This window comes from Ictalurus furcatus, chromosome 27, assembly GCF_023375685.1.
Source record: "Ictalurus furcatus strain D&B chromosome 27, Billie_1.0, whole genome shotgun sequence".
In the NCBI taxonomy this organism is placed as follows: domain Eukaryota; kingdom Metazoa; phylum Chordata; class Actinopteri; order Siluriformes; family Ictaluridae; genus Ictalurus; species Ictalurus furcatus.
Window position 1 is genome coordinate 13,676,385 of NC_071281.1, and position 288,358 is coordinate 13,964,742.

The 288,358-nt window shown below is 39.3% G+C and overlaps 7 protein-coding genes and 2 non-coding genes across 18 annotated transcripts in view; 6 read left to right on the forward strand and 3 right to left on the reverse strand.

Annotated features, from left to right (window-relative positions):
* The first annotated feature begins 33,003 nt into the window (after window positions 1-33,003).
* Window positions 33,004-41,198, forward strand: bdnf (brain-derived neurotrophic factor). Of its 2 annotated transcripts, none has more exons than XM_053617333.1 (2): window positions 33,004-33,486; window positions 40,192-41,198. In XM_053617333.1, the coding sequence occupies exon 2, from the start codon at window positions 40,213-40,215 to the stop codon at window positions 40,972-40,974; it is 762 nt and encodes a 253-aa protein (XP_053473308.1). In that variant the 5' UTR covers window positions 33,004-33,486; window positions 40,192-40,212; the 3' UTR covers window positions 40,975-41,198. The 2 variants fall into 2 exon arrangements, with proteins under 2 accessions (XP_053473308.1, XP_053473309.1); XM_053617334.1 differs by having other exon boundaries at window positions 33,448-33,486; window positions 40,201-41,198.
* A 2,457-nt stretch (window positions 41,199-43,655) lies between these two features.
* lin7c (lin-7 homolog C (C. elegans)) lies at window positions 43,656-54,808 on the forward strand. The gene is made up of 5 exons (XM_053616682.1): window positions 43,656-43,941; window positions 46,735-46,853; window positions 50,027-50,098; window positions 51,057-51,266; window positions 52,522-54,808. The coding sequence occupies exons 1-5, from the start codon at window positions 43,905-43,907 to the stop codon at window positions 52,687-52,689; spliced, it is 606 nt and encodes a 201-aa protein (XP_053472657.1). The 5' UTR covers window positions 43,656-43,904; the 3' UTR covers window positions 52,690-54,808.
* Window positions 54,809-58,759: 3,951 nt separating this feature from the next.
* On the reverse strand, window positions 58,760-99,276 carry mybpc3 (myosin binding protein C3). The gene is made up of 32 exons (XM_053616683.1): window positions 99,185-99,276; window positions 92,010-92,279; window positions 91,061-91,231; window positions 90,863-90,940; window positions 90,062-90,210; window positions 89,495-89,612; window positions 88,945-88,993; window positions 88,750-88,794; window positions 87,507-87,563; window positions 84,931-85,094; window positions 81,808-81,940; window positions 81,572-81,574; window positions 81,140-81,264; window positions 80,949-81,054; window positions 79,728-79,894; window positions 77,906-78,071; window positions 77,562-77,668; window positions 77,433-77,462; window positions 76,486-76,625; window positions 75,502-75,573; window positions 74,544-74,703; window positions 73,412-73,516; window positions 73,115-73,303; window positions 68,649-68,783; window positions 67,706-67,873; window positions 65,360-65,448; window positions 64,479-64,674; window positions 64,170-64,309; window positions 62,819-62,978; window positions 61,333-61,469; window positions 60,980-61,166; window positions 58,760-59,157 (listed from the first exon to the last, which is right to left on the reverse strand). Exons 1-32 carry the CDS (start codon window positions 99,207-99,209, stop codon window positions 59,126-59,128), a joined length of 3,873 nt encoding a protein of 1,290 aa, XP_053472658.1. The 5' UTR covers window positions 99,210-99,276; the 3' UTR covers window positions 58,760-59,125.
* LOC128603174 (U5 spliceosomal RNA) lies at window positions 93,293-93,407 on the reverse strand. Its single transcript, XR_008384992.1, has one exon. It is a non-coding gene; the product is annotated as a U5 spliceosomal RNA (small nuclear RNA).
* On the reverse strand, window positions 94,518-94,632 carry LOC128603173 (U5 spliceosomal RNA). Its single transcript, XR_008384991.1, has one exon. It is a non-coding gene; the product is annotated as a U5 spliceosomal RNA (small nuclear RNA).
* Window positions 99,277-104,469: 5,193 nt separating the features above from the next.
* Window positions 104,470-124,296, forward strand: cars1 (cysteinyl-tRNA synthetase 1). 2 transcript variants are annotated; one of them, XM_053617157.1, is made up of 23 exons: window positions 104,470-104,652; window positions 106,957-107,193; window positions 107,641-107,732; window positions 109,170-109,258; window positions 110,265-110,361; window positions 110,874-110,972; window positions 114,136-114,285; window positions 114,473-114,613; window positions 114,760-114,848; window positions 114,993-115,114; window positions 115,231-115,343; window positions 116,335-116,463; window positions 116,588-116,717; window positions 116,886-116,989; window positions 118,097-118,194; window positions 118,308-118,497; window positions 119,235-119,303; window positions 119,469-119,550; window positions 119,648-119,728; window positions 121,179-121,246; window positions 121,662-121,721; window positions 122,380-122,463; window positions 122,557-124,296. In XM_053617157.1, the coding sequence occupies exons 1-23, from the start codon at window positions 104,637-104,639 to the stop codon at window positions 122,683-122,685; spliced, it is 2,469 nt and encodes an 822-aa protein (XP_053473132.1). In that variant the 5' UTR covers window positions 104,470-104,636; the 3' UTR covers window positions 122,686-124,296. The 2 variants fall into 2 exon arrangements, with proteins under 2 accessions (XP_053473132.1, XP_053473133.1); XM_053617158.1 differs by lacking the exon at window positions 106,957-107,193.
* A 1,647-nt stretch (window positions 124,297-125,943) lies between these two features.
* On the forward strand, window positions 125,944-180,311 carry fhod1 (formin homology 2 domain containing 1). 7 transcript variants are annotated; one of them, XM_053616684.1, is made up of 29 exons: window positions 125,944-126,323; window positions 128,261-128,367; window positions 131,621-131,685; window positions 152,079-152,146; window positions 152,776-152,881; window positions 153,635-153,729; window positions 155,120-155,231; window positions 155,344-155,438; window positions 156,161-156,304; window positions 156,421-156,610; window positions 157,775-157,949; window positions 159,535-159,642; window positions 162,549-162,638; window positions 163,296-163,319; window positions 165,301-165,348; window positions 166,185-166,324; window positions 168,378-168,500; window positions 170,408-171,300; window positions 171,545-171,700; window positions 171,870-172,052; window positions 172,403-172,522; window positions 173,455-173,616; window positions 173,856-174,046; window positions 174,296-174,488; window positions 175,105-175,270; window positions 175,476-175,538; window positions 175,781-175,825; window positions 176,081-176,257; window positions 179,039-180,311. In XM_053616684.1, exons 1-29 carry the CDS (start codon window positions 126,159-126,161, stop codon window positions 179,098-179,100), a joined length of 4,266 nt encoding a protein of 1,421 aa, XP_053472659.1. In that variant the 5' UTR covers window positions 125,944-126,158; the 3' UTR covers window positions 179,101-180,311. The 7 variants fall into 7 exon arrangements, with proteins under 7 accessions (XP_053472659.1, XP_053472660.1, XP_053472661.1 ...); XM_053616685.1 differs by having other exon boundaries at window positions 170,411-171,300; XM_053616686.1 differs by having other exon boundaries at window positions 159,538-159,642.
* A 1,610-nt stretch (window positions 180,312-181,921) lies between these two features.
* slc9a5 (solute carrier family 9 member A5) lies at window positions 181,922-220,132 on the forward strand. Its single transcript, XM_053617148.1, has 16 exons — window positions 181,922-182,270; window positions 195,096-195,398; window positions 195,528-195,691; window positions 201,916-201,994; window positions 202,776-202,953; window positions 205,127-205,347; window positions 206,921-207,123; window positions 208,752-208,841; window positions 209,770-209,840; window positions 211,267-211,393; window positions 214,092-214,183; window positions 214,327-214,453; window positions 215,663-215,812; window positions 217,710-217,782; window positions 218,354-218,485; window positions 218,815-220,132. The coding sequence occupies exons 1-16, from the start codon at window positions 181,946-181,948 to the stop codon at window positions 219,324-219,326; spliced, it is 2,847 nt and encodes a 948-aa protein (XP_053473123.1). The 5' UTR covers window positions 181,922-181,945; the 3' UTR covers window positions 219,327-220,132.
* Window positions 220,133-255,378: 35,246 nt separating this feature from the next.
* Window positions 255,379-288,358, forward strand: part of plekhg4 (pleckstrin homology domain containing, family G (with RhoGef domain) member 4) — a 70,878-nt gene continuing 37,898 nt past the window's right edge. The window contains exons 1-6 of one of the 2 annotated variants that reach the window (XM_053617348.1): window positions 255,379-255,847; window positions 275,215-275,412; window positions 278,799-281,034; window positions 284,737-284,940; window positions 286,255-286,378; window positions 287,257-287,350. In XM_053617348.1, the coding sequence (XP_053473323.1) occupies window positions 255,845-255,847; window positions 275,215-275,412; window positions 278,799-281,034; window positions 284,737-284,940; window positions 286,255-286,378; window positions 287,257-287,350 (2,859 nt within the window). In that variant the 5' untranslated portion in view covers window positions 255,379-255,844. The remainder of the gene's footprint in view (window positions 255,848-275,214; window positions 275,413-278,798; window positions 281,035-284,736; window positions 284,941-286,254; window positions 286,379-287,256; window positions 287,351-288,358) is intronic. The other variant, XM_053617347.1, reaches the window with a different exon arrangement.

Here is a 288,358-nt window from a genome sequence, read left to right on the forward strand (position 1 = left end):
ATAAGAAAACAATGAAGCAAAATAAACAAAAACAGATTCAATACATTTAAATATCTTTTAATGGCACATGCTACTTGGCTACAGCCACTGAATAATACGTTTATCTTTACTGAAAAGGGGAAACACTGAAAATAGCAAGGAACTATATGCTCAAATATGATCAATTAACTTTTTTAAACATTATAATCATACTGATATGGGCGTGTTTGGTATGTTTGTTTGATAAGTTATTGTTTTTTTCCTTTCTCTCTTTCTTTCTTTTTGTAGAATTAAAAAAAATCTAATTCTGTAAGGCATTAGCATAACCCTATGTTAAGAGTTGAGGTTATGAATGGATCTGCGGCTCATTATGTATTCAAGTAGTATTTATATATACAGTCAGGTCTATAAATATTTGGACAGCATCCATCCATCCATTTTCTATACCTCTTATCCTACAGGGTCGCGGGGAACCTTGTAAAAATGAGTTTGGATGATTTGAATGGTTCAATACCTGTTTTCTTAGGTTCTTTGAAAAAAAAAAAGACATTTAGGAGATGTTTGGAGAGGAATCGGGTTGTGCTTTTATTTTCCCTCTGGGACATCCTGCAAGAAGTCCTGTGCGGCATCTCTGAACAATTCTTGATTGTTTGTATGAGCAAAGTGTACACAGCAGTTAGAAGTGTTATTAAGTGATTTCACAAAGAAAACGGATCATATAATGGAGCGAGGATAAAACAAAAAGAAAAACACAACAGAAAACTGAGATGAAGAGAATGTGACTGATATTAATGAATTAGTTGAGAGGTTGAAGACAATGTACAAAGTGTGATTTGATTTGTATTACCATGTGAAACTAAACCAGAAATAGATGTTGACTCATATCTGCCCTTAGTGACTCTTGCATAAAACATCCTGATGAGCTGCAAATCCTTTGAAGATCAGTGGGAGTGGTTTCTTTAAGTCAAACTAAGGATGAAAGCCTTGAGGATAAAAAAGCTTTAATAAAACAGTATTAAAACAGGGTGTAAAAGGCATCACATCCATCCACTTTTTATATTTTGAAGCGTGCATTTTGAAACGTACATTGTATCATTATTTACCAAATTTAGAGGATAACACTACAGTATAAAGGGTCACATATTAGACATTAATTATTAGCTAATAAGTGTGCATATCTCTAAATACGACATTATTTTAACAACTGTATTTAATGTTCTCGTTTTCTTAACATCTCCTCCTTAATAATTTCTCATTTCTGGAAATATGAAGGCTAATTAACGATTAGCAAAGTAACTGAAACTCTAATTGTTCGTTCCACACACGTTTCAACAAGATGCATAAAGAGATAAAACGTCTTATTAAAAACGACTGCTCTGTTTTGCATGTGTTCAGTACTGAGCTCTATTTTACAGTGCAAACTCCAAAATACTGGCAGTACTTGGCAATAGTTACTGTATATAAGGTAAAACAACAATGAATGCAAAGACAGTAGAATTAAAAATGACAGGTTTGGGGGTGTTTGGTGAATATGACCAGAATATGAAGCTAAAGGTTTGTAAACTGGACATTCAGAAGGGTTCCAATTTCACATGAGTATATTTTATCTGGTGCACGGTGGCTTAGTGGTTAGCACGTTCGTCTCACACCTCCAGGGTCGGGGATTCGACTCCCAGCGTGGTGCTGTTTGTGCGGAGTTTGCATGTTCTCCCCGTGCTGTGGGGGTTTCCTCCCCCAGTCCAAAAACATGCATGGTAGGCTGATTGGCATGTCCAAATTGTCCGTAGTGTATGAATGGGTGTGTGAATGTGTATGTGATTGTGCCCTGCGATGGATTGGCACCCTGTCCAGGGTGTACCCCGCCTTGTTCCCGATGCTTCCTGGGATAGGCTCCAGGTTCCTGTGACCCTGAAGAAAAGGATAAGCGGTATAGAAGGTGGATGGATGGATATTTTATCTGAGCAGAATTTTAAAAATACTGGCAAAATTTGACATTAAGGGTCATATACTGCACAAAACGGTATCACCTACAATACAAAGCAGAAATATGAGAACATACAGTATAATAAAGCACAAATAAGCTGTTTCCAAATAGCTTTTTTTCCACTATCTTTATGCAAACTTATTAGCTGTGAATTAAAATGTATTTTACCAGAGATCTGTTCAATTGGTCTTGCCTCCGTTTGCTGAGAATAAAATACAACACTCCGTTCAATGAAGGTAAAAAAACAATACTGCCGTCTTCTTTTTCTGATGTACACTTATGTAGTAACAAGTCAATGATTTATCAGGAAACATTTCATTGTGGCACAGCAAAATTTGACTGGGGCTTGTGCTCCAGTAAAAAGGGTCTAGCGATGCCCCTGATCAAACCCTGATCGAGCCATTGTTGATTGTTTTCGTGTAACAGCATGCCCCCAAAATGTTTTATTCCATACATACTGTATGCGATCCTCTGTATTGAAATGTTACCATTTAGAAGCAGATATCGTGTTGTAAACATTAAAACTATGGATCATGTCATTGGAAATTTGAATGAAATCAGATATTCTCATAAGTATGCAATTAGAAAGAACCACAGAACCGTTTCTGTGATTGTTTCCTTAATAAAGAGAATATTCTAATATTAATATTATTAATGTTAATATTCTATAAATGCCACATCCATTCTATAGGTCTTAGTGTTACCTGATTTAATTATTTCTCATCCTTTTTTGTGTAACAACGTTCCACTTCTTACACTGCACCTTTCAGAATCTACTGACCAAACTAAACGACTAGGAGAACCATCACTAGGCTCCTACCACAATCAACTATGCTGATTCAATTCAGCTCCAGTGAATACCACTGATGATGTAAGCGAGCCGACGACGCCTCGGAGTCGAACACAGAGGTGAGAAATGGTTTGCCTTTTACGAGAACACGGAAGGTCAGAAAAAGTCACAGGAGGTCAGCACCTGAGTGGAACCGCTGCAGGAAAAACAGCAATTATGACATATCAGAATCAAAATCTGAATCTGTGATGCAGATACCAGTGTTTGTTTATCAGGCATGCATGTTTTCTGCTGGTTTGCGAAAAAACACTGTAAATCTTTATTTCTTGTTCTAATTTTTGTCAATAACTGCAGCCTTTTTTAAAAAAAAAAAGCTTTACAGTCTTATATGTATCTGTACTGCATTTTCATTGATGTAACACTATGGATGTTGGATATTGGATATGGATATTGAGAGTAAACTCTATGAGCAATTCTCTGAGCGTCTGTGACTGCCCTATGCTGTGTTTATTGCCATCCTCTCTGAGTGGAAAATATTCAAATAGATGGTATGGAAATCTCTGGATGAGCGCCGATTTGAAATGTAAAGCAGGGTCTCCAGGAGATGAGCTGGCGCCCTGCTGCACCCTCTCCATAACTCAGCCAGATATCCGAAATTCCGTGTGCAGGGAGAAATCCGCGGACCTGGAGCAGGTGTGGAAATCGTACCCGATCAAATGGGACCTCTGGTCCGGCGCCCAACTCTTCGCAACGTGAAGGTAAGTCAAAAATGGACACACCCTGTTGCTGTGTGTGTTCGATTCTTTTGATTTTTTTTTTGTTTGTTTTTTTGCTGTACAAATACAAGAAGCAAAGTGGGAAGTTTAGCCCCTGATCTGCTCCTCAAAATGTAACACCTCTCTAGATGTGTAAACTGGCTGTGGATTTATTTCTGATTCTTATGAGTAGAACATGTTTTTTTACGACTGTACGTTTACGTGAGTTTTTGCGAAGAGAAAGCTCTCGAGAGCTGGTTTCTGAGAGAAAACAATACAGCTGCCATTCAAATATATTCAAACCAGCCTGATGAAGTGCCACAGCAACCTCATTGAGGAGGTGAATGACAACAGGCAATGGCCCTTAGCATGGAACTTTTGAACGACGGAAATAATGTGTCGCAATTAGGTTACATGCCGAATGAGTCCTCTGGGAGATTTGCCACAGAATGAATGTCGCAGTCAAAGTCACAGGAGCTTGACCATGACCTCTGCAACACGGTAGGAAGGAATTTGGGAAATGATCCTCCTTCCTTTGAATCTAGAAGTCAAAATCTAAGGTTGTAGTTAGGGGTGCTACATATACAGTAGAGATAGTGGTTGTATTTTTTTTATTTAACATATATGATTTAATTTGAATTAAAGTACTAACTACTACTAGCCTCAGCTGGAACTAGGACAAACCATAACCTTTTTCAAGCATACCCCGATTTCTCTCAATTTAATCGGTTTCACTACCCACACACTAACGAGTTCTCCCCATTACATCACAGCTAACAGCATGAAGCTTGAATGCTAACACATGCTTTCTCCTAGATATGCGAAGTTAGCTAGGTGGCTACTCTCGCTCTGATTGACCAAGCAGAAAGGATTGCCTTTTATGGAAAACTAAAGACACTCTATTTGCATGTTCCAAAGCCTTGGTGTCACACTAAGTCCTGAAATCTCTCTTAACACAACGTAGTATAGTGGTCAAAATATTCCTATATTTCAAATCTTTCATTTCAAACAATCAAGTTTCATCACTAAAGCTGCCAAAGCAACGACCAGCTGCAAAAAATGATAAAGATTCGAGCAAAGGACAATGGTTTTTGTTGTTTTTTGTTTTGTTTTGTTTTGTTTTGTTTTGTTTTTTAATTAATTAAGTTATTAAAAAAAAAAAAAAAAAAAAAAGGTACAGCCAATAGCCCAACCCTAACCCTAACTTTTCATATCAATTGAGTTGTGCAAATGTTTACAAATTTGCCAGCGGGCAACCATGTTGGCCACAAAAGAAGACATCTCAAAAGCTAGCTTTTAGAGTTTTGCCCATGTGAATGCATCATTTACTAGAATGTACTTAGCAGGTGTTTTACTTCTAACTTCTAATACTTCTACTGTGTGGGTTCTTTGTGGAAACTGAATGTTTTTAGCATCTGAATGGTGCTTATTTTTTGGTATTACATTAACAAATGTGTACATTAGCTGTTTTTTTGGTTAAATTTCCATTTGTATGTGCAATTTAAGAAGTCAGAAGAGTAAATTAGCCATAGTAAAGTTTCTTATTATCAACCTAGTCATATGAACAATCGACACTGAGATTGTAATTGGTATAAAGGCCATTTCATTGGTTTTACTTCAATGAAGTTAGATTACGCTTCTGACAAGTAGCTAATCCTAGCTGTACAGTTAAAGTCAAATACAATTTCATACAAGTTTCACACTGTTCAGATTCCTCTGACTTTGCTCTTGCGAGATCCTACTGAGCAGTTGCCATTGAACAGTGATATTAGATTCCTCACTTAACATATTGAACAGAGACAGCTCTAAACGAAGGTTCCACAAGATTTAATCGGATAGTTCTCAGTTCTCTCAGTTCTAGCTTTCTAAAGAGGTTCTGCTTGGAACCTTTTCTGAAAAAGAAACCATTTCAGGCTGTGTTTTTGGTTTCCATCAAAAACATCATTGATTTGAATAAGAACGATGTGTATATGGACAACACCCATCATGCAGATGCATAAATAGTGTCCTGTCATGTGTAAAACAGTTCATCACAGAACTTTTTGGTGAAACGTACTGTGATGTAGTCATGTGTAATCCAATTGTAGATGATTGGGGGAGGGTCTTCAGTCATTTACATCAATGTTGGACTGGACAGATGAGAAACCAATAGTAGCTGTGAGCTCACATTACACATTACACTCAGTCTACCAGGATACAACACAAGAACGGTATATTTCAGCTAAAATGAATGACAAATCAGCACCACATATCACAGCGATGCCTGACAGATATCAAAAAATGTCTTTATATTAATCATTAAATTAACCTGACACATTATTTTAAATACATGGTTTAAACGATGAGTTATGAAACAGTAGGATCTTGCAACAGCCATGTACGAGCCATTTGAAATATAGAAATAATCCAGTTAGAAGCAGCAGAAAAGAATGCTAAAAAAAATCTTTCTGGCATTTTAAAAGAGCGTTTATTGTGGTACAGTGTTGCAGCACAGCTACTATTGCGAGGAGAAAAGTGATGGTGTGACAAAAGTGTTTCATCATGATGTTCATCTTTATAGCTATATTCTCTTTCTTTCTCTTTATACCCAACTATACCTTTCCCTCCGACATGTCACCATTGTGGCCCTGGGAATTATTTTTCAAGAGGCATATGGTTTGAAACGCACGGGTCTTGATGCGTATGAGTCAGGCAGATTCATTTCTGCTACGTTTCATCGTCATGGCATCCAGACAGAACCATGGCTTCAGTTTTATCCTAACACGGAGGATGTTCTGAAGTTCTGAAATAAGGAACGGCTGCTTGTGGCATACAGTGTCGCTTTTCATTTGGCCTAGGCGTACTTATCATGTGTTGTTCACCTTCCCCCTTTTTTCACGAGCCTCTCGACACTCACCATGAGTGAGTCACAAAGAAGTGACCTCGATTAGGTAACTCCTGGAGTCAGGAATCAAAGATACAAGTCCGTCAGCATAGACTGACATTTGTGGAGGGGATGACGTTGAACAGCATCTGCAAGGTCTCAATAAGCATGAGGAGAGAGAGAGAGAGAGAGAGAGAGAGAGAGAGAAGCATAAAAGGAGTGACAGAGAGATGTAACTGCACTCTTTTTCTTTCGATAATTAATTAATTTTTCTTTTTTTCCTTTTCTCACACTCCTCTCCCATTTAATTCTCGCAATTAAATAATAAAAACAATATCTGTCCATATCTGCAAGTTAGTCAGACTCCTACTTTAATTTGCAGCGAGAGGCAAATGAACCTGGTGATGAGTCATAGCGTTACTTTAAGAATAGATTTTTTTATTTTATTTTTTAAATACAAAGACACTGAAATCATGCACCGCTTCTAAACCCAGGTCACAGAGTCCAGAGTAAATACTTTCTGATCTTAAACTCATCCATCTGATTAGTAACAGTGTTTTTTTTGTATTTATTAGTATTAAAATGCTTGTTAAATTGAAATATTTAATATATATGCTACGATTATGCTGTTTATTTCTTACATGGTATTTGAGTTCAATTTGTAGTTAAAGGAGCTTAATGTAAACTGCAAAAAAAAAAAAAAAAAAAAAGTTTCTCAAATTTCTCCACATTTTCTAATTGAATGTACATATTAATTAATATTAATTAATACATATTAATAAATGTTTATATGAATTCAAATCAAGAGCTACTTTCTGACTTTAGAAAAATGGTAGAGCCATCAATTTGTGTAGATCATTCGAATATAAATTATATTTTATTTATAATTATTTATCATTTATAATAGTTAGACTAATTCTAAAGATGTTTAGCCTGGATTATCAAATTAGGTTTATATTCCCGAAATCATAGTAAAATTAAGATCTTAACTAGGAGAGAGAGAGAGAGAGAGAGAGAGAGAGAGAGAGATGGTTCAGTCATGTTTCTTTTACCATTTAATGATGCTTTTTTTAAAAAATTCACTAGTATCTCATGAAAAACCGGTAATATGAGAACATTGTTTCATTTGTAAAACTGAAGAGAGAACTGAACACACAAACCGGTAACAAGGACAATGTTCAAATGTACTCCTAAACCTAAACATAAAACTAACTTCTTTTTATTAATTTATTAATTGTTACAGTTTGCAAGTGATAGACCATGTTTGCACTAGTACAATGGCATATATAGAAATTTTCACCCTGATCTTTTGTAAAAATGTGAAGAATTTGAACAAATGAGAGCCATTGTCATGTCACGCCAAGAGAGCCACTCCATTTCCCAGAATGCACCGCAAACTACAAACATGGCTGACGACTACAGCTCCCAAAGCTACACACAGACAGGTTACCTTCTCCTGAGGACTAATCAGACACACCTGTTCCCAATTACACTCTCAATCCCACCACAGAGACTTCTCATTCTCCAATTCTTCATGAAGTATTACGCTCAGTTGTCATTTGTTTCTGGTGTTTATCAAGCCTTGATTTATTTGTATGTTGTTCTGGTTTTCACCTTGTTTACTCTGTTGATCTTGCTTTGCTTCTCTGCCTTGCCTGTTTTGTACTGTTTGCCTGATCGTGTGACCCTTGCCTGTTTTGTGTCTCGATTTCTATATCAATACTTTTGGATTTGATTGCTGACTAAACTGCCATACCTGCTATTGCTTCCGTTTCATCCTCCATTACATGATAGCCATCTTGTATTCAAACAAAAACAGAAGTGCCAAGGATAACCCCTCCCCCTCAAAAAAATTACCTTTTCATCTAAGTTAAATTTTGTGAATTGTTATGAATTTGTAACTGAGACCATGTTGAGCAAAATCCAAAGAAACCTTCAGCAATCCTTCTTTTAAGAGAACATTTGATTGAATTTCAATTTACGTTTTAAAAAAAAAACATTCTATTGCTTTTATTCTTTACAGTTAAGTATTGGATGAAACATTGATGAGGTTGATGTATCTCATTTTATTGTTGGCATTATAGATGAAGATCCAATCTACAGTCTACACTCTTCGAGACCCTATTGAGAGTGTCTCTGTTTAATCAGATTGCATCAACTTCACTTTGTTTAAATGAAGAATAAAAGAAATGCAGTGTGTGTGAGAGAGAGAGAGAGAGATAGAGAGAGAGAGAGAGACAGGACTGAAACTGGACCCTATAGCCGTAAGCCTGAGAGTTGCTGAAAGGATTTTGATGCAGTAATATTATCTGTCTGTCCCAGCTCAGGCCACACAAAGGTGCGCAGCCAAGCGCCAGAGCAAGGCATGTCATCTAAATGGCGAAGCCTTCTTTTGCAGTGTATTACATCCAGCTGCTTTGTGCCGCTTGAATTTGGCTGGGAGACAGGACAAAGGAGGCAGTTTGTTCGCCCCCGACAAGCTTGCTTTTATTTGCGTCGGCGCTTTGATGTATAGAGTAGAGAAGCATTTAGGTCCAGGATATCCCTCGCCGAGCGCCAGGGAAGAAATCCCACTCCTGGAGTATGATCCTTAACAATCCCCAGCCTTTCAGCACTCAAAGCTTTTATTCACTTTAAGAACCTCACTTTCCACCATTGTGTCTACTATCTGTTATTTGAAGATAAAGAAGAATGCTAGGTGTGCTCTCCTTTGTGATTGAGTACAAATGTACAGACAGCTAAGTTCCATGCTGAAAATTCCCGATTTCGGTTCGTTGACGGTTAAACGGCCATGCGTATCTTGTAGAAAGTCAATACATTTTCAAAAAGCTTCACATTACAAAATGACAACCAGTCCTCCTAGTTGTTCATATTTTCCCAAAGTGATAAAGTCTGTTCACTCCCAAAAATCACCTTTTTCACTGGCAGTATCGCTTTCGTTCATTTGCTTGTTTTTTGTTCACCTTTCTCGGATTTATTGCGCAGTAGTCAAAGCTGTAATGGTTGTGTGGACTGCTGAAGATTAGGTGTACAAAAAGATGCAAATGAACTGGTCCTCACTGCTGTAGGTTTGCAGTGTCCGAAGCTTGACCAAAGAAAAGTATGCAAATGGGGCTAGTAAAATATACACACACAAACACACACTCGCTGCCCGCATCTTGCAGGCAATGATTGTGATGACTATGAAATGTCAATTAAATTAAGACAGAAGAACAGTTAGTTGGGCATTTTATGGGGCATTTCATGGGGCATTTCAGGTTCCACACCAGGAACCTGTTCAGGAACCCAGGAACTTTAGTAGCGTTTTTACTGAAGGAAAATATCTGATTGTTTTGAGTTTCTGCTCCAGATTTTAGGCACTTTTCTGCTGACCCAGAACTGTTGGAGTCAGTAACGTAAGCATCACTGAATTAATATCCATCTTACCTGCCATTTTAAAAGTCCGTGTTTACCTAAGTAATTCCTGAAGGTTGCTGTTTATTAGAGGGGGTGTGGCATGATGTTTATGTAATAATAGGTTCGATTTATAGAGCACCCAAGGGGACTTTACAATTCAAAATGGAAAAAAGTCAAATAGAATGTGTAGGAGAGACCAACAAAAAGCCTTATGGCACCAAAAAGACCAGATCAGATCAGAACAAAACACTCTGTGACTGGTGAGAGCAGTGAGTACACTGAACTAAACTATCAGAAGCTGCACTACTTCCAACAAACCTGACAAAATATTAGTTTGACTATGACTATGGTACTTGCTCCCCTAGTTACATGACCTCAGTATTAAACTTATTCAAGTTTGCCGTGTTACAATTCGCCACACATGCATCGCTCACAGAAGACCAAGACCAGGAAATTCTGTCACATCTTCAACCAGAAACCAGGAAAAACAGAAACAATCCAGAAAACACACGCATAAGTTAGTTTTTTTCACATAAACAATACCACGGCATGTATAGCTTTGCTATTTTCATGCACCAAAAACAGACTTGAAGTCTGAAATTCACTTTGTTTGCAAGTAGCTGATTCTAAAAGCTACTTTAACTAACTTAAGTTTAACATCATGTTCGTGCAATACAGGGTCCAAGCACTATAGCGTTCAATCTTTCCAGATGTAGCCAATGGCTATTATTCATTGAACTACTACTCATTCCTGGACTATGATTCAAAATGTCTGATTAAACTAAATAATTGATTTATTTTTTTAAAGCATATTATCTTTATAAGTTGTCAAGCCCTCATACACTTACGGAAGTGAACACTACACTTATGTCATTTCTATTGAAGTGGGAATCAAACCCATCATTTTGGGATTGGGATCAACTTTTTGCTCAACAGGTTGGTGCTGTGACGCTGTAGTTTTTGCACGTGTCGAAATGAATGTAGTCGTCGCACATCTTTCATCACTTCTGTAAGTTTACATAAAGGTCACGGTCAGTGCAGGGCAGTGGAAATGCAAAACAGTGACTTTTTTATGGAACTGTGTGGCTCTTGTTTGAGAGCAATAGTTCCTGAAGCCCTTAGTTCCTCAGAACACTAATAGAAGTTTCTAGAAATGGTTTTACCAAGAAGAATTATTTGCTACTTTTAAATATCAGTGCAATTGCACAATACTGAAAATATGCTAAATGTCCTATTAAGTATTAAGCTGATGGTCAAACCTACAACATGAGCAGTCACCAGTACCCCCCCTCCAAACTCTTCCCTACTTAGGGCCAATTTAAAATCATGATTTCTGGCTCGACGCTTGCCACTGTTGCTGAAGCGTTTCACTCACATTGCCAAGCGTCACAGCAGTCAGTTAGCAGCCAGCTCATTCACGTTGATAAGGAAAACATATTGTGTAGTTGTGCTGCTAGCCAGAAGATGTTGCTCATTGGTACAGGAGTGATTATGCTGCTTTAACACCTACCTGCTATAGAATTACACTCTTGCCCAAGGACACTTCAGTATGTGGAGTCATGTAGGCCAGGAATTGAACCGCCAACCCTACGATTAGTGGACAACCCGCTCTACCACCTGAGCCACAGCCGCCCCTATGACATCAATGAAGCACTAGCCATAACAAAGGATTCCGTCTTGGCTTGAATTATTTTTTCTCCATGTTACAGTATGATGGATGTGAGGAAAACATATTCTGTGTTGGTCTTTTAAGTTAAATTTCCAGTCATTTCCACAAACATTGGCCTCATCGGTAATGCAATTTTTGTGTGACTCATGACAATATATAGATCTACTGCTTATTTTGCTCGATATTTGATTTGATTTGAAATAGTCTACACTGAGCTACAAAGGAGCTATCAATTGTCATTACATACTAAAAATGTCATGATCGATGTCCCAGGCATTATGGTACTTTGTATCAAAACTGACAAAAGCAGTCTTTATGTCATCTGTTCAAATAAATGTTTATGCAGATTTCTGTCAGTTGTCACTAAGGGCTTATGTAGGATTCACTAAACCCTATGAACCTTCCCTTAGGTATACATCAATGTTTTCTACAACTATTTATACCACACATCTGTGAAACTCTCAAACCTGAAGGTGTGGATTAATTTGACAGCATTTCCGTCTTAACATAAATGACAGGTTCATATTAATGCACTCGTTCTAATATGTTATCGTTTCTATAGTAACGGCTCATTCACAGAGACTTGTATGGCAGACGCCGCACATAATCTAAGCCTACTAATAAATGGAATAAGAAAATGTGTTGCTATTTACCTAACAACAGCATATAATCATTGATATGGTGACATTTTCTACTACACTCTATAAAATGCTGGGTTATTTTTTTTCTACCCAAACGCTGGGTTGAGCAACTGGGTTATTTTCTCAGTCTTGGGTAGTATTTGGGTAGTATTTGGGTAGTTACTGTATGTGTAACCCAACTGCTGGGTTAGTGAGTGTCTGGGTCATTTTCACTGACAGTTGAATCAATGCACCCCTCCCCCACCCCGACACTTCAGCCCAGCTCCTCGGGTCAAATCAACCCAGAACGGACTGTTTGAATTCGCCTCAGGTGCAGGTAACGGTTTTCACACGGACAGACTGTTCGATTTATTTGGAGAAACAAGGTTCATATCAATATATTTATCCATAAAACTATAACTGTACACTATTAAAAACAAAAATGTGCGCTAACAGTCCAGTTTACACGACACTAAATGCACCGCTATCTTTGTTCGCCCAATGCCCAGTGGGTTGTAAGTTGTTACTCAGTTTTTTTTTTGAAAAAACAGTTTTGTTTTCGTCTTAAATATATGACTTATTTGAGTCATTTATTTCAAAGTCTACATAGGAACACCAGCTCTAGCAATACATTTCTGAACACCTTCTCGTGTATAAATAAAGGAGATACCATGGTGATATATTTGTTTATAATGTGGTACATTTGACAATTTCAAAGGGTAAAAATAACCCTGATAATATTAACCCATTTATCAAATAAAATTAATCCAGCATTTTTGTAAAAATTAAACCATCCTTTTGGGTTGAAAAACAACCCATTTGCTGGGTTAAAATTAACAACCCTTTATGGGTTACTTTAGCCCAAAACAACTTGATGGGTTAGTTTAGCCCAAAATGTGTTCTGTACTATATTTACTCAGCCATTGGGATAAAAATAACCCAATTTGGGTTGTTTTCATCCCAGTATTTTTAGAGTGTAGAAGACATTTATTTATTAACATTCATGGAAGGAGTCTTGGGTATCAGCTCTTAGTAACAGTCAGCAAGTTTTCCAGCACAGGAAAGTCTACAGGTCAGAGGGACTTTGTGCTTTCTGGTTTCTTAGCAACATAACAAGCAGTGGGTTTTTTGTTTTGTTTTGGGGTTTTTTTTGTCTTGATAATTTCAATAGAGAGGAAAAAGGAAGCTGGTGAGAGAATGACTGTTTATAGCTACTATAATGTAAGTGATAACACTAACTTGCTTCATGGAGGTTCAGTAATTTTAAATGTAACCATATATGGTATACTTACATTTTGTTTTATTCCAAATGTAAATGATTTTTCTTAACCTCTTCTAGTTCCAGGTTATTATACAGTTATTAATGTTAAAGCATATTATTCAGGAACTACCGTGAATTATTCGGCAATGCCACTGAAACTAATAGAAATATGTATTTGGTTCAGTCCATTAGTATATAATCAGTGATCAAATTCTTTTCACAATCCATTTCCTCAACTGTCATGTGCCAATGGATTCTGACCTCCAAAAGACAAAAAAGATATATTAAAATGTGCCCAATATACAGGTAAGTTACAGGGACATCAAATTGTTTCTGAAGACTAAGGTCATTGAAAAGGCGTCTAGGTTTGCTCACAACACTACCTTATGTGAATCTTATGATATGTCATAACATTGAATATCTCTATCTTGCATAGCACTAAATATATGTATCTGTCATTTTATGGGAATATAAAGTGAGCACTAAACATACATATTTCTTAATATTAACAGTCCATCGATAACAGTTTACACTGTTGATAGATTGATCATGCATGATGCTCAAGTTCCAAAAATGCACTTTTGATAGGGTGAAAGAGAATGAGTAAGAGATAAAAAGATGAATGGAGGAGCAAGTGATGCTCATTCAGCTGTACAGTCTGTCCCTGAATCTCTCCCTCCCACCCCCATTACTGCCAGAGGTTATTTTTACTGCCAGGTACAAGTAAGTCATGATGCACAAGCCTCATTAATGATATTTATGGAACACAAATTGAAATGGAAAAATGATACAGCGTCCCCCCGAGGACCCATCCGCTCTTAATAGTTGTCGGTAAAGGCAGTGAAAGGAGGGGGTTCAAAACTGCTGACGGGCAGAATTCTTTCAGCCGCCGTGCACTTCACATCTCGTAATGATTCTGGAGACCAGAGGAAGCCCAGATGTAATTAACTGCCACAAACAAGCACGCTCAGGTGACCTGTGTAACAACAACAACAAAACAAAACTGTGTCTACAGATGAAATTTAGGAATAAATATCTATAATCCATGGGAAAAAGACTGCAGGCACACACCATAGCAGTGTATACTGTAGGGACATTCTGTAGTATACTTAGAGAGCTAAAAAAAATAAATAAATAAAAAATAATAAGAAGAAAAGAAAATCATTTTTTAGAAAAAAAACAACTTTTATTTCTTTTGCATGCTGGTGTTTTAATTTTAAAATCTGAATAAGTTTTTTTTTGTTTTAGAATAAATGAATTCATTGAATGTTTTGGTTTTGTTTCATCTCTGTTCTAAACTTTATTAATGCTGTGAGTATTATAGTAGTCATTTTATACATCGGAGTGATAGGAAAATGCAAAGGTTCTAGTCACAACGTTTTGAAAAATCTTTTTGACCTTTGAGCTGAAGTTTTTTTTTTTTTTACATTCCTAAATTTATGCAGCAATGCAATGGTTTTTTCCCTCTTCTTCTTCTTCTCTCTGAAAATATTTCAAAATCTTCATTATTCATGCGAGACTTGTCCTTGATCTCCAGGCCATTTTTCTTTTCCAGTAGTCATGTTTAATTGATGTGTGTGGCAGATAAAAGACAAATCAGTTTGTGTGTAATAAGCTCTCAAGATATTTCTGGGTAATGTTTTCAGAAATACTGCTTTCTAACATTAAGAACATTGTTATATAGTTGTAACTTACGCTGGGGACGCTGTGGAGGCTTGGGACATCCACCCCTTTTTGAAAGTGTAGTCTATTAAAAATGCTTATATAACATGTAGGTTACTTGCGCCATATTTGCAGTGATATTTTTTTTTCAGGGCAGTCTCTTTAATAAAATATCCAGAAGAGCATAAATGAACAGAGTACAAGTTTCTGCCAGGTGTCTTTTCTTGTATATGGATCGTATATGGATTCTTTGTTTAGGCTATAGACAACTGCGATCTTTATATTGTGATATATGGTGTTAGCCGTCATTACATGAGTCAGTCTTTTATTCAGCCTGCAAGTTCATGCTTTTTGGTTTATTAACTTTTTCCCATATAATGGGCTCTCGGTGAAAAACAGGGAAAAAAATTTTCAATGGTAAAGTGGAAGTATATTTTGATATGTATGAGTACAATGCTTCAAAAAGGGTTTCGGTATGATTTTTGTTTGTGTTTTGTTCCATCTTCATTCATATTCCAAGTACTGTTCAAAACAAAGTTACGCCCGTGCTGTAACCAGTCAGCATCACAGTGCATTTTATTTAGAGCTTTTCTTCAAATACAGCACCAAGATTAAGAGTCACCTGAAAGCTTTGCTGCCCAAACCAGGCTTATGACTCACAGGGGCAGAGACGAGGACAGACACAGAGAGACAGGGACACAGGCAGAGAGGAAAAAAGGTGTCTCAAAGACCAGACATTTCTGTGACTTTATTTAGTGCTTGGTAGTAAAATAAATAAATAAATAAATAAATAAATTCACTTAAGAGATCAATTGAACACAGTGTTTATTAAAAATTAAAATGATTTCTTGTTCACCTTGTGCACAATGTTCTTGTGCACCAGAACAACCAACCTGAGCTCATGAGAAATTCACATGAATTTGAACAGGGTGTTTGGTTGGATTTATTATTATTATTATTATTATTATTATTATTATTATTATTATTTATTACAGATCCAGTTCGTACATTAATAAAGTATCAATCATTCCTACTTTCCTTTAAGTTTACCTCTTTCCACAACTCTTAAATCAGAAGATGGTCAGAAGATGATTAATTTTCTATAACAGCAGCTCTGACAGTAGTGCTGGCTGTAATTCAAATCCTAGGTATATTATATTAATGCACTCATTCTAATACTTATTATTGCTATAGTAACGGCTTCACCGGAACTTGTAGGCACTCTATATAATCTAAGGCTAATAATAAACAGTTAAGAAATGTGTTGCTATTAAGAAGAGAAAAATATATTGTATATCAATATAACATTATAATATTAACATTTATGAAAGGAGTCTCCAGTGTCAGCACTTTGAAGCAGTTTCCCAGCCACAGGAAAGTTCTTCAGGACAGAGGACTATGTGCTTTCCGGTTTCACTATAACATGGCAAACAGTCTTACTAACTTCAAGAAAGCGAGAAAAGAGAGTTTGGTGAGAGGACTACTGTTTATACCTGCTATAACACAAGTAATAACAGGAACTAACTTGTTTTGTGACTGCTCCACAACTTTAAATGTAACTGTAAATGGTTAAAAAAAAAAAAAAAAAAAAAAGGACAACGTCTTAAATTAAAATAGTAATTATTGGCAAATTGCTGTGGTATATGAGGAATGAACTATGTCAGGATGTGCTGTTATTAGAAAAAAAAAATCAACTTCCTATAACAGCATGTCCTGTTGTGTTTTATTCCTTATTTATTACATACTTATTATCAAGCATGTATTACCTTATTACCTTTATTTTAAAGCTAACAGGTTTATTCCCATACAGACTAAATAAATGTGAGAGTGCAGAAAGAGTGAGAAAATGTTTCTCATGACAGTTATATCTAGGACACCAGTGTACCCTACTAAGTAGCTTTTACAAACGTTGCAGACAAACACATGATTGTAAAATTGTAAAGAATTTGTATCAGCCAACATGTACAGTGCTGTGAAAAAGTATTTCTTCTGATTTCCTGATTTCTTCTGTTTTTGTTCATCTCATGCTAAATAGGTTTATATCTTCAAACGAAATACAACATAAAACAAAGGAAACCTGAGTAAACACAGTACAGTTTTTATTATTTATTTTTACTGAAGCAAAAAAAAAGTTGTCCAATACCTATCACCAATGTGAAAAACTAATTGCCCTCTTAAACTTAAATCTGGTTGTGCCACCTTTAGCAGCAATAACTGCAACCAAACTCTTCTTCTTCTACTTCTAGGACTAGGTCTTACTCATGTGCTTTGGATCATTGTCTTGCTGCATAATCCAGTTGAGCTTGAGTTTCAATTTAGGGACTGAAGACCGGACATTCTCCTTTAGGACTTTCTAGTAGAGAAAAGTTACAAGTTACAAGTTACAAGTTACAAGCTGCCCAGGCCCACTGTCACTTGACATATGATGTTCTTTTTGTGAAATTTAGTGTTTGGTTTAAGCCAGGTGTAACGGGACCCCTGTCTTCCAAACAGTTCCACTTTCGACTCATCAGTCCACAGAACATTCTCCCAAAAGTTTTGAGGATCATCAAGGTGTGTTTTGGCAAAATTCAGACGAGCCTTAATGTTCTTCTGGGTTAGCAGTGGTTTTCACCTCGCCACTCTTCCACGGATGCCATTTTTGTCCAGTGTCTTTCTGATAGTGAAGTCATGAACAGTGACCTTTATTGAGGCAAGAGAGGCCTGTAGGTCCTTTGATGTTGTGCTGTGCTCTTGGAGGAATTTTAGAAGGTCAGCCACTTCTGGAAAGGTTCAATACTGTGTAGAGTTTTTCCATTTGGAGATAATGGCTATCACTGTTGTTCTTTGGAGTCCCAGAGCCTTTGAAATAGCTTTGTAACCCTTCCCAGACTGATGTATTTCAATCATCGTCTTCCTCATCATTTCTGGAATTTCTTTCAACCTTGGCATAGTGTGTTACTGAGTAAGATCTTTTAACTCCATGCTGTTGAAAAGTTCTATTTAAGTGCTGATTTGATGGAACAGGGTTTGCAGTAGTCAGGCCTGGTTGTGTCTAGTTCAGCTGAACCCCATTATGAATGCAGTTTCATAGATTTGGGGAATTAGTAACTACAGGAGCAAATACATTTTCCCACAGGCCCCGTTGCTATTGGATAACTTTTTTGCTTCAATAAATAACATTATCATTTTCTGTGTTTATTCAGGTTGCCTTTGTTTTATCTTAGATTTTGTTTTCATTTCTGAAACAATTTAGTATGAGATATACACAAAAACAGAAGAAATCAGAAAGCAAATACTTTTTCACAGCATTGTATGAAACATTACAAATGGTTAAGGTTGGAGTGAAAGATGGAGTCCACGGCCATGGCTTTACTTCATCACTTCATTAAAATTCGTGTGCTGTTCTCTGAGCTCAGGTTGTTTACAAGCACTTCAAAAAGTAATATATTGTACCATATTTCAGGCTAAAGCACTATCATCTTCATTATTGCTCTAAAGTGAACGCTCATTTCTTCACGTTTGTGCGCTCTTGCAAAATTTAAAGCATGAGCAGCGTTCAGTTTGTACAACAGCTTTAACAGTAATGTTTAATTAGTGGAATCTTAACTCTCAGTTCAATTTTTATTTGTATAGCACTTTTACCAACAGACATTTTCACAAAACAGCTTCGGATCCCTAATGAGGAAGCCAGAAGTTACAGTGGTGAGGAAAACTCCCTGAGATGACATAAGGAAGAAATCTTTAGAGGAACTATACTCAAAGGAAACCCATACTCTTCTGGGTGACACCAGATAGTGAGATTAATAATCATTACAGTGTACAGGTGTAGAAAAGTAAATACAAGCAGTACTGAGTGTGCTATAAGGATGTTGAGTATGAGCAGAAGAGTCCTGGGATGAGCACAGGGCAGTCGTTATGATCACAGCAGCAGTTCTAGGTGCAAATCTACAGTATTCAAGTGAGATTATTCATTGTTTTTTGCACATCTTTAGGGTATCCATGTGGGATTAGAGCAGCAAAAACTCACACAGAATCGATTGATGTTTCAAACCATTCATATAAGAGCTATAAATGCTTGAAAACAGCATTAAATTTCTTAGAGTGTTTGCAAAACCCAAGTGCTGGCCTTGAGTTATTTGGTTTATTTATTTATTTCATTTTGTCGTGATGTCTTGTGGATCTGGAGCACTCGGACTGGGGGAAATATAAAAACGAGGTGTTTCATTAACTCTTTGCGCTTGTGGTTAACTGGTCTACATTAAAGAAGCCAATAAAATTCTAAGCATCAACCATGGCTGAAAATATAGGTACAATATCCATAGAAGCAGTTTAAAGGAATTGTTTGGCAAAAAAATGTTTGATTTATATTCATTTCCTTCTTGTTGTGTAGTCATTTAGCCAAGACATGCTAGGCTTATCCTTCCAATAGAACGGCTCTGACTGTGTTATAATGAACCGATTACTTTACCAGTATTTGTCCCAGAAAGATGGAAGTGCTGTTCTTTTTAAATCAAGTAGCTTGTAGTAAGCTAGAACATTTTATTTTATGGATTTATTAGGAAATCCAACATTAATTGCATCACTTCGCTGCATCATGGTCACATGACCACTTGCACCTGAATCACATTCATGTTAATGAGCACTTATGTGTATATTAGCCACAGTTTGCACTGCACTCCTTGTCTTGTGTTTGTCTTTCTTTACCGTTGTCTCTGTTGCTGTGTTTATGGTTTTTGTTTTATGTAAGCATAAGCCGTAGTGTTTTTTGCCATTAGTTCTAAGTTCCTGTTGTATGTTTGGTTGTGTTTATATTAAATGTTTCACTTATATTCTGCACTTGCATCCACCTCAATGTCAATAACGTGACAGAACGCAAGACCTACAAAATGGATGCAGCAGAATTGTTCAGGATCCAAGAGAACGTTTATGAAAGGGAAAAACTGAGGTGGGAGAAGGAAGGGAGATTCTCCCTAAATAAAGCCAATCGGGAATGGCTCGATGCAATGTATGCCATCCAGGGGTATATCAGGAAGGAGCCTTCCAACCAGGCTGAAACCATCTCGCACCCTCCGTCCCCCACTGTGGATCTCATTCAGCTTGGCGGGTCAATGGAAAACGTCGCTCAGCCTCTCTGTTCAGCTGAGGACGCCGCTCAGCATCCCTGTTGACCTGAGGATGCTGCTCAGCCTCCCTGTTTAGCTGAGGACGCCGCTCGGCCTCCCTGTTGACCTGAGGATGCTGCTCAGCCTCTCTGTTTAGCTGAGGACGCCGGTCAGCCTCCCTGTTCACCTGAGGATACTGCTCAGCCTCCCTGTTCACCTGAGGATGCTGCTCAGCCTCCCTGTTCACCTGAGGACGCCACTCAGCCTCGCTGTTTAGCTGAGGACGCCGCTCAGCCTCCCTGTTCACCTGAGGACGCCGCTCAGCCTCCCTGTTTAGCTGAGGACGCCGCTCAACATTCCTGCTTGACTGAGGACTCCACTTATCTTCTCTGTTCAGCTGAGGCTGTTGCTCTGCCTCCTAGTGTGGCCATATATGTGGAATAGAATGTGGAAATGTGTGCTTTTATATATCACACCTTGCTGTTTACTATCCACCCCATTGTTAGCTGATGGGACAGATACGTTCCTCCTATTTATCTGAAAGACTATAAATGCTAAGATCTTTCCAAAGTTCTTTCCAGATGCTGCTCAGAAGCAGTTCTGAAGAAGCATAAACCAGATTTTAGCATCTGACATTTGCTTCGATTGGAGCTATATGAGGCTGGCTTAGTTAACTAATGGAAATCTGTATCCTCCAAAATCTTCTCAGTAGATAACTGCTTCAAACAGTATCCTGCTCTAAGGTAACTCAGACTTGTTGATGGGTTTTAGGACAGAGTGTGACTTCCTGTAATCTTCAAAGGGGTACCATTGGTATTGATTTGGCATCATTCACCACAGGACAAGTGGCTGTGTTTACACTAGTAAATGTTTACAAGATGCCCCTACACCTCACTTTCTATAGTTTAAACGTGGAATTGTACTGGAAACTGGAAGTAATGCAGATGATAAAATAGTTCCACTTCCTACATAAAAAAAATGAGATTATATAGCTTAATGATGTTGGTGAGTTAGTCTCCACTTTGCTGTTATAATAACCTCCACTCTTCTGGATTTTCCTCTAGATTTTGGAGCGTGGCTTTGGGGATTTGTCCATTCAGACACGAGAGCATTAGTGAGGTCAGGCACTGATGTTGGGTGAGGAGGCCTAGAGTTCCAGTCCAGTTGAGGTCAGGATTTCTGTGCAGACCACTCAAGTTCTTCCACTCCAACCTTGGCAGACGGTGTCTTCTTGGAGCTTGCTTTGTGCACAGGGACACCGTCATGCTTAGTTCCAGTGAAGGGAAATTGTAATGCTACAGCATACAATCTATACAATTGTGTGCGTCCATCTTTGTAACAACAGTTTGGGGAAGAACCATGTATGGATGTGATGGTCAGGTGTCCACATACTTTTGGCCATATTGTGTATATACTGTATATGGAAAGAATGGTGCAACAGGTAGTGTTGCCACTTCGGAGCCTTAGGGTCCAGGGTTTGATCCCAAGCTCAAGTTATTGTCTACCCAAGTACTCTAGTTTCAAAAACATTTGTATGTTCTATGCAGTGCCGTGTGATGGACTGGCATCCTGTCCAAGCTGTATTCCTGCCAAGTCCCAGTATATGCTCCAGATCCACGTCAATCCTGACTAGGATAACAGAAGATGAATGAATGACTGATTGAATGCATTTTTAAGTTTCATATTTAATGCTATGAAAAACTGAAATGAAATGAGGCACAATGAAATGAAACCACAGCAGTAAACAAACTCTGAATCATGTAAGACTGTTACTATGGAGCTTTGGCCAGAGTGCTGTGTTGCATTAATGGAGTATAGGTAGTTTTCTCTACAGCACTGTACATAGCAATACGATTTTGTTAAAACTGTCCAGTGGCTATGATGTCTTCAAAAGTCTCCGCTCTTTGTGTGCTTGCATGCAGCATGCGTGAATGATCAAAAATAAAATCATGCGCTAATGATCTACTTCAGATCATTAGCATTCTGGCAGGCAGAATAAGTGTAGGTCAGGGGCAGGACTGGGTAGGAGAGGACAGAAGCGGGTAGTATCCCAGCTGAATGGCATTCAGAAGGCACTATCTGTACACGAGAGGTGTGGGGGAGGGCAGGGGTGGCATGCAGAGCCACGAGTGAGTCAGCCACGGAGCCTGTGAAAACTGTGGGAGAGAAGGCAGAACGGAGTGCAAGAGAAGACCAGAGTGATGCCACTATGGAAAAAAAAAAACAGAGGAAAAAGAGTACGACTTAGTGTGAAGGAGGTTTTCGACTTCGCATTATATGAGTCTACTGACCAACCACGGCCGCCTACGTTTTAAGAGATATGATTAATATTGTCGTAGCATGATATGATATTTAGCTGTGTTCATCAGCTCAGCCCACTGAACTTGACCAACGTGCCCCCCCAACATCCCCCCCCCCACCTCCATCTGTATCATCTTAAAAAACAGACCTTGCATGTCGTCTCTCCAATACACCCACCACCGCATATGATCACTGATCAAAGTTGATCTGGAGCACTGCTTTGCCACTGATCCCATGCTGGGTTCCTAAGTGTCTCAGGTTACGATACAAAATAGTGTTTGTGTAGCGTGAGTAGAAGAGCAATGGACCGATAAAGTGGTGTCCTGTCTTATAAGCAAATAGTAAGTGACATGGCTTTGTTGGGGTTCAAGTTGTCTGAAGTTGACATAACCTGCATGTTCCCTCCTGACAGCCAAGTACTAATATGGCTGAGAGGCAACATGCATATAAAAGCTCTTTTTACTTTGAACATTCTTGATATTTTATATAAATAAGCAACAACGTGCATAATATAGTATGTATAAGTAAATCTCTTTAAATAAGGTTTTTATGTATTATGTATCCGACTATAGGAATCTAGCATCAGATATTTGATGTAAGTGAGGTTTTGGGTGGTTCTTATTGTAAGTGCGTGCGCACGCGTGTGTGTGTCTGTATGTGTGTGTGTGTGTGTGTGCGTGTGTGTGTGTAGGTGTGTGGTGTGTTACCTGAAGTTCACACACTCCTTGCTGTGACTGTGTGAGATTTCTGACATACTGTTTCAAATCTTTTCCAACTTCTGCTGGAGTTCATCCTCGGGTAAATACCAGCTATTACTCATGATACTTCCCAACACATTTGTAGGACACATGCAAGCATATCGCTTCGTCACTGCATAACAATTAGCTGTGTGAACGCACACCGTGCGACTGATGGAATTTTCCTGATAACACACAACGTGTGCGCTCGGACTTCGCGGCTGCAAAATGAACCGTTACTCCTGTTGACGAGACATAAAAAAAAGGGCGCGGGGGAAAAAGAGACACCGTTCTGCACAAGTTACGACCATACTTGACTATCGACGCAGACTTCACCTCCGTTCTCACACTAGTAGGCTACTTAAACAAGGAGGCGTACAGACAGTGGTGCACAGATGTAAGTATGGCACTTAAAACCCGTTTTCCTCTGCTCGGATTTCAAGCAGCTTCAAGCTTTAAGCAGCAACAAGTCGCTGTAAACTTTAGTCTGACTTGATGCAAGATAATATATTGGATATCTGCTCATAGATATATTATTATTATTATTATTATTATTATTATTATTATTATTATTATTATTATTATTTTGCTCTTACTTGACTCAGGTCCATTTCATCCAGAGCGCGTCGTGAAGTGCGCGCGTGAAGTTGACACATTATGACGTGCGATATATAGCGCGTGCATTGAGGCGGCGGGTCACATCAAACGGAGCACTTTTGCGCGCGGGAACTTAACTTTTCGGTCAGCGTTTTAATTGCTCTATCAAGTACAGAGAGAGAGAGAGAGAGAGAGAGAGAGAGAGAGAGAGAGAGATTTACCGGTCAGTCTCGCTCGTGCGCGCCAAAACTTCAACGTCTGTGCTTGATTTCAATCACGTTAAGGCGTTCGTCTGAGCGCGTTCACCGCGTAAACCTCGCCTATATCTAGCCTATATATCAGCTGTTTTTGGGAAGTTATTCAATCGCGTCTTTCTCTTTTATTTATTTATTTTTATTTATTTATTTATTTTTAGAATTTTTTTTTGACTTGTTTGTCCAGTCGACAGAAAGCCGATGAGGTGTCAGGGAGTTTAAAGCACGCGGATATTGCAAAAGGGGGTTATTAGATTCATAAGTCACCCAAGTGGTGGGCGATTTACTGAGCACGGCAGAAGTTCTCGTATGATGACTTCAAACAAGACACATTACCTACCAGCATCTGTTGGAGCGTGTGGATATTAAAACACTGCTATCTCCAGCACGGCATTGGGGAGGAAAATGGTAAGTAGACAGGAATCATCTACGCTTGCGGGATGAAATGTACCCAGAAATAATTTACATTGCTTGTGGAATTGGGCTCGTAGGAAAATAGAGCATTAGTTGGATGGGTGGTCTCATGGTTATGGACGCCTTAATGGCAGGGTATACTGTTGCCAACAGTGTAACTTTGCTCTCGTGTTTACCAAAAAAAAAAAGAAAAGAAAGAAAGAATCGGAGCGTGCAAGATGCTGAGAGACACAGAGACTGGGAAAATAAACACTTTAATGGGTAATTGTTTCCTCTTTTGCGCGCGGTGTGCCAGACTCTGCTTTGTTTACTGTCGGTGTTTTGGGTTTATGTCTTTAAATTTTTGTACTAAATGTGCTCTTTTTTTTCTCTCTTTTCGATGTCAGTGTAAAAGCAACATGTGTAGACATGTCGATGTGCCCTGCAGGACATGAGCGGTGCTGCGCATCAAAGCGCGTTACAGAACGGGACCTGTTACGGTGGGATTTGGGGACTCCTGTTAGTGGAAAGACGAGCGGCCTTTATGAAATAAGTGCTTCTTTTTGTATAAGAAAACATCCGGCCAGCATGTGATCAAATATTTACAGGACGGGCTTGGCAAGGATATATATTCACGTGACGAGGCGTGGGGAAGCAATAGAGTAACGCAATATCAAGTGACACTTAACGAAAGTGTAGATTTTTTTTTTTTTTTGGCCTCCCAGTAACCTTATAGCTTTGCTATGATTTCAGCACTTTGGACAGAGGCAGCGGAGTCGCTAAACGGACTTTAACACAGGACTGGACGTCGCCTGTTGTGCTTTGCAGATCCTTTTTGCCTAAAGCTAGGGAGCTGTTTTACTTTGGTCCTTTTTATTTATTTTTTTTAAAGCTCTTTCCGAGGAAGCCCCTGTGAACGAGGAAAAAAAAACGAAGCGAGAGAAAGAGAGAGAGGGAGAGAGAGGGAGAGAGAGAGGCAGTCAGTAGAGAGCTGCTTGCTTTGCTTGGCTTTGCTTTGCTTGGCTTTGCTTGGAGTTTGGTGGACGCTTTTCCCGCGGTGTTAAAGTTGAAGTCTTTGCGCTGCTGCTTCTTCCTCCAGCTCCACTTGGTGCGCAGCGTTAACTTTGGGAGATGCGAGTGTTGCTCGTGGAGATCTAACCACTGATAGTGGTTGTCGGCTCTTAAACAGGTAAGAAGCGTTTCCGTTTCGATCCACTGTCGCTACCAGCATGTTTGCGGGGGCTTAGTCTTTACTTCAGCACGGAAATATGATATGGTTTTTTCTCTTATTTGAAGTTTGATTTGTGGTTATGAAAGGTGCCGTCACGCTGTTGGGAATAAGCTTAGGGCAGAGATGATGATGGATGTGGGGGAGTCTGTACATGTACAGAGAGGACAGCGACTTGGGAAGCAAATGGTATAATCATTTGAAATCTTAAGATATCTTTATATACCTGACTTGTTTGGCTTTACGAATAGACTAACCTAGATGTTGTTTTTCTTTCTAACGTGCAGAAGCTGTAGCATGTAGATTGTGGTGATTAAAAAGTTGCTCCAGTTTACAAGGAGGTTCTTATGAGTCATTCATGAAGATGTGATGCTGGCGTTTGTTTATATCATGCTCTTTAAGTAATGCAATAATTCATGCATTTGCCGGCAAATTTGTGCATTGTTTGCTTTGTGCAAGAAATAGTGTGAGGTTATTATTATTATTTTTTTTCTTTCCTTTTTCTGTTTTTGCTGGCTTGGCTCTGTGATTATCGACCAGTCTAAATATGGTTTCATTAGCGTAGGTAGATCATTAACCCTTTGCATCATTCCTAAGTGCTAGTGCAGTCATGGATATCTGTGTAATCTGTGTCGGTAACTGTGTCCTCGCGCTCCGTCCTCTCGGTTATGTCTCTACAGTGAGTGGTTCTTTTTTCTTTTCTTTTTCTTTTTTTTTCTTTCTTTTTTTTTTTTTTACTACAGGCGAGCTCCTTCGTTTCATTCATGCCGGGATTTCCAGCCCTCATTCCAGCATCACCTGCTCCGTCCTGGCTTCTGCGCACATCCGCACAATCACAGGGGGGGGGAAAAAAACAAAACAAAAAAAACAAACATAAAAAATAAAAAACACATAACTTCCGTTAAAACTGTTGAGGTCCGACAAATCCATAATATCCCGTCGTAAGGGATTTTAAAAAGAAAGTCGCTTATTTATTTCCATAATATAAACGGAATAGGAATCGGGATAGGCGTGGTCAGACATTGCCGTTTGTCACGGCTCGGTAGATGGAGGCGCCGATAAGATTTGCCCGATAAGGGGAAATGGCTGAGACATGGGCTTCACGCGAGCGGCGGAAAGGAAACGGAAGACAGAGAGAGAGAGAAATGGGGAATGAGAGAGAGAGAGAAAGCGAATGATCAGCGTTTTGAAAAGGAAAACCTCGTTCCCGGTTTGGTGACTTTTGATGTCGAATAAGTTTAAAGAATTTGTCTCGGTTACAGAGAGAGAGAGGGGGAGAGAGAGAAAGAGAGAAAGAAAGAGAGAGTGAGAGAGGCGATGGATACGAGCGGCGCTCCTTATCCTTTTCTTTCTTCTTTGTATCCGCTTCTGCTTCCATGCAAGACTCATGGCTTCATCCAAAAACCTACCTGCAATCTTCCTAACTAGCATGTCAGAACAGTAGGTACCTATTATTTTGACATGTTATTCAGGACGGTAGTGGGCGGTTATGGATGCAACTTGTGCTTTAAGGGCATAGCGGATGAATGGCAGACATTCAGGCAGAAAAGATATATCCGAGATATCTCCAGCTTCTCCAGCTTTAATCAAGAGGCCATCAAGCGGAAAATGTCTTATTTGATCTATTTCATCTGCCTTTTAGCTCTTAATGATCGTTTCCCCCATCCACCTTTTGTCCGGGGCTTACGAGCCTCTTTCGCTTTTCATCTCGGGTAAATTCGGGTAATTTTCTCCATTAAAATATTTGTGTGCTTCCTCGTGTGTTTGTATAATTACAAGGCACTATAGGATGGCGTTTGAATGCAGCCATTTAAGATGTGCACTCATGGACAATTAGGCAGTGTTTTGTGAACAGGTCGGACCACTGTACAGAATTTCTAACAGTATGAATTAATCATGTTTAATGATTTAATGTTTCATGTTTATTCTATTGTCAGTCGCAGCGTTACTATTGTGCATTGCATTATTACTCCATAAAATGAAAAGAAATGTGATATCGTTGCAAATATGTTGATGGATTGTTTGCTCCGTGCATGCTGTAACGAAACGATGTTGAGTTTGCGGATAACATGTTTATTTTGGGTTTGAGGAAGAAAAAAAACTGCACTTACAACACGGGTTTGATTTGAATTGGCTTTTGTGAGTGTGTGTGTGTGTGTGTGTGTGTGCGTGCGTGTGTGGACGTGTGCGTGTGTGCGTGCGTGCGTGTGTGTGTGTGTGTGTGTGGTTTGTGTTCTTAAAATATATCACATTTCTGTTTGGAGTCGTGTGTTTTCTCCTCCTTTTTGGGGGGATTTATTTGTTACTTTTTGCTTTTTATGAGAGAGAAAGATAGAGCTGTGGGTTTATGGTGTGGGTATGGGTGTGGGCTGAGGGAAGGGAGGGAGGGATGGGGGGAGGCACGACACACTTTGTATGTACGAAAGGTTTTTTGTTTTTTTTTTAATAGAACTTTCTGCAATGTACGTCATCGGACCAGTCCATAAATGGGGTTGTGTCATCTGCACGAGAATCTCCCTCTCTCTCTCTCTCTCTCTCTCTCTCTGTCTCTCTCTCTCTCTCTCTCTCTTTCCGCACTCTGAGCTGCAGAGTTAGGGCGGGCGCGCGACCATAACAAATCTAAACAATGGTAGGTTTCATTCCACAAAAGACAAGTTTAAATATACTCATATATATATGTATAATTATATATATATATATATATATATATATATATATATATATATATATATATATATATATATGTGTGTGTGTGTGTGTGTGTGTATATATATATATATATATATATATATATATATATATATATATATATATATATATTCGATTTTTAAGGGGGGAATGTAGCGTACATCCGGTAATTAGTCTATTTTTAATTACATTTTAAATAGATGTGTGGATATGGGTAAGCGCAGAATAATTTGCTCATGATAAATATGTTGAATTCCTCAGGGAAATAAAGGCTCAGCAATAAAAACAAAGAGATGTTGCAAATAAAAATGCGTTAAATAATAATAATAATAATAATAATAATAATAATAATAATAATAATTTTTTTAAATAAAAGCTATATCTTTTTGTATTTATTTTTTTACCGACACAAAATAACACAATCAATTATTCAGCCAGCACCTTGAAGGGCGGAAGAAATGTATTTTAGGATTTGACGCAGCACAGCTGACAACTTAATATAGCAGAGTGATTTAGACATGTCTACAGCTAAATGTGTTAGGAAAAGGTGAAAGCTGCTCCGATGACGAATACCCCCCCCCCACCCCCACCCCCCCTCATCTGTCACAGAGCTGTGCAGCTCAGCTCTGATAGATGGCAATAGAGATGGAGATTGTCTGGGTGAATCTGATTGGTGCAGCTTATTGTTTCATCCGGACCTCTTATTATATCATTATTTAACTGGACTATTTGAGCTATATGTTTCATTTGGTGCAGTTGTACATTGAGAAGTTTTAGGTAAATGTGTATTGGGGGTTGTTATTGTAATTGTGTGTGTGTGTGTGAGAGAGAGAGCGAGAGAGAGAGAGAGATTCTACCTTTGACCTCCACTAAACATTCATATTGGAGATGGGCCTATTCTCTGCATGTTTGGCTTGTTCTAGTTGTTTCCCACCCACCTGTGTGTTCTAATCGATGGTATAAAATGGAGTGATTCTCTCTCTGCAATGTTGGAGAGCTGGAGAGCAGCACTAGTGCCGGTGCCTGGCAACTGGGGCTGCACCACGGAATCCTCTAACTAACTATTCGCCAACGTCACCGCTCGGGTATGTACGCGAGATGCCTCTCGCATGCTTGCCTGTGTTGTACCTTTGTGTTGCTGGCACCCGAACTTTGTGTGTGTGTCTATGTGTGAGAGTGAGATAGTAGGTGGGATGGTGGGATGTTTGTGCATTTGAGTTGGCATGGGTCTAGCGGAATTGTTGCAAAGGCGGCTCGCTTGGCTGTTTTTCAGTGTATTTTTAGTGCACTTAATACGACTCGTTTAGATAGCCCTTGTCTGACTGAAATAGAAGGATTTCATGTTTTCTGGTTGGAGATTTGGCTATAGGATTTCCTGATGGAAGCCTCACCAATGATTTAAAACGAAGAATGGCGGACACATTCCACTTAATTATGTAAATATAGCCTAGGTACATTCCACAGGTGCAGGAGAGTATGGGGGCCATGCATGGAGTGGCTAAATTACCAGTGGGTACAGAAGGATAGGATGGTGCAGAAGGCTCACAGACTTGTGGATTCATTACCAGGAGAGGCAACGTATGCCATAAGGGATTGATTACAAGCAAGTAGCAAGTGGATTTTACAGCTTAAAGAAGCTTCAGGATGTGTTTGAGTTAATGCTCAGCTTTTTATCAGTTGACATTGGTTATGGCATGGCCCATCGGTCCTGCTTTAGTGTTGTTGCTGATAGAGACCCTGCAATCCTTCAGTACAGAGAGAGATGAGAGATGGTGGAAGGTGGGGTTGACTAAATCACGCCCCTCTCATCCCCCAACCCACCAGCACCACCACAACCACCCACCCACACACCATTCTCTCCCTCAGCTTGGCTAGCAAAGTGAAGTCAGGCACCCAGGATCAGGCAAACCATAGCATAGGGAGAGAGCTTCACCGGCTGACTCATTGATTTCAGCGTGGTGACACAATAAAAATGCAAAATATATGCTAGAATAAGCGTATATATATATATATATTACAAGAAGTAAGAGAGAATATTGGGTCATGGATGTGTTGGATGACGTTCCTGTTCAGCTATTTCTGTTTTTATTCCTGTTCTATAATGAGAGAGTCTTCAATGCATTTTTGTTTACGCCAGTAAGTCCATGTTTAGTCCATGCTTAAAGGATCATTTATCTCTATTGGGAATTGTAACATTATAATGTGATTGTATTAAACTGAGCCAGAATAAATATTTTTAAAATGTAATCGCACAAACTCTCTGAAAACCTTGCATTTGTATAATCTTTCCCAGCATCTGATAAAGACAACAATCCATCCACGTATTTGCTGCAGATTTTTTGTCACTGCTCACGTTTCCGTTACCTTCTCCTTGAACCATAAAATACACATTCCAACCATCATTTTATGTTAGAAAGTTGATTCATAGGTTGTTGCACATGACCTTTAGAGCACCAAAGGTATTTGGACAAGGAAGTGCCTCACCTCTCTGGAGGATCGTGCTGGGAATGTCTGGATTCCTGAGGAAGTCCTGCAGAGAAACGACAGTGAAAAAGAGATTTTGAGAAAGCTGAGGTGACGTCATTAGCGACCCGACCTATTGGATAGAGACACGGCCATCGCTTCTGACGCCGCTCCGACTCTCTCAACATTCAACGTGGTCCTCGTCTCACTCTCCTGCCAAACACGTCTCTTCAGAAGACATCGCCGGCACAGAAGACATCATGATGACGGAGAATCCCACTGATATGTGTTTATGCCTGAAAACAGGATTAAAATGTGTACATAACCATTGTTAGATAAACTTTAGTTTGCTATCTTAGACTATATTGTTACATGAAACAATCAATTTATGGATACTAAACACTAAGCTAACGTATGTGTTCTGATAATCACTTCTCTTTAGCATCATAAGAAACTTTGTATTTCTGTGAGTCATGCTTCTGTGCAGCTGGCATTGTGCTGTATTTGCAGTTTTGAATGAGACCTATGGTTTTTGTGCACCTAATGAGAAGCAGAGTGATTTATTTATGAATTACCTGGCTGGAGCAGCCTTGGCATGCTGTGTCTGTATCAGATGGGAGGTGTGTGTGTGTGTGTGTGTGTGTGTGTTGTATATGTGAAGTTTGAGGTTAAGTTTTTTCTCCTCTCTTGGAGTCACATCGCTCAGCAATTGCTGATGCAACTCTTTGTCACCCAGAGTTTACCGTCTCCTCCTGTGATCCTATGGTTAGTAGCTATATTCATCTTGGCTTATGCCTACAGAGATTTGAAGGAGGATGTACGCATGAGTGTGTGCAACTGGGAGAAGGTGATAGTATACAGTAGTAGGGTTTGTGTGAGTGCATTTGAGCATATTTGCATATTTGCTGTGTGATTGTGCATGGGAGATGAGTGTGTGTGTGTGTGTGTGTGTGTGTGTGTGTCAGAGCAGGTGTTAGCATCCTCTCCCATGCTGGGACCAGCTACATCTGAACCCCTCAACTTCATTACTTCAGACAGAGAATAATCACAACCACCATACAACGATGTCATCGATATAAATCTCACACTAGTGGTCCAATAGCTTCAACAAAATAATGACAAGTAAATCGAAAAAAAAATCTAATTAAACGTAACGTTATTAAATAAACACTCGATGTCTTGAAAAGAACATGATAAGAATTTTACAATGATGAAAATACCAAAAAGTCATTTTAACCCCTTCAGGTTTTATTGATGGAAGTCTGGGCATGTTAATGGGTCTTGGGAGGTTACAGGGTTCAATTCTGACCAATCCCTGAGTGTTTTGACATATTTGACAGTTTGATATTAATCCTTCTAGTCCATTTCCACTGATTTAAGGTGGCTGACTGAAAAATATGTTTTGTTTTGTTTTTAAACCGTCTGGCCAGCATCTGGCACACAAGCTCTCCTTGCAGGTTACAAAGGTGCTCAATAGACAACTGACAATAGTTTAAGATATCACACACAGGAGATCTCTAGACAAGAATAGGACCTTGATGTGGTGGAAAGCAGGAGGAACCGCTTCACTTTGAAGCTTTTTTTTTTTTTTTTTTTTTTTTTTTTTTTAGAATCACAAAAGCAACTATCCATTTTCACAGGACAATCTATGGTCCTTTCACATGAAGGTGTTTCATTTGAGCCCATCCTGGGTCCACTAGAAAACAATGGCACCCTGACTGGGTGTAAAGCAGTGAATGAATCCCCTTGAGCTTTTCAACAACATCTACAGACATTACAAAGTCGGGGCGGGGGGGGGGGGGGGAAACTCAGCGGGGAATTTGTATTTGATTTACATGATACAATTCTTAAAACGCATTTAAAAAAATAAAATAAAAAAACAATGGGGTGCGTGCGCGACACAGTAATAACGCATAACGCACATACATCCACAGGAAAACGTGTAAAATATGACTATGATTGATATCTAGATCACTGACATTATCATTTAGGCTAGATAAGACAGAATAAGTCAGATAGGTATTGTCGAGCAATTAGAATAGAATAGGTATAGAAGTAATCTCTGATTAAAGCTTCTCCAAAGACAAATAATGGCGCACACTACCCTGCTAGAAAAAAAAGTACGCCTTAAGACTGTAGCATAGCTCCCGCACAATCTCCAGTAGTCTGCGGTTTCGGATGTAGGACCACGCCACTTTCGGTTTATTAAGCTTGACTCACTCGAGTCACGTGCCTCGACGTCAACGTAGCAGAGGTGACGTCGAGGCACCAGAATCGTACCAGAATCGCGCGGAATGAAGTTGTCATTTCAAGCTCGGGAGCTCTCGCGGTGCGCATTAATCCAGACCCGTGTGGTGTGTGTGTGTGTGTGTGTGAGTGCGTGCGTGTGTGCGTGTGTGTGCGCGCGCGCGCGCGCGTGCGTGTATGTGTATATGTGTGTACGGAGCATGCCGTCCAGAGCGCTTGAACCGACCTGCGAAGGATCCGCTCAGTCATGGGAGTGCATTACCTCGCCCGTGCGATTTCCGCCATCAATAATTTAATCTATTTGCTCCAAAGCTGAAGAGACTGACGACAACTCGGCGCTGCTGCTTGGCAGAAAAAAAAGAGAAAAAAAAAACCAGCGCGAGGAATTAAAGCTTGGGGGGGAAACGCGTGAGGGGTTTGCGCGCGCTGGGGGACTTTTTTTGATCCAAAAAAACATCCCAGATGACACTGTCCCGCTGAATGGTCTCCCTTTAGAACTGGACAGTAAAATAAAGGTAGGTTTTGTTTTCATACCGAATGCTTTGGTTAGACTTTGTGAAAAGTATTCAAGCAACATATTTGAGCACGCGATCGCGTGCTTGTGCAATTATAACCTAGGCTGTTTTGGTCATGCATTAATTAGGCTAATAAGAAAATAGCTCCATCTCTGTGAAATGTATTCGGAATGCATAAAAAAAAAAAAAGTTTAAATATTTCCACTAGTCTCACCTGAAACATCATTTCAGTTAAAGCGATCAGTCAACACACTCATTAGACAGCCCCCTGTTTCCCTTAACGTCTCTATTATTAAACTGAATACTTTGCGTGTTCTGTTATGGTCCTTCCACTGCTAAAGAGGACAGAGAAATGTACTTGTGCATTTGAAATGTAGTAGACTAAATGTATAAGTGGAGTTTGGTGCACTCGATAAGACTTTCATAGGAAACTTGAGCTCTGGGGTTAGGCTTACAGTGCAGTCTAGCTTTTCCCTACAGCCTCATCAACTCTCCCAAGGTTTCACATCTAACTTTGTGTGTGTGTGTGTGTGTGTGTGTGTGTGTGTGTGTGTGTGTGCATTACAGAACATCACTGTAATTGCAACGAGCTCTGAATTTCGCGTTTAATAATAAATGCAAAGCAAAATAAGCCCAGCTGAGTGGTCACGGATTCCTGGAAATTGCAACGATTCATATTCTTGGGAATTTTGATCGTTACTATTTAACGACCTGTCAATATTTCTCATTAGCTTGGACTTGATGGTGAATTGTTACATTGCTGAGTAGCTGTTTTATCATTGGTTGGTTGACTAGAAGAGAAAACCATTAGTGTGCTGATGTATTTGAGAGTATTTTTGTGCTTGAAGAACTTTAATTTGTCTGCTTTCATCTGAGTGTACAGTCCAGACCTTTCACTTCATGTATTGAAGTTGAACTTTTTATTGAATTGTTTTTGTTTTTGTTTTGTTTTGCTTGTGCTTGTGTTGATATGTAGAATAAAGTGCCTGTGTGCGTTACACTATGTCCCTTCGTATGCTGAGAATAAAAGCGTAACATGCAATTCATGTAGACAAAAGCGCCATCTAGCGTATAAACTGAGTAAATTCCTGAGCTGCACTTAACTCTTGGATTGTGTTGCTAATTGTATTTGGCCAAAGCTGAAGTGAAAATGTAGTTTTACTAATTGTGTTGGATCAAAAGTTTGCACACTTCTAGTCAGGCTTGGATGTGGTAATGTTTCTAGCCCAGAGTTGAACATGTTCTCAGTAGCTAAGCCAGAAAGTCACCTAGCCTACATGAAAACAACACCTACCAGCATCACAGTTGGCCAATCTTGGATGATATTTCCGAGGCGGATCCTGCCAATGCTCGTCCTTTCTCCTGTTACGTGAAGAGCCGAAACTTATACATTAATCATTACCGCACTAAAGTTTAATTTGGTTTGGTTCCCCGCTTTCCGCGAGGCAGCAGGACTCCAACTAAGAAGCCTAAGCACTTCAGAAGGAAGCAATTAGTCTACCAAATAAAGTCAGACTAAACTAAAATTCAGAGGGTTCTGTGACATTTATGCTAAAGAATGTAAATGACACAACTATACACCCTAAAATTCCCTAAGCGCCTTCATTCGGCTATCAAATGTGGCTTTCTCTGCAAGTAGAGAGATCAAGAATTTGTTTATATGCACTACAACTGTTGCAAACTCTATGAAACAGGATGTTTTACTTTTGTTCTTCAACCGTTTCGGGATAAAAGCCAGTCGACTGAAATGAACAAGCAGCGTAACAGCCATAGAAGAAGCTGGAGATCACGAACTTAAAATATCTTCTGTCTTGTTCTGCGCTTGTCTACAACACAGCTGTGTTACATTGTAGAAGAAACCGCAATTACCTGAGGATGTACTTCAAAGGATCCTGCCTTATCCTCACAGTCGCGAACATGGAGCGAGAATGAAGCAAAGTTTTTACAAGCATGCTGCCATTTGCTGCTGTTTGATCCCTCCCAAAGATTAATCATTAGCCTGGCATGTAGCCATTAGCAACAGTCAAAGCAAAGCAGCCATCTCAGTGTTTTTGAGCGCGAAATCGGTGTGAGGTTGGTAGGTATTGGTGACATAAAATTTCATGTAAATGAAATATCTTAGTTAGGTACTGTTAGAAGGTTTCAACACTGGCATAATTTCGTTTATAATGTATTTATTGAAGCACACAATAATTGTTGAAGCACATAATAAATACAACCTATAGCAAAAACTTTAAACCAAACAGGACCTTATGTATCGGAACAGGAATATTTGGTTTACTTTTATCCAACAGCTTAAAGATTAAATATGCAGAATGTTTGTTAGAACGTGGATCTAAGCAGTCACTAGTTTGGTTATTAGCTGACACTGAAGATTGTAAAACACTGAATAATTTTAGAATACTTTATTAAGTTATTTATTTATTTATTTTGTCTGGTGGGGTTTTTTTTCCTCCATAAAACGTTGCATTCTATCACATAAAGCCAAACAAGAGGTGTAAGGTCATTTGAACTTTTCAAACAATAATGCCCCCTGGTGGAACTCCCTTAGAGTTTCCACCTAATTTGAACACTAGTCTGCCAATTTTACAGGCTTTTTTTTATTTATTCATCTAGAAAGCTCTTGCTTTTATTAAGAGAGAAAATGTAGAACTAAGACCTAATCTTCCTGATTCACAATACCTTCTAAGATCCTTTCTTGTGGTTTGTTTTAAAGTTTGTTATAGCCTTGGTGACCTTTTGAAATAGTCTATGGCACATGAAGAAAATGGAAACCTTTTATTTATTTATTTTTTATTTCTACCAGAAAAGCTGTTATTCCCGATACACTTTCATGTTAACCAAGCTTCATCTGCCTGTCATGAGGGGATTTCTTAAATAATCCATGCATGGCAGGGAGACTTAAGCAAATAGAGCTGCGAGGAACCGGGAGCGTGCAAAGCAAACCACCCTGTCCTACCAGCTTCTGTCGAAACAATTGAGCAGGTGCACGTTACTCTTTACCACCTCCCGCCAGCCACAACCCCCCAACCCCACCCCATCCCACCCCACCCAACAGCAGTAGTGCTGCCACTCATGTGCGCACAGAGATAAATCATATTTAGCAATGAAAAGTGTCTGAAAGTGCTCCTGCTAAGCCCTCCGGTGTGTGTGTGTGTGTGTGTGAGAGAGGACACATTATCAAATACAGCTGTGTAGATATCATGTCATCACTATACATTCATCCTTCTTTTGTAGACAGAGGGATCCAAAGGTCACCTGAGGCTTGAGGGATACTTCTATAGAGGGAGCCCTGGCTGTTTGGAATGCTATGTGTGGCATATTCAAAAGAATATAATGCACCTGGCTTCCATGGTGACAGAATAGTGTTCACAAAAAGGTACATAAATAAACTTCGAAAGTCCCACCTCTGTTTGCGCCACAGCTCGTTCTACAGATTGTACCCCCTCCTCCTGTACATGCGCACATCATGAAACACCATGTTTGCGTTATATTGACCGGATATTGATATTGTGACTGCGCGACGCAGCTCAGAGGGAAAGACACACACATCAGACATATTAAAGTGGAACAATGTGTCCATGGCGGTAATTTGGTTTCCACCCCCCTTCTGGTTTGAACAAGGTCTCGCTTATTGCCAGCTCGGTCCCCGAGCAATAAACTGATTCACCGCCTAGATTGCGTTTTAACAGGAAGGTGATTGAGAGCATAATCCATATTGATTCGCCGGATGGAAACAGGAAATAGCAGGGTTAGAAATAAAATTTGTTTGTTGTTCCTGGTGAGAGGGGACCCCAGAGGAATGGCAAGCAATTGCAAGCTGATGAGTGGCACCCCCCCCTTAGCCATTCCCCCCACTCCACAACACTCCTTTCCATCCTCCACCTCCCTGCCCAGTCCGCCTTGGAGACCTGGAAGAGACGTCATCAGGGTTGTTATGCTGAGAAATGACGCTCGAGATCATACCCCCACCCCACCCTTTCGCTGCCTAAGAGTTGTGGATTATAAGATGCAGTGTTGTCCACATTCAGAGCGTTCAATCTCCAGTTACTTTCGTTCCAAGCTACACACTCCACGTGCATGTGGCTTGTACGACAGAGCCAAAAGATCGCGCTGATACAGCTGTCCATCATCGGTTTGTACGGTGAGTTATCAGGACCATATGCGCTTTTTTAAGCAGGTCCAAACAGGTGAGATAGTGCTGTGCCAGGTTTATCAAGTTTTACTATCACCCCCCCCAGTGATGGTGTTATATTATCTATCATTCGATAGCACTCGCAATTTATATAATACCTCCCTCATCAGAGGGACAACAGATGTTTGGTAATTGAGATCAACCTGAAACTGGGGCAGATGCTGGGCTGTGGCCGAGTGTGTACATAAAACCCACATTAGTGCCATTCAGAGGGGGGGGGGGGGGAGAGAGAGGATGCTGCCAGAAATATATCTGTCCCTGAAGGTGCAACACATTTGGAAGTATTTCAAAGAAGTGAGCAAGTATGACATAAGACGCAATCAAGTCCTAATCCTCGACGGCACTTTAAAATCCTCTCTGAAGTTTCTGCGGAGGTAATTGCTGACAATGTAAGAATTTTTTTTTTCCATGACTGGAAAAGCTGATGGGCTGAAGTATCTTTTCATGCCTGCAGAAGCAGCGCATGCACACATTTTACTCTGTGCTTCATTCGATTAGGATTGATCCATCCTCCAAAGCTGTAATCCCAGCCTGTTTTTAATTTATTTATATTTTTTTCAGTGCTTGTTTTTGACTATGTGGGAGAAAAAATTAACGGAGCTCCTATCTCTTTCTCTCCTACCAGACACACAAACACAAGCATACACGCACACACACACACACCCACACACACATCTGCAAATGCATGTGCCCACAGTCTTTCTCTTACACACACACACGTACACACACCCATGCGCACACCTCGCCAGGTGAAACGTCACAGCGCAAGGGGACTCAGCGCTCATTAAGGGGAAGGCTGCAATATTCTGAATCGAGACCATGGGACTCCCAGCTCGCCTATTTATAGCTGCCGTGTCTCCATGGCAGTCACCGCTGCGCTGGCAAATCGCAGCCGTGGCCCCAGACGCCAATTAAGAATGAAACAAATGCCTTTTAGAGAGGGGCGTGCCGCCATGTCTCTCCCACCCTTCTTCAGTCTCTTTCCGCTGCATGAGTGCATCCTCTCCATGCCTCTTCCGGAGGATGCTCGGGGTAGAGGGAGGACGCCACGCAGAGAGCTGGCCGAGCTGTGCTGCGACGTTGGCTATTTTTAAAACGCCCCCCCCTCACACACACACACTCGCATTCTCTCCCCCAGCCCCTCCACCTCCTCCTCCTCAAGAAGGAGAGCAGATGAGGGATGTCTTCTTTTTGTGCTGGTGTTTTGGATGCTCCCCGTGCTATTGTTTGTGAATGTTGCGGCGAGTTTTGAGATGTCGACGGACGTGATGAATTGCTGTGACTCATAGGGGCATCAGAGAGGTAAGAGAGTGAGGGATAGGCATAGAGAGATGAAAGTGAGAGAAAGGATGAGCGGCGCGCTGTAGGGACAGTCCTGGCTTTCTCTGCGTCTTTCTGTTGGTGGTGTCGGTGGCCGTCTTGACCCGGATGTGTGAAATGCACCCGTTGGGCATAGAGTAGTTTTTATGAATGAATGAATCAGTGCATGGGTGAATGAATGGCATCCTGTTTTTTTTTTCCCTCTTGTAGTCAATTTCCTCTCTCCCTCACTCTCTGTCTCTTCATTTACCTGGTGACCTCTACATAGAACATGCTCTTTAGTGATGACTCAAGATTCTTAATTAAAACAAGCTAGAAGTAGAGCATTTACAGACTGTTTGAATCAGTAGTGGTGAATGTAAGCGTTACAGTGGAGGATTTTTCCGCTGTTGCTTTAGCTTTAAGGCTTAAATATTAGGCCATTTTTGCTCTTCAGATATAAGTAGTAAACTATCGGTATACTTTGAACCCTATCTTACTCTCATCAATATTACAAAATTGACTTTAGTCTTTTTTTGTTGTTGTTGTTATAACTACTACACACTGGTCACCAGCACTTAACATCAGTCAGGATTGCGTTAGTCTGATGGGATGCTAGAGCAGGAGAGGAGGGCGAGGAGGGAGGCAGGAGGGAAGTGCGGGAAAGAGGGAGTGGGTGAGAGCCTCTCATGTCCTCCTAATGATACTCCTGAGTCTCTGTATGTGTCTTCATGTGTGTACGTGTGTGTATGTGTGTGTGTGGACAGATTCGGTGTGATGCGTCAGTAGTGCCAACGTTCCCCTGGGCCTCAACTGCCAGGAACTAAAAATGCAACAAAGAAATAACAAGTTGGCATGTTGTGGGTCGGTTGCTATGAAATGTGAATGTTTTAGGTCTGCAACTCTGATCACAGTTTACATGAGAGCATCGGCTGCCAGGGGGACTGGCTGCAAACGAGACAACAGGCACTTTGGGGAAACAGATCTAATTGACAAAGATAACAGAAAAATAATGCAGCACGACTAATGATTAGGCATCAGTGCAAAGTGAACATGACTGTCTTGTACTTGTTCTTTTAGACGTATCGCTTTTAAAATTGAAATCTCTGTTTCTCTCCATCCCTCCCCTTTTTTCTTATTCTCCTTTATGTCCCTCCCTGAACCACCCCACCCCACCTTACACACACCTTTCCCTCTGTCACTATCTCCAGTTCCAACAGGTCAGAAGAGTGATGACCATCCTGTTCCTTACTATGGTTATTTCATACTTCAGTTGCATGAGAGCTGCGCCCATGAGAGAGGTGCCGGGCGTTGTGGGGGGCCACCGAGCCGAGGGCTACCTGGGGGCCGCCCGGGGCCATGGGACTCCACCGAGCGGGGGAGCTCTGCCCTCGCTCACGGACACGTTCGAGCAGGTGATCGAGGAGCTACTGGAAGTGGAGGGGGAGGCAGCGCAGGGCCAGGGAGGGGGGGGCCCCGGCAACGCAGCAACGGCCGAGTCAAAGGACGTCGACACGTATGCATCGCGTGTGATGATCAGCAACCAAGTGCCTTTGGAGCCGCCGCTGCTCTTTCTCTTGGAGGAATACAAAAACTACCTGGATGCCGCCAACATGTCGATGCGGGTGCGGCGCCACTCGGACCCGGCGCGGCGTGGCGAGCTCAGCGTGTGCGACAGTATTAGCCAGTGGGTGACGGCCGTGGACAAAAAGACGGCTATCGACATGTCCGGCCAGACCGTCACCGTGCTGGAGAAGGTCCCGGTGGCCAATGGGCAGCTGAAGCAATACTTTTACGAGACCAAATGCAACCCGCTGGGTTACACGAAGGAGGGCTGCCGAGGAATAGACAAGCGGCACTATAACTCGCAATGCCGGACAACCCAATCGTACGTGCGAGCCCTCACCATGGATAGCAAACGGAAGATCGGCTGGAGGTTTATACGGATAGACACTTCGTGTGTATGCACATTGACCATTAAGAGGGGGAGATAGTGTACACAATGTATAGATTTTATTGAGAGTTCTAACAAGAGAGAAAGAAAAAGAGTAAATATCTATTTGTATATATACATAACAGGGTAAATTATTCCGTCAGATGAAAATTTTATGGACTGCATGTAAAAAAGATGAAGTTTATACAGTAAAGTGATACTACAGTCTATTTATTGAACATATTCATGACCTTGTAAACAATTAAAAAAAGATCTGATCAGTCATTTGCTCCCAGTTCAAATTACTATATCACATTCCGCAAGACGTTGTGGTTTTCTTTACGTTGCCAAGAACTCAACAGATGAGAGGAGAGATTATTTAAGAGGAAAAAGAAAAAAAAAAAAACTTGCATGCTGCTTCAATTGTGAATTGAACAAAAAACTGTCCACTTTCAGAAAACAAGACCACTATTCCAACCAAAAGATTCTGTTTACATTCTCAGCAGTGACAGGACATCCTCCTCTAAGTACTTTAACTGTTTCCTATTCTAAACTTCTCAAGGTTATGTTGGAATTACATACTATGTCAAGGTGCTGTTGTCAAAGCTTTGCTGTTTATTTTTTTATCCCCACGAAATGAAAGATGAAAGAAAAAAAACACTATAAAAATTATATATATATATATATATATATATATATATATATATATATATATATATATATATATATATATATATTTCATTCACATATGTTCTGAATTAATATAATTCATTTTGTATGTTGTGAAGTTGTTTGCAATATTAAATTGAAATATTTGAAGAAATAAAAATGACTATAGGCAAGTGAAAAACAAACCCAATGTCAATAAAGTTTGAGCTCTCCCTTTACAGGTATAAATTCAGCACAAACCTCGGAGAAGAGACGATTATCTTCCTCCTAGAAATTGAACTCACAGCTGGAATCTAGTTTTGGGCAAAATTACCCAGTGCATTAAAAAAAAGAGCTTGAGTTCTGAAAAAGAGACCATGTAGTAATGACAAGATCATCCATACATATATGATAATCAAATGTAAAATGTTTTATAACAAAAACCAATACACACAAGCCAGAGTAAATATGCAAAACAGCACCTGCTCTCCAAGCCTCTTGCATACATCCCACGCAATCTCTCACGTCCTGCCCAAGCAGAGGAGCGACACTGTTCAGGTAAGGTCCACTCTGAGTGTGGAACATAAATCCAGCTAAGATGGTGGCGGTAGGTGGTGTTTCTCCTTCAATCACTGGTCATGGGCTATCATTTCTATCACAAGTACATTATCTTTGTCCTAGAAAAAAAGAGATCAGTGAGTTCAACACTCTAATACACTCCACTTGATATCTGATCCATCTTTGTGCACAGACGGACCTGTTTCAGCTCATAGATTGTTATCAGACCCATGTGTCTGAAGTGTTGACACAGTGTTGAAAACAAGGTACAGCGTGAGAGTAGATACTCTGGGTTGGACATCATGTGCAGTCAGAACTCTAGAATATTCTACATCCATATCTTATAAAGAAAAAAACAACTCAGATCCACAGATAACAAATGTCTATAACCCCAAGCAGATGAACTTGTTTGACAAGAACTTACACACATATTTGTGCACCTCAAGTTTATATCCTTTTACTATATTTCATATTACTCTTGATACAATGGTGTCACTTTGATATTAGTTCTCTATCCTTATGCATACCTGTCTGAATAACGAAGGGCATCATTCACACAAGGACCATCTAAAAAATCTAAAGACTCAAAGATTCTACTAATTATTATTTGTCAGATTTGTTACCATTATAACGTGATTAAAAAGAATGTATTTAAAAGAATGTAATTAAATGTAGACAGGCCAATTAGCATTGCAGTAAACAGTGTTTCCCAGTCTTGATCTTGGAGAACCACAACCATGTATATTTTGATGTTTTCCCTTCTCAAGTCATCAGCTAATTAACAAGCATGAACCAGACTGAACCGGGTGACACAGAGGAGAGAAAATACCAACATGTGCAAGACGGTGGTACTCCAAGACCTGGATCGAGAGGCACTGCAATAGATAAGTTGTCCTGGCTGAGAAACCAGCTATATGTCTGAGTTATTTTGGTGAGTTTCAAATTGTCCCAAGTTCAAAGCAGTGCCTGGTGAGAGACCCAGCAGAGCCCTGACCCATTTGCCATGGAAGTAGGCCACTCCATGCATATCCCTATCCCTTTCTGATTTATAGTTATATAATTATTTTGTGAGTGTAGCATAATATTGGACTTTAAGTCCTTCCTAGTTGAAGAGTACAGCTCCTGTATTATATACAGTACAGGGAAAGGACTGATTTCTGAGAGACATTGTGTCAGTTGTCGATCTTTGGTACAGCAACTTCAAGTGCATTTGAAATATTCTGAATGTGCCAAAAAATAAAGGTCATTCCTATCATTACTGGAAGTCGGAATAAACAAAAATTAAGATAAGATTAAGATTATTACTATTAGTAACAGTCGAAGTAAAACTGGTAGTATTCATATATAGTCGCCTAATATTTTTTTATTATAGACAGACTGCGTAAATTAGCTGCAGTTTAGTAATTATGCCTTTTGGCCAGTAGATGGAAATGCTAACTAGAAGAAAGCCAGCAGTGCCTGGTTTAGATGAATATCAACAAATCACTCATGTATGTCGCCCTGTAGAGCTGTGTTATGTGTGAAATTGTGTTATTCAAAATCCCATTACACAAATAATACGAAACGTGTGTTACAAAATGGGTTTTGGCGCCACTGTGTCTCTGATAAGGATGGGACCGTATTTTATGCGCATTTCCTGCGCAGAAAGGATGCTCTTCGACTCCCCCCGTTAATCTCTTTGCATTGGTGCTTAGCCACTTGCTACAAAAATAGCAGGGAAGACACAGCGCCTAGCTACCCACTGAGCTTTTCCCAACCAGAAGTGGAGTATCCACGGCTGAAAAAATGGCCTCGCTGGGGGAGCCGGTGCGATTAGAAAGAGGTAAACAGCACAATTGTAATAAATTATTGACGGTTTGGGCGTCAGCGATGTGAACCGTACAGACTGGTAACGATGCTAAGCTAAACACAGCTAGCTAGCGCTTCTACCACTGTTCATTTTTTAAGGATAATAGCGTATAATTAAGTACGTTTTTACAAAGGAATAAAAGACCATTAGAGTTTCTCTACAATATATGTAAAGAAAAAATAAAAATAAAACAAAATTACCCATTATTAAGTTTCTCTATATAATTTAAAGTGTTAGCAAGCCAGACAGTAGCTATTTATTGTGCGCAAAGCTACTTATCAGAAATGCACAGATGTAGTCAGGCGATACAGACCCACTCCTAAATATCTCACGATTTTTCAATTAGGGCACTATGTAGGGTGTAGATGCCATTGTTACATACCCTAAGAAGTGCACGTAGGCACATCGGAAGTGATGGGTTTGGGTTTTACAACTTGATCCATGGAGCTCTGCTGAAGAAATTACTAGAAATGTCACAGCATAATAAGGAACGGCGTAATGGCTGCCATTAAACATTTCCCTATTTGGATCTATTCGTTAAAATGGTTTTAATTAAAAATAAATAAATAAATAAATAAATAAATATTTAAGCGTCCACTTGATTGGTGTTCCAGATCCAGTTTATATTCAGGGTAAAGTGGTATATTATTTACTTTGGTATAGGTCAGTAGTTCTCAAAGTAGGGTCCATTAGGCATCATAATAATAATAATAATAATAATAATAATAATAAAAGGCTAATTTAAACTGTATGTATAGGAAATAAGCCTTATTTATAGACATTGTATGTACAAGTGGTAAAATGGCAAGTAATATAATGAAATGCACATACATTATATATACATGTGGTGTGTGTGTGTATAAATAAAAGCATGGTCTGGGTGTTTGTTTTAAGCGTGGGTTACACATTTTTTGTTTATTATAGAGTTCTTACGGTGCTTATTTGAACCTTAATAACTCATGAACAAGAAGCCTGTAAATAATACGGACCTAATGTGTTCTGCCACAATAAAATGCTCTATGACTCCAATAGATCAGCTAAATATTATTGTACACCCTTTAATAGTGAGCCTAATATTTCTATAGTTTGATTATGTTCCTAAAATAGGCCAAATCTGTACTGAGGAGGTCTGTGAAGTTTATTTTACAGTTAAAGTGGTCTCTGGCCGCAAAACGTTTGCGAATCCCTGCTGCATATAACCTGTGACTGCTGTATATCAGTATATATCAGACAGACTGGATTTCAGGATCACTGCAGATGTGCATACAGTAAAACCCCCATGTCCGCTGTTTCAGTTACCACTGTTTAACTGAACCCGCAATTGACCATGGCCCGAAAAAATAAAATAGAAAATTCCAGAAGTACAGTAAACATGCGTCATTTAAATTGGGTGCCGTTCTGAGTAACGTGATCATTTCTGCTCGGGACGTTAATCATCGCTTTGTCCAGTGTAGTAGAAGTACGAAAAAGAAGGTGGGTGAGTACAGCATAGTAAATATTTTAGAGAGAGAGAGAGAGAGACCACATTCACTTATCTTTTTATTATTATTTGTTTTATTAGTTGTTATTGTTAGTCATTTTGTGCCTAACTTGTAAATTAAACTTTATCATAGGTACAGGACAGATATAGGTATGTACAGTATAGTGTTCGCTACTGTCCACGGTTTCAGGTGTCCGCTGGGGGGGGCTTGGAACCAATCCCCCACAGACACAGGAATCTTACGTTATTGCGTATGTCTATTAGGTCTGCCAAATCAGCATTAAATGTGGATTAGGTAAGAATATTTTTTTTTATTTTCCCAAGATTAGGTCTCTAAACTTTAGGTGGATTCGACATTAGAATTTTATTAGTGTTTTTTTTTTTTTCTTCCGTCTTTGTACTATCGCCACCCATTCCCACCCATGTTCATGAAGCTCCACCCGAGGGTCTTAAGTGACCCGTATAGTGTCTATAACATCCAAACACAAACAGCGTTCCGGGCTGGAAGTCAGGTTTTCTCAGGAACTTGATATTTTTGCTAAGGCCATGGCTTAATGAATTTGTTTACAAAAATATATATATTCTACACATCTTCCAGGTTATTTGTACTCTACAGGCCACTTTTACATCCAGCCAGAAACTCGGGAGCATCTAGAAACAGGCATGTTGTCTGTTTAAAGCAGTAAGACTATTTATGTTGTGGCATCAAACGTTTTCATTGTACATGTAATTATTTACTGGGAGACAATCTTATCCTGACCGACCTACAGTCATGCACTTCGAAGGTTAAAAACTATGAATTAATACTTAAGTTTAAAGTAGAGTCTCTTTAAGGTACATTACTGAGGACTCAAAATAATCTATACTCAAAAAGACCACCAAGATAAATTTGAAGAGTAGTTACTTGCATCAGACATGTACCACTGTATTAGGCCTGATGCCTTGATGAGTCATAGTATTAATGTTAAACTGATGGATTTGTAAAAATCCAAAGCATTGGAGCAAATTTAATTAAATTTAATGCAGGGCTGCTTGATGGATGCCAGAGAAAATGTCTAAATGCCAGGCAAAAAATTTTTGGCAGTGTGACCATTAATGTTTGCTGAATACTCTCAAAGGATTAATATAATTGCTCAGAAGCAGCCAATGACGATATCTATCACAGCATTGCACCAGGACCCGAGTCCAGCTTTTCATGCCAAAAATCACAACTCTAGATGGTATAGGTCTAATGGTAGGCTTAACTGGTAGTCTTGTCTTGCCTCACAGAAATCTTCTCTTCCCAGACATTTCTCGTGCCATAGAGCTGCTGGACAAACTCCAGAGAACAGGAGAAGTTCCGCCTCAGAAGCTGCAGGCCCTACAGAGGGTTTTGCAAAGCGAGTTCTGCAACGCTGTACGAGAGGTAAGCATAGTGTTGTTCATTAAACAATTTTGGCTGCTTGCCAATTCCCACTCTCTAGCTAGCTCTCCTCTATAGTTCTGTGGAAAATTTTTTCCTCATATTATGTTTATGGTTGTGATGCAGTTTGTTAAAAAAGAAAAATCAAATCACCTGAGATTGAGATTTTCCAAGATGACTGTCATGTAAGCAATTAGGGCCAGGCAATTTTGTAGGGATAATCCACAGCTAGGTGTGCATCGCACGATTTTAATGCAGAACCACCTGACACGAAGTGCATGATTAAAATCATGTCACGCACACCTAGTCATGGATTATCCCGCTTATACCATGGTCACTTGCCAGCACTGACAAGTTAAAGCTGTCATTGATGTTTGCACTGCTAAAATTTGACTGAACGCTTAACTTACGTTAGTTATTTTATACACGGGTCGTTAGATCTAGAATTCTGCCCGCTCTAAATCATACACAGAGATAAAGTAGTGTGATAAGATTACATGTATTTGAACGAATTATAATAAATAGTTATGAGAGAGATTGTGTGTGTGTGAGTTACCTGCGTCTGTGCCGCATCTCTACTAATAACGAAACTGTGAGTTTAACTACTCTATACAGCTGTAATTGTATGTTATTATGGTTACAGGTGTTTATAAGCAGCGCGTTAATTTAAAACGTTGATCAAACTGACTGGAACTACCTATGCATTATACGGTTTGAACGCACACCTTCCAGCCAATCAGAAACGAGTATTCAGATATTATATTGATATTGTTGTAAATTATATCATGGTGCATTTTCTTCAGATATTGTGGGTATTGTGATTATCTTTTTTTTTTTTTTTTTTTTTTTACTTTTTATTTTAAAAAGAACATTTGGAAACTGATTGGAAGCAGCTTTGTAATAGTTTAAATCTTTAATATTTTTATTTACATTTATTTATTTAGCAGACGCTTTTATCCAAAGCAACTTACAAATGATTTATCTAATTCCTTTTCCTTTTTTTAAAAAAAAAAATGCTACACTATGGTGTTGCTGGCAGTTTCTTAGCGAGATACAAAAAGTATCTTGAGATCTTTTTTTTTTTTTTTTTTTTTTGACCATATCGCTTTTAGGGTTTAAAAGGAATACTTTAACCACTGACGAGAATTCTGAAGCGTATCCCTGTTTACTTGAATGCCACATATTATATTAGTCAAAGCACAGTTATGAGGCAGGCAGTAAATGTAGAAACGTTTTAGCAAATTAAGGTCTAAATCGATTTCATTCATCCATTCAGAGATGCGGCTAATTCTTCAGAGGGGAGAATTACGCATTCCCAAAAGTTAGAAGTGACTTGGCGTCTAGAAACGTCTTTTCTTGTTTTTCCTTGCAACTCGCATACCCGTTGTGCTAAAAGGACTACAGGGTTCAATCCATTTCAGTTTAAGACTATGCTCTTGGGCTTATTATTACAAACAGTATGCACAGTTCACTAGGTCATGTTATATTGAGCATCATTTTCATTAATTAGCTGTAAGCCAAGCGATTCAATACATGCTGCCAAGTTTGTTTTAGGAAAATGAACGAGCATTTGAAATCCACATAGTTGCTCCCATCGTTTTTTCTCAAAAATGAGGGTCTCAGATGGCAAGTGCCATTACTCGTGTAGTTAGCTCAAGATTGTGCTGGCAGTTGAGTCAGATCTATCCTGCTGCTTTGTCATCTGTCGTTTTTGTACCATCAACCTCTAGAGGCCAGAAACGCAGTGTGGTGCAGTCCACAATCCATTACCTCATAAGCATGCGACCTAATTCAAGAAGCTAAAAATGTCAAAGTGTATACAGAAACTAAAAAATGAGTGGAAATCTTTAGTTCTTTAACATAAGCCTATGCTTCTGGCTGTAATAATGTTTGGTGCAGCTCCGGGACATCTGACACTAGAACTAAGGTGAAACATCCTAAAACACTTATACCATTTTTGTGTTATCCTGCACCATATGACCCTGGATTATACAATTTTACCACATGCTAGAGTCCATGGAGTCGAACATAAGGAGCAGATGTGCTGAGGAGGTCACACTTGTAATTTACTAAAAGGAAAATTTGGATAGTATGTCTTTAACTGTAAACATCTGTTACAAGTTCTAGTGATCAGTCTAGAGCTTTGTAAAGTGCTCAGCTAAAGGAGATAAGGGCAGCAGAGTGTTGCTGCCGTATAGCTCTAGGGTCCTCGCTTCGATCCTAAGCTCGGGTTACTGTTTGTGTGGAGTTTCTGTGCATGTGGGTTCCCCGCTTTCCTCCCCCCTCGCAGAAACATGCCAGTGGGTGGATCGGCTACACTATATTGCCCCTAGGTGTGAATGAGAGCAGGCATGGTACCCTGGGATGGACTGATGTTCTGGGGTACTACTGCCTCGCAATAGGCATTCCCCAGATTAACCATCACCCAGACCAGGATAAAGCAGCTGCTTAAGATGAATGTATGAAGGACGTAATTTAACCTTGACGCTTTGCTTGATGTTTACCAAGTTCTATCGGTTGCAGTGGCCCATTCAGACCTTGTTCTTGACCCATTTCTCAAGTCAGTGCCTACGCATGCTTAGCTCATTCACGCCTAAGGAAAGTTCACCTCTTGGCTGATCTCTCAGCCTACACATGTTTGTTAAATGAGCTCCCCTGCAGTGTAGTGTCTGGGTTTGTTTTTAAACTCCTGCATAAGGTACATGATTATGGTTTTCAGAGTAATGACCTTGTGTGAGCTATTCTACCACCACCGAAGATGATGATGATGATAGAGTTCTACCTGAGTAGTTGATGAGCGTCTTGGCTGCTGAATGACTCAACAGTGCTATCCACTTAAAGCTGTTTATTCACTCCTTGCTCCACACCTCCAGGGACTTGTACTCATGGAACATCTTAAAATAGAAGTGCAAATCTATGATCGGGTTCCGCCTGCATTTTGAGTTATCTCTGGAATTAACTGATCCTAGAATAGCATTGCTGCTCAAAGATGCTTTGTAAATACTGACCTAGATCTTTCATTTATGTAGTGCTGTTATTTAAAACAGTGTCTGTTATTGTGTCGCAGTGCCTTAGATCAGATGTTTAAGGTGTGGCTTGATCGACACATGATTGTAGAATGTTAAGTTGTTTGTTATAGGATATTCATTGTGGCTTTTTGTGTGTGTGTGCCACAGGTTTATGAACATGTGTATGAGACAGTGGACATTAACAGCAGTCCAGAGGTCAGAGCCAATGCCACAGCAAAGGTAAATTCAATAGTAACTATGATCTGTAAGACTAATGGTGGTTGTCTTAATTTCATTTTGAAATGAAGGGTCAAATCCCTGCAGCATGTGTCATGTTGTGAGGAAATAATTGCTGTAATAATGTTCTTTTCACTAAAGTAGGCAAACTTGGTAACACAGTACAGCATACCATACCATAGCACGGCATACCAAGTCTCATTGATCTTAAAGCAAATTTAAATTAAAGTGTTTTATGATCATTTTTATCATCAATAATCATTAAGAAATCATTTGTGCTATATGCTTAAATATATAAAAAGCTATGGGATATCTATAAGTTAGACGGAATTGTAATTTTAAATGTGGGGGCCATTTTGACTTGTTACTGTTTAGAAAACTAGATATTTATAGTTAATCTGATTCCTCAGTAGTGAAATGTTTCAAATAAAAATTTACCGTAAATTTCATGGATTTTATAAATAGGGGTTTATAAAGCCTGAAACCGATGTAGAAATGTAAAGCTCGTTCACCCTTTCAGTCGCAAGTGAGTGAGTGACTGATTAAATAAATAATTCAATAATAGTTTGTCATCAGCCTGCTCCACCTTTCAGATGGTTTATTTCACAATAAAGCAAGGTTAATGATTAACTAATATATGCAATATTTGTTGCCAAGTGTGCATCTAAAAAAATTTGAATATTGTGGAAAGGTTAATTTTTTTTCTGTAATTTAATTCAAAAAGTGGAACTTTCATATATTCTAGCTTCATAACACATAAAGTGAAATATTTCAAGCCTTTTTTGTTTTATATCTTGATTGCAGCTTACAGCTCATGGAAATCCAGTATCTCAAAATATTAGAATAAAGAATTAAATTATGGAGAGAAAAAAAAGAATTTTTTGACGATATTAAAATTTTTAAAAATGCGCCTCGATGTATTAAGTTGTGCTTTAGCATACGCACTCTGCATGTTCCCCAGGCCACAGTGGCAGCATTTGCTGCAAGCGAAGGACACTCCCACCCTCGCGTGGTGGAGCTGCCAAAAACCGAGGAAGGCCTCGGTTTCAACATCATGGGAGGAAAAGAGCAGAACTCGCCCATCTACATCTCCCGCATCATCCCCGGAGGCATTGCCGACCGTCATGGTGGCCTCAAGAGAGGAGACCAGCTGCTCTCGGTCAACGGAGTGGTATGTAGGCGGCTTTGATGAGAGTTAATATCCGAGTGAAACTGGAAGTATACCAATTCCTTTTTGGATACAGAAATAGTTTTAAAGCTGTTAATATTGGAGGAAATTCAAATATGTGCCTGCTCTGTAAGCTTCTGTTTCTAAGTTATGTGTGTATGACTGCAGGCTTTAAGACAGTTTGGACCTTATGTTCACCTACATTTTAATCAACGTCACAGAATAAAATACATCAGTGGATAATGTCAAATCCAATCTGAAAGCAATGCAGCATTTCATTTGCGTTTTTGTGCCTGGTTTGAAAGGGGCAGTCTATAGACATTAGTCTGCTGCCTTCTTTTTCCAACTCGAACATGTAACATGACAGATGTGGTACACCAGGGCTTTTTAATTATTAAAAACTACAGCTGTATTTTGCCAACTTATCGGTGTGAACGGATATTAAAATAACTCCAGAGGTGCCGGTAATTTACAGTTTAGCCGTAGAATTTGCAATTTTCAATCTCTTTCTAAATTGATACCGGAGACACCTGAAAAGCAGAACTCAGACCAAGCAGAAATTACTTTCACTCGGTGGGAAAGTCAATTCTCTGAAGGGGAAACATGTGGAACGTGAAATACGTATGTCCTTCTAGGAAAATTTTGAAAAAGAGGAATATAACATATACGTTACAGCGAAATTCTTTTTTTATATATGCCAGATTGTTAGGAAGGGGTCAGAGCGCAGTGTCAGCCATGATATTACGTCCCTAGAGCACACAGGGTCAAGGGCCCAACAGTGGCTTAAACCCCTGACCTTTTGATCAGTAACCACCAGAGCCTTAACCGTTGAGCTGCCCCGCCTGTGAAGCCACAAGCCTCATCAGCTAATAGAATGGTTTCATTGGACGGTAAAAAATTAATAGAGCTGCTGCTTTAAAAAGTAAATAAATAAATAAATAATTTATTAAGTAATGATCACGCTGGATTTTTTTTTGGGGGGGGGGGGGGGGTCTCATCCCCCAACATGCACAAAAGTATTTGTGATTATTTTTTTTCTCCCTCTGCCTGCTAGGATTTTCTTGTCAGCAATGTTTGCATTTCTGTCACTATAATACTAACAGTTTGTTCATTAAAATTAGTGACGCGTAAGAATAATTTTGTTTGTCGTATTTAGGGATTTATAGGCATGTAAGTGCAAAGAAGTTATATCTCTAAACATTTTCTCAGTGTTTGCAAAATTGTTATACCACATGTTTTTTTTTTTTTCCTTTCGTAGAGTGTGGAAGGGGAGCACCATGAGAAGGCGGTGGAGCTCTTAAAGGCAGCTCAGGGCACCGTCAAGCTTGTAGTGCGCTACACCCCTAAAGTGCTGGAGGAGATGGAGTCTCGGTTTGAGAAGATGCGATCTGCCAAACGCCGCCAACAGAACAGCTACCCGCAGTAGGGTAACCTGCCTGTGGCCCACATGTCCTCTCTCTATCTCTCTCTCTCTCGTTCTTTCTATCTATCTTTCTCACATTCTTTCTGCCCAGGGATTGGACACACATACGGCACTTCTTTTTTCTGCTTTTCCAGACTTTTCTAAAACTTCGTTATACTTCAAGTTTGAGCACACTCTTTTTCACGGTTTTGTGGAAATAAACACTACTACACCCCCGACCCCTCCCCCCTCTGTGGTTACACTCAAACACAACGACACGCAATGTACATCACTCTGTGTCAGGTGAAGGTCGAAGGGTCAGGATTGCAAGGGGACCATCACTGATTCGCTTCTGAGGTCATTTTAAATGAAAGGATAAAAGTTTAAAAAGTGCCTCAAGAGCTTAAAGAAAAATGCAATAGCTCTCTAGAACCATTTGGGTTCTACTATATTGAATGTTACATCTACTGACACATGAGCAAAATGAATGGACATGCATCTAAGCACTTGAACACTTGTAACATTGAGATGGGTGTAAGCAGGGAGTTGGGAGTGGGAACAAGATGTGTCATATATCACTTACAAGGTTCGTGGCAAGATCCGCTGGAAAGTTAGGTCACACTGCTCAACAAGTAAGAACACGATAATGACTTATGTTGCATTCTTTGTGTTATCTTAGTTTTGCTCTATTAATAAAAATATATATATATTTCATGGGGTCCATGGAGGGTGAAATTTTTTTTTTTTTTTTTTTTTTTTTAAATCACATGATGATGCTTTTAGTTAATTAGGTTAGGGATTGAATAGAAGATCCTGGGTTTTTCTTTTTTACTATTTTTTTTTTTTTTTGTTCTAGTTACTAGCTTTTCCTGCATTTCCAGTTTCTACTCACAATCATACAGCAACATGAAGCAACAAGGTAATCTAAAATGTAGAAGGATTGGTGAAGTAAATGTTAAGCACTGACTCCCTTCACACTGAAGACTTGGGTGAAAATATTTAATTACACACTGAGATATTTATTTCTTTTTAATGTATCCTAGACATATTTTGTAGCATAAAATTTTTATGTATATGCAGTAGTTATAGGATTTATTTGCTATTCCTATTGCCAGGTTTTTTTTTAGTTTTTTTTTTTAGTAGATTTGATTTGTAGTTGCTTAGTCTGTTTACTGTCTTTAAATTCCTGATTATTTTTCATTTACTTCACTGAGTGAGATTCATTATTCAGTAAACACAGTCATGAATGTTCTCTAAATCCTGCTTATTCATCTCATGGCAATATTTGTACCGATTCAGAAATCATTCCACAGATGCTTCAGACTTTCACACTTGTGCTCACGATAAAAAAGGCAATGTTTTTAAATGTGTTTTTAACCTTAAACGCACTTATTTACACTGTCACGATTGAAAGAAAACGTCTCTTCTTCTCCATCACGTAAACTATTTAGCATGTTTCTAATTGTAGACGTTCATTAATCCTGGAGAGATGTGAAGGGAGGTGGTCTGATCTCTTGCGTAAAAAAAAAAAAAAATGAAGCCTTCTGGTAATTACAATGGTTCAGTCTTCCTTAAAAACCATTCTGGAAAGTGAAAGAGTCGGATGCTTTGTGTGAAGTTTTGAGAGCTCAGGTTGCATTTCTCCATCTCTGACTTTCCCTGACATTTCACGACCTGAAGTTACACTAAGCAATAAAGCTTGCTCTTCTTTCTCCAGCCCCTTACTACTAAATCTGCGTCACTGTTCACTTTTGGAAGGCTTACTTGCTATTTTTGTAAACGGCATTTTCTTATGATGTTTTGCTTGCCTTTTTTGATAAATTTTATTCACGGGATTTTGTTTCCAAGGAATTATTTGTATTATTTTACTGAGGACATTGTCCCATCGTTTTTTCGAGTACAAAGACCAAACGTGCAATTTTTCTGACCGCAATTTGATATCATGTTGAATGTCCAATATGCTAGTTTGGGAATGTTGCTTTAATGAGCCTAAATATTGTTGTATCATTTGACATTGCTTTTCTTTCCTGGTGAATTGTCTTACTTGTACTGTAGATGCATAGACTTAAATATTACTTCTTAGGTTCACTACTTCAGAGTAATGATTTCAAGCTGCACAAAATAAATTACACAGAAATACTGGCTTCTTGTTTTTTATTTATTTATTGGTTTAGCTGTGCTTTTGGTTCAAGTCTCATTTTCCAAATTTTGTTTTTAAATCTTGTTATGGTGCATTTTCAAGATTCATAATTTCATTTTTCGTTTTAACATTCTTCTCCTTGCTATTTCCTGTAATTATTAATCTCAACAGCAGGGGGCAGTGTGAGCTAGTGCACGTTTGCAATGGACGTTTATAGGGATCCAGAATTATGATCAAGAAACCATAGGACAATTATTTATGTAATTATATACTTGTATATAATTTAAAAATTCAATGAGTAAGATCATTGTCTCAGTGAAGTTAATTGATATATTAGGAAGCAAATTTGCTAATTTTCAATATTCTCCATTAAAATATTCAAAAGTATTTCAGAACTAACACCTTCAGCTGCTTGGGCTGTGTCGTTTATGGCTTGTCGTTATGTATATTCCTCATGTGTAATCTCAGTCTCGGGCTACAATTTCAAGATCATGCCTCTTCAGAGGCCTATTAATAACCTTCAGGTGTGAAGATTTAAAAGTGTGTTAATGATGAAAAATAAGCCTGTTGACAGTGAGACAGATGGAGCTGAGCAGAATGCTCAGCTCCACCCCCTGCACCTTCTTCCAAGGTGCACTACTGTCTATGTCTGACTGGAGTTATTCTCATTGTGGACGATGTACACAACACTCTTCTCGTGATACACTGGTTCCTCAGCTTGGAGGAGAAAATCAAGCATATGAAATAAAAGCATTCATGTACTTTGTGTACTGCAATAGAAATGCGAGGGCGTAAATAAGCTGTTGCAACAAACAAGGTTCCTAGACAGGTCTGAAAAGCCTGCATAGTTTAATTCATCAAGTTAATATAGATTCAAGGTGCTGAGGTGGTAAATATTTTTATTTATTTTTTTAAAGCTTGCAACTCTCATGTTTACCAGACTGAAGTTTCACAAGAGGGTACTATAGGCTGCTGCTGTGCTAGTGGGGGCACCAATACTACTGAGATAAAAAGCAAACGAGAATGCTAACACCATATCGAAAATTGTTGTGAAATGAACATCTTTCTGCCAAGTCAGTAAGGCCCATGTTACACTGCAGTGGCGCCACCCGTAGTATGCTTCAGTGATTATGAATGTGTCCTTTTACAGCAAGCACATAGCTGGCACGCACACAAAACGCTAATGTCTATTGGCGCGTGGATGGAGGGAGTCATGAAAAACTAGCACTTATTTCCGTGGGAAAGACAGCATATAGTCAGAGTGCATATTTGTAGTGCGCACATTACAGTGATGCTTGCACAATAGTGAGATATGTAACGAAAAGCAGAAGAGCAGTTGTTCTTCAGGTGATTGAGAATGTCAGTGCATGACATGATCAGACGTTCAGCACATAGAGAAGGATGTTATAGTAGGGCTGCAGTGCATGGACCCTCTCATTACGAAGTTGAAAGCACATTTGAGAGTTCAGTGGTGCACTGGTCTACAGAGATGTGAAAAAAATAATACAGTCAGATGAGTCATCCTTTAATATATTCTTGACAAGTGGGCGAATGCACGTGTGGCACACACTGAGAGAACAGTACAAGCCTGAATGCTTGACCCCTTTACTGAGGTGACTCTCTTATACTGTGGAGGCATTTTACTGGCACGGTTTGATTCCGTGTGTCCCCTTAGAGAGGAAGGTCAGTGGAAATCAGTACAAAGTTATTCTGATTGCTTGGCTTTATCCCATGATGAAACATTTCTATCCTAATGTACGTGGTCTCTTCCAGGATGACCATACCCCCAACCACAGGGCATGAGAGTTCACTGAATCCTTTCATGAGTATAAAAATGTAAGTATGTTATGGCCTTCACAGTCACCAGATCTCAAATAAATTAGGAGTGAAGTGTTCAAGGGCGCTCTGTATCATCATCATCCAAACACCAACTGAGGGAATAACATTAGGAACAATGGTTGCAATTCCTCCAGGACAGTTCTGGAGACTTGTAAAATCTGTGCCGAGGTGAATTAGAGCTATTCTCGTGCAGTGTACTTCAGTAGTAATTGTAGTAGACGTTTCAAGAGAAACCGGACGGTTGAGAAAAAGTGCTTCTGAGGCTGAAACCTGTTGATATCTAAAATGGTTGATGTAATAGATGATGCTTAAACATGGCATTCATTCCCTGGGATTCAAAAGTTCTCCAAGTTCCTTTAGATTTGTCATGTGCATTTCTGTTGAAGTGTCTCACAACTGAAAAGGAGAAATCCTTCATTCTGCTGATAGGAAGGTGCTCGGCAAAATGATCCCCCGATCTCCTCTTTGTTTTTCTGATGTACAGCTGATTGTATGTCTTAAAGGACATGTAATAAATAACTCCTGTGGTGATGAAGAACGATAGGTGACTAAAACTGATCCTTTGCCCGGCCTATGATTTTAGTGACTGTTATTTATTAATAACACCGAGAATAACAGTTTGATAATACATTACCACAGCATCTAAATTCACCGGGTTTCACATCTCTAACCTACACTGCCACCAAAAATCACTCAACATCCATGTTTTTGAGTCTTTCATAATGTCTCTTACAGCCCAACATATAAACATGGGGTAACGTATCTTTCAGCACATAAACCGAGAACAACAAATGTACGATTTTTGGATTCTGTTGTCTTCCAAGCTTGCATTTACAGTGTGTCAATTTGAGGTTATGTCGCTTGGCATGTACTGACCTTAGCAATCATGATAGGGCGAAATGTCACAATAGGTCATTATTCATCAGCGCTCTTTAAATATGGAACAATTCATTCACTGCATGTCTCTAATTCTGACATGTACTTTAATGTCGTGCATGCCTGGCCCGTGTTTCAGACACCTGATTCTCCCCAGCCCTGCACCAGTGCACTCATGGTGGAATTCCAGACACGTCCTGTCATGCTGTTCATGCTTGTCTATAAACTGTGTCCATGGACACATCCTCTTCGGCTTTCCACAGGCTTTAAGTTAATAGTCAGAGCAGGTTGGAGTAATGCTGTTTGCATAAAAAGAGGGTGTGTGGTATGGGAAAAAAGTCTATAATGCTATATCTGTCATCTTTGACATCTGATTTATTTCATTTAGAAGGGTTTATGTTCATGTTAATTGTCAACATGTAAAGATTACTGAGGATAATTCCTGATTGCAGTGGCGGCTGGTATTAACAGACTATCAGGGCTAAACCCCTGTCTTTCAAAGATAAAAAGACATATAAGGTTTTATTTTTGGTGAACACATTGGATTATTTCCTGGTAACAAATGTTTTAAGGTTGATTACGTAGCGTTTTTGTGGAACCGTGCACAACAGCATAATCATTGGTCATGAGAAAAATGCACAGACCATTATGAAGAATTGAGGCTGACTGGGGCTGATTTCGTTCTAGCCCAGACTGTATATTCATACATTCATACATCGGTGATTAGACCAATTGAAACCCTGCTTAGATTTGATCACCATTTGGGCTGATATTTTCCGTTCGCTTTGCTGATACGTCCATAACACATCAACAACTGTGGATGTGAAAAACAGTCATGGGTGTAAAGAGCATGAACAAGGTGAATTATTTACCTGATCATCCATTTTCCACAAAATGCCTTTGGATGAGAAACTAAAGTAGACAGACTAAACACATATTGTCCAAAACACAAATTACATAAAAGGACAGACGACAGAACCTTAACTTTTCTGTTTACAGCGTTTGGTATTTGAAGGAAATACAGCATGAAGCCAGAGCAGTACAGACTTTATACACTTAAAAAAAAAAATAGAATTCACAAATACAGCTGTGTATCTGTCTTTAAATGTATATGTAATAATTTGCCTAGCTATTGATGGATATTATATTTCAGCCTCACAGCCAACTTTAAACTAGAAGCACATCAAGATGGGTGCATCAGTCACTTCAATCACATCAGTCAATCAAATTTACTGTGCATCAATCAAAATATGTATTTTCCATTAAATTACATTACAACACATTTCAAGATGCAAGTGAGAAAACACCACATAAACTAAAAGAGTGATTATGATGAGAACCATTCATGTCTATACTTCAAACAAATGAAATGAAATGAAATGAAACGAACACAAACAACACACACACACCAATGAGTGAAAGTGTGAAAGAATGCATTTCCGGCATATTGCATAGAAACGCTGGGTATGTGCGTAATGTTGAGAGAACACGCAAACACAATGAACTCTTTCTGCTCGGTACTGCAACCTCTGACATGTCATCAGGAAGCCTGGAGGGTCAACTGAGTCCCCACCGTGTCCACACTCAGACATAAATCTGAGTGTCTCACTTCTTCGTCTCCTCTTTGGAAATTTGAGCTGCAAAGCATAGGCAGAAACACGAGACAATGATGTTTATTCCAATAAAAAAGCTGTCTATTCAGTGTTTATGATGTATTCAGTCAAATTAATCATTGCTTATGTTTAAAAAATGGAAACAAGCATTTAGTCCGAGTAATCCGTTATACATAAAGTGTGGCATTTCATAAATAAAATATTTCTAATCGAATATAAACTTGTCTGTGTTGGCAACAAATATTAATATAGATATAGAATTATATAAAAGTAAGGGCTAAAAAACAGTTACAAGTGACCTATCATGCTTAAAAGGATGTAATTACAAAGACTTTTTAGCAGAACCAAAAGCTGTTTAATGGTAGTGATCTTACCTTCAAAACAATTCAGACTGAGCAAACCTGAGTTTATTCACGTTCTGCGGGAGTCAGTAGCAAAGGGTGAAGAGAAACAGGAAACAGCAAGGAGGAAGGATTAAAGTGAGTCACACATTTGGACTTATGGATCTCTTTGGAAAAGGATCCATTCTGGACCTTTGGAATCTATAACCGAGTCGGAGTTTCTCAACTCTCAGGACACACCGCTTTGCAAAGATTTTCCCTACATCTAACCAAAGTCCTTATAGTAAAGCCTCTCCACTCAGTGGCCATCTTAGCAACACCGACCCACACGGTTATTTCAAGTCATACACAACCAGGATCTTATGTACATGAATAAGGAAAGACCAAAAACGGATTAAAAAGATGACAGTTTAAACACACATTTGAAGAATCCTAGGGTCTTGAAGAATGCCTGTAGGCTTCAGGCTGCTCTGGCCGCTTCCCTTGTGTGTTTAAAGGCAGCTCACAATGTGGGTGGCATTATAAACACTTTTGATGGAAAAATGAGTAAATAACAATAATGCCATTTATATTTAAAACATGACTGGCAGCTGACATTTAAATAGAAATTTGTTGTTTACTGTTTTATAAAAAGACGTGAATGGAATACTCAAGGGTAAGGAACATTGTGCACTTATATGTTACAGTATTATGTTATAGAACTCAAGTAGGTGCCTTGTTTTTACGGATACTTCCATATAGCTAACACAAAGTGTCTATTATGAAAACTTTTCAACACACTGTGTATGTCACTGTAAGAATTTGGGGCCTTTTTCCCCCCTGCCTTTACCACCCAGCCACCATGTTGAGCATTACACACTGCCCCATTCATATTTTCAGCAGTGACCTGAAAATCTGCAAGACAGTGCATCCCTGAAACACGAGTTGAGAAACACAGCACTCAGATACACTCTCAGGTTCAGGTTTTAAAAGTTAATCATCCACAATAAAACAAGGACATTTGATATATGCCAGAATACGCCATGTTCCTTTGATATCTATTGATACAAATACTAATGCAAGCTGTTCAGACCCAGTGTACGCCTATTCCTGGACTCTATGAATATCAGGAAAAAACAAACGTGACTTTGCATGAAGTCATAGAATTCCTTTCTACTTAAAAATTCAGAGTAGCATACAATATATCTTGTATTAGGTATTTGTGTAAGAATGAAACCATGGATTCTGCTTTTATGTCAGCATATATCTACACATACAATGCACATTTACATGAGTCAATATAGAAAGGTATCATATATTATTCATATATGATAACAGTGTCACATAACTGAATGCTATGTAGTATAATAAAACAGGAAGCAGACAGAAATGTTATGTAATTATTCAAATAATTATTTTGGATTTATCAAAATAGCAAGACAGTCACTTTGCTTGTGTCAGTGTGCATGTGTTATTTACTTTGGAATGTGAATGAAGAAGTCAAAGGTGCTGTGTGAGATACTTACGGCGAACCTCCAGCTTGCACTCCACGGTGTCCTCTCCACTGGCGTTAACAGCTTTACACGTGTACACGCCTCCATCGAATGGACATGGCTTTCTGATCTCTAGAGTCAGAACGCCCTGCTTGCTGAGCATGCGGTATTTGGCTTCGTTTGTGATGTCCATCTTATTCTTGTACCATGTTATTTTGGGCTGAGTATTAAAATGGACAGTAAGATTCAAGGACATTGTAAACAATTCTGGAATGATCAGGACATTTACTGTAGCAACATGCAGAACATTGCTTCTACTTACAATGTTAGAGGCGAAACCATGATGTGATGAGCCGGAATAATGCTTTCTGATCTTATTTTCTTACCTTAGGGATGCCTCTTACAGCACAGCTGAGAGTGGCATTGTAGCCTGCGATGACTGAGCGGTTCACCAGTGGGCGTGTGAACTTGGGTGCCTCTGAGAAGTCATGATCTTTGTAGGTGGGTGGCCTGTACTCCATGCCTTCGGTTAGAACAAAATGTCAGAGTAATATCAAGATATCTCTGATGATGCAGTACAAAACTAACATTGATTTAATGTGAATAAATATTTGCAGTCTACAGGTGCATCTCAAAAAATTTGAATATTGTGGAAAAGTTCATTTTATTTCTGTCATTTAGTTCAAAAAGTGGAACTTTCATATATTCTAGATTCATCACACATTAAGTGAAATATTTCAAGTGTTTTTTTAATTTAAATCTTGATGATTACGGCTTACAGCTCATGGAAATCAAAAATTCAGTATCTCAAAATATTAGAATAAAGAATTTATAATACAGAAATGTCGAGCTTCTGAAAAGTATGTTCATTTATGCACTCAATACTTGGTAAAGGCTCCTTTTACACAAATTACTGCAGGAATGTGGTGTGGCATGGAGGCGATCAGCCTGTGGCACTGCTGAGGTGTTCTGGAAGCCCAGGTTGCTTTTTGATAGGGGCCTTCAGGTCGTCTGTATTGTTGGGTCTGGTGTCTCTCATAGATTCTCTATGGGGTTCAGGTCAGGCGAGTTGGATGGCCAATCAAGCACAGTAATACCATGCTCAGCAAACCAGTTACTGGTAGTTTTGGCACTGTGGCCAGGTGCCGAGTCCTGCTGGAAAAGGAAATCAGCATCTCCATAAAGCTTGTCAGCAGATGGAAGTATGAAGTGCTCTAAAATCTCCTGGTAGACGCTGCATCGACTCTCGACTTGAGAAAACACAGTGGACCAAAAACAGCACATGACATGACACCTCAAATCATCACTGACTGTGGAAACTTCACACTGGACTTCAAGCAACTTGGACTCTGTTCCTCTCCACTCTTCCTCCAGACTCTGGGACCTTGATTTCCAAATGAAATGCAACATTTACTTTCACCTGAAAAGAGGACTTTGGACCACTAAGCAAGAGTCCAGTTCATTTTCTCCTTATCCCAGGTAAGAGGTTTCTGACGTTGTCTCTGGTTCAGGAGTGGCTTGACACTAGGAATGCGAAATTTCTGTATTATAAATTCTTATTCTAATATTTTGAGATACTGGATTTTTGATTTCCATGAGCTGTAAGTCATAATCATCAAGATTAAAACAAAAAAAAAGCTTGAAATATTTCACTTCCTGTGTAATGAATCTAGAATATATGAAAGTTCCACTTTTTGAGTTAAATTACAGAAAAAAATGTGAATATCTTTTCCATGATATTCTAATTTTTTGAGATGCACCTGTACGTATTTATGAAATCTTCAAGCTATCTTCAATCTTCTTTTAATTAAAAGGAGTAAAGCATCTTAATAGTAGGATAAATGTTGTATGAGTACATACAGCTCCTCTCACCTGTTTTCTGGATGTATGCGCTGTCCTTAGAGTCGCATGGCTCCGGACTCAGGCCCACCATGTTCATAGCAAACACTCGGAATACGTACTCGTTCCCCATGATCAGGTCAGACACCACACAGTTAGTGCGCCGGTACTGCTCATAAACCGTGTACCATTCCTGTCAAACAAATACACATACACACAAATGGTTTTCTGGGTGATAAAATGACATCGATTTTACAGACTACAGACTAAACTACAAAAGATCATTTAATTTAATGGTGCACTACAAAAAATGACATATTAACAAGTGAAACTATCTTGAGTACAGTCAAATGTATCTAATATTACCTTTTATATTTCATTTACAGCCGGCACTACTGTCAGAGCTGCTGTCATAGAAAATTACCCAACACCTTCTGACCTTCTGAGTTGGGAATTTAGCAGTGCTGTGGTATAAAGACTGATACCACTAACAAATTTGCTTGGCTGTGCCATGTAACATAACCTGGCTGTAAAGATGTTCTAGCTGCTTCTACTACTTATTTTCATAAGGGATTTAATTTTTATAAGTTGTCATATCATCGTGCAACATATTTGAATCCTTATCATGCACTCAATATTATATATCACCTTTTATAAATATGTAACCATGCAGCGTCAACCTTTAATGTTGCTGTGTCACATTACGCATGTATTAAGTCTAATGCTATTACCATGACAGTGTGGGATGAATGAGTAGATGGGAATAAAATAGCAGTCTATGTGCATGTTCCAAGACCAGGGACCTAAAGTGCTTTTATATTTAGCAGCAGGACGTCTCTGGTTTCTGACTTAGATATTGTCGTGTGAAATGTGATGATCCCAAGCCTCCCAGCTCATTGTTCTGGATGCACTAAGAGTAAATTGGGCCTAATACAGATGAGTGGTGTAACTCATATTCAGCCACTAACCTTGTAGAGAACAATGAGAGGAAGAGCGTGGCGTACTGGCAGTGCTTAAATTAGGCTATTGGAGGGATGGGGGGGCGTGGAACATACAATTGCAATCAAAATATTCAACCCTCATTGCAAATCAGGTTTATTGTCAAAATTTACAATTTTGACTTTCAGCTGTTTGCAATAAACAAATCAAACAAAAGCAATTGATATAGTTCAACACAATGAATGCTTCAAGTGGTTTCCACAAATTCAACTGAAAATGCAACTTATAATGATTTCTCCAGTTTCAACTTTCAGCCTTAAAATCCCCCTTAGAATGACAGTTGCTTCCAATATTCAGTATTCGCAGGCATGGCCATGTCATATTTGTATTTGGCTACATATAGCAGTGCTAAGTAAATCAAATACCTGGACAGATTCGTACATACCATGGTCTTCTTGTCAGCTTTCTGGATTGTGTAACCAGTGATGTCGCAGTTGCCATTGTCTTTGGGTGGTTTCCATTCCAGCGCCACATTGAAACCCCATATATCCACCACCTTCAAGGTCTGAGGAGAACCAGGAAGGTCTGGCAGAGAAAAGCGATCACAGCATGGTCATTAAAACCCCACAATCTCGAATAACAAATGCTAGTTTTACAGCAATGTATGAGAGTCTTAACATAATGAATACAAAAGCTAATGGGACATGAGAAACCTACAGTGTTTTGAGATGATGAAATGTACATGAAAACGTACCCACAATCTGAATGGTCACACTGGCCTTGTCTTCCACGTTCTCAATCTGTACCTGGAGTTCATATGTCCCAGAGTCTTTGCGCTCTGTCCTCCTGATGAAAAGGATGCTGTCGGTCTCACTGTTTCTCACGCTCACCTGCTTTGGGTCAAGAGGCTCACCGTTTTTCGTCCAGGTCACTTTTGGTCTTGGTTTTCCCTGAAGAAAGATGCCATTTTTATCACATTTGTTTGTTACAATATGTTGAAAAAACAACAACTAAAAAAAACTATTTTGTTCAAGGTTATGCGCATATATATATATATATATATATATATATATATATATATATATATTGAGGACTGTAAAATGCGAGTGTAAAATCCATGTTACATTCATATGATACAATATAAATAGATATGTAGATATATTTGATAAATATATTTGATTGGAAACAGTTTTGCTATGTTAAATGCCTAGTGCTAGTGCAGGAGATTTAAACAGATGTGTGTGTGTGTGTGTGTGTGTGTGTGTGTGTGTATGCATGCTGTTTTTAAGTAACACATTTCCCTAGACAGCTTTTACAGCTGCTGTTCAGATTTGTGTCATTAACACGTAAGCTTCAGCCGCACAGCTCTGTGTATTTATAGTGTTTCAACAAGAAGCAAAAAGAACAGGCCCTTCCTGTCCTAATTAACACTTGTTAACACAGTAGTTAATATTTCAGTCTGGCCAACACACTCCAGTTGGAGGCCAAAGGATCAGCAAAGAGCTATCCAATATAGTACAAGGCTTATTCAATTGTACAGTACCTGGCATAAGTATTCACCCTCACTGACCTTTTCCACATTCACAACCTGGAAAAATGGATTTTGATGAGTCAGCCAGGACAGTTTATTCTTACCTGGAATGGGATCACCAGGTTAACAGTATCCCCTACTCTCTTGACGAGGGTCTGGCGAAGACTGCGAGGGATCCAAATTTTTGGACGCTCTGTTAGAAGGTATAAAGAAAAATCAGAGAATTGGGAAGTGACCCTGGAGATAATAGTGCTGAACATTTTGGCAAAACAACTCATTTTTAAACATCACGGTCGCAAGGTGGTGCAGCAGGTAGTATTGCCACCTCACAACTCCAAGGTCCCTGGTTTGATTCTGGACTGGTGTTACTGTCTGTGCAGAGTTTCACAAGTTCTCCCTGTGTCTCTGTGGGTTTCCTCTGGGTCCTCTGGTTTCCTCCCACCTCTCAAAAATATGCTAGTAGGTGGATTGGATCTGAGTCTCGACACATGACATGTTGAAAGAAGACACTGAGAATATTTTTCAAAACTAGACAAGAGTATGTGTCATCACCTGAATAATTCTCCTGTAGCTCACAGTGGTTATACTATAAAGGCTTAATAGATAAACCTATGCAATAGCTGTTCACAAAATGCTGCATTTCTTTATCACTTAGGTGGCATAACAGACTTCCCAGCTGGTCTTTTACCAGATTTACACTTCACATGTCATTGTTTTATCAGCAAGTGGAATGTCCAAGGGGCTCCTGGACCCAAAAATAAACCTCACGTCATACCTCCATAACAGTATTTGCTGTAAACGGCTGACAGACATGAACACGAGAATGAATGTGTGCGAACAAGATCTATGGTCTTATACTATATGACACATGAGCAGCAGAGGAGTGCTCAGGATTCCCCTGCATCCGGGAAATGTATAGAGTAGTTTCCCTGACATGGAAAGTAAATGAGAAAATGGATACACTGCCCTGGAAATATTAGTGAGGTTCTCTAAAGTTAGAACATTAAGTAACTGAGATCTAAATGATCAGCTGGCATCATACACTAAAAAGTCTTGACTCCTACACTCTTAAAGGTCTGCCGGGAGATTTCTTTTGGTTTGTCTTTCTGGGGGAACCTAAATATTTTCCCCTTCCTTGAGGATTTCAAGTAGAATTAACAACACAGCCCTTGAAGATTGTAGGTTTGTGATTTTTTTTTTTAAATGAATTTAAGGTTCTCAGCTTCTTTTGCTACAGTTCATGAAATCTGACCTGGTTATATTTAGTTGGTTCTGTATTCTTTAACAGGTGATTTAGATTCATTTAACCTGACACAGGTAACACTTCATAGTGTTCATCAACTAAGTACTTAAGGAATGTTTTGTTTGTTTGTGCATCTGTGTTTCAGTCAGTCAGTGAGGCGTTCTTAGGGTTTGTATTGTTAAGTTTAACATTATAGATGTTAGCAGACGTGAATCATGATAGGATTCTGAGAAATAGCTGTCGTGTATATAAGCTATAGGAAATTTCCTGAACAGATTGGCAACATCAAATAACAAACTGTGATTGAACAACTTTTCTCCAATGATGCCAGGATAGGCTTCTACTTCATGTCAAAAGGACTGTCCCAACTGATACAAACTAAGGGGTAAAAAAAAAAAAAAAAAAAAACCCAACATACATCACATGAAGGAAATGAGAAGGAATGGGAAATTGTATCACAAATGTGCCCTATAAAACCTAATAATGAAGTTTATGAGAATGGTTTATGGGAAAAAAAATGGCCATGACTCAAGCAGGCTATTTTAACTCATAACTGCAAGCTATGTTGTTTAGGGCAATAATAAGGAAGTCATCAAGCAAAAGGCAAGGGATCCATAATATATTTGTGTAAATGTGTCTATTCGAACAATTTGAGCCTTTTATTGAATTTATTCTACTTCCAGGCCTGAAGGAGTTAGGTCAAGGACTATATCCGGCCCCTGGGCTTTCTGTTGTACAGACATGCTTTAATGTAATTGTGTATATCTCTTACTCATGAAAGCTAGTGAATGCTAGTGGCTGAAAGCTGATCGGGAACAAGTTGGGGATTGCCTCAGTGAACTAGATTTATTAAGTTAAAACAATAAAAGCTTTTGTAAAGCACTCTATCTAATGTATTGCTGCAATTGATGCAACTAAATGCAGCTGAAATTGAAGTAAAGGCAGCTGAGAAATGCAAATTTAGTTTTACAATTCCCTGTGCTGTTTGAAGAAAACTCTAGTTCTGCATTTAGTACCATGGGTTGTTTATTTTTTTCCTTTTGTGTAGAGCTTGACTGCTATTTAGTATATTCTCTCTGGTAATACTTGCCATAAATAGGCACTGCATTCTGTAATGCCTACATTTTTCCAATGGATAAAATGACTTACAGTACAATTCTCCTTATATAAAATGTTAATTTGTTAGTTCGGTGTGTATTGAACTCACGCATGATCTCGCGGATGGTGACAGGCTGGGACAGAGTGGCAGGAAGGCTGGGGCCAGCCATATTATATGCGCGTACACGGAACTGCATCTTCTCTCCTGTAGGCAGGTCACGGATGATCACAGAGTTCCTCTCTGTAAGGCCCTCAAATGCTGGAATCCACTCATCAGCTAGATGAAATGTAAGACAAAGCAAATGTCACAAGTCTGCATAAAAATGCCAGTAGTCCACACAGAAGCAACGCTCCAGGTTTTTATACTAATAAAACAGTTACACTCGAGCCATTGTTCTGTTCATAGAATACCTCTCTCATGGCTTATTGCTTTAATCCTGAACCAATCAGAAGATGTTCTTTGTAGATCAATGCTTCACAATTTACTATTGCTTTATGGAGATCATATGTTAAGTGCATTTTATCTGGACACACTGGGTTCAGGAAGGATACCCGATAAACAGTCATCTTTCATACTATGACTACAGAGGTGAAAGTCTACAGAAAATTATACTTGAGTATGGTTAATATGTAAAAATTAATTAATTAATTAGTAGTAGTAGCTGGTCAAAGTGATACTTGACTGAAAGTTAGAGTGTCTGTACTTAAATCTGCTTACAAAATTCCAATTAAAAAGTAACTGAAATGAAAAATTAACTATAATTAGACAACTGAGCAGTCCATGTGCAAAGATTATTGTTTATGATCTAGATAAAATTGACATAGATTTGACTGTATAGAAATAAATTAAGATTAAAAGCACAATAAAATGACGATCTTTGAGATTTGTAACGATTATATAAAAGGTCTAAGTGAAAATGTAAGGAGTAAAAGGTGTAGTGGTTTTTGTGCAGTGGAGTTGAGGTATTCATTTTCAGTGACACGCAATAACACTTCATTCTGCAATAACACTTACTCAGATACACATAAAGCCTTCATAGTCATGCACTTACTGCCTTCCTTGCAGTATTCAACCCCATAGCCGTCTATAGGAGCAGAGCCTATTCTCTCTGGAGTCCTCCATTTCAGAGAAATTGTGGTGTCACTGATGTCATCCACACACAGACCGATGGGCTCACTGGAGGGGGCTGAGGGAAAACACACGAATTGAACTAAATTTAATAAACAGCAGATGTTGAGAATTGGTACTTGGGAATTTGATTAAGTTATTGTAAGTTTGCAGTATTCTAACCCGTGTTTAAATTAGTACCAGTTCATTTGAGTCCAGCGGGACTATAATCTTAGACCTCACCCTAAAAATCTACTCTACTCTATAAAGCTCACAGTGTAGTTATATAGTTACAGACTATGGTTCAGGGTGTCTAACAGATGGTCCGCAGGCCACGACAAGCCCGATAAAGGTTCTAATTCAGCCCATCAAATTAAAATAAATTTAGAATCCATATATCCAGTATGAAAGCAGGTGTAATAAACTAAAGCTCTGTTATACCTAAAGCTTATTGTAAAATTAAAAAAATTAAATTTCCAGTAATATTTGGTTGTTGGATTTGCCTATTGGCAGTAATGTAAATACAAAACAGCTTGATGTATATTTTTAGAGTGGAAATTTGCTCAGCACTGTACATTTACTAAAGCATATCAGAGAAATAAAGCACTAGGTTGCTTAGTAACTAAGCTACCAAAGCCTGAATAGGGAATCAAAAGTCTTTGCTATATGGATTTACTAGGACTTGTCACCAGGATTTTTTTTCAACCCCGTGCTCTTCTAATAGTCAGTCGGAGGACAAGGGAATGGAAACTATTGGGGCAATAAAACCCAGAGGTCCAAGTCTAGTATATCTTATCTAACATTATCTTCCAGCCAGCCTTCGTGGCCTTCAGCTGCCCATTATAGTTGAGCATAACTGCCATTGTTTGAATAAGCACAAGTTAAACTTGGGCTAGTGTTGATAAGGACATCTCGAAGATATAGATGGTGTTAAGGACATGCTGCATTCAGGACAGAAATAGTTTACATGTGGCCTTGTCCCATCAGGTTCGGGTATTGTGATAAAACTGCAGAATGCTGGAGGATGGTTCCCCTAGGATGAACTTGAAAAATAATAAATAACCTTTGAACAACTGAAAGGTTTGCTGTAAGTCTGGAAAATCTAGAAAACAGTATGGAATTTGAAGGCATCCCTTTTTAGATTTAAATTCAGAAAATGCTTTTGGAATATACTCTTGTCAAAGAAATACAGACTCAAGACTCTAATAAATTCAATATTTGAAGATATTTCCATGATATATTCGCTTGTTCTCCACAATAATACAGCCTCTCTAATGATTATTACTTTTTTTCTTTCTTTCTTTCTTTCTTTTTGTTTCAGTTACATTTGACTGCCTTTACATCAGAACATAGACTGGAACATTTTAAAAAAATCAACCTGGAAAAAGTCTTGATAAAGTCAGAAACGAACATGAACCCTGTATTTCCTGTGCTCCAAGCTGGAATTTAAATTTAAACCTGCAGCATCTTTAAAACAAAAATCCAAATTTTCCACTGAATTGCCAGTTCATTACAGTGTACAGTATGTAGCATAGAATACAGCATAAAAAATCCAATCGTAATATCCAACAAAGACTAAGAGTAGCCAAATTAGCCTTTGTTCATAGTGTAGAATGCTTGAGTTATTGCTTGAGTTATTTTGCAATTTATTGCAACAGGTGACAGTGATGCTTGCAATGAAATGCTAAATGCAAAAAATGCATTTAAACTATGTAAACTAACCCTATTGCACATATACAAGCATTCTTCTACTAAATGCACCCCTCTATGCACACACATTTTTTCCATTTGTATATTTCAGAGAAAGTCACTTTGATACTGGCTACTGAAGACTAGTTGGTAACAAAGTATTCAAAGCCAAGTCAGCCAATATGAAAAGTTATCCTGATCTAAACAAGACATTTCTGTAGATATACTGATGTCTACATAAACTCAAGGCATGCATTCACTAGCTTTCCATAAGGACAAGCAGAAGTAGAATGAGGCGCCTACTGCCGACAGGTTCTGGCTCTGGTTCAGGTTCAGGTTCAGGTGGGGGGGCAGGTTCCTCAGCCCCGGGTGCTCCCTCCTCTCCTGAAGGTGCCCCCTCTCTTGGCACTGCTTCTCCATTTGTACAAGTTGCAGAAGCTTCTCCTTCTGCAGGAACAGGTTCCTCAGTTGGAGGAACAGTTGCTTCATTGGCTGTATCTTCTGGAGGATGTGCTATTACCTCAGGTTCTTTGACTTCTGCAGGGGGGTCTGCAGGAGCATTTGCTGGGGCCTCGTTGGCCGGCTTTTTCTCCGCGGTTTTTGGAAGTATAGGCTTGGTCATCCTGCTGGTGGGTCACTTCGTCACTGATCACTGCTGTATCGTCCTTTGAGGTTTTTTGTAAATACTCTCTTGAGTGGTCTGTGAGCCTGGCTGCCTTGTGTTCAGTCCCTGTCTATCCCTGTCATCTGCTGCACTCCTCTCCTGTCCCGTCCTCAGGGTGCTGTGATCAGAATTGTGGATGGCAGCAATGCAGCTAAGCTGGGCATCCTCCCCCCTCCGCTCTGTAGTCTAGCAGCCTGTGTACGCCATACGCCTGGACATAACCTTATGCTAACATGCCATTATTTATAGAGGAGGGTGCCAAACATAGTTTCCTAATCTACTGTCTTGTGCTGGACATCACGCTGAACTGTTAACTTTTCAGACCACTTGCACCAGATAAAGTAAAGGGACAATGAGGCAATAAAATTACTATCACATAGAGATAAATGGAAAAACGTGTGTCTTTAAGTCTTTTAAGCTTGGGTAGATATCCTGAAAATGGGTCTTATTTTAGGCACTGAACATCCACTCTCCAAAGAGATGACAGAGCCTTGAACCATTGGTATGATGACGTGTGGCTGAGCGACTCCAGGTGGCCATAATAGAGCAGCATCCCTAAATTGGCAAGCAGATGAAAGAAGGGCCTCCTTGACACGGACATGCTTGGCACCAGCTCATACACACAAAACCCCTATTCTATTACACTCTAGTATTCTGCTAAACAAGCAATAAAAGCATTCCCATTTTGACACAAGGAACAATTTATCATTCTTCAGGGGTTTTCCTGATTTTCTCCCAGGCTTTGCATGCCCACATTTTGGTATAAATCATACTCCAATGTTTTTTCAACCTAATCTCTAAGATCTACAGCAGATGTACTACTTATGTAATTACCCCAGGCAATTTGCTCAACATGTTTCCTTGTACTGAGAAACAAACATATAATCCATCGACTTTAAACTCACTTATATTGGAAATTTAAGAAAAGTTATTAAATGTTGGTGTGAAAAATCTGTTTTAAGTGCTTCTACAAATTTTTCGGGCAAAAGTATTTGTAAATTAAGCTCTAGACATTTATCATGTTAGAGATGTTCTTAGAGATGGGACTACCTTTTCAGAGGAAATCATTTGTGGTTATAGCTTTAAATAAACATGGAAGTGCCTCAGTTTCAGATTCTGTATAACCTTAGGAAACTGTTCTTATAATCCTTAGGAACAGTGTAAATTAACCAAAATTACTTTTTACCATGTTGGAAATCTCAATAAAACTATATAAGAACATCTCAGGTGAGATATTCTCTCATACATCTCTGTGTTCACTTAAAAAAAATCGCTTATGTTGCTTGTATCTTGTGTATCTGAAGTTCTGATCTAGCTGTGCCCAAAAAATATACGCTTTAATGTGTAACATACATATATCAGGGTTATAATTTTTAACATTGCAGTATTTACATTGACAAACTTTCAATTCAGACTTGTAAGTTATCTCTGTGTTACACAGGAAATGAATGGTCACCTATTATCTGTCTCTATTATTGTTAGAGTGAAAGTCTATTGACTGACTCAACATTTCCCCTTAAACTTCCATTATAAGTCAGTTAACAGCACAGTATCTCAGTGCAGAGATACATGTCAAGATTGTTTGTGGTTAATCACCTATAAATACAGATAGGTTTGATAAAGTTTGGAAAATTCCATTATGGCTTACTTTCGTTAAGTTCCTTGGTTTTAAAACAAACCATTTTGAACTGTAGACATAAATAATAGTATTGGGTTTATGGCTTTGGTGATTTTTTTTTCTTGAGCAAAGTCACTTCACCACATCAGTGTCTAACCAGAAACAAAAGATATTCCATAAATCATTCATCCTAAAAAAAAAACAACCCATTTATATTTATAACCAATTATTATTAGTGTTTATAGAAACCAAGATGAAGACTAATCAAGCAATCAGGAGTATGTCAAGGCAATGGTGGCTCATTGGTTAAAGCTTTGGGCTACTGATCCAAATGTAGTGATCAGAGTTGTCCCAGCATCACCAAACTAACAGCTTTTACCTTCAACTGCTCAGATGTTGTTTTAGATTAAAGCATCAGTCAAATGTAATTAAAACTTACCAACAGGCACAAAAGGCTGGGAGGCAGGACTGGGTCGTGACATGCCAATACTGTTTACAGCATAGACCCTCATCTCATAAGCCATTCCCTCAATCATCCTCTTGGCTTCATATGTGGTGTCCTTATAGGGGTCAAAGTTCAGCCGCATCCACCTAAAGCTCTTTTTCTTCTTTCTCTCCAGGATGTAGCCTTAGAGAACATAGATACTTAAGTAAGTTTTTTAATGTGTTGCAATTCAAAGACTTCTTAAAGGCCTAAATCAAAGGATTGCATGCTTTCTATCTGAGTGGCATTTACCCAAAACTGGCTGGCCACCATCAAACAGTGGAGGGTCCCACTGGACTACACAAGAGTCTTCCCCAACACTGAGGATTCTGGGAGCCTGAGGTGGATCTGGCACATCTAGGGAAATTTTTAAAAATTATTTAATAAAAGTCTGAAAGTAAAAATACTGTGAACATCAGTAGTCATATTCTTATAATGAAATGCTAAGACACAGAAAGCTGTGGTGAGGGGCTAGACAGCAACTAAACTTTCAGAGCCACGATCAACACCTGCACTCATAAGAAAAAGGGTTACTTTGGATGGGTAAACATTGTCGTTTCTGAGAGGAGTTCTATTTGGAAGCTTTTCAGAAAGGGAATCATCTGGTATATGGTTATGGTACTACACAAACCCTTTAATGGTTATTTTAGGGGATAAACTTACAAACACTTTAGGGTGCTAGATTGACCCCTTTATTCTACATTCTTGAGGGAAAAAGATGGACTGGCCTCCCATCCAGGGTAATGAATGAACTACTAAACTAAAACAGTGTATATAAAATGAAACTTAAATTAAAACAATTAATTAATTTAATACATTAAATATAAAGTTAAATTCTTTTAAAGTTAATACATTAAATATAAAGTTATTCAGTTTCTGTGGTTGGGTTAAAGGGGAGCTGATATGATGTGATGGTTAATTCTCATTGGAACTGATGCAAGAATGATGTAAGATTCAAAGAATGAATGAATGAATGTATAGTTGCTTCCTAAATAGGATTCGATTGGGAACCTTCTGTAATAGTGAAACCTTCGGTTGTAGTAACTTTATAGTTCAAGAATCAACTTGTCATCCTATAATGTATATAATATCCTATAATATCTTTAGGGAGTTTTTCCTTGCCACCGTCGCCACCGGCTTGCTCAATAGGGATAAATTCACACACTTAAAATCTGTATCCTGTGTTTATATGTTTCTGTAAAGCTGCTTTGAGACAATGTACATTGTTAAAAGCGCTATACAAATAAAATTGAATTGAACTGAATTGAATTAATGTTATTAAGCGATGATTAAACAGCAATCCTTTAGTAGATATTTATTATATTGCATATGTAAGTCCACAGGGGCTTGTACATGGTATGGGTAGTGCGTTTAAATATCTTACCAACAACTTTCACACGAATATCGGCGGTATCCTCCCCTGCTGGATTCCGTACAATAACAGAGTACACGCCTTCATCATGACGCTCCGCCCCCTCAATAGTCAAGATGCAGTGTCCCCTTGTACTCTCCACATGGACATGTCCACTTGCATCTGTCAAGACCTGATAAACCAATCACAGTTTTTACTAATCAGCATTTTTTTATGTAAAATAACAGCAAGAATCAAATCACGAGAACTTACACTGAGCATAGTTCCAACCTCCGGACCAAGCAACATTCAGTCAAGATGCAAAACCAAAGACCAGATGAGGCATTGTAATATAGCATATCAAGTCTTTATTATATTCTTTTCTTACCTTCTGTGTTTGTATGGTGTCACCATAGGTTATTTGGTGCATATACTAAAGTATATGAAGCATGCACTCACCTGGTGCAGTCAGTTTGCCTCAGAGCATATACTAATACAATGCATGTGAACACAATGCTGTCCAAGAAAAGACTGCAGTAAAGCTTTAATGTCAAGTAGAAACTCTGAACTGAATACTGAACTGAAGAAGCAGTTTTTTTTGATGGGTTAGTATTAGATATTAGACAATTATAATTTGAAATCAAAGGCTCAATAAAGTCATGAGGCATCACAGGAACATTTTGTAGAGAAAAATTGAGATTTCTATGGACAAATAAAAAGATATATAATAAAATATCATTATTATAAGTGATTTCACAGAAAGTCTTAAACATATTAACAGTCTGTTATGCCTCATGTGTAGTAGGTATGACCGTAAACAGATAGGAATTGGAACAAGACAGTATCACAATGCAGTGGCTGCGGCAGTAAAGAGACAATAAAGACAAAGGTCAGAAGACACTCTCATAGCAGCGGCGGCGTAGGACAACGAAAGTGCACATAATAACAAAAGATTCTGGTGGCGTTATTGTTTTAAAGGCCAATAACTCACTTCACCATCCTTCAAAGTCCAGATGAAGGCTGGTTCCCCTTTCCCTTCTCCCAGTGGCTTTTTAGATTTATCCTACACAAGCAGAGCAGAAGCGATGAAGCCATGGGTAAGACTAAGATGTTAAGACTAAGAGGTGACAGGTCCAACTTTGAGCATCCTGCTCCAATACAAACCTTTCTGAATGTGACTGTCCGTCACATATCAGGAAGTGCTGAGCGAAAACTCTCCCCAAAACTTACCTGTGTGGGCTTAGACCAGAAGCTTAGACCAGAAGCCCTCAGGCTAGGACTCCTGTCTCAGTGTTAAAGGAAAATGTTTAGGACTACAGTGCAGTGGTGCTTGTTAATGGCCAATATAGTTGACTCCTGGGCCAATGACATGATATGCATTATTTGTGCATAACTTCATTACTTTCCTGTAAATTATGTAATAAATAAATTAGCCATGTAGCCTTAATCTACAGTATGTCCTGTATGTGTAATAATTTTTTTAGTGCATTAAAAATAAGTTTACCCCTCCCCTATATCTAAAAATGTCAGACTGTCCAATCATACATGCAGCTTAATTATTATAAAGCATAATTTAATTTTATAAAAAATAAAATAAATAAAATTGGGCCGTTTTTAAAGTATTCAACCCATTGGAAAAATTCAGATTTTCTCAAAAATCATGTGGCACAAGAAACCATAAAGTACTGCACACTTTTAAGAAAGAGTGCACAGGGTATTGCACAAATACTGAAAAGAAATTCATTTTTGAGTCATGGTTGGACTGGTTCCGTTTACCACGTCAAGTGGTGCAACCTCAGGAAAACCATGAAAATTGGTTATTATTATACTGTTTATTTATTTGAAAAAGAAAATGTGTAGATGAAAAAAAACATTGATGAGAAAATACATTATAATGCAGTTGATCATGATACTACTATGCACAATCAGTATTTAAATATTTTGGGATATATGCTAATAAAAGTACTCCCCCCACCTTATCTGACTTGGTCCAAACCACTGTGGGGGCAGGGTCTCCAGTGATTGGCACATCCAGTCGCAGCTTGTTTCCAGCCACAACCAAAATAGTGGAATCTGCAGTTTGGCCGAGGCAGTCCAAATGGATCTTGGGAGGATCTGCATATGGAGGTAGTGGAAGAAAGGAACGCTCATTCGGCCTTTAATGTAGGTAACATGCATTTTAGGATTAAAGTGGGAACTCATCCATGTTGTGGTCAGCTTTCAGACTCTGATTCTTAAGTATATGTGTCATATGAGACAAATATACTTCAAAACACTGTTTTTCATATGCAGTTAAATGAATCTGGAAGATTAAATAAAGGATTTAAAAAAAAAAAATGCTACTTTAACACTAATCCAAAATGTAGCCCATCAGCCTGAAAATTTGTTTCTTAAGTTTTGCATTGGATTTATATAGCTAATGTAGCTAACAGGTAATTGGTACAACTCCATCTTTAAATTTTGGAAAACAGGCCTAGAGGGCTGAATGATAACAAATTGTGATTAAGAAAATGTTATTCCAGTGGGCCAAGATGGCTGCCTTTGTAAAATTACAGCAATTAGTTACATAATGTCTGGTTCATGTTTATAGGTTTCAGTTAAGTCATAATGTGGCGTACACTATATCCCCAAATCTGTTTGATATCACTTAAGAAGTGTATGTGGTTCGAGGCAGATATTAACACAAAAAGATTTTGGGTGAGACAGACTTCCCTTACATAGCTACATTAACCTTATAGCTTCAAGAGTAAAAGTAATGACGTTTACATCGAACACCAAATTGGTCTTGGGTGATCGACTACATTTGTTGTAAGTGGAAAATTGTGCAATTTGCCAAACTATTTATCTCAGCATAAGTGCCCTACTTACTAACTGGCAGAAGTTCAGCACTGACTCTCTACCGTGTAGTCTTTTTATTCTTACCTTGACGAGGGACAAAGTCAATCTTGACCTCTGAAAAATATAAATGAAAATCATAAATGGAAATGTCATACTGTTAACCAGGCTGAGGAATGTTTGAGTCATTGACTAAGGAATCTGAGACCTATGTACCCAAGAAGTTCAGTTTGGCAGAAAGATTAAAAGCATAGCCTTCAGGGATAAAGGTGTAGTCGCCTTCATCCTCCGGACGCACATCATCAATAGTGAGCTTGTGAATTCTGGCAAGACAGAGAGTATATCAGAGAACTTTTACATTTCAACAACGGAGGTCCAAATCTAGACCAGGGGAACCAGAGTTCAGCACATTTAATGATTTCCCTGCTCTACTGAATCACATGTCTCTGAGGACCTCACCAAATGGTTCTCCAGGACTGGAACTGACCACATTGAAAATAAAAGGATAAGAATTGAAACTTCTACAGTTGTTCAAATGCAATGAACTTTCACAGTCTTACCGGCCAATGTGTGTGATGTGGGTTCTAGCATCAGGCTTCACCTCCACTCCATTTTTGTACCAGGTTCCTTTGACGTTCTCATCAGAAACCTCACACTTGAACATTGCCTCTTCCTTAGCTTTTACTGTCAGGTCAGCAATGTTCTGATACACCTCCAATTGCTTCTCTAAAGGACAAAGGGAAAACAGCACAGACATTTAAAGGCAAAATGAAGTATGGGATTCGTTAATAACTGAAAAAAAAATCAGCATGGGGCTGAAAACATTCTTTATTAAATTGCTGCATTTGTATTAACATAATTAGTCAAATTTAAAGAATAGCCAAGAAGCCAAGAACTGACGGGTGTCAATGGGAGAAATGACTAAACAAAATATCAGAGATTGAAATCATACCCTGATCTTAGTTATTAATTAAATAATTATTTGCCATGGAAATCAGCAAACATTAAATAACGCTAACTGACGAGCGCTAATAGATCTGACAACAAACTGGCTTACTGGTAATACTCGAGCTAGCTATTGTGCTACAAATTGGCTAAACAAATACAAAATCTGTAATTAGTTTTTACTTAAGGAATTTTATATTTTTATGTGTAGTGTATATTTGAGGGATTTATTTTTTGCACGTACAATCAGTGTTCTATCAGGCATGAATAAATAAAGAAGTACATCAAAGACACATTCATGCTTGTTTGTGTTGTCATAGTTTTTAGAATTCAACTGCTTAAATTGAACTCTGTTGCAAAATAGCAACCTTATGACTTTTTTTTTTCTTTTTTTTTTTTAAAAAAGCACCCAGTCTGATAAAAGAAGAAAGTGTGTGACTTGCCATCTCTGAATACATCCAATTACAATATATTCTAATATCATTGGCACGCTGATGCACAAGATTGGAAATAGGTGAAATAACCACATAGTAGTATTGTATAGTTGTAGCAGACATACACCCAGAGCTCATCATTTAGAGGTGGTATAATTAAAGGAAAGTTACTGGGGAGTGATGATCTTCCTGGCAAGCTGGCAGAAGGTCAGTGGTGCTGGACAGCTGCTCCTGTTTGGCACCTTCTCTGTTTGATTAAGTGGTCAAGACTGGCAGGAGATGTGGATCGGATGGATTTACGAGAGTGTATTGTCTCAATTCAAGGTGTTTCCAGTAGCACCACAGCACAAAGGTCATTGAGGGTCGAGCTTTCATTTTCTTACACTTCCACTCTTGTTACAGATCAAGAACCAAATAGAAAGTAAGGTTATAAAAGTGAGAGTAAAGGACATCGACCAATGCAAATTTATCTCAGAAACAGACCAGGGTAAGAATTAGGTTATGGAGAGGAAGAAGGAAAGAAACAGCGTCACCTGCACACTTAAAATAAAACATATGGCCCTTGCAGTCTAACAATAGCTGAAGTCTGTGCATTGTGCACGCTGTAACCATGTGATATGGGCCTGTCAACCATGTTTACCGAGCTGACAAACAGAGGTGATTTTTGAGCGACAGGACCACAAAGAGGCGGGGTTTAAAGGAGATAGCAGGGAGTGAAGAATGCCCAGTGGAATTCTGGAGGTTTATTTTGGACTACAGTTCTGTCTGCCTTGACTGACATGTGGCTTGTCGTGCATCGGCTATGATTGACAAATGGCTTCAATCAGTCTTTAAACCAAAGACTTCAGAGTAAAAGAGATTTCAATCATGATGCATTAACCTATTTGATCAGTTTTAAAGAGGACCTTGCACTCATGTAAATATGTTTTAACTACAAACCTACAGAACTAGTATGTACAGAATTTAGCAGAAAGGAGAACCAGTGCTAAAATTAACCACTCACCCTGCACCATGAGCTCAGCAAGAGATTGCCCTCCATTGGTCTTCACTCGGTAGTGGCCACAATCCTCCTTGGTGACATCGTTGATGATGAGTGTGTGTTTGCAGCCGTCTTTCTTGAAGCGGTACTTGAAGGATTCGTCTCGAGTAAGCTCCACTCCATCTTTTTCCCTTAAAATTTGAAAAGTGGTTATAAAACCAGCTCTATTTTTTTTTTCTAACCACATATTATTTTTTAAAGCCTGTTTCCAGGATCATAATGTTTATCAAGGTGTAGACGTGCTAGAGCTTCGAGTAGCAAGATTTTGTACTTCAAATGAATTGGTACATTGTTTTGTGTCAATAAACCAAAGCTCTAAAAACTAAGCTAAATATAGTACTTTAAATCCCAAGACATTTTGATCTTGTTACATTCTGATGTCTATAAATTTACAGTGTACATGCAAAGAATGACATTGATGAGGGATGAGCATAAAATCCTCATCACATATCCTGTTAAATTTACTCAAGCTTTAATTTATTAGTTCTTGTGACTCATGACACTGACATTGTCAAATAAAAGGTCTCATGACTGGTGTGATGAGATCGAAGTGACCTTGATCATTCTTCATTTACTCTGCGATATTTCTGGTCATGCGTATTACTCTATAGTGCTAAGAAACATTTTAGCAGACTATCTAGCTCCAGAAATGTGTCCTCTGCGGCACATTAAAGGCAGTCGCCATGAACAGTGATGACTTTCTCATTTTGGTTGAAGGACACTGCAGAGCTGCTAAAAGGCTGGCATGACCTTTTCAGAGGGCTGATCATTTACAGAGCTGCAGGGTGATATACAGCCTTGGATCCAGATCAGGTGAAGCCACGGCTCATTCACTCACTCATTCTCACACACGCATACACACAGACACACACACACTTTTGCACCACCCGTCAGCCAGGTTGAGTCAGCCAAAGCCTGGCAGCTGCTCTGCTCAACAAAAGACATGCATGCCATCTTCTGGACATCTGAGGAATCTCACACATCCGAGACAGACATGCTTCTGATAATGAAATAATTATTTTCTTATCACTTGTCCCCGTGGGAGTGTAGTACTCTTTAATCAATTTCACCCATTGTCATGCTTGTGTTTGGGTGTCTTTTTGGTTTTTTTGTTTTTTTTGCCATGTTCTGGGATAGATGTGTTTAGCAGGGATTATGCTCATAGATCATAGATAAGAATCTTACCACTTGACATGAGCTCCTTCCTCAGAGACCTCACACTCAAATTCTACTCTCTCTCCCTTCATTGCCATCTGATCCTCAAGATTACGCAGGATCAGCACAGGAGGCTCTGAGAAAGAAATCTAGAGATGAATCTTAAACTTCAGAAATGCTAAAAATACCTCCACACTGTGTTAGTAGTCATCATCGAGTACCTTTCACGAAGAGCTCAGTGAAGCTTTTTTCCTCTCCCACGATGCAGGAGTATGCCGCGTCATCAGCCAGAGAACAGTTGTTGATAGTGAGGAAGCGTTTGTTTCCTACACTTTCAAAGATGTACCTGAAGGAACAGCAAATAAACTGTGACTTAGTTTTCTACTTTTCTATGTACATGGAGACAAAACCTCATTACAGATAAAGATTTCGCTAAATCGGACAAATTCCAAATATGGCATGACTATCATGGCATGATAGAAACTTTCAAAATTACAATTCACAAATTGTTGGTATTGTCAGCTATGCAATAAGCCAAGAATAAAACAAGAGCAGCTGTCACATGATTCTCTAGCATACTAGTGCTATCAAGTCCAGAGTGTCCTTGTCACACTAGATGCTTTTTCGTGAGCAGACAGACTGGAAACACTCACTTGCTGCAGGTTATGGTCGAAGTGAAACACATAGAAGCCAAGCCATCCAGGAACAAACAATTTCATTTAGAAAAGGCAGGAGAGAGATACAGATCATTTATTAGAAATTTTGTTTACAAGTAATAGAACAAGATAATTTTTGATGTAGCTGTGCATTTTTAATTGCAAACTAAAATGTAACACTGAATGTATATATTGCTCAATGATTCTATTCTAGTTCGTGGCTGATTAGGTACCTTCCTGTTTTTTGGATCTCCTGTCCATTTTTCAGCCATTTCACCTCAGCATCAGGATTGGCCACCTCAATCTCCAGCTTGATCTTGTGTCCCTTTTCAACCTGGTAGGCTGGGTCCAGCTTTTTGAGGAATGCTGTGAAAGACAGGTTTATACTGCAAAAAGTGCTGTAACAGAAAGTTTTCCATCCAAATGGTGTTAAAACTTCTTTTGTAGGGTTCTACACAAAACTTTTACGGGTTTCTCCTGAGGGACAACTCAAAGATCTATTTGTGTAAGCTGCATCCAGCTTTTTGAGAAATGCTGTGAAAGACAGGTATATACTACAAGAAGTAATCCTAAAATGCTTTATTAGAACCCTATAGCAGAAAGTTTCTTATTCAAAGAGAGCTTCTACCTAGAAACATTTCCAAAAAAAAAAAAAAAATTGTAGGATTGACCCTTATTGATGCAAAGTGGTTCTGATATTCTTGTTAATTCTACTGTGTACGTAATTTGTGTTAAGCAGTGCCCTAATCATTGGACTGGACTGGATTGTGAATAGTTAGTCTAGTAGCAATAGTAGCATAGAACAAACTATGCCAGCGTGATGCTAACTTCAGCATACGTCATGTGGATGGCAAACCAGATGTGCATCCAGACTTACTGTCTATATTTGAAGATCACACACAAATGGAGAGAAAAGAGTACAAACAACAAAAGAAATTACTTCAGTTTATAAATTGCAGCCCAAATATGTGTACAGAAATATCAATTACTGCAACACACATAATCGATCCACGTGCATTCATTCCTTATTTAAACTGAGTTCATTCAAGTTTACCATGACTTATCAGGTAAAGGGATGGGGATAGCAAGGCAACAGTAAATATGAATTATGATTGTTGCATAAAAAAACAGTGTCCCTTACAGAAAATGTAATATATTTATGTGCATACAGTGGGGTCCAAATGTTTGAGACCACATCGAAAATCTGGGATATATATATATTTTTTTTTCCATTTAAAATTCTAAATAAACAGAAGGTTCAAGATAAGTAAATGTGCAATATATTGAATATTTAATATTCAAGATTCTGCAAAATTTCTAGGTCCCTATTTAAATGTAAGCAAATTTGTGACATTGACCATGTTAATTGCTTTGTATAAAAGATTCTGATTTTCCTCATGTCTAATCTCTTCTGTTGAAGCATTTGTTCAGACAACATTCTGATGGATTTGATCTAAAATGGATCATAAGGTTTTGCACAAACTTGTGGAATCCACTGCTCATTAAAGCAACAAGGACACATACGAAATACAAAGAAACTCTGAAATTCATGTACATATTTTAAGGATTTTACTTTTCCCACAGGTTGTTGTCAATGACATCATCTATAAAGAAAATTGTTGTATTCAATTAGAAACGAATGCAAAATAGAAGCATTTCCCTGGTGGTCTCAGACTTTTGGACCCCACTGTATGTAAAGTACTGTATGATGAGTAAGTAATGAAACATGATGAAACAAAAACTTTATTTATACGGTTCTACACAGACTCTTTACCTTTATACTGAAAGAAGTGTAGGGCAGCCCTTAGGAAATGGAGCATTTTCTAAAATGAAAACATTATCTTGTAGGGTTCTACACAGAACCTATGGGTTTCCTCAGAGGTACAAATTCAAAGAACGCTTGGTATGCTCGAGTGTAATCTGAGTCCAGTTTTTTTGAGGAATGCTGTGAAAGACAGATTTTTACTGCAAGAAGTGTGGAACAACTTAGAAAGAATGTTAAATCTAGCACCATGAAGGGTTCTTTTGTCTATCTGTCTGGTTGAAGGATCCTTAAATGTTCTATATACTGTCCCCTCAGTCCAAATTGTTGTACTGGCTAAGCCCAATGTTTGTGCAGTTTTGATTGATTTTCCCTCTTTTCTCAGTTTCAAAATGGCTTGCTTTTCTCCTTTAGACAGCTCTCTGATCTTCATGTTGTCTTGTCCTTTTTAACACAAATGCAGTCTTCACTGGTGAAACTGAAGGGTAAGACCAAAGTAGATGTTTACAGCTGTTTATTGTTTAAACAGTCACTCTAACTGGACACACCTGGGTAACAAGAAACACCTGTCACTCACATGTTCCAATATTTTTGCTCACCTAAAAATTGGGTGGTCTGATACAAAAGGTTCTATGTTTTATGTTGTTTAATACTTCTAGATGTAAATACCAGGAAATAAAAACAGAAATCCTATCCTCTTATTTCATATCCATCTTTAAATCTCAAAAATGTCTTTGGGATATAGCACTTAATTGGCCTTGCTGTTCCAATAGTTTTGGAGGGGACTGTAGAACACTATGACAGAAAAGAACCCATCCAGAGGGGTTCTCATGTTTGGATCCTTTTCTAAAAGGATATCCTTTGTTTGTAGTGTTCTACACCAGACATTTAAGAGACACCCCTTGGGATGCTAGTGAAAGCTGTGAAAGAAAAAACTGTAGAACAAAAACTAAACTCTGACACTCTTTCTTTGTTTCATTGGTTTGTGCCTCTGGGGAAACCATTAAAAGTTGTATATAGAACCCTACTACAAGGAGTTTCCCTTTTTTGCAAATATTCCAAGTAGAATATCTTTAGAAAGCTAGCACCATTAACTATCCAAAGAACCTTTGAGTAGCCCTTTTTTTCTATCAGTGTAACTACTGTATATTGAGAAATATTTGGACACTACAATGAGACATTTAATATATTGTACTATTAAAGGTGCCTTTTGTAATGTTTAAATGCAATAATTATATATTTTCTAATGCATCTTGGAATGTCCAGCATTCCTATACATTGTTTTCATTTTAGTCTACTGTTGTTTTTTTTTCTGGCCCAGAAATTAGCCCCACCTCCAGGCCGTTGTCCTTAAAAGGCAACTCAAGGGGTTTACACAGTTTAAACATAATCGAGGTGTTCAGTTAGGGGAAACGGCTCGACAATGTTTTCTTTGCAACTGCAGTTTGCTTCACAGACAGCAGAAGGCTCTCAACTTACAAACAGCTTCTTTAAATAAAGTATTGAAGCTAATGTTAAGGTAGTGGTCTGATTTCCAGTTTCCTGTTTCAGAAAAAAAAGGATCTTTCTCGACAATTTCAAGTTCTACACAAACCTGCGCTCTTCTTCTCTTCCTTTTTCATCTTCTTCAATCTCTTGAGCATGCCCCTTAGATCCGTAATGCCGTACTGGAAGGCGATCTTCTCATACTCGGTGGGCGGAGCCTTGCTCAGGATTTCCCACACGTCCACATCGGGTTCGTGGCTCACCTGGACCATGCTGCGGTCAGACAGCAAGAGGGAACTGTTATTGATGGCTCATTTAGACAGGTGAGATTCAACAAGTTTGCAGTTATGAATTTTGAATCTTCTCTTTAATTTAAAACTGAAGAATGTTTTAGCTCAAAGCTGCAGACATGGCCACTGCTTTTAGCACTACTGTTAGAACCATATCCAGAAGCTGATGGCAGAAAGCAGGAGGAGAAAAAAACGCATATTAAATATGTACAGGGATAATTCAGTTCTTACCATTGGGCACTTTTTTAAAGAAACTGCTGCACTTAGTCAGAAGCAGAACCCAAGACATGACAAGATAAACCAGAGCAGGTTAGTGCGCACAATTCAACAGCCCACCAATACTGCTTAGCACATCTACAGCAAATTGAATCTAATTAAAAATCTAATAACTATATGTTGAAAATAAAGTTTGGGAAATGCTTGTGGATGTTACTCTATTAAATTCTACATGTCAAGATAAGGCAGTAGATATTTTCAGAAAACAATGTAGACATGAAAATATTAACAACACACTGATGAAAAGTGACTGTAAAGTGATTCGTGTTATGCTAGTAGCAAGGAAAGTTGCAGCATAGAACAAACTATGCCAGCGTGATGCTAACATCAGCATTCATCATGCGGATGGCAAACCAGATGTGCGTCCATTCAGTCACTTACTCTCTACATTCGATGATCACACACAAGAGGAGAGAAGAGAGTACAAACATCAAAAGAAATGACCTCTGTTTGTAAATTGCAGCCCAAATATGTGTACAGAAATATCAATTACTGCAACACATATAGTCAATTTACATGCATTATTTAAACTGAGATCATTACATTTTACCATGACTTATCACGCAATTGCATGGTGATAGAAAAGAGCATTACGCTGCAAAAATCTTAGCACGTGGAAATACTTTGAATAAAGTCAAATGCATCTACGGTAGTATTTCTTATTATAGTATCACAGTAAACCAAATATAAGATTATTGAACCTATTTCAAGCCATTTGTACTCATTTCAAGTTTGCTCTGTTGCCAGATAATTTTGCTCATTTTAAGCATTTATTTCTAGAAAGAAGAGAAATTATCTGCCAGTAGGATAAGAAAACTACAAGGCTGAAATGAGCGATATGAAATGTCTAGAAATAGGTTTAATGATCTTATATTTGGTTTATTGTAATCTTCTAATAAGAAATACTAGATAAATTGGACTATATTCAAGATATTTTCACTTGCTAAGATGACTTTTTTGCAGTGTATAAAATGGCTGTAAGTATGAAAGATGACCATATTCATGCACAAAAAAGAAACCGTCAGTGTCCCTTACAAACATATAACATACTTTTAGACGATTTAGGAATAAAACTATAAGGCGTGCTGTTATGTGAGGAAACAAAACGCGACATGTTGTGCTGTCATATAAAAATTATCAAAGCCCAGATGGTGTGATGCAGAGTTACTGTTTACATTCAGGAATGTCCATGAAACAGGAATCTCTATCCTGATGTTAATAATAAGAAACCACAATGCTTTCTGTTGTAAAGAATTTCCTGCTTTACCTCTGGTACTGACACTGGAGACTCCTTCCAAAAATGCTAAATAAATGCCTCACAGAAAACCACCATATAAACAATTGCACATAGTTTTGTTTTTTTTTTAACTCTGTATAAGTCGAGAATCCACCCTACAAGTCCCTGTACAAGTTGTTACTATAGAAACGATAACCTGTTAGAACAAGCACATTAATATAAACCTGTGATTTGTCTTGCAGCCAGAATTACTATCAGATTTGCCGTTATAGAAAATTAACCAAATCCTTCTGACCAATCAGAATTCAACAGCGCTGTAGTATAGATTCTTATATCATAGTATAATGAAACTACACCCAACATTTGACTTTATGTAGACTTTATGCTCCTTTAAGGAATGCCTTTTTCAAAATCCCAATCACACAAATGCTACCACTGACCACAGACCGAAATCTTACGTTTACCTTTATTGACCAGTTTCATTAGTCAACTCAAATCTTCATTTATTTTTACACTGCAAAGTGCTGTAAATGAGATCGATATCTCTGTTCCAAATAAAACTGACATTTTTGTCAAAAAATAAAATGTATGCTAAACAGATTGCATACTGGATTAAAATCTGTTTACATAAAATCATAATAAATCACAAATCATTTAATGTGGACCAAATATAAATATGCCTGAATATTTAGTATACTCATAAATAATTACTAGTATTATTAGTAGTACATTTAAAAATTAATCTAACAGTTTATTTGTCTCCTACTGTACTTCTCTGTAAGTAAAATCTTTGTAGTATACTTGAATGTTTTTTGCATTTTGACATGATCCATGGGGAAATTCAAACACTTAGCAGTGTTCACTCTATATTTGGAGACCCACCTCTTTTTGAGTAAACCGCTGAAGTCCAGCTCTCCTGCATCACCTGCATCCAAGCTACTGCAACAGGAAACCAGCCACAAAAACACGGTGAGCAGAAACACGCTATAACTGACATTTCCATTACTACAACAGTTTGATCACTTTTAGTGTAGATTTGTGTGTAGATACATTAATCATAAAAAAAAGTTGGAATTTAGGAGTGTAGCAGATGTGAAACATGCTTAAGAATAATATGGATATACATATTATACTGAAACCAGTGAACCAAGTAATTAGTCTCTCCTTGTGAACCAAATAAAGTGATCATTCATGTTGGCTTCATTATGAAACCTTGCTCTCTAGCACAGAGCAAATCCATTTCTTGCTTTGAAAAAGCTCTTCAGTTATGGACATGAAAGTTGAAAGCTCATACCTTGATGTAGAAGCAAAGTTACTTCAAACCCAGAGGCTGATCAGACACCTCTCAAGTCATTTCTGCTCTGAGTTTTCATTTTGAGGATAACCCATGTGTAAGAGCAATAAGAGGGCTGATGACCACTTCACTACACATTGAAGAGTGTGTATGTCTTAAAGATCACATTGCAAGATGAAGGGAGGGGGAGGGGGGGGTGATTTAACATGCTTCGGAGAATTCATTTGTGCAACTGACACCACTGATTTTCACAACATGTCCGTCACAGTGAAGAGATCCTTTCACGGGAAGTGGGAAGTGTAAATTATTTCATTTCACAGCTAGCATTAACAAAGCTTGGAAGCATTATATCACAAGCATTTGGCATCTTTGCAATTTATGTTGATCTGTCCCATAGGACATGCACTATTTTATACGAATCAGTCTCTCAATCACCGGAACTGCACTTGTGAAGGATCAGTGGACAGGGAAACCATATTCATTTAACCAACTAAAGCTAATTTTATGCCAAAAAGGAGGGCTGGATGTCTGTCCTCACGAGGACTAAAGATGAAAAGTGAGACAGACAGAGAATGTGTGTGAGAGAGAGAGAGGAAATTCAAGGCATTCTGAGAGAGTGACTCACAAAGGAACAGACATCAGTTATATGAGTCAACTCTCTTTAAATGTTCTCACACAGAGAGATAAAAGTGAAGACAAGAAAGGAAAGTCAAAGGAAATGAATATTAAAAACCAAAACACCCTCCTTTTGGTGAGAAATCAAGCTCATTTTCCCATGAGCTTTAATGCATGAATATGCCCTCTGCCATTGCAACAAACCCCATTAGCTACCTGCCCGCTGTTGACATCCTCTTCTTACTGCCTGGAGTTATGCTCCTGAGTGATTAGTATGTTCAAGTAATGAGATGATTAAACATGTCTGTCCCCTTTGATATCATACTTTACATAAACCCAAACAGCACTAATTATTTAACAGCAATTACCTATCAACTCACAAAGCCAAGCTCAGAAAAAAAGACCACTCACGTGCGTCTGAAAGCAGCACGAATATCAAATCCCTCCACTGTTTGAACCTCTGTAAGGAAATTAAAGAGAGAGCATTCGCTAACGTTAGCTACATACTTTATACTGTGGTACACAATGCTTTGTGGATGACTATTTGCTTTACTTGTAGTAACACCATCTTCTCCTAGCTAACTTGCAGATATCTAACAACACTCTCAGCTGTCAGATTGATTTTCCACACTAGATTTCAGTTACTATCAGGTTCTTTTCATTGCACTTCTGTAATACTGAGGAGACAACAATAACGGCAGCAGATAATTACATTCTCAGAAGGCATTTTGTTCACTTCATTTCATTTCATTCACCATGTATATGTGAATTTTTCTTGGAAGTATATTGCTATGCCTCTCACAACCATCAGTTATGCACAGAGAAGCCAGTGTTACAAAATGTTCATCCTTGTCTTGCTTGCAGTTACATATTTCTACCAGAACGACCCCCAAATTCCCTAAATGGGTGCATGTACTGCAGATTTATTTCTCTACAAGAACTCTGCTGTGTTGATACTCACCATGCACAATCAACTCAAAATTACAGCTGTCAAACTTGTCTCTGGATGACACTTCACATCGATATCCTCCGGCAAAATTAGCTTTGGCTGCAATGACTTGCATCTCAAAGGTATACACCTGTGAAATGACGGTGGGACAGTTTACAGTTCAATTAGATAATCCATTACACAGCCCTTTTTATGTGTACACTAATCATAACATCTTAACTAGCTGAAAAATGATTTCAAGTTTAATCTATTGTAACCGCATATTGATCTATAATACTGTCAGCACCTACGTGAGTCACAATACTGCCGTCTCTACAAGATACCTACGTATATTTACAGTCAAGTGCAAAAGTTTGCACATCCGCAGGACAAAATGAAGACATGAAAATTTCTTTTCATCGATGTGTTGTAGCTGATGATAGCTCAAATAGTTAAGATATACACCAAAATTAGTTCAAAGGTTTGCATCTGCCTTTATGATTTCAAAATATATATAAAATAATCTTTATGATCATTTTAATCATCTTTTGCTGCCGACCTTTTGCAAAACATTGCATAGCAAAGGTCATCAAGGCACACCTTGTTGTTGCGGTCATAGTGCTCTTTCAGCTGCAGGTGTTTTCCTGACTTGCTGGCCAAGTCCATCCACTTTCCTTTAAACCATCTGACTGTGGGCTTCTTCAGCAGGGACTCGCCACACACTTTTGCCACAAAGGTGATGTTCTCTCCTGTGGATGGATTGATTGAACCTCCTCAATATGATTCTCATGACTCTGAAATAGCTAACAGTCATGTTGGCTCAATCTCTAGGGCTTCATGTCCTTCATACCCTTCATATATTTGCTCATTTTGCCAATTCTCAACCAGCTAGCTGTCCCCTATGACACAACAGCTACCAACCAAGGAAGTTGAAGGCTAGCACATACTTCCTCTAAGACATGTGATGCCAGCTACCAAATCTTTTCAAATTGCTGCTCATGCTAAATCACAGGGGAGCTATGCACTCTCTGCCCTTTTCTGTATACAAGAGCTCACAGACTCCCACCATTAACTAGTGTAGCTTTAATTCACAATGAGAGAGTATGCCCTCCCACCCAGAGAGTCAGCCAATTTTGCTCTCTTGGATTCCCAGCCATGGGATGTCTGAGATTCAGTCTCCTAAATATGGGGTGAACCCTTTTCTGTTGGGTGCTTTTAGGCCTGTGGTTCTCTTGTTCATCAGGAAAAATCCTATGTAAAGATGCATTTAAAAATGCTTGTGAAAGTATATGATTTTGTGAGGTGTGACACAGAACAACGAAATGTACACTATATACAGTATGTTTGCACATGAAGTCTAAAACATGGTTATTCTTTTGCTGAAAGTTGGTCATCACTCACCCACAGTCACCTCCCCATTCTGAGGTTTTTCTGAAAAGAGTCCGGTGAGGTCCTGCCTTGTGTCGGGCTGCTGGTTTTCTGAAAGAGAAAAAGATGTGAGAAAACCGTATTAGAATTAGTAGTATTAGAAGATGTATAGATAGAAACAATAAGGGAGTACTACTTTGTTAGTTTGTTAGGAAATTAAACTTGATTTACCATCATGAGCACCATCATGAGGGTCTGGGGCATGGTTGTTTGTTTCTGAAGTCTGGGTAGGAGGTTCAGAGGGAGCTGGGGCGGCTGCTGGGGGATCTAACGGAGCATCAGCAGGGGGCGCTGCTTCAGGTGGAGTCTTTTCTGTCTCCGCTGCCTTTGCTGGTGCTTTGGCTGATGAAAATGATAAAGAATATCATAGCATGCTCTGAACTCAGTCAGTGATGGTTAATCTGAAGTGTCTTGGACTAAAGTATGTAAGTGAAGAAATTGAAGTACACAGAAGAAGAAAAAATCGCTGCTTCACTTTTTTTCATTGATTTACTGTAGCAAGTGGCCTTGATTGCTTTTAATACAAACCCAGCACACAGACATTCTCAGAATTTCTGACTATCTACAATATCCTTGACATAGCTTCAATAGACTGATAGCTAGACTCGATATAACTGTTAAATAAAGCCAGGCTACTAAGTATTTGTTCCCCAAATATCTCTTCTGTGTTTTGCACTCTTTGACTATCAGATTTTCCGTGAATGCTCCTGCTTCTTGCTGTCAAGAGCCTCTCAGGGAAGCAATCTCCAGAGCCAAAGGTCATCAAGGTTTGTACTCCACTGCTGTGGACAAGGCCTGTTATTAATAGCTCAGCTATGGGAAGGGCAGGAGGAGTCTGCCTGAAAAACAAAGTTCTGGTCAAAGAGTTTGTTGTGTCTGAAATTGGGTCAGAATCATGCTGGAAGTGATCGAATATTATCGTAATGACAGTAGTGCTCATTCAGAAGAGTGATACTCATGTCAGTTAAGTGGAATCACACAAAGTGACTGTGAATAGGGATGTGACAAAGGTGCTGTGTGATTATCCAAAGTCACAAACAAAAAGTGGCATAACGGTGCAAAGAGATCTGAAGTGTGGTCAGGAGTACCAAGTACAAGTACCAAAAACCTTCTGACCCACCCTCTGTTTCATTGATCTTAAGCTCAAATTTGACTTTTGAGCCTCCGGATATAACTGCATATCCTGTTGCATCTTCAGGCGCAACGTTGCTTATGACGAGTGAGTGCTTGTTGCCTTCTGCTGATATTGTGTATTTATAACTTCCTGTGATGTCTTTGGTATCCCGTTGCCATCTTACTTTAACGTCTTCCTTCTCAGTCTGTGCTTCGAATACCACCGTGGCCCCAACCTCAACAGTCTGACTTTTTGGTTTCTTGATGAACGCAGATACTGAGAAGGACAAGGATGATGAAGGGGAAAGACATACAAAGGTTCACTTGTGTACATGGATTATCGCTAATGGGACATGTCAAGCTTTTTAAAATTGACCTCTTCATAAACGGCCAAATGACAGACACCATTTAAGCAAAAAGTCTCCCTGGATCAACATAGCTTAACGCATCCTTCAGAGACAATGAAAGTGCTTAATGACCCACTGTAATTTAAAAAAATGATAATGAAAAGAAGCGGAAAAATGGACAGTACAGCCACAGTAAGCTTACAGTGTAGTGTGTTCTGCACTGCTTGACCTAATACAAGATTCACAAAAAAGTCTCAGCTTGAAGCATGAATTTGGATCTTCACATTTTCATGAGAAAACTCAGAGATTCACTCGTCTCTCTCTCTCTCTCTCTCTCTCTCTCTCTCTCTCTCTCTCTAAACTAGATGCTGAACCTGTCCTTTCACTACCGAATGGGGCAATGTAGGGATCAGCTGTAATAAACACTTGATCGATCAACAATAAAGGATGATTGATTGAAAAGAAATTGAAAAGAAGTATTATACGTGTCTGAAGTTGAACATTTCCAGAACCCCTAAATGCTAGCAATTATAAGATTTTGAGAGACATCATCTCACTCAAAAAAAAAAATTAAAAAATGCTGGGTTATTTTTTTCTATCCAAACACTGGATTGAGCCTTTTGGGTCATTTAACTGGGTTATTTTCTCAGTCTTGGGCAGTATTTGGGTAGTTATGTGTAACCCAACTGCTGGGTTAGTGAGTGGCAGGGTCATTTTCACTGACAGTTGAATCAATGCACCCCTCCCCCACCCCGACACTTCACCCCAGCTCCTTGGGTCAAATCAACCCGAGGACTGTTTCAATTCCTCTCAGGTGGAGGTAATGGTTTTCACACAGACCCACTGTTAGATTCATGTGGAACAGCCATTTTGAATTTTAAGTAAACAAGCTTAAATTTTTTTATCAGTATGTCTTTTGTCTTCTTTTAGTACCAAGAAAATGAGCTCCACTGTTAAGTGGAGCATCAAAAAATTAGTTTATACTCATAGTGTTCCTCCCCACGGAAATCTTTAGTAAAAGGCGAAAGATTTTTACGATCTGAAGAGAAACATGAGTGGATTAACTTCCTACCGCTTTCAGGCCACAACCCTGATCACACAGACATGTTACACAGAGACGGTAGGTATGACATGTTGTACTGTAATACTATAAAGTATATCATTATATTAACTTTAAGTAGCACATTGTTGAATATTGTTTTTAATCTGATAATGACTATATGTACGGACTGTTTCAGCTCACGTAAATTAACATCTTTTGTATTTTAACTCGGGTTGGGTGTTGATGCGTCGCGACGTCCAATGAGAGGCGGCCAAATTTGCATATTACAGCAGGACTACCATTAACTCCGGAGCTTTCTGCTCAGTAGACCTCTAGCGGATGCATTTAGGTTGGCATATTTCATAGCATTTTATTTCATGTGAATGTGTTTTAACTTTTGGACCAAATATATGCTTATAATACACAAAATAACATTACAGCACGCGCAGTAATGTTATGTGTGAGTAAGAGGAGGTAAGTATGAAATGTAATTGTACAGCTGTAATATTTCTTTAATGCCTTTAATCATCGTTTTAATGCTCGGTGAATCAAATAACGGAGTTGTTTAAATATTTCAGACAATTTCTTGCAAATTGTTACATTTGTTGGTATGTCAAAGGTCATGTAGGTGGATTAATAACCACTGCGTAATTAACTGGCGCTAATTATAATTGTTCTGGGGGGGTTATGCACTCAGTTTGCTTGCTTTATTGAATCTAAATTCAGTATTGTACTTTCTCATAATCTTCTGCTTACACTTTCTGAACACTCAAGTTTTAATTATTATTAACCCTGCTATTATGTTATGGGTCGATTTGACCAATTTCCACATGTGAGATGTCTGAAATACTGGTTAATCTCTCTTTTTCTCTTTTTTTTATTTTTATTTTTTCACTTTTCCTCATTTATGATCATGAATGTACATGCAAAAATTTCTTCTTATTGCTTGTCTTGGATAGACCATAATAAAAGTTTATTGTTCTTTATATGTATTTAAACTTTAGAACCAATTTGTGCCATAATATAATAGATCTAATTTTACCTCACAACATACATGAACGGGTCAAAACACCCACTTTCAGCTTCAGATAGTTCTTTATGATTCTTATTTTGTAACCAGTAAAGGAGCCCCACAATAAAGTGGGGCGACAAAAAATTAGTTTATACTCATAGTGTTCCTCCCCACGGAAATCTTTAGTAAAAGGCGAAAGATTTATACGATATGAAGAGAAACATGAGTTCTGTTTTGGAAGGCGGTTAAGTCCACAACCCCGATCAAACAGATATGTTACACAGTAACGGTAAACATACTCAGCATTTACACAAATGAATATTATACCATTTCATTTTACGCAACATTACATAAACAATTTAATTGATAATTTTTTATAAAGAAATAATAATGTTTTACTATTTTATACCAGCGATGTATTCTTAAAGCACGGCATGCTGGGTAGGCCATGCAAATATATGCCAATATTAACCAATCAGATGGGAGAAAGTGGGTGGGTGGTGCTTTAGAATCTGAACCCGGAAATCATAGTAACAGTCATAGCTTGTTTGATAATCAGGCATAGAAATTGAAATCTACGCTGTACGTTATATAAACACTGTTTTCGCTCTTCTTTTTTCTTTTTTTTTTTTTAAACAGACCGGATATTTTAACACTTGGAGTACACTTACGGAGAAATTAAAGCTATGCTTTCAAAGCCAGTCGTGGTAGAAACCTCTCTGCGAGTGTATACGGGATTTTACGGTAAACACTGGTCGCTTGGGGAATTTGTTTAGTTTTGTTTTTTTTAAATAAACTAGTGCAAAACGTGCATTCTGTCATTTGAAAGAGATGTTATGTACAGTAATTAACAAGAAATTGTGAGAGTAAACTTAGTCAACATTTGAACTAAAACGAGCGGTAGTTTCCCCCCCGCAAGCGCTTGCTGGTTACCGCAAACCCGTATATATACTCGCACAGGATTTCTATCTCGCCTGGCTTGACCACGGTTAGGTTTCAGACATGGCGAATGTTTTTTGTTAGTTGTAGACTACAAAAAGTGCTGGTTAAGTCGAATACATGATAGCATTAATAATTTTAGACACTTTTGAAAGCCTGCAATTACCTAGCTAGTTGAGCTACATGAGCATTCTTAGGCATTTACAAATATTTAGGTTTCTACAATAATCACTATTAGCACTGATTTAGTGAGAATATCAGCTTAAATATTGCATGTTATTTATATAAAAAAAAAAATAATATGAAAGTTGTTTCACGTGGGTATTTTTTTTTTCTTTTAAGGTTTAATGGCTTGTTTAATGGATCTGTGTGGAGTCATACAGCTAACAGGCTTTCTGTCCTTCCTACCACTAAAACAGCCTGAAATTCCCTGTATTGTGTCGCATGCAGGCCTGTTCAAATATAGAAAGCATATGTTTTCCATTAATAAATGCACTCTAAGCACAGAGCAGTGACCGAACTGCCCAGAGCTGTGCGAGGGATTAGCTGGACTCTATTTCAGTGGACCTGCAAGCATTGGAAGAATGGCCCTATGCTATTCAGTCTCACCTCTGCTATTTGATAACTAGTGGCATCCACGTTTTATTTTTGTTCCCCTGACACAGACTGTGTGACACAATTAGTTGAGGTAAAAGAACACTAATGTGTGATATGATAACAAAGCATAAAATAAGAGAAACCTGAAATCACATGTCCATAAGTATGTGTCCTTCTCTAGTGACTGTAGGCTGCTTCCTAGGGGGCCAAGAAATATGGAACAGAGATTTACTACGATGTCAGGAGGGGCACCTGGGCTGAAGTGAGGACAGACAGGCAGCTGACCTATTTCATCTGATAGTCCAAGTTAGCGTTGATGGATGTGTGATACATCTCTGGTCTTCAAACAGATCTGTTTTCACATATCCAATGCAGCAAGTTGGAATTTCAATACAGATGATTGCAATACAATTGAATAATAGCATCTGTTTTGTTTTAAAGGACTGCTTGTATTAGACCTGACCAGGAAGAGCAGATTGCTGTGTAAACGGAAAGGCAGAATGACAAAATCTATGTTGTCTTGATTGTAAAAGCATTAAAAGAAAAAGAAAAAAACATTGGAGAAGAGATTGAGACAGAAGATTTGTCAGTATATAACACGATATTACCACTAATACAAACTGCTTAGTTGGATCAATAAAAGCATCAGTGTAACGTAGTTTAAATACTGTGGGTCTTAGCACACAAAGCCACATGATAACGCATCAGACAAATTGGACTTTGCTAAGTATTAGGCTGTTGGATGCTTGTCAGTGATATGCGGTGTGGTTTTCAGTGATGGTGTGAGTGAAGTTATATTCTTGCTGTCTTTGGTATGCCACAAGAAATGTCATGTCAGTGGATCATTGGAGTGCTGCAAGTGTTGCACTTGTAAAGGTAAGTGGCCAAACTGGCACAGATGTGTAAAACCAGGATGTATTCTCTCAGCATTTAGAAATGCATGTGCGTGGCTCTCCAAGATTCTGATTGGGCAAAGCCTTTCCTACTGTATCGTGTCACTCAACACCATTTGGAACACAAGGCTCAGTTCTTGTCACACAGCAACTGGCCTAAAGTGTTTAGCTTACTGCAGACTAAAATTGAACCATAGTAAAAGTATAATGTGTCACGTGTAAGCCAGCACACTGAAAAATACCATTTCTAAACGATCACAATTATTTCATCATCTAAATACAAATAATATCATATTAGATCTGTTATTGGTGTCATTTCTGTTGAAAAAGTAAAACGGATATCTGAGCAGGATAGAGAAAATGTTTTTTCCACAGTATGAGATTATTATAAACAAATATACAGTATTCTTATTCATTTCAAGCTTGAACTGGTCTTTTTCTGTTGGCAGATCATTTAGCTTATTTTATTAGTTTTAATTTTAATTTAATTTATTTCTAGAAATTATCAATAGAATAAGGCAACTTCAAGCTTTTAATTATTACAAAACTCTAGATCATGGAGAAATATCAGCGACGGCTATATAGATATTTTTACTTGATAAGATTTTCTTTACACTGTAGTGTGTGTATATATATATGGTGTAAGCAATAGATTTGCCCCAATTGGAGCATGCTGGTTTTACATGGAGATCTGCTGATACATCCAGTGTGCTTTGGCGTAAAACTTGGAATTAATGGGAATTAAAATATTGATAATGGACATGATAATAAGCAAAGCAGTACAGGTGAATAGGATCATTTTAAAAATAACTGATAATACAATTCATCCTTGCCAGTTTATTGCTGACATAAATACTGCATTTGGACTTTCTAAAAAATATATATTATATTATATTGCAGACGTTTGTTAAAATATATTTGTTACAATATATAATTGTTTTGCTGTTTAATTAAAAACATACCATGTACTTGTTCTTGAAATGTTCTTTTTAAATGCAATTGTCAGTATAAAATCTAGATATTCAGCTATGATCTATATTTCGAGAAATATCCATCTAAATAGGGATATGAATGAAAATGGTTTGAATGCAGGTCATACAGAAACAGAAAAAATATAGAAAATATAGAAAAAAGTAATAATAATAATAATAATAATAATAATAATAATAATAATAATAATTGGAAATCGGTTTTAAGGGCTACAATACATGACGTCAAGGTGCCAAGTAGGTGGAGCTTAAAGCAGCTAACAGTTTACCATGGATGGGAATCTCGGCTCTTTTCAGTGAGTCAAATAAGTTGGGCTCAGCTCACCGATAAGGACCGAGTCTTTCAGCTCCCAAACGGCTTATTGGCATTTTTTCGGAACCGGACAAAGTTTTTGTTTTACTTTGCTAATTATGTCTGAAATTGCTTCATGAAATGTTACTCTGCTTTTAACTTAACAAAATAACAAAGGATAAAACAAGTCTCAAATGCGAGTCGGTTCTCAGTTTTCACTAAAAGAGCCGACTCAATGAGCCGATTAAAAAATAAAAATGTAGCAACCATTTTATTCATAAATGCATGTGCTTAACATCTTATCAGGACATAATCCAGATACGAGATACGTGAAATGGGAAGGAGTATATGGGGTCTTAGATGAGGTATTTAGACCTGAGTATTGGACAAAAATTGTCAAACAAAAATGTTTCAGTTTAGGTCTTACTTTTTTTATTAGAAAGTAAAAGAAGTCATGTTAAATATGCAATTTATCCAAAGATCTGCCTACAGAGTACATAATAATGATGCTGGTAAAGTGATGCATGTAATATTGAACATTAATTATTCACTTGTCAGACATCACCCATATGATGAACATCATTTAATAATGAAGCGATGACAAACTGTAGACAGGCATCTCCCTTACTTGCTTTTAAAAGTTGGAAAAACTGAATATTTAATCACACCAGGCACTACAGGACTTATAGTCAGTCTGGGTTAGGGTTAGGGTTTCATTTGTGGCCAGTTTCAATCATAGTTTCTTGCTCAAGCATTCAGGTCATCCTACTGTTTGACTATTTTTTTTTTTTTTAATTGTGTATTTTATTTTCTTCAGTTGCACAAGTCTAAAGTAGGCCTGTTTCTGTTTTATAATTCAAATCAAGTAAAATGTAACACCACAGAAAATAAACCAGGAAAAGTTTCAGTTGGAGAAATACATGCCTCTGATATGTCCAGCATATCCAACCCAATAAGAGCTGTAACTGTACGTCCCTGTGAATCTTTTCATAAACACATTCCATCAAGAAAGTTTGTACTGAAAGTTTGTTGAGCTTTATGAACTAAGAGTTAAAAACTAAACGCTATTACCTGTTTTTTTAGTCGGTTCAGGCATCCTGCTTTCCTGGTTGAGTGTCCCTTACGGGTTCAGACAAACAGGCTTTGTGGATGCCCACTCCTCTTTCTCTTTTATTAGATCCCCACCATCATACCCTCCCTCCCTCCTTAACTGTGATCTACAATCTAGACCCAACCCTTTCCTCATGTCTTTCTCTCCTCAACTGTGAGATAATGAGCACATACCCCCATCTATACACTGCCAATAGGTGGACCGTATTTTTGGCTACTCTTCCTACATGTCCTCCAGCTGACAAGAGCAGAGAGGCTGAGGTTAGGTGAAGGTCAAGGGATGAGTGAAGGGAGCAGAGAGAACAACTGTAGAAGCAAACTGGGCTTAAATTTAGTTTCTGACACTATGAAAATCCTTGTACATGTACGGCCCAACACACTTCATCCATGGGAAAGCAAGCACAATTAAGACTTCAGATGGTTTTCAAAATGTACTACTGATGTTTATACTTCAGTTTTGCTGAAATGGTAATTTCTCAGGAAAAAAAAGATTGTACTCTTACAATACTCTTAAGTGTGCATCTTTTGTACATTTAGTATATGTCTCTTACTTTGAAACCTATTCTCATACAAGTAGCTAAAGCTTCAGTTATGCACCTTAACTCATTATGTACATTACATTTATGTCTTCAGAGCTAAGATACCAATCTAATGATATAAAATACCTACTCTTAAGAGTATCATTCATCAAATGTACAAAATAGAAAATGTCTTTATTAAAAATCTCTAACAAAATCTTTATTAAGTAAAATTGGTTTACTAACAAATAAAAGTATACAGCCTGTTTAAGATGAATGGCATAATTATAGGGAAAATTTTTGTTTTGTTTTGTTTTTTAACATTTAATGAGTAGTTCTATCTAAGTGTATGTGGAACATAAAATATTTAATTTGTGGTAATCAATCCTACAGATTTTATATATCTTATTAGCATTCAAAACAGTTTTACTATGAAGGCAGACTTTAATACACTTAAAAAGACACACTATTAGCATCACATAAATATATATAAATAAAATTGGTTTCACTCTGTCCACATTTTATATTTTTTCCTACTTTCTTTTGAATGTCCATGGAATAAAATAAAATATCAGTTGCCATAAGTGTACCTTCTGCCATCATTTACACATCTGAATGACCATGTAATATGAAGCAATGTGATAACATGAAATGAACAATGACCTTATATGGCCATATATGGCCTTTTATAATCGACCCATCAGTGTGCGAGAAGGCGGGAATTACAGAGAGGGCTTAAAGCAAATATGCACACACATCATGCCGTATTAGACCATAAACACATCATAATGAAACTAAAGCTGAACCCCGGACATTTTCTCAAATTTAGATGCTTTTTTTAAGGTCTGAAAAAGAGGACGTGTGGTCACCATAACAAAAGCATTTCAGAGAACAATTCGTGTTCATTTCTACCAAATTAACTTTGTGAAAAATTTATTTGCACATGCACCAGGAGGTTACTCGTGTGAGTCACGACTGCCAAGAGAGAACCAGAACTATAATCAAGCAGCTGTCTATATTGTGTTATGTCAAAAGAATAATTTCTTTAATTTTAAATGAATTTTTTTTTAATCCTGAGAGTATTCCCATTATTTACAAAATGTTACTGTAATCTGATTCCTTGTTTTGTTTTGTTTTTTGACGTAACTGTAACAGATTACAGTGACCAGTTTTTTGTATACTGATGACGTAACGCCGTTACATGTATTCCGTTACTCCCCAAGCCTGCACACTCACACACTAAGCCCTTGGTGTATCAGTGTTTATCTATAGACTGTATTTTGTTTTAGCAAGGGCGATCTATTTTTATCTATATGTATACACTTATAGATGTGTACAGATGTGTCCAACAATGTACATGCATGGAGCTTATGACAAACAACGTTGTGCATCAATCTCCTTTTCCAAGCATTTCCACCATCATCGCTTCATATCTTCCTTTGACATCTGATGTACTGGCCTGTCAGCACCTGGTCAGTGTTGTAGCACACAGACAGCACAGACTAGCCACAGCAGTAGCATGCCAAGATTAGACCATAACAGACAGTATAGGAGGTAGGTTTTTCATGCTGCTCTACTCTATAAATGGCACGAGTCTGGTGTCATGCCTAAATATTGCCCCTGACTGGGCTTCTCCTTACCTGCTCCCAGTACCAGGAAGATCAGCTAAAAGCTGAACCATACAGTCATAGAACATTGTCACCTGAAACTAACTGAAAATTATATGCCTGAGATGAATATATTCCTCATGTGAAACATGTAAACATGCTCAGTGCGAATACAATAGAAAGGAATTACACATAGCATCGAGGATATATGATACATTTGTATGTACATGCCATGTGTATCATACGTGACTGATTGATCTATAGGGACATACACACAACAGTAGGAGATGTAGTATTCACAACAGTGACAGATACACTGTCCAAGACACATGTGAAAAAAGAAATGTTCATTAATTTTCACAGCTGTCACCTTTGACCTAGAGAAAGAATCACCAGTATGCTATAAGGGCATGAGCTGTTAGGTCTATATTCCTGGCAGGAAGCACTAGATTTTCTGGCAGCTCCATGCTATCACTCACATGTATCATTAAAAAGATATATATAGTGCTGGCACTAAATGCTTTCATTCATTGATTGATTGGTGATTGATTGAAAATTGAAAATATGAAGGAAAAAACGTGACTATCACAGGCCATGCACTGCTTTATCATAAAGTCTTAATGAGTGTATATGATAGATATCTATGTGGTCATCAGTGCTTGTTAAAATTGTAAAAATGAGCTCTAATATCACTGTGAACATTGTGCACAGTAATTATAAGCTGCAACCAATAACAATGTCGATGTGAAATGTGATAAAGAAGAATTAGGACTTCAGGTGGTTTCCAAATGTACTTCTGATGTTTATACTTCAGTTGCGATGAAATGGTAAAGTCTCCGAAAATAAAGAAGTAATCTTACGATACATCTTTTGTACATTTAGTATATGTCTCTCACTTTTAAACCTTTACTTGTAAAAGTAACTAAAGCTCCAATTATGTACCATAACTCATTATGTACACTACATTAATGTTTTCAGGCCTAAGATACAAAAATAATTAATACAGTTTAGTGTGTGTGGGGGGGGGGATCTGAGAGCATACACTGGTACCAATTTATCCATCAAATGTACAAAATAGAAGATGTCTCTAACAAAATCTTAAAGTCAAATTGGTTTACTGATGGATAAAAGTGTACAGCTTGTTTTCAAAGCCTGATTAGGATGGATGGCATAATTATGAAAACAAACATGGCGATTTCAAGAGGTTATTAACAATTAATGAGTAGTTATTTATATATAAATACTTAATTTCAATGCTGACACACACACACACACATATCTTTCTCTCTCTCTCTCTCTGTCTATAGTGCTAGCACGTTTTATAACCAACAGTGCCAATGTGAATTGTAAGCTGAGATGAAGACCCAACTACAGAAACTATATGTTAAACAAGATGCAGTGATAAGAAAGGAAACATAATATATTACTCCTGAGGGCTAAAGTCAACTCAGGTACTAAATTGCATGTGTACATGGGAGCACAAGCCTGTACAGAAGGTAGACTCTCATGGGGAGTTTGTCATAAATCTCCTCCATAGCAAGTTCTCTAACACCTCAAAGTATGTTGAACAACATGACCTTTAGGAATAAAGCCTTTGTCAAACAAACTATACGAGACAAAACGCACGTCCTGCAAGGCTCAGCTCATTGTAATAAATGTCAATGTGGTTGCCCTCTACTGCCACCTAGTGGTCATACACTACATAGACGGCAGAGGCACGTTGATTCAACGTTACTATTATATGGTGTCTGAGTAACTGCACGTGTTGCACATTGAGTTTCCGGGCCAACTAATCTGGTGGATATACTTTTGTATTATAATAAACTGGTATACTAGAGGATTAGTAAGAGCTTAATGTTCATCAAGATGTGATCCAGAGCTCATAGTGTCATCAGATAAGGGTAATGCACAGAGCTTCCTGCTCCCCATCAGGGCCTAACCCCCCCCCAGCTTTATGACACCTCCTGCTGTTGCTACTGTTAAAAAAAACCAAAAAAAAAACCAAACAAACAAAAAAAAAAAATCAAGTTTGAAAGAAAGAATGTTTTGAAGGCATACTTTTAAAATCTTGCATGGTGATGCTCTAACCTACAGCTGGACTGTTTTTTTTTATCACACTTATGCCCACTCCTGAAGGAATTCTGACCATTCCTGCACTTACAACTGTCTGCACCTGCCTGCTGTATTTTCTGACCAACTTAGTTGGTTCTATTTATCAAAATGGAAACCAAAAGTAGCTAAGTAACTAAAGCAGTTACTCAGGATAAATGGAAGCAGGAAATGCATGGTGTGAGCAGCCAGTACACACTCATGTTAACATATATGGATTTAAAACTACAAGAGAATGCAAAATTTTGAATTCTCTACAGATAAACAACATATTAAATGTTAATTGTATGCTTGAATGGTCATGTGTATTATTATTACTATTATATATCCATCCATTCTGTACAGCTTATCCTACACAGGGTCATAGGGGAGCCTGGACCATATCCCAGGGAACTCGGGACATGGGGCGGGAGACACCCTGGACAGCGAACCAAACCATTGCGGGGCACAGTCGCACATACTTTCACACAGTACGGACAATTTGGACATGTCAATCATCCTACCATACATGTCTTTGGCCTCGGGGAGGAAACCCCTGAAGCACAGGGAGAACATGCAAACTCCACACACAACCCTGGGGGTGGGAGGCGAAAATGCTAACCTAAATATTATTATTATTATTATTATTATTATTATTATTATTATTATTATTATTTATAGCTTTTATCGCCTTTTATACACTCAATTTCATTGAACTTCGACTATACAGTCTTATACACGGTCTATAGATTTTTTTTAAACGCCTTTATTTTGAAAAAAAAAAAAACCCCCGAACAAACCCTTATCTAAATTTACCCGGAAGAACTTTCTAGCTAACACTCTGGTTCATATTAGTCTCCCCAAAATTTGATCTACAGCTCATGTATATCATCCTTCGCCATATTTCATTACATAAAAATCACTACCCGGAAGCGTTTTATATGTTACTCCGTCGCGCAATATTTCTTTCCCACCTGTATTTCTATAAAACCCGCCCCCTAACCAGTAATAAAACCAATAGCTCATAATCATACAAATGCAGCATCCAATTCCTGGACTGCGCGTGGTGACTGCTCGCCCCCATTAGCCAATCCGTTCAGGGGGCTGGGTTTAATCGTAATACAGGTGGGAAAGCAAATAGGACAAATAAGGCGGGTTGGACACGTTCATTGTTGCATCAGATACCGGGACCAGAGAGAAATGGCAGGTGACCAAGGTAAGATCTACTACACCTCATTAACGACATTGAAAAAAATGCATTAGAGGTGAAGTTCATGTTTTAAGTAAGTACGGTTTGTGCTGTACAAAGTGAGATCGGTGTTTACAGCTGTTAGAGAGGCTTCATCTGATTTAACCTCACACAGCTGGAAAACACTCATAGATACATATTTATGGTTATAATGAACGCTGCATCGTCCTTCTGCTTCGTAATAGCTACATTAGTGCTACTACACTGTAACCATATGGGATTCAGCATTAAACTCCTCGTTATTCTATAACAAAACACAACCACTTCATGGTGTATTTGCTCTTTGCTTTTGCTGAATCTCAGTCCAAATGGGTCTTTATAATAAGTGCACTACATAGGGTGTTAAGTATTGGCACTTCAGTCTTGCACCTAATCCTAGTTTTGACACTTGGAGCAGTTGGATGACTATCAATGGCTAAACACAGAGTCAAATACACTATGGCCAAAAGTATGTGGACACCTGAGCATCACACCTGTATGTGCTTGTTGAACATTCTATTACAGACTGATTCCCCCCTTTGCTTATAATAATCTGAGGTGGCCTGGGGTGCCGGGTTCACCCCAAAGATGCTGAATGGGGTTGAGGTCAGGGTTGAGGTCAGGGTTGTGGTCAGGGTTGTGTGCAGCATCCTCAGTTCTTCACTGGCATGAAGTTGGCTTGACGTTGAACGTTCGATATTCGCAGATACGCGGAAATTTAGGGACCGTCTCTAAAGTTACATACGACATTGTTAAACACGTTTCTAACTTCAATAGCATTTGAAGAGAATGACTTACAGTCATATAAAGTGTTCATGTAGGTGTCAGCTATAACGCACACCTTTTTAGATTTTTGATACGTAACAAAATAAACTCTCAAATCATGTATAAAATTTGCCATGTATTTTATTACTGCATGGGCTCATACACAAAATATACCATAATTTAAAGCCACCTTTATGCCAGTCTGTTCTTCTACACCAACCTGGACAAACCATGTCTTCATGGAGCTCGTTTTGTGCACAGTCGCATTGTCATACTGGAACAGATTTGGGTCTCTCAGGTCCGGTGAAGGGAAAATCTTAACGCAGTAACATACAAAGACATCCTGTACAATTCTGTGCTTCCAGCTTGGTGGGAGTAGTTTCAGTTTAGTGAAGAACCATGAATGGGTGTGATGGTCAGGTGCATAGCATAATGCGACGCATATTAAGGCTGGTAGTGTTTGTAGCATGATCAGATGATGAACTGCATCATGGGTTGACTGAAAGATCAGGTCATGTAGTGGTTTCCTCACAGTGCTTTTAAGACGTATGAAAATGTTAGGTGTAAATGGTTATCTGTCTCACTTGTCTGTTTGTGATTGGTTACCTGATAGTGATGTATTTTATTTTATTTTTTAACATGGATTTATCATAATGTATCCGTTGACCACCTCTAAGGTTACTACAGTTTCACCATACAGGTATTATAAACCTAAATTACTAGAATAAAAAGCTCAACTGGATCTAGTAAATAAATAAATCAGAGTTTTCATACAGTTAAGTACGTGTTTGCATATGCTGATTTTTATGGGGTAACAAGGCAAATTTTAAAACTTTTTTCTTTTAATTTGTCTGCAAAAAACCCCCCCAAAAACTAGTCAATCCAAGATTCCAAGCAGAAAAACAAAGTACGCTTTATTTAAAAAATAAACCATTTTTATAATAAAGAAAAGCTTATTCTAAACTTTCTTTTATTATCAAAATTAGTTGCTCTAAAGTGCTACTCTAAATTATCATTATTATTATTATTATTATTATTTTTTTTTTAAATGGCTCTTCTTTATTTTCTCCTAAGCGTATGGAAACATTTTCACTCGACTAATGTGCTAGATATTTCTTACTTTGGTAGCTGGATTGTATTTATTAAAAAAAATAATCTGTGCTGCAAAAAGTTTGAGAATGTCTAGTTTTAGCTCCTTTACAATCCGCGTGTTTAATAACCAGGATATGAAAAATGTACATCATCTTCTGTGACTTCTTTTAATTTAATTTTTTTCCAAATCAAAAAATTGATTGTTCAGTCGCTTTTACTAAAGCATCCTCACATGTAAATTGTATGAGTATCTGTGCGCTCGTATATCGTCCACATGGTGACTTGGTCCTCATGTCCTGACAGCATCTCAGCCGTGTGTCGGTGTTTCAGAGTGTTCATCATTGTGCTCTGGGTCCAGTGCTGAAGCCATTGAGCCTTTTTTTCCCCTCCCTGTGTGTGTGTATGTTTTTGTGTGTCGTCCTCTTGTCTTCCCAGCCTTTGATTATGGCTTCTTACTGCGCATAAGCGAGGACGGCCGCAGGGCCGAGGCTCTGAACGAGTACCTGAGCAGCCGCAGTTACCTGGCAGGCTACGGGCCCTCGCAGGTGGACACAGACGCATTCACGCTTTTTCGCGGTTCGCCTCCTTCATCGCAGCATGTGCACGCTCTGCGCTGGTACAGGCACATAGCCACACTGCAGCCTGGAACCGACGGCCAGGCCTCATACTCCAGTGAGTAGAGAAGGGAGCAAGAGTCGTGCATGCGTAATGTGTAGGAGCCAGCAGGATGTGATCGGTGTATCGGTGTTGGTCCGGGTGAGGTGGAGCATTAGGACGCTGTGCAGGGGGTCCAGATCTTGTTTGTGCGAGGAGTGAAATCTAGCTTCCTTAGATGATACAACACTTGATGATGCTTGCAGTCTTGTGATTGTCAGCCTGAGTCTTTTGCTGCTTTCTGTTTCCTGTAAGCAGTAGCACCCTGTTTGTCCCATCGCATCTTTCAGTTCCTTTGTGCACTTTTTTTTTTTTGTGCAATCGTATAATCACAATCACATTCATCGTGTGTCCTGGTCACACAGTTGTATCTGACCACTCTCTCCATAACCACCTACATTTATTAAAATACACATGCACATGAATTCAGCTCACCATGCATTCACCATGCATCTTGTCTTTCAGCAAAGGAAAAGAGAGTGCAGCCTTCGTGGTCTCCACCGGATGGAAGTGAACTCCCAAATCTTAGACTTTACAACAGCCTGACTCGGACCAAGGTACGAGTTTATTTCTATTACAGTTAACCCGTAACTCCTGCATTTCCAACAGAAATTCCAATAGTACCGTTGGCTAGGTGAGTAGGATCGTGTTTTAGGGCCACTGTTTAATAAAAGCACAAAAAAAAAACCAGACAAGATTTCCAGAATAAAGTCAAAATGTTTTGTGAACGAAACTCACAATATTACGAGAAAAAAAGTCGCAGTATTTCAAGAATAATGTTGTAATATTTTATGCTTTGTAGGTCATCAGACAAAGGTATTACTCAGTTAAGTCTTTTAAGGAGATTTCTAGACAAGCTATTACATTTAAGAGTTTTAGAAATGTTATACCAGATTGATTTGAAACGATCCATATAGACTCAGTGTGCTGCTCAGTGTGAAATATTTTACACTTTTACATTGTTTGACCTTTTTAAAATACGTTTATTTATTTGTTTGCCTTTTTATTTTTGTGTTCCTGCTCTTATATATGTATAATCTACCCATGCATTCATTTATACATTTTTATTCAGTTATTGTTTATAACCTTGCTCCTGCCATGAATATAGCACTTGATGCTGAACATGGCATTAAAAATTAAACACCTAACCTGACTGGACCGATAACTTTTGATTATCATTCATCTACACACCCTCTTTGAATGGCACACAAATGGAAACCATTGTTTCAAGGTGACCAGTGCCTGCGATTTCTCAAAATAACAAACAAAATAAACAACAACTTCGCCGAATCCTCAACGTCCCTCATTTTAAACCGCACATTATGTACATCATTTTGTCATAGTATTATGACTCTAAATAATGCATTTTTTCCCTTTAATATGAGCTTTTTTCCTTGAAATATTACAACTTTTATTTTGAAAATTTTCGTATTTATATTATTTTAACAGTGGCCCTAAAACGCCATCATATCGTATCTTCTATGGATTATATTAAATCAGATTGGTCTTGGGCTAAAAGAAGGGGCTGTAGAAATTTTCTCTCTTTTTTTTTTTTATTATTTATTTATTTATTTATTTTATTTCTTTTTTTTTATTTCTAAAAATGGCCACATCACAATTTGTAAAGGCCAAGCCTGTGGTTAAAGGATTGAAAGAGTCTTCAAGGACTCCTTGGACACTTCCTAGAACAGTTTTACACGAAACCATCTGCGATCTACTCTTGTAGTGCTCCACATGGAAACTTTAAGGGCTCTCCGCAAGCTTTTTTTGTTTTGTTATAAAAAGTATATTGTTATATCACATGCTATCGTATCTGCAAAGGTCTAGATGTACTATTTCTCCATCCAGATGATATTGAAATGTACTGAAAATGGTCAATATGTATGAATATTACATGACCGCATTGTAGTCTTTGTTCTTATTAGGATTATATTATATCTACTCAGTGTTAGTAATGCTAACAGATTGTGTTTGGTTGTTATTTGATGTTTTAGGAGCTGTTTGTCCCTCAGCATGGGAAAAAGGTTTTGTGGTACTGCTGTGGCCCCACCGTCTATGATGCTTCCCACATGGGTCATGCCAGGTAACACTCTCTCTATAGCTCTGTGTGTTTCCCACAATGGCTCACACTACGTGTCTGGAACAGTCTGTGTTCTGCTCTTTGTGATGGGTCTATAGAGACTCTGCACAAGCTAGAACATTTAGCCAAGCCAGGCAGTGGTTAGCAATATTTTAATCTCTTTGTGTACTGGAAAGTGCCAAATGTGTTGTAACATCACACATGCTTGTGTTCCTGGTCCCCAAAGACATCGTCGTGTTCATATGATCTTAGATTAATCTTACAGAGTGTTGAGTGATAAAAAAATAATGCCAAAACCTCTGTCCTACATTTTGTAAAATACATTTAAGGATTAATGTGTTTGACTGTGAGTCATGTAAGACTAAGGGTGTTTTCACATCCGGCTCGTTTGGAGCGTTTGTTTCGGAACCTCATCGGTTCGGTTCGTTTAGACGTATATTAACACTGCAATCGTGCTCGGATCCAAACCAAAACAGCCAAACAAACTCTGGAGCGGTTCGCTTGTGGTGAGAAAGCAATCCGACAAACGGACCAGCAAACCAACCTGTATAGCACTGCATGAAGGAAACCGTGTCACGTAAAAAGCGTGTTTGTTTTGCTAACGACTCGCAACATGGAGTTTAACTTGGACCAAAAACGAGGTAAAATGCCTCACTGAAATTTGGTCTGACGAACATATTTCTGAACAACACTCAAAAACGTATAAAAACAGGTTTACAAGGTGTTTAGCGAGCGCCTCAATGATATGGGCTTTAATCGTTCTCTGTAGAATATAAAAGTTAGATCAATTATAATAACTACAACTAAAAAAGAAAGCCAGTGGAACCCCGGAACATAAACAGGCACAATCTGACCAATGAGAGGACAGTTTACTCGCTTGTGTTTCGGAACAAAGCACAGATCTACAGGTCTGAAAAAGCCTCAAAGGTTTCCTGTCTCCATTAGCAGCCTTGTCTCGAATGTTTCTGCACGTCGTGTCTGTGTTGATATGCTGTCCTTGTCCTTCCAGGTCCTACATTTCTTTTGACATCCTAAGAAGAATCTTGATGGACTATTTCAAATATGACGTCTTCTACTGCATGAACATCACCGACATTGACGACAAAGTAAGAGGCTAATTTCTATGGCGAATAAACATAGATATACATTTATTACAGTTTAACTCGTATATTACATTTATACAATAAATGGATACATTTGACTAATTGAACAAGTGTGTTGAGCATAAAATCTATTTCATCCTAATTACATGTAGCTAATTATGTAATATACACTATTTGTGATTTTGATGCATTTTCCATAACAGCAATTTTGACAGGAGGTCCGTTTGTAATTAAGAAGTTATTAATTAAGGTTTATATTTATGCAGTCGTTGTAATATGTTATCGTTTCTATAGTAACCGGCAATTCACAGGCACTCGTATGGAGGACACTCCACATAAAAATAAACGTTATTCAACAAAGAAAACCGTCTAATACGTAATATGGTAAAGTTTTCACAGTGTAAATGGACTGTTCTGATATCTGGCATAATTACACCAGATGGCTTATAAGTTGCGCATATGGCAGCCTGAGCCTTTTACTGATGATGTATTAATGACATTCTGCTGTGTTTTAGATCATTAAACGAGCCAGACAGAATCACCTGCTGGAGCAGTACAGAGCCAAAAAGCCCAAAGCCTCCCAGATCCTGCAGGACGTCTTAACTGCTAGAGAGGTGAGACGTACAACCTCATTTCCACACGTTTCATCATGCTGCGGAAGTAAATGTCACCTGAGACTTTGTGCAAGTCAGATTCTTACCTCACATTACCTTTTGGACTTTGTATTGCTGAAGCATAAACCAGAGTTTTTAAAATTAAATCAAAATTGTAGTTTTGTGGCTTTTAGTATGAACATGTCAGCCTTAAGGTTATCTATAAGCTAGTGTGCTCCAAAACAATGACAGAAGATATATGCATTCAAAACATAGTTTCAACAATTTTCATTCTTTCAAATCATTCTGCACTTCAGCTTCTCATCAGATTTTGTCCTGTCAGACGCTGTCTAGAATCTGAAGTTTCCCCCCCCCCAACGTTATAAAAATCCATGGTACTAACTGCCAAGTACGGCTTAGCCCGGACTGTGAGATAAACTAAACACTATTGGCTATTTAAAATGGGGGAGGAACCACCTGCTTTGTCCCACCCTGACTTACTGTTTCAGTGGAAATTACGTCAACACATCGAATAACAAATAATTTCAAGGCACTTCACGGGGACTTTAAAAAGCTATTGCAGTTTTGTCATGCGATTGGTCACATAGGAGTTCAAACTGAAAATTCTGATAATATAATTGATAACCTTATTTATCAATTGAATGTCAATATCATTTTTCTAAAATATTATATATATATATATATATATGTGTTGTGTGTGTGTGTGTGTATGTGTGTATATATATATATATATATATATATATATATATATATATATATATATATATATATATATATATACACACACACACATTATATATATATATATATACAGTGAGGGAAAAAAGTATTTGATCCCCTGCTGATTTTGTACGTTTGCCCACTGACAAAGAAATGATCAGTCTATAATTTTAATGGTAGTTGTATTTGAACAGTGAGAGACAGAATAACAACAAAAAAATCCAGAAAAACGCATGTCAAAAATTTTATAAATTAATTTGCATTTTACTGAGGGAAAAAAGTATTTGACCCCCTCTCAATCAGAAAGATTTCTGGCTCCCAGGTGTCTTTTATACAGGTAACGAGCTGAGATTAGGAGCACACTCTTAAAGGGAGTGCTCCTAATATCAGTTTGTTACCTGTATAAAAGACACCTGTCCACAGAAGCAATCAATCAGTCATATTCCAAACTCTCCACCATGGCCAAGACCAAAGAGCTCTCCAAGGATGTCAGGGACAAGACTGTAGACCTACACAAGTCTGGAATGGGCTACAAGACCATTGCCAAGCAGCTTGGTGAGAAGGGGACAACAGTTGGTGCGATTATTCGCAAATGGAAGAAGCACAAAAGAACTGTCAATCTCCCTCGGCCTGGGGCTCCATGCAAGATCTCACCTCGTGGAGTTGCATTGATCATGAGAACAGTGAGGAATCAGCCCAGAACTACACGGGAGGATCTTGTCAATGATCTCAAGGCAGCTGGGACCATAGTCACCAAGAAAACAATTGGTAACACACTACGCCGTGAAGGACTGAAATCCTGCAGCGCGCGCAAGGTCCGCTGCTCAAGAAAACACATATACATGCCCGTCTGAAGTTTGCCAATGAACATCTGAATGATTCTGAGGACAACTGGGTGAAAGTGTTGAGGTCAGATGAGACCAAAATGGAGCTCTTTGGCATCAACTCAACTCGCCGTGTTTGGAGGAGGAGGAATGCTGCCTATGACCCTGGAACACCATCCCCACCGTCAAACATGGAGGGGGAAACATTATGCTTTGGGGGTGTTTTTCTGCTAAGGGGACAGGACAACTTCACCGCATCAAAGGGACGATGGACGGGGCCATGTACCGTCAAATCTTGGGTGAAAACCTCCTTCCCTCAGACAGGGCATTGAAAATGGGTCGTGGATGGATATTCCAGCATGACAATGACCCAAAACACATGGCCAAGGCAACAAAGGAGTGGCTCAAGAAGAAGCACATTAAGGTCCTGGAGTGACCTAGCCAGTCTCCAGACCTTAATCCCATAGAAAATCTGTGGAGGGAGCTGAAGGTTCAAGTTGCCAAACGTCAGCCTCGAAACCTTAATGATTTGGAGAAGATCTGCAAAGAGGAGTGGGACAAAATCCCTCCTGAGATGTGTGCAAACCCGGTGGCCAACTACAAGAAACGTCTGACCTCTGTGATTGCCAACAAGGGTTTTTAAACCAAGTACTAAGTCATGTTTTGCAGAGGGGGTCAAATACTTATTTCCCTCATTAAAATGCAAATCAATTTATAACATTTTTGATGTGCGTTTTTCTGGATTTTTTTGCTGTTATTCTGTCTCTCACTGTTCAAATAAATCTACCATTAAAGTTATAGACTGATCATTTCTTTGTCAGTGGGTAAACATACAAAATCAGCAGGGGATCAAATACTTTTTTCCCTCACTGTATATATATATATATGTGTGTGTGTGTGTGTGTGTGTATGTGTGTGTATATATATATATATATATATATATATATATATACACACACACACACACACACACACACACACACACACACACACACACATACATTATATATATATATATATATATATATATATATATATATATATATATATATATATATATATATATATATATATATATATATATATATATATATATATATATATATATATATATACATATACGTGTGTGTGTGTGTGTGTGTGTGTGTGTGTGTGTGTGTGTGTATATGGGTATGTATGTGTGTGTATGTCTAATATTTAATCATCAATTCTTTTTTGATTCTTTTTTGGAGTCTTCTTCACTCCATATATCTAGAAGGCATTTTGTCTTCGCTGTAGAAAACGTGCTCTTCCCTGTTATTGTTAAACAGGAAGTAGAATGACCCGTGACCATTTTTATTATTATTATTTTTTCTCCCCCCATTACATTATTCCATGCTCAGATCACTTTCACACATGGTGCAGTGTGTACCCGAGTTTTCAACTAACCAGTGGTTCAGAAAGCACTTTCACACTTTGAAAAGTTTGGGGTTCAAAAAAAAAACACGCACACAAGTGTGAAAACGTCCACAGTGGCTTCCCACTTCACATAGGATAGATCTCCTAATGATTCTTGGAAAATGTTTTTGTATCTGCTTAATGTTCAATTGTTTAGTTGTCTTTTTCTTGTGTTGTTCTAGCCTTTTAAAGTCAAGCTCGCAGAAACCACAGACCCAGATAAAAAGCAGATGTTGGAGAGACTGGATGCAGCGGTGACTGCTGCACTGACTCCACTACAGGGATCGATGAAAAGCGGAGCTGAGGATGCGATCGTTCAGAGTCAGGCTGAGGTTGGAAAGAAACCTTTCTTGTATATAATATATATACTGTAAGAACATCACACTGACTCAAATTGGGACCTAGTTTGATCAGAACAATATACAACACATTGTTTTGTATACTTAATCTATTCAGTATTCTTAATACAAAAGTGAGGTTTGTATTCTTGGTTTTGCATTTATATTCTGCTGATTTAAGGTTTTACTAGAAGAAGCCAAGGACCTTTTGTCTGATTGGTTGGATTCCCAGTTTGGCAGCCAAGTAACAGAAAACTCAATATTCTCCCTCTTACCGAAATACTGGGAGGGAGAGTATCACAAAGACATGGAAGCCCTCAATGTAAGTAAAACTGATGTTTTAACTTCGGGGAAATGTTTACAGTTCTCGTTTTAAAGCTCAGGTCGCAATACGGTTAATAAGCTGTCTGAATGGATTTACTGCTTTTGAGAAATTGTGACGCTGATACGATCTCGATGTAATACCAGGTTCTTCCACCTGATGTCCTCACACGGGTCAGTGAATATGTTCCAGAGATTGTGGAGTTTGTAAAGAAAATAGTGGACAATGGATACGGGTTAGTACTCCATAGGATATGAATATATTTAATGTATCTTAATGATACTGTGCTGTCTCAGAATAATATAAATATGAGGTTTTTTTGTTGTTGTTGAAATATTATCATTTAATTATTTGTTTCTCGTTCTTCTTCTTCTTGCAGTTATGAGTCTAATGGCTCAGTGTATTTCGACACTGCCAAGTTTGATGCTAGTTCAGAACATTCGTATGCTAAACTGGTGCCAGAAGCAGTGGGTGACCAGAAGGCTCTGCAGGAGGGAGAAGGTATGCATATATATTACTAAATATGGTGTGTGTGTACTGCATATAAATTATAGTTCTACTGGATACTATAATGATGTTTATATCTCCTGCTAATGATGTTTACATCTCCTTTGTAGGAGACTTGAGTATCTCAGCAGACCGGCTGAGTGAGAAGCGTTCACAGAATGACTTTGCCCTGTGGAAGGCCTCTAAACCTGGAGAACCGTCCTGGGATTCTCCATGGGGAAAGGTGCGCAGAGACGTTTCAGATTTATTTCTTCTATACATTCAATTCAACACGGCGATTATGTATAAATGTGCTTAACAATATAATGCTGCGTTGAGCAGTTTTTCTCCTCGCCTAGTGAACATGTATAGACACATCTTCCACACTATCCTCCCTCACTAACATTAGCATTTGCCATATTTGCTTTGCTTTTAATTTGCATCAAGTTAAATTCTTGCGATGCTGCAGGCTGCATCGCCTCCTCACATTTTCTGGGTTGATCCTGAGCTTGGATTAATGTCTATGTGGTGTTTTGCATGTTCTCCATGTATCCTTGTGGTTTTCCACACTCCACACTCTCCAGCTGCTTCCCAGCTCCCAAAAACATGCCAGTAGATATTGGATCGGTGAATCTAAATTGTTCCTAGGTGTGAATGAGATCCCGATTGTATTCGCGATTCACGCCCAGTGTTCCCAGCTCCAGATCCATAAAGCAGTTCCTGAAGATGAATTAATGAAAAACATAGCAGAAAAAAACTAATGCTTTTCTGATCACTAGGTGATGCCAGTGTGGCAAGTTTTTATTTAGTTGATAGCGTTCTTAAATTTTGTCTTATTATTGTCAATGAATGGTTGAAATTAAAATAATTTTCATTTTGGCACAGTGCAGATTTGCTTCTCTTGTTAACTTCACTGAAATTTAAAACCCCTTTGCTAACAAGCCAGTCATTTTGACGACTAACAAGAGAACAATGTGGGGTTTAACAGTGCTGCCATTTCTCACCAAAATAACAAAGCAGTCACTTTTTTTTATTATGTTTTTGTGATTTTTCTAGTTTAGATTTCGAAATCAATTTGACCTGGAAACCATTCGTTTCTCTTTGCGCTAGTTTGTGTCATTACATTTGCAGTAGACAACAGCTCAAGCATCTTATCTTTTCAGTATCTCATTAGTGCCATCTGTGCTTATAATGTGTCCTGCTCTGTCAATTTTTTTTTCGCTCTGTCTGTTAAGGGACGACCTGGTTGGCACATCGAGTGTTCAGCCATGGCTGGCTCCATATTAGGTTCATCTATGGATATTCATGGAGGAGGATTTGACTTGCGTTTCCCTCATCACGACAATGAACTGGCGCAGTCCGAGGTGCAGATATACTCATCTTCGTGTTCGTATTTTAAAAGCGCTTTAATGGCTGTGAATTAATTAATGCTATAAAAAAACTCCCCAATTTCTGATCTGCTGGATTTAATGGGTAATGTCTGTACAGGCCTACTTTGACAATGACCACTGGGTACGCTATTTCTTGCACACGGGCCACCTTACCATCGCCGGCTGCAAGATGTCCAAGTCTCTGAAGAACTTTATCACCATTAAAGATGCCCTCGCAAGAAACACAGGTTTTTTTGTTCTGCATAATCTTATTTTTGATAAGTGGATCATACTGAGCAACATCCCAGTGCTATTTTGAGCTTTTTGGGATGCTGTCAATTGAATTCCAAGTGCTGAAGAAATGAGCTGCTTGGAAACCAGTGTGTTTTACTGAAACGTCTAATGCCTATTCACAGCAAGGCAGCTGCGCCTGGCCTTCCTCATGCACTCGTGGAAGGACACACTGGATTACTCCTGTAACACCATGGAGTCTGCCATTCAGTACGAGAAGTTCATGAATGTGAGTGATATTACTGTCATCAGCACTACAGACAGACAGTGAGTAGCACTGAGTAGAGTGTTTACATGCACACTAATAATCTCACCTTGGCAGAGAAAAGCCGGTTTCTGTTTTTGCATCAACATACAGACATATTAGTGGAGAACAGCATTATATGTGTAAAAACTCCCAAATCATTACAATTAAAGGGACTTGAAAGCAGCGCATTAGCAGGCAGTAAACATGGGGTCAGTTGTGCTTCCAAAGCTAAAAAATTTATAACATTATGGGTTAATAATCTGTTGAATTCTCAAATCTGATTGGTCAGAAGATGTTAAAAAGTGTGAAGATGTCCGTAAGGAGATGTTTATAACAATTACAGAAGGGGTCTCCAGTGTCGGTGCTTTGTAGCCAGTTTCCACCACGGGAGTATTCAGGATTGAGGACTTTGCACTTTTTCTGATTTCTCTGTAACACCTCATCTTCTAAAGAGAGAAAAAAGATAGACTTGTAGGAGATGAATTGCTTATAGCTGTTATAAGTTAAAAAAAAAAACAACACAGATCACAGATTCCATAACATTAAATGTAACTATAAACTGTTAAAAAAAAAATTACGTATCATTAATTAATAAAATGTGTAATCATTGATAAATTGTTGCGGTATAAGAGGAATAAAAGACTTATTGGGAAATAATTAACTTCTCGTGGTAGCAGTGACTTGGCTTTGCATTCAACCACATAACACCATGTGCTATCATGGTTTTTTTTTTGTGTGTGGGTATGTTCAGAAAATGATACTCTACTCTGTTACTTAAATAAAACAGTTTAATAAAACAAATACATAAGACACTTGATTTATTAACTTAGCGATGCTCCCATCACACTACTGAATGTATTTAACTAATAACCTCAGTACAGATAGTGACACTAGGAAAAAAACAAAAAGAATATTATGGAGTTTCTAGTTATCAGATTATTCAAGATGCATGTAAACACTAGTTTGTATTCTTGCCAAAATACAATGTTTTTTTGGTTATCATATTATCTTGTACATCACTTACCGATCTTTACACATACCCACAGGAGTGTGTGTTCTAATGCTGAATGCACTTCTTTACCTCAATAGGAGTTCTTCTTGAATGTGAAAGATATCCTCAGGACTCCCACTGATATCACAGGTCAATTTGAGAAATGGGAGGCGGAGGAGATCGACCTGAACAAAAGGTTAGCATTCTTCCCAGCTTTGAAACAGTCTATATGTGCCAGAATTCCTGCTTTTGAATTTTGAACGTGTTCGCTTTCCAAACTGAGGCAGTCTGTGTTGTTCTTGCGTCTAGTTTCTATGAGAAGAAAGAAGGAGTTCACGAAGCTCTATGCGATAATATCGACACACGTACAGCGCTGGAGGAAATGAGGGCTCTGGTGGGTCAGAGCAACACCTACATGGCTGCCAGAAAGAGTGCCAGACTCCTGCCTAACCGTATGCTGCTCCAGAGCATTGCTCATTACCTCACCGACATGTTCAAGGTGAGCCTGCACTGAGCACTGTGCTTTTTCACAAGACTGCAGTCTATACTGGTTAGTGTTTACATCAATAGGTGACCGTATGGATTAGGTGTTCTGTATAAGGAGTGATATGCAACATACAACGAGGCATACAAACGATGCGCAAACAATGCTTCCGATACATAATACAAAACACCCCAAATGAAAATGTATCAAAACCAACTACAAAATACCGTGACTGAAAAAATGGACGAAAATAACAACGTATTTTGTATTTGAGTAAATTTGATGAGAATTACAGACCATATACCATGACTGTTAAAGCACTCTTATATTTTTCTAAGTGTGTGTTGGTGAGAGATTAACATACAATATCTACATAGGTTTTGTCAGCTTGGTAGATTGCAAAAGTAGCAAAAAAAAACCCAAAACAAACAAGATTAATATATGAAATTTTATACACACTTAAAAGGGATAAAAATGTACACGTTACAAAATTGTATTGTATAGCCTGTATATTTCAAATGCATAGAAACACTATCCCTCCCTCCCATCCTTAAACACTATTATATTAACTATTGCACATTTACTGGAAATTATTACAGTATTACAGCATGCCTGGGAGATATTACTCACTATTACACCACCCAGTTTTATGTCAAATAATACAATCAAAGAGACTCTGGTGAAAAACATACAAATTTGGGTAGTACTGAAATTGCTTATGCCTTTTTTTTTTTTACTTTTACCTCCTCCAGACTTTTGGGGCAATCGAGGGAACAGAACCCATTGGATTTCCTGTTGGAAGAAATGACCAAAATGTTGATGTAAGTAAAAGCAGCTTGCTCCACTACAGAGTTTTGAATCGTTTGTAAAATGAAGGATGTGCCATTGATTTCTGCTTGTAGTATTAACTTGTTTTAGTTACATTATATAGATTATCTCAGCAGTATTTTAATATTAACATGTCTGACTTGATTTGTGCTTGCTAGCTGGAGAGTACAGTCATGCCCTATTTAAAGGTGCTCTCAGACTTTAGGGAAGCTATCAGAAAAATTGCAAGGGAACAAAAAGGTAAGCCCCCCCCCCCCCAATGTTATAAATAGGCACCATTTTTGAATGAAGTGTTGATTTTGTTCTGGTTTATTTTTTTTATTATTGGTATTTATAGTGACAGAAGTACTGCAGCTGTGTGACACGGTCAGAGATGACATCCTGCCTGAGCTCGGAGTCCGATTAGAAGATCATGAAGGTATACAAAAACAGTTTAACAACACTGAATGAATATGTAAGGAATATGTACTATTTTTGTAAAATATTCACAGACAGGGTGATGTGATGTGGCCCAATGCAAAATCGAGTTAATTTTATCACCAGAGTCGATTATTTTTCCTAGAACAGCGCATTGCTTTTATACTACGGCAATTTGACAAATATTTAAAAGTTTCTTATTTATTAAAGAATGACATCATCATGTTATCACTTGCGTTATAGCGGTGTGAAAACTGTCATTCCCCTAACCAGCCTCTCCTTTTTCTTTCATTCCTTTTTTCCCCTCTGTTGAAATTAATAATACAAAAAAACCTTGGAAACGTTCTCATATTGGAAAATTTGTGGATTTCTGGAGACTCCTTCCATAAATACTAAATAAGTGTCTCCTCATAGAAAACGTCACCGTATCAACATTCACGCACTTCTTAAAATCCATTTATGTGGAGCGTCCACCATACAAGTCCATGTGTAAGATGTTACTATAGAAATCATAAGATATTAGAACTAGAAACTGTGATTTTGCCTTGCAGCTAAAACTCTTGTCAGAGCTGCTATTATAGAAAATTACTCAACACCTTCTGAGCAATCACATTTGAGAATTGATAGGAAAGTGTTAGGGAGAAGTAAAGCTTGTAAAGTATCTGTACTACTTGCAGACGTGTTGCTAGATATGGCCACTTTTTAATTAGATGACAGTTTGGCTTTTAGCTCTGTAGGTAAAATACTTACATTTGTTAACATTCATTTAACATTGAATGTTGGGTCAAAAACACTAGGAAGCATTCATTAGCTGAGATTAATTAATGGGTCTCTTGAAGTACATTATATGGTCTTCCTTACTATATGCTTAAACAAACAAGATTTCTCTTTACTGGAACTAAGAGGCCCAAACCTGTTCTACCATGACAATGCCCCTGTGCACAAAGCGAGCTCCATGAAGACATGGTTTGCCAAGGCTGGAGTGGAAGAACTCGAGTTTCTTGCACACAGCCCTGACCTCAACCCAACTGAACACCTTTGGGATGAACTGGAACCCCGACGGCACCCCAGCCTCCTCACCTGACATCAGTGCCTGATCTCACTAACGCTCTTGTAGCTGAATGAACACAAATCCCCACAGCCACGCTCCAAAATCTAGTGGAAAACCTTCCCAGAAGAGTGGAGCTTATAATAACAGGAAAGGGGGACTAAATCTAGAATGGGATGTTCAACAAGGACATATGAGTGTGATAATCAGGTGTCCACATACTTTTAGCTATATAGTGTATGTTAAGGCTCTAAATAGAGAATAACTACAATATTTGGTTTCCTCACCAGTGCAATAGGGGAATTATTTATAAGGAAAAGTCATTAGTAACCCAGCTTGGCATTCCATGTGTGCATTTTCTAATACCTTTGCTGATGTTTTTGTTTTGGACTGATTTGGGAAGGACTCCACACTGTGGTGAAGTTAGTGGACAGAGAGACTCTACTCAAGGAGAGGGAGGAGAAGAAGAAGGTAATTAACATCGTTTGGCCATGAGGTCACCCATGTCTCTGCATTTTTACTACTAATATATGAATATTAGTATTGTACTGTGTATATATTTTATAAAATGTTGTGCATTTATTAAACTCCAGATTGTTTGGCATTTACATTGAGCCATATTGTGTAGCTGAACCTCCTAGAAAGAAAAAGGAAAAAGCTGGGTTCATGAAAAATTGATGTCTGCTGACATGATTGAGTGTGTGTGACTGTCTACAGGTCTCCAGTTACAACTTTTTGTTATGCTAGGCTTGAATTACAGCTGTGAAATTCCATTTGAATGTATACACACAATTCATTTAATGTTATGGTGCAATCTGCATGTTTGTTTTTATCTGTTTATTTGTTTCAATTTAATGCTGTATTTTTTTTTCTCTTTTGTTTATAGCTGGAGGAGGAGAAGAGAAAGAAGAAAGAGGAGGCGGCCAGAAAGAAACAGGAACAAGAGGTTAGAAGAGCTGATGTTTTAGCAGACTGTCTCACAGGCCTCAAAGATTTCTGCACCTCCAAAATTTTCAAAAGAACATTTTCTCTTTAGCATTCAGTTGAGCGTGAGCGTTTGCACAAACTCGGGACAAAAATACATTTTATTCATACCAATTTGTGTTGTTAAAATATTGACAACCAAAATGCCAGTTTGAATCTTTTGAATCTTTTTATTTTCCTGCCCACACATACAACTGCCTCCAACATCTTTTATATTGTCAGAGCAGTTTATGGCTCCCCTTCATCATTAAATTTCTGTTTTCTGTTCTAACTCTGCTCAATCATGTCCGCAGCCAGAGATGAAATATTTTCTGTTGATGTTACCATATTTTTTTTTGTGTGTCTTGTTCCAGGATATACCCACATTTCATTTTTAACTGATTAAAAATGGATACAATTTATGGGGAAAGATTTTACCTTAGTTAGTGCATTAAATTAGTTATGTCACAAACGTTTGGGTAAAATAAATTTTACAGTTTGGGTAGATTATCTGCATCGTAAACGTTTGGGTAGATTATCTGCCTCGCAAACGTTTGGGTAGATTATCTGCATCGCAAACGTTTGGATAAACGACCTATGCCACAAAAGATCATTTTGTCTTTATTCTTTCCCTCTTATAGGTGGCTAAACTGGCAAAAATGAAGATTCCACCTAGTGAGATGTTCCGCTCAGAAACTGACAAGTACTCCAGCTTTGATGACACGGTAACATAGCAAAGTCTTCTTTTTCTTGTACTTTTGGGAATCAAACGTGTTTAAATTTGCTTATGGTGTCTCTGTCTGCATTTTAATGCACAGGGTTTCCCTACACATGACGCAGAAGGGAAGGAGCTTAGCAAGGGACAGACCAAAAAGCTTCGCAAGCTTTACGAAGCTCAGGAAAAGCTGTACAACGAGTACCTCCAGGCAACCCAGAACGGAAGCTGAGAACACCGAGAGTGCTGCAACAATCCGCCCATAGTGTCTGCGCACCTTTTTGTACTGTGATGGTTGTTAGATATAAAACAGCACGGATTTCAGACGTCACTTTTCATGGTGCTATGTCAGTGTCTATAGTCTTATGATAGGAAACGGATGATGTCATTGTGTTGGTGCTTTACAACCATTGCTTTGGAAACAGGAATATGTTGACTCTGATAAGCTCGAAGCTTTGTTTTAAAGCTGACAAGAAACGAGATAGGTGTTGGAATGTCATTTTTCTAATACAGAAGGCTTTTATATGGTATTTGAAGGGTATTTAATGAGCAGCAAAATGACTTAATAGTTGATGTTATAGAACATCAGTATGTATGTGAAATATTAACCAGCCATGAATTATATTATAACAGGCAGGGTTTTTTTTCCTAAAGCAGTGTTTGCAGTTACCAATAAAATGACTCACCTAACCAGCATAAAGATAAAAGGTGTAATTTCTCTAGCTCTACCTTAATAATGGATTATAAAGAAATTTGGCAAGGAAAAATAAATCATTTTTTTAATGATTGTGTGCTTGCTCAAGGTAGGAAGAGGTTCTGTGCAGCTATTCTAAAAAAAAATTTTTAAAAATGAAGCAAAATAAAAACCAAATTGTGGATTTGTAGCTACAGCTTTGTGATCCTTAGTGATCCTGATGCTTGTTTTCAGAATGGATGATTATAGGATTTTGAACATACCGTTTTATATATTTTTCAACTTCAGCCTTGTCAGTGATTTAATAAAATCAAAATGGACCTCTAAATTTATCAGCACATTGAAATAAAATGTATTTTGAGCGATGTATAGACACAAAAACGTGTATGTATATACTGCTAACAGTGACATGTTATACATAATTTGACCCAAATTATTTCTGTAAGAACCAGTCTACTTAATTTATATACCTGTGTTATTGACTAAGTTTATGTGCACATCAATATTCTAATATTAATTGGATTTTGCCAATATTCTAATTAGTATTGAGTCATGTGAATCCTGCAATCTGATTGCCCGATTCAGATTAAGACAATATTCTGATTCCCACCCTTGGAATATGCCGGTTTTAATCAGAAATTTGTTGCATGTAAACACCTTATTCAGAAAATCCACTGAAAGGAGATGCTGTATATGTGCATGCTTCGTCCGCAAGGAATTGTGGTTAGGAATGACAGCATCTTGAATCTCCCAGGAAATAACAGCAGATAAGGAAAAGTGCATGTATACTGTAGCTCGGTATACAGGAATATCCCATGCATGTAAGCATATGAATATCGTATTCAGAATGTGGCTGCAACCCGAATATAGAACATAAATGGAATTTGATGTGCATATAAACATAGTCATTGAAGCAGGAATTTAATTGCAAACTGAGAATTTATTGGAGTAGGAATCCAGTCATAATAGGATTGAGAATAATTACACACAAATATTTAATTACTTTAATTACACTACATATCACTTTTAATGTATGTAACTTATTATGTTTAGCTATAAGATAACCTGCATGATAGTTGTTGTTTTTTTGTGAATGCATAGCTTTTTGTTTGTCATCCTCTTTAATGTACATTAAAATGTATAAATTTTTGTGAAGGGGGCCTGTTGTAGGAGCAGATACGATTGCTGCTGCATGATTCCAGGGTCCCTGGTTTGATCCTGAGCTTGGTTAACTGTCTGTTATGGGTTTCTGCTGGGCTTTCCGGTTTCTTCCTACCTCTCAAAAAAAAGCCAGTAGGTGGATTAGTTATGCTAAATTGCTCCTAGGTCCTAGGTGTGAATGCATATGTGCATAGTGTCATGTGATGGACAGGTATCCTATCCAAAATGTTTTTCAACCTCATGCTCAGTGTTCCCAGGATAAGGCTCTGGCTCCACCGCAACCCTGACAACGATGGAGCAGTTACAGAAGATGAATGCATCTTACAGAAGATACATTATACATACTGTACATGGCCTTGCAGCATCCTGTGGGATTTTTTTTGTCAATACATGCCTCTTTGTCATCCTATTCAATGTTCATTACAGTATGATAACTTTTGGGGAACTTCTGTTCCCAATTTCTTGTTCATTCCTGTATTTTCCATAGTGTCTAACTGTCCAGTAAGAATATTTGCTGCTGTGCCACTAACATATTACTCAGTGCTGTTGAAATAGTCCATATCCAAAAAGAATACCTGGTTAGTATTGGTCCTTTCCTTTATAATCCACCTGATTTAACTTACCAGGTGTGTTAAAGCAGGGAAACGATAAAATGTACACGACAAGGGGTTCTCCATGACCACCATGCTGGAAAAAAACCCAAAAAAAACCAAACCAGCAGTAGAAACTCTTAGAGAACTTGTAATGGTTGTAATGATTATAAATTGGAATTGTTAGGATAAATAAGGACTCAAGAGGTCATTCAGTGAATGTAAATCTCCTGCAAATCAAAAACAAACAGATCCTGCTGTAGCAAGTGTAGGAATTGGAAACCACAGACTACCCTGATGAAAAAAAAACAATAGAAAGCTTCATAGAATTTGTAATGGTTATAATGGAAACTCTAATGGTCCCTGTGGGTCTCTACTGGTCATATGTTGCCTTCTATTGGTAGCATGTTATGTCTAGAGCACTGGTCACCAACCCTGTTCCTGGCGATCTACCTTCCTGAAGACATAATCATGCCCACCTGACCATCTAATCATTGCCTTAAGAAGTTCTTGATCAATCAAAAAATTAGTCTTAGATTTTGGTTGGAGATGCAACCTACAGGAAGGGAGGTAGAGCTCAAGGAAGAGAATTGGATACCATTAAGGACCAATAATGGTAATGGTGTTAATGGTTAACAGCTGATGGTTTGTAATGTTATTTGTCGGGGAAACCATTAGGATTTCTGTAATGGTTTCTGTAGTGTGTGTGTGTTTCAGCAAGGCCGGTCTGGGAACCTCTGGTTTACAATATAGTATGTAACTGTATACTGACCATATGCACCTGTATGCTAAGTGTGTCTTAAATAAGCCACTGACTGGAGCAACGCCCTCTTTAGTTCATAGCGAGACCTGCAGCTCCTGTGTAGGCTACATTTATTGAATCTCAACCCTATATTGGACAGCTACATACACTGTATAGGCTATTAAATAATGGCACCCTGTATGTGTGGCGCGTAGTAAGTGAACTTTATCAGGAATTAAGGTTTTCTGTCAGCTGGGATTTAAACCGAGGCGTCCTGGCACTTTAATGAGACAAATGGGCGGCGCTCTTTCCATTTTATAGCCGTGTTTAAGCGTTTCAGCTGAGTGTTGTGTCGCTGTGTGTTACACAGTGGTGCCACAGTGAGTGTGTGTGTCATTACGTGGAGTTTCCCTTCAAGGCTGCATGAGCAGCTCTGGGTGTTGATGGAGTTGTAGGGCTCGGTGTTAAACACAAAGCCGAGTCGCTGTACCTGTACCTCTCTTCTCCAAGCCTCAGATATGGCGATTATAACGTGTAGAGTTCAGTATCTTGAGGACACGGACCCGTTCGTGTGTACTAATTTCCCCGAGCCTCGGAGACCTCTTCAGTACGACTTGAACGAGTTGGTGTCGCTGAACTTACAAATCGCCGGCGTCCAGAAACTGCTCCAAGCTCCTCTGAAGGTAAACCTGAGCGCTCTCTCTCTCTCTCTCTCTCTGTGTGTGTGTGTCTCTCTCTCTCTGTGTCTCTGCGTTTTTAGGTATTCTGTTAGAAACTACAACCTGTTAAAAGTTTCACCGAGGCTTTTATGTATAGTTTGTGGTTCCATACCCTACTGGGGGGGAAAAAAACCCCCAGTAGAAACCATCACAGAAATTCTAATGGTTTCCACTACAAATACTAGCTATTAGCTAACCATTAAAACCATTACCATTATTGGTCCTTGATGGTGTCCACTAGGCATACTATGCCATCAATAGAAGTCTCTGTGTCTCTGTCTCTGTGTTTAGGTATTCTGTTAGAAACTACAACTTCTTAAAAGTTTCACTGAGGCTTTTATTTATAGTTTGTGGTTCCATTCCATACTGGGGGGGGGGACCCAATAGAAACCATCACAGAAATTCTAATGGTTTCTTCTACAAATACCATTTCCAAATACTAGCTATCAGATAACCATTACCATTATTGGTCCTTAATGGTATCCACTAGATGTAACATGCCACCAATAGAAGACAACAAATTATCAGTAGAGACCCACAGGGACCATTACAGTTTCCATTCAAACCAGTACAATTCCCATTATAACTACTAAAATAATTACAAATTCTAAAAGGGTTTCTATTGTGGTTTTTTTCTTCTTTTGGCAAGGTTGGTTTGTTTTGGGTGTACATGTGATTTTTACATTCACTGAATGATTAATCGGCTTCTTATTTAGGGTTGAGGAAGCCCCAATTTTTTTGTGGGTGCCAAAGCTTTTGGAAAAGTCTCATTTCCCTGCTTGAGTCTCAACATGTGATTTTTAAAACGTCTTTCAATACATTCTGTCCTGGGGGTGTCAATGAATTCATTTGAACTAGGAAAGTTGAACACTTTGCTGTCATGATCACTTGTACACTCAGAAAGAAGGGTATCAAAGTGTAAACTGGGGTAGTACCCTTGATCAAATGCACACTGCTCGTACCTTTTTAGTATGCATCCTTCACCTTGAAAGGTTTGTATAGCTTACTCTAAAAATTATAACTGCACTAACTGAAGTAGTGTGAGTAGTGTGAAACTGTATGCACCATTGTTCCAAGCATTACACTAAAGCATTATACTTTAAAAATAAATAAATAATCAATTACAAATAAATAAATAAATAAATAAAAACTTTAAATGAAGGAGTGCCTGTGTGCCCCTCAAGTTTAAGTGAGACATGTTTTCTACTTCAATGGCGTTTAAGATTATTGTCAAGAATGTTTGTTTAAAGAAAACCAAAAACAAGGCAAAGGGATATAGAACGTCAACACAACATGCAAGCGGTCTACAATAACTTGCACACATTTCTTGGGCTTGTGTATGTGTGTTTTGTGTGTATGGTCTTGAGCCTTCAGGAAAGGGTGGGATCTGTAAGCAGCTGATAAGGGGAGCAGAAACAGCTTCAATCATCCTCATTATTACAGCGAACGTGGCAGTGTCGTCGTACAGCATGGGAAATGCAGCCAGATAAGACTGAGGAATCTCCTCTCTGTCCCTACAGTGACTGTTTGTTTGTACTGGATAATGATGGCCAGGAACAGTTTCCATCATTCCTCATTCAGATATTATAGCTCAGCTTTTGGAATGCACTTGTGGTGTGGACTAAATGGAGTTTTTCAAGTGATTATCTTAATGGCCTTTTGTAATAATATTTTTGGAATGTATTCACTCAGAGACTTTCACTGTTTGCAAAATATACCAACTATAATGCCATGCATTTCATTGTATAAGATACAGGTGTCATATTGATAGTTTAGTAATGCAGGAGCAAAGGGTGATGCACAAGATGCAGGGTCAAAATATAGGAAATCATAAAGTGGGTGTGTGTGTGTTGTGCCTATGCACGTGTTTGGCTTTGACGCCTCTTTTCTCCACCCCTCAGTTAGAAGAGTGTGCGCTGCAGGTGGCTCTTAATGGAAACTACCTGGATCTGGAGTCCTCACTGGCAGAGCAGAAGGATGAACTGGAACAGTTCTACGATGATTTGGCGTAAGTCTTCACTAGCTGCATTTCCATCGAGCTGGCAGAATAAACATACAAACAAACAATTATAACCTTGTGAAAATACAGTATGCCAATAAGCTTATCAACATTCTGTAAACATTTGTACAAGAGGATAAAGCTCTGCCTGTGCATATTAACAAATTAACACCTATGGAAAAGAGTATCCAGTCTTGATCCTGATATATAATGAATGTACATCATGTTAAAAAAAAAATCCTTTCATTACTGTGTTTCTTAATTCCAAATCAATCCCGTTACTCATTGCAAAATACTTGTCCGCTAACATGATTCACAGGAAATTGTCATGTTTCTGTTTTAAGGAAAATTTGTTACTGCTAATTTCCTGCTTTTCAAATGTGTTGCCATCATAACTGATTGCATTTCCTGGTTAAAAAATGCATTCATTAATTGTATTCAATATCTAAAATAACTTTGGTGTGTGTGTGTGTGTGTGTGTGTGTGTGTGTGTGTGTGTGTCTCGTACTTTCTCCAGTTCTGGTCTTGTTTTTTCCCCACTTCACTGCTTCTTAGTTTTCCTTTTCAATGTGCCTTTTTGGTTTGTCATGTGTATGAATCAGTTAGGAAAGGATTGAGCTTTATAGGGTTAAATAACAAAGCTTAGAGATGGACCAAATGGGCTCATAATGGCCATGGCACTTCTGACGCGAACCCGCGTGCGCACACACACACATTCATGCTCACACTTTCCTGGTATGAGATCTTGGTTCAGGGCAGGAAGTGGGAGTGGACCACATGACTCGGATTCATTCATGTAACATGGCAGGGTGATTGAGGAACAGGGTTTTTTTTTTTTTTTTTAAATTAAATTTCTTGAACTCCTGTTGGGGTTTCCTGTAATATAGTTGGTAACTTGGTACATGTGGTCAATTTTACGTTGTGTCAATTAAACTATGCTTATGTATACTTAGGACTATTATATGAATATATTCTGTAACCAGTCACTTCACTTTAATAGCAGTAGTTAAACATTAAAATTTAAACAATCATTAACCTATCTTTTTAATATTTATCAACTATGATTTCATTATCAGTAACATTTTTATTTACGTCATGTTTGATAGTCTTGGAAAGAACTATTAATGTCCCGAGGACTTGAACCACAGGACGCAGTGTTTAAAACGTTTTGTAATCTAAATAGTCTTGAGCAATAATTCAGCAGCTCATTAGTGGAGTGAATGGGATTTCATCAAATAGAATAAATGTCTGGGTCAGCGCTTTTTTATGTATTACTTTATTTTATTTTTTTAAACCTCTTGCTGCCATCTAACATACTCCTTTTAAAAAGTCTTAAAAATGGCATCGGGATACATCAGTTGGAATCAATTTCAGCCCAAACCCCATATGTAACTGGCATGGATATCTAGCTGAGGTTGTTGAAAAATGGAGGAAATTTCTAGAGTCGTGAAGCATTGTGTATTCCTGCCGTACGAGTTCCTAAAATTTTAACAAACCGCCTAATCGAAAATATTCATGCTACACTTTCATTCTGTGTTTGAAGGGGAATCAAATGAAGACCTTAAAAGCACAACATAAAAGTAGAGAGAGAGTTAATTAAATTTGAAGTTGCTAAAGTGGTCTATTGTTCTCAACAGCCGTCTCTGCTGCTACTTTAAACCTGATGCACTTTTATGATGCCTATTTGCAATAAACAATGCAAATTTTTTTTGTTTTCATTGGACTCGCCCTCTTGTTAGGAGCCTTCTGGGCTAAAGTTAGCTAGCTGTGTATAGACAGGCCGAACTGGTTACCTACATTCAATATTTAACGACTAGCCATTTAACTTTTATTTTATGAACCAAAATTCTGAGCTGCACAAAAGCTTTAAATGGTGTGGGAGAAGCCAGAGACTACTGATGACATCATTGGTTGACATCCTGGGTTGCTCCAGAAACATTCTCTACTTGAGGAAGACAAAATTCATGTTCACCTTAATAGTGTAGTGTTAATGTGTGAAAGCGGTTCAGCTTTAAATACAAGTCACTCAGTTTATAATACTGAGAACTTGACAGGAACCTGACTATCGATTTGCATACATCAGCATTGCAGGCTCTTTCATGCTCGGTCTTGCTCTCTCCTACATTCTCGTAATCCTTCTCTGTTGCTCAGATGTTTTCTAGTTTCATCTGGTACACAATAAACCCAATTCCTGTCTACCTGAAATGATTATTAAAGCTCCATACTAAATATCAGTAGTTTGATTTTATGAATCCGTTTGTACATAAAAGCTCATTCACTGGTGAAAATGCTATAATATGTACAAGCTTGACATAATTTGAATGTGTCCTGTCTTTTGTACACTCTCTTACTGGCAAAACAGACACTTTATTTTCTGGTCACTTGTGGTCCTATTCCTGCCAGTGTGCATCATTTACATAAACCAACGAAATCAAAGTCTTCATTTTCCGCTGAGATAGTGAAGCAGGGACCATGAAATTATGCTGAGAAAGCAAACAGACTAGCCAATGAAGAAAATAAATCTCTGAAAATGATGTAATCACGGGCATTGGTGAAGAAGGAAAACCCTAATCGGGGGTGGGGAGAGTTGGTTTTTAATGAGCACGATTTTCCCAGTCTGTATGCATGTAGTGATCAGTTACAGGCTAGTCTTAGTTTTATAAGGTCATGAAGTTAATGTGTATGTGTGTTCACCCCAGCAAGCATGTGGTCACAATTGGAACTCCGTCAGGTTCCACGCTGTGTAAGGCGAGCCAGTCCTGAAAAGCGTCATTTGAAATAATATACGAAAAACAAGACTGTAATTTGCTCTGTGTATTTTTAAAAAATATATATTTTTTTATTTAATTTTGTTGCAACTGGCTACATTCAACACCTTTTTTTAAAGAAATTCCAAGCCATAAACTGCTCTGACTTTAGCAGCTGACCATCATGCAGCATAGTTTCCATGTCTGTCCCATGATTCTCCTCAGTCTGACTTTCCAAGTCCTAATACCCATGTTGACCACCTTCACTGAGAGTGCATGTGTGGGATAGTCATCATGTAACGCTTTCACGTCATCCATCCATCCGTCTGCATTAACACTCTGTTTTAAACGTCTGTATCGGGTTTGAGTGTGTTAGGGACGACTTGGTACTGCAGTGCTGACCTAAGCAGTGAATAAGCTCGGTACTCACTAAAAGTCTCAAGTATATTGGCTATCAAATGACCCTCAAATGACTGCCTGCTCATCCTGTACCATTTCTGTCTCTCTGTTTGCAGCATTGGCAAAAAGCCCATTTTGATCCTCCGAACCCAGCTGTCAGTGCGGGTCCACTCCATCCTGGGTAAGAATGTCTTCTTTTCTAACTTCTGTGCCATCTGCAGAAAGAAAAAGGGGGGAAAAAAAAAAAAGTCTGGCCAGGATATTTATTTATTATTTTTTTTTCTTGGAAGACCTTCTCAGGCAGTGCTGAGACAGCAAAAAAAAAAAAAAAAAAAAAAGATCTGTGTCTTTCCACTGGAGTTAAGAGTTTTCTATTCAAGAAGCTCCCGAGGGATTGTGGTCAAAAATATATTTGTATGAAATCCCTTTTTTGGTTTTTCTCTCATGTTACCCTTCAAATCCATCCTGACTCCTTCAGCTGCACGTAGCATCTCATGAACTGGTGAAGTGATTATGGTCATTAAGAAAAGGTCGTATTTGTGCTGAGTGTAGTATAAAGATTATGATTTGTACATGTCAGGACTAGGTGTCGCATCCATTTTGTATTGTTTCCTGGGCTGGGATAGGCTCTGGATCTACTGGGACCTCACCAGGATCAAGCGCTTAGTATAGCAGAGTAAGTGCAAGACCCTGTTTACACCTAATTGTTTCATGTGTTTTGTAACTGGATTGGATAAGATTTACACTTGATGTATACTGTAAATCTCAAAATTAAGATTTTTTTGCATTGTAAACAGGGTCTAATACCTATACAAATCTAAATACCTGAGCACCAGTCAGATTGATTACAAAAAACAAATTAGATACCACATACCTACCATCCATCCATCCATCTTCTATACCGCTTATCCTACAGGGTTGCAGGGAACCTGGAGCCTATTTCGGGTGCATCGGGCACAAGGTTGGGTACACCCTAGACTGGGTGCCAATCTATCGCAGGGCACAATTACATACACATTCACACACCCATTGACACACTATGGAGACTTTAGACATGCCAATCCGCCTACCATGCATGTCTTTGGACTGGGGAAGGATACCAGAGTATCTGGAGGAAGCCGGAAGTACCCAGAACGTGCAAACCCTGCACACACACAGGGCCGTGGCAGGAATCGAACCACCAACACTGGAGGTGTGTGGCAAACGTGCTAACCATCAAGCCACTACTACTAAAATACCAAATTACTCAGTCAATCATTGTTGCCTATGAGCTCGTGTATGTGGAAGAGGGTTGACGGTGCTTTCCTGCAAGTGTGTTCTGCTGCACTGTGATGCAGCAGTTCGAAATGGTGTGGAGGTTAGCGTCATGTATCTTGGAGGAGGCATGTTATAGCATTCACCTTCCCCTGTCGGTAGCTGTCGTATGATCAGGGAGACTCAGTTGGGGAGGTGGCAAATAACCAAATTTGGGAGACCAGAACTGATGGCTTGTCTTTAGGAAGCATTTTCTTAGCAGGAAAAGATCACCTGTTTGTGCTTCATGTAATCTAATGAAGCCTCTAAACACCATTTCAGATGATGTCCTTTCATAGTACTCGAAAAGCTGTAAAGATGGGATCTAAAACCCTGTTAATTGTATAACTAAATTTACAGTTATAGTTGCATATTCTAACAGTTTTTTCTAATATAGCTCGTCTGAGCATTTGGTGCTTATTACATAGTCATGGTCTCCATGGTGGCCTTGAAGGAATCATATTGGACGATCAGGGCTGGTTGGCATTTCAGTGTTAAATGTGTCACTTCTTGCAGGTTCCCTCTGGCTCTCCGTGTTCGAGGGTTTGTATGTGTGTGGTATTGTTTATTTCTTTTGCTAGGACACCTTGAGGCTCATGCTGACATGGTGCACTGTTTTAAGAGGAGTTCCGATTCAACCATTGTGCCTTTTAATCTTAGAGCTCTAACGGTTTGGAATATTTAATCTATGTCTCTTTTAGTTATTGGTATGATCGGTGGATTTGGTGTCTTGTTCCACAAGACAGCCTTGATCTGTAGTCTCTAAAGCATCATAAATAGTCTCTAGTCTCTGTTGTCTGTTGGTTGCTTATAACGCCAAGCAAATAGGCACCACGTTTCAGAAAAGGAGGCTAGTGTGTGCAGGTAAAAATTTCAGAAATGCTGACATCATGTGCATGATTAGTTATCACAGATGCTGTGTATGTTAGTCTTCGCAGCTACTTTCAAAATCGCACATTAGAGAACTTGCACCATACTGATAAGTATTTTCCCCCACTTGATCTTGTCTATTCATAAGACTCATTAGAGCAGTACTGTGAAATTGCATTTGGAATAAATTACTGTGCTAGAATCATTCAACTAACGCCATATAATCATTAGAATAGCACCATATAATACTGCATATATATCACACTGCCTATTACAACTGTGATTGATTATTGAGGTTTACATGTAACCTGTGTAAACGTGGAGTAGTAATAAAAAAAAAAATAGAAAGACTATAGGGGTTGTAATAATTTCACAGCACACATCTTTAACAGCTGTGATTGTACAGCATGTTTGTTCAGTGATTGTAAGTGCTGTAACTAGCTTTATGAGACACTAACGAGTTTTAAGCTAGTGGTTACTGTGGATGATTGTTTTGTTTCTGCAGTGAAAGCTCATCCCCACCCTTTCTTGTTGTTTAAAAAAAAACAAAAAAAACAAAAAACAAAAGCATACCTTTTAACAGGACAGACCAGTTCATCAGCCTATTTGTTTTTGCCACTGGAGGGTAAATAATCCGCCCACGTACCAGAATCAAGAAATTGGTTCACCTTTAAGACGCATGCCTTTGCGCTGGGCGTACTGCTTCACTGTGACTGCTATTGCTTTATTTATAGTAACCTATAAAGTGTCGCCCTCACATTTATTGCTCCCTTTTAAATGCACATTATGGCAACTCCTTTTCACTGGATGCCATGTTTATTAATAAGAGATGTATCATGCTTTGTATGTTGATACTTTTGTTTGTTTGAGAATAAAACTGAAACTGTTGCAGTCCAGTATGTAGGCGTGTTTGAGGGTTTTTTTTTTTTTTTTAAATTGTTACATTTGTAAACAAGTGTGTAGTCCCACCCCTGATTTTAGATCTTGTTGGCCTAACAATTAAACAAATACTTTAATAGGAACACCTGTGAACCTGCAAATTTATACAGTTTTCTAGTCAGCCAATAATGTCTCAGCATCACAGTGCAGACTCGCCAAAACCGGACAGTTGGACACTAGAAAAATACCAGGTGAGGGTTTTTTTTTTTTTCTTCTTTCTTTCTCTCCCTTTTCTTCTAATCTTCAACTGTCCAGTTTGGTGAGTCTGGGCCCATGATTCCCTCTTATTCCTGTTCCTGGCCGACGTGACTGGAACCTGATGTGGTCTTCTGCTCTTGTAGCTCATCCGCTTAAAGGTTTGATGTGTTGTATGTTCTGAGATGCTTTTCTGCTCACCATGGTTGTAAAGAGTGAATATTTGAGTTTCTTGAGACTTCCTGTGAGCTCAAACCAGGCTGTTGATGAGTGAGATCAGAGCAGAATGACCAAAGTATTTCTGCCTGCTGATGCTCTGCTCACAGGATGGGTTTTTTTTCTTTCTTTCTTTCTTTTTTTTCCCCCTCTCCACCGTTCTGTGTAAAAACTAGAGACTTAATACTCAAACCAGCCCATCTGGCACCAGTAATCATTCTGATGTTTGGTGTGAACATTAACTGAAGCTCTTCACCTGCATCTGCATGATTTTATGCATTGTGCTTCTGCCACATTATTGGCTGACTGGATAACTGCATAAATGAGCAGGTGTTCCTATTAAAGTGGACGGTGAGTGTATATGTGCGTTTGTAATGTGCACAGGTGTCCCAATGACTCAGTACGTATCATTGCCTCCTTATTGCTCCAGGGTCTCCGGTTTGATCCTGAGCTCGGGTTACTGTCCGTGTAGAGTTTTGTATGGTCTCTTTGTGTCCATGTGGGTTTCTGCCAGGTTCTCCAGTTCACTCCCATGTCTGAAAACCTCACCACTGGTTGAACTGGATATTCTAAAGTACCCTGATCAACCAGCATCCCATCTAGGTAGTATTCTCGACTTCACGTCCAATACCCCTCGGATCAACCGTGACCATGTTAAAGTGGATACTGAACATGAATGTAGTATACGTCACTGGCACACAGCCATTATAGTAACACACATTAATATCAACATGGAAGATATTTCGTTTTTGTAGTACAGTGAATGTCTAGGATGATTTGCTTCAGTTTATATCTGATTTTGTGTCTGCATAATGATTCTAAGCTGTGACGCAACCATTAATCAATTCTTTATGATGAAGAAATTTCATCTGGACTATACGCTTTTTAAAAAAAAAAATCTCTTGACACCTGATTCTTTCGAAAAACGTGCTTGTATTTTCACCCGTCAAAAGTCTTCTGCCCATGAAGCTTTGATGGCCCGCCGTAACTCATGAGTCGTCGTTAGGGGAAAGTCTGTGGAAAACATTCTTATGGCTGTATGTCATCATCCTATATGTAGAAATAGAACATGAGTCATGTTTCATGTTTTTCTTCATTGCTGTTTTTGGCATTTGGCAGTGTAGTGTTTTCCATGTTAGTACTGTGGTGTTTCCGTCATATAATCCTTACTGTCCTCACAATAATCAGCTTTGTGTTCAGCTTCTCCTCAAGTCTTCAAGTCCTCAATTACCTCCTGTTGTTGTGTCCTCAGCATGTCCAAACTGTATACACACTGTCTCAAATCAGCAGCCTCACTTCAAGAGCACACTGACTTGGATGTTAGGTGATTGTCATACTGGAACACCCTGTAACCAGGGGGTTAGGTGGTCATCATGCTAAAGCATGCAGTAACCAGGGGGTTAGGTGGTCATCATTCTAGAGCATGCTGTAACCAGGGGGTTAGGTGGTCATCATTCTAGAGCATGCTGTAACCAGGGGGTTAGGTGGTCATCATTCTAGAGCATGCTGTAACCAGGGGGTTAGGTGGTCATCATTCTAGAGCATGCTGTAACCAGGGGGTTAGGTGGTCATTGTTCTAGAACATGTTCTCGTGATGTTGTTGATGTTGTTTGGCGAATTTGAGTAAAAACTGACAGGATCCTCTTATTCTCATCCCTAGATTCTGAACTGTTGGAAATGGACATGTAGTGTTCTAGGAGGCCACATAATTTTAGGACAGATTATAGACATCAGGGCTTGGCTTCAAGGACACTGTGGCTTAGTTAATGCTATAGTGTGTGTGTGTGTGTGTGGTGAGAGAGAAGAAACTTTCCTATTCTGGATAGCTGTATTTCTGTATTCTGTATTTATCTGCCTGTCTCTTCCTGTTGTAACATGCTGATACAGGATCCTGTTCCCAGTAAAATTGTGCTATTTCATATGTATTTCGTGTTTTCTAGGGACTTTGTTGGGACAAGTCCACACGAAGGAGTCCCTTTTATTAAATACAGGTGTTTTGAGGCACATGTTCAGGTCTGGTGTATGAATAAGACTGAGTGTCTGTTTGAACCAGTTAAAGAGGCTGAGCGCCTGTATTTAGACTGCTGTGACCCTGCGTTCATTTCCTTTGACTCACAGGAAATATGAACAAACACAAGCAGGACCTAATATTGTGAAAATCAGCTTAGTTTTGTTGTGGTTTTCAGACCATGAGCAGTTGTAGTGACACTAGGAAAATGTGAAATATGTAGCTAGTGCAGTTTCATTAGTTCAACGGTGACAAATCCTGACACACCATTTACACTGTAATCATATTCATTCTTTATCTTCAGTAACCAATTTATCCTGGTCACAGTCTTGGTGGATACAGAGCCTATCCTGGGAAAACTAGACATGAAGTAGAGTCATACACGCATTCACACACTTGTTCACACCTACCGACAATTTATAGTCTCCAGTCCATCTTTGGGAGCTGGGAGGAAACCAGAGAACCCAGAGGAAACCCACACCGACAGGTTACTCAAACTGAGGATTGAACTGGAGACTCGGAAGCAGTTAGGCTGCTCTTCATAATGATTTTCACAGGAAAGTATCATCATAATAAAATGTCTCATCCAGCCAATACGCTACATTTCAAACCGCATATTAACATTACTTATCATATATTGAATTTTCATATCCTCTGAGAATGCTGGACATATGGAGCCAGATCTAAATTGCCTTGATCCCTCACCCATAGATGGTAGATATATGGGTAAGGGATCAAGTCAATTTAGATCTGGCTGCATTTGTCCAGCATTCTCAGAGGATATGAAAATTCAGTGCAGAACATGTAAATAAGGTCAAACTAAAGTGACCAAACAGTAGTGTAAGCATTTTTGCTGAATTGTTCCTTCTGAAATTCTCTCCAGTCAGAACAATATCATTTAAAGTGGCTAACAGGAAATGCCATGCCGCAGATAGGTCATCCCACAGGGCACCGCACTTCTATTTCTGCCCACAGTTATGCGCGAGCGTTGAATAGAGCTGAACACTGAAGTTTCAGTGCAGATTTACAGCTCCAATGACGTTCAGTGGTTCTGCAGTTAACGATGAATGAAAGCGGATGTTGCCGATTGGCATGAAATCAGGCTTTCCTATCTGTCACTCTTATATTTTTTTAAATTTGTTTGAGCTTTTTGTCATTTCTGTATGTGTATTTTGTAATATGGTAGCTGTCTAAGATGGACATGAAAATTTATATTCTTATATTTAGTTATACTTGTATTATGCTAAAGTGTAATGTATACAAGAAAATGTGTTTACACGACTCCTTTACAAGAGATGGATAGAAAAGCCCTAAACTGTTTGCGTCCACCTTTGTACATTGTTGGTAAAAATGCCACAACGGGGCATACTGTTATAGGGAAATAATCTTATTTTTTATCATATTTTTCTACGACGTCACTTATTTAATTCCTCTTTTACTATAGCAATGTGATGACACTTAAGTAATTTTATTTATTAAAGAACATGTGTACACTTATCCATTTCTTTTCTTCAACTTTTTTTCAACTTTTATTTTTTCTTTTTAATTATTTTTTTTTTTTTAAAGCCAGTTAGTTCCTGTTATCGCTTATGTTGTAACAGCTACGAACAGTGATTCCGTCACTAAATAAGGCAAAGAGAAACCAGAAAGCGTTAAGTCCTCTGTTCTGGACACTTTCCCATAGCAGAAAAGGAAAAGACTTTCCTTTCAGGATTTTTTTTTTTCTTTGTTAAATAAACCATTTTCATTTATTTATTGGTAAGCTTGGCTTGTGTAGCACTTCCACCATACAGGTTCATGTGAATGTTCCTACAGAAATGCTCACTCATCACAACGAGCGCATTAATGTTTGTGATTTACATTACAGGTGGCACTATTGTCAGAGCTGCTTTTCTGTTATAGAAAATTAATCAGCACCTTCTGACTTCTGAGAATGTAACGAATCTGCCAAGGCATTTTTTATTAGAGGGTAATTATTCAAGAATTTTTACAATGAGCTACTCAGGGCCGCTGATGCTTATCTGATACCGTTCTTCCCTTGAGGCTTGTGTTTTCTTGTGGCACAGCCGTGTTTCTGGGACGCGCCCGACTCTGTGCATTAGGTGCGTTTGTAGTTGTAAGAGGCTGTGATGGATTTGTTGTCTTGCTGATATGGGCCTTAAGTCTGAAGTTTGTGGTTTTGCTTTGCTGCACTCTAGTGCAGTCAGTCCTCTGAGATGAAGGCAATTTAGCAAAGTCATGCCTGTGTGTGTGTGTGTGTGTGTGTGTGTGTGTGGCCATACATAGAGACTGCGAACAGTCTGAACTTTGTCTTGTTTTCCCAACTTGCACACTTTTGTCAGAAATGGAGTTCATGGTTGATATTGTTTCTGTAGTTACCCTGGATTTCATGATCTTCTTTCTTTAATTCCCAACTATTTACTGGGCACTTCAGTCACCCTAAACTTAGCTTTGTCCCAAAGCCTTTTTCCGTCTCTCCTCTGCGCTGACTCTCCGTCTTGGTACGCACAATTCTCTCTTGGGATTTCTATTTTTCTTATTAGTTTGGTGCCCTGCTCTCTCTTTGCAGTGGTACACCCCCACCCCCCTCTCCCCCCTCTTCTTTGTCCTCTGAGAATTCATTGCAAGGCCTTTCTCAGAGGTACAACACATAACCTTGTCTGTGTCTGCCTCATCATAAGCAGCTCTAAGGCGGTTTTAAGGCTGGTATCATATGTGAGGGTGAATCCACACAAGTGCCAAGGCTGAAGCAGGACTGGCTAGACATGGTCACATGTTCAGTGTGTCATCAGCCTGGAATAAAAGTGCTGTATGTTTGTGTTTTGTTGCAGAACCTGCTCAGATAAACCAGTTATTTTGGGGAAGCGTTGGCCAAATCTGCAATCAGTAGTATTCCGTGATTTTTGTAAAGGCCAGGGAATCAGCAGTTTTCTAATATGGAAAAAACGCACTACCATTTTCAAAGATTTTTTGCCTGTAAATATTGCCAATATGACTATCATTATTGATGATGATTTAATTGCAGAAAATAAATGTTACACATTTAAATAATGTGCCTAATTTTTACAATTATTTTCCCTTTTAAAAATAAATGAATTTACTATTTTTTTTTCTTTATTTAAAAGAGCCTGACTATAAAAGGTTTGAGAACCCCTGGTTCAGACTAAACAGTGCTTTATCCAATGTGCACTAGGAATGTAGGACATGCCTCTAAATGTCTCTGTATATCAGTATTAAAGGGTTCTCTTTTCTACAGAAGTTTGCCGCTGCTTGATGTTTTTAAAATTCTTTAGATTGCTAAACTATGCTTTGCTCTTGTGCGGCTTTATATATAACGGCTCATAATTCTGATCTACTGATGCCTGACTAATTATGTTCAAGCCTTGAAGGGTTCAAGGTTGAAGGCTGTCACAACAGTGATGAGAAGAAGAGGTTCCCTGTTTTTAATATTGGCTATATATGATGTGATCTATATGAATTCCCACATGTGCCTGTTTATTAATCACAAATCTTTAACCTTATCCCCTTAAATTCCTGGCATATTATTCATCTTGAAGCATTTAATTCAGTACCAAGCATAAATTATTCAGTAACTATGTTGGAATGAATAGAAAATGTGTGTAGGTAGTAGAGTGATAGATAAATGTACAGTTTGACCTGCAGAAGGCCGTCACTTCTTCAATATGTGCATGCGACCAAGTGGTTTGTCTTCACATGGAGAACTCTTACAAATTCAAAACCAGCCATCATGAACAAAAAATCCATATCAGTTCTGGAACAATTGGCGAAGGGTTTTTTTTGTTTGTTTGTTTTATTTTCCTCCCCTCCCACTAATGTCACTGTATTTTGAACCTTTTTCTATTTCTTATTTTTATAAACATTTACATATCCCATGTATCATTTATTCAAAGCTGATTGCATGCCTGTTTTATTAATAAGACCTTAAGTTACATCATTAAGGAGATGTCAGGCATGCTTGGCTCATGATGCTTGCTGAGTTAAGGGGTCAAAAATGAAAGCACGGGCCGAATAGCTTATCAGAAGTTAAAGTACTGGCAGTGTTCGCTACATTCTTACATGCTGTAGTGCTCTTGGCTCAATAAAGTCCTGCCTGCTGCCATGTAATTACACACAAACTCTCTGGATTTAGCTTTCAGTCTCTTTTATTCAAGTTGTTCTACTCTCAGTAAATATGGTCCGTTTTCGACTCCAAGTTGAACGAGAATGCTGTATTAGGGCATATTTCTAATGATTGTGATAAATGAGTGCAAATCAGGTAGAGTAATTTTTTTTGTTAACCCATCCATATACGTGTTGGTCCAACATGGAAGGCAAAATAGCATCAGGAAGATAGGACACACGTTTGCATGAAAATGGCTTCAAACGCTACTGTGTAAAAATACATTAATTTAATTGGTTGATCAATTGAGAGCCAGGAATCATCCTTACAATTGAAATGGGATTAATTGCACATCACTATGAACAATTGTTAAACTTCATGTCCACCGGTGCTGCCTCACACCTGCCCAGATTTAAACTTGTCCCATGCTGTTCCTGAGGCTTGTCTGTGGCTTTCACAGACATGCGGTTTAATAGATGAGGAGTTTGTACTCCTGCACAACGCAGTAGGTGATAAGGATCAGTGGTTCTTGAATACCAGAGAGGCAATAAGTCGATCCAGATGCCCGACAGCAGCACCGAGGCCAGCTTCTGGAGACTGTTTGTTCACCACTTAGCCTCACAGAGTAACCTCTAACACACGAGGCTGATAAACGTTTGCTCTGTTGAGTTACCAAGTGCTGCTTCTTACGATGGATTAGTCATCTTCTGTCATTAGTTTATACTTTAGCAGATTAACTAATCATCCAGGTGAAATCAGTTCTGAGCATTGCTGCACAGAGATTACTGGAAAGTGGAGGGGTTCAAATGTTCTGCCCGTGGCTCATGGAAAATCTGATATCTTTTTTTTGGACAAATTTGTGACACAGTGGGCTTTTCGGAGTACGATAGTCACTGGATTGGCATGTCCATGAAAGTTATTGGAGAATTTTGTTTGAAACATTGGAAAGTTTTGCAAGTGTCAAATCAAAACAAATGGTCTTTACTTGTGAAATTGGTTCTTGGCCAGATTTATTGAGAAATGTTTCAGATTCTCTAGTGAAAGTTAGAGGGATTTATTTATTTATTTATTTTAATTTTATTAAATTTTATTTATTTTCTCACTCCTTCATCTGCTTTAACTGCTTTCTTGAATTTCACTTTATTTTTAACAGCATCTTGACTACTTCTGTTTCAATTTTTTTTTTTTTCTTTCTCCATAGTTTGGAAATTTTATTTATTTTTACTTGAGTTTTTCTAAGTTTCAGCTTTCAATTAAACTGTAACTTAAGTCCATTAATCCATGCCGGGCGTCATCTCTCGTACATTTTGGATGTGACTCTTTGTACTTTCTATAGCTGAGCTAAATTTAATTTTGTAATCAGGATGAGGTATGATGTTATTTAAAGCTGCTTATGTACGATGGTGTGTGCCGACTCTTTTTAAAGACCCAGACTAGCTGAACATGTGCACATGTCTTTTAGAATCTGGGAATAATTTGGATTGCGCCATCATTGGCAATTTGTACCATATAAGTTTGTGAAGTTTGGGCCAGAATTCGTGATCCTATTATTAACCTTTTGGCATGTTACAGGCATGTTGTTGATGCTGCTCGGACTGAAAGGTCAGAGGTTCTGGCTTCTTCTCCACAGTCGACTTGTTCTGTTAAAAGACCAAACCTGTTTGTTTTAACTGGTCCCAGGAGGGAAGTGTTGCATGTGGATTAAAAAGGAAAGTGTGTGTGTGTGTGTGTGTGTGTGTGTGTGTGTGTGTGTGTGAATTTATTCTCCATCAGGGTAGACTTGTGTTGTTTTTATTTCTATTTTGTGTGACTTCGGGGTCGTCAGGACGATATACTCCTGAAGTTTGTGTCCTCCTCTAGTTTCATTGACTCAAAGGCCACATCCTATTTTGAGGTCAGTGTAATACTCTATTCTTATGCTCACATTTAGCCACAACAGGATGAAATGCTGGTGTTTTCACATCCTCTCAGGTTAAACTCAAAAACAAGCAGAAAAATGGCTTAAAAACACATTGAGATCGTGATTGCCACTTGTTGCCATTTGTTTTTGCAGTAATGATGAACAATTTAGTAGGCTTTAACATTTGCAGAATTGAAAAGCATGTTTTTACTTTCAGTACTAACAAAGCAAGATATCTTAAAGCCGTATCTTAGGAATGCTGAGACCTTGCAAGCTATCAAGGAGAAATAAGTTAACTACAATTACAATTGAGTCACGTCACTAAGAAATAAGATGTGTATATATGAACAAACTAGCGTGTATGTTTAAAAATACATATTAAATGTTTCAAAGTTTTGTTTCTAAAAACCTGATGGATCAATGACAGTGATTCAGGACAATGCCTGTCCTCAACCCGTGTAAAGCATATGTTAGTGGTCTCTATATTCATTACTATTTTTAGTGCATTCATGCCATTTTCTTCCCCCCTTCTGCCCTTATTTGTGACCTGTAATGACATCCTGTGTCAGGGATTTGTAGACAATGAACTCCTGATAGATCTCCTGAGCAGTGATACCAGATAGATTTCCTGACTTGAAACGGAATGGATAGACAAAATAATCCACTCAGTATAGACCTATGATTCATAAATAGAACACAGCCCAGCTTTCATCTTACTGCATGTACTTCCAGTGTTTTGCTGTAATGTTTATGGTCAGAAGAACATGAAGAGATGAGGGGAGCTAGTGTGAAATTGTAGTGGTCAGTATATTCAGCCAAATATCAGGCAGGTCTAATAAAAGTTCACATTTTTTGTTCATTTTACATACTTTGATTCATATCTGTTTAAAAATAAAAACCTAAAACCTGATCCAGGTTAAGTACACTCACTGATGTGACTACCAGTGGAAATAAAGTACGTCATAATGAAATCTGATTGCCTGTTTAGATGCCACTTGTCAAATCTATGTTAAAAGGCAGTGTTTGAAGCTTAGTGTTTGTAACTTTGAAAAATCCTGTCCGGTGTGATTCCGGACTTGCTCGAAGTCGTGCTTTCTAGTAGGAGGTGGCCTTGCATTGTTTGTTCATCTGAGTTTTTCATTATTAGTCCTCCATGCTACACCACATTCACCACAGTTAATTTTTAATTCTGTCAGTTCTCACATCAGCAGATAATAATAATAATAATAATAATAATAATTAAATACTTGAAATACATCATGATCTAAAGTCAATAGTGTGTTAATGCACAACCAAGAGGCATTTACTATTTCTTATAGAATATGCCAATTTCAGAAAGGGATACTGAAACTTTTGAACTGCTGTCATGGCCGTAACTAGCAACGAGGACTGGACCTTGTTAGCTTGGGGTGGTGGTGGTTTTTTTTTGTTTGTTTTTGTTTTATTTTGTTTTGTTTTTTCTCCCCCCAACCTCTTGTTTAGCAACTTCAGTATGGAAACAGTGACTTAAAAAATGCATTCCACTATTACCCAATCAGCAGTGATAACTGGTAGTGATGATTTTCAACTGAACTTGGAACAGCTGATTATGACAATTAAGATTCATAGATAATATGAGGTCCTAGACTTAATCACCCATTATGTTTAGCTCTATTGCCATCGAAACTGTATATACAGATTTTCAGTGTAAATATCTGGTGCTTGGGGGGAATAAAGCTACCACTTGTCTGTTTTAGTTCAATTGTGAACTGTTTTCACGTGCACCTTTTTTATTAATTACTGTACATATTTACTGTACTGTTGTTTTTGTTTTTTTTTTTTTCCTGGAATAAAATGTTTGCATATATTCAATGAGAACAATAATTTTTTTAAATGTAAATATAATATGCAAAATATTGAACACATCAATTCTATAATTTACAATAACTAGATAACAGATTGTGGATCTCACCAAGTTTAGAGGTGTTGGAGCAAGAGTATTACTATTAATATCTTAACATGATATCTGTGATTAATTGTGAACTCTCTTCAGAGTGAAAACAAACACAGAAAATGTCTTGTTGCTACTAATTACATTTTGTTGTTTTTATTTCAGTTGTCTCGCTCCAAATTCACTCCATTTGGCCTTTGCAGCTTTTACATTTTTTATGGTGTTTTAAACCAGAGAGCGAATTGAAGGACACATCTTTTGTAATAGAATCTTTCCATCAGAAGTATGCTTTGTCTTTGCCTGTTTGGTCTGTATCTTACAAAATTTAAGCAGCCAAGACCTCCTGTGTTCAAGGATATGGCTTATTGGCCAGGTTTACAGTGTCAGAAGGCAGAACTACTGTAATTGGCCCACTATAAAAATATGATAAATGTAGCAGGGTTTTTTGTCCTTTTTTTTTGCATTTAGCATCTTTTCTGAAGGCACAAATAAGATGATGTTGTCCAATGTTCTTGTACAGAGTTGGAACGTTACAAGGCTTTAAATGCTGCAATCTGGGAATTCAGTGCCTGAGGAGAAGAAACTTTCGTTCTTAGTTATGGGGGAGACATGCCTATTGTTCCTGTTGGTTCTTTTTTTCAGGCATTTCCATTCAGTACTACAGCCCTTTTCATTTGTTGTGAAGTTAAATCCCTCCAGTTTAGTTGTTTAGACTCAAACAAAACAGTTGGTGTGTGTGGCTAAAGAAAGCTCTTGCTTTCCCTTTGGTTGTAAATGTTTGTAATTTGTTGTCCTCATGTGAATATATATATATATATTTTTTTTTTTTCCTTTTTTTTTTCCTCCTCCCCAACTGTCTCACATTCTCTTTTGTTCCCTTGTTTTCTCCTCAACCACAAACATTCAGCTAAATAAATCTCCAGGATCCTGTGACAAGTCCATAGAGATGAGAACATTAAGAAGATGTAGGAACTGCATGTCTCTCTTGTTTGTTCTCTGACTGCTTTGGATAAACCCCCCTGGTGAAGGCTGAAAATTTAGACAAAGTTTTGTCAATGGTTAAAAAATATCTACTAGTCTAATGGATAGATCTGAAAGTAGTAGCTTATTGAAGTAATATAAAGGCAAACGGGAAGCACTGGTGAACCCTGACCAATAGTAATCGATTCATTTGTGCAGCTTAATAATGCGTTAATAACCTGACTGATTGCACAATTGGAATAAAAAATTCATGTATACACTTCACTGGAAGTAGAGGTTACTAGAGGCCAGTCCAAATGAATTGCTATCCAATCGAGGTGGTAATCCTTTTAATATGATGTTAAATAGAAGAACAATAGACTTGTAAGCATTTTTGTCTGATTACATTCGTTATCGTAATCTGCCCATGCGTTCTGTGGGATATAGTGAGGGAACCTGTCAGAATGAACAGATTAAAGAAAGACAGGACTGTACCCATCTCACTTTGACCATTTTTGATGCACGTTTTTGTTTAAAGGGTGGATCATTCATACTTTTTAGCTTGCTAAAGCACATTTACATGGTATCCTCTCTGACAGCAAAACACTTTGTTTCAGGGTTCTCTATAGAACATTTACATTGTTTATCCTAGAGGTTTTAGATTCAACCCAACAGTGGTAGAATGTTCAAGATTGGCCAAAGGTTTATGGACACCTGACCATCACATCCATATGTGGTTCTTACCCAAACTGTTGCCACAAAGTTGGAAGCACTGAATTGTATAGGATGTCTTTGTATACTCTAGCATCGCATTTTTCCCTTCACGTGAACTAATGGGCGGAAACCTGTTCCAGCATGTCAATGCTCCTGTGTGCAAAGCGAGGTCCATGAAGACACGGTTTGCCAAGATTGGAGTGGAAGAACTGGAGTGTCTTGCACAGAGCCCTGACCTCAACACACCGAACACTGACTGCACCCCAGTCCTCCTCACCCAACGTCAGTACTTGACCTCACTAATGCTCTTGTGTTTGAATAAACACACTCCCCACAGCCACGCTCCTAAATCTAGCAGAAAGCCTTCTCAAAAGTGTGGAGGTTATTATAACAGCAAAGTGGGGACTAAAACTGGAATGACATGTTCAACAAGCACATATAGGTGTGATGATCAAGTATCCACAAACTTTGGAACTTGTAGTATATTAAATCTGATGCAACACTGCCCCAGTGCTTCTGGACAATTTTGGCCCAAAATGAACCTTTTGTATTGAATTGCTGCGTCCTGAGTATTTTAGTCAGTAGTTCTGTAGCTGGCTGGTTATTTTTTGCACGTTAATTTGCCTAAAACGTCCTGACTGGGTAACCACCCGTGCTGCTACTGCTGTCTGTGGATGTGTGTGTACTAACCTATGTCCGAGTTTGCACATTTAGCTTCTTTTGGGTCCATTTGATTGTCGCTGTCTCTTCATCTTTCTCTCTCTCTCTCCCTCTCCCTCTATCTGTATCATCATCCAACAGGTCTGCTTGGTGTTACATCACCATCTAGTCGCCATGAGTCTATGCTTGGAGCCTTCCTTCTTCCTTCCTTCTTTGTGAAGACACACACCAGCTCTATGACACTACATCTCTCTCTCTCTCTCTCTCTCTCTCTCTCTCTCTCTCTCTCTCTCTCTCTCTCTCTCTCTCATATATTTCAGTACAAACGTGCACACAGGGGCAATAATTACCTCACATGGTTGTCATGAGAAACCACCAGGCTGCTGGTTGTCAAAGCAGTCCACCAAAACAAGTCCATGTTTTCCGGGCGAAAATCATGTCAGGGAAAAGCGCCTTGCAAAGTCAAGCTAAGCTGTTGCATACTCTTTTTAGGAATCCAGTCACCAAAAAGTAACAAATTGTCTTGGGCCGGGTCGGCACGGTGGCTTCGATGGTGGGGTTTGATTTCCGCATCTTCCGTGTGTACACGGCATTTGCATGTTCTGGTCGTGTTACGGGTGTTTCCTATGGGTACTCCGGTTTCCTCCCCTAGTCCAAAGACATGCGCTGTAGGCTGACTGGCATTTCCAAATTGTCCATAGTGTGTGTGTGTGTGATTGTGACCTGTGACGGTTTGGCACCCCGTCCCGGCTGTCCCCCGCCTTGTGTCTCTTGGGATAGGCTCCAGGCTCCCCCGTGAAGTATTTTCTTTGTTTGCTGAATGAATTCACATACATTCATTGTACCTTAAAGCATAACTGCTTGCTGAATTGTTGTTACAGTATCTTGTGTATTGGATTGGTGTGTTTTATAATGTGGTGCAATTCAAGTCATTAATATAACTTGCTTGTACACTGTAGATGTGTTTAAGACTGGGCTTGTATGTGGATGTTTGTGGCTTTTAACTAAAGACTGCTGCTGATAAATGTTTCTTTCTCAGTATAACTGGTAAAAGGTGATAATTGAGCACATTCAGGCTGGAAAGGACCTCCTGTTTATGATTTCCTGTTTTTCGAGTTCCAAACACTTGTGCATTCAGTGAACAAACCATGACTTTATGTTTAGATAAGACAAATACACCGAGATCTGGGTGGGATTGTGATCTGTCCTTTCCTCCCTACTTCCAAATTTAAAGGAAACAAATTAATGGAAATACAGCCATGCTGTGTGGGATGCTGTGCTAGAACAGCATGGGTCCAGTTAAAGGGAAGTGTCCCTGCAAATCAATACCAAAGTCCTTCAGATTGCCTTCTGGGAGTGTTGTCCTGTAGGATGAACGTGCCCACATCTAGAGAACCTGAAGACTCCCTGTCATGAGGATGAAAATGATGTGAATCTTATGCTATGGCCTACACATTCTCAAATCTCAACATGAAGAATGTTCATGTACCTTCATGTTCACATGTATATTGGAAGGAATAAACCTTTTGAGACCTGAAAATTTTTGTTCTGTGGAATGAGGTGGAGAATACGTCTCTCGTATTTTCAGAAAACACAAACGTTTTCACCCAAAAAAGGTCTAGTTTCAATTCCGCCCTCTTCAAAATGGATGAATCCGGAAATACCATTTGAGATTCGGTTGTGTTATAGTATAGGGTAAAGGAGAACTGATCTTTTTCAAAAGGCTGATGTGCAGTGCTGTGGAAAAGTATTTGCCCCATCCTGATTTCTTCTGTTTTTGTGTATGTAACATGCTAAATTGTTTCAGAAATTAAAATAAAATCGAAGATAAATCAGAGGCAACCTGAGTAAACAAAAAATAAAAATTTTAAATGTTTATTGAAGCAAAAAAGTTATCCTATACCAACTGGGCCTGTGTGAAAATGTTTTGGCCTCTGTAGTTACTAACTCTCTAAATCAATGAAACTGCATTCATAACGGGGTTCTGCTGGATTAGACACAACCAGGCCTGATTACTGCAAACCCTGTTAAATCAACACTTAAATAGAATTTCTTCAACAGCATGAAGTTGGTTCAAAGGTCTTACCCAGTAATACACTATGCCAAAGTTGAAAGAAATTCCAGAAATCATGAGGAAGAACGTGATTGAAATACATCAGTCTGGGAAGGGTTACGAGGCTATTTCAAAGGCTCTGGGACTCCAAAGAACCACAGTGAGAGCTATTATCTCCAAATGGAAAAAACTTGGCACAGTAGTGAACCTTCCCAGAAGTGGCTGACCTTCTAAAATTCCTCCAAGAGCACACAACGACTCATCCAGTCACAAAAATGGCGTCCATGGAAGAGTGGCGAGGTGAAAACCACTGCTAACCCAGGAGAGCGTTAAGGCTCGTCTGAATTTTGCCAAAACACATCTTGATGATCCTCAAACCTTTTGGGAGAATGTTCTGTGGACTGATGAGTTGAAAGTGGAACTGTTTGGAAGACAGGGGTCCTGTTACATCTGGCGTAAACCAAACACAGAATCTCACATCATACCTACGGTCAAGCATGGTGGTGGAAGTGTGATGGTGTGGGGATGCTTTGCTGCTTCAGGGCCTGGGCAACTTGCAATAATTGAGGGTAACATGAATTCTGCTCTCTACCAGAAAATCCTAAAGGAGAATGTCCGGTCTTCAGTTCGTAAGTTGAAACGTAAGGAGCCCTTTAGTGTAAGAGTATACCCTCTAATGATCCAATAAGCAGCTGATTAGTGATGGCTTGTTGGAATTTTATAAAACTATATCCACATTATGGTGGCCAGCTGTTATTAAACAGGCTTAACATGATCAAACTGGAGATCAACATTCCTGCATAATAAACCGCCCTGAAATGCAGGATGTCTTTCTCCTGCCTGAAGTCTTCACTAGCTTTTTTTCAGTTTGGGATGAAAAATAAAAAGCGTAAAGTTGCTCTGACTAAACAAGCCCAGGAAGAATGTTTAGGAGTTTATGAAAACTGCCGGCATTGCCAGTGCTTCGGTGGTTCAGCCAGAACACGTTTGCTCTTTGCCATTGTTTTAATATCAAGGGAGAACGGTTCCAATGAAAAGAAAATTAGTGGGACTGTAAATCTGTCTGTGGTAGAAAGTATAACAGGCCTCAAGTCACAGCTTGTATGGATTACCTGTTTGATGTGCCTGTTTTTTTACATTCTATTACATAACTTAAATGGATAAAGGAGCTTATTTACTTGAACATCTTTTACTTTTGCTGATTTGAGTTGTATGGTTTAAGGCCACAAACTAGGTCATGTACAACTTGTATATGTACCTTCACTGTTCCCATCTCTTAATTGCCAGTAAGTAGGAGAGTGAATCAAATAAAAATCTTAAAAGTATGATTATAAATTAGATAAAAACTACAATAAATTTGTAGTTGCAAACAACATAAAGTTTATATTGTTGGTCAATATGTATTATCTTTTTTGTGATTATAGTAATCACACAGCATAATCTGTTTCTTCTGATGATGCTTTTAAAAAGCTTTATTATAGTTAATTATAGTTTCTTTGTGCATATTTCTTAGTACTCATTTATGCCATTTTTATGTGGAAAAACATACCACATTTTGGGATTCCTTCACAAGATTGTTGTGTTGCATTTTTAATAACGCTCGCTCTGGTTAGGTCTGTTACAATTATTACATGATCTCATTTTATTTGCGCTAAGGATACTAATGAAATCCCAGTCATAAATGGAAACACATCTACTATGACATTTAATTCTCAGTTATTTTTTAAAGCTAGAATATGCAAAGAAAGAATTTCCTTGTAGGGGACTTGCGTATGCAGTGATGGTTGGTATGGATATTGAACAGGGGAGCTAAGACAAATTTTATTAGCAATCAGTAACTCGCGTTTACTATTAATCTAAGCCATTAGGGTGGAGGCTTGTAGCACAGAGTCTCATCATATAGGTATAAAACTTTATACACAGAGGAACACACAAAGTTATTGACATGTACAGTATCACTTGTTTAAGTCAACTTTCACCCTTTATTTCATACAACTTTTTTTTTTTCTTATTCTGCTGCTAGTTTTGGTTCCACCAAAGTAATAAAAAAAATAAATTAAAAAAATCCACCAATACGGATCAACAGTTTCGATGACATCATGCTGCACTTCAGCTTCTCATGAGCTTTTCTGTCCAATCAAATATTCTTCTAGAATCTGAAGTGTGTCCGTCCCCCCCCCCCCCCACAATATTATAAAAATTCACCTTTCTGAATTTGCCGTTGTGGAGCGAGAGAAATCATGTCCGTGAAAATGTGTGTTCGGCTGTTCGAACTTGTTTTATTCAGTTTTCCAACTGTAAGTTGGTTAAGGAGGAAATTAGCTTGAATTCATTCGCTTTAAAACTTTTTTTTGTCAAGTAAGCCTTAGCCCAGGCTGTGAGGTAAGCTAAACGCAATTGATTATTTAAAAAGGGGGAGGAGCCACTCGATATATATCACACCCTGACTTCCTGTTTCAGTGGAAATTGTCAACACATCAATTAACACTACACGTTTCAAGGCACTTCACAGGGACTTTTAACATTATAGAAAGACCAGATCACAATTTTGTGTAATTTAAAAAAATTTAAACCTAATGACAAGCCATGATCCTGTTATTCAGTAAGTCATGGAATGCAGGGCTGAAATAACAAATCCTGGTTTTTCAGTGAAAGACCCATTGTCCTCTTTGATGGCCCACCAGACATATCATAACACTTGTTCATTCTCTTACAGAGAAACTGTATAACTCCCACGGGCCTGAGCTGCGTCGTTCACTCTTCTCGTTAAAGCAGCTGTTTCAGGTGAGTACACAATGAGTTGCTTACAGGATAGCACTGACTGGATAAAAGATATGTCTTGATCTATGATCTTAAACAGCAACTTATTTCTTCTATAGTTGTTTGTAAATCTTTTACTAGCATGACTTGGCACATGACACATCTTGGCACTGGTACTTGTAGGGAATGTTTATTTGAAGGTTATGTACAATTACAGCTGCTCAGACGTTTGATTGATAAAGCCTGCATCAGTTGCGTGACACTGTAGTCTGTGTTCTGTGATTATTAATGCTGAAATGTACAAATGGGTGATGAAGTAATGGAATAACCAACATGTAGTTGTTCTTACATTTTGTACTAATACTCAAGCATCATGGTTTTTACTATTTTTATTATTTACAGTGCTGTGTATAAATATCATCCCCCACCCTTTGCTAAATGGTTCATATTTGTGCTCTTATCAGTTTATATTAAAATTCTATCTGCCTGTTCTTGGGGATTAAAAATTTGAGCAATTTGTTGTAATCAGTAGATGATTTGTGATTGAATTATCTTGTCAAAACACAGTACATTTAAACTTAATCATAGACCATTAAAGAGAACAAGCGAATTTTTTTTTGTTTGTTTGTTTGTTTTTTTTGACGATCTTACAGGATGATAAGGACCTGGTTCCAGAGTTTGTGAATTCTGATGGCTTGACCTGTTTTATAAAAGTGGGCGCAGAGGCAGACCACAACTACCAGAACTACATTCTTCGAGGTGGGTGGGCCAAAAAACAAACAAAAAACGTGAAATTGACTGGAATTTTTGTCTGAACATAAAAACCACATTAGAACTAAGCTGTAATGAGAATTATAAATCGTGGTTAAAGAGACAGTAGCAATATTGAGAAGTGCTTGATAGATATTTTTTTTTTTCAGTGAGTGCATGTGGTTAAGGGTCAGATAGGTGAGTGGGTGTGGCTATGGGTCAGATGGGATGGGTGAGGTGGGTGTGGCTGAGGGTCAGATGAGCAGATGAACGATGTGTCCAAATTAGACTTGACCAATTGGTAATATAAAGCCGAAGAAAAAATGCATTTAAAGCTAAAGAAATGATTACGGTTTCTATATCATGCTGCGATGCACTAAGCTCTCGTCACATTCGGCACAGAGACTTTACACGTTACTTTAACTTGGCCTCCAGTCTATCTGTACCGTCCAGGATTCATGTGTAGTGCATGTAAACACTGTGCTGTTTTAGCCTTTAGATTTGTAACCTCATGTATTCTGCAGCGTTGTGTTTTTGGCGTGTGCTCTGGGACAGGAAGTTTATACTGGAACAACAAACAGCTTTTAGAATAAATCTGTACATCTGGCAGAATGAAGCCTGGTCCTTGCTGATGAATTTCCCATATTCTGCTACTCTGTAGTTGTTATTATTATTATTATTATTATTATTATTATTAACCTGGAAAAAAGTGCCACATCAGTAAGGTGTGTGTGTGTGTGTGTGTGTGTGTGTGTTTTGCAGCTTTAAGCCAAATCATGTTGTTCGTGGACGGGATGAATGGCGTTATAAACCATAACGAGACAGTGCAGTGGCTGTACACCCTTTGTGGCAGCCTGGTGAGTAACCACATTATATAAAATAACATAACACACACACACACACACACACACACCCTCCCTTATAGGTTAATTAGTGGTGCCCTGCGGTTGACTGTTCTTAGTTTGTGGGCAGCAGAGTTTAAATACTTCAGGGTTCAAAGCTGCTAACTAAACGGAAAAGGTGGAGTACTGAGCAAAAGGGTTGCTAGTATGACCACGACCTTCCACTTAACACATTCATGGTATTATTGAGTAAGACATTTGCAGTAACCGCAGCTTATGAATCAGTTTAACGCTGTTAAATAAAGTGACCTTTAAGCATCATGTTAAGAAGAATAAAAATAGTCCATTCATGATAATCATCACGATAACATCTGAATAAATCAGTATATTTGTGTGGAAAAATAGATGAGGTTTTTCATGCTTCGTTGCCACTATAGAGCATTGAGTCTGCGTTAAGAGTAGTTAGCTGATACTCGTACCTGGAGCACCTGGTGCTTGGGGTTTATTTACACCTCTGAAGTAGTTTTTCACACTACAGTGCACTGGTTCATGCAGGCATCCGGAGCAGAGCTCTTTATCCTCACTGACGTCACGCTGTCACTGAGGAAGTGAAAATGACAGATGTTGCAACACTACCGAACTTCATCTCCCGGTTTCAGTACTGATTTTGAGACTGACTCCAGACTTTACTCTCATGATTCAGTAATGTGCAACTGCCTCTCATTAGACTAGTGTCCACTTGTCTAATGAGAGGAGAAGGTGACAATGAGGAGTGGATTTTAAAATGTTAAGGTTTGTTTTTTTTTTTGTTTTTTTTTACAAAAAAGGAAATATATTGTTATTTCAAATTATTTATTTATGTGCAGCTTCTGTGCCTAAACATGATGTTCTATATCATGATTTACATTTATTTAACAATGCTTTCATTTAAATAAATAATTTAACGATTAAAACGAGGAGAAGGAAATCTATACAGATTTTAAAAAATGTAAAATCAGATACTTCCAATCAGAGGTTGTAATTGTTATTATTAAGAACATTATAAAAGGATATCACGATACCTCAGAAAAGTGCATAGTGACATAATTTAGCACAATATCGATATTATACAGTCATATTGCCCAGCCCTGTCCTGAACATGATCCCTTGCCTGTCCTTATATTAAATTTCACTGGAGTTAATAAAGTAACGGAACAGCCCTTTTAGATGTCATTGTGAACTCCCCTGAAAGGTGATGGTGAAGGAAAGCTGACAAGGACATGTTTACAAAAAAAACTTACAAATTCTCCTGTGTAGTAATGCCTGTTTGATACTGCCATCTGGTGTATTAGAGATGTAAGTACAGACTCACTCTCACTCTCTCTCTCATTCTCTCTCTCTCATTCTCTCTGTCCTCCTCTTTCAGTCTCGGCTGGTAGTGAAGACGGCTCTGAAGCTCCTCATAGTGTTTGTTGAATACGTAGAGTCGAACAGCCCGCTGTTTATTCAGGCTGTCAACACGGTGGATAGCAAAAGAGGTAAAGAAATATCAAGTTTATGATGGATGCGTACACATTTAGCGGAAATGTGTGAAGGAATGTTCATTTGTACTAGCTTGAGATAAGGTTCACTCTGGATGTGCTGTTGCAGGTGTGAAGGCCTGGTCATACCTAGTGGCTATTTTGGAGGAGAAGAATGGCTCAGATACAGAGCTCCTGGTCTTCACCATGTCCCTTATTAACAAGGTAACACACACAGTAATCCTCATCAGCAGTGTACCTTGTACATACACACACACCACATCTTGACCTTAATCAGTGTATTGATTTAGACTGCACACTGCTCAAGAACACAGCTGTCCCACGCTTAGATTAGTTACGAACTTGTATTTATGTTGGCTGATTCCCATGGTACAATCAGAAAAATCCCGACTGCTAAGCAGAACAGAAACTTGGGTTTTCGGCTCAGAGTTCTTCTTCTGAGATCATGACTAAGAGCACCATCACCTCCATACACCATTGACCTGATGCAGACTTCTGCTCATGGGTAAAACTGTCTCCTCTTACAGGACCGCTGAACAATGTATGTGAAAACCACTGAATGGTCTCGATGAGGGTTTGGCTATACAAAATATCCTAAACATTGAAAGTTTCACAGTGCACCATTGTATCAAGTATTAAAAAATGTAAAGAATATGGCACAACCACTACTAGAGGCTCAAATGAAGCTGTCCAGCAAAAACTCACTGAGCATTTAAAGAAACGCATTAGTTAGAGAAGCAAGCAAGAAGCCAAGGGCAATGCTGAAAACGATGCTGCCACCACTCTGCTTCAAAAGTCCATAGAGTGAGTTTCCGAGTGTATGTAGATTTCATGAAATCCCAATGAAGTCTCTTTCAGATCCGGGGGAGTGAATACTTATGCAAGCCACTGTATTTTCATGGCTTTCTCCACACTGTCTCTGTCAGACTCTAGCAGCTCTGCCTGACCAGGATTCATTCTACGACATGACAGACTGCCTGGAGCAGCAGGGGATGGAGCACATCATGGAGAAACACATAAATAGCAAAGTCATCGACCCTGACCTCAAACAGCAGTTTACTATATACGAGGTACAGGAACAGCAGTGATGAGAGATTTACTGCAAACATACACCAGCATGTACAAGCACTGTGCTATACATGAGTTATACATATACTAGTGACATGATTGTCTGTGTTTTGTATAGAATGCTTTGAAGCAGGAGGATGGAGATGCAGACGAATCATCTCCTCTTACCCGTAAGGAGCGGAGGAAAGCAACAAACAGCGAGCAAGAGGGCCGGAGGAGCCGGCGGTCCTCGGCACAGAATCTCGAGGATGTTCCGTTCTCTTCGTCTCTGCCTACTTCTGCAACCTCGTCCTTGAGTCCCACTACAGGTTTGTCTCGCATCAGAGTCTCATTGTTCTCCAAGCCACTCTGTTCAAAGATGAGTCAAATGAGGCATCCAAAAAAAAGAAAAGTTTGTTTAGTCAGCAAATTTCTCAGGCAAAGTTTGATGCTACTCTTTTTCTGTGTATAACATGTAATGCTCAGAGGACAGATTTTAAACTCTGAATCTCTGTTCTTTCCTATCAGCATCGCTTGTTGGGAAGCAATCGAGCACGTTAGGGCTAAGCTGATATTATTTCTAGAGCTGCTTTTATCAGTTATTGAGATTTTAGATTAAACCCATTCAATTCAAGTGACCAGTCAAACAATAGAACTTTGATAACAGTGTGTTGTGATTAGAGATCGACTGATATAGATTTTTTTAGTACCGATTTATTTGCATGTTTATGTGCCCGAGAACCGATATTTATTTGTTTTACTTCTGTGTTTGACACAATGATGATACCACCACTGAACCGAACAAACTGTTTTATTTATAAAAAATTTTGTTTATTTCATGTCCTCATTACATACAAAACAAAACTCTTATTTATACACCAATAAATAGAAAATAAAATAAAAAATAAAGTGCTCTGTTACTAAAGCTTCGATGAAGTAAACGGATTACGTGACTCTGTGAGTTTCTCCATTTCTTAGCACCAAGCTGCTTAAACTACATATGAAGCATTTGTGTAATGCATCTAATTTGTACATTATGTTAAATAAAGTTTATTAATTAAAGCAAAGAAAGTATACTTTACCTGTGCACACCGTTGTTGACTCGTCTCCCTTCAGATTCAGTCCTGCGCGCAATTCTCAAAACGCCCACAAGATGCCGCCATTTAGCAATGTATCCGATATTGCAAAACCTATAACTGGTCACGGAAAAATGCGTAAATATCGGGGAAAATATCGGTAAAACAGATTATCGGTCGATCTTTGTAGGTATAAAAGCAAAAAGGGAGGTGCTTCTACATTTTAGGCATTTGTATGCAGCTTCAGTTAAAATGGAATCATGTTCATCTTGGGATTAGTGTCCAAATACTAGCAATGTCTCTTATTCACTCTATCTTGCTTTATAGTTTGCGCTCTAAGCTGTGACCTGAATGATCTTTACTCTTGTTTAAAGACAAACACGCAGTGAGTTTGCAAGCTTTTTGTTTTTCTTCCAGGTCAGAGTTGTACCACTTCTCCCATACCCTCAAGCACTCCATCCTCCCCTTTCCCCTCTTCTCCAGTCATGCATGATCCATTAAGCACCTCCTCCAGTGAATCGGAGTCCAGCTCACACAGCTCAACCCCTGTAGTGCCTGCTATCATAGTAAATGAATCTCCAGCCAATGATGTGTAAGTAGAGCGCACGTGTGTGTGTGTATGCGTGTGCGTGTGTGGAACTGCAAAGTGAACAATAAATTTTCAGTCTGTTGTGATTTCAAGCCAGAGCTAGAAATAGCTTTTTGTTCTGAAACTCTTTTTTTGAAAGAGTTGTTTGTTTGTTTGTTTGTTTGTTTTTGAGAGACTTATCTCCTCTCCCCTCATCCACATGGTGGAACTATAAGGCAGGTACAAATTTAAAGTGTTGTTTGTATAGCATGTGCACCACTAACTTGAAGCTTGTTTATGGAACCATCAGTGTGCTCGCTATACTGTATAGACATTTACTAGAGATGGGAACATTTTAAGAACATTAATTAACTTTTTTTTGCACAAATTAAATGTGTCTTCTTAATTTTGTGTTAGGGGTTACTTCTTAAGCACTTAAACCATTTCTTTTAAATGTTCGAACTTTACACCCATGCTTACAGATATATTTTGCTTCTTTTTAGTTTTCCATACACTGAATTTTCTTCTAGCATTTTCCCTTTAATGATTTTATCAAAATTTTTTAGAAGCACTTTGTGTGATATGTGCTTTAGATATAAAACACTAACTGGGATGTCAACCAGAGACCTTTTGGTACTGAATAGAAGAGGTTGCACATTATAATCTAATGTTCATGCATTTTAAGGAGCTCTTTTCCTGTGGTTTTAAAAGACTTCTGCTGTTATATTGTAAGCCTTCACTTGACCCACTAATCTCCAGCTGTGCTGGCTTGGGAAAGTGTTATTCTCCAGCAGGCTGGCTTCATAAACTGATCCACAAACAGTATCGTAGCCAATAACATTTACCCAGACATGCCACGAGGGGAACGATGCCTCAGGTGGGAGTATATCATAATTTAGCTGGAAATAAAATTGCTTGTGCACATTGCATGAGTTAACAAAAAAGAAAAGCTGTGTACAAACTGTGACTGGAAGATGCATATTTTAAGTTATGAATAAACTTATTTCAAAAGGAATGACTTTTTTTTTTTTTCTTTTTTTTTTTTTTTACTCGGACTGTAAGAAAATGAGAATTTGACTGAGATTACCACATATACCAGACACTCTTTGCGTGCTCAGCTCCTCCCAGTGTTACCAAATTGCTATGTGCCTTTCCAAGTATAGCTCCTGGCCAAAGCAAGACATTTTATACAGCTGACAAGCACTACCTATATGCGGAAAGCTAATGTTTTATTTGGAAGGCCATTTTCTCTTCATAAAGCTATGGTTATTTAGTCGTCTGATTACATATGGGGCATGATGTTGGCCTGCTGGAGCATATCACACACTTTATTTAATATTTAAATGTTAAGTGAAGTGTGTTCCACCTTTTATACAGAACTGTAAAAGTTTCGTCATGCTGTTACAATTTTTCCTTACTGTTGAAAAGCTTTTTTCATTAACTTTCTCACATGCTTCTGCTCCTGGTTGCACACTCTGGTGGTTTGGTGTCAGTCTTTCCAGTGTTGTGGGTCTCCTTGTCCTTGTTTTAATGCTCTGCTTACTCATGTAACCAGACATCACTATTCCACAGTTCTCTCTGTCTTTGTGTCACTTCCTGCTCCTTCCAGCAGGGGACGCACTTTCATTGGTCAGTACCTGGCTCATATGGGGATTTCTAGGCGGAGGTTAAAAAAGGCGGGGTCCATAACACAGGAGCCCTCCACTCCCCTTAAGAGGTCTGTATAACTCACCAGCTTTTCAGTTCACTGGTAGAAGTTATTCCTTCTGCTGATCAGATTAGCTGTAAGGAGTAACTTTTACTTTCAACTCATCTTTTTGTCTCTGAACTAACCATGACACCGCACATCACATGGTGCCACGTTTTAACACCTTTCTTGACAAACAAGGGTCCTTTTAATGTCCTGGTTTCATGCAAAGTTTAGTTTTAACCCCAACTAAGCAGTTAAGCCGTCAGTTGCAACTTGTCACCTGCATATGGACTTGAACTAAACTCTGCATGATTGTACGTAGATCCACCTGATGTGAGGGGGGAAAAAAGTAATAATAATAATTATTGGCGGTGTTCTAAATAGCACACTCGTATATTTTGTACTATTCCTGTTCCTAATAGTACACGGTGTCCCAAAAGTCTCCATGCATAGGGGACTATGTTTGCCAGCACCAGGGCGGTTGCGCCTTCATCAGTCGATGTTCGTGAACGTCCACTTCTCGGTTGGTGTGCAATTTCCGTCTGAAATTTCCCCTATGTAACAAAGGCTATCTCTGTTCATTTCTCCAGTGTATGAAGACTCTTGGGACACCCTGTGGTATGCAGCATGCAAGAATTCATTTGGTTGATTCGATTCATTCATATGTGCAGTTATCCAAGTACTGCATTATACTGCTTAATTTCTGTGCAGGATATATTCTGTTTTTCAATATACAGTATAATGTTTTAGATCCAATATTTTGGTGGTTAAAGCCAGAAATGATGCAGTGAAACGACTGAGAAAGGCTTTAAGGCAGACAAAATTGACCGAACACTGTAATATTAAATGTACTCATCATTTGTGGAAATAATTTTACTTGTACAGGAGTACAGTACAGACCAGGGTTCGGAAGTTGCTCAGTGAAGTCATACGTAAACGTTCACGTTGAATAAACTGTAACTTAAAATATACTGAGCACATAATATAGAACAATATAACAATATACAATAGCAACTCTCACTGACAGATGAACTTGGCTGAGATCAGACCTGGATGTCATAGTTGCAATCTTGCATACAGTTTTTCAGTGTTTGACACAATTGCATTGTGGGAAGTAATAAACCAAGAGCAACTAGGAGTTCGGCTAAAGTAGTCTGTCTTCCAGGTATCTCTGGCAAACTGCAAATATTCATCTATTTATACTGTGTTTCAGAGGGGTTTTCAAACACAATCCAGAGTTTGGTGTCTAAAATAATGGTAGATTCATATAAGCAATAATATGCCAAATTTACACCCAGGGTATTTACCAAACAGGTTGTACAATATAAGCAGGGAATCCTCCCCAAAGTGAAAAAAATCGCTTTGTGGAAAAGAAGGGAAAAAAACCTCACAGACAGTTTGGGTAGCTTTGATTCACAGAAACTGTTTTCACTATGGTGTTGGCAGGGTAACGTCCGCCCAAAAGGCCGAATTCTGAAACGGTGTGTGTTTTGGTCCTGAAAAGAGGGGATTAATATTGTGTTCTCTAAAGAAGAACCCCTACCTTTTTGTGACACTCCTCCTTGCTGAAAATTAACCAAGTTTTTCTAATCCGCTTCGATGTCAAATTTTCTGATGGATGTTAAGTCAGAGTGACTCACAGTCACATTGCAGGAACTTTCTAGAATATTTCAGAAAGAGACACAATTAGGGAGCAAATGTTATGAAGATATGATTTTTTAAATTTTTTTTTAATGCGCATTTCCTTTTCTAAAAGAGGTTCTACTTTATTCTAAGACAAGTTTTAAGAAAAATGTTTAAGAAACAATGATTAAATTAAACATAGTTTAGAGCTTGTAACATTCTTGCTGGACCAACTACAAATAAAAGTTTATTTTGCATCAACTGTTAAATTTACATTTATGGCATTTGGCAGATGCCCTTATCCAGAGCAACTTACATGCATCTAACTTATACAGCTGAGCAGGTGAGGATTGATGGCCTTGCTCAAGGGCCCAGCAGTAACAGCTTGGCGATGCTGAGATTCAATTCATGATCTTCCGATCAGAAGTCCGATGTCTTAACCACCGAGTTACCACTGGCTCGTTTTATACATGAATTAACAAATCAGAAGTTGGAACCTTTAAATCTCTGATTAAAGCACTGACCTGAGGTTAATTCTGATCACTTTGTGATTGAAAAGTGGCTTAAGATTTTCCTTAAAAATTTCCTTGAAAGTAACATTTGAGAGAAACTCCATAATTCGTCCCATATATTTCGCCGTGTTGTAAATTTAAACCACCTCAGCTGCAAGATTACAATTAAACTCGGATTCAACTTCGGTTACATGTTAAAGTAATGTAGCAGAAGGATTAAGTTCATAGTAGACCATTTAAGGTTCACAAAAAACTTAAATCAGGGTTTAAAATGGTTTAAATGCAATTATGGTGATTTTAAACAGGTTTTACACTTTGAAATCTAAATTGTTAATGCATACTCATGTAATTTTTCATTTGTGTTTGTGACATTGTGTGTTTGTTTCTGGTAGCCAGATGGGGCTATTATTTTTATTTACTGAGCTGTAGTATGTTATTAAAAATTAGCAACTGAAACAGCCTACATTTCTTTCTGGAATTTTAGGAATCATTAGTGAAAAACGCTATTGATAAGTCTACATTTAAGCCTACTTTAATCAAATGTGTCTGTTTTAGATTCACTTGTTTTCCATAAACAGATAAAAACCTATTTGTAGACTGTAGAAACGTGTGTGTGTGTGTGTGTGTGTGTGTGTGTGTGTGTGTGTGTGTGTGTGTGCGTGTCCTCTGTGGACTTTTTATGGAAACGGAAGTGCTTTGAGATGCGAGACTCAGACTGCCTCCGTTGCCTTGGCTGTGATCAGATTTATCACCGTTTTGTTGTGGGTTTTTTTTTTCTTTTTTTTCTTCCCCATCCAGCCTCAGCGTGTCTCCCGCAGACTCGCCTCCTCAGAAGAACCAGACAGCAGAAAAAGAGCAGAGTCACACTGAGGGAAGAGGACGGCTTAAGTGAGTATCATTTCTCTCTTTCTCTCACTCAGTTTATGATAGGTATTTTAAGGGAGAATGTGATAGTGAAGGAGAGGGGAAAAAACGTTATGTAGAATTTACTCAGGATTGAAATGATAGATTTTTAAGTAAAAATTTCAACAGGAATTTGCTTTGATTTGGGGTTGTATATGGCATACTCTGTGCTGATGTTAAAAATAACGCTTAGTCTTACGAGCGTGTCTAATTGTACAGGGAATCACTAAAAAGGCCAGTATTACTATGATTCTAGTGATTTTAAAATGATTATTTGGGGGGTTACTTTAATCTCACTGGACCTGAACTGTTTTATTATACAGGACAATATTATTATCCAACATTATTGTGAAAGCCAGGCTAATTAGGATGGAGACTCATTAAGACGATTTGTAATTTCATTTTTCTGTAGCTATGTATTTATTTATTTATGTCCTTCCCACAAACGCTTACAATCTGTGTATCTTCTCTGTAGTCTTTCATGACTCCTTTCACTTTGTTTCTGCTAAATGTCTGTGTCTGGTTTCTTTCTCTGCCTCTACATCCATAATGTTTGGCTCAGTTCCTAATCTTTCTCCTCACTACTATGGCTTCCAACATTCTTCCTCCTTCCCTCTTTCTCTTCTTTCCCTCTTTTCTCAGCCTGCAAGAGGCAGACTCTGTTTGGTGAGTAGCTGCAGCACAGCCAAAGAATGCAGCCTTCAGTTGCTACCAGTCTAAACCATGAGTCATTTTGGGGAGGATTGGGGGGGAGTTTGTTAGTTCTGTTTGTTAGTCAGGTGATGTATAGTAATAATATTTCACCAATACCAATAGGACGACTCATTCATGCGTGTCCTGTACACGTCTTTTCTGATAACGGTCTGATCATTCTCACTTTCCGGTTTGTGTCCTGTCTCATCTTCACTCCCTTGATCTTGGATTTTGCTTATAATGGATGTGTGAGGAGTTTTGTGTATCCCCCCCCTGTCAATAATCTTCTTGGGAACTGTTACGATAAATCAGCTGTACCAAAAATGATCCAGGTTGTCTGGTATGTTTATGAACAAACTGAATTGCGAAATGTCTATACTTTACAAAGGCTTGAGGAAAGCATGTAGCACAGGATGAACTGAGTGGAATTTCTTGATAACCAGAAAGACACAGGTTCTCTTCTCCGTCTCCTGTGAGTTCAGATGGAGGAGCGGTCATAAATCGGTTATATCCTCAAGACCAGGATAAAATTAGTGACATTCTTTTTATAGGAAAGACCAGCTAAGCAAAAAAACATGACTGAATGGCAACAGCCGCTACATTTTAACACTTAATCATTAATGATTAAATGTATGACTATAAATAAGACCTCAGTGTGAAGTGTTTTTGTTTGGTTTCATTATAGCGCTGCCACTTGATTAGAGCCACAGAGTGTGAACAGATTAGATACCTCTTTTAAAGCAGAGAATAAATGCATTGTTCTCTGTCCAGTCGTCCTTGCACTTCTGCTGCGTCCCAATTTGCCTACTATCCATCCTAAATAGTATCTGAAATTAGAGTTAGTGTGTAGTATGTCATATGGATGTTGAAATGAATATCCCAGAGGTACCCGGATGGTCTACTATTTCTGGTGGATTTTTCAAAGTGTGGATCCATGGATACTTTTTCAGCTAATATTGCCCATAACTCCTTTGGCAAGGAAGGCGGAGTTTCGTGACTGTTTTGCTTCGTCAAATTCAACCTGTAAACATGGCGGACGAGTGTAAAGTCTGTGATGCGTCTACAGTATCTAAGTGTTAGAACTTCAATGTTAAGCACTAACCAAAATTTTTTTAAATTTTTTTTAAAATTTATTTTATTGTCATGTAAAAACCTTTGGTTAGGGCTTAACATTGAAGTTCTTACAGTTAAATACTGCTGAAAAGCAGCGAGGAGTTTGTTCACAGTGATTGTGTGCGTAACCAGGCAACATCGTTTTCTTCCAGTACTTGCATACTCTGGCTACACACTCGGATGTATGTACTTTTTCTTCACGAAATGCGTACATCCTTTTATTATTATAGTATAATAAAGCAAATTGGGATGCAGCATATAGTATAGCATATAGATGCAGCATATAGTAAAGCAAATTGGGATGCAGCATTTGTTTGCTCATAATCTATTTTTTTTTTTTCTTTTTTTTTTTTAAAGAAGAAGCTTTTGTCACATATACGGCACAGTGAAATTATTTTCTTTGCATATCGCAGCTCGCTAGGAAGTTTGGGTCAAAGCGCAGGGTCAGCCATGATATGGTTCCCCTGGAGCAGAGGGGGTTAAGGGCCTTGCTCAAGGGCAAGCCATGTTAAACCTCACTGACAGATTTTTCACTTCATTTACCCCCTCTGGTCTTGTTAAAGTCTGAAATACAGAATCTGCAATTTTTTATATACATTGATTGGTTCTGCTGTATTTTTCATGTTTTTATGAATACTTTTGCTGGGTCTGTAACTGGCCCACAGCCCGAGAGTTGACAACACCTGCTCTAGGTTATACGTTTAATATGGGATTGTGAAATGAATGCCCGGATGTTCAGTATATCAAATAAACAGTAAGCTAGGTGCAGTCTTGTTTTAAATAATCAGCCTGTCCGGCAGTGAGATTCTTCCTTTTCATAAACTGTAATGTCTCTCTCCAGTGTGGAGGATATTGTGAGTAAGGACCGGCCCATTCTCAGGAAGTATGCGTAAGTAAACTACAGGCCGAACTTGACGGCGTGGTGGTGGAAACTGCCCTTTATGCTGATCTCAGGCCAGGTTTGGGGTGAGGTTCCTGGTCCTGAATCGGTGTTTAAAGGCACTTGCTTGATCACTGCGGGTGTTTTTGCAGATCAGGTGGCTGGGATTGAATGGATGTTGCGCTTTTTGACAGTGGCTGTCTGTGAGTGTGTGTGTGTGTGTGTGTCTGTGGTTGGTTGTGTTGGTGTCAGAGTCTATCATTCTTACTTCCCATAAATTTATTGTCTTGTTTAACCTAATGGAATGATTTTTTGGGGGGATTTTTGACTGAATCTTACACTGATTGCATGTTCTCATTAACTATGACATTATGGACTGATTTATATGAATGTTTTTATTATTATTATTTATTTATTTATTTAACTAAGATATGTACTGGTTGTTTTTTTTTTGTTGTTGTTGTTTTTGTTTTTTTCCCATTTTAAATGTGTGTATAAACTAGTCATTCTTTATGTATAATACTGTATGTATTCTCAGCAGATCTGGGAGACTACAGTAGCTATTTTGTGGTTACTCGGCATGGAAAAAATATCCAGTAGTCTTTTAATAGCAGGCTGAAATGAAGGATACGCTTTCCATTTTGTCTCTAAGCCAGTCCAGCTTAGTCGAACTAGCATTGTTTCTTTATGCACAAAAGTTACAGTGCTTCCTGTAATGTTAAAATCTCTTATTTCAAATTCTAATTTCTCCTTTCTGCTCTTCATTACTAGGTCTTCTTTTAACCAGGTCCTCCATGTTGGCTTTGTAACACTGTAGTTTCTCTTTACCACCTGTGTATTTGTAGAGGCAAATTTTTACGCCAGCTGGAGGTCAGGGAGTGGGAGAAGAGGAATAGTAAAGATGTGGTGTCTCTGATCAACATTACGTCTCCTGAGCCAGACATATGCTCTCACTCTACTGAAGAAGTGCAGCCGACCTCAGAAGGTGACATCGACTGCCGTCTTTTATTCTTCTCTGTTACCCTCCCACAAGCTAATCTACACTGTCTAGTGCAGCCTTTGCTCCTATCTGGGAAATAATATCTTATATGAACACTCACATACATACATACATACATACATACATACATACATACATACATACATACATACATACATACATACATACATATATGATATATATAAATAAATGCTGGACTTGGTGGTATAATTTTAAAGACAAATTAAATTTGGGTGCATTTCACATACACGTTTCTGAGTATTTTCCCCATCTTGATTTAGTTGTCTTGTGGAAACAAGATCTAGACTCTAATCCTCAGTCAGTTGAGGAGGACAGCTCACCTCCCTCACCACCGCTGGCACTCACATTAGAGGAGGCAGAGATAAATCTGCTAATATTGATGCCTGCTAGTCGGGATCACTGAGCATGAGCTGATGTTGATTTATATAAAACTATTTTATATAAATATTCCGGGCAAATATAATTGTAAATGTATTTAATTTTTTTATTTTAATTAATGTAATGTATAGTGTTTGATAAAAATACATAGCTTTGGTAAGACTTTCTCTCAAGTCTGTCTCATCCCAAGACATTTTATTGCTCAATAATTTTGGTCGTTTTCAAAGTCACATTATAGTTTAGAATGTATCGAGAGAATTTAACTGCCTTTAGACTTCAATTATAAGTGAGTAAACAGGTTTTCCAGTCATTTCTCAGTCCAGGGAAATGCTATTGATTTTATAAACAAAAAAAACCCATTTGCACTAAATTAATAGATGGATTAAAAACACTGACGCGTTCCTTTAAACTGCTTTCATTTAGCTGTCTTATAGATGAACTATTACAAATACAAAGCACTTACTAGTGTGTATGTCATCAAAAGTTTAGGAAGCTCCCTAGACTCTCAGTGAGGATTCATAGCTGACTCTTACCACTGAGTCGATGGCCAAGTCAACAGGAACTTCACTGTGATTGGCTCAGGGCAGACTGCGAGACTATGGTGTTTATATAATCAGTATCCATTTTATATATAAAGCACAGAATTTACTGGAAGACTTCAGTCTATCAGGTGGAAAAGAAGGCAGCTTGAAGAGCGGAGGTTTCTGTTTTTTGCGTGATAAAGGATTTCCTGATGATTGAGACTGCTGTGATATTTAGTACTGCCTGTTACAGATTTGATGGTACATATTGCCAGAATTTGGTTTAAATTACTTCATTCATAGGATCGTCACTGTGAGCTTTGGAATACAGTTTAATTACGTGTAGTTAAGCACCATCGTTCGATATGCAAATAAGGACGAAGCTTCTCGCATTTGAGTTAATAAGGACCGACTGCGTGACCTTGAATAAATGCTGAGCATGAGCAGTAGAGCAATACATCATTCTTGTCCTCTTGTTGGCTGAACAAACTGTCTGATGTACCACAGTGTGCCCTGTCTTTCAAACCCTGCCGTTGTTGGGACGGAGCTTATTTCAGATCGGAGAGAAGGGTCTATGGAGCGCATTTGATATGGGGCCCATTTATTTATTTATTTATTTATTTATTTGAGAAAAGACTTCAGTTTCCCATGGGAGGCACATTCAGCTTGACATCAGTGATTGCCAGTTTATAAAGACAGGCTTTCTGTTCCGGCTAAAGACTGAAATAAAGAATTTGGGGGCCCAAACATCTTACAAACGTGCGTGCATGCACACACACACACATACACACACACACTGGGGTGTGAAAGGTATTTGGCTGCAGTAAGAGTGTTTTGAAAAGACTAGAAAGGGTTTTTGAGGTGGTGTGAATAAAATAATGCGTGTTAGGCAGAACACTTGCTTCAGTGATTTATGTAGCTTGGTAAATTAGTCTGTTTCTGTTCGTGTGTGGTCTCCATTCCGTAGCTACCTCTTTCTCAGTAAATAAAATTGCTCACTATGAAATGTATGTATTTTAATGGCCTATTTTGGGAGTTGTACTTTGTGTACTTTCTGTTGTACATTGTGTGCTAAAGGAGCTACTCACACAGCCCTTTTGTCCATCTGTGTGTGGTAGGGACGGATCAGAGGGAAGTTGAGGAGCTCCAGTCTCCAGGGGCAAACTCCAGCAATAGCAGCTTCCCTCTGAGCACCCTGGAGCAGCCGGGAGAACCACAAACAGCCCATCATAATGAACCAGGCAAGTGATTCCATCTCTGTCTCTCTCTCTCTCCACTCTTTATCTAATTTCCCTGTCTGTACTACACAAGTCTTCTCTAGAACGCTGCACATGAATGGAAACAGCAGTAATACCGCAGCATTCCAGGATTATCCCATGTATGGGGACAAAATTGACAAATATTCTTGCAACTGGAGTAGGGAGAGTCTTTATGGGTTTTCCACAGGACTGGTGATAAGACCATTAGCACTATGGTAACAATAATAATGCATCTTTTGATTACCTAAGAAAGGAAATGACCTGCTTTATTATTTGAAACAATATTCTACTGTATGAATTATGGACCATTTTTGTAAGTGAGCCATGTCACATTTCCTCTCACTAGGCATGCATCGTTTCAGGAATTGTGGGGATATCCAGATCTAATATTTACCTTGTGAATATCTGCCGATGCCGATCTTGATGCTAGTATGCACAGGTTTATAGAAAAGTACAACTGGGACTAGATCCAGCTTGATTACCATACTGATACTTTGTATAACATTTTTTATATTTGCTACTTATTTGCTACTTTAAATGTTACAAATTTCTTGAGCAACAACATTATCAGCCTGGCTCACTGATCTGATCTTTAAGTGGGCAGACCATAGACTTAAATGCCTTCCTCAACGTTAACACTTCTTGGTCATATTTCTTTCTTTCTCTTAGTCAACAAGTGTAATTAGCTCTAGGGTCTCTGGTTTGATCTGTGTATGTGTGTGTTTATATGTTTATATATATATATATATATATATATATATATATATATATATATATATATATATATATATATATATATATATATATATATTATAATATAAAAATAGAGAGATTTATATAAAAATAGAGTGGTTTTTATACAGAATAATTTTTTTTCCCAGTGCATTTTTGGATTGTTTTAAGAATGTTTTTTGTATTCAGGGATGGGAACAGAATTTTGTCCCTGTCGTTTTACTAATTCCTGAAATAGTCATTCTTAGATCGACTTTATAGTGAGGAGTCCCGCTATCCACCCCTTCCTCTTCTGTTTGAGATTTTAATCTTTCCAAAAACTTTACAAACCGCAGACTGATTTCATCTCTCTGTCTGGTGGTCTCCAGTCCAACTCCACCACTAACAAAGTAACCTCCAGGGTGCAAACATTACCAGAGAGACGTGTAAACCATTTGAAGGTGGGGACAGAGATCGGGATCTTCTTTTCCGGTTTCCATTCTGGCTTCGGTGTTCACACAGCTAGCAGGAGAGGGGAATGAAGTTAGACTTTTCAGTGAGGTGTTAAGATGGTAGCGTGTAACAAAATGGAGTTTTGCACTTGTGTTGATGCTTCTGAAGGTAGGCTGATTTGTGCCTGTGTTTGTTTTTTTGTTGTGCTCTTTGTGCTCGGGTTTCTGTTTGTGTACACCTATTTGAATGAGAGCTGTTAGAATTTGATTGGTCAAATCTACTATTCTACAATTTGGCTATTAAATTGAAAGTTCAGATCAGGCATTTCGTTAAATGGGACATGGACAGCTTGGATATTGTACTCTTTTATAACACTTACAATCTCCTGGAGTCAGTGGCCATTCACCTGATCTAGGCTTATCTAGTTTCTAGTTTAGTTGCGATGTGATAATTTTTAAATACATAGTGGCCAGTCTGATATTTTAGATTAGACGGCTTCAAATCAATTTATATCCTTTTAAAACCAATGTGACTAATGAGCTGAATCTATACACATGTATATCTGCAGAACATGCAGAACAAGCTTCTTACCAGGATCCAAATCTGAATTATTGCTCATATGAGAAACTTTTAGATTAGATTTTGCCTTGTCTCATTTAACATGTTTAATGAAGTGTAATGAAGTTTCCTGCACAACTGACTTCTCTCTTCTCACTTCCTACCAGCAGGGGGCAGTGTGCATCAGCACAGCACCATTTCCAACGACAAGAAGTTCATGCTGGACATGCTTTATTCAAACTCTTCCACCTCCAGTGGCTCAGGGCCACTGAAAAGCCCCAATGTGGAGGACAGCACTCTAGATCTCGGTATCTCCAGCCTGGCCGGTCGTCTCTCCAGTCTGCGATCTCGCTCCTCACAGCCCAGTGAGGATACCTCCAGGCGGGCAGAGCTGGAGGGGCTTGAGGGTAGTGCCCATGCTGCTCGCACCAGGCTGGCAGAAGAGCAGACGAAACGGTTGCGTCCACAGCACAGCATCGATGCAGAGACCCACTCACGGACTCTTGAGAAGACGATGATGACGCCACTGGCCAGGAACAGCAAGGATGCATGGGAACATTTGCAACCCAGCTCCAGAGAACTGCGCATTAAAGACCTGGACTTTTCTGACCTGTTGGAAGAGGAGGATATTGACGTCTTGGACGTGGATGCTTTCGACACGGGCGTGATTAACGGTGTTCCTCCACCTCCTCCTCCACCTCCAGGATTGGGATCTCTCCCTCCACCACCTCCTCCACCTCTACCTCCTGGGACTGGAGGATCAACTCCCCCTCCTCCTCCACCTCCTCCTCCAGTTGCTGGAGGTCTGGGTGGACCCCCTCCTCCACCACCTCCCCCAGGAATGTCTAGTCTTTCTCCATCTTCGATCGTAGATCCAGAGTTTGTCAAGAAACGGAAGACGGTCAAGCTGTTCTGGAAGGAGCTCAAGCAGTCAGAGAGCCCGAGGAAATGCAAGTTTGGTCGGGGAACCGTCTGGGCATCTCTGGATAAGGTCACGATAGATACCAACAAGTTGGAACATTTGTTTGAGTCAAAGGCAAAGGAGCTTCCTGTGGCAAAGGTAACAGACACATTTGAAATATCATTTGGTGGGAATTTGATGGAATGAATACAAACTGATTTATTTTGGCTGATCAACCCACAAATGTTTTATTATTATTATTTATTTATTTAGTTAGTTAGTTATTTGAAAATTGGGTCCATAATTAATGTATGTAATTGAAAATCAGCAATACTGTAGTACCCCTTACGATGGATCAGGGACCTGTTTCACATTTTAAACCCTTACTTTCTTGGTTTTGCAGAAGGGCTCTGAAGTAAAGAAGCCTGAAATTCTTGTTCTTGATCCAAAGAGAAGCAATGCCATCAACATCGGCATGACCGTTTTACCTGCTGTACATGTTATTAAATCTGCTATACTCAGCTTCGATGAATTTGCCATCAACAAAGAGGGTATCGAGGTATTGCACCACACATTCTATCCACAAGAGGGCAGTAGTCCTGCACTTTTTCTCAGAATGTAATTGCCACAGCAATCATCAGCAGTTTAAGCAGTTTGTCCTTGTTCATGGTCTCATTTTTTGTTTTCTATCCTCCTTTTTTTTTTTTTTTTTTTTTTTTTTTTTAAAGAAAATCCTGACCATGATACCTACAGAGGAGGAGAAACAGAGGATCCAGGAGGCTCAGCTGGCCAATCCTGACATTCCTCTGGGTACAGCGGAACAGTTTCTGCTCACTCTGTCCTCCATCAGTGGCCTCACAGCACGCCTGCAGCTCTGGGCTTTTAAACTCAACTATGAGAGCTTGGAGAAGGTGTGTTTTGTTTGTTTGTTTGTTTGTTTTGTTTTGTTTTTTAATCATTCTTCACTTTATTCGTATTATTTTTTAACAGTTTAAATGTACACAATCCTCCAAGAGAATCACCAAAAACACATGCTTAATAACTTTTTTTGTTTATTTTTCCCCATTATTATGGATAGACAAGGGAGTTAAGCATAAAAAATGTTGATGTCATATTCATCTTTGTTTGAAATTCGAATGAAAGTTCCAAATAGGAATGAAGTCTGCTTTATGCTATTCAGGCTGTATTTTACTTTTGCTTTGACCCTCTTTTTAATTATTTCAATCTTAAACCCTGGTCCCATGTCTGGCCTGTTCTATAGGAGATCGCTGAGCCCCTTTTCGACTTGAAGCACGGTATGGAGCAACTCGGCAAGAACCAGACCTTCAAGCGTATCCTAGCAACACTGTTGGCTATGGGTAATTTTCTCAACGGCTCCAACGTAAGTAGAGCGTCTCATTTACTTTGGTGCTGCTAACAAGCCATGTGAGAAAACTGATGCATGCGTCAAGGCCAGGTGTGCGGAACTAAAACCCCAGAGACTGTAGTGTTATACACATGGTCAGTCACAATAATCCTTTGATGTAATTGTCTTCCCTTTCAACGCTTACTCTGCATGGCATGCCTGCTACAGTATACCTGGCTGCTCAGGTGTACTTTTGATTAATCTAATCCTATATGTATGTAGTTTCTGATGCTATATGTATGCTGCATTATTGCTAGTAGTTGACATCCATGATGGGTTCTCTTCAAGGATAAGGACATTATGATATTCAAGTTGGTATCTGATACATGCTTTTAATAGCTGAAACCACTTAACAGCTCTGAACTTTCAGCGAACCTACTAAATGGTTGCCACTTTAACAGTGGGAACACAAGCATGTTACTGCATGTTAAACGTAACCAACCTTTTGCATTTGTACAAATCAGTTTTGTACATATGTTTCAGTACAAAATCCAAGTTATCCATGTCCTTGCAATGGGTGAGACACACAATTCCTATTAAGTGAAACCTTCCCTTAAGACAGGAACAAAGCCTTTTCCTGTAATGTTTAATAAAGATATAGAGGGATCTTTGGCCCGCCTCCATGCAGAACATTTGGAGATCTGCCATCTTTAATTCAGACAAAAAATCTGTTGATTTGGATGTATGTTTTGGGGTCATTCTTGTCAAAAAGTTGGCAGAGGCAATCAAGTCAGGAAGGTAAAGACCTTCTTTAGTGCAACCCTTCCAAACAGTTTGGTCTTATGAAGCTGGTATGTAATTGTTGGTGCCAGTAATTTGAGCTGATTATATAATACCATTAATTTTTCGTGATGTATTTCTGTAGTAACCGATCCTAAATCAATATCTATCCTCTGTCTCCTCTCCAGGCAAAGGGATTTGAGCTGAGTTATCTAGAGAAAGTGACTGAGGTGAAGGATACTGTACACCGACAGTCTCTGCTGCATCACTGCTGTAACTTTGTGGTTGAGAAATTCCCGGACACAACAGACGTCTATTCGGAGATCTCTGCCATCACCCGATCTGCTAAAGTAGGTCTCGCAGTATGGCATCCAAATTTTTCAGCAAGAAGCCTATATATATATATATATATATATATATATATATATATATATATATATATATATATAATATAGAGTAAAATATTATTTGTTTGATATATCTAGTGGATATTTATTGTCTAATAGTCTGTTTTGAAATCTGTTTCATGAGTCGTGCCCGTGTCCTTGACTTTGCTCGGGTTTCACACTTTATATATTGGTTCTTCAAGGTGGACTTCGAACAGCTGTCTGACAACCTGGTTCAGCTGGAGAGGAAGTGCAAGACGTCCTGGGACAACCTGAAGGTAATAGCCAAGCACGAGACCAAACCCCATCTGAAGAGCAAAATGACGGAGTTCCTCAAAGACTGCACAGAGAGGATCATCATTCTTAAAGTGGTGCACAGACGCATCATCAACAGGTGAGAGTGCACACCCTCACTGGTCTGAGGTTTACCTTCATTATATTTTTTACCCTCAGTGTCCTCTATTTACCGTCATGTTTTATTCCTTACACGGCATTTAGAATAGCAATCTCTAACGTAGCCGAAAGTTGCTGTGTCGTGATCACGAGGAACTGTTTTGGATTTCTTTGTCATTCAGATTCAGTACTCTACAATTCACATCATTGAATTCTTCCACTCATTCACTTGCTCGCTTTTTCCACACAGGTTTCACTCGTTCCTCTTGTACCTGGGTCAGCCTTCGTACTCAGTCCGGGAAATTAAGATAACTCATTTCTGTAAGATCATTAGCGAGTTCTCTCTGGAGTACCGCACCACGAGAGAGAGGGTCCTCACCCAAAAACGCAAGCGTGCAGCCCACCGTGAGCGCACCAAGACCCGCGGAAAGCTCATCACTGAGGTTAGAAACGCACCGCAATCGCCATCCAGTTACTTTTGGTCATCGCATTCAGCACAACACTTTAAAATTCAACTTGCAGGCTTGCAGGTCGGAAGAAATGGGCCTGGGTAGGCCTAGGCAATCCCACTTTGTTCTTTGTCCCAGCCCCCCCCCCCCTTTTTTTTTTTTTTTTTTATATAACTTGTCTATATAAGCCTGTATAGCTGTATGTACTTTGATCCACGCTAAGGGGAAAAAAATATGCATAGGTCTATGTCTATAGTTAGGTAATATGAATGATGCTAAGTTGTACCAGTAACAGTCTCAGAACATTGGAACATTAGGTTAGCATTAGCAACATTGCTATATTCTCTTAATGAGTTCAAGTGCTCCATTCCGTTAAGCCTAATTAGAAATTATAGTAGTAATGTATCTACAGGCAGATCTCTGTGGGTTTTACTAGGCCCAGTCGTGACCCATTTAGACCCAGAAAACTTGGCAATGGAGCTTCTGCTGATGCTCTTTAACATTAGACTCATTATATTGTTACAATATATTGCTTCCAAACTCTTCTTAGACCAAAAGAGCCCATAAACTCCTGCTCTCTAACTAACTCACTATGATCATGCACTCTCAGACGGAGAAATTCTCTGGAGCCGTCCCGACCATTACCCAGGAGAGTCCTTCCCCGGTCTCCATGGCAACAGAAGCCGAGCCAGCCCAAGAGGAACACGAGAACATGAAGAACCTTCTAATCGCCAATGACGACCGCTGCAAACTGCGCAGATCCCGCGCTGTACGAAGTAAGGGAACATCACGTAATACTTTTAGATATTTAGCTATAATAAGGTTCAAATTAGATGACGATGATGACGATCAGATTTGATTTGACATAAAACGGTAGAGTACAGAATTAAAGATATAATTATAGATGTATAAAGATGTAATTGAGATACAACTTGGTCTCAGAGGTTTTTTGTCTTAATTGGAGCGTGTTTATTCTAACAGAGCTGGTGACTGCTCACTCTGATATTCCTCCTGCTTCAACCAATCAGGACTCTAATGATGAAGGTAGAGGACATGGTGCATGCTGCTGGTGTGAACTCCTATGACATTCTTTGTATATACAAAGAATCGATTTTTAAAGCTGTTCAAGTAAGCAGTTGTGTTCAACACAGAAGCAGCATTGTGGAGATGAAGAGTTTGTCCCTGAAACATACTTCAGTTTAAATGCTAATGTAGCACCACAGACTGGACAAAGCTCAGCCAAGTTAGCTTATAGTGTATTAAAACTGGACTATTTGGTCTTCCAGACGAACCTGTAGAGAGCTTGGAAATGCAGGAGTTAAGTGATGAAGGTATAACGCTGGTTGCATGAATAATGCGTGTGAAATGAGCGAGCATTTCTGAGATGGTGATATTAATTTGACTATTTCTTGCAGTGTTGATCTCTGTGTTTGTGAACTAACCATGAAGTCGCCCTTCTAACAGCTGAAGATGTTCTCTCACTGTTTTATTGCTGTGTATTAATGGAATTAATTTAGCATTGTGATCCGTCCTGGACGTGCCTTCACTGTTGCTCATTTAATCATTTTTAAAATGGTGCTACACAGGTTGTGGAGGCATTGTTCCATCACCGATTTCTACACCCAAAGAAGACGGCGCAGGTTCACAAGATGAAGCAACAGATGAGATCATGGATCGTCTGGTTAAGTCCGTTACTCAGAATCCTACAGAGAGACAGTCTAGTCCTAAAACAAGGAAACGGTCACGGCTGAACAGGAAATCACGTGAGTAACGTGTAGACATTTACGTTTGAAGGGAACTTGAGGCACATGCTCTGACCAGAGCACCTTGTTTTTGCTGATACTGGTGGGGAAATATGGCGCTAATGATACTTTTTCTGTCAATAAACATAAAAATATGTGACAATATAAGAAAGATTCTAAACTATTTTACTGTTAGACTTATGGATGTAGTTTGTATGAGACCCACATGAGAGAAAATCTTATGAAATATATATATATATTTTTTTATGTAGTCCATTATTGAAGCAGTGCAGTGAAAAATTTATTTGATAATTTTGTAGTATCCTTACCTTTAATTTTTATAGGTTTTTCCTTAACCGTTATACGTTTCTAGCTAATGGGTTTTTCTTTGAAAAGTGTTGAAATTCTTTTGCATTAATTATGCATCTACTAGAGATGAAGCTAATGGAGAATGTCGGGAAAAGTGCTTCATGATGAGGCCTAGGCTGTTATTAGGGATGTATCAGTACAGACACTGGTATCGTGTACAAGTCCGATACCATGCTCATTTACTCGTACTTGTAAAAATACTCGGATACCACTGGATATTATGTGACGCATGCCTAGTGTAGGATGTCACGCGAATGAACAGACGACAGGAAATCAACCTGGACATCAGTCTGGGTGTTTTTAATGATTAATGATGCACTCAACACTAAGTGAGAAATGTCTAGACAACCCTACTGTAGGTGCATGAAAATAACAGCCCTTATCCAGTATATTGTTCTTGATGATCAGCTACTGTATGTCCTGGGCAACGAGGGTTTTCTAGTGAAGACATTGGAACTTGCTTTACTTGCTTTATTTATGAAATCAGGACTAATAGGGTAAAAGCTGTATAGTTTTATAGTGTATATAAAATGCTCATACTTTATTTATTTATTTATTTATTTATTTATTTATTTATTTATTTATTTATTAACACCTTCAATGAAAGTGCATTGCCGACACTTAAAGGCAAAGAGATCTCTTTTCTTGTTGGCATCTCTTTAAAGCGGGTCATTTGGCTTCAGTGAATGTTGGGCTTTTACTTGGAGTGAGGAAGTGAAGAGGGGAAAGATTTTTTATTATTTTTTTTTAATTCAGTGATTTATCTCCATCCCAGACAGCCAGTAATATAACTGGTTCCTGTTCTGTTTTCAGAGGATTGTAAAAGCTCCGTTCTTTTGTGCTTGGGTTTATCATGTAATGGCAAAGAAGTAGGCTGGAACAGTAATAAAAGAAACTATTTGGGTCATTCTGTGAGTTGGGTTGAAGAAATAAGAGAGCACACGTCTGGAAATAGGAGCAGGTTATCAACACTGAATGTAGTCTGTGTGCCGTGCTCCATTCACATGTTGGTCTTATTTTTTTTTTAAGTTTCGAAAAACTTTCATCTGTTCTTTCATCCATTGCCCTTTATGCCTAATGGCATGTAGGGTGACAACAAAGGACTTCCATTACTTTCTGCTCTTGGTCAGCTTTACTATGGTTCCCCAGGTATGCTTCAGGGCTGTTGAGTTCTTCCGCCACTGTTTAAAATGAGGTGTTTTTTACGCCTTCCTTTAGTACCTTTTTAGAATGCTGACCAGTGTGTGGAGGTCATCTTGGTATGGTAGCAACACCAAGCTGAGACTGTACCAGAGCTGGGTTTTCTCCACACTGTCCTGTATGTCAGAATGCTGGTGAATGACCGCCTAAACAAGCAGTCAGCCTTCAGCACGAGGCACCTCAGAAGAATCCTGCCTAACAACATCACCAACCAGAAACTACTCGCCACGTGCAATTAAGAGAGCATGGAAATTGTCATCATGAGAAGGCTATGGAGATGGCCCATGGAGACCATTTGAGGAGAAGACGCCAAAATCGCACAAACTGCCCAAATGGAAGACAGGAGAGAGGCAGGCCTGGAGCAGACATGATGCATATGCAGAAATATAGATGGGTGTAGTGTACATATGACCTAAACTACAGGAGAATTGAGTTCTCTGAATTTAAGTCATTTGGTACATTACCATTTTTACACTTTTAGGTCTACCTCAACTAGTCAGACTGTTAAGTGTTTAGGTATGGAATAAAACACTTGGGGTGGGGGGGGGGTGTTATAGGAAATATAGGAAAACAATTAATGACCTGGTGAAGCGAGACAGCCCGATACCAAGTGTAGTTACTGTTACATCCCTGAAACTTCTTGTAGTGTCTTATTCCACAGCTGTTAGCCAACAATTACTATTTCTCTTTATTATGGATTGACGCATCATACATTTGATCTGTTTATAGTCATGTTTAATGTTGTGGAACATCTGCATCACAAATTCTAGCTGCTATAATGTGAGCGATAACCGGCATCGCCTCACTTTCACTGAAAAACACAATAAAATCTAGCTTGTTACCAAGAAAAAAAACCCCACAAAGTCCTCTGTGCAGAAGAATGTCCAGTGGTGGATCCGAGTGTCCCGAGGCACTGACACTGGAGACTCCTTCTAAAAATGTTAAACAAAATAGGAGTAAAGAGAACTTCACCATATTAATGATCGCAAGTTTTCTTTTTTTAAAAACGTGTTTTTAATTAATTACTATAGAAATTGATCATTTATTGAACAAGGACATTTTATATAAATGTCTGATTTTTCATTACTCCAGCACTATTTTCAGTGCTGCTGCTCTTCTGACCAATCAGATTGGACAATTTTTTTTTTCTGTGGTTATATGAAATGTTTTCGGTTATAATTTGCGACATTTGTAGCTCTAAAGAGATATTTCTCTGAATCGTGTGTGTTACAGTGCGGAGGACGCTGAAGAGCGGTCTGAGCTTGGAGGTGGTGCAGGCACTGAGTCTCAGATGAGAGAACCAGAAATATTAAAGGACTAGTCAAGAATTGGCTGTTGAAACCTGCAAGATCTGAGAACCTGAGAATCTGAGTGTGTGAGGACTTGTTTCTCAGACACCTGTTGCAGATGCACTTCATCTTCCTGTAATGGAATAATGAAGAGACTCCTAAGACTCTTCACAGGAAATCACAATCAAATTAACTGACCTGATGATGGTTTTTTGTGTGTGTGTATATTTGGTACATAAAGTATTAAACTACCAGACATGATGTTTTTATTAATATAATTTATATACAACCCAACGATGATGCACGGTTTAGCAGAATATTTTGTACAGGTTCAAGGTTTTTTATAGTATATGTAGCACATTCAGAGAAGAGTAAACTCGGGTGGTCAAAATGTGACTCTGTATAGACGTTGGGTAGAAGGGAATTTTATTAATGTTGCAGTTTTACACTGAAGTTCTGAAGTCACAATTTCCATTCTAAAAATTAGGATATTGCTTGGCTTTTCCAGACTATTTAAATTAGTAACCACTTATGTGGGGGAATTCTTTAGAGCTAAGGATTATAATCTTCACTCACAAAGAGATCTTATTCAGATTTTAAAAAAAAAAAGTAGGTCATATGGTGTTTTGTTGTGTTTTTTTTTTTTTTTTGTTTGTTTGGTTTTTTTTTTTCCTCTTTCTTTCTTTTATTACTTATCATAACACTTGATAGTTTTGTGGATGCTATAATACCTTGCAGTTTGGTTGTGTTTTTTTAAAATTGACAGAAATCCACATTGCACATGTTAAGTGTCACTCTTACACCAAAACAGGTTCATATGTTGGCCAATTTTAGCTGAGATTTATTATTTTTTTTTCTTTAGGTTCCACTGTGAGACCTTCTCGGTTCACTAGATATTTTCAGTTCAGCAAAATGTTTTTATGGTCACTGCTTCTTTTGCACAGGAGGTTGTTTTGAGGAGTATTCAGCTAGCTCTATGTCACACTGTCGTTATACTGGTGTGAAATTTTGTAATGTAAATGCATGTTTGCTTCATCCTGAATGTATTACTGTAGGTGTGCGTCACTGTTAAGAGACCCAGTCCTTACTCTTAACCACTTCAAGCACATGCATGCAAACTCCTTACTGCAGATGCAAGTTTTTTTTTTAAATCCTTTGACGTGTGTAAATGTTTGACCTTGAACAGTGAATGCAGAAAATAAAGTATCTGAACAGCACCTTTTGTCAAGTTGAGTCATTTTAATTTTCTGACTGTCATTTATGGTCAAGTGCTAAAGCTTAGATGTCTTTTAGGACAAAGAGAGGAACTTGGGGGGAAATGTAATTCATACCAACAAAAAGTTCCAATTTCCTTTCTGAATGTGAAACGCACACTCGGGCTTCTTTATTAGGTATACATGACACACCTCATTCATGCAGTTATCTGGTCGGCCAATCATATGGTAGCAGTGCAGGACTTAAAGTCATGCAGATACAGGTCAAAGGCTTCACATCAAACATTTAGACTGTGGGGAAAAATGTGATCTGTGACTTTGACCGTGGCATTGTTGTCGATGCCAGAGAGAGAGGTTTTAATACTTTACAAACTGCTGATCTCCTGGGGTTTCTCACACAGCAGTCTCTAGAGTTTACACAGAATGGTTGGGGAAAAAAATAATAAATAAATCCATTTAGCAGTACTTCTGCAGGTGGAAACGCCTTGTTGAGAGGGGTCTGAGGGGAATGGCCAGACTGGTTCAAGCTGACAGGAAAGCTATGGTAACTCTCATATCCACTCTTTACAACTGTGGTGAGGAGAAAAGCACCTCCGAGCACACCTGTCAAACCATGCGGTGGTTTTGAGACTGGATTAGACTCCTGTCAGCCAATAACAGGTATCTGATGTTCCAGTGGGCACAGATTCACCAAAACTGGAGAGCTGAATATATGAAAAAGTCTAGGTGATATTTTTGTAATCTTTGAATGTTAACTGAAACCCCATGTGTATCTGTGTGATTGTGCTGCTGCTACATGATTGCATGAATGAGCAGGAGTACAGGTGTTCCAGTCACTGGTTGGTGAATGTAAAAATAGTCTAAGAACCTTTTATAACGGTCTCTTTTTCATAGTCTATGAACTCTCTTTGACGAATCTGTTTTATACACTGCCATTGTTAAATTCGGTCTGGAAAGCATAAGGTCATGGTAGATAAACAGTAAAATAGTGGTCGATTTTGCTCATTTTTTTTTAATGCGTAAAACTATGAAGACGCAAACCTTTGCACACAGCTGTAGGGGAGAGTGGGGCAAGTTGCGACAGTTGTCTCCTAGGCAAGGAAAAATGAGAGAAGTCAGACAAATAGAGATACATATGCTTCTTATAAAGTGAGGTTATTAGAATGCATGTGCAACAAAAAAACATTTCCCTGTTTGTCCACAAGGGGTCGCCATTTAACCACATAACCCACAACAGAGTGCCAAAGAAGTCCTAAGCGCTGTATTTTTTTTAGTTATTAGGTATGCTGTCAGAAAATTTCAGGTGCTTTAAAAAAGAATTATATATATAATTTGTTTAGGCAATTTAGAAATGTTAATTAGACGTCTTCAAGTGTGAATTTCGTCATGAATTTAGTATGTGTGGTATGTGAAAATTACACTGTGAGGTTTGGCATGTGCACTGAGCCACTATTTAGTAGGCTAGTTAGGGCTTTTTGAGGTAGACCTGTGCGCTGTGTGCGCATGCGCATGCGCCGGCTGTACCTTCGCGGAGTTACCGGCGGTCACCGAGGTATTGATGTTGTAAGCCGGTACCGGGAAGGTATAAAAGCGCGATGGAGACGACTGAACGCTGAGAGTAGACCCGTAAACAGAAGATGCTCTCCTTGACAGTGCTGTTGCTCCTCAGTGCTGCTGCCGGTGAGGCTGTGACTGACCGTTATCACGCGGATGGACCGGCTGCGTCCTCTTCTCCTCCTCTGACTCTGACTCCGACTCCGTCCCGCTGCGGTGCTGAGGAGTCCGGGCGTCCCGGGCTCGCTTTAGCCCGCTCGGCAGAGCAACCGACCCCGACTACAGTCCACGGCGAAGCGTCACACCCGCACGGAGGGGGTTATAGGATAGTGCAGTGGGAATGGAGCTACGTACAAACACCGTACATCATAGCCATTTGGCTCCTGCTGGCCAGCGTCGCCAAAATATGTGAGTAAACATGGCGTGTTGGATCATTCTCAGGTAAAAGTTGTCCGACTTGGCCGGGTTAAGTTTGTCCTTGCTGCGCGTCTCTGTGCTTTCTCAGCTACCCAGAAGGTTATTGCGCTCCTGGGGATTACTTTCAGGCGTCGGAAAAGTTGTGTGATGATCATTTTTGGAAAAGCTGTGGAAAATACCCGGTTTTCTCTTTACCTCAGGTGAGGAAGAGAGTGACACAGGTCATTCATACATACACACACACACACACACACACAGACATACATATATATATATACATACACACACACACACACACACAGACATACATATATACATACATACACACACACACACACATACATATATACATACATACACACATTCATACATACACACACACACACACATACATACATACATACATACATACACACACACACATGCATACATATATACATACATACACACACATACATACATATATACATACATACACACACATATACACACACATTCATACATACATATATACATACATACATACATATATATATATACACACACACACACACACATACATACACACACACACATTCATTCATACATACATACATACATACATACATACACACACACACATGCATACATATATACATACATACACACACATACATACATATATACATACATACACACACATATACACACACATTCATACATACATATATACATACATACATACATATATATATATACACACACACACACACACATACATACACACACACACATTCATTCATACATACATACCCCTGCCCTGCTGAAAAAAAGGTCACAAAAATTCTAATGGTTTCCATTACAAATACAATTACAAACCACCAGCTAATCATTTAAACCATTACTATTATTGGTCCTTAATGGTATCCACTAGCATGGATAACATACCACCAATAGAAATCAACAAATTACCAGTAGAAACCCACAGGGACCATTATATTTTCCATCAAAACCAATACAATTCCCATTAGAACCATTAGAACCATGACAAATTCTATGAGGGTTTCTCTTGTTTTTTTTCAAGCAGGGTGGTCTTTCAGTGACGAATCAGATGTGTTTGAGCGTATAATTCAACCAAACTATGATTCAGGAGCACAGTAATTCACCTACACTCACTGGCCTCTGTATCAGATCAGCTTTTACATCTATTTACATTTATATATTCGTTTGGCAGACACTTTCATTCAAAGTGGCTTACAATTGAGCTGAACAAATGACGGCCTGACTCACGAGCCCAATAGAAAACCGGTACTTGAACTCATATCCCTCCGGTCAGTAGATTCTGATCTCGATGAGTGGGCATTTCCTCCAACTTATAGTAGTATCAGTGGGGAAAAATGGCTTTCCCATCACCACAGGTGAGTACAAGAGCACAAGTTCAACACAGTTCCTGCTTTCATATACATACATATCCTCATCATTTAATCAAGTCAAGTCAGCTTTATTTCTGTAGCACGTGTTAAAGACAGCACGTGTCAACCAAAGTGCTGCACAGTCAAATCAAATCTATCTAAGATTATAACAGAATAAAGTTAAGTAAAAACAACACAATTAAGAAAGCAAATAGATTGTATAAATCAATAGAGAGAGAGAGAGAGAGAGAGAGAGAGCAAATAAACAGACCCCATCAATAACAAGACCAAACAAACAGATAGCTGGAGACCTTTCAAGAACTTAAATGCCTTTTTTCAAAAATTGATTTATTAAATGTCTGCCATGGGGGATGGTAAACTATTCCACAATCTTGGCGCAGCAACAGAAAACGCTCGGTGATCTTTTTGAATGTCTTCTTAGAGCGTGGAATGATTAAAAGCTGATCATTAGAAAAGATCTTAAGGTTCTGGATGTGGAACAGGGCAAAGAAGATTGATGATGAATCAGTTGTGTTTACCAAACTGTTCTAGCCTCTTTATTAGATACATCTTACACTTACATTTATTCATTTGGCAGACAGTTCAATCCAGAGCGACTTTCAGTTACATCGAACCAATGAGGGCCTAACAGAGGCAGGTACCAGGATTTGAACTCACAACCTTCCAATCAGTAGACCAGAGTCAGGTGACCACTACCACCGCTGCATATATGCACTCTTGGGGGAAAAAAATGGTACTAATGTACAACCCCGTACATCTTTTGTTCTGTTAGTAGGTATCTTGTACCTTAAAACATTCAAGGTAATTATGTCCCAATTATTATACCTTAAATCCTATACTGTATCCACCCCAGCGAGACGAAAATGTACAGCTCGATACCCTATTTTTTCTGAGAACGTATACAGTATCTTAGTGTAGCCCATCAATTTGTCAGCCCCTGTCCGTCAATGAAAAAGGACCACCATATGGCTACCATTGACCAGATATTACTTGGGTGGACGCAACAGTGTTGTTGAGTGTTTAAACCCTGCATACAATTACTGGTCACTTTTTCATAGACACAGCAGCATTGTTAGTGCACCTTGAAGGTGTTTTTCATGCGTAAATTTGGGTTAATTGTGCTCTAACCCTTCATCGGTGTCAATTTGTTGACCACAGGAGCATTGGATATTTTTGGTTGATGGACCGTTCTTAACAATGCAGTGCATTTAGGTGTTTAAAAACACACACAACTGGATCCCCATTTCAATTTGCTCTGCCATGTATAGTGGATATAAAAAAAAGTCTACACACCCCTGTTAAGATGTAAAAAAAAAAAAAATGAAACCAAGATAAACTAACATTAGAACCTTTTCTACCTTTTACTGTGAAATTTTAACCTATTAATTAAAGTGAAAAACAATAAGAATCATTTTAGGAGGAAAAAAAAATGTACAGTAACCTGGTTGCAGAAGTGTGCACACCCCTAAACTAATACTTAGTTGAAGCACCTTTAGATTTTAGCACAGCATTCAATCTTTTTGGGTAAGTGTTTGGCACATGTTGACTTAGCAATGTTTTGCCAATCTTATATGCAAAAGCATTCTAACTCTGTCAGATTTTCTGGGCATCTCCTGTGTACGGCCCCCTTCAGGTCACTCCACAGATATTTGATTGGATTCCAAACCCTTGAACTTGTTTTGGTGAAGCCGTTCCTTTCTCAGTCTGGAGGTTTGCTTTGGCTCGTTGTCATGCTGAAAGGTGAAATTCCTCTTCATCTTAAGTGTTTTAACAGAAGCCTTAAGGTTTTGTGCCAACATTGATTGGTATTTGGAGCTGTTCATTATTCCCTGCACCCTGAATAAAGCCCCAGTTCCAGCTGAAGAAAAACAGCCCCAAAGTATGACACTTCCATCACCATGCTTCCCCGTGGAGATGTTCTTTTGGCGATGTGCTGTGTTTTTTTTTTTTTTTATGTACCAAACATATCGTTTGGTATTATGGCCAAAAAGTTCAACTTTGGTCTCATCGGATCATAACACATTATTCCACATGGTTTGTGAGATGGGATGTATGTATTTGTTATTTTTTGGTCTTCCTTCTTGTCACCCTACCCCATAGCCCAGACATAGGAAGAATTCAAGAGATTTTTGTCACAGATAGGGAGCAACCAGTACTTGCCAGAAATTGCTGCACTTCGTTTAATGTTGCTGTAGGCCTCTTGGCAGCCTCTTTGACCAGTTTTCTCCTGATCTTCTCATCAAATTTAGAGGGACGTCCTGTTCTTAGTAGTGTCAACTGTCGTTCAGCATTTTCTCCACTTTGTTGATTTTTGTCTTTACAGTGTTCCATGGTATGTCCAATGCCTTGGAAAAAAATTTGTAACCCTCTACTGATTGACATTTTACCTGCTTTGTAAGCTCTTTGTGGCCCATGGCTTTTCCAGCTGGATGTTACCAAGAAGATGTGATGAAAATCCTATAGGAACAGCTGTACTTTATTTGGGGATAATCAGTCACTTTAATTGATGGCAGGTGTATACTAATTAGTATTTAACATGTGTCTGAAGGTGATTCTGAACACTGCCACATTCCCAATTACAAAAGGGTGTGCACACTTATGTAAGTTGGGTGAGTACTTTCCTGGACGCTTGTACACGGGTTGGACATAACGGGAGCTGGCTCGAGTGAATCTCACTCCTTGGCACAGAAATGAGCACACAAAACAGCACTTCTACTTTATGGCAAAGCGTCATGCTCAGTCAGCAGAAAACACTTTATACGGAGACACTGTCTACAGTACTTGTGGACCTGTATACAGGGGTCGAATTGTAGAAAAGTTCCAGTGGGACTGAGCAGGGCTTACCCTGGCAGATGGCAAACCTGTATCCACACAGGAAATATTCATATGAACCATTAAGCTAGAAAACCCACTAATGTTCAAACCTAACTAATGCAATATAGCATTATGAAATATTTAGACAGTGTCCAAGATTATTAAATCAAATACATTTTTACTAAATGTTGCATTCACTGGTAAATAAAATGGTCTTCTCGTTTATTACGTATGTTTTACAGGTGAAGCTGGGCTAGATCAGATTAACGTAGCCATATTTTTCCATTTATAATGTCATTATACAAACACAATAGCATTGTCTTGGCTTTTCAGTGTGCATGTTCATTAGATGAAATACAGTTGCTGGTTATTTTACAGTACTGTACTAGGTGTAGGTTAGTATTATCTCATAACTGCAGTCCAGCCACTCTACTAATTCTTATTTGTTTGACCGCTGTTGTCACATAATAAACTACTCTCAATGAGTGTATATAAAATGATAACAATCGGACTAGATGTAATTTTGTCCAAGCACAAAGAGGCAGAGTGGCAAAATAATTTTGTTGTTGTTGTTTTTGATTTTTTTCCCACTAATTTTGAGTCTTTGGCAATTCCCACCCACCAGCCAGTTCTCCCCATCATATGACAGCTAGCAACCCGGAAGTGTGACGTGCTTCCTCGCAAGACACGTGAAGCGAGCCAACCGCATGTTTTTTACGAACTGCTGCTCATTCTGCGTCACAGAGTGGCGTAAAACAGTCTGAGGAAGGCGCTATCCACCCTCTTCCACATACATGAGCTCAAAGACACCCATGACTGACTTATCTCTCTGTGATTAATAGGGGAGAGAGAGAGTACGGCCAATTCTGCTCTCTTGGACCTCCTGCCACGGTTGGGTTGGCTGTGGCATTATCGGAAAAAGTGACTAATTTTGATTGGTGCTTTACTAGCATTGAGATCACTTGTACCAAATCTAATCCTGACCAGATCAAATCCGCCAAAGAAAACACAAGGGGGAAGTAAAGGAAGTCCAAAATGTCTTAACCGAAGGGGGAAAAAATCCACTGTTCTTTCTTTTTGCAATTTTTGCAGTCATTGTTAAAGTACTGGAGCCCTTCCTGTATGACATTTCCTGCACATATTAAACCTTATCATTAACTGGTGAATGAGCTGGAATCCACCACACAGTACTGAATGTATAGGACTGGAGCTGTCCTGGTGTTAAGTTTGTAACTGAGTACATATGATATTTTTCATAGGGTCATAATTTTGTTGAAAAAAAGGAGTATCCTCGGCATGAGCAGCTACAGAAATAGAAGTCCAGTTTGGTGCGTTTCCTGCTCAAACACACCTGCTTTAGCTCTGCAGTTAATGACCAGGTGTGGTAGGTGTTTGTAAGCTAAAAATAATCAGCAAAATGACCAAGCTGTGCTGGATGCCGACTTTCCTGGATTGTTGCCCAACACATAAGGAGGATACATCCTCCGCTCATCACTCATTTCAAAACGGTGGAGGTCCTCGTGGACATAACATGTCCACGATTGATCGCTCCATCCCCTCGTCTGTACACACCGCACACAAATGCTCACAAAAGCAGGTACTCGGTGGCAGATCAGACATGGCCGACTACAGCTTTAATCTTCTCATGATGCGTCATACAGGAACATTGATATCGGCGGATTGCTGCAGATGTACGACGATGGACACAGTCTGTCTTTTTATTTACTGGTGTATAGTGAGTAAAAATAAACACCGTTGATCCATGTGATCTCACTCACTCACACATCACCTGCCTCACAGCTTTTTACCTTAACTCCATTCCCAATTTGTCATTGTGTTGCTGGTGAGCCGTGTTGCTCGTGTGGGAGTGTTGGGCGTACAGCCCACTCCGTTTCCACAAGCTAACAGAGACATTTTCTATTTTAGACCTCTCTCTCTTTCTCTCCAGACTTCATTTCCACAGGCAACGGCATCAAAATTCACCGTGAATATTAGTCTTGCATTTTGAAAAGGCGGCCATGGAATTATTAATACCTAAAGCACCTGCATGCCGATGTCAGAGCTGAATGTACGAACAGTTTTGTATGGGAACAAGTTTGTATTCCCCATGGTTTTTGAATGGGAAACAAGTAATATACCTACAGTATATACCTACACTATATGGCCAGCGGTATGTGGACACCTGACCCTCACACTCATATGTGCTTGTTGAACATCCCAGTTTAGATTTAATCTTCCGTTTGCTGTTATAATAAGCTCCACTCTTCTGGGAATGCTTTCCACTAGATTTTGGAGCATGACTGTGGGGATTTGTGCTCATTCAGCCACAAGAGCATTACTGAGGTTGGGTGAGGAGGCCTGGAGTGCAGTCGGTGTTCCAGTTCATCCCAATGGTGTTCAGTGGGGTCGAGGTCAGGGCTCTGTGCAGGACACTCGAGTTCTTCCACACCAACCTTCACACACCATGTCTTCATGGAGCTCGCTTTCTGCACAGGGGCATCGTCATGCTAGAACAGGTTTGGGCCTCTTAGTTCCAGTGAAGGGAAAACTTAAAGCATACAAAGACTTTCTAGAAAATTGTGTGCTTCAACTTTGTTCACGGAAGGCCCAAATATAGGCGTGATGATCAGGTGTCCACATATTTTTGGCTATTTATATATATCCTGCAACATGACAACAAACCAGTACATAGTAAAGTCAAGTAAAGTAAAACATTTTTCAGTTTTTAGACATCATCTGAAGAGGATAATGTATGACGATGTATGGTATATAGTGGATATCGGGGGTATATATGTAGTTGGAACATATATATGTGGTTAGCTTTTGATAATAAATGAACATCTCTGAAACAGACACACAGTTTCACGAATGCGGGGACGGAGGCAGACGCACGTGCAGATTCAAAGTTTAATAAGAGTACAAACACAGCACAAAAGACAGTAAGCATACGTGAACAGGGAAACAAACATAAACCACGACCTAGGAGAAGAGAGCGCATAACGTGACAAAACAAAGCCAGACAGTGAGTGCTGTACAAACTCTGACTTAAATACACACAGGTGCTCGTTAAACGGGATGAGAGTCAGGTGCGGGTGGTCATGTGACCATGATGCAGAGGTGAAGTGGCTGCTGGGAATTGAAGTCCCTAGTTCCTTCCGGAGATTCATAACACGCACTCTGTCTTGTTGCTATTAATTACACAGGTAGATGATGTTGACCTGCTATGGCATGACTGCCTGTCGAACCTCTTTCAGTGCCCATGGGATTACCGCACTTCCTTCAGCCTTGCCAACATACCTAACGCAACAAAAACCATACAGGCCTCCCCACTGAATAAGGCTCTAGCATGCCCCAATGGCACAGTTAATGCATGCTCAGTGCCGCTGGTTCCATATGGTTTCCTCTTGTTACAGCTAATATCACTCAGACATGCTTGCCTAACACAACCAGAGCCATACAGACCTTGTATGAACTAAATTTCTTCTTTTTCTTCAATCTTCTTTTTCATTGTGTCCTAAGGTCATGCAGACTTTTGCAACTCTCTGTAATACTACTCGTTAGCTTTTGAGAATCTCTCAGAAATTTCTCAGAGGTCAGAGTAAATAAATACTCACGCGTGTTTTTGTAGCATAGTTAGATGACCTGGATGATTAGCCAGATCTGTCCAAGCTGCTCAAATCATAGCGTTCCTCCTCTGGTTCAGCTCTGCTATAGGCGTGGATTATTTGCATTTATTCATTTATACATTCTGTGTCACGAAACCCAAGTGCTAAGATACGTCACATTACTAACGCTATAACACGGCTATAACATGCGGACACTTATGCCACTATAAGTTATAACAATAACTTTGCTTGTATTTTCTCATTTGTAAGTCGCTTTGGATAAAAGCGTCTGCTAAATGAATAAATGTAAATGTAATGGTGTCTTTCCTCTACTATCGAGCTTTTGTCCTATTGTCACTGGCGGCTGTGGCTCAGGTGGTAGAGCGGGGTGTCCACTTATTGTAGGGTTGGCGTTTCTATTCCCAGCCCACATGACTCCACGTGCCAAAGTGTCATTGGGCAAGACACTGAACCCCGAGTTGCCCCCAATGGAAAGCTAGCACCTTGCATGGCAGCTCTGTGTGAGAGTGTGTGTGAATGGGTGTGTGAGAGTGTGTGTGAATGGGTGAATGAGAAACCGCTAAGGTTAAAAAAGCACTATATACGTGCAGACAATTTGCCATATTTGATGTTGATAACATTTGGACCTCTACGCATTCATTCTTCTAGCATAAGTGTAAGAGTGTGGTTTTAAGAACAGAATTCTTCCCAAATGAAATCCAGACAGCTTTGACTATATGTATATGAAGTGGTCTAGCGGTGCAGATTTCTGCTGAGGAAGCAGGAGCTCGTACAGTCACAGCTCAGCTGTGACGTCAGGTCTTAGTCCCACTGTGTCTCAGTCAAAAAAGCAAATAAAAATGCCCAGATCATCAACTACGCAAGTAAAATAGTAATAATTTCACCCTTAATAACCAGGACATCACTCACAACAGCTGTTGCTCGAGGTAGTGTCTCCCATCATGTCCTCCTGGCCTTATCCTTAAAGTAAAGGTTTATTTAAACACTGAAGGACACTCTCATTTCACATATCTGCATGTCCTGTTTTCTTGAACGTCTGCCAAAAAAAATTTCCACAAGATGCTCAGCTCATTACAACAATTATTAAAAACCAAAACCAAGGTCAATATTTACTGTACCTGCTGCCTGGTGGGACCGATGACGTACTTGTGCCGAGCAACAGCGCCTCCTAAGGGAATCCGTGCGCTAATCTCATCCCCAGCACACGTAAGTCCTGGAGGCTTGTTACAAAAATGGAAAGAAAGAAAAAAGTTTTCCGTATTTGACACGTGCCGTTAAGTCGTACTGTACGCGACCCGTATCTAAGAGGTGTTCCGCAACCTGTAATACATCAGAAAGCTACATCGTCCAACCGTTTCTGTAGCTGTAACAGAAACGTATAGTGTCGTTTGTTATAGGATTGAATGCGTTTGATTCCGTAAAACCATTTGGCTAAGCCGTGAAGCCGTGCTAACAGGCATGGAGATGATTTTGCACATCTAGTATTAGTAAATCAAGCTGGTCGGTTGCCTTGGCGACTGCTGGATATTTGACCAAGCAAATCATTTTGGAGGATGTGTTCATTTCCATACATTCGCATCCATTAGAAAATAATCAACAAAACCAATCCCGTTTGTATCGGAGCGCTTTATATGTGATGCATCACGTCTTGCCTGCATGCCCTGTTCTCTTCGTGCGTTGATAAAGGAACACGGTTTACTTAATAGAGTATTTCATTATGATCTTGCTGTTTATTACAGCACTATAGCTCTTATCTGATTGGAGGAAGCAGGCGCTGAGCTTTAATGGCTCGTCTGCTCCAGAACAATTGCAATCTAAAAGCCTGGGTCTGTTTGTGAAAGTGTAGTTGGGGCTCGGCGTGATGGATAGAGATTGCCTTTCTCTCTCTCTCTCTCTTTCTCTCTCCTTCTCTCTCTCTCTCTCTCTCTCTGAGTGTTTTGAAAGCAACAACCAAATTGGAAACATTGGCTTTTAATTCCACATATTTATTGTTTCAGGATTGCGTGCTTGTGTGTGTATGTTAATGGGAATGAAACGTTGTGTGTGCGAGAGAGAGAGAGAGAGAGAGTTTTCCTGTGCTCTGATGAATGACTCATAATACTGGGCTGATTGATGTGTCCCCGGTGGAGGCGTGTTTGTATGTGTCGTGCTCTGATCCCTCTGTCCATGAAAAGCATGAATAATTACTGCCATTAGACGCTCCCATTACCCTCCTGCTCCTCTCGGCACATTAGTTCTTCATCCTTTTTCCTCTCTCACGCTTTTTTTTTCTTATCTCTTTCTCTCTCTCTCCGTTCATTTCGACTTTGTGAAGGACATAACCTGTAGATCATCATATCACGTGATTATCTGTGACACTATCCATGTGGAGAGTTTCCACGATAGATGGGTTTCACTCTGTGAGATTTGAACCACTTTAGGACGTTTTAAATGACAGTCCTCGGCGGGTAGTCATTAAATCGGACCTGTGTTTAGTGCCATTACCGCATTTCCAAATCAATGACTTGAAGCTAAGCCTCAGTAAATTCCACACACGGCTGGGTTCCTCTTGCGTTAATGTCTTGGTTTAAGAGCAGAGATTACAAGAGACTGACGGCAATATAATTCAGACATCCAATGAACGGATTTTCTAATATTACTTGTGTGTACTCGCTTATTTTATATCACATACACTTGAGAGACAAGGGGTCACTGGTTTTGTTATAGCAGCTTTAAATCCAAAAGGCTATTCTCGAAATTGTGTCCATAATGAAAATGGATGTTTGTTTATTAATAACAAGAAACAAAACTGCACATAGATCTCATTTCCAGTAGGGCCATGGAAAACAACAGTATAAAGGTGTGCAGTTTGAACATGAGAATATAAAATAAATTGAATTCGTTTCAAGTTAAATGACAATAATAATAATTATAATAACAGCACACGATCAATGAATATACAAAGATAGAAAAATCGGACGTTGGTGTTGTACAGGTTATTTGAATGGTTCAATGGTTGCAGCTTTCTTAAGAAGTGTTTTTTTTTTTATTTTGAAAGTTGAAATATGTTGTAATTTTACACCCAGTTGCTCATGAAAAATACATTTTGAAATGTTAATGCACACACACATGTAATGTCATACTGCCGTGTTAATTAGCTAACAGTTTACACCACAGCTCAATTGAATACTCGATTCTGATTGGTCAGAAGGTGTTGATTAGTTTTCTAAACCAGCAGCTCTGACTCTAGTTCATAGAAAATAACAGGCTTATATTAATTGTCCTAATATGTCATTGTTTCCATAGTAACAACTTATACAAGGACTTCTCTGGTAGATGGTCCACAAAAACAGATTACAAATGTGTGTAATTGTTTATATTTGGGAGGAGAAGTTGATTTACTGTTTGTGGAAGGAGTCTCCATTGCTAGCGCTTTGTAATAGTCAGAGTTAAAGCTGTAACTCAGGCCTCAGGTTTCCAACACCAGGCTGGTTAGGGAACGCAACTGCGTTTATACTGTAGCTGATATAACGTAAAGGGTAACTATAAATGGATAAAAAGTATGACGTGTTGTTGTTTAAGAAATAAAACATTTGTAATCGTTGGCAAACTGCTGTGGTATAAGATGGATAAAACACGTCGGGATGTGATGTTACTGTAACGCCGTTTCATTCCGCCTTGTCGTTGATCATTTTCCGATAAGCGCGTGCCTCTGAGTGTTTCAATTCTTACATGTTGCACAGTAGTAATATTCCTGGGTTGAAGCTTATAATTGCAGCCATCTGCAGCTCCATCTCTCCTCTCTTTCAAATGGCCTTTTGTTTAATAAACACGGCTTGTGATGCTGTACAGAACGGTGTAATTAGTTTATAATACGTTTTTTAGTTCCACTACATGCATCACTGCATGTACTTCTTAAGTAACATTGCCAGCTCACTGGTTATGTATTTTAATCAAAGTCAACATAAATATCCCCTCCTGTTACTTAGCTAATGCACAGGCTCAAATGACCTGTAACAGTTTCCTGGCTGCTTCTAAAAGCATATTAAACACTGTATCCTTGTACACATTACATTCTCAAGGGTACCTTAACCTTATTAAGCTAAGTCAGCTCAGGAAAAGTTATACGTTTATTCGTTTTTTTAAAATTAATTCTGTTTTCTGGAGGCACATTTTATAACGGCAAGAAAAATCAAGAAGCAGCTTTGTCACGTTATCTGGATTACAAAGGTGATTTGTCCTCTTCAGCGGACACACAGAAAAGCATCCTGGTCATATTTCGAGAGAGATCGACCGATAATCGGTTTTACCCACATTTTTCCCGATATTTAAGCATTTTTCCAGAATCGGATATCGGTTTTGTAATATCGGATCTACCAATAAATGGCGGCATCTTGTGGGCGTTTTAAGAATTGCACGCAGAACCAAAATTTTATTTTTTTTTTTAATAGATTTGTTAGAATTATTTTTATGTGCTTTTTGTTTTACCTGTTTGTTTACCTCATTGAAGCTTTTATTAAATTAAAGACATTTGAGTAACCATGTACTTTATTTTTTTGGCACTCTTTTGGACACCTCTATATATTGGTGTATAAGAAAGAGTTTTGTTTTGTTTTATTTTGTATGCAAGGAGGAAGTGAAATTGACCAAATTGTTATAAATGAAATGGTTTGTTCAGTTCAGTGGTGCTGTTATCATTGTGTCAAAAACAGAAGTAAAACAACGAATAAATATCGGTTCTGCATATCGGTTATCGGGCACATGAACGTGCAAATGATCGGTATCGGTATCGGTTATAAAAAAAAAAAATCGGTAGAGATACCTAGAGATCGTTTGATCTCTAGGTATTTCATACAAATATGACATCTCTTCATGTCTAGAAAATGTCCCTACCTGTTTGTGCAATTTGTAACTGTTTATCTGAATTGCAAATCCTATATACTGTATTTATGCATTCATGGATTCTCTTCTTGTGTCTCTTTTAGTGTTCCACTTCTCACAGCGCTTCACCACGGTGGTCCCGGAGAGCTGCATGCTGATTCTCTTGGGTCTGGTGCTGGGTGGTGTGGTGCTCATTGCCAGCAAGAAGCAGCTCTACCAGCTGGACCCAGGCCTCTTCTTCCTCTTCCTGCTCCCCACCATAGTGGGGGATGCTGGGTATTTTATGCCTGCCCGCCTGTTTTTCGACAACCTGGGTGCCATTTTGATGTACGCGGTGGTGGGGACTCTGTGGAACGCCTTCTGTACAGGGTTCTGTCTCTACGGAATGAAGCAGGCAGGGGTCATCGGTGAGTTATTATGAAATGGGATGGGAGCATAAAGGTTGAACTGAACTGAATGTTTTTGCCAAAATTAATACCGTACAACGATGAAGAAAGGGAGTAGTTGGCACTGAGATTGTGTCTGTGTGTGTGTAGATGATAAGGTGGACGCAGGACTGATGGAGTTCCTGCTTTTCGGAGCTCTGATCTCAGCCGTGGATCCGGTCGCAGTTCTCGCTGTGTTCGAGGAGGTCCACGTTAACGAGATGCTCTTCATCATCGTGTTCGGCGAGTCGCTCGTCAACGATGCGGTCACAGTGGTGAGTCATAGGCCCTTCCACAAAACAGTGTACATTCGTGTGTATCGTGTGTGAAAGATTCTATTGTAAAGTAACACCACGGACTATCGCCAGACTCTGCGTGCTGCGTGATGTTTTAAATTATAAACCTCTACTCAGTAGCATTACGCATCATTGCTTTGTGTTTTAATGACAAGGTTACACTTTTTACACAACTGTTTATATGTGCGTATTCAGAGTAAGGATGTGTCGATATTATCAGCCCATACCAGACACTGATCCAATGCTGAGATACACCGAGCAGGGGAGTCGACTGACAAACGTCTGTTTCCAAGTCATGCAAAATATAAGGGTGATGACAATGGCATTCCTTAAGATGTGTTTATACACATGACATGTTTTGTCAGGAAAAAAACCCCCAGATCTTCAGACTTCACCTATACTATACGACCAAATGTTTGTGGACACCTGATCATAACACCCATTGGTGGTTCTTTGGCAAAAATTTGGACTCGCACAATTGTATAGAATGTCTTCGTATGCTGTAGCATTACATTTTCCCTTCACTGGAACTGAGAGACCTAAACCTGTGCACAAAGCGAGCTCCATGAAGTCATCGTTCGCCAAGATTGGTGTGGAAGAATTCGATTGTCCTGCAGAGAGCCCTGACCTCAACAATACTGAACACCTTTAGGATGAACAGGAACACCGACTGCACACTAGGACTCTTTACTCGACATGTGTCTGACCTTACAAACGCTCTTGTGGCTGAACGGGCAAATCCCGCGGGACAGTCGCGCTCTGGAACGGGCCGTTCACAAAGCATGCATGAGTGTGATGGTCAGGTGTACACAAACTTTTGGCCATATAGTGTACTCGAGTTCATACTTGAGATGTGCACTGGACTGTTTTTATTTTTAATCCTGTTTGTACAGTTATGTTTTTTAGTCTGTACCTGCCCATCAACTAACTTAGTTGGTTCTACTTTCCAGAATATCAACAAATCAGTAGCCTAATTAAAGCCTGAAATATTAAGCTGATCAGGCAGTTACTAAGGATGCTGTAAATGTATCATGCAACATCTTCGTTTCTCCCGCAAGCTTCATATCTGACCTCTCCATTGCACGCTGGATGAAAGTAAATACTTCACTGTCGTGTGACTTTTTTGATGCGTCCCATATGATCCCAGTCTCAAAAGATCTGTCTCTAGTTTCTATAGTGTGCCTCCTATTTGTATCTGTATTTATATATGTTTGGAACTCATTATCTGTTCAATCTGATTAATGTATCTGTATTCGGTTACAGCACTAACTCACGCCATAAAATATATCAGTGGAGAGATTTGGAAAACACGTCAAATCCGATTTTATACTTAACCAGTGTTTCAGCCTGTCAGATCTGTCCAGCTCTAATCCAGGACTCGTGCAGGGGATCAGATGTACTTTGTAGATCAGTAAGTGTGCTTGCTGTGAGGAGACTCTCATTCTGCTACACCTCGCTCACTGCGGGGAATAGAGTGACTAGCATCTGTGATAAGTATATATAATAAATTCAATGATCTCCCACAGGCAGATAGACATGCTTAAGAACAAGCGCACTTGAGAAAAGAAAGGTAATAGCTTCTGTAGGGGCTGATTCACTGACCCCTTCCTGACTTTTTCACTGATTGTAATCTATCTGCTATCACGCAGTAATAATGACAGAGTCATTTGGGGCTGTACATTAAGTCAGTTTTAAATAAAAGCGTCACCTTTTATGAGAGACACAGTCTCAAGGGATGTTATTAGAAAGGTTTTTCCTTGAACTGTCTTTGGCCCGACCAAAAATCCACACCATAGATCAACTATAAAATACTAGCAGTGCCTTATAAGATAGCGTATACATTAGTAGGTGAAAAACATGAATGTAATGAAATGATAATTAGACAGTATATATTATACAATCAGCTTCGAAAAGATCTGGACATTGACAGAGTTAATGCTATTTCAGCAGTCTACCACAGAATATCATAGTTGAAATAAAAAGTTCAGACTTTAACCCGAAACTGGCTGAACCTTGTAGGAATTACAGCGTTTTCTATATGTGCAAACATAACGTCAATGACTGCCTGAAGTCTGGAACACATAGACATCACCAGATGCTGAGTTTCGTCCCTGGTGATGCTCTGCCATGCCTTTATTGCAACTGTCTTTAGTTCCTGCTTGTTCTTGGGGTGTTTTGCCTTCAGCAAGATTCAGGTCGGGTGACCATTGCATTGCTTTCGAAGTATGCTTCAGGTCGTTGTCCATCTGCAGTGTGAAGCAGCATCTAATGAATTTTGAAGCATTTGGCTGAATTTGAGCAGATAATATAGCCCTGTGCACTTCAGAATGCATCTTGCTGCTTCTGTCAGCAGTCACATCATTAATAAATACAAGGGAACCAGTTCCACTGGCAGTCATGCATGCCCATGCCATAAGATGAGGTGGTATGCTTTTAAGGCTTACCTAGTCTCTTGTAGTAAACCCTCTGTATTTACTTTGGTAAAGGTGTCTCTTGATCGTTGACTTTGACACAGATCCTCCTACCTCCTGGAGAATGTTCTTCATCTGGAACGTTTTTTTTTTTTTTTCACTAGGAAATAATTCTTCTGTCATCAACCACCGTTGTTTTTCATGGTCTTCCAGGTCTTTTGGTGTTCCTGAGCTCACCAGCGCGTTCTTTCTTTTTAAGAATGGACCAAATAGTTGATATGGCTACTCCTAATGTTGTTTCTATTTCTCTGATGCGCATGTTTTGATTTTTCATCCTAACGATAGCTAGCTTCACTGGCAGTGACAGCTCTTTGCACTTCATTTTGAGAGTTAACAGCAACGGATTCCAAATGCAAATGCCACACTTGAAATCAACTCTAGACCTTTTATCTGCTTAATTGTAAGTGGAATAATGAGAGAATAAAACACACCTGGCGTTGGAACAAATGAGCAGCCGACTGTCCAATTACTTTGGGTCCCTTTAAAAAAATGCTTTATATATATATATATATATATATATATATATTTATATGTGTGTGTGTGTGTGTGTGTGTGTATGTGTGTGTATATATATATATATATATATATATATATATATATATATATATATATATATATATATATATATATGTGTATATATGTATATGTGTTTATATATATATATATAAACTATTTACGGACCTGACTATATAAATGCTCCCAGTTCTCAGTCATTGTTAGCTTCTTCCTGCTGCTTGTTTTGGCTTGATTACACACTAATCCTCAGGTATAATGCTACTGATATGATTAGGTAATGTGAAAAGCATTAAAAAACCTTCATATTTACTTAATTTTGACTTGTTTTTTTTACAGCAATATTGTACCGAATCTACACACTCCACAGGGTCCTACTAAATACCTCTACTATTGAGACTATTGAAGAAATATTGGTAGCATGTTGTGCATTTGATACTCAGACTCCAGGGTGAGAGTGGTCCAAGGACAGCTTTATTTTACACAGTGTTGAGTCAATGAGATCTGTGAATTCTTAATTCACCCAATAAATCTCATTGTAGCTATGGGTACTTTTATACAGCCAGTCTGTTCTACCACCAGCCTCAACACAATGAATCATGACACTCTGCTGGCTTTAACATTGACTAAATGCATTTAATGTGCGCATAAACTTTGTTGTGCTGATCAAAACACAGTATGGTGCCTTGTGATTGAGCCATTTACCCTGCTTTGATATGGATTAAATTACTAAAATTGCAAATACCAAGAGCAGACGCTCATCAGAGGCTTTAATATATAATATCCTCAGGAGGTATGAATCATTAAAGGTACGACTCCAGCAGCGCAAGCGCCTGGTTTATGTCTGCTTAAGGGTTCAATACAAAGGTGTCAGCTGTTCTGACCTGAAATCTCACTTTCAAAAGCACCAGTTGCAGTCTGCAGGGCTATTGTAAGGATCCGGCTAGATCCTCACGGGTTTCTCAGGAATGTTAATATAACTCAGCCGGACACAAAGTGAAAGTGCTGTTCTTCGTTTATTACACTGCAGGATACTATAGGCTTACGCATGGTTACAGGTCGGTCATTAGAAGAGGATTAACCGAGTAAAACGTCCCAGAAATGGTACCTTAACATGAGACCACTTGTCAGCACTCGATGTGGAGGTCACAGAGAGTGAGAGCAGGGCGGCGACCACGCCCCCTGACCCCACATGACATCATCATAGCCGATCATTACACTATGTTAGGAAACCTTTTATTATCTCTGACTTTCCTGACTGTTCTCTACATAATTCACCTTAATCTGCTCTCATTGCCCCACCTCACCACCCCAACCACCATGGCTAAGAAACGCCTTCAATATTCCCGGCTGAGATCCGATTTGGAATATTATGAGTACAGACCTAAGTCCCTGGGTCTTTATGCTACATTGTCTTTAGCACATGTATACACATTTTCATTGAAACATCCACTGCTGTGCAAAATGATCCATCCTTTCGTTTGTTAATAGACAGAGTGACGTAATCAGACTTGGGAAGTTAAAGAAAAATAAACTGTTTTCAGGGGGTTGTCCCAGTTCTCACTCCCTACAAACCTCATAATAATATTAATAAAACAATCTTTGCTTAAAATGTCAAAATCTTTAATTATATGGTGAAATGTCAGTTCAGAATCTAAACTCCATAGGAGCACTCTTTATTAACGCACACACAAACAATGTTTGTTGCTCAGTCCACTGTTTCACTTAAGAGATTACTAAAGTTAATGCAGTTGCAGTCAGAGAACTTTGACCTCCTTAGTAGATTCCCACATAGCTTTAGGGAATGAGAACCTGCACATTATTGGCTGTGTGATGGAGCATTATGGGATTATTACTCCATCTCCATCCAAATTGAGCCAAATTAAGGTTACTGAGAGAATGGTAGCCTGGCTTATTTGATTAAGTTTCTAATATCGAGCGTGACTGTGGAATTTACATGACTGTCCTAATTAGGATTTATTTAATTTAGCTATTTGACTGCAAGCGTTCACACTATACAATTTAGCAGCATTGTTTGGAAAGCCTTAATGCTTGAAATGATGAGGAATGAGTCAAAGCTTATTTGTTTTTTGTTTTGTTTCTTGCATTAATCAGTGTCTAAACAATGCACTTGTTTTAGAGCAGGAATGAAAATGACGTATAACTGGAGTATAACACTGTAGCAAACACAGTAAACATGCTTTTGTGGATATGAGGAGTGGTTTAATATCAAGGCAGCAAAGGTGGCAGAGTGTGTGAGCCAAGTGTGGGAGCCAACTTCAGATCTTATTAACCTGACTGGCTGGCATTAATGTAATACTAGATTTAAGTCAGTTTGTGGTGGAATTGAGCCTTTAATGGGTTCATGTGCAGGTCCACTGAGCCTCAGGTTGAGGCTTTATCACCAGCATGTGGTCTTTCTTGCCTATGAGTCATATGACCTGGAAAGAAAATCTTTGGCTGTTACTGTGGCTTTACCTTTGGAGATTTTGTAAGAATACATCGTACAATACATACACCTTATGCTGCAGAAACATGCTGTGAGAACTGCGGATAAGTGCTTTTCTTCTTACCTAAAACTGCTGTCCTTTCATACATTCACAACCCAATCCATCCATCCATCTATCCATCTACCTACCAATCCATTCATCTGTCTATTCATTTTCCCATCCTCCCAACTTTCCATTACTTGTAACAAGTGTGTTGGCTTTTTAAGCCTTCCGTGTCTGTATAACACATGGGGAAACATGTGTTGTACTCACAAGGACTTGTTAACTGGTCTCCAATGGTTTTTTCCTTTGGTCTTGACTTTGACCTCCAAAGGTTTGCTCTGTGTAAATGAAGAAAAACTCATCATTCGTAATAATTTGTGCACTTTTTCCAGTTCTGAGTATCAGCCAGTACCTGATACCGATCTGATTCTGACATCTTTGCAGTAATTGGGCCATCTGTTTGCAAGCTTCTGTTGCCATGTAATGCAAATCATTAGGGACGTAATGGTAGACTGCTTTCAGATGGGTCATGTCACATATTCACATGCAAGATTAGTTTTCTGTCAGTCAAAAATCACACGCATTCACAGCATCACATACGTCGCTTGGATTGGAAAATATGTCAGATCTAATCCGATATCAATCCAGTATTTCAAGCCGATATTATCCTACGTACCGATACGTTTCGTTGAAAAGACTTGATGTGAATGTTGTGTCTGTTTTGCAGGTGTTGTATAAGGTTTATATCTCCTTTGTAGAGGTGGGTCCAGGAAATGTCCAAACAGCAGACTACTTTAAAGGTGTTGGTGAGTTCAGTTTCCTCTATAGTTCTATTTAAAAATCGAATTTTAGACAAACCAAGCGGACCAAGTGTTTGTTTTTTTCTTCTGTTATTAATAAATCAAATTTTATTGGCTCACTGTAAGGTAAGAAAGTTAATGCAGTTGTTTCAATCTTGTAAATCGTACATTATGCATATAATCATACAACGTACTGTTACATTAAAGCGAACATGTTTTAAAAGACTATTTGTGGCCTTTTCAGTGTCAGAGTGTCAGAGCTGTATTCATTGGAAGTTCATGACCATTTTGGCATGGATTTGAGTAGTCAGCATACACTTTAATACATTTTTTGTAAGGAAAAAAAAAAAGGAATCACTTGTTTTAGTTACAAAGGGTAAATCCTAATTGACCCAGCTTTATAAATGATTCCGTTATACCTCTATAATTTTAAATATGGAATCTTTCCTATATCTATTACATAATATACTCTGACAAGGATACTTTATTATTTTTATTTTAGACACATTTCTACACCTACAAGCCATATCTCACTAGGTCTGAATATTATAAAGTCAGTTTTGAAATTCTAGCTTGTAAATGTCTTTTTCAACCAGAATAATATGCCTTTGCCTTGAGATGACAAAAAGTCCAAGCATGATGCTGAAAGATAAGCACGAACTCAAGGCCCATAGCTCATGGCACAGAAAGTGCTAGGTCATGTAAAACAAGTTTACTAACAGGAAAATCGGGGGTCGTGTTGTTCCTGTATTGGTTGCTGTGAAATTCAAGTTATGCTCTTTCTCAGCCTCCTTCCTCATCGTCAGCATCGGTGGGACGCTGGTGGGGCTGATCTTTGCTGTTATCCTGGCCTTCATCACTCGTTTCACCAAGAGGGTGCGCATCATTGAGCCGCTCTTTGTCTTCCTGCTTGTGTATCTGGCTTACCTCACAGCTGAACTCTTCTCCCTCTCATCTATTCTCTCGTAAGTAAAGATTCTCTCTCTCTCTCTCTCTCTCTCTCTCTCTCTCTCTCTCTCTTACTCTCTCTCTCGTACACACGCACACAAAGAACCGAATTCTAAATGTTATAAGTGAAAATGTGTCTATGTGCATGTGTCATGACTCATCTAATGCTGAATGAGAATTTAAGAGTAATGTGAAGAGCAGAGTGATTCATGCCAGAGAGAGTGAGACAGAGACAGGTGAATGGAGCCGAATAAAAGAAGATTAACGGGCAAAGACAGTGAAAAATTCAAGGTCGGGGATGAAGGGGAGACAAAAATGAGTCAAGTGCTGTGTGAAATATACAACATTCCAAATAAACTGCAGTAAGTATAAGAATTATTGTCACCCTTCATAAAATTGCAAATATTGTATACAATATACAATGAACAGCACATGCAGTGAGTAATATTTACTATTTACGTTCAGTCACCACTTTTCCTGTTCAGGAAGATTACAAGAATTGCCTACAAGAAGATATTGCTGCTAAAGGGGGCAATACTAGCTTCTAAGGCCAAGGGTGTACTTACTTTTTTACTCCACAGAAGAATATCACATCTATTGTGATTAATTAATAGGCGCTGTTTCAAAGACGATCAAATGTTTGCTTGTCCAAATACGCCAAAAAAGCCAATGATTTCCATGGGGTGTACTTATTTATTCACATGACTGTATTGAGATTATGGGTGAAAGAGTCGTCCCTGATTAAAGGATTCCACAAGCGACATAAAGTTTGTGAGCTCCTGGTCAAATATTTGTTCGGTATTCTTTATCATTCAGTTCAGAAAATGTTTCGAGCGCCCCCTTATGGTAGTTTATACACTTATTTGGTCTTGCAGTTTGGCAGTTGAATAATGAATGGAAATTTGAAATCGAATCTAACCAGAGTAGGTGTTAAGATCTGCGCTTCTGTGCCAAGCTCCATCTCGTTCTGTCTTCACGTGTGACTCAGCACAGAGACGACGAACTCATCGATGCATTTATAAAGCTGTTCTCGGTGTAAATATATGACAATTTTGTAAAACTGTTGTATAAACAACAGTACATCACTGGAGTTACATGGCACTATATACGCCTTATTGCCACATGATGAAGAATCCAAACAGAAGCATCAGCATGGAGTGAGTTGAGGTGGAGTGTTCATATTCAGTCACGTCAGACAGCGGCGTGGCTAACGTGTCCTTCTTTAAGTCAGTTCGCATGTTATTGTGACTAATTCTGATGCAAGCTTCTTCTCATATTAACATTCCTGCCCCCTCCACTAGAGCATTGAACTCTGCGTTGCTGAAGAGGCTCTGTAGATGTTAATTGTCTATTATTCAGTCAGCTCCAGAATTATTAGCACCCTTGGTGAAGATGTTTTTGTGAATGACATATGTAACTGTAATTATATTCTAAGATTTTGTTTGTTTGTTTGTTTGTTAACAAAACCACATGCTGATCAAATATGGAAGAAAATAGGTGGAACAGTGTCACAATTATCGGCACACTGATTAACTTAAAAGTAGAATATAAATGGGAACATGCTTCAGTTGCATTTTGTTTATAACAGCTTGTAGGGGTGTCATTATTTGTGACATTTTTGTGATATTGCTATTTATTTATTTTCTTATCTTTAATGTAAATAGATTTAGCAATTACAGCATATATATATATATATATATATATATATATATATATATATATATATATATATATATATATATATATATACGTACACACACACTACCGGTCAAAATTTGGAGACACTCGACTGAAATGTTTCTCATAATCTTTATTTATTTATTTATTTATTTATTTATTTATCTATCTATCTATCTATCTACCTACCAAGGGTGTCAATAGATCTGAAACTGACTGTATAGTAGTGTTGGTTGCTTCGGTGACTGTGAACAAAATGTCTGTAAACTGCTAGTAAGGCAGAAAAGCAATGTATCGTTGATGACAGGTCTTAGGGTCTGAATACTATTTGTAAAACAATTTTCTCAGGTTGCAGAGATGGATTTCCCACTATACAGGTATTTTTTTTTCCCCCGAATGTTTATTGCAGAGGTTTAACCAATTTAATAGAGAGACAGAACACAATCTAGGCGACTTTTTCTGATGTTATCATTTTTATTTCAGCATGAATTGATGCACTTCCTCTAACCACAGAATGACCTTCTGTGGCATTGGCTGCAATAAATATGTGGAGGCCAACATATCCCAGAAGTCCCGCACTGCCGTCAAGTACACGATGAAGACTCTCGCAAGTATTGCTGAGACCATCATCTTCATTTTCCTTGGCATTTCAGCTGTCGACAAGTCCAAATGGGCCTGGGATACTGGCCTAATCGTGTGTACTCTCATATTCATCTTTGTCTTCAGAGCCATGGGTGAGATATTATTTGAAAGGAATTATTACAGGCTTTGTCTTCAGTGATTCCAATTAATGTAGGAGTCAAAGCAAGACAGTGGAAAATTGGGTGGTGGAAGAAAGATAGTGATGTCAAATCAATCACCAGCTCAAAAGTCTGTAATTTGTTATAGTGTTAGTGTTTTAATAAACAGAATTAAGCTCCGAGAGTGGAGTGTAGGAGATAACAGCAGGGTTTAGTGTATGTGTATATATATATATATATATATATAAAAGAAGCAAGTGCGACAGTTTCCAGAAGAACCGCGGCTGGTTCTGCAAGATGCTCAATAAAACTTATAGCTCATTTCCTTATAAAATGGCACTAATTGTACCTGAGACTACAAATTTTTTTATTTTTTTATTATTATTTTTTTAAAGCAAAGGGTCGTCACACCAAATATTGCCTTTGTTGCATTTATTACTGTTTACTGCTCTTTATAGTAGTTTTCTTTTTAAAGTAGAAACATTTCATTTGATTATTTTCGAAGGCATCTTTGCTCCACAGCATTTCTTTGCACGGGACTGCAGGTTACTCGTCGGAAATTAGCATAAACATACTTTATTCTCTCGAGCTTTTCATATACCTCTTTGTTAGTGAGTGTATCTAGCTTGTTATAAGCTTTCGTAGTTCCCAACTCTAAGGAGAAACCAGTTAACGTCCAGATGCTTCCTCTTATCTAGCATCTTTAGCAGAAATGCACAGTGTCTCTTCCAAGCTCAGCAGTTTTTTCATCTTTTGTCTAAAGTAGTCTAATGTTACGGGGGGAAAAAAGTCTAAGGATTACAAATCCAGAGATTATATAGCAAACTTCGCAATATGTGATAGTGAGTAATAGCAATGCATAACCTTAGCAGCTATAGAGAACATTCTGGAACTTCAATACAGACCAGATATTATTTGGGTGGTGGTTTATGTGTGTGTGTGTGTGTGTCTGTCTGTCTGGCTGTCAGTATGTGTGTGTGTGTGTGTGTGTGTGTGTGTGTGTGTGTGCACGCAGCAATGCTGCTGGGATTTTTAAACATCTAAATGTCATTGCTGTATTTAGAAACAATCCAGCAGCCCATAATATTCAAGCAACAGCGGACAGAAACCGGCACTGATGAAGGGTACACAAATCAAGTCATACATTGAAAAATGATGACATAGACTCTGACTGTATTACAAGGCGCACCAACATGGTAATAGGTGACACGGGGATGGCGTTTTCGTCTCACATCTCCAGGGTCCCTGGTTCAGTCCAGAACTCGGGTTACTCTCTGTATGGATTTCCATGCTAGGTCTCTACACGTCAAAAACGTTTAGTAGGTGGATGAGCTACTCAAAATTGCGTGCGCGATGACCTGGCATCCCATCCAGCGTGTATTCCGACCTCACGCCCAGCGTTCTCTAGATCCACCTTGATCCTGACCAGGATAAAGCAGTTACTGTCTAATAAAGTGTCCAGTCTTAAACGCCCCAGCATTGCTGCTCCACCTGTGACACAACTGTTCAGTCGGCGATCATTTTGCCGTTATTGTCAGCGTAATGTGTGATTGCCGTACACTTCCAGGTGTAGTCGGACAGACCTGGATTCTGAACAAGTTTCGATTGGTTCCTCTGGAAAAGATTGACCAGGTGGTGATGTCGTACGGCGGCCTGAGAGGCGCAGTAGCGTTTGCCCTGGTGGTATTACTGGACGCGGAGCATGTGAAGGCGAAGGATTACTTTGTTGCAACGACCATCGTTGTGATTTTCTTCACGGTCATGTTTCAGGTATTGTGTTATATTCAGTATATGTAAACACGTTTATATGTTTGTGTATGTGTGTGTGTGAAGGTAATCAGTTTCCTTGCAACACCAGCATGCTGATAAATTGTTGTGATTGCCACCGGTCTGTTGATCGTAATTATGATGAACGAGGGGATTTATTACAATGTCTTGTGAGTGTGTGTGTGTGTGTGTGAGAGAGAGAGTGTGAATGAGTGCTGCTTCTGGTCTGTGCCAGTATCAGATGGGAAAAAATTGATATGCCAATATTCTTCACTCTAATTCACTGTGTGTGTGCGTGTGTGTGCGTACGTGCGTGTGTGTGTGTGCGTGCATGCGTGTGTGCGTGCGTGTGTGCGTGTGTTTGAATTGCCTTTGGCCTGATGAGTCTGCATTTTTGCATCATTATAAAAATGAGTGAGCTTTCAGTCACCATAAAAAAAATTAAAAAAAACAAGCACACTCACATAAGCCTGTTTATCGCTAATGACTAGCTGCTAGTTTTATAGCAGTCTCTGGATGTTAGTCAGAAACATGCAGTTTTTTTTAGCATCTGTCAAGCTACGACTTCATGTTATCACCAACCCCGCCACCCAACACCCCCCCCTGCTATATCAGAGTAACAACATTTATTAATGTCCTTGTTCTAATACATTATTGTTTCTATAGTAACAGCTCATTCACAGGGAATTGTGTATTGGATGTTCCACATAACCTGAGGCTAATAATTAGCATGTTATTTAACAAATAAAACAGTACAGTCGTTGACATGGTGAGGTTTTCTGCAAGGAGTAATGAGTGTTTATTTATGAAAGGAGTCTCAGTGTGAAGTTTTCCACTAGAGGTCGACCGATCGATCGGTTTTGCCGATTAATCGGCACTGATAACCGATTGCTATAGGTTATCGGTAAAAATCCACACCGATAGTTTTTTCCAGTTGCGTGAGAAGGGTCCGCTGTCATTATACAGTACGAGAGCGACCTCTGGAGGCGAAATAAAAGCTATCGCTGATAAATTTTGTTGTGTTATTTGAAGTGTTTTTTGATTCATTTTGGATGTCTCTATTTTTATTTGTTATTGGAGTGTTGCGTTTTGGTTCAGTTTGGATGTATATCTTTTATTTACTTTAATATTTATTAATAGTTATATATTACTATCGATATATTTTCAACTTAGTTATCGGTATCGATAAAATCCACTATCGGTCCACCTTTAACACAATGACTTTGCGAAGTATTGAATGTTATCACCATACCAAGCGTTTGTACCCTGTTCCTCGTTTTGATTCGTGTTCTTTGATCTTGTTTCTGGTTTTTGTGTTCATTGTGTTCAAACAGTCTCTTCATACTGTAGTTGTGAGTGTGTGTGAGATTGGATGCAGGTGTGTGTGATTAGAATGAATGAGTGTTCTGGGAATTACAGTCCATGGCGGCCATGTTTGTAGGCCGCAGTGCAGGGTGGGAAATGTAGTCACTGGTTTGCTCTGACATGACAGTTTACTAAGAATTGTTTACCATGTTTCAAAGAAATTACCAGAGTGTGAGCAGGTATAATTGAAGTAAGAATAAATATTGAGTGAAGCTAAATCTTATTCCAGATGTTTCTCCTGTTGCTGTTTCCCCTACATCACACAGGGTCTGACTATCAAGCCTCTGGTTAAATGGCTCAAGGTTCCTCGCAGCACTAACAGAAAACCTACCATTAATGAAGAGATCCATGAGCGTGTAAGTCAGTGCATGTTAGACTGCTGTCTGTCTGTCTGTCTGTCTGTCTGTCTACATTTCTTTCTTTTTGTATCCCAGTAGTTTTGAGCTTGCTGTGGAAATTTGTGCCTTGCAGCAGCATTGTGGCGATACTGATCTTACTGTCTCAGAGCAATGAATTAATCATAAGAGCTTCTTTTGGCCAGTGTGCTGTGCCCCTAGCTACACACACACACACACACACAGGCACATGGAGTGAGAACGAAGCTGCATCTTCTCGTTCTAGTGCCGGTCTGTTTAGGAATCGGTGAGGGGGTTTCAGCACCCCATCGTCCTCCGCACTCTGAATGTCACACAGCCCCCTGCATGCAGGCTTAGAGAAACCTGCTGAGCATGTAGAAACTACAACCAAATCACTGCATGACAAAAAGAGATTATTTTTATTAGAAGCAGAAACATTTTCACTCGACTAAGCTGACATGGTTGCATGTGTTCTGAAGCTGTTTGATGTTTTTTCTCCCAGATCAGGCTCAACGTTGTCTATTTTCACCCGTTAGCCAGTTCTACCACACCGTATGACAGCTAACGCTTGGGAAAGGTCGAGAGCTTACACATACGTTCTCCTAAACACAATCTTTTCATACTGCTACATCACACGTGCTTAACAGAAGCCCACGATTGGCCAGGGTGTCTCTAACCAACAGGAAAGAGAAAATTTGATCCTTCCCACCCAGAGAGCACGACTTGTTATGCTCTCTTGGACTTACAGCCATGAATGGCTATGGCTTTGTCGGGATTTGACACTCATGTCATACTGTTTGATTGAAACCAACATGGAGTAACAATGAAACGTCATGTAGATCTTCTAGGTCGGGGCAGACGCGAAAGCCATGACGAGCGCTCTAATTGCTGTGCGTTTTCTGTTTGTCGATCTTCGTCTCTCTTTCAGGCCTTTGACCATATTCTAGCTGCAGTGGAAGACATTGCTGGTCTGAATGGTTACCATCACTGGAGAGACAAGTCAGTGCTTTATGTTCCTTTTGTTTGTACAAAGACAAACCTGATGTCTCATTACATTTATAATAGAAGTCCAGGGACAGTTTTTAAGTTGTCAATAAACAGCTTCCAAATTACTTATGATGTCTTATGATGAGTCAGACATGAGAGATTGTCTTCCCAAATCTGCTCTTATGTAGTTTTATCTGACGTTCTAACACGTTCTTTAACATTAACATGGAGCAATTAGAGTAAAAAGTCCTTCTGGTTCCTTACTATTTTCCGAAGGTTACATGGTTTTCATGTGTTAAAGCCTAGAGTTAGGAATTCATCGAAGTTTTACAAAAATGTGCATCTTGCGTCTTTGTTTTTGGCCCAACAATGTCCCTTAGACTTCCATTATAATCAAGTTTCAAGTGTTAAGTTTTCCACCACGGGAAAGTCCTGGGGACAATACAGTTTGCACTTTCTGGTTTCTAGGTAAATCAACAAGTTGCGTTTTTGCCTAATTCACTTCAGGAAAGAGAGAAAAAGAGCGACTGGTGATGGAACAACTGTTTGTAGCTGCTATAATGTGACTGATAACATGAACTAACTTGTTTGTTGTTATACAACATGAAATGTAAATATAAACGGATAAAAAGTTCAATGTGTTGTTCATTATTTAATTAAAAACTGAATTGCTGGCAAATTACTATGGTGTAAGAGGAATAAACACATCTGCTATAGGAAAAGAACCAGCTTCAGAGTCGTAACAGTTACTCAGCTTCATCAAAACACGAGGACATTGATTAGTATCCTATAATAGCATGTCCCTATAGCAGTTTTTTGTTTGGCACTTGAAATAAAATTGCAAATACATATCAGGTATTGGCATTTTAGTCCGGGTAAATTGTTCAAAACAAAGAAGTTACGAGACACTAGATATATACTAGATACGATATCAGAGAAATAAGGGTCTAACTGAAGTGTGTGTGTATAGACCCCCTTTTTGCCTAGAATTTCCAGAAATGTATTCTTGGCATTTTCTCAACCAATTTCTTGAGGAATTCCCGTGAGATGTTTTTTAAACAGTATTAAAGGAGTTCCCACCTACGCTGGACACTCATTGGCTGCTTTTCAGAATATTTTGCTCCAAAAAAATATTTTTTTTTGTAAATAAAATGTTCGTTTTCTAACGAAAGCAATTAATATGTTGGCACAATTATATTTTTGTCTACAACACCGATTTCACACATTTAATCATACACCTTCAGATCAAAAGGTTTTTAAGATCATGAGAAACATTTCTGTTGAGTGTCCACAAACTTTTGACTGGTAGTGACATATATATATTACATGAAGTTTAGACTGAAAAAACACTGATGCATTTCTTTAAAGAACACTGCATGGATGAATAACACAAATGCTAACCGAATTTGACCTTGGAGTTTGCATTGTTATTTTGCAGATGGGAACAGTTTGATAAAAACTATCTGAGTAAACTGCTGATGCGCAAATCTGTGTACCATAAAAGCGAGCTGTGGGAGGCGTACCAGAAAATCAACATCAGAGACGCTATCAGTGTCATCGATCAGGTAAATATCATGTCAGCGTTAGTCATCATTCAGGGATGTTGTTTATAGTACGGGTATATGTGAAACGAGATGTGTCTTTATTGAAGTGTGAAATCTCACAGTTTTTTGGCATGTCGACTCCCAAATGCGAATTGTGCTGCATTGTGTCTCATGACCACTAAGTGGCGCTCCACTCCAATAAATCAACATGCTGTTTGCGGTCTTCTATTCTCTCCATGTGTTCGCTCAAATCACTCACCTGTTATTCAGCATTATTTGTCTTTAACACTAATTGTGAAACACTGGATTAACAGAATGTGTGTGTGTGTGTGTGTCTCTCTCTCTCTCTCTGTTTCTCTCTCTCTATCTTTGTCGGGACAAAAATGAGACTGATTTTTCCGTGTCTAATTAGAGCTGACTAGAGATGTTGAGATCAGTAAAAGAAGGCTCTGAAATCTCCCAGTCTCTGTGATCTCTGTCTCTCAGGCTCCGGAGATGAGAGTATAATCCTCTCCTTTGTTGTCCACACTGACGCCAAAGTGTCTTTGCCACCCCTGGCTCACTGCATGAGTTTGCTACCTGAACAGGGGCACTGCAAGATACTGATCAAGGACACTGACATCAGAGAGAGAGAGAGAGAGAGAGAGAGAGAGAGAAAGAAGGCCTCTGGAGGGTGATATCAGTGTCAGTGCTGGTATTCAGATTTGTTATTAGTCCTCTGAGGGGAATGAGTTACTTCAGGAGACTCATTACAGGGAAGAGCAAAGCTCTGCTTCACATGGCCTGTCCCGCAAAATCACTTCCACCCGATACTGATCTTACATTTGATTTCTTTCACAATAAACTACCCCGTCTGTGTATTATTGAAAAAATGGATATTAAAACGTCTACACAGGCCTGTTAAAATGAGCAGGTTTTTGCAATGTAAAAACATGAAGTCAATGAAACTGTGAGGGGAGCTCCACTCATTCCATAGGTTTTCAGTAGGATTTTGGGATTTCCGTGCTATTCCTGGGCCATTCCAAAACATCGATCTTCTTCATCTTCTGAAGCCGTTCCTTTGTTCACTGGATTTGGGTCGTTATCATTGTGGAAGGTGAAATTTATCGGACAGAGGCTTGCAGGATTCGTGCTACAATAGTTCGGTATTCTGAACTATTCATGATTCCCTGTATCTTGGTAAGAGAGCCTCAGTCCCAGCTGAAGAAAAGAAGCCCCAAAGCATGATGCTGCCACCACCATGGGCATGGTGTTTTTTGGGTGATAATCTCTCTTGTTTTTGTGCAAAACATACCTTTTAGAATTATGACCTTAAAACAAAAAGGTCTACATTAGTCTCATCAGACCTTAAGTCATTTTACCAATTGGTGTGGGGTGATTGCATGTATGTTTTGGTAAAATTCCGGTGGGGTCGGATGTTCTTTCTCACCCTACCCCGTAGCCCAGACGTGTAAAGAAGACAGGAGATTATTCCTGCAGCTCCTTTAATGATGCTGTAGGTCTCTTGGCAGCCTCCCTGGTATGTTTTTATTTTGTCCTTTAGTCGAAACATTTTGGAGGGACGAGGGTTGAGTCTGAATGCAGTTGGTTAATTCTGAGCACGGTTACACAACCCATTATAAAAGGGTGTGCACACTTATGTAACCAGGTTACTGTATATCACACTAAAGGTGAAAAAAGATCTAGTTTTATTTATATATACGTATATATATAAGAGTGTGTGTGTGTGTGTATATATATATATATATATATATATATATATGACAAAAACCTGCTATTTTAACAGGGGTGTGTAGACTTTTTATATTCATTCTACGTCTCCAGTGACTAACAACAATCAATTTGGAAGATCACCAATCTGTGGACATTCTCCTAAATTCAGACCTGCCGTTATATTCGGATAAGCTCTGCTGATTACCTGAAACAAATTGTAACCCTCTATATCATATGAAGCACCGCACTACAAGCTGTGCTAAGGAAAGCGTGAGGTGTGGATATGTGATTTCAGTAGCCTTCAACAGAAAGTGTCATGCAGCTTGTGAGGTTGAGGGCTGTCATTTCCTGCAGCCTTGAGTTTCACAGCACTCAGCTTCCTGCCTGTAGTCGGAGGGACAGTGAAAGCCGTTTCTTTCATCGTTCTTCCTGACCACCCAGGTGACAAGGGAAAGAAAGATATAAAATAGGCTTTCTGGCGACTACAATGGTCAGGAAATCATTTCAGTATTTTTGGAAAACCACTTGATTCACGCTTGCAATGCAACAATCCTCAGATTTCATTTTAAAATATTATTTCACATGTTTTCTTGCTCATGTAAAGCTCATTTATGAATTTGCAATGGTATTATTAGACCTTTGCCTGTTGTATATTATTTTATGTAATGTCCACTGAGTGTGGTTATTTCGTGAGTTGAGAGAAGACAGAGACACACAATGATTTAAAATGCTTTAGTCCTGTCAGGAATGATTAGCTAGTCATTTACCAGGACTGAGTGATCTATGTGTGTGTGTGTGTGTGTGTGTGTGTGTGTGTGTGTGTGTATCTGTAGGGCATAGATGCAGGTCTCATATTATCCATATTACTGCCATCTCAGTGATTGATCCAGTTCAGCAAGAGACTACAAATAGATTTGATTTCTAAATATAAACGTTCTAACGCTGTACACACAGAATAAATGTACTTGACCAACATGTGTGATTATTATGTCACTCCCTGTGGCAGGGTGGAAACATTTTGACCTCTGCTAGACTCTCGCTCCCCTCTATGGCCAGTAGAACGTCCTTTCCGGAGGTGACCAACGTTACCAACTACCTGTGAGTGCGAGCTATAAGCTGACATGCGCTTATACAGTATGCTGTGCTGTAGCTGTGTGGAATGGGATACTAATAATATTATTAGTTAAAATTTTTTTTAAAAAAACAGCAAAAATATTATTGCGTATCGTGTGTGTTTACAGGAGAGAGAATGGTAGTGGGGTATGTCTGGATCTTCAGGTGATTGACACAAACCCTGGCGCAAAGGTTGAGGAGGAAACAGAAACACATCACGTACTGGCTGGGAATCTGTACAAACCAAGGAGACGGGTACACACACGCACACACACTAATCCTCTTTATTAGGAAACAGCTCCTTCAATATACAATCCCCTCCAAAACTATTGGAACAACAAGGCCAATTCATTTGTTTGTGCTATACGCCAAAGAGAGCCATTATTTCTCCACACTTTGGCCTTTCCATCACTTTGGTCGAGGTTCATTTTGTTTCCAGAACATTTGTGGGTCATCTCTGTATTTCTTTGCGAATTCCAATCTGGTTTTTCAATTCTTACTGCTAATAAGTGGTTTGCAGCTTGTGGTATGGCCTCTATATTTCTGCGCTCAAAGTCTTCTTCAAACGCTGGACAGTGATTCCTTCACCCCTGCTCTGTGGAGGTTGTTGGTGTTATCACTGATTGTTGTTTTTCTACACAGCTCTCACAATGTTTCTGTCATCAGAATTGTTGCTCAATACACCAGTGGTTTCTTTCCAAATTGTTGTATTTGCTACGCGCAGTGCCTCTGATTGATTGTCCCTCTTTTCTCGTACTTTTCTCCCATAGACAGCTCTCTGATCTTCATGTATATCCTTTTTAACAACAAATGCAGTCTTCACAGGTGAAACCAAAGTCTAAAACCAAGAACAGATGTTCAGAGCTATTTATCGTTTAAACAATCAAGCTAACACAGGACACACCTGGGTAACAAGAAACACCTGTCAGTCTCGTGTTCCATTATCTACGCACATCTACGCACAAATACAAGGAAATAAAAGCTGAAATTCTTGCTCATGTGCATCTTTTGATATCAAAACCTCTAAAGCGAAAACAAATGAATTGGCCTTGCTGTTCCAATAGCTTCGGAGGGGAACGTGTAGCACTTCTTTTTTGAAACTTATTCTTAGGTTATGACATTATGGTATTTTAGTGCATATGTAGTGCATGTTCATGTCCAATAGTTTGAGATTTAGCCACAGCACTTTGCATTGCTCATCAACTAACACAAGGGTGAAAAGTTTTAGAACTAGGAGTTAAGCAACTAAAAGACATGGGCTATTAAATCTTCAAATATGGCACTTTTGCCTTCGGATACATAAATATTAGCAGTCTATATAAATAAAACATTGATATCCATCAAGGTGTTTTTCAAGTCTCATTGAACTAAAACCTTTCATTTCATTCTGTTGGCTGCATTATTGGATGAATACAAATGCTGCACTCGGTACCAATTATAACCCTTCTCTCTTTCCTCCTGCAGTACCAGTCTCACTACAGTCGCCACTTCATAACGGCAGGCGATCAGGAGAGACAGGACCGGGAGGTGTTCCAGAGAAACATGCGCAGCCGCCTGGAGTCCTTCAAATCCACCCAGTACAAACGACACAAGAAAGACCGCAGCCAGAAAAAGGCAAGAGCTCAGTATCGCTTCAGCCATCTGCTTCTGCTCTTACTGTGCAGGGTCAAAAGCAAAGGCACAGGGCTGATGCTCTTTAGTCACGCCTGGCACAGGGCTACATGGTGTTAAAGAGGAAAAGGTGTGTGTGAGTGTGTGTATAAGAAAGGGAGTGAGCAAGAGTTTGTTCCATTTAGTGCATTTAGCAGATAATGATCTGCTGTACATGGCCCTTATTCATCAAGTTGTTTTCCAGTGAAATCCCATCGTAAAATAAGCGTACTTGCTTACTGAGATTCCACCGTTAGTTTCCGCATTCGTCAGTTTCTTCTTTTGGCATATCTTTACGATCGAACAAACATTCAGTTGGAGCGTGTGTAAATCGGAGCGTAACATTTTAAAAGGCTGAAAAATGCCAGATTTGAGGTTAAATAATCCAAAACGATGTTGTCAATAATTATAGAACATAGCCTAGAATAACTAGAGTAGTATACGTGATAACAGTAAATTTAGCTTTATACAGTAGTTAGGATTGGCACCCTGTCCAGGGTGTACCCCGCCTTGTGCCCGATGCTCCCTGGGATAGGCTCCAGGTTTCCCTGTGACCCTGAAAAGGATAAAGCGGTATAGAAGATGGATGGATGGATGGACAGTAGTTAGGATCTGTGTATATATGTAACACCAGACTGAGGTTCAAGATTTGACGTTTACTCAACTTTATTTATAAAGATATAAAGCCTTATATAAAAGACTAGCTATAAATCAAATTCTCATACCATGTAAAGTTGGCATTAGCACGTTTGCCTGCCTCGCACCTCTGTGGTTGGGGGTTTAAATCCCACCTCCGCCTGTGTGCGTGGAGTTTACATGTTCTCCCCCTGCTTCGGGGGTTTCCTCCAGGTACTCTGGTTTCCAAAGACGTGCGCTGTAGGCTGACTGGCATTTCCAAATTGACCATAGTGTGTGAATGTGTGTGATCGTGATTGTGCCCTGCTATGGGTTGGCACCCCGTCCATGGTGTCCCCCACCTCGAGCTCGCTGGGATAGACTCCAGACTCCCCCACAACCCTGTGTATTATAAGCAGTTTGGAAAATGGATGGATGGACAGACTAATCACACCTCCATATATAACTATCCATACATGCTTACATGATACCTGCGATTTCAGTTATTATGTTCAGTTATTCATGTATTATATATTTCTTTCGAGTTTTCATTTTGTTTGCCTTTCTCATGACATTCATGACTACAGCAAAAATAACGTTTTACTTGAAGCACCCTCAGCAACCAGCACCTCAATCTCAGCCTGCGTTCATTTTTGATTTACGTCTTTACTCAGATCTTGGATAAATGTCTGTTTTACTTTTATTGAGTAACTGTCACAACACCTGCCTAAATTAGGCCGTGTTTGACATGTATTAAGGTAAATTAGGGCGTGCTGTATACATATGTCGTGCAGTAAACAAGGGACTAGTGGGTGGGAGATGTGTCCATGCAGCTGAATCTGATTCACGATCACCGCTTGTTTTCATAAAGTGGTTTCATGAATCTGCCTTTTTTTTTTCTGCACAAAAGTTTCTACACAACTTTTGAATCAGGACCGTTATATATGTGGAGTAGAATAAATGAGTAAAACCAAGTGCATCCTTGCACCTAATGCATATTTAGAGAAGGATTTGAGACAACATGAAGCAAACGTCATAACACACATTTTTCTTCTTATTTTCTTTCTTATTTCCTCGGAAATATTCAAACTGACAGAAAAGCTGTCTGGAAATCAAAAATCTTTCATTTTTCCTTCGCTTTATAAATAGACTTTATATTTTCCTATGTTTTAAACATAAACGATTGAAAAATATTAATTGATAACTTTAATAATCTGTCACTTCGAAACCTTTCATACTGTTACAGCGCAAAGGTTCAGACGCAAAGGAGCAAGAAACCATTGAAAAGCCCAGGAGAAACGTCAGCTGGCAAGACAAAGGTGATATACATGTTCTTAATGTTTCACGCCTTCAAGGATGTCAGGAGTGTGCTATGTGCAGTGTGTGTGTGTAGGGGGGATTATCATATCATTGCTGTTTTCACTAAGTGCAAGGTTGGAAAAAGATCATGGATGAGCATGAAGGTGTAATTAAACGCCCAACACCTAAAAGCCTAAGTATATGTTATACAGGAAGTGGGCCTAGTGTGGGTACGGCTGGACAATATGATGAGACGATATTATCATTTTGCAGAGAAACAGGATGTTTTGGACAAAAGCAAGCAAAGTGCTTCTGAGGTTGTAGGTGAATCCAGCTGATATTCGTTGTCTATATGAGATGAATATATGTCAGGTTATAATAATAATATATAAAACGATAAATAATAATATTTAACGATAAAGAATAATATTATATAGATAAAAGCGTCATTGGACCTTTTGTGATCGGAAATTTGGCACTACTGTTTTACTGGCATGCTGTTATCAAATGTAAATATTTTTATATTAATCGTGTATCCTGAAATATTTCCTGAAATCTACCCGTAACTCTGGCACCTGTGTGCATCTATAGACCCTGTGGTAGTGCCACTAGAGCCTGGGGAGGAGAAGGGAGAGCATTCAGAGCCAGAGAAGGATGAGGATGTTGGGATCACCTTTGTGGCCCACAGGGGTTCAGAAACACCAAAGGCACGACCTAAATCAGGTAATGAAGGAAAAGCCAGAAATGCTAAAGGAATAACACTAGAGGTCGGACGATTGCTCATTTATCTGCAAAAATCCACACAACACAAATTTTGTCATGTTATTTAAAGTGTTTCACACATCAGGAGTGTGATTCATTCCTACAATATACAATACATACATTGTGTATCCATATAGTGGGCTGTCAGCTATACATTTTGGCTACTACGGTTACTATAAGCGATAGCAGTAGCAGTCACTACACGAGTAGTGTAGTGGATCAAAGTCAGGGATCAAATGAATTCTTTTAGTGTATGTTTATTCTTTTTCATTTTTTTTCTCCGTCCACAGACTCAGCCGTTTCAGAGGTGTGTCAGAGCCCGTCTGTCGCCCCCCCGTCTCCCACGTGCGGAGAGAAAAACCTGCCATGGAAGGAAGATGTGGACTCTCTGCCTCCGTGTGTGTCCAGCGAGGCCACTAAAATCATCCCCATAGACCTGCAGCAGGCCTGGAACCAGAGCATCTCCTCATTGGAGAGCCTGGCCTCACCTCCGGTCCTTCAAGAAGCACAGCACCCACACGTCAATCCCCTCTCCAGACTCGCCGCACCCTCGCGGCCTCCCACTTCAGCCCAGTTCTACTTCCCTGGAGGCAAAGACGAGGAGGATGAGAGCACCCTCACTCACCAGCAACAGGAAATGCAGCCTCTCATGTTATCCAGGAGGCAGCTACCCTATTCTCTCCCACCCTCTGCCGCACTACCTTCTGGAAAGAGGAGGAATCCGTGTGTATATCTGAGGAGTCTAGTAACAACGCCACCGTCAAACAGTGTGCCGCATAGCAGAAAACCAACACAGCTGTAGTTTAGATTCTTTCTCTCTTTCTTTATATCTTTATATATCTGCTGCCTTTTAGGCCCTCCGTTAAATCATACTGCTGGCTAATATGATAGCCTCATTCTGATTTTATTTCTTCTGAATATAAATTTTACCTTGATGTTTTTAAAAAGCCAGCATTAAGGTGAAGGAAAATTACGACTCCAAAGACCGGACCTTAAGTAATAACTTGCTGACCTGCAGCACCTGCGGTCTCGGTGCCTGTACAAACAGGGCAGTTCCTCTTACGTGGACAAATCGTTCCACTTTTCCTGTTTTTCTTTTTCTTTTTCTTTTTTTTTTTGTGTGCTCCAAATGCATGCCAAGAAATTAGCACAGAATATATCTGTGTAGACCACATTAACAGGGGCTTTTGGGTGTGTCAATCAAACATGGCTTTCATTTACAAGCCAAACCCAAACTTGACAAAAAAAACAAAAAAAACCTCTTCGGAAAATACTTTTAAACTCCAAAAACCGAGAAAGAACGTCCGATCGCTATTTGGCCAGCTCTATTCTTCGACTCCGCCCATTCATCCGAAAGCAAAACAAAAGCGAGAGAATAAGGGTCATTCAATCCAGCCAAACCTCACTGTTAAGAGTCCAAATTCCACTTTTTGAATGACTCTTGGCTAAAAAGAGCAGTCCGTTCTCCCCCCGATCTGCTCAGAGACCGTGAGGAACCAGTGCTCCGTGTAGACGCTGCGTTCTTATTCGCTATGGGGGACAAAGCCAGGCAGCTCAATAATGCTGTCCACACACACACACACACACACACAACATATGTGAAGTGGATATACTCTATACTGCACGCTTATAGTCACCATGGCTGTAGATGCACATCATAAAAACGCAGTGCGATCTCTTTAACACATGAGCAGGACAGCAATTTATAGCCAAAGGGGGGATATATATACTGTAAGTGCTGTCTGTGCTTCTAATCATAGACTAGCTGTGTTGTTTGCTGGATTGATCCACTACTTCAGTTTGCTTTTAAAAGACGTCATCATAGCACTTTCTATAAGCCTATTTTTATGTCACATATACTGTATTTATTTGACGTTCTTCCTCTTTGGATTAACCGAAGAAGACTTCATGTGAAACTGTCGTATGCACAATGAGCAGTTTGAAGGACCAACATGGATGTACGTATGTAGAATAATAAAATTAAAAAATCGAATGTCCTGTACACCCACTCTGTATGTTTATGTGTGTTTAACAATGACTGTGTCTCTTCACATGCTTCACATGCTGTTGTGTATTTTGTCTGTAATCAGGTACTGGAAATCCACTGTGTAGGAGTGTCAGATAAAGTCTAATACATCTTATATGAGCATTGTATTGTAATCAATCAGTGACAGTATAGACATAAATGCACATAAAAAAAAGAGTTAAAAATATTTATCCATCAATATATTTACTTGAAATGGTGGCAGTTTGGACTGCCAGAGTGACCTAAGATTCACAGCACATTAAATCTCTGTGTATGAGATACTATCCCTTTATGCGTGTTGATTAAATGTAGTATTATATGCAAAGCTTATGATTTGCACCTCAAGATGAAAAGCCATGTAAAACCCAGATTTGGTCATCTTTAATCTGCTATCTCATTGTTTCTTTCTTCTTTTGCTTTTTTTTTTGTGTACTCTAGTGTGTTCTGAGAATATGTTGTGCCTTTAGAAACGAGTCTGGATTGTGCTGCGTAAGGGGCCTTGATATCGGTCGTGCCTGGCAAACAGTCAAGAGCAGTTCAGTGTTGTGCTGTCTCACTTAACCTCGTCATGTTTGTCGAATAGTTTTCCTTTCCTCACATTGGGATTTAAAAAATAAAAATAAAATGCACATATACGATAAGACAGGTGCGGCTGTTTTATTGCACATCGTACGATCTGCCCATTGGGTGTTCTGTTGAAATTTAGACAAAGAGTCTCTGTGCCAAATGTTAACCCTGGGTAGTGTCCAAGAGCGAAGCTAATAAATGAAGAAAGCTTTCTTACAGTAATACAGATGTCCTGTGTGTTTATTGATTATTTACAATCAAATGTTTGTAGCTTCGCATTCACAAAGAAGCATAGCTGAAAATAGTGCTATACTGTAGATTCTATATGTGACTGTGTGTATCTTTTTCCTGACATCATTAAGTAGGACTCAGCTGGTCTGTCCTGTACTTCAGAGATCCATGAGGCCCAGCGAGGGGGACTCCAGTGAATAATGAAGTGATCGTTCCCCTTTAAACTCTCACAGTCCCGGTGGTGCAGATAGGGCTTTCCTTTACTGCACCTCAAAGACAATTCATTGTATTTATGTGCTAATGTGCCATTTTGCTTCTTTTCTAGTGCTGTAAGTCTTCGGCCAGCCACGAGATAACCGGTTAGAGGACAAATGTTAGATTTACATGCCAAATCGCTGCGGTGGGACGTCATGGTTTTCGGATAGACCAAAGGGTGTTCAAGAGCACAGTAATTTGCAGTACGTCTGATTTGTTCCTTGCTGTAATTAAAGGCCACATGAAGTTGCTGTATAGCCTTTACAGTTACTCTGGGGTTTGTTTAAAACACAACTACAGTATAACAGCACTTCTCTGATGATTGTAATGAAGATGACCTAGATATCCTTCCAATGGACTGTGGTACCATCCAGGGTCTGATTTCTGAAATCCACCACAAGACTGACCTAAGGCTGTTACTGAAAATGATTGAATGAGCTACAGTTGTCTCTGCAGAATCTGCAAAATCTTAATAATTACGAATGTATGTATATATATATACATGTGTATATATATATATATATATATATATATATATATATATATATATATATATATATACATATAAAAAGAAGGATCATAAAAATTGTTCAATTTTTGAACAGGATGATCGGTGTAAATTGTTATTATTTTGTATTCTGGGAAACGTAAATATCTTATGTAGCGTCTGAAAGGCAGTACTAAATGAAAAAAAAAGAAGATCGTTAAATGAAATAATGTACACCAATCATCCTGTTTGAAAGTTTACACCCCCCTGGCTCTTAATGTATCGTGTTCCCTTCTTGAGCATCACTGACTGTTTGCACCTTTTTGTAATATGTGTATGAGTCCTCAGTGTGAAAAGATGGATCTCAACATCATATATATAGTCACTGTTAGAAAGTGACTTCCAGAAGATGCTGGAAAAGCAAAGAATGTGCAGGACCTGGAGGATTTTTCTGAAGAACAGTGGGCAGTTTAACTGCTCAGGACAAACAAGGGACTCATGAACAACTATCACAAAGCTTAAAAACAGTCGTTGATCATCCTGGTAACGACACACAGTATTAAGAATCGAGCGTATGTAAACTGGTTCATTTGTGTAAATTCAGTTATTATTGTGTCTTGTGGTCTATATGTAAACATCTGTCATGTGAGATAGCTTATTAGGGGCAGTATTAAATAAATAATACTACTACTAATAAAGGCAATTTTTATAATTCCTCTTATTTATTTAAATGATTAACACACTGCAGATTCTGCAAGGCTTATGTAAACTTATGACCTCAACTGTAGATATGATTTATTAACTCTTCATTCAGAAATGAGGTGGCAGGACTTTCAAATTTCAATGAGCCTCCATTTGCTTTCCTGATTATAAAGAGTATATGAGATGTAACTTTGGAAACAAAAGAATAACAACAACAACAACAACAACAACAAAAGACAAAAAAATTAAAAAACAAAAAAACAAAACAATGAATAAATAAACTGTTTTGTTTTGAAATAATTTCATAAATCCCCCATATTCAGCAACCATCTTCAATGCTTAAAATGACAGCAAAACATAATCCAAAATAATATGCGAGTTCGGTTTTGATTGATTGACAGCATCTCTAAACCAATCATACTTGGAATTATTATTTGAACGAACCAATCACGTGAGAGCACTGTATCTTTCCCTCATCTCCAGCTCACTGTACAAATGTTCAACGGTTAGTGTTTTGAGTTATACATTTCTGCGACACGACGAATTTCAAAGTGAGACGCTTTCAGGAAGTATAGTTAATATATTTTATATCTATTTTTCCTTATAAAAATTTGTTAAATTTACTACCTAACTGTGTGCAAATCAGGACTCAATCCTGGCGGCCAATTTCCGTTAAACGGCTAACGAGCTAACAAGTATCCAGCTACGTATTTCTGACATGAATGAGTTGTTTTTAAACCGAAACAGCTAATACAGACTTTTAAATGAAGTTACTTTAGAACGGACACACACATTTACGACTATTTTTTATATTTTGGTTTGTTTGCAAAAGAAATAAAGAAAGAAAGTCTGTAATATATAAAACACTGGGTAAAGTTGTTACTGTTTTATAAGGCACACCTGCTCATAAACAATTACAAACCACTACAGGCTTCTACTGTTTTCTGGTGTTTTGTAATTGTTAGTTAGATATTATATTGTGTTGTCTAATGCTTCTAGACACATTTGATGGTTTACTAAGTCAGGAATAAAACACTTGTGGCATGTTGTTATAGGAAAATAACCCACAAGTGTGTCGTGTGATGCAGCCTGACATGAAGCAGATAACAGGCAAGTGTTTTATTCCTCTTATACCAGAGTGATTTGCCATCAGAAACAATAGTTATTTTATTCAAGACTGACACGTTATACTTTTATCCATGTATAGTTACATTTAAAGTTGTGGGAAGTCTGCGAGACGAGCTAGTTTGCGTTGTTGCTTGTGTTAAAGCAGCTATCCTTCACCAGCCTCTTTTTTTTTCCTCTCTCTGTTAAAGTTGTGACAAAAAACCGCAGCGGAGAAAGCACCAAGAAAACCCCGACCCCGCGTCTGAAAACACGTACTGTGACAGAACCTACAGCTCGGCGGTTGAGACGGTACGTACTGATCGGTATATGTGTGTAGTATGAATACAATCTGGACATACTACATGTTGGCATTGTCATGTGACCTATGATGTCATAATAACCGCAAAAACTTAAATGCTGTGGTAACTGTATTTTCTTGTTTAAACGTTAAACAAGTTAACAGTGTACTCAGGTGTTATTAAACAAGTACGGTTTAACCACGAGGGACAACGTTTAATATCTATAGCATTTACACTTCCACCATTTTTGATTCTGAAAGCTTTTCCGTGCCAGTCCCGTTGTCTTATGGGATAGCGCAGTGTCCACTGGTTCCTTGGTGCAGAATCTCGGTGGAAGCAGTAGTTCACCCTGGGTATTTCCCACCTACTGTTTTATAAATACTGAGAATTTGGACATACTACTCATTTTGGTGTACTGCTTTTCGCCTACTGTATATTCGGACGCAAGTCCTGAAGACTGTTCCATGGAGGACTGTTACAAAGCACTGCCACTGGAGACTCCTTCCATAAATGCTTACAGAAAACTCGACCATATCAGTGATTAGGCGTTATGGAATAGTATACCTCAGTGTGGTTGAATTCTCGAATCTGATTGGTCAGAAGGAGTGCGTTATTTTTGTATAACAGCACGGCCCGGACCGTGGTTCCGACCGTAACGCGAGTGATAGGTTAATATTAATGTTTCTATAGTAACGGCTCATACACAGGGACTTGTATTTGTAATATACATAATCTAAAACTAATAATAAAATAAAATTTGAAAAGATGTTTTTAAAACAGACATTTATTTAACATGGTTTGACATTTATTTAAGGATGATTTGATTTCATTAGCGGTATCAGAAAAGAAGTAGTATTGTGAAATCTCGGAATATAGTTTTTTTTTTTAAATACAATGCAAAAGTGTGATTTAGAAGGTACATTGGCTCTGAAACTGAAATACAAAGCAGAATTGAATTCATTTCTAATTAAAAATTTCTTTTCTTTTCTTTTTTTGGCCTGACACACCCCCCAAAAAAGAATTAAACACATCTACACCTAAAAGCTAACTTTATTCATTTGAAATACAGACTGAAAAGTATTTTAAAAACTACTGATGTGTGGAAACCGATAGTGACGGGCGTTTCCGCAGGGTTAAGTGCTCGGTGTCATCAGGATGATGCTCAGTAACCTTTGGTACCAAATTTTGGTACCTGGCCTGAGTGACTCCTGCTGAATGGTGTAAGCCTGAAGTAAGTTTGCTATTCATAGCATTCCTCTGTTATCTTGACTGATTGATGAGCTTTCCTGAAGGCTAATGCCTGTGCTGATGCTGTTTAAGTATGTGTCATTCCACACATCTGCCCTCAGGGTGCATCCGTTATGTAACCAAATTTTTTTTTCAAAGAGTTTGTGACGACATGTTTTTTAAGTACCGTTTGCATTGAAATGCTTTTGGAAGAAGCGCTTGTTTGTCTGTAGAAAGGATGCAATAACCAGTTTAATATTATACACTTTATTTAGTCATGCAGTCAATGACTGCCCCCCAAATGATCCCCAGCACGTACAGTCCCCTTCGAAAGTATTGGAACAGCAAGGCCGATTCTATCGTTTTCGCTATACACCGAATACATTTGGGTTTCAGAGAATAAAAGATGAATATGAGATGATGGATTGGAATTTTAGCTTTCGTTTCCTCATGTTTGCATCTAGATGTGTTAAACAACTTAAAACATGGCACCTCCAGTGGCAGACCACCCAATTTTTAGCCGAGCAAAAGATACATCTTAAAGTAAATAACACTTATTCTTTGATTGCATATCCCTTGCTTGCAGTAACTGCATCAAGTCTTTGACCGACTGACATGACCAAACTGTTGCATTTTTCTTTTGTGTTGCTTTTACTGCCGTTTCAGTCTCCCCTTCAGGAGGTGTAATGTATGTTCTACCGGGTTAAGGTCTTGGTGATTTGAATTGGCCAGTCTAAACCCTTCCACTTTTCCACCCTGATCCCCCTGACTGTATGTGTAGTATATTGTGAACCATATATCCCACAGCACGTTTGAACTCTCAGATCTGATTGGTCAGAAGGTGTTGATTAATTTTCTATAACAGCCGCTCTGACAATAGTGCCGTATGCAATACACTCTTTCTAATACTTTATCGTTTCTATAGTAACAGCTCATTCACAGGGACTTGCATGATGGATGCTCAACATAATCTAAGGCTATTATATGGCTTATAACGTGTTATTATTTAAGATTTATGGAAAGAGTCTCCAGTGTAATGGTCAGTGAACGTAAACGATAACAGGAAGTCACTTGTCACGTGGACTTCCCACGTCATTAAATTTAACTATAAAAGGTTAAAAGTATGATGTGTCATTCATTAATAAATTATAACGTCTGTGGTATAAGTGGAGTAAAACACTTCTGGACTGGCTGTTAAAGGTAAACAATCTACTTTTTGGGAGTAAACAGTAACTGTGATTCATATATGGCCATATCACAGCACCCCATTGTGGATTATTTTCCTATATCGACGTGCCCCATCATGTTTTATTCCTCCCTATAATGCAGTCTAAAAACACGGCTCTTTTTTTTTTTTTTTTTTTTTTGAAAATGGTCGTGTGGAATCTGCTGACTGTTCAGTATAACTTCCAGCTGTTCAGGGTTTCGCTCTGTAGGTCATTTGATTCTTTTCCTGCTGCTCTGCTTCACCTTTGCACTGTAGTGCTAATTAACCACATACTGAATATAACTTTGCAGCCAAGCACTTCATCTGGGAGCAATCTAAATGCTGCGTTTGTGTGCTATATCAGGCGACTACCGTAGCTGGTCAGAATACAGCGACGACAAACCTGAACCTCTGTGAAAATATGGTGAGGTTTAAATGACTGTACATTTCATAGGAATGTGCAAGCTAGTCGTACTGGATTACAGATTATAACCTTACTGTGAACTTGTTTCCATTTGTTCATGACCAAGGCAAAAGCTTTATATTTCAGTTTATGTCTCAACAATCTTGTTATTCTTATCAGTATCCAGGCATTGAACAGCCAACAAACTGTAGCTACAGATTTCAGCCATGGTGATGATTGATACTTCAGTGCTAAAATAACCTCTTTTTTTATGGACTGGTTATGGACTTGATTTTTTATCATAAATCCTGTATATTTTGACATCCATCACTACAACTGTCATTGCACTCCTGGTTCCTTATTGTCATTCATTTACTCTACTTTTTAAAAGGTTTGTGTATGGAGGAATGAGGTTTTTGTTTAAGTTAAAAGTTTGTTAAATGAAGGACGCGTTCTCTCACTTGTTTTGCGTACACTGACCTTTAGTTTGATGGACTAATGGATTTACCGGCCTGTAGTTTATAGTTCATCATCATCATCTCATAGTCCACTCTGCGATGAATTTAATTTACATTGGTGCTTGAAAGTTTGTGACTGTTCTATATTTCTGCATAAATATACCTAAAACATCATCAGATTTTTAAACGTCCTAAAAGTAGACAACGAGAACCCAGTTAATCAAATGAGAGAAAAATATTATACTTGGTTATTTATTTATCGAGGAAAATGCTCCAATATTACATATCTTTTAGTGGCAAAAGTATGTGAACCTCTAGGATTAGCAGTTTCATTTGAAGGTGAAATTAGAGTCAGGTGTTTTCAATCAATGGGATGACAATCCGGTGTGAGTGAGCACCCTGTTTTATTTAAAGAACAGGGATCTATCAAAGTCTGATCTTCACAACACATTTCAGTGTCATGTTTGTGGAAGTGTATCCTGGCACGAACAAAGGAGATTTCTGTGGAACTCAGAAAAAGAGTTGTTGATGCTCATCAGGCTGGAAAAGGTTACAAAACCATCTCTAAAGGGGTTGGACACCACCAATCCACAGTCAGACAGATTGTGTACAAATGGAGGAAATTTAAGACCATTGTTTCCATCCCCAGGTGTGGAGAGCAGCAAAGATCACTCCAAGAGCAAGACGTGTATTAGTTTGCGTGGTTACAAAGAAACCCAGGGTAACTTCTACGCAACTAAAGGCATCTCTCACATTGGCTAATGTTAATGTTCATGAGTCCACCATCACCATCAACACTGAACAATAATGGTGTGCATGGCAGGGTTGGAAGGAGAAAGCCACTGCACTCCAAAAAGAACATTGCTGCCCCTCTGCAGTTTGCTGAAGATCATGTGGACAAGCCAGAAGACTACTGGAAAATATTTTGTGGATTGATGAGATGAAAATAGAACTTTTTGGTTTAAATGAGAAGCGTTAAGTTTAGAGACAGGAACATATTGTATTTCAGCATAAGAACCTTGTCCCATTTCTGAAACATGGTGGTGGTAGTATCATGATTTGGGCCTGTTTTGCTGCATCTGGGCCAGGACGGCTTGCCATTATTGATGGAACAATGAATTCTGAAGTATACCAGAAAATGTCAGGACATCTGTCCATGAATCTGAAATGGGATGCTCAACAAGCACATATGGGTGTGATGGTCAGGTGTCCACATACTTTTGGCCATATAGTGTATATCAGCCTGCAAAATGTGATCAGCCAGGGCCTGTCATCCCTGATATTCACCAGCCCTCCATGAATAAGCCTATTCTTTGGGGTATAATTGTAGACTTACCCCCCCTCTTCACATACTCCCTATCCGTAGTGGCTTGGAGGAAATTGCTACTCCATGTGGAAAACCTGTCCACATTCTTCCTGGATAGTTTGTATTGTCAGTGCGCAGTGAGTTGGGAGATATGTGCCCATTCTGCTGCAGACTCACCAACAGGACTGTTTCCATTTCACACCTTTAGTGACTTCATTTGTATTAGTGTGGCAGTAATGGTGTTGTAATGAAGCTTATTATTATTATTGCAACCAAGAAATTTGTCATGGTTTTGTAGGACTTAACAGAAAGCTTCATCTGGCGGACTGTGGTCTGGATGCTGATCCAGCAAAGCATTTCAGCAGATTGAACCGTGCACGTGAAAAATACTGTTGCAGAGCTGAAAAAAGTGGTCATAGCAGAGCGATTCCAGGCATTTTGAAACCTAAACTATCAAGATCATTAGTTACAGCTTGTTGCTTTCAATCACATGCGTTTATGTCACGCGTTTTGCCGAAGGCAGCTCGGAATGGGAGAGTTTTCCCAGATTTCATTCGTTCATTCATTCATTCATATTCAGTAAGTGTTTTATCCTAGTCAGGGTTGAGATGGATCCAGAGTCTATCCCAGCAACACTGAACATGAGGCAGGAATACATCCTGAAATGGACGGCAGTCATTCACACTGAGAGCTAATTTAAAGTCACCAGTCCTCCTACCGGGATGTTTTTGGAAAGGCGGAGGGAGAACATGGAAAGTTCAGGATTGAACCATGGACCCTGGAGCTGTGACACAGCCACTGTGCCACCCACAGATTTTTTTTCCCCCCGATCACCCTTACTTGTCTGATTTAACGAAGTGACAACATGGATCGTCCAAAAATGAAGTCAACGAATAAAACAGAAGGTTTAAAGACGATTGGACAGAGAAGTATACGTTTATTCTCAATCATTAGATTGTCTCGGATGTTTAGAGTTTGTGACGTTCGTCAGAAGTGATGATGTGAAGCACCAGTGTGGAAAAACATAATCACTTCAACCTGACATGTCTGATTTTGTCACAAACAGTAGAGGAGACACGCAGATCAACTGAACAGAAATTTATTTCATATTTGTGATAATCGAGCAGGAAAGTTAATGGCATAAGCAGTCTTTTTCATAGCCGTCAGCCTGTGAGTGAATGGCACCAACAGTTCAATAAGGATAATTACACTTAACTAAGAGTCTTTCCCTTTTTGTCGGATGAAGCATGGAGAGCACAGGAGAACCCCGGACGGATGATTTACAGCCATGAAGTAATCACTAATGATTAAGCATTATACGGTAACTATAATAACCATTCACATGTTTTTAAGCTGGACCTTCACAAGTTGAACACCCCTGTTTTAGACTATAATGACTGATTACGGCAAGTGCACACATTTTTTATTATTATTATTCTTTTTATTTGAAGGAGTACCTTTTCATTTCTTTGCAGGTGAGCTGTGAAGCATCTCTTACACTAATCCCTTCTGTTTGCGCTCGCCTCTAATTGAGTTGAGACTTCATGTCTTGGTGGATTAGCATGGGTGGTGTCAGTCATGTGTTAGTGAGAACATTGTTTTGATAAGTGTGGGAAATAAAAATATTTGTGCAAGAAAACACCCCGTTATTACCCTTGTCAGTGCCGTGCGGGTTATAAAAACGCTGCCCCGTGTTCTAGGCTTCTCTGTATAGATAATTACTAGTTCAGATTTTCACCTGGGAACCATGTTTATATGTGCGTGTGTCTGCATGCGAGAGGGACAACGTTATTCCCTATTGCTCAACACAAACTTATATTGCAAAAATTGTACAGAAGTTCACCATCCACAGAATGTAAGATATCTGTCTGATTAAGGGGTCCAAGCACCACAAGCACTGGAACATTATTGTTTTTGTTAGGACTTTTAAATTTTTTTTTAAAAGATTAAAATTGATCTTCTCGCTGTTTGGGTGCTCGCATTTGGTGGTGAGGTTCAGTAGACTGGATAGTTTAAAAAAACGATCTTGACTGATGTGCACTTCCAAGCCAGAGAAAAGACTTAAAAGAATGTAAATTTCCACATTTTAGACAGTTAGTCGAACTCCCTCACGGCTCTCATGCCTGTGGTTATGTTCCCCTGCCAGTTTTTTACAAACCATTTAGAAAAGCATCAGTGCACATCATGCAAACTTGGATATGTCTGTGATGGTGATTAATATCCTTGATAATCTTGGAATAAGATGTGTCTTAAAAGGGCAAGCTGTTTTTACCCCCATCCATCAGTTTGTGTTGAATTTGGATTAATATTCCAGTGGCACCTCTTTTTTTTTTTTGTGAATCTTACGTTGAGCCGAGTGCATTAATCATTTAATACTGAAGTCAACACAATAGTGAAGGGATTTAATAACAGTGTAGTTGTTCCAGTCGTGAAGGAACAACTGGTTGCCAAAACTAATTTTATTATTGGAGTATTTGTTTTCTTTCCTTCTTTGCTATAGTACCGACGTTGATTCTTCTTACAGGTTGTTTTTCATTCAAATTGTTATTACGATGCGTCTTCTCGAGCTCTAACTGTATTTATCCTCTGCTTGTATTTTTTGTTTTTCAGATTGATCGAGGAAACTGATCGGGAGGATTCACTGACAAGCTGCTTCCCACATTAGGTGAGTAAACTTAAGACATAAAATCATGAACAGCTAGACTGTTTATACTGCACAAATTAGACACAGCACTACAATACCAAGCTGCAGAAATACTGTAAAGCGTTCCTGACAAGGAATCATTTAGTCTGACCAAAAAGACCCAATTCATTTAATATTCAGCACTGAATAACGAACATTCTGATAAAAAAAAAAAAAAAGCCTTGATATTCATCGACGTTAATGATCCAGGAGGTTTTTTTTTCCCATCTGGCTGTCACTGGTTGGCTCTCCCCAAGGAGACGCCTCATTGTGTATGTTGTCATGGCCAGTGTTATGAGGTTAAAGGGTCTCCACGCTTCGGGAACGGACTGGTTTTGACTGTAACAGAAGTCGGGTCTATGTTGGCGTCTGTGTGTTAATTGGCCAAGGTTTGATGAGCGACAGGTGCTAGTTAGAGGTACATTTTTGAGATGATGAGTGATATTTTGGGACAAACTTGCATTAGATTAGCGGTACGGTCGTGGCTTGTCCTGATCAGTGTATAGACGGTTATTATAATCCACATTTTCAAGTATTATAAGTAACATTCAAGATGATGAACACGGTTACAGTTTCATGCTATGATTTTACTGCTGTAGATAATCTAGGATAAAAGTCTCATAGTAATGTTTCATTTTAGCTGTGTTGGGAAGGTTGATTTTTGCTTGGTTATGACTAATCTGACCTTACACAAGGTTAAATGTGTGTGTGTGTGTGAGAAAAGTAGTCACACAGCTGCTTTATTGTTAAAGCTTTGCGATTCGTGGGGTTCAGATCTCATGACTCTGCTAATCTTCTTTGAGGTTTTGTATTGGTATGGAAATACCTCTGAATTGAGTACTGAGCACATAATTCCCGTTACACATTTCTGTAAGGATGATGTTTTGTGTCTACATTGTGGGAAGGTATATTGTCAATAATATTTTAAATCAGAAGGTGCTCAGTGATCTTAAAAGTATTTCATTATAAACAGAAATATTAACTACACCAATATTTGTAGTGCTTTATTTAATTTTTTTGGAGCTACAGTACATTGCTAGTATTGACTAGACTGTTAATGAATCTGTTGATTCATCTGTTTCACATGGCTGTATTTCGTCAAAGCACCTTTATTTCCATAAAGGACTTATTTCTACATTATTTAACCATTCACTATATTTATTCTAACCTACGGTTAGTTCACACTGTTAGGTAATAAGAAAGCTGTGCTTGCTATTTAAAGTTTAATAGTAAACGTGAATATTGCCAAAACCTCATGAAACCTCCAACCTCCAACAGGTTTCATTTAAGGGTTAATTTGATTTCTGTCATCACTGCATTTATGAGTTCATTCTGTCCCAATAAGCCGGTCAGATGGGTGGGGAGGTGTGTTCTGCCATCCCATAATGATAATCAGTCAAATTGCCGTTTTTTAAACAATATAATTGCATTTACTGGTTTTATACCATTATACAAATAATACAGTCATTCTTTTTCAGTCATCAACTAATATTTGATTCTAGTCTAGATTGCAAGTTATTGTAATCTCAGTCGATTATATGTCCTGATGTATCATGTTCAGACATGATATATTTGAATTCCTTTACAGTACCACCACTGTGATGACTCCATATCAAGTTATTAATATTGAATTTACTGAGTTGTTCTCCTTTAAGCTCTTCGTTTCTATAATACAGATGCAGTAACCTTTTTAACAGAGGCCATAAGAAGCCGTCGACTTGTAACTAATACTGCATGGAGTCTTTGCTCTGCTCCTGAGAGTCTATAGAGACTCAGACAGGAAGCCTTTTTCTGTCAGCTCTAAATCTTCACGTTTCTCCTAACGAGAATAGCAGCGTCCTGACCGAGTAATTATGTCAGTGCTAATATAAGGAGAAAAGCAGGCCTCAAGCGTGCTGTGTCAGACCCCCCGTATTCATACATACAGGCCAACTGTCAACACCGCAGCCCAGCAGCTGCCAAGTACCTCAAACGTACACTCTTTTCAGAGGATTAAACACGAGGAGCCGACAGGATATATTTAGCATGTTGACTTAACACACAGTCTTGATTGAATAGCTGTAGGAGGACTGTCGTAACAGGATTTGTATGATGCCACAGTTAATAAGAATTACTGTACTACTATCATTCTTTTATTAAAAAGATAATTCCTTATTAAAATGAAACGGAATGATATATGTATTGCTGTTTGTCAGGAGAACTGAAGCATTACAAGCTTCTCACTTGAACAACCGCTTTATCCTATTCACGGCTGTGGTGGATCTGGAGCCTGGGACACCAGTCCAGGGCTCACATTACACCCGTCTTCACAGTCATTCACACCTAGGGGCCATTAAGAGTTGTCAGTGCACACAATAGTATGTTTTTAGGAGGTGACAGGAAACTGGTGAACCCAGAAAAAAGCCACATGAAAACAGGAAGAACATGAAAATCAGGATAAAACTGGAGATTCTGTAGCTATGAGGTGGCAACACGAACCACTGTGCCATCTCTTTCACTAAAATATGTAGATAAGAATAAATTATTCGCGGGTGAGATGGAAACAGAGGTCAGTATCATCCATCCATCCATCCATGTCAAATTTGAGCACGTCAAATTTTGAGTTCTGCCTGTCCCAACTCAGGACCAAAGAATTTTTTTTACGACATGAGATGATTTTTTACATTTTTGTGCTCGTCGGGTGGCAACGGTCACTGCGTAAACACTCCCACAAGAAATATTCATGTATTTTTATCATCCGGACGATTTCAAAGTTTAACTTGTAACCACATGACCATCAGAAATGACCTGTTTAATCTTCATTTGTTTAATAGCTGTAAATATTCAGCAGAATTTGTCTGAATGCACATCACTGATTAGCAACCAAATATTTACAGTATTAGTGCATACTGCCAGGTCCATAAGTATTTGGACAGTAAGAAAGTTGTTTTGCCTCTGTACACCACCATAATGGATTTGATGTAATTAAAATGTAGACTTTCAGCTTTAATACATGGGGTTTAACAAAAAATAATGCATGGACCGTTTAGGACAACTCCAAATGCTGAGTTTCCTCCTTTGAGATGCTTTGCCAGGCCTTTACTGCAACTGCCTTCAGTAGCTGCTTGTTTGTAGGTCTTTGTACCTTCAGTCTTGTCATCAGAAAAGGAAAAGCATGCTCAGTTGGGTTGAGGTCAGGTGACTGACTCCGACATGTAAGAAAATTCCTTTTCTTTGACTTATGTCAATGTCCAAATACTTATGGACCAGACTGTATCTACCAGCTATGAGTCGGCAGCCATAACAGGAGTCTGAACAATTCCTTGGCTAAAATACAATGGTTGAAAATGTCTTTTCTGATGCTCCTAGGGTATTTTCTGATGGGGCAGGAGTGTGTATGGGATTGTGCATATGAAAGAGAGGGTCTGATCTGAGTGAGGCTCTCACATGCTCCGGCAGGCCTGTGGGAGGAGAGCAGCGGCGATTTTGCCCCTCGCAGAAGGAGAGTGAGAGGGATTTGGTTAGGGTAGTTGGTTAGGGAGAAAGGGGAGGAGCTTGTCCAGGATGATCTAACAGACTCCCTGACATTCCCAGAGTGAAGTTAGGAGTGTGTGTGTGTGCGCGTGCGTGCGTGTAGATCTACTCAGTGCACTCGGTACAGCCTCTCGCACACTGTGTGTTTCTGCGAGTGCTGCTCTGGTACAGGGATTTGTTTATGGTTTAAGAGTGAAGCGTTTATCGAAAGTTATTGAAAGTTGCAGAGTTTTGTGGCTGCTGTGGGATCTACTGAGGGTAAGTGTCTCTGTGTGTGTGTGTGTGTGTGTGTCTCTCTCTCTCTCTCTCTCTGTTTCTCTCTCTCCACCTGTTTGTGGAATTCACTCTGTCCTCTTGCAGCCCCTAATCATATCTCTCTCCATGCCTGAGCAAAACACTCTCTCAGGAGTCAGTAGTGTAACTCTCTCTCTCTCTCTCTCTCTCTCTCTCTCTCTCTCTCTCTCTCTCTCTGCACCTTTTTCACAAAATTTACTCTACGGTTTGAGGTAAAGTGAGTCTTGCTGGCAGTGTATGTTCAATTATTCTTTTCCCTGTTTATGGTTTTATCTCACAATTAATGAAGTTAGCATAAATCCCTGTCATTTCCCCGTCTCATAATTATGTTTCAGTGCCACATTGTTATTGCATGAAGCTCTTAAAATGCTTTTCATGCGCTTGTGGTGTTTTTATGTCGGGATGGTTTGTAGAATTTTGTAAGGAGAACAGATCTACCTATCTGATGTTTTCATGATGGATAACAGTGTTGTTATATTCTCTACCATGCCATAGTGGAGGCTAAAATAAAACGCATATAACACGTATGTTTCAAACCAGTTAACAGTCAGAGGCCAGTGAGAAAAAGTCAGACCGAGGAGGATAGCAAAGTGAATCGGTTGTTAAAATAATGGCTTGAAATGAATGCCTATTGAGCTTTTGTCCTTGACAGTGGAATAAAATAAATCTCATGTCATTGCTTTCAGTAGACTGCCACCCTCAATTTCACACCTCCCTCCCTGTTACTTTGTCATTGTTTCTCCCTGTCTCCTCTGTCTGATTTAGACCTTTTTCTGGACTGTCCCATTCCCACTGTCATCATTAAGCACTATTTCAAGGGCAGGGTGAAGAAGTCAAACACTATAGCATTTAAAAAAAAAAAAAAATCTAAATCGCATTCAGGCTTGCTGCTGGATGTAAGGTCGCCCTCTTTGGTAGAAAGATTCCATTGCAAGCTCCTCATGGTAGAACATTTTGTAACGTCGGTTATGCTGCGCACTTTTAAACAATTACTTAATTTAACTGACAAGTGCAAGAGGCACAGAATTTAGGGTTGCATCCCAAACAGCATTCTCTCTGAGACTCGGAGGATGTAATTATGTACAACCTCTCAACAAGTGCTTGTCTTTAGGCTTGTTAGCACACTACTATTGGTTATTTGTGGTTTATTGTGATCTCGCAATGCTACGGTCAAAACAAAGATGCTTTCTAGCTTTCTAGCCTTAGCTAGTTCCCCTTTTTTAAAGGGAACGACTTCTCTCTATGCTGTCCCTTCTGTTGAGTATGCATGCACACTACATAGGGTATAACCTAATGGCATCAAAGTGTACCAAGTGCACTACAAGTAAATAAGAACACTTTTTGACATAGAAGAAAAAGCAAATAAGTGCCTTCTCGAAATGAACTACTTGCATTATCGCATGTTTTATAAAATATAATTCTACAACAAATTATGAGATATATTATACCATATATCATTTGTGTTTATTCAGCCTCCATTTTCTGTCTCAAGTGATGAGGGTCATTTAACATGTAGAATAACATGTAGATTTTTTGGTTTTTGAAAAAAAGAAAGAGAAGAATAGTTATCTTTGCTTGTCTTTGGTGCTTTTGTGTGTTTTTTATAAGTGTAGATCCTCCATATACTTGTTTTTTTTTGTGTGTGTGTATGGGGAGGTATAAGGTACAGGTATTGTCCCTGGGTGATTTATCAAGGTCTACAGCTGGATTTGAAGATACAGCCTCTGATCCAGACTACACGAGGCACTGAGAGTGTGGGAATGTTAACATTGCTCTCTTCACTTTCTCTCTCTCTCTCTCTCTCTCTCTCTTTCTCTCTCTCTCTCAGTCACTCTGTGTCTCTGTGTTTTTCACACTCACTCCCTGATTAACTCTTGAGAAAGGAGAGGAATGGGATAAGAGCCCAGGCCCACTGCAGAGCGAGAGAAAGAGAGAGGAAGGAGGGAGAGGCTGGGGCACAGGATAATACTGCTCATCCATACAGAATGATGGAGTGATTGAGTGTCAGTGCTGCTTGCTGACTTTCACTTCTCCTGCAGGAACTCTTGCCTGTTCCTTCCTCTTGCTCCTCAGCTGCACCTTTACTTGATGTTGTGGGAAACGTTCCAGTGTTGACATCACCATTCTCAAGCAGATATTGCCTCATGGGGAAAATATCCTAACTCTAGGTTAAACCCCTCATTTTTCAGCACAGTCACATGGAATGTGTCTTTTAAAAAAATATATAATTTTTTTATTTAATCGCTCACACTCTGTGTCACTCTTTCTGCTCGGAGCCGTTGAATTCAAACAGTGCCGTGTTCTCACATTTTGATCTAATCTAATAAGTGTATGTAATAGGCTGTGGACAAGTTGTTCTTGCCAGTACTGAACCCAAACCAGTTCAGATCCTTCAGCAGCCAGATTCACATCCAATATCAGTAACAATATCAGTAGCACTCCAGTCTAGGTACATTATGGACCTACTCAGGGGTGGATAAAATCATAAATTAATTAGCTACCACAATAGGCAAAGGAAAAGCTTCAGTGTGCTGCCCAGTCTTGAGGTTAGGTTTCCCTGGAAACTGACTAGGCCAAAAAGTGATAAGTTGGCTAACATTTCAGCTATGAGACATGGTGTTGTGTCCTCGCAGTGCACATAAATGATATTATTTAAGTCTGGCTAGCTTCTTTATTCACCTGTTAATACGATTAACCATATGGTGACTTCTGGTGAATGCTCTGTACGTTATTTTCTCTGTTTCATTGGTGTTTCCATGTAACTGTGTCTTCCTGATTTGGAAAAAATGTCTGCCGTCCCCACACAATAATTAGTCCAACTGTCAGGACTGGTTTCAGTATTCTAAATAATGCACTATAGTTAGAGCATCAAGGTGCGTCACAGCAAACCGAAGTGTGCTTACTTGAACAGTGCTTACTTATTAAATGAATACATTCATCTCGCGAAAGTCAATAAGGAGTAGGCCGCTTTATTTTTTGTCTTTTTCTAATTGTTGAACCTATTTGAATAAAAAATGAATTTTCAAAAAAAGTAATGATATTAGCAATATTTCAGAAAAGTGTATCATGACATAATTGATCACAATATTGATATTCAATTCAATTCAATTTTATTTGTATAGCGCTTTTTACAACGGTCATTGTCTCAAAGGAGCTTTACAGAAACGTATAAACATGGGATACAGATTTTAAGTGTGTGAATTTATACCAATTGAGCGAGCCGGTGGCGACGGTGGTGAGGAAAAACACCCTAAGATGATATGAGGAAGAAACCTTGAGAGGAACCAGACTCAGAAGGGAACCCGTCCTCATCTGGGTAACACCGGATAGTAAAAGAAAGTTCATTATGGTTTGAGATGATATATGATATGAAAGAGAGCTGGATTTCTTCAACACATGGGAAAGCCCTGAGTGACAAACATATTAAATGAATAAATAGAGTCCTGGTTAAATTTATCCTTTAAAGGTGAAAGGTCATATCAGGCTTTCCACTAGATTTTGGAGCGTGGCTCTGGGGATGTGTGATCATTCAGCTACAAGAGCATTAGTGAGGTCAGGCACTGATTTCAGGTGAGGAGGCCTGGGGTTCAGTCAGTGTTCCAGTTCATCCCAAATGTGTTTAGTTGAGTTGAGGACAGGGCACTGTGCAGGACACTCGTGTTCTTCTACAACAGCCTTGGCCAACCTTGTCTTCATGGAGCTCGCTTTGTGCAGAGGACCAATCACTGCCATGCTGGAACAGGTTTGGATCTCTTGGTTCCAGTGAAGGGAAACTGTAATGCTGCCTCATATTACAAAGACATTTTGTACAATTCCATGCTTTCAGCTTTCAATGTGGGAACAGTTTGGGGAAAACCACGTGTGTGTGTGTGTGTGTGTGTGTGTGTGATGGACATCAAGTGTATCGGCAGAGTCCATTCAGCTTTAATATCTTTAATATCACAGGATGATTCGTCGCACTTCAGTCTTGTGTGTTTTTAAAGTACGTGCTCTGTGATTCAGCTGTTCGTGTTTCCTCAAGTTTCCTCCTATCACAACTAATCTGGTTATTTCCTGAAAGCAATGACTTGCTTTAAGTAAAACAGAATCCCTGCATGTTTTTGCTCCTCTTAGAAAGAATGATTTTTTTTCAATTAACAAAGTATATAGAGCATTAAACCTGAACCAGGATTATATACATATTGCTCTGGAACAAATTACATCCTTAAATGTAGTATGTAAGGCTTTTAATTATCTGTTTGCATTATTATTTTTTTGTTTAGGAAGAATGCCTGGATTTAATTACTTTGTCACTGTTATTGTAAGTAAACAGCAAGCAGACATAGAAGTGGAAGCGGTAAAAGAGTGAAAGAGAAGATTCTGCATGACTGTTTCTGAAAGTATTTAACACTCCGTCGAGGGTGAATTTGTTCTTCTTTACTGACTTTGACTTTGCAACACTGACTCTTTCTCTCTTTTTCTCTCTTCTTCCCTGATTTATTAGACCATCATGGTTTCTCATGTCTTTGTGTAGCCTGTCTCTTGCCACATCTCTTCACTCTTTTTATTCTCTGCTGCACGGATGATGTATCTGACGTATGTTTTACACGTGCCTCGCAGTGTAATCAGAAGTGTGCTTTGAGTATGCCTTGCGTGAGTCATGCAGTCGTTTTAGCAATAGCACTCATCCAGATCACAGTGATGAAAACAAAATATATGCAAAGTGTTAACAGTATCCCCGGCTCTGTTTGGATTTGTTTTGTCATTTGTCAGTTTGTATTTGAATAGATTATATTCACTTCTACAAAGTTGCGATCAAAATGATACAACCCCCATTGCAAATCAGGTTTATTGTCAGAAGTGACAGACTTTCAGCTGTTTGCGATGAACAAATCAAACAAAAGCAATCGAAATAGTTCAACACAGCGAATGCTTCAAGTGGTTTCCCCGAATTCAACTGAAAATCGATTGCAACTGTATTTAGCCTTCCTTTTCAGAGCCTAACTACACGATGAAACCAAACTATTTACAAATGGTACGAATGACCACAACTGAAGAGTTTTATTCAGATGTTAGCTTGATCTTACGAGGTCACAGTTTGGGCCAGTGTGGACAACTCTTTTCTCTTTGAGCCAGTGCAAGCTCAAAATGTCTCTACAAATTGACAGATGACTCCATAGACTAATTTGCATCTTAATCATGTTTATTTGCATAGCAAAACATGTTTCATGAAGACGGAAGATTTTCTGAAAACAGAATAGAATAAGTGTTATCAGAATATACAAAAATATGGATTAGAACATTTATCATAGAAAGACATTGTTGTTGGTCATGGCAACACAAAGAAATGGTAGTGTTCACTTCCAGTCAGCCTGATTAGAATGACTGGCAGTCCCGTGTAGTCTCCATGTAAAACTGAGGCATTAAAAATGCCCTTGCCAAGCAGCATTCCCTCGAGCCTGAATACACAAGGTGTTTCCTTAATCTTCCCTCTGATGCAACTCCGCAAGATAGTCTAGATGAGTCTGGTTCTATTTATATCTCCAGCTCATCTTTCCTAAACATGACTTCTGACTGGAGTTCACAGTTCTTACACTCCTTACGTCAGTAAATCACAGATCTATTGTTTACTATCAGATTTGGCATGTACTGTATAGTGGAGCTTTGTTGTGTGTCTGTTCAGCTGATGCCATCAAATGCATTAAGCCTGAGTGGTTTCTGTGTGGTTTTACTTTTTATAAGGTCTTTTGTTGTTTTTTTTATAAGGCACTCTGTTTGAAATAAAGATTAGGCTTTCATTACAATCCCACTAAATCCACGAGACATGTATACACACTCATGTTGGCCGGTGATTGAGCTTTTTTCATTAGATATTTATGAAAGACAGAGAGTGAGATTCTTTGTAAAGCCTGAGAGTCATTTCTCAAATGTCTGTCAGTTTGGAAATAGAGGTCAGAGGTTAATGATTGTGGGACTGTGTGTGTGTGTGTGTTTGTGTGTTTTATTTTTTTTTGAAAGCTACTACCTCATCTGTCCTGTCTATGCAGAAAAAAAGCCTTGTGCATGTGTGTGTGTTCGGCGCAGTAGCTGCATGTGTTTTGTGGGAGTGAATATCCATGAGAGCGATATTTGTGTTTCAGACAGCATTGTAACATCATAATGTTAACTTACTGTGTGGTGAAGATATTTATGAACCTTTTTCAGTTCTTCCAGTGTTTATTTTTATACCTTGTTGCACTTGCTATGATGTTTATGTAGCCTTACGTGTTAAAAGTTCAAATATCACAGATAGGATCCTGTCAATGGTTTATTGAACTGATAATTGCGAAAAATCAAAAAATTAATTTCTCAACACAATTTGATTCGAGAACATTTTGGTGTTGGTAGAATCTGGACTTCCATCTCATAAAACAAAGCGCCACTATTCCTGCTTATTCACAGAGAACAATGAGTATAGACATACAAAACGATCTCATAGTCACACCTGAGGATCGACGAGTCTGCAGAATAAAAGGGGAGAAACAACATTAAAAAAGAAATGCAACACCTACTTTTAGTGAGAAGGAACAAATGTATCCAAAACGAATGCTTATAAACAAATGAGAGCTACACAGATGAATGAATGAACGAGTGAATCATGCGCTGTGTCGCTTAAAACTTGGTTATATATTGTCGCTTAAAAAGTGGGTTATATGTTGCTATTGACATATAAACAGAACGACGACTAGTTATTTCACCAGCTGTTAATGTTCCTGATTTCCTTTGTGAAATTTAGGAAGATGCACTGCACCTATAGCACCCGAATGTGATTAAAGTTTTATACTACATAGTGGGGTTTTTTTTTTCAGCATTTTCAGTACTAACATGCCGTAAGTCACTAATTCAAAATGTAGACTGTCATTTATAAACATCCGCCAGGAACATGTAGCTATTATGGTCTGCTAAAGTAATGTAAGAATTGAATAAATATAGGCTAAATATTGCTCCCTACAAAACGGGTTAGAGTATCATGCGTAAGAATAATTATCGCAGTTCTAAGCCCAAAAAAAAAGAGAAAAAACCAACTCCTGTTTTATCAAGAATAAATCTTATGTCTTAAAGACATAAGATTTACGATGCACGTGATTAATCAGTAGTGCGACGGTCCATCAGTAGCTCCATTTGAGTTTTTTCAGTCATGCTCTGCAAACAATCTCTCCTCATGTGGCTCTGTGTAATAAAAGAGCATGTGCTGAAGAACATCTGCGTTTATTCATGAAACAGAAAACACTATATTTACTCTGGTGTGTATGATTTGTAGAGAAACCACAAGCAAGCGAATGTATTTAATCGGTCTATTTACCCTTTTAATAACTCACATCTGCTGGACTCCTGACTATTCTTGAGGACTTTATTTGAAGTGTTTTATTTGACTGTGTCGAGTGTATTCAGATTACAGGTGTGTATACACAGTCACTACGTTTACATGGACAACAATAATCCGATTATTAACCCGATTAAGACGATACTCTGATTAAGAAACTAGCATGTAAACAGCGATTTTTTTATTACCTTAATCCGATTAAAGTCCTACTCGAAGTAAACACAAATGGAATTGAGACGTGTGGAGTATTCCTGTTTTAGTCGCATTATCGACGTGTATTACAGACATGTACACACCTTAATCACACTGTTAACATCGTGTGGGAGTTTTCACCGCATTTTGCGACAGGACACGTACACACACGGCAGTGCTCAACCGTTTGACGGCAAACAAGAGAGCACGGCTGCGTCCGAAACCACGTACTTACCTACTATATAGTAGATGAAATACATGTATCTCAGCTACTATATAGAAGGTAAGTACGCGGTTTGAGACGCAGCCCACGTACAGCATGACAAATAATGAACTGCACTCGAAGCTTTCGTAAAATTAAAAATAAACACACCCAAAACTGTATACGGTACCATAACGAAGACTAACTGCATGTTGATACATGAAATTCTGGAGGGACCGTCGGACGGCGTGGCGCGGGGACGTAATGACGTGTGCTGTTTATTGATCTATGATCTATAACATGTAAAACGGGAACGTGAAAGGAGTATTCTAAAAGTGACTCATGTAAACACCTTAATCACAATATTGTCTTACTCAGAGTAAGGTCAATAATTAGATTATTGCTGTCCATGTAAACGTAGCCAGTGACAACATTTAATGAAAGTGTTTAGTTTTGTTTTTTCCCCACTATGACGTTTGTCATTTTTTTTTTAATTATCCAGTTATGCATTATAAAAGATATTCTCTATTAAAATGCGTCTTCTATCTGTATGAGTAATGTTTTTGCTATTAACATGGACTGGAAAATATCCGTGGCGTTTTCAGGTGTGTCCCATTTCAGTATTTCCTATAGCTCTCTGATAACAACTCTGATCAAGGCGGGACATTCAGCGGATGAGGAAATCACACTTATTTTCACGAGCGCTTTTAAAATGGCTCCTTATCCAAAGTGATCTTCACAGAAAGATCATCTAAACAAGACTGAAAAGGAAATAAAAGAAATATAGATTTCCAGGTCATCGCGGTGAACTATATTTAAGGTTTCTTAAAATAAAGGAATCATATAATGCAGTAAAACCCGTCTTTGGCCAAAGTCTTGCCAGAATTCAGCCACAGCATCAGATGCTTTAAGGAATCCCCCAGAGAGACAACAGAAGAATCCGTTCAGGTTATAGATTTAGCATGTAACAGCTTTTTCATCCTAGTGTTTTAATTCTAGTGTCACACGTGATGCTGTACAGTTCAGATTAATTGTCATTAATAATCTGGAACCTCTGTGACACTGTCGCAGTAGCTCACTCCTCGTGTGACTACGTGCTCACTCCTGGTGTGAATACGACCCTGACAGCACTTTTTAAATCTGCGTTTTGTGGAGATCAGGGTGGGTCGGCGGACGTCATTAGTGATTGGTCGAGCTTATGTCAATAGTGCGGGCTGCTTTGACTAACTGCCCTACAGTACTAACGATTTTATCAGTGGGAATTCCTCCAGTACAATAGGATCTGTGAGCTTCCATCCAGCCATGGGGCTTTTAAAGCTGTTGGAAATATCAAATATCTGCCGATTTACAGCTTCTACAGCATTGTAGTTATTGAGAAATTAGTTTTTTGCTCATATGCAGAAGATTAGATTAAATATCCTTAAGGATCCTTCCCACCCACTGTTTGATCTTCTTCCCTTTGGTTTTAAAGCGAACCCTGCATCCTGTCCATGCAGCTTTGCCAAATCAACCACGTTCTGAAACACAGGCTTGTTCCATGTAACAAACAGCCTACAGTACACATCACCAGTCTCACAAGAAGCATTGTCTATTGTATATTATATAGCAACTGTATGGCTTTCAGGTTTTAGGCTTAACATGACCTGTACTGTACATTTTGTTTTTGTTTTGTTTTGTAAATCACGTCCCGTCACTGCTGATTTTCTGTACACGTTTGAGCATGTGGCCAGTTTTCCCTCTTTGTCATTCACTCTGTAGGATGTAATTGTAGTTCGTAATTGTAGTCCTGTGTTTTCGTCTGAACGTCAGGGATTTCAGCATCAGATATGACACGCTGTCCATCACACGACCCGGGCATCTCTATCAAGGGATTTGTGTAGGTATGGAACAGTGACAGATCTTCATCATCAAGCGCTTGGGGGGAAAACCCAAAACACAAGCCCCCTGTTCATCATTCCCCCATCATGTTGGTGCAGGTCTCAGGTGTGTGTGTGTGTGGATCAGAGCGTATTTTAAAACTTACATTATTTGAACAGCTAATCTATTACATCACATGTCTATTACTGACATGTTTCATTTGTAATAACATTATATTGTTCTTCCATCACATTTATGTCTCTCTCTCTCTCTCTCTCTCTCTCAGTCTCTCTGTGCCTGTGTGTGTATTTTAACTCAATGAATACCTTTTTAGCCCAGGGCTATAGATCTAAATAAATTACAGATAACATTGCCATGTGCTGCTTTAAATGGAGCTTCAGGTTGCTAATAACAGCTGTGTGCATCAGATACAGACATGAGTAAGTAATTATTATAGGAACATATGGCAGTGTTTACACTACAGAATGCTTGGTTTAACCACTCTCTCTTTGTGTCTGAACAGAGGTCAGGCCTGTTTGTTTTGGACCTTTTTCTCTCTACATATTACATTAACAGACAGGCCTGTCTCGCTTTTGATTAGCTGTGCCCCCTCATGACCCTTTTAAGCAGCTTGTGCGACAAGATTTAATTTTGAACCCAGTTCAGGCTCTCAGATGTAAAAGCTGTGGCTTGACATTTATATCCCCCCCCCCCCCCCCCAACAACATAGATACACACATTGTGCTCTAACACCACCACTCTGCTCCCTTGTTTTGTTTGTTGAATTGCATGTTCTATATTCAGTCCCCCCATTTTTTGCATACTGCATGTAACAATAGCCCTATTTGTATTCGAAGAGTTTATCAGGGGGGTGTTGATGCTTTTTTAAAAAAAAAAAAAATTTACATACTTCTCATTAATCAAACTCTTGCACCCGGACAGCAATAAACTGACCACAGGGGGAGTAAGGCCCTATGTACATTAGTGCGTTTACATTTTAAAACACATAACTTTTCACTACTCTGGCTCACTAGCACTACCCTCAAAAACTGAATCTTTCGGAAACGCAGAAGACCCCGTTTAAGTTTGAAAACTCCGGGCTTGCGTTTCAGTGTAAACAGACCTTCGCTTAGAAACGTTTGCTTCCTGATTGGGTCTTCTGGATCATTGCGCGTCCTTCCCTGTTTTGACAAACCCCTACCATATGAACGTTACGCTACCTCGATCGTATACACGACAACACGGAGACTGGAACGCAAGCTTTGCTGGCGTTGTTGTCATTCTTAGCAGCCATTGTGCAATTAAATTCTGTATTTTATAATACTGTAGCTGCTACATGCGTAAGAGGCGAGCTATGATTAGAGGAATCGGCAACAAATCCCATTTCAAGCTGCGTAAGCCCGACGTGGGACGCCGGATTGTTGTGCCTGCCAGTGACTAGCAATCAACTTCCTGTTTACATTTGTATGCGCATGCCCAGTGTGCATGAATGGTCATGTGACATTCGTATTCGGTCGTGTAGTGTGGGCGGAGGTCGTTTCTGAAACACAGCGGAAACGCCAGTGTGCACACGGATCGTCTCAAAACTCACTAGTGTAAACAGGCCTAAGTCTCTAGCAGGTTGTATTTTCTCCAAACCAGGATGTTTGCGCCATGTGGTAATATGATCATGCTCCATTTACAACATGGCATCCAAGCTTCTGAAGAGGCACTGGAGTACAGAAGAGATTGTTATTTAGTTTGGGGCGAACTAAAGTTCTAGCAACAATTGATAATCATAATATCAGAAAGGATACATTTTTTTGTTTCTCGATATGGGAAGTGTTTATAATATCTGGGGGAGGGTCAGTGATACCTGCACTACGAGACTAAATAGTTGCAGTAGTCAAGGATCTGCATAGAAAATCATGGACTTGTGTATCAGGATGAGACTAAAATTAATAGACGATCGCTGAGTCTGGCGATAAACAGTAGGCAGTTTGACCTGTAATTTTCTCAGAGGAGGATGGAGAAAAACACCGACATGGCTGACCCGGAGGGAAACGGAATCACAGAGTAGCACCTGTAAAATAAGAAATTACCCCAGGACCCCATATAAATACAATCCTGTCCGAATAGGGCTTTTGTCAGAAAGCAGCTTTACAGAAATCAGGATGCGAATTTAGATCCTTAATGAACAAGAAGTGACGGTGGCAAGGAACCTTAAGAGAAACCAGATACAAAAGGGAACCCATCGTCTTCTGGGTGACGCGATAGTAGGATTATAAATCAGTACTCTATGAGACTGTACACTATAAAGTCAGAGTGTGTTTACAGGATGTTCAGTATGAGCAAATCGTGACTAAGAGTCCTGGGATGACTAAAGGACAGTTTTTATGATTACTGCAGCAGTAGGTAAGATTATCTGAAGATTGAGACTTGGGCATAAACTGGATTTAAGAAGTGTACATCTTTAGGGTGTCTATGTGGGACCTTCCACGTCAGCAGAACGAATATTTGGATTGGAAAAATAAGACTCGCAGGAAACTTCAAGCAAAGAAACACTTCTATTTTACAACTAGTATTTATTGCATACCGTAGAAAGTACGTAGTGTGTCTGGTGCTATGAAAACACCTTTCAGTGTTTATTATATGTTAAAAATGCCAACAGATCTTTTTTTTAGCGAATAAACTATAATCTGGTAATGATTGTGATTAAAACTGTCAAATGGAATGAAACAAAAGTATTGAAAACTTTTCTCAACATATGATTGCTGCTGATAGAAAGATGGGTAGGAGGTGTGTGTTGGTTAATTCCATATTCTCTATATAAAGTGTGTCTGTGTGTGTTGTATAGTATTGGAAGATAAAAGGCTATTTTGGTTAACAGTGGTCTAGTAGCAGAAGCTCAAATAAAATACAAAAAAGTACCAAACCTGCACTAGTTTAGCAACTAAAGGTAGCATAAGCCACACCTCGCAAATCTGTTTTGCCCTGAGGAAGGGTTTAAGTGAGTAAAACTACCATAAGCTATAAGAAGCTCCATGTGATTGGCCAGGGAATGAAAAACTATTTTTGAACGCAGAGATTTTCAGCTATTCAGATTTTCAGATTACTTCATTACATTGAGATGTGTGAAAATTTTAGTTACTATCCAGCTCCAATATTTTCTCTGTCATTTACCAGTAAAATTAGACAACGCTTGTTGTCTGTTGGCAGCTACAACAGTTTATCTCACTCAAAGAAAATCTTGATTTGGAAAGATCAGAGGTGACTTTTGGGCGTCTTGCTCAATGTGGGAATTGCATACGCTTCCTGTGGACTATAGAGTGTGCTGCAAGATCGCTCTCCTCTGCCCATGTGATCTTAGTTTAAAGTATAGTTTTAATATGCCCTCTATGTGTTTTGGGGTTCATAAAACAGAGAGAGAGGACAGTTTGCCCAAGTGCCTCAGGGTTCAGAAATAAGTGTGCTCACTATCATGTCTGAGCCCAGCCAGAGGTCAGTGCCTGAAGAACAGACACACACACACACACACACACACACACACACACACACAGATTATGATCTCTGTCTCAGTATGTGCTCCATGGTCATCTTCTTCTGCACCTTTGGATTATGAAAGCAAAAAAAAAACCCCAATAGGTCTACATCTGGAATCTCTTGCTTTTTGCTTAGTACATTGTGTTCTTTAGATGGTAATCTCAGCTCTTCATAGCCATTATGTAACAGTTAGGAGGGACACTTTGTCGCCTAAGTCACATGCTGTTGGTGTGGCACAAGTCTCTGATAAAATGGGAAACATAATTTTTAATCGAGGTCATAATTCTCAAAAAAAAGTTTTCTGACAGATGTTTGTGAACGATTGCTCGTCTGCATTTTGAGTTACTGATTTACTGCACGTTTGTACTGTAATAAAAATAATGGCTATTTAGTAGAAATCTTTAATCATATTAGTGAGTCACATACTTATAAGTTGCTCATAAGCTCATAAGTTCCTGTTTACACAAACTACGAATATGTAGTATACGGTTCTGTGAAAAAGTATTTGCCCCCATCCTAGTTTCTTCTGTTTTTGTGTATGTCTCATATTAAATTGTTTCACAAATGCAAACAAAATCTACGATAAAACACAATGGCAGCTTAAGTAAACACAAAATACAGTTTTTAAATGATAATGTTATTTATTGATACAAAAAAGTTATCCTATACCAACTGGGCCTGTGTGAAAATGTATTTGCTCCCGTAGTTACTAATTCCCCAAATCTATGAATCTGCATTCATAATGGGTTCAGCTGGACTAGACACAACCAGGCCTGATTACTGCAAAACCTGTTCCATCAAATCAGCACTTAAATAGAACTTAAAGAAGTTGGATAAAAGATCCTACCCAGTAACACACTATGCCAAAGTTAAAAGAAATTCCAGAAATGATGAGGAAGAAGATGATTGAGATGCATCAGTCTGGGAAGGGTTACAAAGCTATTTCAAAGGCTCTGGGACTCCAAAGAACCACAGTGAGAGCCGTTATCTCCAAATGGAAAAAAACTCTGTACAGTAGTGAACCTTCCCAGAAGTGGCTGACCTTCTAAAATTCCTCCAAGAGCACACAACGACTCATCCAGGAAGACAAAAAAGAGCCAAGGACAACATCAAAGGACCTACAGGCCTCTCTTGCATCAATAAAGGTCACTGTTCATGACTCCACTATCAGAAAGACACTGGGCAAAAATGGCATCCATGGAAGAGTGGTGAGGTGAAAACCACTGCTAACCCAGAAGAACATTAACTCTTGTCTGAATTTTGCCAAAACACACCTTAATGATCCTCAAACCTTTTGGGAGAATGTTCTGTGGATTGATGAGTTGAAAATGGAGCTGTTTGGAAGACAGCGGCCCCGTTACATCTGCCGTAAACCAAACACTGAATTCCACAAAAAGAACATCATACCTACGCTCAAGCATGGTGGTGGCAGTTTGCTCCTTCGGGGCCTGAGCAACTTACAATAATTGAGGGAAACGGGAATTGTACTCTATTCGAGAAAACCAGAATTTTTCTGGTAGACAGCAGAATTTATATATATGCGTATATACATATATATACATATATATATATATATATATATATATATATATATATATATATATATATATATATATATATAATTGCCACAGACGCACTGTATCTTCCCAAAGTTAAAAGGAAACCAGCAACGTTAACAGCTAGGGAAATAATTAGTTGTTGTTTTTGATCTTTCGCCAATATCCACTAATAAACCACTTGTGGTGAAAAATTGGTTTTGACAAATGCTTGATGTTTCTAGCAAAACGCAGCCATGACACACTTACCACATGCAATTATTTCAGACATTTAGTCACTGTTTGTTCAGTAATCGGGAATTTAATATTCAGTGCATAAATATTTTTTTTTCTCACTGCAAGTGGGTGGTTGAGTTGTTTTAAAATTCACTCTTAGCTTTCCGTTCTTTATGTTGTTTCTCCCCTTTTTCTTTGGTAGCCTTGCCGAGTTGCCGCACTTCAGGTGAGTTGTGAGGTCATGTGGTACAGCGTCTGGTCATTGCTGTGTTTTCTGCAATGGTTGGCTGAGTGCGGATGATACAGAATGAACACTGCTCTTGAATCAGATTGCACTGAGAACCTATAAGTTGTATCTAGTATGTAACTCGGCGGTATTCTACTTTGAGAGCACAGCAGATCCAGGGTAAGAGTGCATACAAGCTTTATGTTTTTGGCTCAGAGTCTTAACATGGTAGTCAGTCAGTAATGTAACGTAAAACTTTATCTCCTTCAAAACAAATAATATTGTTGTATTGCTTTATTAATATTGTTTTATATTGTTTATAGCCCCCACAAGGGCTCAGGTGTGTCAGTGTAGTAATTACCTCTCTAGCTTGTTCCCAAACACCTCCCTCCGATTGGCCCATGCTAAACCACAGCCCCACCTACAGAAACGAATCAAGATTGCGATTGTAACTTGTAAAACTTTTTTTTTGTGCAATCCGACATGCTGTCTTGGGTAACAATGCCCTTCCAGCCTGAGAAAGATCTGCCATGAATAACTCCGCTGTTTTCTTTGATATGGGCCTGTATAGCCCTGCAGACGAGCATCGACAGTGTGTACACACACGCAAACAAGCACAGGACCTCTTCTTTCCTGCTGTTGGCAGTTAAACCGAAATACTGGATAATATAACATGTCATCTATTGAGCCAAAGAACAATGGCAGGGCTGCGATTTGCCTCATGGCAAATCTTTCCACTTTTCTGTCACAATGGCTGGAGACGCAAATGAATTCACTGCATTTCCTGCCCCGGTCATGGCTGTTTTCCCTGCAACAATGTGCGTTTACAGATGGAAGAGCTCGGTAGCTCTTAGCATAAATCACGGTTCACAGCTAGCAGGTGCCAGATAAGGTTACAGTTTAGAGACTGACAGGAGCAGGCTGTGAGAATGAGTCAAAAAAAAATGAAGAAACATTTCAGGCATAAATCGAATTGGTTTTGGGTTTTTTTATTATTATTATTTTGTAAAAAAAAAAAAAAAAATCTGTACTCTGCTTTCATCTTTATCTTGAATGTCAAGGTGTCAATATATATGGATTTCTAGGAAGTCTAGGATACCTGTGAAGCTCCAGGGGTCAACAGGGATTCTCCAAACTTCTCCATAAAGTTTATTATTGTAGCCAGAGGTGCTCACGAGTCCGAGTTAGTTAGAGTGAGCTAGCTACCAACATGGCTATTTTGCCATTGATCATTTATGTTTAGCATAAGGTCAATGTACAGTGATCGTTATGGAGTGTATTGGGAGCATACAACAGTGACAGGAGTGTGTCTAAACAAGTTTTTAAAACAGAAAGCAGACACGCCATCTCGGAATCGCTCCAGGCCCAGATTACTCATCTGCCCTTCTCTGATAAACCAGACTTCTAGCATTTACTAGAAAGTCTGGTGTGTTTTGCCAATAAACATCACCAAGAACTACCTACTTTCACAGAAAGAGGCAATGTGACTGACAGCAGACGTCCAGCAGACATCTGCCTGTAGCCCAGTGACAAACACAGAAGAGAATCTATTTAACGCAGACCAGCAAAAAATGCTGAATATGATTGATATGTAATGATTAAAAACATTAATAAATACATCACTATAGCAACTATATCTCAGAAAAGTGTATCGCACGATAATTTATCACAATATCGATATTATATCAATATATTGCCCAGCCCTATAACGAATGCATTCAAAAGGTCTGAACATCATGGAAAAGCTGCATTTCCTTCATGTCCTGTTAAGTCCAACTTTCCTTTGAGGCTCAGACATTTGCAACTAATTCATTTTTCATTTCGTGAGTGCTGGAACTCATTATCTCCGTCACTCACCGTCTCAAACAGAACTCTTTAATAACTTTTAAAGACCATGACCTGTTTTCAGTCCAGTGATTATATCATGCTCTGAAAAGCTCAAAAAAGTCCCGTCAACCCCCACCCTTGGTGTAGTGTGCCAATCAGATTTCAGCCTTGAAGATCCTGAAGCTTGTGGCCAGAAAAGTTTACAAAACGTGATGCTGAGATTACATCTAACCTCACATGCTTTCATTAATTAATTTTTTTTTTTTGTCTGTGTTCTGACATCAAAAAGCACGGCAGAGATTGAGTCAAACCTGAGTACCATGTACAGAAAACTTTATAAGCCATTTGGTAAAAGCCAGATTTTTATTATGCTCATCTCATATATGGGGTTGATAAGATAAGGTAATTGTGTGAACTTAGCCTTGATTGTGATTCCAGAGCTGACAAAAAAAATTATATATATATATATATATATATATATATATATATATATATATATATATATATATATAAGCATTCTGGTTGTGTTTGAAGGCTTGTTTGCTTCAGTCCGCTTTGTCATTGTGAGATTATAGTGTTTCATTATTCACCCTCTGGCTCTAAACAGATGCTAAATGATCTGGCTCTGTCATGAGGCTCCCAGCCACGTTGCACACAGAAAATGCGGTCCTGCTTGAGTTTACCGATCGTGCTACACTGTTAACTCAGGTCATATCAGATGCATTGCTTTTGTCACATTTGGACTGTAATGAACTCTTTTGCAGAACAGCAGTGTAGGATAAAGCATGACTGAGGAAGTAGATGAAGGCAAGAGACGAGGAGACAAGGGGGAACATCAATTCAGGATGGATGCTCCCTGTTGATATTGCAGTCTGACTATTACATGATACTGCAGTATTGTTCTTTAAGCAGAGTTGCTACTCTACTGCCATCACCTAAACCATAATCCATATATTCATCCAACCATTTATGGGTTTATTTATTGTTTATTCATTTGTTAAATTTGGGGCACCTCCAGGGTTGGGGGTTCGATTCCTGCCTCCACGGTGTCTGCGTGAATTTTGCATGTTCCCCCTGTGCTCCGGGGGTTTCTTCCAGGTACTCCGGTTTCCTCCCCCAGTCCAAAGACATGTGTTGTAGGTTGATTGGCATTTCCAAGTTGTCCGTAGTGTGTGAATGTGTGTGTGACTGTGCCCTGCGATGGGTTGGCACGCTCTCCTGGGTGTCCCCTGCCTTGTGCCCCGCGTTCCCTGGAACAGGCTTCAGGCTCCTCGTGACCCTGTGTAGGACACGGTACAGAAAATGGGTGGATGGGCATTTATTAAATGACTTTAAGTTTTACTCTTCACCTCTCACAGAAGCCTTGCATTTGGGTTATTTCAGTGCTCAGGTTAAGAGCATTTTCCCCTCATGTGTAACTGCTTTGGTGCTGCAGTTCAAATGTCTTTCTCCTGAGTAATTTGGGAAAGTGCTTCCTTGATGGTCTTTGAGGTGGTTTCTGTAGCCATGTTTGAATGGGATTACTTTGACATGGGGAGTTGGGGTAATGTAATAATTACCAGTGTAGTTTTGTCCTGTCTGGATTCGCCTTGCCACTAATTGTTTAACTAAACCAAAACAGTATTTGGCACGACCACCCCTGCATCAGTTTTCTCACATACACTGTTGTAAAGTTTTGTAAGGAGAATGGCTAGTAGGTTATTTCCAAGCATCTTGGAGAACCTGCCACAGATCTTTGGATGTCACACGTTGAACACACTCAAAGGAAAGTACTCTCTGCCCTCTTCTGCATACATGAACTCTTGGCTAGTGTCACTCTGATGGACAGAGAATGAGTAGCACTAGCTCTCTCGCAGCCAGTTTTTCTTTTGGACTCCCGTCCACGGATGGGTGTGGCGTCATTGGGATTTGAATGATAAGGTGAGCGCTTTTTTTTTATTGCAGCTGCTACACACTTCTACTTCTGTTTCTAGGTAAAACCAGACAACGTCCATTGTGTTTTTAACGGAAAAGTGTTCTATTACTTAATGCCTTGTTCTGTAACGACATACAAACATTTCTCTGAAATGCAACTAAAGAAAAAGACACTGAAACTTCAAATTTCTAACATACACCGATCAGCCATAACATTAAAACCACCTGCCTAATATTGTGTAGGTCCACAAGACCTCTGAAGGTGTGCTGTGGTATCTGGCACCAAGACGTTAACAGTAGATCCTTTAAGTCCTGTAAGTTGCGAGGTGGGGCCTCCATTGGTCAGACTTGTTTGTCTAGTAACATCCACATGAATGCCAGGACCCAAAGTTTCCCAGCAGAACTTTGCCCAGAGCATCACACTGCCTCTGCCGACTTGCCTTCTTCCCATAGTGCATCCTGGTGCCATCTCTTCCCCAGGTAAGCGAGACACACACACCTGGCCATCCACATTATGTAAAAGAAGACTGGACAGGGGCCAACATGGGTACTCTGACCGGCTGCGATGTACTGTGTGTTCTGACACCTTTCTGTCATAACCAGCATGAACTTTTTCAGCAATTTGTTCTACAGTAGCTCTTCTGTGTGATCGGACCAATAACTGTTGTATGACGTGTCATTCAGTCGATCCAGATAATCATTCGAGCCAGATAATTGAATTTGTCGCTTTTCTGAGTCATACCTAATGTGCATAAAGTTTTAAAAAATCAATTATTATGCTTTGTTGCGAAATCACAGCTTTGTGTTTCACACGTTAGTGCTAACTCTGTTTTGTTCTTATATATACTATATTTAACCTGTCAGAATATACCATACAATCAAAACTATTTTGTTCTTTATCGTTATTAGCAGCTAAGTTAGCTAGCTGACTAGCTTGCCTGTACCATGTGATCCTCTAGTCATGGATATGTTTGGTCCAAAGCTGTGGAGTTTAGTTTGTGATGTAACTGTCATCAAGCTCATACAAATCCTTTCCAAATTAGTACTGAAGTACTGAGAATTTTTTTTTTTTAGCTCTGTGATATCAAATTCAGTCCAAACACCAAACTGTAATTGAAATCATCTATCTGAGAAAAGATTTTTGCTGCATGATAAGCTATTATCAGCTGCTACCTCCATAGGCAGAAATCCTGTTTGGGCTTTCTTAAGAAAGGAGTAGAAAGAAATCTGCTCTTTTAGAAGTAAAAGGAGCGGATGTTCTTTTTTTTTTTCCCTTCATCCAGGACCTGTTTAAGCTTTTGTTTATTCTTCTGAAGTCCTATCATTTTATATCTGAAGGCTGTTTTCATAACCCTTTATTTAAACACCTCCCTTCTCATTTACAGTAGTTTCTAGTTTCATTTGCCCCTCTCGGGCTTCCCAGCTCAGAAGCACCGCACATGCAGTTTTTCCCCGCGTGGGCGGTCCGTAGTGAATGACTGACAGACACACGCACAAGTGGGAGGGCCGGGTTTAAGAGTGGGCGGTCCCTACCTCGTGAGAGTTGCTGCAGTGTGTGGAGTGTGTGTCAGTGTGTCTGAGACCTGCCGTGTAGTGAGCTGGTGTGTTTAGGAACACACACAGAAAATTATTGGGTTTACAGGACTAGCAGCACAATGAAGCAAGAGAGCCGAAGATTAGGAAGGACACATTTCTTACAGCATGGTGAGTCTGGGGTTTAACACTGCTGTGAGTTGGAGCTTTGATTTGGGGGGTTGAGCTGAACTCTGCTGAGCTGCTAATGACTTTACCTTATGGGTTAAGGGGGTTAAGGGGGAGGTGTGTGTGTGTGTGTGTGTGTGTGTGTGTGTGTGTGTGTGTGTGTGTGTGTGTGTTGGTACTGAAAAATACTGAAAAGTTGTCCTTCAGTAAGCTTATGTTATTCATTAAGAATGAGGCCAAGTGTACCTGCTGAGATGTAGTTGGTTAGGTGTGTGTGTGTGTGTGTGAGAGAGAGAGAGAGAGGGCGAGAGTGTTTATTGAAGTAAGAGTTGGTATTGTATTAATTATAACTGTGTGTGCATAGGCTTTATCCAAGCATGTGCCTGCATGGAGTGAGTGTGTATGTGTGTGTGTGTGTGAGAGAGAGAGAGAGAGAGAGAGAGAGAGACATAGTGTGCAGGCCATGTGTTCACATTTTCAGCTGGCTTGGTGTCCTTGCTGCAGGTAACAGCAAAATCCAATGTGACTAAACTGGAGACTCGGCATACAGAAGTGTGTGTGTGTGTGTGTCTGACTGCAGCTGTTCCCTGCTGTTCTGGTGTGCCATTCTCTTTTCTCTAGACACTGGCATATGTAAGCAGAGGAGTCAGTCCTGCATAAGGGGGTGTGTGTGTGTGTGTGTGTAAGTGTAAGTAATGTACCATGGTACAGTGATGATTTCAGCGTTTCTTCTCTTGCCTTTCCCTCTAATGATTTCCTAGCTCTATTCGGGACGAGTGTGAAGAAAAGACCAAGAGGAGTGTATGAAAGGTTTCCTGGCCTGACAGTGCAGTACTGCAGGATACACTAACAAATATTCTGTCTTCATTTCCATCATAAGTTGACCTAGACAGTAAGCTAGTAGCTGAGTTGCGTAAGGGACTTAGTAATTTAGTGCTAAATTTTGTTGACCAGTACCAAACAGGAATGTGTGGGCGGAGCTAGTTATAGTACAGACCACTGATTGGTCAAACACAAGATGAGTTGTCACTTGAATCTCTGTACTTTTTGGGGAAAAAAATAATACAATAGAATCAGTTTATACAGGACAATACAGTGTAGCAGTCTTCTGTATTATTGTCTGAGAACATTTCCAGTACACCTGGGAATGCAAACTGTTGATCAGACTGTAAAGTTCCTCTGTTGTTACTGCTGTTCGTGTATACCTTGATGGTTTTTTTTGTCATAAGAAACAGATACTTGCACCATTTGTGGGGCTCCAACACACAGCGTGAGAGTCTCATGCTCTGCCCACTGAACCAAGGTATGGATGCTTCTGGATTAGGATTAATACCCTGTACCTTGCCCTAACACACTGTCTAGTGGGGAAAGTGGTGTGAGTACATCAACACTCAACACTGTGTCTATCAGTTTCTGTTGGAGAAGAAAGCGTGTGGAGTTAATTTACTCTCCTCTGTGTTCTAGAACAATGTTAGTTGACCTTGAACCAGAGCCTGGAAAGGGGGGAAGAAGAGAGAAAAATCCAGAGACTATGCACTGCCTGTGTGTACTCGTTAATACAATGATGAGTGCATTAATCAGTGTAACTCAGTTTAATAGACTTGTAAGCCTGCAGAGAGCCTGAGGAAACGCTGCAGTCTTGGCTCTCTGTAACACTCGTCATGTCCGAGGAAGAGGAACTAAACGGAAACAAATGCTTCCATGAAGTCGTGTCTGAGTTTCATTCAGGCCCGAGCTGTTTCTCATGATGTCATTGCCTTTAAATAGGTCCCTTTTGTTCTGCACTGCTTTTGACTCGTGGCCTTTTTTTAGTCGGATTATGTACGTGATTTTAGCACAGTCTCCAACTCGTAACTCAATCCACATTGTTTTCGGTCGAGGCGGTCCAAGGGCCATTGGGTTATCGAGGTACTGTTTGATGAGGTAGTGTTTTGGCCATTGTGTGTGTGTGTGTGTGTGTGTGTGTGTGTGTGTTTGCTCAGAGGACAGAGATAAGAGGTCTGACTCTGATCTCCAGGTGGAGGTCGTGTGTTCAGTGTTACTGGTTAACTCATCAGAGAAAAGACTGTGAATGGGAATGTTTCTAATGTTGACTGATGAAGAAATTGCTAGTTGGGAAAGATCGAGGCCTCGGGAAAACCGACTCACTGGATGGCAAACACCGTATCAGTACGGTTTAGGACACAGACACGCAGGTGTGTTTGTCAGCGCAGGCCTGAGTGATTAAGCGTTTAGCCTGTGCGTATGTTTGTGTGTGGGAGTATAGCAGAAACCTTACAGGGCAGGTTTCGTGAGTTTTGGCGTTTAAGTGTGCGAGTGTGTGCTGTGTGATGGGCTGCGTTTATTTTGCTGTGCTGGAGGAATGTTCTGTTCAGTGCAGCGTGTGATTATGTGTGATTATGTTTCTCCCCTTTTTTTTTTCTTTTCTTCCCCTCTCCGTTTCCTCTCAAACGCTTACCGTTCATAGCGGACCAGATAGGTGAAGGAGTGACTTGATACGTTTACACTAGCAGCTGCTCCGTTTTCTATGGACGTGTGTGACACGGAGCCATGATTTCAACAAGCAACATTTGAATTCAAATTTGATTTTGGTAAGGCGACACATCCAAACGATTGACTCAGTCCTTTGTTGTGTGTGGTCCGACATTCTTTGACAAACTAGTTTACATTGTAACCGTGATTTCATCTTATCCTGTCATATACAACCTCTGACTCATTGTGTGTAGAGACATTGTTGGGGTAGTGGTGGCTCAACAGTTAAGGCTCTGGGTTACTGATCAGTGCCAAACTGTCACTGTTGGGTCCTTGAGCAAGGCCCTTAACCCTCTCTGCTCCAGGGGTGCTGTATCATGGCTGATCCTGTGCTCTGGGATATTTGAAGAAAAGAATTTCATTGTGGTGTAATGTATATGAGAGAAACAATTTTTTTGTTTTTCTTCTAAAGAAAAATGACGTTTGGAAGGAAGCAGAAGAGATCGTCGATGCTTTGGTGAATGTATGTCGCTATTACAGTTCGCTACCTTGCTTTGCTAATCTACCAAAGATGCTCGTACAAAGCCTAGCACGTAACATGTAGATCAAAGTTAAATGCGTTTTAAACAAAATTGCTTTGTATATGCCGTATAGTGGAGTGTAGGCTATATGTTTAGGTTATGGGACACGCCCACACGTGACAATAGTACCTTGGACAGTAATTGCTAGAGTGAACATATTTGCTAGAGTGATACGTTGACCAATTCCACTGCAATGCAAATGACCGTTAACATTTTACTATATTAAAACGAGGCATACCACAGGCATGGTATATAGCGATGCATGGGCAGTCTGCTATTTTTGAATACATCCTGCACCGCTAATCTGTACGCAATCTTGGAGCATGATGTATGTGCCAGGTCGAGAAGCATCACACAGCAAAAGTTTGAAGGAAGTAATGTCAGTGTTTCTACTGACTGAGAGAGAGAATTGACAGGACACGCAGAGGATGTGGTAATATTGACGTAAAGGCATGGAAGTTATGCGGCGTTCGACTAAAACCTAAGAAGTGCCCAGCAAATTCCTTCTTGTCAATTTGGGACGGTCTTCTCAACCCCGAACTGAGCAAGTGAAAAGTCAAAATGGCGGCTCACAGCAGAGTAAACAAAGTAGCACCGCTTCTTTTTAAATGAACTATGCTGTATATTTTTGTTCTAGATCAATCAACATAGACACATACTGTGTGCTTTTTAAATCTATAACATTGACTATAAAGTTTGAGGTTAATTTATAAATCACTCATCATAGTTAGATTGTTGCTGATAAAAGACAAACATGGAGGCATCTGGGTTTTGTTTTTCCCCCCCTTGCTTTGTAGCTTGAACGCACGGAGGCGTAATTCGGAGATCCAACTTAAATCAAATACAGTATTAAATTCTGACTAAAAAGCAGCAAATCAGAGCAGATTTGTGACCCTGCACACCTCCACTGTGACCACAGTGACATGACTGGCTCTAAGGACGGAAAGGATAGTGAATGTGCGCATGGCTTTTTTTTGTTTGGCATCCAAGACTCTGTGATTGATTGTGAATGATTTATTAAACTCTCTACCACTGATGTCTAACACATGCACACACACACACAAATGTATTATATAGGCAAAGAGTCTTGTTCACATTGCATAATTTCTGCTGCTTTCTCTTTAAAGCAACATTAATTCATATTGTTTTATCACATGCCGATAAATCCATGAACATTATGAACTCTCCACAGTGTTGCATTAATCCTGGTTGGAACGCTAACTTGTTAGTTTCACCCTACTTTGTTTAAGAAACTTCCCTCTACCATGTGAAGAGGAATGTCTTTTGTGTTGTCTTTTTTCCCCAAAAGCAAATTTGTTTGTCTGTTCAGAGGGTGTCCGATTACACGATGAACCTAAAGTTAGTTTAGTCTATTGTACATCACTTGATTTAACTCCTCGGCAAATCGCCAAGGGCCCTATAGGTTACATTTGGGTTCGTCAAAGAGGGGAACAAAAATCTTTGATGAACTGTGACCCTCCTGGCCTGGAGTTTTAAAGTTATAAAGTTATAAAAGTTTATGAGGTCTGTAACTGGGATGTAGGAAACTAAAGCAAGAGCTTGGAATAAAAATAGCTCGAAGTGGTACGGCACATTATGGACGTCTTGAGTGCATCCTGGGCTTGGTTGCTCTTGCTGCTTGTTCAGGAATATGTAATCACTTTGTGATGGCCATCGCATATACAGTGATTAAGACCCAACCTTCGGTAAGAGTAGGACACAAATACAAAAAGGGTGAAAAACGTACAGTACTCACCATTCTGGTTTCCATTTCAATGAATGTTTTATAGCTGGAGTCACTGGGACCCCAAGGAGAAGTTGTGTGTAAATTTCTGTAGGGGGTAACTGGAACACACAAAAAGTATCTAGCTGATTTTAAAAAATGTTAGATATGGTTTTTGAGCCATTAAAGACTGTTAAAAAGAGTCTGGGGTCTCAAGGATACCAAACAGAGCACAAGGGTTAATGTGCTCGTTCAAAGACGTTCCAAAATATCTAATATGGATCTATATTGTATGGCAGACTCTCAACATAATACAAGAATTAACAGATTAAATTTTTCCCCCTCTTTTGGCTGCTCCCGTTCGAGGTCACCACGGCGGATCACCCGTCCGCATATTTGATTCTGGCACAAGTTTTACGCCGGATGCCCTTCCTGACTCCACCCTCTCCATTTTCCGGGCTTGGGACCATCACTGAGAGTGCACTGGTTCATGCAACCCTCCAGTGGCTCGAGTTGGTTCAGTGACTGGTAATTGCACCCGGGCCATGGCAGTGAGAGCGCCGCATGCTAGCCACTAGTCTAATGAACGGATTTAAATACCGTGCTTTTATTTAACAAAGAAAACGTATACAGTCATGTGAAAAAAATAAGTACACCTTATGGAAGTGGTTGGCTTTTTTTTTTTTTTTTTTTACATATCTGGACAAGCAAACATTTAATCCTCTTTGAAACAGTGTCTATTAATAAAGGTGATAGTGTATCAAATGACAAATAAAATTGACATTTTGTAGTGATTTTTACAATTTAAATTAACAAAAAAAATAGAACAGTCACATGGAACCTGTCTTATTCATACCCCTCTCACATCTAGTGTCTGGTGTTCCGTTTGCTATTGAGGTGTGTGGTGTCTCCATGCCAAGATCTAAAGAGTTCTATAAGGCATTCAGATAAAAGGTTGTGGATGCCAAGAGCAGACCGTCTGATGCAAAAAGAAGTCTCCAAGAACCCCAAAATATCATCACAGGATCTGCTAGTACAATCTTCTAATCTAATGCTTCTACAATCAGAAAGAGATTGTACAAATTTGACCTGCATGGGAGACGTGTCAGGAAAAAGCCTTTAAAGACGACAGTCCATGCCTTTTGGAATAATGTGCTCTGGTCAGATGAATCAAAGATAGAGTTGTTTGGCCACAGTAACAGCAGAGATGTTTGGTGCAGACCAAAGACAGCTTTTTAGGAGAAGCACCTCATACCAACTGTGAAGCACGGTGGTGGAAATGTTATGGTTTGGGGTTGCTTCGCTGCCTCAGGGACTGGACAGCTTGCATCCATTGATTCAACTATGAATTCTGCATCACATCAAAGAGTGCTTGAAGATAATGTGAGACCATCTGTCTGAAAGTTGAAGCTGAACCGACAGTGGGCCTTTCAACAGGATAATGATCCTAAGCACACTAGCAAATCCACCAAGGAATGGCTCAAAAAGAAGAAATGGAGGGTTATGGAATGGCCTAGTCAAAGCCCGGATTTGAATCCGATTGAAATGTTGTGGGGGGATTCGAAACGGGGCGTGCATGCAAGGAAACCCTCAAACCTCTTGTAACTGAAAGAATATTGCATGGAAGAGTGGTCAAAAATTCCAGCAAGCCTGGTGGACAATTATTCAAAACGCCTACAAGAAGTTATTTCTGCTAAAGGGGGCAATACTAGCTTCTGAGGCCAAGGGTGTACTTTTCCCACAGACGAATATCACATCTATTGATATTTCTATTAAATAAATGATTGGAAAATGCTCATTTTCCTTGTGGTCTTGTTCAAGTATATCAACTTTATTAATAGGCACTGTTTCAAAGAAGATCAAATGTTTGCTTGTCCAAATATGTTAAAAAAAATAGTAAATTTTCATGAGGCGTACTTATTTTTTCACATGACTGTAAATATTTACTTACCATGTTTAGAAGGACTCTCCAGTGTGTTTTATAACAGTCAGTGATGAAGCTAGTCCTTTAGGTTTTTCACCATGGGGAAAGTCTTGTTTTTTTGCCGTTTTTCAGTAGCAAGCCGCATTGTTTCTGTCTTATTATGTTCAAGACATAGTGAGGAGGAAAAAGGCTAGTGTGAACATTTAGTGTTTGGATGGTTGCTATTTCAAATCCACAACCTCCCTCTTGTTCCTTTGGGAAAGACCCTTGACGTTTGACTGACTACTTCTATGCTTGGACTGGAGTGTACTTGCTCATACTTGTAAGTCGCATTGTATAAAACTCTGCAACTATACATCCATCCATCCATTTTCCGTACCACTTATCCTACACAGGGTTGTGGGGAGCCTGGAGCCTATCCCAAGGAACTCTGGGCACGAGGAGGGGGACACCATGCACAGAGTGCCAACCAATCACGGGGCACAATCACGCACACACTGCCACACCCATTCACACGCTTTGGACAATTTGGCTATGCCGATCAGCCTACAGTGCATGTCTTAAACTGGAGGAGGAAACTGGAGTACCTGGAGGAAACCTGATGGATTGTTATAATAAATACCACCAAATATACCTGATGGATTGTTATAGTAAATACCACTAAATGCTCTTTGGTCCTATTTATATTTACATGATCACAACTGGTGTAAACCCAGACCTAGCTCAAGCTCCTAATGCTTTTCCGTTATGCTGTGCCATCCCGCTGAGTTTAGCCCCAGACACGCTAAACCATACAGGCCAGCTTTCTGCCAACAGAGACACTCTTTACAACAGCAGAGCCGGACTTTATCCATCTCCGGCACCCAGCCAAAAGCCAATTTTTTTCCGTGTCACTTCCTCTTGCTGTATGAATAGGCTTTAATATCAATGAGCTAGTTCTGATGTTCTGTAGTGTTCTGATATTTTGCTCTAGAGAGCAAGCATTGTGACTTGTGCAAGGTTTATTATCCCTTGGTTAATTTAGACCACTGGTTTGAGTTTCAGAGAGAGACTGATTAAAATTAGCTGAGATTATTTTGAGGAGGCATTTGAAGCAGTGGAGACTGTAGCAGTCTGGTTTGTGTGTAGCCAGGTCATTTCTAAATGCCATCTTTATTGTCTCCTTTTCATGATTTTAGTTATATAATTGTGGAAATCTCGAGCAAGCGGATCACAAGACTGATATCTGTTCACAAACAGCTCTTGCATGTATCTCGAATGCGTCTTCACCGACCACTCGGGATCACATTTCATGTCTAGAGAAGGATGCCAGATCTTCCAAAAGCAACACGACTTCACTTCAAAAACAGCCCCAACATTCAAACAAACTCGGGTCACGTGTATAATTAGCCATTGGACAGCATTTCCTGACAAAACCTTTAGGAGACTGCAGCATTTTGTGCAGCTTTTGCTCAGCTGAACACGTTTCATGTGCTTTTCATCAATCATGAAAAACGGAAAGGAGCTCTTAACCGGACGCCATCAGTGTTTGGGCATTTCCTCGTACATTTACAGCTCTAATGAACTAGACCACAGTGCACAAAGGCTGTAAACTCAAGAGCTCACATTAGTGATAACACTGTAGGGAAGGCAAATGCATTTATACTTTTATTTTATTTCATTTTTATTAAATGGAGTCAGCTCGGAAAATATTGGAACAGCAAGGACAATTCAATTGTTTTTGCTTTAGACTGAAGACATTTTGGTTTGAGATGAAAAGATGAATATTAGAACAGTTTAGAATTTCAGCTTTTATTTCCTGGTATTTGTGCCAGACCACCCAATTTGTATGTGAGCAAAAATATGGGAACATGTGACTGACAGGTGTTTCTTGCTACACAGGTGTGTCCTGTTAGACTGATTGTTTAAATAATAAATAGCTCTGAACATCTGTTCTTGGTTTTAGCATCCAGTTACATCTGTGAAGACTGCTTTTGTTAAAAAGGATAAGCCAACATGAAGATCAGAGAGCTGTCTATGGAGAAAAGCAAGCCATTTTGAAGCTGAGAAAAGGGGAAAAATCAATCCGTGGCACTGCACAAGCACTGGGCATAGCCAGTGCAACAATTTGGAAAGAAACCACTGGTGTACCGAGCAACAGACACCAAATGGGTCGGCCAAGGAAAACAAATAGATGACAGAAACACTTGTGAGAGTTGTGAAGAAAAACCTAAAAACTACAGTCCGTGACATCACCAGCAACCTCCACAGGTGAGGGATGAAGGTATCACAATCCACCGTTCGAAGAAGACTTCGACAGCAGAAATATAGAGGCCATACCACATCAGCGCATTCTCAAAGTTTCTGTCATCAGCTGCTGTCTGGGTCTGGAAATCTACACTGACACAATACAAATATTTTCCTTTCAAATATTACACACTATTTTAAAGTCCAACATCAAGACCATCATTGGAATATACAGTGAAAAAGTAACACTGTTCAGCATTTCTTATTTATTTCCCTAAATCATTTTTCCCCAAGGTGTAGAATTGTTTTGGTTGCCCATGTACAATATCATGAATAAAGAATAAATATGAGAACGGGTAAACCACGAGTTAATTAGTTAATTAAGTAGTAACATTATGAAGTTAACAAGTTAATTATGAAGTAACAAGCAGAGCTGATGTTGAGAACTGTAAGAAGCACGTGTATGAGACGAGACTGTGTGGCTTTTCGTGCATATACAGGTTGAATTCATTTAATATAGTGCTTGCAAGATGCCCAGCGTTTACCAGACACAGCACCATGGCTTGACTTTTAAAAAGTACGCCACTGGCGAATAGGTGATATTTCAGTGTTGTATAGTGGAAGGTGAGGTCAACAACAAAAAAATCACTACATCAAAGATGAATGCCAAACAGCTCTGGTTCAGTGAAACATTATATTCAATAATGTTGAACACACTCAGTCTGGAGTGATTAAATCGTTCTTCCATGTGCTTCTGATCAACCGTTCAAGAACATCAACAAGGTCACATGCTCACTGCGATGCGCTCCAGCTGACATCCTCAGCCAACGTACTTAAAACCAGCTGCTCAAGAACTGAGTCATCAAACCACTTTTTCCACCCCCTCTGGCTAATCAATAACTACCAAGGATGTTTTAATCTCGGGGGGGCTTTTGCTAAATCGACCTCCGAGTGTTCACCACGTATTTAAGTCTTCTCAGCACACTCGTTTTTTTTTTTTTCCTAGTGTTCTTTTTACACCTGATTCACATCAGGAATGTGACAGTTCAGTGTTACAACGTCAGCATTTCCTCTGGTAGAAGAAGACCAGCTCGGTTTTAAAGTTGAGGTGTTGTCTCTGGTTTATGTAACGTCATCTGTATGTAAGCGCTGAACAGGTTCTAAAGTGTTGTCCTAGTTCGCTGGATATAAGCACGGTTTCTTTGTAACGACAGATTGGGTTAGTAAAGACAATGGGCACAGTTTAATACTTATTAATACTAATAATAATTATTAATAAATGTAGAAAAAAAATTAATAAATGTAGTTTCGTCATTTCTGTACAGCAGATTAGTAAAGTAAAGAAGGTAAAGAAAATAGGAGTAAAAAGGCGTTAAGGATAGACATCCCAGAATCAACCTTTTTGGAAGTCTGTAGATTTTCAATATTTCTATATAATACACTCATTGGGAACTAAACACATTCACTGAGACTGTTTTAACCAAATGCACCATTCTTGGGAATTGTCCCAATGTTATTATGCAAAGTACATTTCACCTTCGAGCCAGTAAGGTTTCCACCTGAGACGTTTTTGTATAGCACATTTTCTGTATGTGCAAAAAAATAGTGCAAGTACGATGACATCAAAAGGTTGATGATTTCGTAGACGTCCCCTAGATTGCCTAAAAAATGGTAGATGGATGAACAGAAGGAAGAGAATGAACCAGTGGAGAAGCAGATAGATAAACCAGTGGAGAATGAACCAGTGGAGAAGCAGAAAAGCCAAAGGTTGGAAATTTGTGTTTTCAATGTAGCACGTGTTAAATGGTCTGCACTTATATAGCGCTTTTATCCAAAGCGCTTTATACTGAGTCTCATTCACCCATTCTCACACACCAATGGTGGTGCTAGCTTGCCATTGGGAGCAACTTGGGGTTCAGGGTCTTGTCCAAGGACACTTGGTATGTGGAGTCATGTGGGCCGGGAATCGTACCGCCAACCCTACAATTAGTGGACAACCCGCTCTAAAACCTGAGCCACATATATAAATATATCACGCATGTCTCCTTGTACCAGCTGAAACGTAAAGTCTGTGTTTAATTGAAATGACCCAGACCTGCCTGGTCTCAGATTGTAGGTACTTGTGAATTCACCCTGTATAATCAGTACACAGTTTGTCTAACCTGTACTTCCTGCCTGCACAGCCATTTTGACTGATGGCCAATTCTATTATTATGTTGAGTTTATTTTACTGACTTTGTTTCTTTATTTTTTAGCTACTAGGGATATGTACTGACACATTGTAGTCAAAATGCTTTATTTTACCACCAATTTAGCTTTATCAACATTACATTAAAAATTAAAAATGAAGGACATGTACAGTATGGCTTCATTTTTTGAAAACACTGCATGATTTTGTTTCCTTTCCAATCAGTGAATTATGCTGAAAGTTCAAGAAAACAAAAACTCTCCTAGGGGATTAATATGTACTTAAATGCCTCATACACTTTTGGGAAGTGTAGAAACTAGCACACGTTTTGCCCAATAATCCATTTTCGGATACATATTTCCTGAAAGTATTGTTTTGGTTTTTTCCTGGACTAGATACTATTTGTGAGTTGGTTCGGTGCTTGTGGCAGCAGGAAGGCCAACTGGGTAGGAAACTAGGAAGTAAGCCAGCTGTTTGATGTTTTGATGAGTGTTTCAGGGAGCTGAGTGTCCGTTTCACCCTTACAGGAAGTAGATCCAACATGGCTGACAGTGTACGACCTTTCCAACTTATCAGGAGCTGTTGAGTTGTGGACCACAAGTTGTGTCCATGTTCTACCAATCCACTATTTGTTTTGCATTGCTCTCTACAAACACAAGAACCTCAGGTTCACACAACTACTGGAAATATCCTATTGAATAGAATACTTCTTTCTCTTCTTCTTCTCTTTTTTTTTTTTATCTCCCTCTCTCTGACAGACAGCTGGTTCATTCTGTCACTTGGGTTGGGGTGAAAGGTTGGATCCCTTATGATCTCCCCCCAACATTATGCCTGTTGCTCTGTGTGTGTGTGTCTGTGTGTGCTCATGTGCCTGTCAGGCAGAACAGTCTGTGAGTGTGTTAGTTCACACAACTGCCAGGGATATGCATTTCTCTACCACATCCCAGGTTATTTGCATTCTTATGAAAACTTCGAGATAGATTCCTGCCAGTTTTGCATCACAGTTCACACGCGAACTGCATCTCAGGGTGTTTTCACATATTCACCGTTTAGTTCATTTGAACAGAATTTGGTTCGTTTTTCTGCTTGATGCGGTTCATTTGGGGAAGAGAGAACACTGCAATCACGCACGGGTCCGCTTCCAGTCAAACTCCAGCACGGTCTGATTGCTGCAAAAAAGCAATTCTGACATCAGTCGACCCAGCGTTCCATGTATTTTGGGTTTCGCGTGACATTTTCCAGGGTTTTTTGTTTGTTTGTTTGTTTGTTTTTGAGAAGCAAGGTACGAACTGAGCCAAATGACCAAGCTGTAGCGCTGCGAGGTACTCTTGATATTTGGACAGATTAACAAAAAGAGAAAATAAACGGTGGATATGATGCTCAAATGTTTGAAACTAGTTATTTATCTATCCATCCATTTTCTGGGAGCCTGGAGCCTATCCCTGGGTACTTGGGGCACAAGGCAGGGAACACCCTGGACGGGGTGCCATTCACACACTTTGGACAATTTGGAAATGCCAATCAGCCTACAACACAGGACTTTGGACTGGGGGAGGAAACCAGAGTACCTAGAGGAAACCCCCAGAGCACAGGGAGAACATGCAAACTCTGCGCACATTTGAACTCCCAACCCCGGAGGTGCGAAGTAAACATGCTAACCACAAAGCCACCGTGCACCCTAGTTATTTATATATGCATGCTTGGTAAGGGTTTGCTCATCTTTTATCCATCGCTGTATCTATTTCTGGCCAATGATTGAAATAGTGTTATGAGAATGTTTTGAGTCCTACATGACCCTCAGCCAACATTTCATTTTGTTGCTTTGTAGTCTATTTACATGCAGTGACGAACTATCCCAAACCAAATAGTACACAAACCCGATTTAAGCTCGGATTTGGACTGAGGACTAAAACTCTTAATCTACTTTAAACTTGCAGCAAATTTAAAATGAGTAATAGTCATTAGCCCCCCCCCCCAACCCCCCCCACCCAAACAACCAAAGCCTTTTGTTATTAGTCATGGGCTTTACAAAACAAAAAAGAAAAAAGTATTTGTCTCTCCTGTGTGAAACGTTTTAGGGGTTAACACAGTTAGTAAGGAGGATCACTGCACCCTTGGGAGCAGATGATGTGATTGATTATTCATTGGCCTGAGCATGGCCTATGGAGACAGGATTAGTTAAGTAATCTAATATGGTGCTGTAGTAGGCCAGTCTGTCGGTCCATTAGAGGCCAGATGCTTGATTTCATGCCGTGAACTAGGCTGCCCCGAGGATCATTACCGAACTGGTCCAGTGCCACGTACAGCTTAGGAAAAAAACAATCGGCTTTTAACTCCCGGCGTCAAAAGCCAAGACAGGCACTCGCGCATGTGTTTATTGTGGAACAGTTGGGTTTACTTTCATGCTGAGGTTAGTGATCTCAGTCTTATGGTGCATGAACGTTCTGTGAAATGTAGACCAAATGCAACCACAAATCCTCGGAGAAGCATTCGCACCAGAGACGAACTGACAGCACACACACACACACACACACACAGAGTCTACTTTTCTCATTTACTTATGCTGTAGTGTGTTTACTCGGTCGGCATAGCTACAGAACTTCATAGAACGATGCTATTGTAGACCCAGACCTCTCCAATCTAACACACCAGCGCCTCTGAGATTAAAGACACGAACCAGAGGAATAATGATGGAGAAAAAGATACCTGTGGGACGATTCAGATCAGGAGAATATTCCATATTCACTGTAAGCCAGCTCTAAATCGCTCTACAATCGACTCTCCTCGTTGACTGGACACTTTTAATGAGAGGAGCGATTCGCTTGCTGTTATTTTCAATCTACCGTTTGTAAAGAGAGAGAGAGAACAGGAAAGAGTGAAAGCTGATAACTCTGGAAAATTACATTCAGGGTGAATGTTGTATATTTGGCTTTCTCCTAAAAATACTTTCACATCGAGCGAGAGCTGCGTTAAAGCGTTTCCTTCCTGGATAATCAGTTCACAGGCTGCAATCCAATAAGCAGGAACATCAGCTTTGTTTTAGCTTCAGCACAAGAATGTTTTCGAAAGGGTGACCGCTCTAAACATTTAGCTTATAAGGTTCATTAGATTGTCGGCAGTGAAACGTGTGCTGTTGAGTTTAAATATACTGATTGTTTACTGTTTGGTTGTCATTCAAATCACATGTTCATATTAATGCGCTTGTTGTGGTCTGTTTTCGTTTCTGTAGTAACCACCTATACGGGGACTTGTTCGGTGGACATTCCACATATTCTACTAGTCGGTATACGGATTAAAAAGCGCTGGTATTTAACACCGTGTAGGCATTGATGTGGTGACGCTTTCTGTAAGAAAATGTTGATTTAACATTTGTGGTTTTTGGAAGGAGTCTCCAGTGTCGGAGTTTAGCAACTGTGATGTTTTCCACCACAGGAAAGTTCAGGACAGACGATGTTGCGTTTTTGCAGTTTCCCAGTAACATGATAAGCTGAGTTGTTTTTTTGTTTTTTTTTTGGCTTCATTAACTTCGAGTACGCAAGCAAACTGTTGACGCTGCTGTAGCATACATTGTGGAAATTCTGTACCCTTAAATGTAACTCTAAATGGATGGAAAAAAAAAAGTATGGTGTGTCATTATTTAATAAATAAAGAATGTTAGCTTTGATAAATTCCTGTAATAAAAGAGGAATAAAAGTCTTTGTTGCATGCATTTATTATAATAATTCACTTTGGGGTTTTGAGAGTAACTCCGCTTCACGTTAGGCTGCAACACTGATTATAGTGGGTGAAGGATTCTTTCAGGAATCTTTAACCCATATTGTTTATAGCTCATCTGTACTTTTTTTTTTCTTTTCTCTTTTTTTTTTTTTTTTTTTTTTTTTGAATGTTGACTGGATATCTTAAGCGAAGAGAGAAAGAGAGCTAGTGTTACAGCAATGTCCATTACTCACATTAACGCTGAATGATCTTTAGTATTTAGCTTTGTAGATTGTGAAGGCATCAGATCGAATAGGTCCGTGACCTCTCAGTTTCAAATGGCTTTAATTCATCACTGTCACACCATATATGGATGTTTGGGGGGAGAGAGAGAGAGAGAGAGAGAGAGAGAGAGAGCGAGCGGATGGATGGCTTGAATGAAAGTGTCTTAGTGAGGGTCTGAGATAGGGATCGGCGAAGTGTATGGGAAAAGGATGTGCACAGTAATGTAGACTGAGATCTAAAGCTAATGAAAGTTTGCTGAAATGGGGAAAGAGAGAGAGAGAGGTCTTTCATGTTCGGAAGGAAGAAGCCGGTGTAGTATTTCTTTCTGTCTCTGCATCTAGAGTGTTCAGCTCTGTATATAATTGTTTGTGCACATCGTGTAGGTAGATAATTATAGATAAGTTTGTAATTGTAATTATGTGTAATTATGTGTGTGTGTGTGTGTGTGTGTGTGTGTGTTTGCGTAACCATTGACAGCAGACGAGTAGACCAGTACGATGTATTATCGTCCACTTTATCCACAGTATGTTTGAGTGTTCTTTGGTGACCGACTGTACAAAGCTTGACCATCTGAAATAATAAAACTCGCATTCACACACAGAGACTAGGGCGATTCATTTAGAGACCAGGACTGGCCAAGCTTTTAAACGACTTCCTCCCATTAATCTAGCTAGAGCAAAGCTCAAGAAAATGACCTCATGTTTGTCTTAACCCATCAACCATTAACACGTCAGCCGGTGTTAATTGATAACGTGCTTTTGTGAATGAGTACCTAATGTTTGAGATTTATCCTGGAGGATGAACTGGTGTGTGTTTTGTACAAAATGGGCTGTACTGATTGAACTATAAACATTTCTGGCAGAATACTGGCAGTGCAGTGCAGTGTGTGTGTGTGTGTGTGTGTTCTCTCCCAGTGTTGTTTGTTGGGCTGACTCTCTCCATTACCTAGTACTGTAGACACCTCTAGGGATTATGGCCTCCTTCGTACTGTGCTTACTTTACTTTAAAATGTATTGCAGATTCTATAATACAGAAAGATGTCTTCCCATCTAATAGGTCTGTACGTTGCATCTTTGGTGGAGGGGGAAAAAAAACCTTCTCCACAGCCGATGATGTCGACCCCCATGTCCCGCATCCGGTAAAACAAGCTTTAGAAGCTACTTGTTAGCTGAACAGTTTATTTATTTATTTATTTTTATGCCAGGTAAGTAGGGTAGTTCTCGTCTGAATGTATTCTATAAGGCATCCAAATATTTCCCAGTCCCTCCAGGATTTAGCTTTTTTTTTTGCAATCTCAGAAATGAATGCAAACACCGCCATATTTGGAGGAGCTTTCAGTTGTTCAAAATGACTGTAGATCTGGGCCAAGGCGTGTTATGTGACGGCATCACAGCACGCATTCAGCCAAAGTCCTCTTCGTTTCACATACGTCGACCATGTGTGCAGCTGAAAGGTCTCATTTACCAGCAAACAACACTACGAAAGACCAGACAGTTTCGTGCAATTGCGATTTCGCTAATTCAAGTAGTTTCCACAACAACAAAAAAAAAAAAGCACAAACAACTCAGAGTTGCATCGCAAATTTTGAAAAAAGCTGCAGCAAAATCCTGTACGGGGCTGATTTCCTAAACTTTTGATCAGGTATTAAAAGGTTCCTTCAGCTACAGCCCGAGGAACTACAATCAGCTCCGGTTCCTCCAGTGGAAACTCGTATACTTCCTGTGTTCCTGAAATATTGCCTGCAGTGGAAATATGCCTGACAGACCAGACCTTGGATCAGTTCAGTATAATCCTGAAGATCAGATGTTCTACTACCACCTGAGCCAACCTTTGAGCGCCGTGTTGTCTCATCGTTCTCCAGCATACATGACTAACCGCTCAGTCATCTAGGAAAGAAAGTGAACAAATGCTCTAAGAATAAACAGTCAGAACAGTGCTAGTGGGCAGTCAGAGCAGAATGGATCATTTGGGGTAATTCGTATCCAGAGACCTGGGTTGTGTAAGAGTTTGTAATGGGTATGTAATGTAATCGGTAGAGTATGTAATGGGTTATGGTAGTGTAAGAATGACTGAAGAGCAGTTTCAAAACAGTATTTTGCAAGGATGTGGGCACTGCCTACACATAACTCCTGACTTTTGATGCAGGAAAAGACTCGGAGAGAGAGCGAGCTAGCGATGGAGATGTGCTCGGAGTGCCGAGGCTGTTATTGGCCCATCTAGACAAACCCATGGGAGCCCTATACCACAAGGATTAATCCTAATATGCAGTCTCTCTTCTATCTGGCAGATGGCTTGAACTAAAGAGAGCGAGAGAAAAGAATGGGGGGTTGAGGTTTCAGATTGAGCAAGAAATAGTCGAGAGATGTCCTGTAGGAAACGAGTTAGACCGTTTGCACCTTACAGTGAAGTGTATGCTGTTTTAACCTTGGTTATTATGATCAGTGATTGTCTCATGGCTTATCTGCATAACAATGCCTGTCGTAGGCCATTTCATCGCGTTTATTTATATCTCTCAAGGCACGTCGAGGGCAAGCCCTCATTTTCAATAGTGCTGTCTTTAGATAGAATGATATACGGTAAAATATTAGGTCACACATCTGTATTGAAACAGGCTGAAGATTCTCACGCCATCATTTTCAGTTAGCGCTTTATCCCGTCTTTAAAATGACCGTGACTCCGGAGCCTGTTTCAGGAAGCCGGAATTAAACATCGAAATGCTGCAGTGTAATCAGAGTCCGTTTTCAAGGTTTTCTCAAGGCTATTGCAAGTGTTTGAAGCAATCTTTCACATCAAGGATAAGTTACATAAGATGATCTTTACTAGGAGGCTTACAAGCTGCATGAAGATGCATGTCTGAAGGTCTGGGACAAAACACAGTGGCTTCAAGGTTCAGGCTTCACAGGGTTTCCCAAAATGTTGGGACAAATAGAAATGTTGGGTAACCAACATGGTGTTGCATGAAGGTGTCTAAAACCTTGGAAGCTAAGTGCGATTTCCTCACACAGTGAAGGTCACATTTTGATACATGCAAAAAAAAAAAAAATTTGATCGAGGAAAATATGTAGTTTCCAGAACTTTATATAGAAAATGTCAGCATTTCACCATGTAAGGGATTTTCTCAGGCTGCCATACTAATCTGGGTCACCTTCATAAACAATACAATGGGTGTATAAAGGAATTAAGTAGGACAGGTATTTCCCACATATTTTTCACCACTGATGGTGCTGGTTAGGGGCTCACATCTCACCTATTTAAGATCCATTATGCAGTTTTGGGAGTTTCCTGATGCATAGTATTAAAATAATAAGGCTATTATAACAGACTAGTCTGTGTTGTCTGTTTCCTTCTCAGACCATTGATTCATTGTTGTAGTATTCCGTTGTTATTTTAAACAATAATGTTAATCTTAATAATTTCTCCTTAAAGATTTTTGTTCTTTTTAATAGATGTCACTTGGTTGAGTTGATTTGATGGCAGTTAAAAGGACACACCTCCTTTTTGTTGGTTCGAGACGAACAGTAGTTTGGTGCCGGAACCAAACGGATGCTTCAGATTTTTCCAGAACCAGCACCGGCTGTGTGTGCGTGTGTGTGTGGAAAAGGGCTGTTGGAGATTTTGCTTTCATTTATAGTTTTTGATTCTTATAGCTTCAGCTGCAATGGGAAATTCTGTAGACCACTCCATCTTCATTGGCACTATCGAACTGCAGGTCTCATCTATAAATGTTAGCTTGCCCTAATCTCACAAGACACCGCTTTTTATCAGGTCAAACTTCGAAAGGCAGTCCTGGGGGAAAACTTTTTTACCATTTTTATCACAAGCAAAAGTAACGAGTGTTTTATAGCATCATGTTGTAGAGAAATGTCTGACTTTTTAAGCGGAATTATATTGTGATCTTTTATTTTATTTTATTTTATTTACTTATTTGTTAATTACTATTATTATATGTCTTATAAAGACCTGTATTTGCTATGAAATAGCCATTGAAGCCGGTAAGGCGATAAACCCAAATACAAACAAACAAACTCTTCTTAAAGAGAGTGTGTGTGTGTTGTACATGCATATCTGTTTTTTTAGGAGGATGTACATGTTTGTACAGATGTGCCCTTTTTGCAAGGCTGTTCACTGAGGTGTTTTGGTTGTCGCTGGGACTGTTCAGATTTTTTCCCTTACTGATAGTGCTTGTTGATGCACAGAATTGCTTGTACATGTGTGATTACTGTGTGTGTGTGTGTGTGTGTGTGTGTGTGTGTGTGTGTGTGTGTGTGCTCCCAGGACTCTGAATCTCTGGACAGCTGCATCCAGAGCACACTCGCGGCGCTCTACCCGCCGTTTGAGGCCACCGGTGGCACTGTGCTGTGCCAGGTGCTGGATGTGGTCGAGTCATCGTACCGCGGAGACGGCCTGCGCTACCTCATCGACTTCCTGGTCCCCGCCAAGCACGTTCTCCAGAGCATCCAGCAGGACGCATGCGTGAGTGATGCACTGCCTTTGATTACTACTTTTTTTTTCTTTTCTTTTTTTTATGGTCCTGTGAATTCCTTTGTAGTTACTCAGTGTCTTTTTTTTTATTATTCTTTCTTTCTTTCTTTCTTTTCTTTTGTCTCTCTCGTGTTCTTTGTTTTTGCTTTCTCAGTTGTAGTGCAGTCAATCACGCTCTCTCACACTCTGTCTGTTCAGTCGTGTCGCGTCATGTCTGTGATAGCATTGTAGCGTGTCGTGTTTGGTTAGGTGAGCTGCTTTTCCCTCGACTCGCAATTAGTCATAACGTGGGCGCAGTCAGAACACACACAAGCGCACACCTCAGACAAAAGACTGGAGAATCCACCAGGCTCGTGTGTTTTTTTTTTTTTTGTTTGTTTTTTTTTGGTAGCGGCTTCTTGTTTTGGTAATTTGAGAACCAGCCCACAAAAGTCCCATCAACACTTCAGAGATGAGGGGTTTTTCCCCATTTGTCCGTTCTCACTTTCTCACACAAGCACACACAAGCTTCAGGCTTGGATTCATTTAACGTTGCTGCCTCGCTGCTGGCAACAGCGCAGGCTGTACACTATATATACACACCACACACTTGCGCTAGAGGTATTACTTAACACTTGTTTTGAACACAGCAGTGTCCTTGGGAGTATATGTGTGAAGGCTGTATGTACTGTGAGGTTTTTGTTGTTTTCTGTGTGTCTGGTTGTTTCTCTCCCTGGACAGGAGCATCACACTTTTAGCTCTCCATAAAGGATAGAGACTTAAAGGGAGGTCTCTTCCTTCCTTGATCGTTCTTTTGCAGTCATCAGTTCTTAAATTTCACATTCACACAGGAACAAACGTACGGCAAAGCCTGCAACGCTCGGTTAGTCGAACAACATGTCACAAGCACACACACAGTCATTTTCCACAGAAGTATTACAGATCTTCAAAGGCTTCTAGACTTCTCGGTATAGTTCCTTCCCATCCCATCATACTGAATGATTATTGACTAGAGCTCTCAGTGAGATTTACCGTGAAGGTTGAGTCATCGTTAAGACATGTAAGAACACTGTTACTAAATTCATCATGGACGAAGTGCTTGGATTAATATCCAGAATATTCCGATTAGCCATTTGGATAATTAGAATATATTTGTTACAACAATTCCAGACTAAATGCTCAAGGATGAAGGGGTTTTTAAATGTAATCACGAGGTAAGATCATTAAACGATTTTAATTTCAATGGTGTGTTGACCGGAATAACGGCGTGTATACGAAAGACCTCTGTAAAGTCGTCAATCCATACAAACATACCTTATTGCCATAGTCATAACTTTGTGCCCCTTTTTTCCCCCGAGAGAGAGTTATTTCTCTTTAATTTAACAGGGCCAAACACGTGTATTAACCTCAGTAGATTTAGACAGGGGGATTTTGCTGCATTTTTAGTCGAACGTAAACTCGCATATACACCGCTTTCTTTACACATGTTTAAATGAGCGCTCTGAATACATTATTACCACTAAATACTTTTTGGGGGGAAATGAAAGCTTTTGTTTTTCTTTGCAACATTAAGATATATTTGAGGAAATATTAAAACATTACATCGGAAAGCTTCTGAGCAGCTGCGTGCTCGTGAGTAACTGTGTCCTCTGCATACATTTGAGAAACACCACCTGTAGGACACAGTCCATTTCTCTGGGTAAAGACAAAAGAGACACACAGGAGTGCTGTGTTTTCCTGAGACCTCTTCAATCAGTATCCTGTTCACAAAGCAGCTCAGTTTAGAGGCGCTGCCGAAGGACCACCTTTGCTTTCAACCATAAAAAGGTCAATAAGAAGAGCAGGAAAATGCTGAAAATAAATTCTAGACGTCTTTAGTGTCTCTAAGTTGCTTTGGCCTGTGAAGCGGAGAAGGACGAGCCTTTGACCTCTGTCTGCGCCGAAACCATGGGACTGGGACTTCTTTTCTCTACTGCCCCACACACACACACCTGTGAATGAAGAGTGGGTACACACCAACTGTCTTTGAACTGTCTTTGTGTGTGGCAAGGTGACCTTTAAACGGAAATGGCTTGACACTGGTATGTTTATAGTCTGTCTTTTAAGTGTGGGAATTTCTGCGTGTGTGTGCATACAAATGTCTGCTACCATTATGTAACGTTTGTTCTGAGGCACGTAAAATAATTTTTTTACCCATTATTTATTAGGAAAGGATTTTGTGTGATTCAAGGTCATTAATCTGTGTAATTGTGTGTGTGTGTGTGTGTGTGTGTGTGTGTGTGTGTGTGTGTGTGTGTGTGTGTGTGTGTGTGTGAGTGAGTGAGAGAGAGTGTGTGAGTGAGCATGTGATTTTATTTTTTTTCATTTTCTGTAAGTGTGTATCCTCTCCCCTGGATACTCTGTGGGAAAATCTCTTTTTTGCTGCACCTGTGGTTAGAGGAATGCGTCCCGGTCTGTCCTTCATACCGAGTCGGTGTTTAGGGGCCCATATGAAGGTGAATAAGGATATCATAATGGGAACTAGCAGCCCGAGCATGCTGACTGCTCTGCACATAAAAAGCTCTTTCACTCTTATCAGTTCACCCCCCAACCCAAAATCCTGTCGTCCACCACTTGGTGACACACTAGCCTACATCCTCTGAAGACTCCTCCACCCTTCGCTTTGAAAGGAAACCGCCGGTCATATTTGGCTGCCCAAGAATCATATTCCGGCAGGATATTTATTTCATCAGTGTCGTATTTGTGGTCTTCTGCATTGCATTACAGCGACACTGTTGCAGTCCGCTGGGAGGAATGCTCCGAGACGTGCTTCAGGTCTCCTACCATTGCTGGACAGTGGCTCATTGATATAAATGGAACCAGACAGACACACACAGAGAGAGAGAGAGAGAGAGAGAGAGAGAGAGATGATTTCTTAGTCCATTTTTTCCCTCTACGCTATTCTGTGATTGTTATCAGGATGAAACAATTCCTCAGTTCTACATAAAGCTCAGATTTTCAAGCTGTGTTAAATTTTTGTACCATGTTTCTTTTCATGTATCTGTTATGGAACAGGAACCATCAGGCAGCATTGTGTCTGGTCAGTTCCTGTGTCTGGGTGGAGTTGTATGAGGATGGGTGTTGTGTAGACACATTAGCCTCGTCAGTAAAAGAAATCACACGCTATGCCACTTTAATTTAACAGCAGCGCACACATTCTCAACAGTTGTGTTTCTCATGGATTTGTTTTTGAAAAACAACACTACTACCCCCTCACTGTTTGGAAAAACAACATCCTCCTACAACTGTAGTCTGTACATATTGATAACAGAAAAGACCTGTGCTCCATCAGTGCAAATAGTGAACTAATGAAACAACGGTGATTATTTAACACACTCTACCTCTGTTTTTCTCCGCAGTTTCCATACTGCGGTTTCCTGTTCCGCCACGAGGGCTGGCCACTGTGCGTCCACGAGAAGATTATAGTCCAGCTGTCGTCTTTGGACAGACGCGTCCTGCAGCCTGGTGACTTCTATCTGCAGGTGGCGGCATCATCCAACAGCTCGCCACGCATCACCCTCAAGTGCCTATCTGCAAGCGGGCAGCATGTGGAGGAGCTGGAGATCCCCGAGTTAGCTTACACCTCACTTTTCAGCATGGCCTGGCTAGACTCCATCAACCAGGAGAGGAGTGGAAATGGCCGAGTCGCCCTGGAGCACTGCCTTTTGTCTGCTGATAATGATATTTTCAGGGTGCCGTGGGATGATGTGGTGCATCCCGAGTTTATTAGCAGACCCCCAAAAGCAGGTCAGTTGGTACTGGAGAACGGAAGGGTTGAGGATACTGATGTGAAAGAGGGGCAGGAAGACCGCGCCGCTGAATCCGAGCATGGAATTTTGATAACCACGTCAACGGCAGAGTTGACAGAGAGACGGGATCCATGTAAGACAGTCAAGCTTCTCCCTGCTCTGGAACAGGATGACAGTAGCGGGAGGAGCAGTGCTGCTGACGATTCAGAAGGTGAATATGTAGAACTTGCGGAGATCACTCTGCCTCGCTTTTCTCCACAGAAAGGCTCCTTGACTCAGTCTATAAGCATGAACTACAGAAACTTGCACAAACCACGGACTACAGGGCATGAGCGGCCCAGCGCTCATGCCTCAACGAGCTCTGTGAAAAGTAGCAGGTGTCCCCAGAGCATTATATGCACCGTGCTGATCGAGGAGAACCTCACCGAGCCGGTTCTGCATCAGACGCGAGCAGGTCTACACGGCAAGCAGCAGGAGGCTAACGAGCACGAAGCAACCTCTTCTAAAGGTACAGCCCCATCCGACTGTATGCCTGAGCATGAGCCTGTGACAGAGTGTGTGCCTGAACACATGGACTGCATCAACACAGCACTTTGTGACTTGAAAACAAACAATTTGACGCATATCGGCCATGAATCTTTAGATCACTGTCTTGCCCCAGAACCAGATTCTGACCAGCCTACAGTTAGTAGCTATACCACTGACTTCGAAACAAATGCCATTGATAAGCAAAGTATTGTAAGTAGGGTTGAAACAGACGGTAACTTGAGTGACTGTGTTCTTCAACAGAACAATAGCAAACCAAGCTCAGAGCTTGGAGCATCTTCCGCCACTGTTGAGACTCCAAAAGAGGCGCAGATAGTGGTAGAAGCTAGCAAGGAAGCACAGACTGGGCCTAAACAGGAAGATCCTACAGACCAGCCAGCTAGCTGGCCTGCAGAATCTGAGAATAGGCCCTGTGGTAGTCCGTGTAGTAGTGAAAGCAGCCTCAGTTCCTGTGACACTGAGGAGGGCAGGCCAGGGTCAGCAAGCCCTCAGGGGCAGCAGGTAGACTGGGCCATTGTCTCTGCACAGCCTACGGAGGGTCACGTTACAGCCATTCTTCCAGGTCACGAGAGGACAGAGCCAAGCGAGAACAAAGAAAGTGAAAGGGACAAGGGATATGTAGGTGCCGGGATGGAGCTACCAAGGGATGAGGCTGAAGGAGAACAAGAAACTGAGATGCAGTACGTGGATGAGACTGAAGCAGGTACAGAAGGGAAGGAATCGGGGAGAGGGACTGAGAATGAAGCGAACACAGAGGGAGTGGCAGTTAATATGGTAGGAGAAGCAACGACTCCACAAACAGGTTTGGTTAATTCCACGCCCAAATCTGGCACAAATGTAAGCTCACCTCCAGGTCAAGAGACGGGAAGGTCTTTAGATACAGAGGAAAGAAAAGAAATGCAAGAGAGACAGAACAAAGAGGTTGACGAGTTAGAGGAAAGTGAAAGTATGCAGATTGAGTCCAAGGGAGCTGAGGACGTTGGAATTATGGGATGTCCCATGATTGAGATTGAGGTAACCATGGGAATTAAAACAGAGTCTGCAGTCTTTCAAACCCCTGGGGTTATGTCAGACGTGCCAGTTGCAAGTGACAGCACACCCTCAGAGCAAATGAATATACACACTCCGGATGAACTGGCAGAGGGAGTGAACATCGCTCCTGTGGTTGGAGTGGAGGAGGAGATGAACAACAGACAGGAAGAAAGACTAGAGGAGCAGATGCCGCAGGATGAGCCTGTATCGTCCGTTACTAGTACACAGCCGGAATCAGGCGAGGAGTCTCATCAGGAGCAGGATAAAGGTAGACTCCATTTTCTCATCCCAAACCTCACCTCTCACTCTTTATCTTGTCAAGTTGCCTTTTTTCTTTTCTCCCACCTGCACTTAAAACTTTATTTTTTCCTTCCTGTTGAACATCACTTCCTTCTGTCCTCCCTTCAGCTCACATTGATCCCAAACTCAAAGGTTTTCTCCGTTTCTTTATTTTATGACATGTTTTTAATGATGTATCATTTGCCACTCTGCAAACTCGATGTCTTTTTCAGGTACTTTTCCGGTTTATTCTGCCGAGTGTAATATTTTACGCTTTCCCTCAACACCGAGTTTACCTAGCTTTGTTCACTTTAGAAACACAAGCAAAAAGTCATGGTTCCTGTGCACCGATCCTGTCCCTGCGGGGGAACCTCAAGCAGCAGCCTACTGACAGCCTACAAATGGCTCTCAAATGGCCCGTGCTGAAGCATGAAAGCCTTTCTCTTCACTCGCTATTAGTGAAAAAGCCTGAAAGAAAGGAGAGACAGAGGCTGTTTCTGCTTATGCTGGGTAGTTTACGAGGACAGCCTTCATCACGGGTCATATTCCGGTCTCTAGACAGTATGATTTGAGATTTTGCCATGAGTGGTGACTCTCTCTCTCTTTTGAACAATAACCAAGGTTTTAGAGTCCTGATGGAAAAGGAGAGTGCTGGAGGAAAGACTGGGTCATGGGCAGCACTCAGACGGGGTCTAGTCTGTGTGTTTTTGGTAATTTAAGATCTTTCCTTTTGGATTGAATTGTATTTGTGGACAGTTATTGCCCCAGGCTGATGTTGACGGTAGATTTAGTGACCGTGTTTTGACTGGACGGTGGTAGTGTGTCTGCTTTAGAGTAGTTGTTGACCATGTTTCTGCAGACTATAAATAACTGCCAAGACTCACTTTTGAAAACATCTGTAAACAATGGAGCAATACTTTTACATTGCATTATCCATTATCCATGCCTCTTTAAAACAGTGTATCAGTTAAATATAAGTACAGTGTCACATGTGTATAGGGTATGGTGAGCTTGTCTCCTGCTCCTACTGTCGTTCAGGTGTGAACAGTAATGTGCAGGTGGGTGGGCTGCGGGCGGATGGAGGGATGGGGTGTGTGGGTATGTGGTGGGTTGCACTGTTTTGAGAGCCACAGTGACAGTGTCTTTGTTTGTTGTGAGTTGGGTAACTGTGATGGATGCCACTCCAGGTGGGTGGTTTACACATTTGACTGTGTTTGGGTTTCTCTACTTCAAGTAGTTTCAGTGCTGTAATTCCATCCATACTCGCACCCATTACTCAACTCTTTGTTGTTGTTTTTTTAGCACATTTTACTCCTCCATTACTGTCACCAGCACCTGATTTAACTGAAGTACAGGCGCAGATAAACTTTAGGTAGTGGCTGAATTATTTTTCGTAGACCGATCAGTGCCATGAAGCTCATCTTATGCCATGTGTTCGACTTGGCTCGAAAGTGCTTAAGTCATTTTCAACCTCTGTGCATTCGAGCTACAGAGTGGAAAGAAAACAGTGGATGCCTCACGGCCGTCTTTTGTTAGCAACAAGCTAGCCAGTTAACTGTGACGAGTGTATCTTTACCTCCTCAAAACAGTGAACTGTGGAGTCAGTTATACGTTTAGCAAGCTAATACTGTATGTTGATCTAAAGCAAATACTAGTACGTCAGCGTAACTCATTTACAAGAAGTGCTACTTTGTTTTACTGTCAATTCTGTGAGCAGCCATTTTGATTTGAACTCACTTTCTGAACTCAGAGTTGAGGAATTACCGAGTCCAGTGCAGCATAAAAGCCAGCAATAAGATGCGAAAGGATTACGCAGTACTCAACAGACAGCTACAAATATGGTAATGGTGAAACATAAACGAAACATGCTATTGGACAGGGGAAATATAATCTGTACGTTTGTGCGACCCAATTTTTTTTTTTGCATGAGCCCTGATCACATCGATTGATGACGTAAACATAACGGAATAATTTTGTTTAAGCACAAGTCCACTTTTAGAGGACTTTCGTTCTATAATCTGACACGTTATCACACACAGTTCAGCCCCGATTTTATTGGGATTGTCTTGTACAACATGACAAGTAATAATCTTAAAAGACCGCTGAAATCGCACAAAAAGAGCGCTGAATGGTAATCTATACTTAGATCAGCTAGGGAATTTCTAGGAACAATTGATTTCTTCTTATTATATCGAATACAGTCTAAAGGTATTTCTGTGTAGAAACAAGCAGCAGGACAAAGAAAATCTCAGACCTGGGGCTTTGAATTAGCAGTTGGACAGTTTTTTTTACCTCTGGAAAGTAGTTTAAATGTCTTAATTATCCTCCCGTCTGTGTTAAGAAACCAAGATGACTATCCAACCTGTGAAGGAGAGCTGATGAGCTAAACAGATGGGATTGTGAGTACAGGGTTAAACACACATGCATGTGGATGGCTGGGTAGGTTTGAACAGCGAGAAATGATCATATGGCTTGAAGAGTGAGAAATGATATCTGATCAATCTGTCTGTGTGAGCCATATAACAGACATAAACAAATGCGTGCACGCTTCTCGGACCTTTAAACGAATTCATCAGGCAGCTGTTTAAATAAGGGACCCCAAAGACCCAGCCTGGAGTCAGTAGCTATGTCTGAGAATAAATGAAGTCAAGAAAGAAAAAAGAGAGAGAGAGGAGGAGTGGGGGGGAGTAGACTGGGGCAATAGCCCATGGGCTTTGCCAGATTTGCCCTCCAGACGGAGAGGGGCAGAAATGTGAAACTTCATCCTGTTCCACTCTGCAGCACTTAACTTCTCTGAGGTCCCAGCCAAATCTGGGAGCTGTTGGTTTGATTTATTTCAACAGTGCAAAGAATGAGCCAAGGAGGGAACGGGTGAAATATTTAGTTAAATTCACTGCTGTCTTATCTTTAACGTTCCATTACATTGTGGAATCCGGTCCTCAGAACTTCACCTTTCGCTGCATCACCCTTAATCCGCTTTGAAATACAACGATCCCTGCCAGATTACATCTCAAACCGATTTATGCTTGTTTTCCCTGTCCTTGTGGTTTATGAGCTCGTGGCTGTGTCTGGAAGTATCCTGGCCACATCTTGTTTTTTTTTTTTGTTCTGGCAGAGTATTGTTTTGTTATTCAGTTCTCAGAAACTCCAATCTTTGGGATACTCTCGGAGACCTTGGATCCAATAAGTAAACACAAACGCAGTGCATGTGAAGGTGCGTGGTGGTGGTGTTGGTAATTCGACCATGCCGCGTAGATCAATTAGCCATTTTCTAGCCGTTTGGTCAGAAGGTTAGAGTTTCAGCACCTTTGCATGTCTTAAATCCAGGATTATGGGATGTTAATAGAAAAAAAAAATGTTAAGAAGATTTGAAGGTATTGGGGTTGTTTAAATCACGTAACCATAAATAGGGTACAGAAAACTGCTGGCCATATGATTGCAGAAGCTCAATTTACAGTAGAAATCTGGTGAGAGGTGAGACTTTTAATGTTTTTGCAGCATTCATAGTGTTGATTGGTTTCCTGCTGTGGTTGTATGGTGATGCTGGAATGCATGTTTCATACAGTAGTGACATGTTTTTAGGTGTGTTTATGCATGTGAGGGTGTGGTGGTGGTGGTGGTGTTGTTGTGTTTTTGTATGCAGTTTCTCTGGCTCTTCTAGAACATTACTGACCCAGATTCCATCTTGCAGGTTCCGTGTGTGCAGATGACCCGTCGCCGTGTCTCGTTTCAGCGACGCCTCCTCTGGGTAAAATTCACACGGAGGACTCTACAGTGACGCCGCAGGATCGTTCTAACATGTCTCCTTGCCAGGCTGTTAGGAATCAGCCTCTTCTCACTGAAGCTCATAACATCAACTCTGACATCCTGCGCTCTGGAGTGCTGTGCCTGCCTGGTACTGTGCATATGTGTGAAATAAACAACTCGAGCAATGCTGTCACATTTCAGAGATATTTACTCACAATAGCAGATCCATATACTGTTAGGATGTTCCAATACTTATGTGTTATTCATAGACAAATATATAGACATTTTTAGACATTTCCATTCATTAATGTAATATTTATCCAACGACCTTTGTGTGGGGGGGGGGGGGGATAATTATCATTTGATAGCAATTCTCGCATCATAACGGAGGGATTTTAGCCAGTTTTGGCAGAACTGCTTTTGAGTATGAGCTGCTCATGTTAAATCCCAGCACAGCATCTGTATGAGGTCACAATTTCCAAAATTCGCATTTTGTTCCTTTTCAGCCAGGCAGTTGAATCAGATGTCATTACAGTGCTGATATTTTCATCAACTCTGCATGAATGGGTAGCATTTATTACTTTCTGCCTTGTTCACTGAATTTCTACACTCCTACGAGATGACTGCGCAGATTTAGCACAAGAAGCCAGGGCATTATGGGTATTATTTACATTAAAGCCATGATACAAGACTCATCCCAATGAGACGATATTGACACAAATAAAATTGACATTTTAATACATTTTTTCTGCAATGATGACAAATTGAACCACTGCAATATTAATACACTGTATTGTTATAGAAGTATATCAGGATTTATAAAATAATAAGGTGTAATTTTCCCATTATTAATGATTTTTTTCAAGTGTCACTGAAAAAATTCATAGCAATGATATTAAAATGGAAAGATTTCATTTGATTTGAACTGTAGATGTAGATTTCTTAAATGATTAGGCTCAATAACAAATTAGTGTCATCCACCTGACATGCACGAGCGCGTCACAGTTACCAGTTTGATTGTACAGATGAGAAAAACAGTCCCACCCAAATACATTTATGATTATACCACTGCCAGAACAACGCACAACATGCTTCCGAATCATTTTAGACACGAGTGCAGCACACGGGTGTTGATTTTTCGCACACCATAATGTTTCCTTTCGATTAGTGTGACTTTTTAGACTATTAAGTACACATGCTTCACGGTAGTTAGGTTCCCACTTGCAAACTTCATTCTCTGTATGCTACTAACTCTGGTTCCGCCACCTAGCGTGTAAGAAGTAATTTCACGACACACCTCAGAAAAGCAAACTCCATCTCGCCAGTGTTTTGCATTGCGATATTCGAGACGCCGATATTCTGTCTTGTGCTTACTTAGTATTAATGTTTGGGGATGTATTTGAGGATCTTTTTATTTTATTTATAAAGCTGGTAAGTCATTGTGCTGCTGTTTTGTCTCTAGGGACACGAGACAAGTCAGGCCACGCACTTGTAACAGTGACGACAAGAAACACCGCTTGGCTGAACCCAAACTGCAACAGTAGTGAGCTTGTGCGCATCATGGTCTACTTCTACACCATTCTCAGGTATGACCTCGGACAGAGCCGTGCATGATCTGTACATACATCTTACCACCGCACCGTGTCAAGTTGAGCTCTTGAATTCAGTATCTTTTGTTTTGGTGTATTGCTGGTGATTAGTATCAGCAAGAATTCCATACTCTTAATCTACCGTTGTTTGGAAGTACTGTTGTAGGGAAGTAATTATGCATGTAAGGATTACGATTTCTTCTTCTATATTGATCTTGGAGAAACCGTTTATGTTGTTCATTTATGAAAATCGTTTTTACAGCCCTGTGCTGGGTTCATAGTAACGCTGTACATTTAAACACATTACAGTAAATATGACACACATTTTTAAAAAAATAAAAAAATCATAGATCTAAGTTCAGTAATAGGTGGAGCTCAAAACAGACCAGTCAGCACACATGGGCATCTGGAGTTTAAATGTTTTCACCACTTTACACGTAACATTTCTGTACAACAAAGAGCTGAGCTGTAGGTGTACCTGGATAGTAATTTTGTTCTGTTGCTTCAGCAATACTTGATCAGTACTGCTTCGTGCCTCTTTAATCCCTGTACATGTTTTCTTAATATGTGGAATGATGCATGCATGCTTAACCCTCCTATTATGTTGGGGGGTGGGTTATGGGTCAAAATGACTTCCACACTTTAAATACACACAAAAATAGCAAAGAACAGCTTAGTAAGTAAACCTTTATTATGGCTCGTCTCGGACGAGCCATAGGAAGAAATATTTGCATATAAGTCCCTAAATGAGGAAAGTCAAAACATTTCATAAAAAATAGAGATTAACCAGCATTTCAAATGTGGAAATGACATAATAACATAATAGGAGGGATAAAATGATATAATCCTTTATTGTGTGTGTATGTGTGTTATAGGAAAGAAGTGAAGACGTTGGGTTTGACTGTTCTAGTGGATGCCCGCAGGTGCTCACCTGTCCCTGCTCTCTTTAAGGCCTTCACCATTCTACAGGTGAGAATGCAGCCCTGTAACTATCCTCCAGTAAGAAATGCCATATCAGGATGTTCCAACAACCCCCCCCCCCCCCCCCCCCACTTTAATTTCTTCGGGTACCACTAAAAGTATATTAGGCCTGAATGCCTTTGGTTCATAAATCCTTACATAAAACCTTGCTCCTTGGGCATCTGCTGTAAAGCACTGCAATATTGATGCTATGAAATAATCACCCAAATTTATTCTGTTTAAGCTCCTTGCTCAGTGTTCAAAACTAAAGACTAATGCAGAATTAGTGCCATGTACATGCCAGCCATGTAGATGAAAGTCATAAATCGTAATGCATGTGCTATGAGATGATTCAGGGCATAGTTTTGAATTACAGACCTCGCTGAATTATTAGCCCCACACTATGCCATAATATTATGCAACATTCTTTAGCAACATTAATGGACACATGCTGAGGAATTATCAGAGTGGTGTCAAGAGAAATAAACAGTACAGTTTAAAACATGCAAACACAACAATAATTAACTCTGAATAACTACATGTAGACAACAATGCCATAAAAAGTCTTTAAAAACATTTTCTTGGAGACCTTTTAATGATATCCTGTGTTAAAGCAAATATCAGTGAATTCTCCTGGACTTTAGCCTGGACCTGTTGATGGTATCTAAAGCGTAATGTTTATGGTGGTAACAATTCTGCGAACGTGGCACACTTTATGCCCTACCACTGACTGGGTAGCTCTAACATGAACCACACAGGGACTCTTGGTTTCCTGATGATAATATTGTTGCTATACATCTTGAATGGTAGATTTGTAAGCAATGGCAGCTGTAATGCATGTGAAAAGATCTGGAAACTATGATGTTTTCTCTTGGAGTCAGTCTGAGCATAGTTGTTAAAGCTCTACCTGTGTATTAAGCCGTCATTTGTCCACCTCCATGTCAATTCTGAGGAATACTTTGATACTGGTGTTGGTCAGTATCGGTGTGATACTGTACTCATTTATTCATACTCGTG

Bases quoted from the DNA above. Each gene is read 5' to 3' on its own strand.
- bdnf (XM_053617333.1), top strand. From the start codon at position 40,213: ATGACCATCCTGTTCCTTACTATGGTTATTTCATACTTCAGTTGCATG.
- slc9a5 (XM_053617148.1), top strand. From the start codon at position 181,946: ATGCTCTCCTTGACAGTGCTGTTGCTCCTCAGTGCTGCTGCCGGTGAG. The intron at 217,783-218,353 runs GTGATATACATG...GTGCATCTATAG, and splicing joins CGTCAGCTGGCAAGACAAAG to ACCCTGTGGTAGTGCCACTA. The intron at 218,486-218,814 runs GTAATGAAGGAA...CTCCGTCCACAG, and splicing joins AAAGGCACGACCTAAATCAG to ACTCAGCCGTTTCAGAGGTG.
- fhod1 (XM_053616684.1), top strand. From the start codon at position 126,159: ATGGCGATTATAACGTGTAGAGTTCAGTATCTTGAGGACACGGACCCG. The intron at 175,271-175,475 runs GTAAGGGAACAT...TTATTCTAACAG, and splicing joins CAGATCCCGCGCTGTACGAA to AGCTGGTGACTGCTCACTCT. The intron at 175,826-176,080 runs GTATAACGCTGG...GGTGCTACACAG, and splicing joins GCAGGAGTTAAGTGATGAAG to GTTGTGGAGGCATTGTTCCA.
- cars1 (XM_053617157.1), top strand. The intron at 110,362-110,873 runs GTAAGAGGCTAA...GCTGTGTTTTAG, and splicing joins TCACCGACATTGACGACAAA to ATCATTAAACGAGCCAGACA. The intron at 114,614-114,759 runs GTAAGTAAAACT...ATGTAATACCAG, and splicing joins AAGACATGGAAGCCCTCAAT to GTTCTTCCACCTGATGTCCT.
- lin7c (XM_053616682.1), top strand. From the start codon at position 43,905: ATGGCCTCGCTGGGGGAGCCGGTGCGATTAGAAAGAG. The intron at 50,099-51,056 runs GTAAATTCAATA...CATGTTCCCCAG, and splicing joins GAGCCAATGCCACAGCAAAG to GCCACAGTGGCAGCATTTGC. The intron at 51,267-52,521 runs GTATGTAGGCGG...TTCCTTTCGTAG, and splicing joins TGCTCTCGGTCAACGGAGTG to AGTGTGGAAGGGGAGCACCA.
- mybpc3 (XM_053616683.1), bottom strand. From the start codon at position 99,209: ATGCCTGAACCGACTAAAAAAACAG. The intron at 77,463-77,561 runs GTACATAGGTCT...TATATTTTTCAG, and splicing joins TGCCAAACTGAACTTCTTGG to AGGTCAAGATTGACTTTGTC. The intron at 67,874-68,648 runs GTAAGTGCATGA...CATTTCATCTAG, and splicing joins TGAATACTGCAAGGAAGGCA to CTGATGAGTGGATTCCAGCA.